Below are 277,929 nucleotides of genomic sequence, written 5' to 3' on the forward strand. Positions count from 1 at the left end.
GGACTACTCAGCAACCCAGTCACAGTCCAGGAGGTTCCTCCAGTGTATGGATGATAACTTCCTCATCCAAATGGTGGATGAGCCAACCAGGAGAGGAGCGCTGCTGGATCTCATCCTCACTAACAAGGAGGGGCTGGTCGAAGCAGTAAAGGTTGAGGGCTGCCTTGGTTGCAGCGACCACGAGATGGTGGAATTCAGGATCTTGTGTGGTAGGACCAGTACAATAGCAAGTAGAATTGCAACCCTGGACTTTAGCAGGGCAAACTTTGGCCTTTTCAAGCAATTGCTAGGGGAAATCCCATGGGCAAGGCTGCTTGAAGGTAAAGGGGTCCAAGATAGTTGGTTGACATTCAAGAATTGCTTATTCCAAGCTCAAGAGCAGAGCATCCCGACATGTAGGAAGTGAAGGAAGAGGGCCAGGAGACCTGCGTGGCTAAATAAGGAACTGCTGGGTATGCTCAAGTGGAAGAGAAGAGTTTATAGGTCATGGAAGGAGGGGCTGGCCACTTGGGAGGAATATAAGGCTGCTGCTAGAGGATGTAGGAAGGCAGCTAGGATGGCTAAGGCCTCCTTAGAATTAAATCTGGCAAGAGGGGTCAAGGACAGCAGAAAGAGCTTTTTCAAATACATAGCTGATAAAACTAACACCAGAGGCAAGGTTGGCCCACTGGTGAACGGGATGGGTGCCCTGGTGACAGAAGATACAGAGATGGCAGAGTTATTGAATGCCTTCTTTGTCTCTGTCTACTCTGCCGGAGGCAGTCCTGAAGAGCCCTGTACTCCTGAGACCTCAGATGAAGTCAGGTCACTGGAGCAGTTTGCCTTAGTCGACGAGGAATGGGTTAGAGACCAGCTGAGCAATCTGGACATCCATAAATCCATGGGTCCAGATGGGATGCACCCGCGGGTGCTGAGGGAACTGGCGGAAGTCATTGCTAGACCACTCTCCATCATCATTACCAAGTCTTGGGAAACGGGAGAGGTGCCTGAGGACTGGAGGAAAGCAAATGTCACTCCAGTCTTCAAAAAGGGCAAGAAGGAGGACCCGGGTAACTATAGACCGGTCAGCCTCACCTCCATCCCTGGGAAAGTGATGGAACACCTTATCCTTGATGCCATCTTAAGGCATGTCAAGGATAAGAGGGTTATGAGGGGCAGTCAACATGGCTTTACCAAGGGGAAGTCATGCTTGACCAACCTCATAGCCTTTTATGAGGAAATAACATTGTGGATGGATGATGGCAGAGCGGTGGATGTGGTCTACCTTGACTTCAGCAAATCATTTGACACAGTCTCCCACAGCATCCTCATAGCTAAACTGAGGAAGTGTGGTCTGAATGATCAGGTGGTGAGGTGGACTGCAAACTGGCTGAAGGAGAGAAGCCAGAGAGTTGTAGTCTATGGGGCGGAGTCTAGTTGGAGGCCTGTATCTAGTGGAGTGCCTCAAGGGTCAGTACTGGGACCAGTATTATTTAATATATTCATCAATGATTTAGATGAGGGAATTGAGTGTACCCTCAGCAAGTTTGCTGATGACACTAAGCTGGGAGGAGTGGCTGACACGCCAGAAGGCTGTGCTGCCATCCAGCGTGACCTGGACAGGCTGGAGAGTTGGGCAGGGAGAAACTTGATGAAATATAACAAGGGAAAGTGTAGAGTCCTGCATCTGGGCAGGAACAACCCCGAGTTCCAGTATAGGTTGGGGAACGACCTGTTAGAGAGCAGTGTAGGGGAGAGGGACCTGGGGGTCCTAGTGGACGGCAGGATGACCATGAGCCAGCACTGTGCCCTTGTGGCCAAGAAGGCCAATGGCATCCTGGGGTGTATTAGAAGGGGGGTGGTCAGTAGGTCGAGAGAGGTCCTCCTTCCCCTCTACTCTGCCCTGGTGAGACCGCATCTGGAATATTGTGTCCAGTTCTGGGCCCCGCAGTTCAAGAAGGACAGGGACCTGCTGGAGAGAGTCCAGCGCAGGGCAACTAAGATGATGAAGGGAGTGGAGCATCTCCCTTACGAGGAAAGGCTGAGGGAGCTGGGTCTCTATAGTTTGGAGAAGAGGAGACTGCGGGGGGACCTTATTAGTGTCTATAAATATATAAAGGGGGAGTGTCATGAGGATGGAGCCAGGCTCTTCTCAATGGCAAACAGTGATAAGACAAGGGGTAATGGGTATAAACTGGAACACAAGAGGTTCCACTTAAACTTGAGAAGAAACTTCTTCTCAGTGAGGGTGACAGAACACTGGAACAGGCTGCCCAGGGAGGTTGTGGAGTCTCCTTCTCTGGAGACATTCAAAACCCGCCTGGACACATTCCCGTGTAACCTTACCTAGGTGTTCGTGCTCTGGCAGGGGGATTGGACTAGATGATCTTTTGAGGTCCCTTCCAATCTCTAACATACTGTGATACTGTGATACCACTTCTTCCGATGTAGGCTGGGCACCTGCATTGGAACGAGTGTGCATTTTGGTCAGTGTAAAAGCCCAAGGCTCATGCGATGTGGGGGAGGCAGAGCCTCTGGGGACGCCTGCTGAAGTTGAGCCTGCAACCTCACACTGCGATGATGCTGCCTGGAACTGATTTTTGATTGTCTTCACAGGGTCTTTACGCCACGTTCCGTGTAGTACGAGAGGTGATTGACTGGGTTTTGTGTTTCAAATATTGTAATTGTATAGAGTTTGCTTGTGGGATCCCATATGTGTGTGTGTGTGTGTGTCTGTGTTGAGGGCGGACAGTGTTCTGTATATTTTTTGTTGTTGGGTTTGTGTAAAAGTTTTAATGGGTAGCAGATTAACATTTTGGACAACAAAGGGTTAATGCAAGGTGCTGTTGCTGGCAGGTATTTATGGCTGCTGCTAAGCAGGCAGGCAGCTGTAGCTTCACATTCCTTTCCCATCAGGATGCCTTTGAATCACTTTAACCCAACTCCTTCTCAAGAGCTGATAGCCTGGGAGAGGGGGTATGTTTGTGTCCTCCTACCTACAGGTGCATGGCAGCTGCCTGCAAAGTTTGTCAAGCCTTGCCATGAGCTGGACAGGCAAGTGGAGGAACCCGATGCCTCAGCTACAGGAGCTGACAGTGAATACCCCGAGCAGAATGAGATAGAGGAGGAGAAAAATGAATGATTGCAGGACATCACTTGGGGGCAACTGAAAAGTAACAACTCGAATATGTGTGCTTGTAACGTAGCTATTATTAGAGGCTGTGATTTTGTGTATAAAACCACCTGTATCTACTAGCCAGTTGCTAATGAGAAACTATACCTTGTATTGTGTTGATTTGTTACTTGTAAAAGAGATGTTAGAGCATGCAAATTTGCAGCAGCTGCTAGAAAATGCTAAGACAAAAGCTAGAAAGATTCTAATACAATGGTAGTGTTATAAAGCAGGTAATGGAACAAATTAAGAGGGAGGGAGAACTCCACTGGCAAGAAAGTTCTTTGGCTGGTTTCTCACTGCCATCAGCATTTTCAACATGCTGTTTTAACCTGTAATAGTTACTCTGGTAATGTCAATCTGTGTGTGCTTAGCCACAATACCAACTTGTTACTGGATGAAGCAGGTGAAACTCTGCATTGACAACAAGGTACAAGAACTGAGGTTGACCAAATGCCTGCTGCCACAGTCAAGGGCAAGACTGGGTTGGCCTCTGTGTTTGCCACCAAGAAGAACCTTTAGTTGTCTGTTGGCTGCAACCCAGCAGGTGTGGAGCGGTGGGGACACATGCCATGCCAGACCTTGATGTGAGGGGATGGCCTCCCCTGTTATCAGAGAGCCATCCAGGAGAAAAATGGCAGACCCAGCAGCCTGTGATTGGCCTATGTTGAAGAAATATGGAAACATGCTAAGATCTTACACATGGTGTATGAGGATGGGCAAGCCTTTTGGCTGGACAATTTGTTAGGTGAATGGGGACTGACAGGTTGGCTGGTTGCTCCAGTAAAAGGTGGACTAATGGTGTTTATTGTCATTTTAACGATTTTGATTTTGTTTCTGTATATTTTTATTACGTGTGTTAGTTTTATTTGTATTAGTAGCAAGTTATATGTTGTGGTGTGTGATATCTATGGTTAAGAAACATCCGTCTGGTTTGCTCAAAAACAAAAAAGAGGGAATTGTGGAGTTGCTAAGGGATGGTGGACGTTTTGTGACCAACCCAGACGTCTTAACCTTAGGAGATGGTGGTTATGAAGAATACAGCTGAACAATCGACATGTGAGCAATCCCAGCAGTTTGGTCTTAGCCAAACTCTGAGTTAAGTTGCAAGGTCTGAATTCAAGTTACCCAGGCTGCAAGGCATAGCCTTAGGTTACTAAAGGACAGTTACGTGCAGTAGAATAAGGAACTTGGCGTTTGCTCAAGGCTAACAAGATGTGGGAGCGGGATGGTGAAATCTGCAAGTTATGTGAGAAAAGTAGCGAATGGATAATTTTAGCTAGCTTGATATCTGCTTCAAAATGTGTGGACTGCACTTCTGAGCCAATCACAATCTATACTGGTTACATCTAGCCAATAGCAGTTCAATTTATGGAAGCATATACTGTAGCTACGACAGTGGTCTGTGGACCCCATTAGCCATTGAGACTACGATGGAGTGTGCGCAAGTCCTTTTTCAGGCTTTGTCTGAGTGAGCTGCTGAAATTTGCCCAAAACACTGTAATAGTCATTCGCACATCCCTGGACTCCTAACTGAAGGTAACAATAGTGCAGACCGTGTTGCACAAGGTCTGTCAGTTCCTGACTGTTGCGCTCCAGTTTTTATGCGCTATTTACATGTCACGGTTGATACCTGTAGCAGTGTCATCTTGGCTACGGCACAACGCAAGCAAGACGCCAAAGCGGCCATTTTGCATTGGCGCGAGGTCATGGTGATTTTGGGAGTCCCTAGCCAGATCAAGACTGACAACGGCCCAGCATATTCAAGTCAACTGGTGGCCTCGTTTTTACGACAGTGGGGCATTGAGCATAAGACCGGTTGTCCTCATAACAGCACTGGCCAAGTTATCGTTGAACGTGCACACCCGACTCTGAAAGCTCGCCTTGTGTGTCTTGAGGGGGGGGAGTCCGTGCCCGGAGAAAATCCCGCAAGCCGTGTGCGCCGACTTCTACTTTCTGCTCTGACTAGTTAAATCAATTCTCGCGTGGATCAAGTGAACAATCCCCGATGAGCTCGCACTTTGCCCCACCTCTAGACAAACCCCCGTATCCACAGTGTCCTGGGTTCAGCAGTAGCAGTCAGTTTTTCTCCTTTTTAGTAGCTGTTGCAGCACTGTGTTTTTGACTTTCAGCCTCGGAACAAAGCTGATAACAACTGATGTTTAGACTGACCAAAGATTTTGTGAGTCTCATGCTCTGCCAGGGAGGAGGAGGGGCCGGGAGGAAGCAGGGACAGGACGCCTGACCCAAACTAGCCAAAGAGGTATTCCATACCACAGCACGTAATGCCCGGGGATGTAACTGGGAGCTACCCGGAAGGGCACGTCCTCTTTTCGGTCGGGCTCTTTTCCGGCGAGCGGTATCATATTTTCTTCCCTTGTTATTTCTCTTATCATTATTATTATTGGTGGCAGCAGTAGTGATTTGTGTTATACCTGAGTTACTGGACTGTTCTTATCTCAACCCGTGGGAGTTACATTCTTTCGATTCTCCTCCCCATCCCTCTGGGGAGTGGGGGGGGGAAGTAGACTGCGTGGTTCTAATTTACAGCCGGGGCTTAAACCACGACAGTTCTTTTTGGCGCCCAACGTGGGGCCCGAAGGGTTGAGATAACGACAGATCTGACCGGAGTGTGTCTAATCGTATTTGTGATAAGCATTCAGTGTTTTAGATTAATAGTCACTCGTCACAATGCTGATTTATTGGCTCTCAAAGTTGTTGTTTTTGATCTCACAGTCTCAATATGCCGTAGGTTACTTAGAGCCGGTATTTGCTGTGTTGGTGTTTTTCAAGTGTGGGGCTTGGGCTAAGGTTGTTGTCTCGTTGTATTTTGTAGCAATGACTTGTAATACAATAGAAGGATTGATCATGAAACTGATCTGGCTTGTGTTCCCAGTGTGGTCACCACCTTTATACTTTGGGAGGTATATAATACAAATGCTTAGCAACTATACATCTTTTTTCTCCTTCCTGGGTGGTCAACCTATGAAGGAGACATTCTTTTACCCTCCCAGTGCCCCTCCCAGACCGTTTACAGCATCGTTTGAGAGTTTTGAAGTTTTTGAGTGGCCTTTTAATATTGTTGAGACCTGTTTGCTGATTGTGATGGGGGTCACCATGTTGGCACGCATACAGAGTGTGTTTTGTCCACAACCATTACGTCTGATCTCAAGAGTTAAGCAGAGTCGGGTTTGGGTCTTGTCTGGGGTTAGACGACAAAATAGGGGGACCGAGAGATTTTCCCCAAGGCTGGACAGCCATGAGTGGCAAGGTGTGTGGGATAGTATGGGCAAGTACCTAGGTCAGTGGGCCCCTCCAGTGTTTTGGAATTTCACCACCGAACAACTGCAAAATCCAGAAGAATTAGTAAAACACTTAAATGAGGTGTGTTGTCATCCTGGTCATACCAGAGAGGGACAAATCATGTCAACGTGCTGGGGCTTGGCCTATGCCTACCGGGCCTTGTTCAACGCTATCCAGCACCTTCAAAAGGGAAAAAATGTCCCTGGATCTGAGAGCGAAGCAACAGACAGCGCAGCTTCTCCAGCTCCGAGCACAGCAGCTACACCACCCCCAGCGACAAGTACAGCCACTACTCAAACTTCGACTGCAACAGACAGTGCAGCTACCCCAGCTCCAAACACAGCAGCTACACCACCGCCAGCGACAAGTACAGCCGCTACTCAAACTTCAACTGCAACAGACAGCGAAGCTACCCCAGCTCCAACCACAGCAGCTACACCACCCCCAGCAACAAGTACTGTTGCTACTCAAACCACAGTGATGACTGCAGCTAAACCAGAGGACCAATTCGTACCAATATCGATTGCCCCTCTACGCAAGAGAAAAAGCAAAAAAGAGGCAAGAAGGGTGAAGCGAGATGAAGAAACAATGTATTCACCACTCAGGACAGCATCTGGTCAGGAGTCATCATCACATGACGAAGAAGAAGAAGAGGTGACTTCTCGACCTCGGACCTCAACCGAGCTACGGAATATGCGAAAAGATTTTACCCGTCAACCAGGGGAGCACATCATCACCTGGTTGCTGCGATGCTGGGACAATGGGGCCGATGGTCACGAACTAGGAGGTACGGAAGCCAAGCAGCTGGGATCACTTGCTAGAGAAGGGGGAATTGACAAAGCAATTGCAAGAGAGAAAAAGTCCCTCAGTCTTTGGAGGCGGCTCTTGGCAGCTGTGAAAGAAAGATTTCCATACAAGGACGATGTTACGAGTCGTTCGGCCAAGTGGACTACTTTAGACAAAGGCATCCAGTCTCTGAGGGAATCAGCCATCGTAGAGATGATTTATCACATCAAACCGAATAACGGAGATATACCCATAGACCCAGATGAAGTCGAATGTACACGACCCATGTGGCGAAAACTTACACGGAATGCACCGTCATCATATGCCCATTCATTGGCAACAGTAACCTGGGGTGACATAGTAACACCAACAGTGGATGAAATGATTCATAAACTCCGAGAATTCGAAGACAATCTCACCCCTTCCATCATCTCAGCTGTGGAAAAACTGTCCCAGGATGTCAAACAATTGAGGGACGATCTATCTGATTTATCCAGCTCCTCACGTGTACCAACACACGTCTCAGCTGTTAACAAAAGACGTCCTATTGTTCGAGACAGAAGATATAGAAGGCAAACACCACGGGCCACCCTATGGTTTTACCTGCGGGATCATGGAGAAGACATGACGAAGTGGGATGGAAAACCTACTTCAGCTTTGGAGGAACGGGTGCATGAATTGAAAATAGGAACAAGGGTCAAGACTAATCATCCCATGAGAGCTGCGGCTTCAGTCTCTGGTGAGCAGGTTCCCAGATGGAGCGGAAGAGCTGATTTTACTCCAGCTCCTATGATAACGAAGAATAATCCCTTTCAATACGACTTAGGTGTCCAACGTTGTGATGACTGTTAGAGGGACCCTGCCTCCAGCCAGGTGGAGGTAGGGGATAATCGGATTTACTGGACTGTGTGGGTCAGATGGCCTGGCACATCAGTCCCACAGAAGTATAAAGCTCTCGTAGATACCGGTGCACAGTGTACCCTGATGCCGTCAAGCTGTCAAGGGGTGGAACCCATCTATATCTCTGGAGTGACAGGAGGTTCCCAAGAGTTGACTGTACTGGAGGCTGAGATCAGCCTGACTGGAAGGAAATGGCAAAAGCACCCCATTGTGACTGGTCCAGAGGCTCCATGCATCCTCGGCATAGATTACCTCAGGAGAGGGTACTTCAAAGACCCAAAAGGGTACCGATGGGCTTTTGGTATTGCTGCTTTGGAGACTGAGGAAAATGAGCAGCTGTCCACCTTGCCTGGTCTCTCAGAGGATCCTTCTGTTGTGGGGTTGCTGAAGGTCGAAGAACAACAAGTGCCAATCGCGACCGCAACAGTGCACCGGCGGCAATATCGCACCAATCGAGACTCCCTGATTCCCATCCATAAGCTGATCCGTAGTCTGGAGAGTCAGGGAGTGATCAGCAGGACCCGCTCACCCTTTAATAGCCCCATATGGCCAGTGCGAAAGTCTAACGGAGAGTGGAGACTAACAGTAGACTATCGTGGCCTGAATGAAGTCACACCACCATTGAGTGCTGCTATACCGGACATGCTAGACCTTCAGTATGAACTGGAGTCAAAGGCAGCCAAGTGGTATGCCACGATTGATATTGCCAATGCATTCTTCTCAATTCCTTTGGCAGCAGAGTGTAGGCCACAGTTTGCTTTTACTTGGAGGGGCGTCCAGTACACTTGGAACCGACTGCCCCAGGGGTGGAAACACAGCCCCACCATTTGCCATGGACTGATCCAGAATGCACTGGAACAGGGGCAAGCTCCAGAACACCTGCAATACATTGATGACATTATTGTGTGGGGTGATACAGCGGAAGAAGTCTTTGAGAAAGGGAGGGAAATAATCCAAATCCTGCTGAAAGCTGGTTTTGCCATAAAACGGAGTAAGGTCAAGGGACCTGCACAGGAGATTCAGTTTTTGGGAATAAAATGGCAAGATGGACGTCGCCAGATCCCTACAGATGTGATCAACAAAATAACAGCAATGTCTCCACCAACTAATAAGAAAGAAACACAAGCTTTCTTGGGTGCTGTGGGGTTCTGGAGAATGCACATGCACATCCCAAATTACAGTTCGATTGTAAGCCCTCTCTATCATGTGACCCGGAAGAAGAACGATTTTAAATGGGGCCCTGAGCAACAACAAGCCTTTGAGCAAATTAAACGTGAGATAGTTCATGCAGTAGCTCTTGGACCAGTCCGGAACGGGCCAGATGTAAAAAATGTACTGTACACCGCAGCCGGGGAGAATGGTCCTACCTGGAGCCTCTGGCAGAAAGCTCCAGGGGAGACTCGAGGTCGACCCCTCGGCTTTTGGAGTCGGGGATACAAAGGATCTGAGGCCAGCTATACCCCAACTGAGAAAGAGATACTGGCAGCCTATGAAGGGGTTCGAGCTGCTTCGGAGGTGATTGGCACTGAAGCACAGCTCCTCCTGGCACCCCGGTTGCCCGTTCTGGGCTGGATGTTCAAAGGCAGGGTCTCCTCTACACATCATGCAACCGATGCGACATGGAGTAAATGGGCTGCATTAATTACACAACGAGCTCGAATAGGAAATCCCAGTCGTCCAGGCATTCTAGAAGTCATCATGGACTGGCCAGAGGGCAAAGATTTTGGAATGTCACCAGAAGAGGAGATGATGCGTGCTGAAGAGGCCCCACCATATAATAAACTGTCAGAAAGTGAAAAGCAGTATGCCTTGTTTACTGATGGGTCCTGCCGTATTGTGGGAAAGCATCGGAGATGGAAGGCAGCTGTATGGAGTCCTCAAAGACAAGTTGCAGAAACTGCTGAAGGAGAGGGTGAATCGAGTCAGTTTGCCGAGGTGAAAGCCATCCAGCTGGCCTTGGACATTGCTGAACGAGAAAAGTGGCCATTACTTTATCTCTATACTGACTCATGGATGGTGGCAAATGCCCTGTGGGGGTGGTTGCAGCAATGGAAGCAGAGCAACTGGCAACGCAGAGGTAAACCCATCTGGGCTGCTGCACTGTGGCAAGATATCGCTGCCCGGGTGCAGAACCTGGTGGTGAAGGTACGCCATGTAGACGCCCATGTACCCAAGAGTCGGGCCACTGAGGAACACCAGAACAACCAACAAGTGGATAAAGCTGCTAAGATTGAAGTGGCTCAGATGGACTTAGATTGGCAACATAAAGGTGAATTATTTTTGGCTCGGTGGGCCCATGACACTTCAGGCCATCAGGGCAGAGATGCAACATACAGATGGGCCCGTGATCGAGGGGTGGACTTAACAATGGACACTATTGCCCAGGTTATTCATGAGTGTGAAACATGTGCTGCAATTAAACAAGCCAAACGGTTAAAGCCTCTTTGGTATGGAGGACGATGGCTGAAGTACAAATATGGGGAGGCCTGGCAGATTGATTATATCACACTCCCACCAACCCGCCACGGCAAGCGCCATGTGCTTACCATGGTGGAAGCAACCACCGGATGGCTGGAAACATACGCTGTGCCCCACGCCACTGCCCGGAACACTATCCTGGGCCTTGAGAACCAGATTTTGTGGCGACATGGCACCCCAGAAAGAATTGAATCAGACAATGGGACTCATTTCCGGAATAACCTTATAGACACTTGGGCCAAAGAGCATGGCATTGAGTGGGTATATCACATCCCCTACCATGCACCAGCCTCTGGGAAAATCGAACGGTACAATGGGCTGTTAAAAACTACACTGAGAGCAATGGGTGGGGGAACTTTCAAGTATTGGGATACACACTTACCAAAGGCCACCTGGTTGGTCAACACCAGAGGATCTGCCAACAGGGCTGGCCCAGCCCAGTCGGAACTTTTACATATTGTAGAGGGGGACAAAGTTCCTGTGGTGCACATGAAGAATTTGCTGGGGAAGACAGTCTGGGTTATTCCTGCTTCAGGTAAAGGCAAACCCACTCGTGGGATTGCTTTTGCTCAGGGACCTGGATATACTTGGTGGGTAATGCGGGAAGATGGGGAAGTCCGATGCGTACCTCAAGGGGATTTGATTTTAGGGGAAAACAGACAATGAACTCAATTGTACGCTGTTGCCTGCTATAGCCATCAACTAGAAGTCTGCAGGGCACCAGCGACTGGCCCTGACTTCCCTCCGACCATCATCCCAACAGAGAATGAACTTTGATAGAACCGGATGAGTTCTACAGTGAAGGAACGATCAGCATCAGCAGACAACGATCCAACACTGCACACAGCCTCTCCTGCCCTGAAAGACTGTTACAAGAGATGGAGCCCAACATCATGAACCGAACGGACTCAGTAGCTTTATAGGAATTGGTCCGTGCACTAAGATAACAGTGCACTGAAATGAGAGTGAGGGTATATGGAAAATGTGGGATCTGAGCATGACGTGAATGGTATGGAATAAGGGGTGGATACTGTCCTGGGTTCAGCAGTAGCAGTCAGTTTTTCTCCTTTTTAGTAGCTGTTGCAGCACTGTGTTTTTGACTTTCAGCCTCGGAACAAAGCTGATAACAACTGATGTTTAGACTGACCAAAGATTTTGTGAGTCTCATGCTCTGCCAGGGAGGAGGAGGGGCCGGGAGGAAGCAGGGACAGGACGCCTGACCCAAACTAGCCAAAGAGGTATTCCATACCACAGCACGTAATGCCCGGGGATGTAACTGGGAGCTACCCGGAAGGGCACGTCCTCTTTTCGGTCGGGCTCTTTTCCGGCGAGCGGTATCATATTTTCTTCCCTTGTTATTTCTCTTATCATTATTATTATTGGTGGCAGCAGTAGTGATTTGTGTTATACCTGAGTTACTGGACTGTTCTTATCTCAACCCGTGGGAGTTACATTCTTTCGATTCTCCTCCCCATCCCTCTGGGGAGTGGGGGGGGGAAGTAGACTGCGTGGTTCTAATTTACAGCCGGGGCTTAAACCACGACACACAGGTACGGGTGAAAGATCCGGAAAAGGGTAAGATAGGTCCATTTGCCCTACGGGCTCACGGGTGGGGCTATGCCTGTGTAGAGGGTGAGACTGGGCTACGCTGGGTACCAGCAAAATGGTTATTACCGTACTTGTAGTTGTGTCTGTAAGTTTGTATTTGAGCTATATTTCACAGGTGGTGACTGGCGCTGGGCTGTATCTGAGAGAGAGTGATGGAAAGAGGTGCGAAATGACATCCCTGGCCCTTGTGTGTCCAGATGACTTCACTCACGGATCCAGTCACAACGTGCCTTATGAACTTTGTAGCCGGCCGTTGAATATGACAACACTCAGGCCGGAAACATCTGCGTCTAGGTCCCTTTAGGCTGACGCTCTGTGTTTATGTTTGTTTCTTTCTCGCTTGATTATGTAATACACACCGTGTGTGAATACTTAGTTGCACAAACCTTTCTTACTTGGTTAATTAGAGTTATGAGTTACGCACCATGTGTGAATACTTAGTTACACGAACCTTCCTTACTTAGTTAATTAGAGTTATAAGTTGTTATCTGGAATAGCTGTTAAAACCCTGAGTTTTCTAGTCTTGAGGCGGGGGAGATGTAGGGATTGGCGCACGGAAGATCACGTGATGTGAGGGAAGTTGCCAGGAGGGACAGGAGCCAGCTGACTCTTTGGAGGTACTTAGGCAACAGATACAAGGATTGTAACTGCGCAATAAATCGTTGTTGACCCGCATTCCGTGAATGCTCTATGTCTTGACCCTAGTTCGGAGGGAACTAGTGCTTCCGTCCCTCACCACACGAGTAGCGAGAAACTACATCACCCAGCTATCTTAAAAGCGTAAGCACACAGACACATTCATCCAGATGACAGAAGCTGGTGCTCACCCTTCCTATTCTGGAGTGAAACAACAGGAGGAGGAAGATTTTTCCTGTAGCAAGGCAAGCACACTACTGCACAGCTACTGAGCACCACTGTGGCCTAGGGAACACCATTCAAAAACAACCATAAAGGAAAGCAGACCAAAAAATTATGAAGGAAACACACAATTCTGAACCGGTTCACCACTTGTAAAAATTAGTCGAACAAAAGAAGCTGTTTCTTATCTCCTGGATAACAGCACTGGAACCAGATCCATATTCAGGTCAAACAGTTCACTTGGAAGTTCTGCACCATTCTTCATTTCTTTTAAAAAGGAAGAAGTCCCAACAACTTGCTTTCTTAGCACAGGGAAAGTTCAACAACAGTTGTGCAAGGGAACATTTGAAACCGATGGTTTGGGAGTCACAGCAGCAACGTGCTCGGCAGTAAACAACATGAATGCTTTCTGTCCTTTTCCTGCTTTCAAATCCATCTCCTCCAACCAAACCACAATCCCCACATGGCAGCACAGCAGCTGTGACAGACTTCACTGTGCTTGACAGGATTCACTGAATATTGTTGATACGCTGTCAGGAGGTGTGCAAGGATGGCTGCTTATTGTGAGCCAAACCCTTCAGGTGCCCTAAAAGAATCAACTGCCTTGAAAACAGAAGAGATTGGGAAAGAAAACAAACCCTGCTGCTGTTATTTTAAAAGGCAAGAGGAAAAGGATGAGCACCAGACAAAAATCAGGCAGCCCATGCCTTGGTGAAGGTCATCAGCACAACCACGGCCTGACTGGATTGCAGGAGCAGAACACGGCCTCACAGAGAAGAAGGCAATGCGGGCACTGTTTAACCCCCTTTTTCCTCCCGAATGGTCTCTTCCTGTTCACAACGGGCTCCGGTTCAGACAAGCTGTGTAAACCCTGTGCTCACCGGAGCGCGGAGCCAAAGCACCGCTGCTGCTGCTGCAGAGCCACGAGAGCTGATGGGCACTGCCCTTGTGCACAGCCTGCCGGCAGGGGGCAGCAGAGGAAGCTCAGCGCTGCACTGCCATGGCTCTGACAGCCCCGCAGAGCAGGGCTCAGGACAAGAGGAGCAAAAAGCTTTTTGGATGTTCCTGCTGGCGCTGCTTAGGCTGAAATGGAACCAACCGGGAAAGTTTGCTCCCCCCAACCCATCCGTGCCTCCGGGATGCCAGGATTCTCTGACCCCCAACCTGGGGGGCAGTTGTGGGTCTGGGGGTCACTTGGGGGTCACTTGAGGGGCAGTTGTAGGTCGGGGGGGTGACTGGCTGGGCAGTTGCAGGTCTGGGGAGTCATTTGGGGGGCAGGAGTGGGTTTGGGGGTGACTGGGAGGTCACTGGAGGTGGAGGTGTAGGTCTGACGTGCCACTTGGGGGTCACTTGGGTTTGTTGTGCGTCTGGGTGGACACCTGGGGGGTCACTTGAATGACAGTTGTGGGTCTGCGGGTTTACTCAGGGGTCACTTAGGGGGCAGTTGTGGGTCTAGGGTGTCACTTGGGAGGCAGTTTTGAGTCTGGGGAGTCACTTGGGGGGGCAGTTGTTTGCCTGGGTGGTCACTTGGCAGGCAGATGTGGGTCTGGGGAGTCAATTTGGGGTCACTTGGGGGGCAGTTTTTGGCTCTATGGGGATATCTTTAGGGTCACTTGGGGGCAGTTGTGGTTCTGGAAGTCACTGGGGGGTCACTTGAGGGGCAGTTTTTGGTCTATGGAGTCAATTTGGAGTCACTTGGGGGGGCATTTGTGGGTCTGGAGGGTCACATGTGGGGCACTTGTGGGTCTGGGTGCTTACTTGGGGTAACTTGTGGGGCAGTTGTGGGTCTGGGGAGTCAATTTGGGGTCACTTGGGGAGCAGTTGTGTGTCTGGGTGGTCACTTCAGGTCTCTTGGGGGGCAGTTGTGGGTCTGGTGAGTCAATTTGGGGTCACTTGGGGAGCAGTTGTGTCTCTGGGTGGTCACTTCAGGTCTCTTGGGGGGCAGTTGTGGGTCTGGGGAGTCAATTTGGCATCACTTGGGGGACAGCTGTGGCTCGATGGGGGTCACGTGGGGGTCAATTTGGGGACAGTTGGGGGTCTAGGTGGTTACTTGGTGGTCATTTGGGGGCAGTTGTGGGTCTGGAGGGTCACTTCAGGGTCACTTGGGTCGCAGTGGTTGGTCTGGGGAGTCAATTTGGGGTCACATGGGGGGCAGTTGTGTGTCTGGAGGTCCCTGGGGGGTCACTTGGCAGGCAGATGTGGCTCGATGGGGGTCACTTGGGGGGTATTTGTGGGTCTGGGGAGTGTCATGGTTTAGCCCAGCCGGTAACTGAGAAGCACGCAGCCGCTCGCTCACTCTCCTTCCTCTCCCCCCACCTCCCTCTGACCTCCATCCCCACCCCCCCCCCAGGCTCCAGAGGGAAGGGGAGGAGAATGGAAAGAATGTAACTGCCATGGGTTGAGATAAGAGCAGTCCAGTAACTAAGGGATAACTGAAACCCACTGCTGCTACCGCCAGTAACAATAATGGTGAGGGGAAGAACAAGGGGAGAGAATACAATTGCTCACCACTCACCGACCAATACCCAGCCTGCCCCGAGGAGGGATCTGGGCATCACGAGTGACTCCCCACAGTTTCCCCCTGGAGCGGCTGCGGGGTCTCTCTGCCCCCCTGCGGGATGGAGGGATGTGGGCAGGGGAGGGAAGGGCAGCGCAAGGGACGTGACCACGTTTGATGCCTACAGGAAAGCTGGAGGGGGATTCTTTACAAGGGTGTGTAGTGGTCAGACAAGTGGGAACGGCTTTAAGTTGACAGGGGGGTGAATAAGATGAAACCTTAGGAGGAAGTTCTTCCCTGTGAGCGTTGTGGGACACTGTCACAGGCTGCCCAGAATGACATTCATTCGGCAGCGGGTCTTTCCTGGTTCAAGGCAAGCAGAGAGGCAGCTTTTCCTGGATTTACCACAGATTTAATAGAGATTGGATGAGAGGGAGAGAAATTCTATTGAATAAGGGTCAGGATGGAGAAAGTGCTCCCTGCTCATGGCAAGGTTGGAGTAAAAAAACCAATAAACCCCAGGTTTGCCAGATTTGGGAGGGATTTGGTCTGTGGTGACACCTAAAGCACCCCCAGAGCATCCTCAGGATGCCCAGAGCAACCCAGGGATGCCCCTAGAGATGCCCAGAGAGTGCCTGCAGCACCTCCAGAGCACCCCATGGACCCAGTCAGGGTTCATGCATCACAATGACCTTGGGGACATGGGGACCACAGGGGTGGCTGATTCTGGAACACTCCGTATTCAGGTGTGCGAGGCCACGGAACCCCACGGAACCCTTCAGGAAGCCTTCAGAGTGCTCAGTGCCATGGGCACGATGCTGCCGCCATCACAAAGCCGTGGTGGTCGCTGTGGAGACGCCCATTGTGACGGGGCCCCCACGCTGAGCGTGGGCTATTGAAGGAGCCAGAGCCCTGCAGGAACCAGTGCAGAGGAGAGCCCTCCCTCGGGAGGCTGCATCTCCCGTGCCTTCCCTGAGCATCCAGCAGCACGAGGCCGAGTGAAGCCGCTGCAGGGGCAGCAGCGCCGGGACCTGAAGGAGCAGCACAAGAAGCACCTCAAGAGGCTTTTGGCTCTGCACAAGCACCTGCAGCCAGGTGGGACCCCAGAACCCGGCACCCCAGGACCCAGCCCCCCCTGCACCCCAAAATCCCAGCGGGGAGCCCCAAATCCCCCAAACCCAAACCCTGCAGCTCCAAATCCGCCCCGGCTCAGCGTAGCTGCCAGGAGGTCCCTGAAAAAGGGGTGGTCTGAAAAGTGGGGTCCCCCCAGCACGTGCCCTGGGGTCCCCCAAATGCTGTGGGACCTCAAATCCACTGAGGGGACCCCAACATTGCTTTGGGTTCAGTAGTGAATTCAGGGTGTCGGGGGGCTTGGACCCTCCAAGAGTGGCACCCCAATAAAGGGCCCTGGAGGCAGCCAAAGCAATCGTGGTGCCACCCAAAATCCTGGAGGACCCCAAATCTCCTTGAAGCAACAGACAAGCAGGCAGGACCCCCAAATGGGTGGCCTGTAGCACCTCCAAAGTGAACTGCACCCCACCATCACCACGGGCCCTGCCAAATGAACCTGAGGACCGAAAATCCTGGAGGGGCCCCACCAAACACCCCCACCCCCAACTGGGGGTGCCCCTAGAAAGCTGCTCCCTCCCTCCAATGCCACCCAGCCCCAAATTGCTCCTTGTTGCCCCCAGATCACACCCCATGGGGCACCCCAACTCCCCCCCTCTCTGCTATCAGAGAGCAGGCAGGGCCAGCCCCAAAGTGGGGGTTGCCTAATTTGGGGTGTCCCCCTGAAAAAGACCAAGGAGGTCATGTGGGGGATGAGCAGGAGCACCTGTGGCAAGGACTGGGAGCACTGGGAGGGACTGGGAAGGACTGGGAGCACCTGCAGCAGGTATTGGGTGCATTGGGAGGGACTGGGAGTTGAGCACAGCTGCAAGGGGCAAGACCTGCAGCAGGGACTGGGAACACTGGGATATTGAAACCCCAGCAGTATCTGGGGCCATAGTGGCCTATGTTGGTCTGTACTGGTGCAAACTGGTCCATACTGCTCCATACTGGGATGTGTAAATTTGCGGCCAACACCACGTTGGGTGGGAGCATTGATGTGCTGGTTTTTACTTGGTTTCTGACATTGCTCAGGTGGAACTTTGACATCCTGTAGTGTTTCCAACACTGCTGTTGCTGCTTCCCCTACCTCTGTGAGGTATCTCCTCTGATTAAGACATCATCTATAGAATGGTACATTTTCACCTTCTGAGGAAGTGAGACCTCCTGTGGGTTTGTGGTGTTCATGGGATGGAGCTGAGTCCCCTTCCAGCCCCAGGGCTACAATCCCAGCAGGAGATGCCTCAACTGAGTAGGCTGAATCCCTTCCTTCAGCAGGGGTAAAGGAGATCCCAGCCTGTCCTGACCTGCCTGTCCTCTCTGATGATGGGACAAGAAACAGGCTGCCTGCTGGAGTGGTTGTGTCACCATCCCTGGAGGTATATAAAAGACATGTTCTAAGGGACATGGTTCATGTGTTGACTTGCCAGCATTCAGTTAATGCTGGACTCGATATTCTTAAGGGTCTTTTCCAACCTAAATGGTTCCATGAATTTACAAAATCTTGTTGTTCAGACCAAACTCTGTCTCTCAGCAGAGCAATGACACTGCAGGCAGGCAGTGTGTCTGCCAGCTGAGGGAGGGAACAGCAGGGCTTGCTTCAGGCTGTTTCCCATTGTGTTCCCCTGGAGCCCCAGGGAGCCCAAGGATGCTCTGAGTTAGCTGGTGACTGGATGTGTTCCAGCAGCCATACACTGCCTGCTTTCCTCTGCAGAGGGCTCCAAGTGTAGGTTATGACAGGCCACATCTGTCTTTGCTGCTTTACAGTTGTTTTTTTTTTTCCATTTGTGATGTTTCTGTCTTCAAGGACATGTCAGTTTTCATCCCCTGCTACTTAGGTATCCATGCACCTTGTCTGACCCACAGACTTTGTGTCAATGTGGGTATGTCATTGTATTTGAGCTGCGGGTGTTCAGGCTGGAGAAGAGGAGGCTCCAGGGAGACCTTACTAAGCCCATACCTAAAGAGGGCCTACATGAAATCTGGAGAGGGACTTTTTGCAGGGGCCTGTAGGGACAGGCCAAGGGGAATGGCTTTAACCTGACAGAGGGGAGAGTGAGATGAGCTCTTAGGCAGAAGCTCTTCCCTGTGAGGGTGCTGAGGCGCTGGCACAGGGTGCCCAGAGGAGCTGTGGCTGCCCCATCCCTGGCAGTGCTCAAGGCCAGGTTGGACACAGGGGCTTGGAGCAAGCTGCTCCAGTGGAAGGTGTCCCTGCCTGTGGCTGGGGTTGGAGCTGGATGAGCTTTAAGGTCCCTCCCAAGCTTGTACATAAATATTTAGTGCCTCTACAACTGAAGTGTTCCAGACAGGTCAGGTTTTGATAAAAGCTACTGGTGTGCTGAACAGCGCACAGTGGGTTGGTGTGATTCTGAAAAGGGATTAGAGCTCAGCTGAAGCAGTGACCCCTGGTGTCACAGAGAATCATAGAATCATAAAATAGTTAGGGTTGGAACCTAGAAGTTCCAACACCCCTGCCATGGGCAGGGACACCTCACACTAAACCATGCCACCCAAGGCCTCATCCAACCTGGCCTTGAGCACCGCCAAGAATGGAGCATTCACAACCTCCCTGGGCAACCCATTCCAGTGCCTCACCACCCTCACAGTAAAGAATTTCTTCCTTAGATCCAATCTAAACTTCCCCTGTTTAAGTTTGAACCCGTTACCCCTTGTCCTGTCACTACAGTCCCTGATGAAGAGTCACTCCCCACCATCCTTGTAGGTCCCCTTCAGATACTGGAAGCTGCTCTGAGGTCTCCATGCAGCCTTCTCTTCTCCAGGCTGAACAGCCCCAACTTTCTCAGCCTGTCTCCATACTGGAGGTGCTCCAGTCCCCTGATCATCCTCGTGGCCTCCTCTGGACTTGTTCCAACAGTCCATGTCCTTTTCATGTTGAGGACACCAGAACTGCACACAATACTCCAAGTGAGGTCTCATGAGAGCAGAGTAGAACGGCAGGATCACCTCCTTCAACCTGCTGGTCACGCTCCTCTTGATGCAGCCCAGGAAACGCTTGGCTTTCTGGGCTGCGAGCGCTCACTGTTGCCGGTTCATGTTCATTTTCTCATTGACCAACACCCCCAAGTCCTTCTCTGCAGGGCTGCTCTGGATCTCTTTTCTGCCCAACCTGTAGCAGTGCCTGGGAATGCTCCAACCCAGGTGTAGGACCTTGCACTTGGCATGGTTAAACTTCATCAGGTTGGCATCAGCCCACCTCACAAGCGTGTCGAGGTCCCTCTGGATGGCATCCCTTCCCTCCGGCGTATCAACCGAACCACACAGCTTGGTGTCATCGGCAAACTTGCTGAGGGCGCACTCAATCCCACTGTCCATGTCAGCGACAAAGATGTTGAACAAGACCGGTCCCAACACCGATCCCTGAGGGACACCACTCATTACTGGTCTCCAGCTGGACATTGAGCCATTGACCACAACTTTTTGCGTGCAGCCATCCAGCCAGTTCTTTATCCACCGAGTGGTCCACCCATCAAATTGATGTCTCTCCAATTTACAGACAAGGATGTCATGTGGGACAGTGTCAAACGCTTTGCGTAAGTCCAGGTAGATGACGTCAGCTGCTCTGCCCCTGTCCATCAGTTCTGTAGCCCCATCATAGAAGGCCACCAAATTGGTCAGGCAGGATTTCCCCTTAGTGAAGCCATGCTGGCTGTCACCAACCACCTTCTTGTTTTTCATGTGCCTTAGCATGTCTTCCAAGAGAATCTACTCCAAGATTTTGCCAGGCACAGAGGTGAGACTGACTGGTCTGTAATTCCCTGGCTCATCCATTTTCCCCTTCTTGAAAATGGGGGTTATATTTCCCTTTTCCCAGTCACTGGGAACTTCACCTGGCTGCCATGACTTTTCAAATATGATGGCCAGTGTCTTAGCAACTTCATTTGCCAGCTCCTTCAGGACCTGCGGATGGATTCCGTCAGGTCCCATGGATTTGTGTACGTTTAGGTTTTTAAGATGGTCTCAAACCAGATCCTCTCCTACAGTGGGCCTAGGGTCTTCATTCTCACAGTCCCTGCGTTCGCCTTCCAAGACTTGGGTGATGTGGTCAGAGCCTTTGCCAGTGAAGACTGAGGCAAAGAAGTCATTAAGAACCTCAGCCTTCTCCAAATCCAGGGTAGCCAGTTCTCCCGATATCTTCCAAAGGGGGCCTACGTTGTCCCTAGTCTGTCTTTTACTCGCTACGTACCTATAGAATCCCTTCCTATTATCCTTTTCATCCCTAGCCAAGTTCAATTCTAACTGGGCCTTAGCCTTCCTCACCTAGTCCCTAGCATCCCAGACAACATCCCTGTATTCTTCCCAAGCCACCTGTCTGTGCTTCCACCTTCTATAAGCCTCTTTTTTCCTTTGAATTTTCCTCAGCAGCTCCTTAGCCATGCAAGGAGGTCTCCTGGCCCTCTTGCTGCACTTCCTTCTAGTTGGGTTGCAACGCTCCTGACCTTGGAGCAGGTGATCCTTGAATATCAACCAACAGTCTTGGGCCCCCCTGCCCTCTAGGGCTGTTTCCCATGGAACCTTACTAAGCAGGTTCCTGAAGAGGCCAAAGTCTGCTCTCTTGAAGTCCAGGGCAGTGAGCTTGCTGCACGCTCTTCTCACTGTCCCAAGGATCTCGAATTCGAACGTCTCGTGGTCACTGCAACCAAGGCTGCCCTGGAGTGTCACATTTCCAACCATCCCTTCCCTTTTGGTGAGCACAAGGTCAAGCATGGCACCTCTCCTTGTCAGCTTCTCTATTACTTGCAGAAGGAAGTTGTCTTCCACACAACTGGAGAGCACCACTGGTGGGAAATTTTCTTGGTAGGGACAAAATGGCAGTCTCCTACAGCAACTCAACTTTTTAATATACTGGTCCACCCTGTGCTTGTGCTACTACTGACTACGGCTTTATTAACAATTGTTAATTTGTGGACGCAGTGGAAAGTTTGCACGTTAGCTCAACAAGTGTGCATACTATGGACCGTGCAAAAGAATATTTCGGATTGGAAGGGACACAGGCAGGGACACCTTCCAGGCTGTGTCCAGCCTGGCCTTGAACACTGCCAGGGATGGGGCAGCCACAGCTTCTCCGGGCACCCTGTGCCACTGCCTCAGCACCCTCACAAGCAAGAACTTCTGCCTAAGAGCTCACCTCAGCCTCCCCTTTGTCAGGTTAAAGCCATTCCTCTTGTCCTGTCCCTACAGGCTCTTGTCCAAAGCCCCTCTGCAGGTTTCTTGTAGCTTTGGCTTTGGTAGCTGCTCCAAGGTCTCCCCTTAAGAAGCCGTCTCTTCTCCAGGCTGAACAAGCCCAGCTCTCTCAGCCTCTGACATTTATCTCCTGGGCTGTGGGTGAAAGCCAATGGTCCACAGAGGACATGGATGAGAAATTAATGAAAGATACTTGACTTTCATGCACTGTTTTTTGCAGTCAAAGCAAAATGCAACAGCTTATGAACTTGATCTTGGAAGCAATCAAGACTGATGGCATGTATGAAATAACTCATATGTTGGTAATTTTGTTTAAATGCATCAAATTAAGTGCAAGTAGAGTTGGTGTATTTAAACATGTTGGTTAATTTTCTAGAGTTCCTTAATGAAATGCACCCTCATAAAAATCATCATAAAACGCAAACAAAAAGTCTGGAGGCTCAAAGTTTCACATGAACACGTAAGAGAAGTTTTTACCTGGATTCAAAGCTCTTATTCAGACTTGATTTCAGTTCTAGAATAGCATTTGTGCCTACTTCATGGTTAGCCTTCCCTGGAAGAGGGATTCCAAGTGAGATCACCTGAGGAACTGGGACAGAGCCAGCTGCCACTTTCTCTCCACAGGGCTCTGGAAAGAAGAAAACCAAAAAGGCAGACAAGAATGTTTCTGAACAGAAGAATGCATTGAGAGATACGGTCTTTGAATGGGATTGCTGTCTTCATTTGTTTCTCTTCAAAGAGAGAACACTAGCTTCTTTAAAGTGTTATTCCTCATGGCATGATTTTCACATTGGAAAAGAGCAAGGTCCTAACAACCATCCCAATGCCAACTTACTCTCCTGTTGCAGAACAGTGAACAAAGCTTGAGATGAGCACTGCTGCTTTCATTTCACTTTGACCTTCCTTGCTCAACTCTGGTTCCTATGTGTTCCAGGGAAACAGCTTGAGCATCACACATCAATGATACACGATAGGAGGGAGTCCCAGGGAAGCCTCTCCACCCTAATGGTACATTGGAGCCAGCCTCTTGTTTCATTGCAGCCATCGGAATAGATACAAGATGTCCTGCAATGCGCAAGAGAGCCATTGCTAAAGCTTCTCTCATCTTCTGTACGCATTAAGAAGATAGCTATGAAACAGGTGCCAGACATGACTTGGCATCATTTCCATAGTCATTATCATGTCACACAATTCAAGAATGACTTATAGCATTTGGATACAATAATATTTTATAATACAAAAAGATGTACTCCAGATCTTGGGAACTGATCCTCAAGGGCCAGGAAACATGTCTGCACTGGAAGTGTTTCCTTCTGTAACCAACCCTTCAATCCTGCAGACACATTTTTTACACTGGTCATCAACTCAGCGCTGATTCAGCACAGCAGGGCTTCCTCAAGGCTCAGCTCCTGGGCTTCTTTCAGAGGAGGTGGCGCTGCTGCCCTTGATCCTGGCTGTTCTCCAGGCCTGACCTGCCCTCAATGGTCTCCACTGGGCTCTGCCAAGGCCAGCAGCAGAGACAGGATGTTCTGCACAAATGTCTGCACCTGATCCTGGAACTGACTCAGTGCTGAGAGCTCTTCCGCAGCCAAATGCAGATCGTGTTTTACAGTCATACAGTCACAGCCTGAATTGGGGTGGAAGGGACCTTAAAGCTCACCCAGTGCAAGCCCCTGGGTGCCCAGTGCCATGGGCACGATGCTGCAACCATCACAAAGCCGTGGTGGTCGCTGTGGAGACGCCCATTGTGATGGGGCCCCCACGCTGAGCGTGGGCTATTGAAGGCGCCAGAGCCCTGCAGGAACCAGTGCAGAGGAGACCCCTCCCTCGGGAGGCTGCATCTCCCGTGGCTGCCCTGCGCATCCAGGTACGGGTTCTTTGACTTTGCAATCCTCTTTTAGTGTTGGCTTGAAACACATGGTGGGTGCGTGCTCTAAAGGGAGGAGAAGCTGTCAGGAGATGTGCTGGTGCCATCCCAGCTGTAGGAGCAGGGGATGGGTGAGGAGGAGGCGCTGGGCTTGTTCCTGTGCTTGGAGCTCAGCTCTGCCTGCAGAGGTGCTGGGGGCAAAGCAGGAGCCTTCTGTGTGCAGGAGCTGCTGGTGTCAGAGGTGCTGAGAAGGTGTCAGGGCAGGAGCAGCCCCTGGGCAGTGCAGCTGCTGGTGCTGTCCCTGGGAGCTCAGCACAAGGGGACCTGCCTGGCTCCGGCAAGGCCCGCGCAAGCCCCCCGGGCATTGCGGAAGGCGGCAGGGCCCTGGCAGGTTCCAGTGATCCCTGTGCCAGGCATTGCAGAAGTCACAGAAATTTCTAAACTGAAAAGTAAGAAAAAAACCCTGTCAAAATAACTTTTATCAGTTGCTCTTTGCAATCTCCCTGAACCCGGAATGCTCCAATGCGCTGTGCAATCTGCAAGGATTGATAAAACCCAAAGGATTTAACGAGCCCCATGGTGTATTTGGGCTGAGTCCATGAACCTCAGGTGCTGAGAGGAGACTGAGGAAACCTCTCAAGAAGTCCAAGTCAGAAACAAAGCCCCAGGTCCCTTCAGCATTAATGGAACCCACTGAGGGCTGTTACTGACAAAGCCTCCCCAGGGACTCCTTAAAGCAAGTAACTGCAGGCTGTGACTACTGGGAGACAAAGGCAAAATGCAGGTGTCTGGTGGTGAGAAAACCCTTGGTTTGTTTGATGAAGCAGAAAGGCCAAGCCCTGACCACAGCCCTTGCAGAAGTAGAGCCTGAAATCCTGAGAATGAAAGTTCTCCTCATAGGCCTTGATGAAAGAGGCAACTGCCATAGCCCAGGGCACAGAGACCTTTTGTTCTTTTGGGCCTTTCAGCCTTGCTAGAATCCTCACTCATCTCTGCTGCAGGCTGTCCTTCACTGGCCCATGCCTGCACCTCTTTCCCTTCAGGCTCTTGACACCCATCTTGCTTTCCCACCTGGCTCTCACCTGGCATTTCTGTACCTTCAGTCACATCTCTGCACCCATCGCTGTCTGCTCCTGGAAACACAAAGCCATGGGCTGAGCCAGACTCCCCCTGGGTGACCTCTTGCACCACAACTCCACCTTTGGAAAGACATTTCTCTTTCCTAACTTAGAGTCTGAACCTTTCAAGCTGCACTTTGTAGAGGTTTCCTTCTCTTCCCGCTAGCAAGAAAACCTCCATCATCTCTGAAGCCACATTTCAAGTAGTTGTAGGCTGCTACTGTAGTGTCAATTCAGCAGGTGGAGTGAATATCCCTCAGCAAGGCCATCTAAAGGAGGCTTCTAGAGGAATGGGTGATGCCATCAGGATAGAGAACTAAGCACCATGGGAGAGCAGTGGGAAAAGGGAATGGTCTGGATTGAGAACTTCCTGGCAAGAGCCAGAAGGAAAGGTGGTGTCCTTGGGTGCAAGGTACCCCATGCTGTGGGGACAGGGCACCTCATCTGGGACAGCTTCCTGCCTGTAGCACCCTCTCTGCTGTGCACACCCCACTCTCTGCCCGCACTCACAAGTGTCTCACAGAAGCTTTGCACTTCCCCTGCAGCAGTGACCCCTCACTGCAGGAGGTTCCTGCATTCTCCAGGCTCAGGGATGGATCCTGCATTCCAGGCAAGTTTGGGTAGTGCAGGAGAGGCAGACAGGAAGGTCGGCTCATGGGGCATGAGGAGCAGTGTTCAGGCACCCCCAGCAGTGGGCATTCCCCATGTGCCACCCTGAGGCATGTTCCCATGAGGGAAACTTCTCAGACAGCCTCTGGTTTGTCCAGGCTCTGCAGCCACACTCCAGGAACACCTCCTCCTCCTCCACCTACAGACATCAACTGCTCTCCATTGCTGGGCTCCGTCCTGCTTGTAAGGATTGGTTAAAGCCCTGAACCATCACCTTGCTTCTTGCTGACTTCCCTCCACCCTCCCTCACCTCCCTGCACACTGCTCATTGCCACCAGTAACTCCCTGAAGAGTTCAGAAGCTCTCCAGGCTTTCCTCAGGGGGTGACCATGTTTCTCCATTGACCATTGATGGATCCATGGAGTGCCAGGTGTGAGGTTCCTGCAGAGGCAGAGCTGCCCCTGGGCAGAGCCCTGCTGCCAGGAGGGGTGTGCAGGGCAGAGCTGAGCACACAGCCCATGGGATGGGCTCTGGGAGCACTGAGAGGGAGCAGAGCTGGGCCCAGAGCAGCAGCTCCTGGCAGGGACAGCTCCAGGCGGCAGAGACATGGGCAGGGAGTGGGGGAAAAGTGCAGCCCAGGCCTGGGGAGGGTGCATTCAGGCAGCTCTCTTGGTGCCTGGCACTGGAGGTGGCTGCTGGCCATGCTCTGCTGGGCACAGTCCTTTGCTTCTCCCCATGAGAGCTCCCTGATCTGCCCTTTGAAACCGTGCTGCCCTGCTCTCAGCGCAGGACAGGTGTTTGTGGGGGTTCTTAAGATCAATTTGTGTGTGAAGGCATCTTACAGACACTGCAAGTGAAAGCAGAGGGCAAATGGGAAAGGACTGATGGACACTGCAGCTCTCCTGGCTCTGCACTAAGTTATAAAGAGCTGAGAACTTCTCCCTGTTTCAATATTGTTCTGATTTTCTGTCATACAAAGAATGTTTTATACCCCCCAAAAAAAACCTCATCAGTGTTATGCCTGTAAATAAATAACACAGGCAAAATGACCCTAAGGCCATGCTGACCTGTCTTGTGCAGCCCAGACTCGAGTCATGATTAGAAGTAGTGAACTTTACAATGAAGTTGGATTTCATCTGACATCCCTTGTGAACGTCAGAGCTGGGCAAAGCACTGCTTCAGAGCAAACCTGACTCCCAACCAACCTGGCCTTGAACACTGCTAGGGATTGGGTAGCCACAGCTTCTCTGGGCACCCTGTGCCAGTGTCCCACCACACTCAAAGGGAACAACTTCATCTGAATGTCTAAGCTAAATCTCCCTTTCTTCATCTTCAATCATTCCCCCTTTTCCTATCACGGCAGGCCCTTGCAAAAACCCCCTCTCCAGATTTCTTGTAGGCCCTGCTTACATATGGGCAGATTGCTAAGATGTCTCCCTGGAGCCTTCTCTTCTCCAGGCTCAGCACCCTCAACTCTTTCAGCTTGTCTTCCCCAGAGATATGCTCCAGCCCTTAGTGCACATCTTTAGGACCCTTCATAAACCCATCATTGTAAGATCATAAGAGAACAGAGGTTGGAAGGGACCCCAGGACGTCTCAAGTCCAACCCATCACGAACAGGGTCAGAGCAAGTGGTTCAAGGCTTGATTCAGTCTGAGTTGGAAATCCCCAAGGCCAGAGACTGCACAGCCTCTCTGGGTGACCTGATGCAGCACTTGCCTGAGCCTATGGGAACAAGGTTTCCTTATGTCCTGGCTGAACCTCTCCTCTGTCACTATCCCCCATTGCCTTTTGTCCTCCCACCAGGCACCATGCTGAGGAGCCTGGCTCTGTATTCTCCATGGCCTCCTTGCCAGTACAGGCAGCCAGTCCCCGACAGCCTTCCCTTCCCAAGATCTCAGGTCCCCATCAGCCTTCCCTTCTCCAGGCTGGACAAGCCCAGCTCCCCCAGCCTCTCCCCACAGGCACCATGCTCCAGTCCCTGCCTGTCCTGAGGGCCCGTTGCTAAACCCACTCCTGCTTACCAATGGTGTTCCTGAACTGGGGATCTGAAACCTGGATGGAGTATTCCAGAGCATCCCTTCCCTTGTTCTCCTGCCATGCTCCTGGTCATACAGCCCGCCATGCTGCTGTCCTCCCTTGCTGCCAGGGCACACGCTGCCTCCTGTCCAGCTCCTGCCCACCCAGCCCTTTCCCATGGGCTGCTCCCAGCCAGGCAGCCCCAGCCTGGGCCATTGCAGGGGAGTCCCCTGCAGGGACCCCTGTGTCCCCTGCTCTCCTGCCCAGGACACCCTGAGAGCTCTGCAGACCCCCCATGCCATCCCATCTCCCCACACCAGCACAACAGCCCCAGCCCTTGGGCTCCTCAAGAGCTCTTCCTGCTCCAGGCACAGAGCAGCCATCCCAGAGCTGGAGCAGCCAGAAAGCTGATTTCATTCCCCTTCATTCCTGCCATGTGAGCACACAGCACAGACAAGAAGTTGCTGCAGGATGGTTTATTGTGCTTAAATACAGTGAGAGACACCCACTGACACAAAGTCTGTTGGTCACACAACACGAGTGGCTACTTAAGAAGCACAGGATGAAAACTGACATTTCTATGAAGACAACATCACCACAAATTGAAACAGGAAAACAAATGTAAAGCAGCAAAGACAGACATGGCCTGTCTTTACCTACACTTGGAACCCTTTCCAGGGTAAAGCAGGCAGTACATGGCTGCTGAAACACATCCAGTCAGCAGCTTCCTCACAGCATCCTTGAGCTCCTGGTTCCTCAGGCTGTAGATGAGGGGGTTCACTGCTGGAGGCACCACCGAGTACAGCACTGACACCACCAGATCAAGGGATGGGGAGGAGATGGAGGGGGGCTTCAAATAGGCAAAGGTAGCAGTGCTGACAAAGAGGGAGAGCACAGCCAGGTGAGGGAGGCACGTGGAAAAGGCTTTGTGGCATCCCTGCTCATTTGGGATCCTCAGCACGGCCCTGAAGATCTGCACATAGGACCCCACAATGAACACAAAACAGCCAAGTCCCAAACAGAAACTTAGCACAAGAAGCCCAACTTCCCTGAGGTAGGAATGTGAGCAGGAGAGCTTGAGGATCTGGGGGATTTCACAGAAGAACTGCTCCACAGAATTGCCTCGGCAGAGGGGCAGTGAAAATGTATTGGCTGTGTGCAGCAGAGCATAGAGAAACCCAGCGCCCCAGGCAGCTGCTGCCATGTGGACACAAGCTCTGCTGCCCAGGAGGCTCCCGTAGTGCAGGGGCTTGCAGATGGCAACGTAGCGGTCATAGGACATGACAGTGAGGAGAAAATACTCTGCTGACATGAAAAAGACGAAGAAAAAGAGCTGTGCAGCACAACCTGTGTAGGAGATGGCCCTGGTGTCCCAGAGGGAATTGGCCATGGATTTGGGGACAGTGGTGGAGATGCAGCCCAGGTCCAGCAGGGAGAGGTTGAGGAGGAAGAAGTACATGGGGGTGTGGAGGTGCTGGTCGCAGGCTGTGCTGGTGATGATGAGGCCGTTGCCCAGGAGCGCAGCCAGGGAGATGCCCAGGAAGAGCCAGAAGTGCCAGAGCTGCAGCTCCCGCGTGTCTGCGAATGGCAGGAGGAGGAAGTGGGTGATGGAGCTGCCGTTGGACATCTGCTGCCTCTGGGCATGGGGCACTGTCAGAGCAGAAAAAGGCAGTGACAGGTTAGGACAGGAGGGATGTCAGATACAGAAGTTCAATTTACACACTCACGACTGAACACTTTCGGTCTGCATAGGAGAGGCTGAGCGTGACTTGGTCATGATTGTCTCTGAAGTTGTTTGGTTTGTTTGTTTTCCCAGTGTCACAGCTGAAGAGTGACTCTTTTAGGGACAAAATTCCTAATATAAATTTTTGAAGGCGACTTTGAAGAGTCTGAGCCTGGGACAGAAAAAAGGGCTCAACTGTCTGTGGGTTTGTGCCTACTCAAGATTGCTGCAGAGTCCATCGGTCTGGTTCTCAGCTGCCCTGCACTTTCTAGAGGGACAGTCAGCTCCTTGCCCAGCAGAGCATGGCCAGCAGCCACCTCCAGTGCCAGACACCAAGAGAGCTGCCTGAACGCACCCTCCCCAGGCCTGGGCTGCACTTTCCCCCCACTCCCTGCCCATGTCTCTGCCGCCTGGAGCTGTCCCTGCCAGGAGCTGCTGCTCTGGGCCCAGCTCTGCTCCCTCTCAGTGCTCCCAGAGCCCATCCCATGGGCTGTGTGCTCAGCTCTGCCCTGCACACCCCTCCCGGCAGCAGGGCTCTGCCCAGGGGCAGCTCTGCCTCTGCAGGGGCTCAGCAGCAGCTCACACAAGTCCTGACAAGACTCTCGGTGCCTTCTCCAAAGCAAAGAAGGAAATTCCCAGCTCCCACTGCCCAACCTGCCCACCAAGAGTGGAAAACATCAGAGCTCAGGATCCTTCCCTATCAGGCAATCGCTGCCTCAGTGTCTTTCAGAAGGACCCTCTGCAAACGTGCTCAGAGTAATGTGGAGCTCTGAGCAGCCCTGACCCACACAGCACCCTCTCCAGTGCACAAGAACACTTTTCCTTCCCTGCCAGGGGTTGTTCCTTACCTCCAGCGCCTCTCCCCCAGCACCGTGGGGAGCTCCCGGGCAGGCTGAGTGCTGACCCTGGCAGGCAGCAGAGTCCCTGCCCCTGCACACAGCCCCTGGGCTGCAGGCACCCTGCTGGCAAGGACAGCGCTGGGCACCCCTGCCTGCACACCCACATTCACAGCCTGCAGCCAGCCCCGGGACAAGGGACCTGCCTTGTCCTGTCCCTCGCATGGTGCAGAGGGAAGCCCTGCTCTGCAGCACATCCTGCTCCTTATCTACACAGAGAAACCAAGAGAGTCCTCCTGACAGATCCCATGGACTGTCCGAGGCAGCAGCTTGAGCAGATCCCTGCAGGAACTGCAGCTGCATTGCCCTGCACCCAGAGCCTTACCATGCACAGGGTTGGGAAGGTTTCTCCTGCAGGGAGCTCTCAGCATCCTCCACTGCCAAGTGCCTTTAAGCTCTCTGAGGCTCGCAGATCTCCCCTGGGTGCCTGCAGGCACTGCCCCAGCCCTGCTCCTGGCCAGAGCTGTCTCTCTGCAGCACTGCCCGCTTGTCAGCATCTGTCTGCATCCCAGGAGCCTGGCCCAGCTCAGCAGCAGAGGCCCAGCCCAAGGTGGCTCTGCCTCTGTCCCACTGGGCTCCCTCCAGGGCTCCCTGGTGCTCCAGAGGAACACTATGGGAAACAGCCTGAAGCAAGCCCTGCTGTTCCCTCCCTCAGCTGGCAGACACACTGCCTGCCTGCAGTGTCATTTCTCTGATGAGAGACAGAGTTTGGTCTGAACAACGAGATTTTGTAGGATCATGGAATCACTGAGGTTGAAAAAGATGCTTAAGACCTAGTAAAACCATTAACCAAACACTGTCAAGTCCAGCACTAAGCAGTATCCACAAGTGCCACATGTAAATGTCTTTTAAATACCTCCAGGAATGGTGACACAACCACTTTTGGAGGCAGCCTATTTCTTTTCCCTTCATTAGACAGGACAGGCAGGCCAGGACAGGCTGGGATCTCCTTTACCCCTGCTGAAAGGAAGGGATTTATCCTGGTTAGTTGAGGCATCTCCTGCTGGGATTGTAGCCCTGGGCCTGGAAGGAGACTCAGCTATGTCCCATAAACACTAGGAACCCACAGGAGGTCTCACTTTCTCAGAAGGTGAAAATGTACCATTCTATAGATGATGTCTTAATCAGGGGAGTTTGCCCCAAAGAACTGCAGCAACAGCAGTGTGTAAGCACTCCATGGTGCAGAAGCTGAAGTTCCACTTAAGGAATGTTAGAAACCAAGAAGAAACCAGTCAAATCAGGGGGTACTTGGTGGATAGCAGCAGTGCAGTGATTGCTGCAGGCACCTGCAGAAAAACAGAACAAGGGCAGATGCCCCACTCTGGGAAGGAATTACAACAGCTTATTGGTCCTCCAGGATACTGGAGGAAACATGGACCTGGATTCTCTATCATTGCTCACCCACTTTACTCACTTTTATGAAAGAGAAAGACATGGGTATGGAATCCAGAGCATGACGAAGCAGGAAATGCCTGATACAGGAATTAAAACCGTACCAGTCACTGGGGCCTGCTGAGGGGTTTTGCTGACCATGGCTCTTCCTGTGAACTATTCAAACTGACCCTGATGGACCAAAAAAGAACTTTAATGTTCAAGTTGCCTCTTTCAAAGACACTAAACCGACATATTCTGAGTGGGAAAAGAGACTCTTGACTTTAATTACATCTGTTAAACAAACTGAGAACATTGATCAAGAACAAGCAGTACAAACCATCCATTCAATCCATTCAATTGACTTGACAGTATCCCAAAGGGAACTGCTCCTCAGGATGGAGTTGCACAAACCCACTGGCAGAAAATGGCATGCCTACCTACCGGGGATTGAAGAGGAAGTGAAACTATCTGAAGGACAGAATGAAGTTTCCAAACTACTGCAGATGCCTGTAAATGCAGAGCCATCAGCGTTACAACAACCTTTCAAACCCTCACCAGGTTTAGAAGCACCTCCCTTTCAACGAGAGAACTTCAGCAGAATGGTTCACTGGTTCACTGATGCCTCAGCAAAAGGGATCACAGAATCATAGAATCAGCCAGGTTGAAAAAGACCTTTAAGATCTTCCAGTCCAACCCTTACCCCAGCACTGCCAAGGCCACCACTAACCCATGGCACTGAGGGCCTCGTCTCCACGGTGTGTGAACACTTGCAGGGATGGTGACTGCAGCCCTGCCCTGGGCAGCCTGTTCCAATGCCTGAGCACCCTCTGGGGCAGGAATTGTTCCTCAGCTCCATCTAAACCTGCCCTGGTGCAGCTTGAGGCCGTTTCCTCTTGTCCCATCCCTTGTTCCTTGGGAGCAGAGCCCAGCCCCTCCTGGCTCCATCCTCCTCTCAGGCAGTTGTAGGGAGCGATCAGGTCCCCCCTGAGCCTTCTCTTCTCCAGACTGAACCCCCCAGGTCTCTCAGCCGTTCCCCATCACACTGTGCTCCAGGCCCTGCACCAGCTCCGGTGCCCTTCTCTGGCCCCGCTCCAGCACCTCAATGTCTCTCTTGTTAGTTAGGGACCCAGAGCTGATTTGAGGTGCAGCCTCACCAGCGCCCAGGGCAGGGCACAACCATTGCCCTGGCCCTGCTGCCGCACTGGTGCTGATCCAGGCCAGGATGCTGGGGGCTTCCTGGCTGCCTGGGCACAAGCTGCTCCTGTTCAGCTCCATCAATCAGCACCCCCAGCTCCTTTCCCATGAGCAGTTTCCATCCGCTCTTCCCCAAGCCTGGAGCGTTGCAGGGGGTTGTTGTGGCCCAAGTGCAGGAGCCAGCACTTTGCCTTCTGGAACCTCATCCCATTGGCCACAGCCCATGGATGCAGCCTGTCCAGATCCCTCTGCAGAGCTTCCTACCCTCCAGCAGATCAACGCTCCCACCCGATTTGGTGTCATCTGCAAATTTACACATCCCAGTATGGAGCAGTATGGACTACTGCAGACCTGATGATGTCTTAACCAGAGGAAATGCCCCCACAGAAGCAGTGAAAGCAGCAACAGCAGTGTGGGAAGCACTACCTGATGTCAAAGTTCCACCTGAGCAATGTCAGAAACCAAGTAGAAACCAGCAGATCAACTCTCCCATCCACTCCCATCCACAAATCTACACATCCCGGTATGGAGCAGTGTGGTTCAGTTTGCATCAGTACAGACCAATATAGGTCACTATGGCCCCAGATACTGCTGGGGTTTCAATATCCCAGTGTTCACAGTCCCTGCCACAGGTGCTCCTGCCCATCCCTCACCAGACTTCATTGGTCTTTTTGCAGGACAACCCCAAATTAGGCACCCCCCACTCTGGGGCTGCCCCCTCCTTCTACCTGATACTGGGGGGAGTTGGGGTGCCCCATAGGGTGTGATCTGGGGGCAACAAGGAGCAATTTGGGGCTGCGTAGCTTTGGTGGGGGGAGCAGCTTTTTTGGGACACCCCCAGTTGGGGGTGGGGGTGTTTGGTGGGGCTCCTCCAGGATTTTGGGTCCCTGGGTTCATTTGGCAGGGCCCGTGGTGATGGTGGGGTGAGGTTCACTTTAGGGGTGCTACAGGCTCCCTTTTCGGGGTCCTGCCTGCTTGTGTGTTGCTTCAAGGAAATATGGGGTTACCTCAGGATTTTGGGTGGCACCATGATTGCTTTGGGTGCCTCCAGTGCCCTCTGGGAGGGCAGCATGATTTTGGGGTGCCCCTGTACTGGGGTACCACTTTTGGAGGGTCAATCCCCTCTGATCCCCTGAATTCACTACTGAACCCAAAGCAATGTTGGGGTCCCCCCAGTGGATTTGAGGTCCCACAGCATTTTGGGGGACCCCAGGGCAGGTGCTGGGGGGACCCCACTTTTCAGACCACCCCTTTTTCAGGGACCTCCTGGCCACTGCACTGAGCCAGGGCGGATTTGGAGCTGCAGGGTTTGGGTTTGGGGGATTTGGGGCTCCCCGCTGGGATTTTGGGGTGCAGGGGGCTGGGTTCGGGGGTGCCGGGTTCTGGGGTCCCACCTGGCTGCAGGTGCTTGTGCAGAGCCAAGAGCCTCTTGAGGTGCTTCTTGCGCAGCCTCTTCAGGTCCCGGCGCTGCTGCTGCAGCAGCTTCACGTTGCCCTCGTGCTGCCGCAGCTCCTGCAGCTACTGCGGAGACACCTCTGTGGGGGGGTGCAGGGGCCAAAGCTCTGTGGGGGCAGGAATCTTGGGGACCCCCATGTCCCTCAGAGGAGGCACCTTTGTCCCTTGGCACCCTGAGTCTCAGCGGATGCCCTGTGTTTCCCCATGGCAGTAAGTGGGGGGAATTTGAGGGTTCAGAGGAAGATTTGGGGATTCAGGGGAGGTTTGAGGTTCAGGGAGGTCCCCAAGACTCTCTGGGGTTGCAGGGATTTGGAGGACCCCCCGTCTCCTGAAAATGGAGGGTATATCCATCCCAGGGCACCTGGGGCATCATTGGATGACCCATGTGGTCCCTTTGCCATAAATTGGGTAAATTTGGGGCTTCAGAGGGATTTGGGGGTTCGTGGGAGATTTCAGGGTTCATAGGAGGGGGTTTCCAGAATTCCCTGTAGTGGGCACAGTAATTTGGGAGACCTCCCCATGTTCCACAAAATGATGCCATACATCCATCCAGGGCACCTCAAGTCTCTCTTTGATGCCCCATGTTCCCCAATGGAGGAGATGTGATGGAGGAAGAGAATCTGGCAGTTCAGAAGGTATTTGGAGGCACGGGGAGGGGGAGATAAGCTGAGCTGTATGATGACATGCAAGCAGATGAGGTTAGGATGAGCTGAGATGGGATCATCCCCCACACATCCCATCTCATGAGAAGGAAAATACACTTGGGGAGAGCAGAGGAGGATTTTCCACACATACTTGGTCAGAAGCTGTCTTTCTGCAGCTTTCTCTCTGCATCCACTGAGGTGCGGGTGCCACCAACGCAGCTTCCTCACGAGCGACCCAACCACTTGCGCAGCTTTTCCATCATGACCCAGACACAGGGACGGCCCCACTTTCATACCTGGCTGCATTACATAAGTGCTGGTGCTTTGTGACATCATAAGTGATGGGTGACATCACACCAAGGCAGCTTTGGGAGCTCAGGTGCCCTGACGAAGGAATGTGAGCAGGAGAGCTTGAGCATCTTCCTGCGTTTACTCTGCTTTGATGGATCCATCCCTGCAAGCAGCCCCAGAGCTCTTTATTACGGATTTCAGGGTGGACCTTGGCAGCTGAGGAGCCTCCAGCCCCTTTGTCATGGGGAGCCCATCCCCTTATGGATACCGTTAATGGGGGAGCTGCCTCTGCTGCTCCATCCTCCTCCTGCTGTTCTCAGTGACGTTCTTGAAGTTGTTCCTCAGTGCTTGGAACAGCTCCAGCCTCCTGAGGACCTGGGCAGCTCGTGAGGAAAGGCAGCTGCAACACAGGGAAGCATCATCCTTTGGCTGTGGAGCTGACCCAGGACATCCCAGGCTGCTCCTCTGCAGCCCCAGCATGCAGGGATGGGGCTGCCCAACAGGCAGTGTCTGCACTTACTCAAGCTGGGCTCTCTCCAGCGGGGCTGCTGCTGCCGTCTCCTCTGCTGGCACAGGGGTTTCAGCCTTTCTCCACCTCTCCTTTCTCCTGGGCTGGGTTGGAGGGTGGGAAACCCAAAGGCCTCCGATCCCTAGAGTTTGCCATGGAGGAGATGCTCTCAGCAAGCCTCATGGTGCCGCATCTCAGAAGACCTCATGGAAGGGGCCTGCAGCAGGCGAGGGTCAATCCCTATCCCTATCCCTGCGTGTCACTTAGGGGGCAGTTATGGGTCTGGGGAGTCACCGGGTGGTCACATGGAGGGCAGTTTTGAGTCGGGGGGGTCACTAGGGGTGCAGTTGTGGGTCTGGGGAGTGACTGGCTGGGCAGTTGCAGATCTGGGGAGTCATTTGGGGGGCATTTGTGGGTCTGGGGGTGACTGGGAGGTCACTGGGTGGGCAGTTGTGGGTCTGGAGGGTCACTGGGGGTGCAGTTGTTAGTCTGAGGTGCCACTTGGTGGTCAGTTGTGGGTCTGGGTGGACACCAGGGGGTCACTTGGGGGGCATTTGTGGATCTGTGGGTTTACTCAGGGGTCACTTAGGGGGCAGTTGTGGGTCTAGGGTGTCACGTGGGGGGCAGTTTTGGTCTGGGGAGTCACTTGGGGGGGCAGTTGTTTGGGTGGTCACTTGGCGGGCAGATGTGGGTCTGGGGAGTCAGTTTGGGGTTGGGAGGCAGTTGTGGCTCTATAGGGATTACTTTAGGGTCACTTGGGTCTTAGAGTCACTGGGGGTCACTTGGGGGGCAGTTTTTGATCTGGGGAGTCAATTTGGAGCACTTGTGGGTCTGGGTGGTCACCTGGGGGGCAGTTGTGGGTCTGGGTGCCCAAGGTGGCTCTGCCTCTGCCCTGCTGAGCTCCCACTGGGGCTGCCTGGGGCTCTAGGGAACCCCATGGGAAACAGCCTGAAGCAAGCCCTGCTGTTCCCTCCCTCAGCTGGCAGACACACTGCCTGCCTGCAGTGTCATTGCTATGAGGAGAGACAGAGGTTGGTCTGAACAATGAGAGTTTGTAGAATCATGGAAACATTTATGCTGCAAAAGACCATTAAGAACATTGAGTCCACCATTAACCGAATGCTGGCAAGTCAACACATGAACCATGTCCATTAGAACATGTCTTTTATATACCTCCAGGGATGGTGACACAACCACTCCAGCAGGCAGCCTGTTTCTTGTCCCATCATCAGACAGGACAGGCAGGCCAGGACAGGCTGGGATCTCCTTTACCCCTGCTGAAGGAAGGGATTCAGCCTACTCAGTTGAGGCATCTCCTCCTGGGATTGTAGCCCTGGGGCTGGAAGGGGACTCAGCTCCCTCCCATGAACACCACAAACCCACAGGAGATCTCACTTCCTCAGAAGGTGAAAATGTACCATTCTAGAGATGATGTCTTAATCAGAGGAGATACCTCACAGAGGTAGGGGAAGCAGCAACAGCAGTGTTGGAAACACTACATGATGTCAAAGTTCCACCTGAGCAATGTCAGAAACCAAGTAAAAACCAGCACATCAATGCTCCCACCCAACGTGGTGTTGGCCGCAAATTTACACATCCCAGTATGGAGCAGTATGGACCAGTTTGCACCAGTACAGACCAACATAGGCCACTATGGCCTCAGATACTGCTGGGGTTTCAATATCCCAGTGTTCCCAGTCCCTGCTGCAGGTCTTCCCCCTTGCAGCTGTGCTCAACTCCCAGTCCCTCCCAACGCTCCCACTACCTGCTGCAGGTGCTCCCAGTCCTTCCCAGTCCCTCCCAGTGCTCCCACTCCCTGCCACAGGTGCTCCTGCTCATCCCCTACATGACCTCCTGCTCATCCCCCACATGACCTCCTTGGTCTTTTTCAGGGGGACACCCCAAATTAGGCAACCCCCACTCTGGGGCTGGCCCTGACGACTCCCTGATAGCAGAGAGGGGGGGAGTTGGGGTGCCCCATGGGGTGTGATTTGGGGGCAACAAGGAGCAATTTGGGCCTGGGTGGCATTGGAGGGAGGGAGCAGCTTTCTAGGGGCACCTCCAGTTGGGGGTGGGGGTGTTTGGTGGGGCCTCTCCAGGATTTTCGGTCCTCGGGTTCATTTGGCAGGGCCCATGGTGATAGTGGGGTGCAGTTCACTTTGGAGGTGCTACAGGCCACCCATTTGGGGGTCCTGCCTGCTTGTCTGTTGCTTCAAGGAGATTTGGGGTCCCCTAGGATTCTAGGGGGCACCACGATTGCTTTGGCTGCCTCCAGGGCCCTTTATTGGGGTGCCACTCTTGGAGGGTCCAAGCCCCCCGACACCCTGAATTCACTACTGAGCCCAAAGCAATGATGGGGTCCCCCCAGTGGATTTGAGGTCCCACAGCATTTGGGGGGACCCCAGGGCACGTGCTGGGGGGACCCCACTTTTCAGACCACCCCTTTTTCAGGGGCCTCCTGGCAGCTACGCTGAGCCGGGGCGGATATGGAGCTGCAGGGTTTGGGTTTGGGGGATTCGGGGCTCCCCGCTGGGATTTTGGGGTGCAGGGGGGGCTGGGTCCTGGGGTGCCGGGTTCTGGGGTCCCACCTGGCTGCAGGTGCTTGTGCAGAGCCAAGAGCCTCTTGAGGTGCTTCTTGTGCTGCTCCTTCATGTCCCGGCGCTGCTGCCCCTGCAGCGGCTTCACATCGGCCTCGTGCTGCTGGATGCGCAGGGCAGGCACGGGAGATGCAGCCTCCCGAGGGAGGACTCTCCTCTGCACTGGTTCCTGCAGGGCTCTGGCTCCTTAAAGAGCCCACGCTCAGCGTGGGGGCCCCGTCACAATGGGCGTCTCCACAGCGACCACCACGGCTTTGTGATGGCGGCAGCATCGTGCCCATGGCACTGGGCACTCTGAAGGCTTCCTGAAGGGTTCCGTGGGGTTCCGTGGCCTCGCACACCTGAATACGGAGTGTTCCAGAATCAGCCACCCCTGTGGTCCCCATGTCCCCAAGGTCATTGTGATGCATGAACCCTGACTGGGTCCATGGGGTGCTCTGAAGTTGCTGCAGGCACTCTCTGGGCATCTCTAGGGGCATCCCTGGGTTGCTCTGGGCGTCCTGAGGATGCTCTGGGGGTGCTTTAGGTGTCACCACAGACCAAATCCCTCCCAAATCTGGCAAACCTGGGGTTTATTGGTTTTTTTACTCCAACCTTGCCATGAGCAGGGAGCACTTTCTCCATCCTGACCCTTATTCAATAGAATTTCTCTCCCTCTCATCCAATCTATATTAAATCTGTGGTAAATCCAGGAAAAGCTGCCTCTCTGCTTGCCTTGAACCAGGAAAGACCCGCTGCCGAATGAATGTCATTCTGGGCAGCCTGTGACCATGTCCCACCACGCTCACAGGGAAGAACTTCCCCCTAAGGTCTCATCTTATTCACCCCCCTCTGTCTACTTAAAGCCGTTCCCACTTGTCTGACCACTACACACCCTTGTAAAGAATCCCCCTCCAGCTTTCCTGTAGGCATCAAACGTGGTCACGTCCCTTGTGCTGCCCTTCCCTCCCCTGCCCACATCCCTCCATCCCGCAGGGGGGCAGAGAGACCCCGCAGCCGCTCCAGGGGGAAAATGGGGGGAGTCACTCGTGACGCCCAGATCCCTCCTCGGGGCAGGCTGGGTATTGGTCGGTGAGTGGTGAGCAATTGTATTCTCCCCCCTTGTTCTTCCCCTCACCATTATTGTTCCTGGCGGTAGCAGCAGTGGGTTTCAGTTATCCCTTAGTTACTGGACTGCTCTTATCTCAACCCATGGCAGTTACATTCTTTCCATTCTCCTCCCCTTCCCTCTGGAGCCTGGGGGGGGGGGGGGATGGAGGTCAGAGGGAGGTGGGGGGAGAGGAAGGAGAGTGAGCGAGCGGCTGCGTGCTTCTCAGTTACCGGCTGGGCTAAACCATGACACTCCCCAGACCCACAAATACCCCCCAAGTGACCCCCATCGAGCCACATCTGCCTGCCAAGTGACCCCCCAGAGACCCCCAGACACACAACTGCCCCCCATGTGACCCCAAATTGACTCTCCAGACCAACCACTGCGACCCAAGTGACCCTGAAGTGACCCTCCAGACCCACAACTGCCCCCAAATGACCACCAAGTAACCACCTAGACCCCCAACTGTCCCCAAATTGACCCCCACGTGACCCCCATCGAGCCACAGCTGTCCCCCAAGTGATGCCAAATTGACTCCCCAGACCCACAACTGCCTCACAAGTGACCCCCAAGTGACCCCCATCGAGCCACAGCTGTCCCCCAAGTGACCCCCAAGTGACCACCCAGACCCACAACTGCCCCCCAAGAGACCTGAAGTGACCACCCAGACACACAACTGCTCCCCAAGTGACCCCAAATTGACTCACCAGACCCACAACTGCCCCACAAGTTACCCCAAGTAAGCACCCAGACCCACAAGTGCCCCACATGTGACCCTCCAGACCCACAAATGCCCCCCCAAGTGACTCCAAATTGACTCCATAGACCAAAAACTGCCCCTCAAGTGACCCCCCAGTGACTTCCAGAACCACAACTGCCCCCAAGTGACCCTAAAGACATCCCCATAGAGCCAAAAACTGCCCCCCAAGTGACCCCAAATTGACTCCCCAGACCCACATCTGCCCGCCAAGTGACCACCCAGGCAAACAACTGCCCCCCCAAGTGACTCCCCAGACTCAAAACTGCCTCCCAAGTGACACCCTAGACCCACAACTGCCCCCTAAGTGACCCCTGAGTAAACCCGCAGACCTACAACTGTCATTCAAGTGACCCCCAGGTGTCCACCCAGACGCACAACAAACCCAAGTGACCCCCAAGTGGCACGTCAGACCTACACCTCCACCTCCAGTGACCTCCCAGTCACCCCCAAACCCACTCCTGCCCCCCAAATGACTCCCCAGACCTGCAACTGCCCAGCCAGTCACCCCCCCGACCTACAACTGCCCCTCAAGTGACCCCCAAGTGACCCCCAGACCCACAACTGCCCCCCAGGTTGGGGGTCAGAGAATCCTGGCATCCCGGAGGCACGGATGGGTTGGGGGGAGCAAACTTTCCCGGTTGGTTCCATTTCAGCCTGAGCAGCGCCAGCAGGAACATCCAAAAAGCTTTTTGCTCCTCTTGTCCTGAGCCCTGCTCTGCGGGGCTGTCAGAGCCATGGCAGTGCAGCGCTGAGCTTCCTCTGCTGCCCCCTGCCGGCAGGCTGTGCACAAGGGCAGTGCCCATCAGCTCTCGTGGCTCTGCAGCAGCAGCAGCGGTGCTTTGGCTCCGCGCTCCGGTGAGCACAGGGTTTACACAGCTTGTCTGAACCGGAGCCCGTTGTGAACAGGAAGAGACCATTCGGGAGGAAAAAGGGGGTTAAACAGTGCCCGCATTGCCTTCTTCTCTGTGAGGCCATGTTCTGCTCCTGCAATCCAGTCAGGCCGTGGTTGTGCTGATGACCTTCACCAAGGCATGGGCTGCCTGATTTTTGTCTGGTGCTCATCCTTTTCCTCTTGCCTTTTAAGATAACAGCAGCAGGGTTTGTTTTCTTTCCCAATCTCTTCTGTTTTCAAGGCAGTTGATTCTTTTAGGGCACCTGAAGGGTTTGGCTCACAATAAGCAGCCATCCTTGCACACCTCCTGACAGCGTATCAACAATATTCAGTGAATCCTGTCAAGCACAGTGAAGTCTGTCACAGCTGCTGTGCTGCCATGTGGGGATTGTGGTTTGGTTGGAGGAGATGGATTTGAAAGCAGGAAAAGGACAGAAAGCATTCATGTTGTTTACTGCCAAGCACATTGCTGCTGTGACTCCCAAATCATCGGTTTCAAATGCTCCCTTGCACAACTGTTGTTGAACTTTCCCTGTGCTAAGAAAGCAAGTTGTTGGGACTTCTTCCTTTTTAAAAGAAATGAAGAATGGTGCAGAACTTCCAAGTGAACTGTTTGACCTGAATATGGATCTGGTTCCAGTGCTGTTATCCAGGAGATAAGAAACAGCTTCTTTTGTTTGACTGTAATTTTTACAAGTGGTGAACCGGTTCAGAATTGTGTTTCATTCATAGTTTTTTGGTCTGCTTTCCTTTATGGTTGTTTTTGAATGGTGTTCCCTAGGCCACAGTGGTGCTCAGTAGCTGTGCAGTAGTGTGCCCGTCTTCCTATAGGAAAAATCTTCCTCCTCCTGTTGTTTCACTCCAGAATAGGAAGGGTGAGCACCAGCTTCTGTCATCTGGATGAATGTGTCTGTGGGCTTACGCTTTTAAGATAGCTGGGTTTCTCGCTACTCGTGTGATGAGGGACGGAAGCACTAGTTCCCTCTGAACTAGGGTCAAGACATAGAGCATTCACGGAATGCGGGTCAACAACGATTTATTGCGCAGTTACAATCCTTATATCTGTTGCCCAAGCACCTCCCCAGAGTCAGCTGGTTCCTGTCCCACCTGGCAACTTCCCTCACATCACGTGATCTTCCGTGCGCCAATCCCTACATCTCCCCCGCCTCAAGACTAGAAAACTCAGGGTTTTAACAGCTATTCCAGATAACAACTTATAACTCTAATTAACTAAGTAAGGAAGGTTCGTGTAACTAAGTATTCACACATGGTGCGTAACTCATAACTCTAATTAACCAAGTAAGAAAGGTTTGTGCAACTAAGTATTCACACACGGTGTGTATTACATAATCAAGCGAGAAAGAAACAAACATAAACACAGAGCGTCAGCCTAAAGGGACCTAGACGCAGGTGTTTCCGGCCTGAGTGTTGTCGTATTCAACGGCCGGCTACAAAGTTCGTAAGGCGCGTTGTGACTGGATCCGTGAGTGAAGTCATCTGGACACACAAGGGCCAGGGATGTCATTTCGCACCTCTTTCCATCACTCTCTCCCAGATACAGCCCAGCGCCAGTCACCACCTGTGAAATATAGCTCAAATACAAACTTACAGACACAACTACAAGTACGGTAATAACCATTTTGCCGGTACCCAGCGTAGCCCAGTCTCACCCTCTACACAGGCATAGCCCCACCCGTGAGCCCGTAGGGCAAATGGACCTATCTTACCCTTTTCCGGATCTTTCACCCGTACCTGTGGATACAGGGGTTTGTCTAGAGGTGGGGCAAAGTGCGAGCTCATCGGGGATTGTTCACTTGATCCACACGAGAATTGATTTAAACTAGTCAGAGCAGAAAGTAAAAGTCGGCGCACACGGCTTGCGGGATTTTCTCCGGGCACGGACTCCCCCGCCTCAAGACACACAAGGCGAGCTTTCAGAGTCCGGTGTGCACGTTCAACGATAACTTGGCCAGTGCTGTTATGAGGACAACCGGTCTTATGCTCAATGCCCCACTGTCGTAAAAACGAGGCCACCAGTTGACTTGAATATGCTGGGCCGTTGTCAGTCTTGATCTGGCTAGGGACTCCCAAAATCGCCATGACCTCGCGCCAATGCAAAATGGCCGCTTTGGCGTCTTGCTTGCGTTGTGCCGTAGCCAAGATGACACTGCTACAGGTATCAACCGTGACGTGTAAATAGCGCATAAAAACTGGAGTGCAACAGTCAGGGACTGGCAGACCTTGTGCAACACGGTCTGCACTATTGTTACCTTCAGTTAGGAGTCCAGGGATGTGCAAATGACTATTACAGTGTTTTGGGCAAATTTCAGCAGCTCGCTCAGACAAAGCCTGAAAAAGGACTTGCGCACACTCCGTCGTAGTCTCAATGGCTAATGGGGTCCGCAGACCACTGTCGTAGCACAGTAGCTACAGTATATGCTTCCAGAAATCGAACTGCTATTGGCTAGACGTAACCAGTATAGATTGTGATTGGCTCAGAAGTGCAGTCCACACATTTTGAAGCAGATAACAAGCTAGCTAAAATTATCCATTCGCTACTTTTCTCACATAACTTGCAGTTTCACCATCCCGCTCCCACATCTTGTTAGCCTTGAGCAAACGCCAAGTTCCTTATTCTACTGCACGTAACTGTCCTTTAGTAACCTAAGGCTAGGCCTTGCAGCCTGGGTAACTTGAATTCAGACCTTGCAACTTAACTCAGAGTTTGGCTAAGACCAAACTGCTGGGATTGCTCACATGTCGATTGTTCAGCTGTATTCTTCATAACCACCATCTCCTAAGGTTAAGACGTCTGGGTTGGTCACAAAATGTCCACCATCCCTTAGCGACTCCACAATTCCCTCTTTTTGTTTTTGAGCAAACCAGACGGATGTTTCTTAACCATAGATATCACACACCGCAACATATAACTTGCTACTAATACAAATAAAACTAACATACGTAATAAAAATATACAGAAACAAAATCAAAATCGTTAAAATGACAATAAACACCATTAGTCCACCTTTTACTGGAGCAACCAGCCAATCTGTCAGTCCCCATTCACCTAACAAATTGTCCAGCCAAAAGGCTTGCCCATCCTCATACACCATGTGTAAGATTTTAGCATGTTTCCATATTTCTTCAACACAGGTCAGTCACAGGCTGCTGGGTCTGCCCTTTTTCTCCTGGATGGCTCTCTGATAACAGGGGAGGCCATCCCCTCACATCAAGGTCTGGCATGGCATGTGTCCCCACCGCTCCACGCCTGCTGGGTTGCAGCCAACAGCGGAGCTAAAGGTTCTTCTTGGTGGCAAACACAGAGGCCAACCCAGTCTTGCCCTTGACTGTGGCAGCAGGCATTTGGTCAACCTCAGTTCTTGTACCTCATTGTCAGTGCAGAGTTTCACCTGCTTCATCCAGTAACAAGTTGCTACTGTGGCAAAGCATACACAGATTTACATTACCAGAGTAACTATTACAGGTTACAACAGCATGTTGAAAATGCTGATGGCAGTGAGAAACCAGCCAAAGAATTTTCTTACCAGTGGAGTTCTTCCACCCTCTTAATTTGTTCCATTACCTGCTTTATAACACTACCATCATATTAGAATCTTTCTAGCTTTTGTCTTAGCATTTTCTAGCAGCTGCTGCAAATTTGCATGCTTTAACATCTTTTACAAGTAAGAAATGCACACAATACAAGGTATAGTTTCTCATTAGCAACTGGCTAGTAAATACAGGTGGTTTTATACACAAAATCACAGCCTCTAATAACAGCTAGGTTACAAGCACACGTATTCGAGTTGTTACTTTTCAGTTGCCCTCAAGTGATGTCCTGTAATCATTTATTTTTCTCCTCCTCTATCTCATTCTGCTCGGGGTATTCACTGTCAGCTCCTGTAGCTGAGGCATCGGGTTCCTCCACTTGTCTGTCCAGCTCATGGCAAGGCTTGACAAACTTTGCAGGCAGCTGCCATGGACCTGTAGGTAGGAGGACACAAACATACCCCCTCTCCCAGGCTATCAGCTCTTGAGAAGGAGTTGGGTTAAAGTGATTCAAAGGCATCCTGATGGGAAAGGAATGTGAAGCTACAGCTGCCTGCCTGCTTAGCAGCAGCCATAAATACCTGCCAGCAACAGCACTTTGCATTAACCCTTTCTTGTCCAAAATGTTAATCTGCTACCCATTAAAACTTTTACACAAACCCAACAACAAAAAATATACAGAACACTGTCCGCCCTCAACACACACACACACATACATATGGGATCCCACAAGCAAACTCTATACAATTACAATATTTGAAACACAAACCCCAGACAATCACCACTCCTACTACAGGGAACGTGGCGTAAGGACCCTGTGAAGACAATCAAAAATCAGTTCCAAGCAGCATCATCGCAGTGTGAGGTTGCAGGCTCAACTTCAGCAGGCGTCCCCAGAGGCTCTGCCTCCCCCACATCGCATGAGCCTTGGGCTTTTACACTGGCCAAAATGCACACTCATTCCAATGCAGGTGGCCAGCCTACATCGGAAGAAGTGGTCAGCAATATCCATAAGAAGTCTCCAAGGGCTAATAGAAAGATGGATATACTTATATTTGCCAACATCTAGTACATGTGGATCACAGAGAAACTATCAAATGAGTTGCATATGGGGTCCCAAGTCCACAGTCCGCCACGGCACTCACACAACGTTTTCAAAAGGCTGTAAGGGTACATTAAATTGCTGTGGGTTTTTTTTTTGTTTGTTTGTTTGTTTGTTTTTTCCTAGAAAATCAAAACCAAACTGAACACTCCAGCCTGGTAGCCAAGAATAAAGACAATGTCCTTAGTAGGGAGGATTCCCCCAGGGTAGGCTTTGAGGGTTGCTGTCGCTCGTTGTGGGGAACCCCCCTGTCCCCTGCCCTGTCGCACAAAGGGGAGTGCTACCAGGACTCACAACGCTCCACTTCCCGTTTCCTTGCTGCTGCCGTTGTTGCTGTTGCCGCGGCCGCCGTTTCTGGCAGTCGCGCTGCAGCTCCAGCGCTGCCCGCTCGGCCGCGCGGCCCGGCGGCTCCGGCCACGCCTCCCGGGGCACCTTCCTCCACAGCTCCCGCGCAAAGGTCTGCACCCGCGGCTCCCCCACTCGCAGCGCCTCTGTGTCCCGCAGCCGCTCCAGCAGCTCCTCTCCTGGAGATACCTTTCTCGATGGCACCCCACGTCTCCCCTAGATCTCCTGCTTGCTTTTCCCCAGCCAAGACCGCTTCCAAAAGCTCTTGGCAGATCCGTCCCCATCGGGAGGTATCTAATACGTCCACGGGGGCCTCCACCGGCCTCCGGCCTCCGAACCATTGGATGCAGTGGCCCGCTGGCCCCGAGTATATCGCCTTCGGCAACCCAGCTTGCTGCGCGAGGGCCTCCAGTACCTGTACCACGTGGCTCACATCCATCGCTATCACGTCAGGGTCACCACTCGTAGTTTCTCGCTACTCGTGTGGTGAGGGACGGAAGCACTAGTTCCCTCCGAACTAGGGCTGAGACATAGAGCATTCACGGAATGCGGGTCATCAACGATTTATTGCGCAGTTAGAATTCCTTATATCTGCTGCCCAAGCACCTCCCCAGGGTCAGCTGGTTCCTGTCCCTCCTAGCAGCTTCCCGTCCATGCACCAATCCCTACAGTGCACAGCTCCTGAGGGGCAGCTTCTGCCACCCAGCAGTACTGGGGTCACAGAAGCACGCAATGGTTTGGGTTGGGAGGAACCTTAAACTCATCCAGCTCCAATCCCTGCCATAGGCACGGACACCTTCCACAAGAGCAGCTCGCTCCAAGCCCCAGCCAACCTGGCCTTGAACACTGCCAGGGATGGGGCAGCCACAGTTTCTCTGGGCACCCTGTGCCAGTGTCCCACCACCCTCATAGGGAACAACTTCTAAGATCTCACCTCAATCTCCTCTATGTCAGGTTAAAGCCCTTCCCCCTTGTGCCATCCCCACAGGCCCTTCTTCTCTCCACAAGAAATGAGGCCAGATCCCAGGATTTAAGGCAGCTTCAGCGCTCCGCTGCCGGCTCAGCCAGCACAACTCACACACCGAGTCCAAAGCAGCCACTCTGGGGAAGTCACTTGAGGTGTTCTTGGCAACTCCTAAAGCACCCCAAGATTGCCATCGCCACCCACCTCGTTCCACGCTCCTGTGTCCACAGGTGTCACCGGCTTTCACACACCAAGACAGGAACCACCAGAGGAGCTGCTCTTGCCTCCTCCACCGGTAGCTTGTGTTCCATGAGGCAGCTGTTGTCTCCCGGTGCCTCCACTGAAGGGTTCCATGGGGTTCCGTGGCCTCGCACACGTGAACACGGGGAGTTCCATAATCAGCCACCCCTGAGTTCCCCATGTCCCCATGTTCATTGTGATGCATGAGCTCATTTCGAGACCATGGGTACTCTGGAGGTTCTGTAGGCATTCTCTGGGATTCTGTAGGGGTATCCCCGGGATACTCCGGGAGTGCATAAAGACACAGGGCCTTGGAGCAAGCTGCTCTAGTGGAAGGTGTCCCTGCCAGTGGCAGGGGCTGGACCTGGATGAGTTTTAAAGTCCCTTCCAGCCAAACCCAGTCTGGGATTCCATGATTCTCTGCTGTGCCAATGTCGGTCACCCTCCACCTGTCGTAGGTGGCCGTGATGCCCTGTTCCATTGCCCAGGTTCAGCTGTGACCCCTTGCATGGTCCACCTCTGGACTAAAAGGCAATGAGGAAGAGCAGCCCATGAGGGACGTCCCCAGACCTGCTCCCACTGTGACAACTACCAGAGCACCCCTGGGTACCCAGTGCCATGGGCACGATGCTGCCGCCATCACAAAGCCGTGGTGGTCGCTGTGGAGACGCCCATTGTGACAGGGCCCCCACGCTGAGCGTGGGCTATTGAAGGAGCCAGAGCCCTGCAGGAACCAGTGCAGAGGACAGCCCTCCCTCGGGAGGCTGCATCTCCCGTGCCTGCCCTGCGCATCCAGGTACGTGTTCTTTGACTTTGCAATCCTCTTTTAGTGTTGGCTTGAAACACATTGTGGGTGCGTGCTCTAAAGGGAGGAGAAGCTGTCAGGAGATATGCTGGTGCCATCCCAGCTGTAGGAGCAGGGGCTGGGTGAGGAGGAGGCGCTGGGCTTGTTCATGTGCTTGGAGCTGAGCTCTGCCTGCAGAGGTGCTGGGGGCGAAGCAGGAGCCTTCTGTGTGCAGGAGCTGCTGGTGTCAGAGGTGCTGAGAAGGTGTCAGGGCAGGAGCAGCCCCTGGGCAGTGCAGCTGCTGGTGCTGTCACTGGGAGCTCAGCACAAGGGGACCTGCCTGGCTCCGGCAAGGCCCGCGCAAGCCCCCCGGGCATTGCGGAAGGCGGCAGGGCCCTGGCAGGTTCCAGTGATCCCTGTGCCAGGCACTGCAGAAGTCACAGAAATTTCTAAACTGAAAAGTAAGAAAAAAAACCCTGTCAAAATAACTTTTATCAGATGCTCTTTGCAATCTTCCTGCACTCGGAATCCTCCAATGTGCTGTGCAATCTGCAATGCTTGACCAAACCCAAAGATTTTAATGAGCCCCATGGTGTATTTGGGCTGAGTCCATGAACCTCAGGTGCTGAGAGGAGACTGAGGAAACCTCTCAAGAAGTCCAAGTCAGAAACAAAGCCCCAAGTCCCTTCAGCATTAATGGGCCCCACTGAGGGCTGTTACTGACAAAGCCTCCCCAGGGACTCCTTAAAGCAAGTATCTGCACGTTGTCATTACAAGCAGACAAAGGCAAAATGCAGGTGTCTTGTGGTGAGAAAACCCTTGGTTTGTTTGATGAAGCAGAAAGGCCAAGCCCTGACCACAGCCCTTGCAGAAGTAGAGCCTGAAATCCTGAGAATGAAAGTTCTCCTCACAGGCCTTGATGAAAGAGGCAACTGCCATAGCCCAGGGCACAGAGACCTTTTGTTCTTTTGGGCCTTTCAGCCTTGCCAGAATCCTCACTCATCTCTGCTGCAGGCTGTCCTTCACTGGCCCATGCCTGCACCTCTTTCCCTTCAGGCTCTTGACACCCATCTTGCTTTCCCACCTGGCTCTCACCTGGCATTTCTGTACCTTCAGTCACATCTCTGCACCCATCGCTGTCTGCTCCTGGAAACATAAAGCCATGGGCTGAGCCAGACTCCTTCTGGGTGACCTCTTGCACCACAACTCCACCTTTTGAGAGACATTTCTCTTTCCTAACTTAGAGTCTGAACCTTCCAAGCTGCACTTTGTAGAGGTTTCCTTCTCTTCCCGCTAGCAAGAAAACCTCCCTCATCTCTGAAGCCATATTTCAAGTAGTTGTAGGCTGCTACTGTAGTGTCAATTCTGCAGGTGGAGTGAATATCCCTCAGCAAGGCCATCTAAAGGAGGCTTCTAGAGGAATGGGTGATGCCATCAGGATAGAGAACTAAGCATCATGGGAGAGCAGTGGGAAAAGGGAATGGTCTGGATTGAGAACTTCCTGGCAAGAGCCAGAAGGAAAGGTGGTGTCCTTGGGTGCAAGGTACCCCATGCTGTGGGGACAGGGCACCTCATCTGGGACAGCTTCCTGCCTGTAGCACCCTCTCTGCTGTGCACACCCCACTCTCTGCCCACACCCACAAGTGTCTCACAGAAGCTTTGCACTTCCCCTGCAGCAGTGACCCCTCACTGCAGGAGGTTCCTGCATTCTCCAGGCTCAGGGATGGATCCTGCATTCCAGGCAAGTTTGGGTAGTGCAGGAGAGGCAGACAGGAAGGTCGGCTCATGGGGCATGAGGAGCAGTGTTCAGGCACCCCCAGCAGTGGGCATTCCCCATGTGCCACGCTGAGGCATGTTCCCATGAGGGAAACTTCTCAGACAGCCTCTGGTTTGTCCAGGCTCTGCAGCCACACTCCAGGAACACCTCCTCCTCCTCCACCTACAGACATCAACTGCTCTCCATTGCTGGGCTCCGTCCTGCTTGTAAGGATTGGTTAAAGCCCTGAACCATCACCTTGCTTCTTGCTGACTTCCCTCCACCCTCCCTCACCTCCCTGCACACTGCTCATTGCCACCAGTAACTCACTGAAGAGTTAAGAAGCTCTCAAGGCTTTCCTCAGGGGGTGACCATGTTTCTCCATTGACCATTGATGGATCCATGGAGTGCCAGGTGTGAGGTTCCTGCAGAGGCAGAGCTGCCCCTGGGCAGAGCCCTGCTGCCGGGAGGGGTGTGCAGGGCAGAGCTGAGCACACAGCCCATGGGATGGGCTCTGGGAGCACTGAGAGGGAGCAGAGCTGGGCCCAGAGCAGCAGCTCCTGGCAGGGACAGCTCCAGGCAGCAGAGACATGGGCAGGGAGTGGGGGGAAAGTGCAGCCCAGGCCTGGGGAGGGTGCGTTCAGGCAGCTCTCTTGGTGTCTGGCACTGGAGGTGGCTGCTGGCCATGCTCTGCTGGGCACAGTCCTTTGCTTCTCCCCATGAGAGCTCCCTGATCTGCCCTTTGAAACCGTGCTGCCCTGCTCTCAGCACAGGACAGGTGTTTGTGGGGGTTCTTAGGATCAATTTGTGTGTGAAGGTATCTTACACATGTGGTTAAAGCATAGAGCAAATGGGAAAGAACTCTCCTGGCTCTGCACTAAGCTACAAAGAGGTGAGAACTTCTCACTCTTTCAATACTCTTCAGGTTTTCGGTCATACAAAGAATGTTTTATACCCTAAAAAACCACCTCACCAGTGTTATGCCAGTAAATAAATAACACAGTCAAAATGACTCTAAGGCCATGCTGAGCCTCTCTTATGCAGCCCAGAATCATCTGAGTCATGAGTACAAGTAGAGAACTTTACAATGAAGTTGGATTTCATCTGACATCCCTTGTGAACATCACAGCTGGGCAAAGCACTGCTTCAGAGATGAGTCACATCCAACCTGGCCTTGAATTCTGCCAGGGATGGGGCAGCCACAGCTTCTCTGGGCACCCTGTGCCAGTGTCCCACCATCCTCAGAGGGAACAGCTTCCTCTGAATGTCCAAGCTAAATCACCCTTTTTTCACCTTAAATCCATTCCCCCTCGTCGTGTCACTGCACACCCTTGTAAAAAGACCCTCTCCAGATTTCTTGTAGGCCCTGGTTAGATATGGGCAGATTGCTAAGATGTCTCCCTAGAACCTTTTATTCTCCAGGCTGAACACTCAAATCTGTCAACATGACTTCATCACAGAATTGCTTCAGCCCTCGTGGCATCTCAAAGGGCACAACTTCCTCCTAATGTCTGATCTAAATCTACCCATTTTCAGCCTGAAGCCATTCCCCTTTTTCCTGTCACTGCACACCTTTGCAAAAAGCCCCTCTCCAGATTTCTTGTACACCCTGCTTACGTACAGCAGATGCTAAGATGTCCAACTGGGACCTTCTCCAGGCTGAACACTCCCAGCTCTCTCAGCCTGTCTTCATCAGAGATGTTCTCCAGCCCTTAGAGCACCTCTGTGGCCCTTCGTAAGCCCATCATTGTAACTTGGAAGGGACATCAAGAGGTCTCAAGTCAAACCCATCAGTAACAGGGTCAGAGCAAGTGGTTCAAGGCTTGATTCAGTCTGAGTTGGAAATCCCCAAGGCCAGAGACTGCACAGCCTCTCTGGGTGCCCTGATGCAGCCCTTGCCTGAGCCTATGGGAACAAGGTTTCCTTATGTCCTGGCTCAACGTCTCCTCTGTCACTATCCCCCATTGCCTTTTGTCCTCCCACCAGGCACCATGGTGAGGAACCTGGCTCTGTATTCTCCATGTCCTCCTTGCCAGTACAGGCAGCCAGTCCCCAACAGCCTTCCCTTCCCGAGATCTCAAGTCCCCAGAAGCCTTCCCTTCTCCGGGCTGGACAAGCCCAGCTCCCCCAGCCTCTCCCCACAGGCACCATGCTCCAGTCCCTGCCTGTCCTCAGGGCCCGTTGCTAAACCCACTGCTTGCCAATACCGTTCCTGAACTGGGGATCTGAAACCTGGATGGAGTATTCCAGAGCATCCCTTCCCTTGTTCTCCTGCCGTGCTCCTGGTCATACAGCCCGCCATGCTGCTGTCCTCCCTTGCTGCCAGGGCACACGCTGCCTCCTGTCCAGCTCCTGCCCACCCAGACCTTTCCCATGGGCTGCTCCCAGCCAGGCAGCCCCAGCCTGGGCCATTGCAGGGGAGTCCCCTGCAGGGACCCCTGTGTCCCCTGCTCTCCTGCCCAGGACACCCTGAGAGCTCTGCAGCCCCCCCATGCCATCCCATCTCCCCACACCAGCACAACAGCCCCGGCCCTTGGGCTCCTCAAGAGCTCTTCCTGCTCCAGGCACAGAGCAGCCATCCCAGAGCTGGAGCAGCCAGAAAGCTGATTTCATTCCCCTTCATTCCTGCCATGGGAGGACATAGCACAGACAAGAAGTTGCTGCAGGATCATTTATTTAACTCAAATACTGTGAGAGACCTTCACTGACACAAAGTCTGTGGGTCACACAACATGGGTGGCTAGTTAAGCTGGAGGAGATGAAAACTGACATTTCTATGAAGACAACATCACCACAAATTGAAACAGGAAACCAAATGTAAAGAAAGAAAGGCAGACGTGGCCTATCATGACCTACAAGGGGAGCCCTTTCCAGGGTAAAGCAGGCAGTGTGTGGCTGCTGAAACACATCCAGTCAGCAGCTTCCTCACAGCATCCTTGAGCTCCTGGTTCCTCAGGCTGTAGATGAGGGGGTTCACTGCTGGAGGCACCACCGAGTACAGCACTGACAGCACCAGATCCAGGGATGGGGAGGAGATGGAGGGGGGCTTCAGGTAGGCAAATGCTGAAGTGCTGACAAAGAGGGAGAGCACGGCCAGGTGAGGGAGGCACGTGGAAAAGGCTTTGTGGCGTCCCTGCTCAGAGGGGATCCTCAGCACAGCCCTGAAGATCTGCACATAGGACCCCACAATGAACACAAAACAGCCAAGTCCCAAACAGAAACTTAGCACAAGAAGCCCAACTTCCCTGAGGTAGGAATGTGAGCAGGAGAGCTTGAGGATCTGGGGGATTTCACAGAAGAACTGCTCCACAGCATTGCCTCGGCAGAGGGGCAGTGAAAATGTATTGGCTGTGTGCAGCAGAGCATTGAGAAACCCAGCGCCCCAGGCAGCTGCTGCCATGTGGACACAAGCTCTGCTGCCCAGGAGGCTCCCGTAGTGCAGGGGCTTGCAGATGGCCACGTAGCGGTCGTAGGACATGACGGTGAGGAGATAAAACTCAGCTGAAATGAAAAAGAGAAAGAAAAAGAGCTGTGCAGCACAACCTGTGTAGGAGATGACCCTGGTGTCCCACAGGGAATTGGCCATGGATTTGGGGACAGTGGTGGAGATGCAGCCCAGGTCCAGCAGGGAGAGGTTGAGGAGGAAGAAGTACATGGGGGTGTGGAGGTGCTGGTCGCAGGCTGTGCTGGTGATGATGAGGCCGTTGCCCAGGAGCGCAGCCAGGGAGATGCCCAGGAAGAGCCAGAAGTGCCAGAGCTGCAGCTCCCGCCTGTCTGCGAATGGCAGGAGGAGGAAGTGGGTGATGGAGCTGCCGTTGGACATCTGCTGCCTCTGGGCATGGGGCACTGTCAGAGCAGAAAAAGGCAGTGACAGGTTAGGACAGGAGGGATGTCAGATACAGAAGTTCAATTTACACACTCATGACTCTGAACATTTTCGGTCTGCATAGGAGAGGCTCAGCGTGACTTGGTCATGTTTTTCTCTAAGGCTGGTGGGTTGGTTTGTTTGTTTTCTGGTTCTATTAGGGATAAAATTCCTAAGTTTTTGAAGGCAACTGTGAAGAGTATCTGCGTGAGACAGACAAAAGGGCACAACTGTCTGTGGGTTCGTGCCTACTCAAGATTGTTGCAGAGTCCATCAGTCTAGTTCTCAGCTGCCCTGCACTTTCTAGAGGGACAGTCAGCTCCTTGCCCAGCAGAGCATGGCCAGCAGCCACCTCCAGTGCCAGACACCAAGAGAGCTGCCTGAACGCACCCTCCCCAGGCCTGGGCTGCACTTTCCCCCCACTCCCTGCCCATGTCTCTGCCGCCTGGAGCTGTCCCTGCCAGGAGCTGCTGCTCTGGGCCCAGCTCTGCTCCCTCTCAGTGCTCCCAGAGCCCATCCCATGGGCTGTGTGCTCAGCTCTGCCCTGCACACCCCTCCCGGCAGCAGGGCTCTGCCCAGGGGCAGCTCTGCCTCTGCAGGGGCTCAGCAGCAGCTCACACAAGTCCTGACAAGACTCTCGGTGCCTTCTCCAAAGCAGAGAAGGAAATTCCCAGCTCCCACTGCCCAACCTGCCCACCAAGAGTGAAAAACATCAGAGCTCAGGATCCTTCCCTATCAGGTAATCGCTGCCTCAGTGTCTTTCAGAAGGACCCTCTGCAAACGTGCTCAGAGTAATGTGGAGCTCTGAGCAGCCCTGACCCACACAGCACCCTCTCCAGTGCACAAGAACACTTCTACTGCCCTGCCAGGGGTTGTTGCTTACCTCCAGCGCCTCTCCCCCAGCACCATGTGGAGCTCCCGGGCAGGCTGAGTGCTGACCCTGGCAGGCAGCAGAGACCCTGCCCCTGCACACAGCCCCTGGGCTGCAGGCACCCTGCTGGCAAGGACAGCGCTGAGCACCCCTGCCTGCACACCCACATTCACAGCCTGCAGCCAGCCCCGGGACAAGGGACCTGCCTTGTCCTGTCCCTCGCATGGTGCAGAGGGAAGCCCTGCTCTGCAGCACATCCTGCTCCTTATCTACACAGAGAAACCAAGAGAGTCCTCCTGGCAGATCCCATGGACTGTCCGAGGCAGCAGCTTGAGCAGATCCCTCCAGGAACTGCGGCTGCATTGCCCTGCACCCAGAGCCTTACCATGCACAGGGCTGGGAAGGTTTCTCCTGCAGGGAGCTCTCAGCATCCTCCACTGCCAAGTGCCTTTAAGCTCTCTGAGGCTCGCAGGTCTCCCCTTGCTCCCAGCTCATCAGGAGAGGCCCAGCCCAAGGTGGTTCTGCCTCTGCCCCACTGGGCTCCCTCCAGGGCTCCCTTCAGGGCTCCCTGGGGCTCCAGAGGAACCCCATGGTTAACAGCACGAAGCATGCACTGCTGTTCCCTCCCTCAGCTGGCAGACACACTGCCTGCCTGCAGTGTCATTGCTCTGCTGAGAGATGCAGTTTGGTGTAAACAAAGTTTCTCAGAATTACAGAAACGTTCAGATTCAAAAATGCCCGTAAGATCAACTCTAGCTGTTAACCAAAAAGTGTCAAGTCCACCACTGACCCATGTCAACAAGTGCCACATCTCCATGTCTTTTAAAGGCCTCCAGGAATGGTGACACAACCACTTCTGTGGGCAGCCTGTTTCTTGTCCCATCATTAGGACAGCCAGGCAAGGACAGGCTGGGATCTCCTTTACCCTTGCTGATGGAATGGATTCACCCTGGTTAGCTGAGGCATCTCCTCCTAAGTCTGTAGGCCTGGGACTGGAAGGGGACTCAGCTCCTTCCCATGAACACCACAAACCCACAGGAGGTAGGATTCCTCCTGCCTCTGGTCAGGTCTTCCTTGAAAAGGCACCTACATGAGGGAGCTCTTTGTCTCAGCATTAACATTGACGGGGGCCAGGAGTGACGTGTCTGGGTGCAAATCTCTGGTGACAGTTGGCATTACAGGGCTGGTCAAAGTTGCATGCAAGTTATAGAGACAGGCCAAAGATACGTGCAGGCTGATATAGAGACAAGACAATGTTGTTGGGAATATTCTTGTAAGTGCTCAGAGGCATCAGGCATCAGTTGCTATCAGTGATGCCAGGTCTGTCCTTTCTGCCACCCTGCAGCTGCAGGCATTGAGTGAACAAAAAGTACATCACTGCAGGGTCCTTACTCACTCCCTTGATGATTCAGCTAAGGAACAGCCCAAGCATTTTAACTGTGTGCTTGGCTACATCTGGCTTTCAGAGACAGCATCCTTTATGCACAGCGATGGGTCATAGCAAATCTCAGACAAGCTCAAACAGGAATTGAAGAGCACCAGGATGAGATGCTCCTACTTCAGGAACAGTTAAAGAAGAAACAAGGTAACGCAGGACCACCACTAAATAAAGCAAGAGTACATGCGGGTAGATCTCAGATAGCCTATCTCCTCATTGCCTCAGTTACCACCAGCAAGATCTCTCAGGACTTTGTGCTTTGAGAAGGGACCCTGGATGGGAAAGGGAAACAACCAGCACTGGATGGGGATCAAGTCAGGGGTTAGGGTCTTTGCAGACTACAGCCTTACCAGTCCATGAGACCAAAGGGGCAGCATCCAAGGTGCTGAGAGAATGTTTTTCACCAGGACCTGCTGGTCTGTTGCTGTCCCAGGAGAAAATGCACTGGACTCTGTGAGGCATCATTTAAAATGCTGTTCCCTAGATCTAGCTCTGTAAGGAGAGAATTGTACAGGTAGTCTCATGTCCCTTTGACGGCTGGAACCCCAAGAGGTGTAGCATGGAGACAAGAAGGATGAGGAGGGTGGATGCCCCCTGCATGAAGGGGAAACTTGGATTTCTGGAGGTCCTCTGTGTGACAGGGAACAGGTTGGGTTGGCTTTTGTGACTGAGGATCAGAGTCGTCGATAAGAGGGACATTGTGCTCACAGTTACAAACTACTTGCTCAGGGAGGGGAAACAGAAAAAGTCTTTTGTCAGCACCTGAGGAAGCCTGCAGGCTAATGAGCAGGTACCTTGCAGGTAATTGCCCTGGCAGTCCCTGGCCATGCAAAGCAACAGGGTGCAACAGTGTGGAGGGTCTTGGCACAACCGGTTAACACAGGTGCAGGGCGGGCCAACAAGGGTGATGCTCCCCTGGAAAAGCTGCTCAGGATGTGATCATCAGTGTCAGCCTTGGCTGTCATGAGCATGCAATAGTGGGGACTCAGATGCTAAAGGGCATGAGGAAGGCCAGCAGCAGAGAACAGACTCTGGACTCACTTGGGGACAATTCCAGGAGTTTCCATGGGAAGCGGCTCTGATGGTGAAGGAGCATGAGCAAGTCTGATAAGGATCCCTGAGCCTGGAATACCTGGAGGGCTTCCAAGGTCCTCCAGGGCTTTTGCCACCTTCCTGAATGTCCGTCAGGCTCCTGAGGGCTTTAGCACAGTTGCAGAGCACCTGCGCATTCTGGAATGGCCGGTGTTATTCCGCAGCCTTGCCAGAGCCTGCTGAGGCCTCTGCCTCCATCCGGAATGCTTGAGGAGATTCTGCAGGGTTGGTGCAGACTGCCAGGGCCCTGCCATGTTCTGTAATGTTGGGTGTCCTTCCAAGCGTGCTGGCGGAAGCACTTCCATGGGCATTGCTGGAACCCTCCAGTTTCCCAGCAGGGCCTTTGCCGCCTTCCAGCAGCCCCGATGTGCTGCCGCGGTGCCGTGGTTTAAGTCCAGTCAGTAATTCAGAACCACGTAGTCGCTCGCTCACTCCCCCTCTTTGCTCCTCCCCGCTCCCAGAGGGATGGGAAAGAGAATCGAAAAAATGTAACTCCCACAGGTTGAGATAAGAACAGTCCAGTAACTAAGGAATAACACAAACCACCGCCGCTACCACCAGTAATAATAATAGAATCGTAGAATCATAGAATAGTTAGGGTTGGAAAGGGCCTTAAGATCATCTAGTTCCAACCCCCGTGCCACGGGCAGGGACACCTCACACTAAACCATGCCACCCAAGGCTTTGTCCAACCTGACCTTGAGCACCGCCAGGGATGGAGCATTCACAACTTCCCTGGGCAACCCATTCCAGTGCCTCACCACCCTCTCAGTAAAGAATTTCTTCCTTATATCCAGTCTAAACTTCCCCTGTTTAAGTTTGAACCCGTTACCCCTTGTCCTGTCACTGCAGTCCCTGATGAATAGTCCATCCCCAGCATCCTTGTAGGCCCCCTTCAGATACTGGAAGGCTGCTATGAGGTCTCTACGCAGCCTTCTCTTCTTCAGGCTGAACAGCCCCAACATTCTCAGCCTCTCTTCATATGGAAGGTGCTCCAGTCCCCTGACCATCCTCTTGGCCCTCCTCTGGACTTGTTCCAACAGTTCCATGTCCTTTTTATGTTGAGGGCACCGGAACTGCACACTGTACTCCAAGTGAGGTCTCACAAGAGCAGAGGAGAGGGGCAGGATCACCTCCTTCGACCTGCTGGTCACTTTCCTCTTGATGCAGCCCAGGAAACGCTTGCCTTTCTGGGCTACGAGCGCACACTGCAGCCGGCTCATGTTCATTTTCTCATCAACCAACACCCCCAAGTCCTTCTCTGCAGGGCTGCTCTGGATCTCTTCTCTGCTCAACCTGTAGCTGCCTAGGATTGCTCTGACCCAAGTGTAGGACCTTGCATTTGGCATGGTTAAACTTCATAAGGTTGGCATCAGCCCACCTCACAAGTGTGTCGAGGTCCCTCTGGATGCCATCCCTTCCCTCCGGCGTATCAACTGAACCACACAGCTTGGTGTCATTGGCAAACTTGCTGAGGGCGCACTCAATCCCACTGTCCATGTCACCGACAAAGATGTTGAACAAGACCGGTCCTAACAGCGATCCCTGAGGGACACCACTCGTTACCAGTCTCCAGCCGGACATCGAGCCATTGACCACAATTCTTTGCGTGCAGCCGTCCAGCCAGGTCGTTATCCACTGAGTGGTCCACCTATCAAATTGGTGTACCTCCAATTTAGAGACAAGGATGTCATGTGGAACAGTGTCAAAGGCTTTGCACAAGTCCAGATAGAGTACGTCAGCGGCTTTACCCCTGTCCATGAGTTCCATAGCCCCATGATAGAAGGCCTCCAAATTTGTCAGGCAGGATTTCCCCTTAGTGAAGCTATGCTGGCTGTCACCAACCACCTCCTTGTTTTTCATGTGCCTTAACATGCCTTCCAGGAGAATCTGCTCCAAGATTTTGCCAGGCACAGAGGTGAGACTGACTGGTCTGTAGTTCCCCGGGTCATCCATTGGGGGCTGATCCCCCAATGGGGCTTGTATTTCCCTTTTTCCAGTCATCGGGTACTTCACCTGACTGCCATGATTTTTCAAATATGATGGCCAGTGTCTTAGCAACTTCATTTACCAGCTCCTTCAGGACCCGTGTATGGATTTTGTCAGGTCCCATGGACTTGTGTACGTTTAGGATTTTAAGATGGTCTCGAACCAGATCCTCTCCTACAGTGGGCCTAGGGTCTTCATTCTCACAGTCCCTGCGTATGCCTTTTCAAGACTTGGGTGGTAATTGGAATGTATTTTTGCTATTAAAGGTAATATTTCTTTCCCTCCTCCCCTGAGCTCTAGGAGAAACAGCAATAAGGGTCTCCCTCAATCCATGCTTCTCACTGAGTAGTGTCGTCACCTCATGTCTCTGTGCCTCCAAAGACAGTCATGCTGAATTCCAGTTATAAATTGAGGGAAATGTTTGGTTGGTTTACTCAGCTGTTAAGAGTTTGTTAAATGTGTTTAAGTCCCATAATCTATGCGACGAGATTTCTGAAATTATGGTATTATGTAGAATTCAACTTAAAGTCCCAGTTGCTCTTGGTGACCATCCAAACAGAGTATCCCAAAGGGATGTTGTCATGGTCAGCGTGTGGACTTGTTAGGGACAGGTTAATGGTTGGACTCGATGTTCTCAAGGGTCTTTTCAAATGAAATGATTTTGTGATTTTAAGAAAAGTTGATTTTTAGCCTTAACTCCATCTCTCATCAGAGAAATGACATTGCAGGAAGGCAGTGTGTCTGCCAGCTGAGGGTGGGAACATCAGGCTTGCTTCAGGCTGTTTCACTTTTGGGTTGTTATTTCCTTCCCCCTCTCAGGAGACTGATTCCTCCTGGGATGGCATCTTGGCTCCCTCTCGTCACACTGTCACTGGCGTTTGGGTCCCTGGTTGGTGGGACCCCCAAAGCATGTTATGAAAATTCTCTTCCCCCTTACTACTAGATCAACCAGTCTTTAAAATATTAATGGTTAACTATTAATAAGTAGTTAATTATTAATATTAAAATAGTTCATTATTATGATTATTATAATTAATAATTATTGATAATTTAGGTATTACTAATAATGTATATGTGACTCTATATATTTATATGTACACTGTAATGTGATGAGGTAGTGGATTTTTCCTGGAAGCTTCATCCCAGCTCTGGAGCTAGGACTTTTCTTTAGGGTATCTTAGAGCTGTCTGTGAAGGAGAAGGGGTATTGCAGCCCAGCAGAAATAATGGCAGAATCCCAGCCCCTCCAGCATGTCTTTGAAACCCTCCCACTGTCCCGCACACCATTAATCAGTATCTCTTGCAGGACTGGCTCCAGGGGCATCTGCATCAATAGACAAGAGCAGGACTGCAGCAGAAGTAGCATGAGCACCTGGCAGAGTTGGACTAGGACTAGTAATTGGTAGTGAGGGTGCTAGTGCTCGGTCCAAGTGTGTGGTACGTGACCGTTTGAAGGGTGTGAGAGCGCTGTGTAAAACCACATTTGGGGTTCCCCAGTGTGTCTGGGACACCCTTGTAATTCTCTGCTTTGCATCCCAGCCTCTGGGCGCAGTGGGCACGGGCCACTTGCGGATTGTGGTGGCAGTTTGTCAAGGGAGATGGGACACAGCCGACTGCCTGAGCCAGCGTCTCCCCAGAACCTGGGCCCCGATGATCCACGCTGCTGGCTGGGGGTGAGTTCACCTCCAAATGCTAAGCTATCAGGGCAGGAGGATCTTCATAGCTGTGTTGTTCTCTGCTCTGCTGTGCAGTACTGTGCTGTGCTATTCCAATTTAATCCCTGCACTGATCATTAGTCAAATAATGATGAGCCTGTTATTTGCCTGAAATGTCAGATGTTTTTTCAGCTCCAGATTAATTTTTAAGGACACACAATGGTTCCAAGTGGAAACAGGAGTTCATTTCATTTCATTTATCTCATTTAATTTCATTTCATAGTAGGAATATTTTTTCCTCACATTCCGGGTAGTGAGACAGTGGCAGACTCTTGCCCAGAGAAGCTGTGGCTGCCCCATCCCTGGCAGTGTTCAAGGCCAGGTTGGACACAGGAATTTGGAGCAAGCTGCTCTAGTGGGAGCTGCCCCTGCCCATGACAGTGGGTTAGAGCTGGATGAGCTTTAAGGTCCCTTCCAACCCTACCCCATCTGGGATTCCATGATTCTCTGCTGTGCCAATGTCAGTCACTCTCCACTTGTCGTAGGTGGCCGTGACGCCCTGTTCCATTGCCCAGGTTGAGCTGTGACCCCTCGCATGCTCCACCTCCGGACCAAAAGCACTGAGGAAGAGCAGCCCATGAGGGACCTCCCCGAGCTGGCTGGGCAGAGGCTGGTCCCCCTGAGGCAACTTCTGGAGCACCCCTGGGTGCCCAGTGCCATGGGCACGATGCTGCCCCATCACAAAGCCGTGGTGGTCGCTGTGGAGACGCCCATTGTGACGGGGCCCCCACGCTGAGCGTGGGCTATTGAAGGAGCCAGAGCCCTGCAGGAACCAGTGCAGAGGAGACCCCTCCCTCGGGAGGCTCCATCTCCCGTGGCTGCCCTGCGCATCCAGGTACGTGTTCTTTGACTTTGCAATCCTGTTTTAGTGTTGGCTTGAAACACATGGTGGGTGCGTGTTGTAAGGGGAGGAGAAGCTGTCAGGAGATGTGCTGGTGCCATCCCAGCTGTAGGAGCAGGGGCTGGGTGAGGAGGAGGTACTGGGCTTGTTCATGTGCTTGGAGCTGAGCTCTGCCTGCAGAGGTGCTGGGGGTGAAGCAGGAGCCTTCTGTGTGCAGGAGCTGCTGGTGTCAGAGGTGCTGAGAAGGTGTCAGGGCAGGAGCAGCCCCTGGGCAGTGCAGCTGCTGGTGCTGTCACTGGGAGCTCAGCACAAGGGGACCTACCTGGCTCCGGCAAGGCCCGCGCAAGCCCCCCGGGCATTGCGGAAGGCAGCAGGGCCCTGGCAGGTTCCAGTGATCCCTGTGCCAGGCACTGCAGAAGTCACAGAAATTTCTAAACTGAAAAGTAAGAAAAAAAACCCTGTCAAAATAACTTTTATCAGTTGCTCTTTGCAATCTCCCTGAACCCGGAATGCTCCAATGTGCTGTGCAATCTGCAATGCTTGACAAACCCCAAAGATTTTAATGAGCCCCATGGTGTATTTGGGCTGAGTCCATGAACCTCAGGTGCTGAGAGGAGACTGAGGAAACCTCTCAAGAAGTCCAAGTCAGAAACAAAGCCCCAAGTCCCTTCAGCATTAATGGACCCCACTGAGGGCTGTTACTGACAAAGCCTCCCCAGGGACTCCTTAAAGCAAGTAACTGCAGGCTGTGACTACTGGGAGACAAAGGCAAAATGCAGGTGTCTTGTGGTGAGAAAACCCTTGGTTTGTTTGATGAAGCAGAAAGGCCAAGCCCTGACCACAGCCCTTGCAGAAGTAGAGCCTGAAATCCTGAGAATGAAAGTTCTCCTCACAGGCCTTGATGAAAGAGGCAACTGCCATAGCCCAGGGCACAGAGACCTTTTGTTCTTTTGGGCCTTTCAGCCTTGCCAGAATCCTCACTCATCTCTGCTGCAGGCTGTCCTTCACTGGCCCATGCCTGCACCTCTTTCCCTTCAGGCTCTTGACACCCATCTTGCTTTCCCACCTGGCTCTCACCTGGCATTTCTGTACCTTCAGTCACATCTCTGCACCCATCGCTGTCTGCTCCTTGAAACACAAAGCCATGGGCTGAGCCAGACTCCCCCTGGGTGACCTCTTGCACCACAACGCCACCTTTTGAGAGACATTTCTCTTTCCTAACTTAGAGTCTGAACCTTTCAAGCTGCACTTTGTAGAGGTTTCCTTCTCTTCCTGCTAGCAAGAAAACCTCCCTCATCTCTGAAGCCACATTTCAAGTAGTTGTAGGCTGCTACTATAGTGTCAATTCAGCAGGTGGAGTGAATATCCCTCAGCAAGGCCATCTAAAGGAGGCTTCTAGAGGAATGGGTGATGCCATCAGGATAGAGAACTAAGCATCATGGGAGAGCAGTGGGAAAAGGGAATGGTCTGGATTGAGAACTTCCTGGCAAGAGCCAGAAGGAAAGGTGGTGTCCTTGGGTGCAAGGTACCCCATGCTGTGGGGACAGGGCACCTCATCTGGGACAGCTTCCTGCCTGTAGCACCCTCTCTGCTGTGCACACCCCACTCTCTGCCCACACTCACAAGTGTCTCACAGAAGCTTTGCACTTCCCCTGCAGCAGTGACCCCTCACTGCAGGAGGTTCCTGCATTCTCCAGGCTCAGGGATGGATCCTGCATTCCAGGCAAGTTTGGGTAGTGCAGGAGAGGCAGACAGGAAGGTCGGCTCATGGGGCATGAGGAGCAGTGTTCAGGCACCCCCAGCAGTGGGCATTCCCCATGCGCCACCCTGAGGCATGTTCCCATGATGGAAACTTCTCAGATAGCCTCTGGTTTGTCCAGGCTCTGCAGCCACACTCCAGGAACACCTCCTCCTCCTCCACCTACAGACATCAACTGCTCTCCATGGCTGGGCTCCGTCCTGCTTGTAAGGATTGGTTAAAGCCCTGAACCATCACCTTGCTTCTTGCTGACTTCCCTCCACTCTCCCTCACCTCCCTGAACACTGCTCATTGCCACCAGTAACTCACTGAAGAGTTAAGAAGCTCTCAAGGCTTTCCTCAGGGGGTGACCATGTTTCTCCATTGACCATTGATAGATCCATGGAGTGCCAGGTGTGAGGTTCCTGCAGAGGCAGAGCTGCCCCTGGGCAGAGCCCTGCTGCCGGGAGGGGTGTGCAGGGCAGAGCTGAGCACACAGCCCATGGGATGGGCTCTGGGAGCACTGAGAGGGAGCAGAGCTGGGCCCAGAGCAGCAGCTCCTGGCAGGGACAGCTCCAGGCAGCAGAGACATGGGCAGGGAGTGGGGGGAAAGTGCAGCCCAGGCCTGGGGAGTGTGCGTTCAGGCAGCTCTCTTGGTGTCTGGCACTGGAGGTGGCTGCTGGCCATGCTCTGCTGGGCAAGGAGCTGACTGTCCCTCTAGAAAGTGCAGGGCAGCTGAGAACCAGACTAGTGGACTCTGCAACAATCTTGAGTAGGCACGAACCCACAGACAGTTGTGCCCTTTTGTCTGTCCCATGCTGAGACTCTTCAAAGTCGCCTTCAAAAATTTATATTAGGATTTTTGTCCCTAAAAGAGTCACTCTTCAGCTGTGACACTGGGAAAACAAACCAACCAAACAACCTCAGAGACAATCATGACCAAGTCACGCTGAGCCTCTCCTATGCAGACCGAAAGTGTTCAGAGTCATGAGTGTGTAAATTGAACTTCTGTATCTGACATCCCTCCTGTCCTAACCTGTCACTGCCTTTTTCTGCTCTGACAGTGCCCCATGCCCAGAGGCAGCAGATGTCCAACGGCAGCTCCATCACCCACTTCCTCCTCCTGCCATTCGCAGACAGGCGGGAGCTGCAGCTCTGGCACTTCTGGCTCTTCCTGGGCATCTCCCTGGCTGCACTCCTGGGCAACGGCCTCATCATCACCAGCACAGCCTGCGACCAGCACCTCCACACCCCCATGTACTTCTTCCTCCTCAACCTCTCCCTGCTGGACCTGGGCTGCATCTCCACCACTGTCCCCAAATCCATGGCCAATTCCCTGTGGGACACCAGGGCCATCTCCTACACAGGTTGTGCTGCACAGCTCTTTTTCTTCGTCTTTTTCATGTCAGCTGAGTTTTCCCTCCTCACTGTCATGTCCTACGACCGCTACGTGGCCATCTGCAAGCCCCTGCACTACGGGAGCCTCCTGGGCAGCAGAGCTTGTGTCCACATGGCAGCAGCTGCCTGGGGCGCTGCGTTTCTCACTGCTCTGCTGCACACAGCCAATACATTTTCACTGCCCCTCTGCCGAGGCAATGCTATGGAGCAGTTCTTCTGTGAAATCCCCCAGATCCTCAAGCTCTCCTGCTCACATTCCTACCTCAGGGAAGTTGGGCTTCTTGTGCTTAGTGCCCTGATTGCTATTGGCTGTTTTGTGTTCATTGTGGGGTCCTATGTGCAGATCTTCAGGGCTGTGCTGAGGATCCCAAATGAGCAGGGACGCCACAAAGCCTTTTCCATGTGCCTCCCTCACCTGGCTGTGGTCTCCCTGCTTGTCAGCACTTCAGGATTTGCCAACCTGAAGCCCCCCTCCACCTCCTCCCCATCCCTGGATCTGGTGGTGTCAGTGCTGTACTCAGTGGTGCCTCCAGCAGTGAACCCCCTCATCTACAGCCTGAGGAACCAGGAGCTCAAGGATGCTGTGAGGAAGCTGCTGACTGGATGTGTTTCAGCAGCCATACACTGCCTGCTTTACCCTGCAAAGGGTTCCAAGTGTAGGTAAAGACAGGCCACGTCTGTCTTTCCTGCTTTACGTTTGTTTTCCTGTTCAATTTATGATGACTTTGTTTTCATAAAAATGTCAGTTATCACCCTCCTACTTAAGTAGCCACCGTCTGATGTGACCCACAGACTTCGTGTCAGTGAGGGTCTCTCATTGTATTTATGGGAAATAAATGATCCTGCAGCAACTTCTTCTTTGTGCTATGTCCTCCCATGGCAGGAATGAAGGGGAATGAAATCAGCTTTCTGGCTGCTCCAGCTCTGGGATGGCTGCTCTGTGCCTGGAGCAGGAAGAGCTCTTGAGGAGCCCAAGGGCCAGGGCTGTTGTGCCGGTGTGGGGAGATGGGATGGCATGGGGGGGCTGCAGAGCTCTCAGGGTGTCCTGGGCAGGAGAGCAGGGACACAGGGGTCCCTGCAGGGGACTCCCCTGCAATGGCCCAGGCTGGGGCTGCCTGGCTGGGAGCAGCCCATGGGAAAGGTCTGGGTGGGCAGGAGCTGGACAGGAGGCAGCGTGTGCCCTGGCAGCAAGGGAGGACAGCAGCATGGCGGGCTGTATGACCAGGAGCATGGCAGGAGAACAAGGGAAGGGATGCTCTGGAATACTCCATCCAGGTTTCAGATCCCCAATTCAGGACCCTATTGGCAAGCAGGAGTGGGTTTAGCAAGGGGCCGTGAGGACAGGCAGGGACTGGAGCATGGTGCCTGTGGGGAGAGGCTGGGGGAGCTGGACGTCAACTGCTCTGTGTTATTTATTTACTAGCATAACACTGCTGAGTTGTTTTTTTTGGGGTATAAAACATTCTCTGTATGACCGAAAATCAGAAGAGTATTGAAACAGGGAGAAGTTCTCAGCTCTTTATAACTTAGTGCAGAGCCAGGAGAGCTGCAGTGTCCATCAGACCTTTCCCATTTGCCCTCTGCTTTCACTTGCAGTGTCTGTAAGATGCGTTCACACACAAATTGATCTGAAGAACCCCCACAAACACCTGTCCTGTGCTGAGAGCAGGGCAGCACGGTTTCAAAGGGAAGATCACGGAGCTGTCATGGGGAGAAGCAAAGGACTGTGCCCAGCAGAGCATGGCCAGCAGCCACCTCCAGTGCCAGACACCAAGAGAGCTGCCTGAACGCACACTCCCCAGGCCTGGGCTGCACTTTCCCCCCACTCCCTGCCCATGTCTCTGCTGCCTGGAGCTGTCCCTGCCAGGAGCTGCTGCTCTGGGCCCAGCTCTGCTCCCTCTCAGTGCTCCCAGAGCCCATCCCATGGGCTGTGTGCTCAGCTCTGCCCTGCACACCCCTCCCGGCAGCAGGGCTCTGCCCAGGGGCAGCTCTGCCTCTGCAGGAACCTCACACCTGGCACTCCATGGATCCATCAATGGTCAATGGAGAAACATGGTCACCCCCTGAGGAAAGCCTTGAGAGCTTCTTAACTCTTCAGTGAGTTACTGGTGGCAATGAGCAGTGTGCAGGGAGGTGAGGGAGGGTGGAGGGAAGTCAGCAAGAAGCAAGGTGATGGTTCAGGGCTTTAACCAATCCTTACAAGCAGGACGGAGCCCAGCAATGGAGAGCAGTTGATGTCTGTAGGTGGAGGAGGAGGAGGTGTTCCTGGAGTGTGGCTGCAGAGCCTGGACAAACCAGAGGCTGTCTGAGAAGTTTCCCTCACGGGAACATGCCTCAGGGTGGCACATGGGGAATGCCCACTGCTGGGGGTGCCTGAACACTGCTCCTCATGCCCCATGAGCCGACCTTCCTGTCTGCCTCTCCTGCACTACCCAAACTTGCCTGGAATGCAGGATCCATCCCTGAGCCTGGAGAATGCAGGAACCTCCTGCAGTGAGGGGTCACTGCTGCAGGGGAAGTGCAAAGCTTCTGTGAGACACTTGTGAGTGCGGGCAGAGAGTGGGGTGTGCACAGCAGAGAGGGTGCTACAGGCAGGAAGCTGTCCCAGATGAGGTGCCCTGTCCCCACAGCATGGGGTACCTTGCACCCAAGGACACCACCTTTCCTTCTGGCTCTTGCCAGGAAGTTCTCAATCCAGACCATTCCCTTTTCCCACTGCTCTCCCATGGTGCTTAGTTCTCTATCCTGATGGCATCACCTCTAGAAGCCTCCTTTAGATGGCCTTGCTGAGGGATATTCACTCCACCTGATGAATTGACACTACAGTAGCAGCCTACAACTACTTGAAATGTGGCTTCAGAGATGATGGAGGTTTTCTTGCTAGCAGGAAGAGAAGGAAACCTCTACAAAGTGCAGCTTGGAAGGTTCAGACTCAAAAGTGAGGAAAGAGAAATGTCTCTCAAAAGGTGGAGTTGTGGTGCAAGAGGTCACCCAGGGGGAGTCTGGCTCAGCCCATGGCTTTGTGTTTCAAGGAGCAGACAGCGATGGGTGCAGAGATGTGACTGAAGGTACAGAAATGCCAGGTGAGAGCCAGGTGGGAAAGCAAGATGGGTGTCAAGAGCCTGAAGGGAAAGAGGTGCAGGCATGGGCCAGTGAAGGACAGCCTGCAGCAGAGATGAGTGAGGATTCTGGCAAGGCTGAAAGGCCCAAAAGAACAAAAGGTCTCTGTGCCCTGGGCTATGGCAGTTGCCTCTTTCATCAAGGCCTATGAGGAGAACTTTCATTCTCAGGATTTCAGGCTCTACTTCTGCAAGGGCTGTGGTCAGGGCTTGGCCTTTCTGCTTCATCAAACAAACCAAGGGTTTTCTCACCACAAGACACCTGCATTTTGCCTTTGTCTCCCAGTAGTCACAGCCTGCAGTTACTTGCTTTAAGGAGTCCCTGGGGAGGCTTTGTCAGTAACAGCCCTCAGTGGGGCCCATTAATGCTGAAGGGACTTGGGGCTTTGTTTCTGACTTGGACTTCTTGAGAGGTTTCCTCAGCCTCCTCTCAGCACCTGAGGTTCATGGACTCAGCCCAAATACACCATGGGGCTCGTTAAATCCTTGGGGTTTTGTCAAGCATTCCAGATTGCACAGCGCATTGGAGCATTCCGGGTTCAGGGAGATTGCAAAGAGCAACTGATAAAAGTTATTTTGACAGGGTTTTTTTTCTTACTTTTCAGTTTAGAAATTTCTGTGACTTCTGCAGTGCCTGGTGGAGTTTCTCGCTACTTGTGTGATGAGGGACGGAAGCACTAGTTCCCTCCGAACTAGGGCTGAGACATAGAGCATTCACGGAATGTGGGTCATCAACGATTTATTGCGCAGTTACAATTCCTTATATCTGCTGCCCAAGCACCTCCCCAGAGTCAGCTGGTTCCTGTCCCTCCTGACAACCTCCCGTCCATGTACCAATCCCTACATCTCCCCCGCCTCAAGACTAGAAAACTCAGGGTTTTAACAGCTATTCCAGATAAGCAACTTATAACTCTTATTAACTAAGTAAGAAAGGTTTGTGCCACTAAGTATTCAAACACAGTGCGCATTACATAATCAAACAAGAAGGAAACAAACATCCTAATACTAATAAACACAGAGCGTCAGCCTAAAGGGACCTAGACGCAGGTGTTTCCGGCCTGAGTGTTGTCATATTCAACAGCCGGCCACAAAGTTCGTAAGGCACATTGTGACTGGATCTGTGAGTGAAGTCATCTGGACACACAAGGGCCAGGGATGTCATTTCGCACCTCTTTCCATCACTCTCTCCCAGATATAGCCAAGCGCCAATCACCACCTGTGAAATATAGCTCAAATACAAACTTACGGACTCAGCTACAAATACGGTAATAACCATTTTGCCGGTGCCCAGCTTAGCCCAGTCTCCCTCTCCACACAGGCATAGCCCCCCTGTGAGCACGTAGGGCAAATGGACCTATCTTACCCTTTTCCAGATCTTTCACCCGTACCTGTGGATACAGGGGTTTGTCTAGAGGTGGGGCAAAGTGCGAGCTCATCGGGGATTGTTCACTTGATCCACGCGAGAATTGATTTAACTAGTCAGAGCAGAAAGTAAAAGTCAGCGCACACAGACTGCAGGAGCTCCTCTGGGTATGGTCTCCCCCGCCTCAAGACACACGAGGCGAGCTTTCAGAGTCTGGTGCGTGCGTTCGACGATAGCTTGGCCAGTGCTGTTATGAGGACAACCGGTCTTATGCTCAATGCCCCACTGTCGTAAAAACGAGGCCACCAGTTGACTTGAATATGCTGGGCCGTTGTCAGTCTTGATCTGGCTAGGGACTCCCAAAATCACCATGACCTCACGCCAATGCAAAATGGCCGCTTTGGCGTCTTGCTTGCGTTGTGCCGTAGCCAAGATGACACTGCTACAGATACCAACCGTGACATGTAAATAGCGCATAAAAACTGGAGCGCAACAGTCAGGGACTGGCAGACCTTGTGCAACACGGTCTGCACTATTGTTACCTTCAGTTAGGAGTCCAGGGATGTGCAAATGACTATTACAGTGTTTTGGGCAAATTTCAGCAGCTCGCTCAGACAAAGCCTGAAAAAGGACTTGCGCACACTCCATCGTAGCCTCAATGGCTAATGGGGTCCACAGACCACTGTCGTAGCACAGTAGCACAGTATATGCTTCCAGAAATCGAACTGCTATTGGCTAGACGTAACCAATATAGATTGTGATTGGCTCAGAAGTGCAGTCCACACATTTTGAAGCAGACAACAAGCTAGCTAAAATTATCCATTCGCTACCTTTCTCACATAACTTGCAGTTTCACCATCCCGCTCCCACATCTTGTTAGCCTTGAGCAAACGCCAAGTTCCTTATTCTACTGCACGTAACTGTCCTTTAGTAACCTAAGGCTAGGCCTTGCAGCCTGGGTAACTTGAATTCAGACCTTGCAACTTAACTCAGAGTTTGGCTAAGACCAAACTGCTGGGATTGCTCACATGTCGATTGTTCAGCTGTATTCTTCATAACCACCATCTCCTAAGGTTAAGACGTCTGGGTTGGTCACAAAATGTCCACCATCCCTTAGCGACTCCACAATTCCCTCTTTTTGTTTTTGAGCAAACCAGACGGATGTTTCTTAACCATAGATATCACACACCGCAACATATAACTTGCTACTAATACAAATAAAACTAACACACGTAATAAAAATATACAGAAACAAAATCAAAATCGTTAAAATGACAATAAACACCATTAGTCCACCTTTTACTGGAGCAACCAGCCAATCTGTCAGTCCCCATTCACCTAACAAATTGTCCAGCCAAAAGGCTTGCCCATCCTCATACACCATGTGTAAGATTTTAGCATGTTTCCATATTTCTTCAACACAGGTCAGTCACAGGCTGCTGGGTCTGCCCTTTTTCTCCTGGATGGCTCTCTGATAACAGGGGAGGCCATCCCCTCACATCAAGGTCTGGCATGGCATGTGTCCCCACCGCTCCACGCCTGCTGGGTTGCAGCCAACAGCGGAGCTAAAGGTTCTTCTTGGTGGCAAACAGAGAGGCCAACCCAGTCTTGCCCTTGACTGTGGCAGCAGACATTTGGTCAACCTCAGTTCTTGTACCTCATTGTCAGTGCAGAGTTTCACCTGCTTCATCCAGTAACAAGTTGCTACTGTGGCAAAGCATACACAGATTAACATTACCAGAGTAACTATTACAGGTTACAACAGCATGTTGAAAATGCTGATGGCAGTGAGAAACCAGCCAAAGAATTTTCTTACCAGTGGAGTTCTTCCACCCTCTTAATTTGTTCCATTACCTGCTTTATAACACTACCATCATATTAGAATCTTTCTAGCTTTTGTCTTAGCATTTTCTAGCAGCTGCTGCAAATTTGCATGCTTTAACATCTTTTACAAGTAAGAAATGCACACAATACAAGGTATAGTTTCTCATTAGCAACTGGCTAGTAAATACAGGTGGTTTTATACACAAAATCACAGCCTCTAATAACACCTAGGTTACAAGCACACGTATTCGAGTTGTTACTTTTCAGTTGCCCTCAAGTGATGTCCTGTAATCATTTATTTTTCTCCTCCTCTATCTCATTCTGCTCGGGGTATTCACTGTCAGCTCCTGTAGCTGAGGCATCGGGTTCCTCCACTTGTCTGTCCAGCTCATGGCAAGGCTTGACAAACTTTGCAGGCAGCTGCCATGGACCTGTAGGTAGGAGAACACAAACATACCCCCTCTCCCACGCTATCAGCTCTTGAGAAGGAGGCCGGTTAAAGTGATTCAAAGGCATTCTGATGGGAAAGAAATGTGAAGCTACAGCTGCCTGCCTGCTTATCAGCAGCAGTAAATTCCTGCCAGCAACGGCACTTTGCATTAACCCTTTCTTGTCCAAAATGTCAATCTGCTACCCATTAAAACTTTTACACAAACCCAACAACAAAAAATACATAGAGCACTGTCCGCCCTCAGCACACACACACGCACACACGCATGGGATCCCACAAGCACACTCCATACAATTACAATATTTGAAACACAAAACCTAGACAATCATTATTCCCGCTATATGGTCCCTCATACAGAACGTAGCATAAGGACCCTGTGAGGACAATCAAAAATCAGTTCCAAGCAGCATCATTGCAGTGTGAGGTGGCAGGCTCAACTTCAGCGGGCGTCCCCCCAGAGGCTCTGCCCCCCCCACATCGCATGAGCCTTGGGCTTTTACACTGACCAAAATGCACACTCATTCCAATGCAGGTGGCCAGCCTACATTGGAAGAAGTGGTCAGCAATATCCATAAAAATTCTCCAAGTGCTAACAGAAACATGGATATACATGGATATATATTTGCCAACTTCTAGTACATGTGGATCACAGAGAGACTATCAAATGAGTTGTATATGGGGTTTCAAGTCCACAGCCCACCACGGCACTCACACACCGTGCTCAAAAGGCTATAAGGGTACCTCTTTTTTTTAGAAAATCAAAACCAAACTGAACACTCCTGCCTGGTAGCCAAGGATAAAGACAATGTCGTTAGTAGGGAGGATTCCCCCAGGGTAGACTTTGAGGGTTGCTGTCGCTCGGTGTGGGGAACCCCCCTGTCCCCTCGCCCTGTCGCACAAAGGGGAGTGTTGCCAGGGCTCACAAGACTCCGCTTCCCGGTTTTTTGCTGTTGCCGCGGCCACGGTTTCTGGCAGTCGCGCTGCAGCCCCGGCGCTGCCCGCTCGGCCGCGCGGCTCGGGGACTCCGGCCGCGCCTCTCAGGGCACCTTCCTCCACAGCTCCCGCGCTTGCACCCGCGGCTCCTCCACTCGCAGCGCCTACGTGTCCCGCAGCCGCTCCAGCAGCTCCTGTCCTGGAGACAACTTTTCTCGATGGCACCCCACGTCTCCCCTAGATCTCCTGCTTTCTTTTCCCCAGCCAAGACCGCTTCCAAAAGCTCTTGGCAGATCCGTCCCCATCGGGAGGTATCTAATACGTCCACGGGGGCCTCCACTGCCCCCCGGCCTCGCAACCATTGGATGCAGTGGCCCACTGGCTCCGAGTTTATCGCCTTCGACAACCCAGCTTGCTGCACGAGGGCTTCCAGTACCTGTACCACGTGGCTCACATCCATTGCTATCACGTCGGGGTCACCACTTGTAGTTTCTCGCTACTTGTGTGATGAGGGACGGAAGCACTAGTTCCCTCCGAACTAGGGCTGAGACATAGAGCATTCACGGAATGTGGGTCATCAACGATTTATTGCGCAGTTACAATTCCTTATATCTGCTGCCTAAGCACCTCCCCAGGGTCAGCTGGTTCCTGTCCCTCCTGACAACCTCCCGTCCATGTACCAATCCCTACACCTGGCACAGGGATCACTGGAACCTGCCAGGGCCCTGCCGCCTTCAGCAATGCCCGGGGGGCTTGTGTGGGCCTTTGCGGAGCCAGGCAGGTCCCCTTGTGCTGAGCTCCCAGGGACAGCACCAGCAGCTGCACTGCCCAGGGGCTGCTCCTGCCCTGACACCTTCTCAGCACCTCTGACACCAGCAGCTCCTGCACACAGAAGGCTCCTGATTCACCCCCGGCACCTCTGCAGGCAGAGCTCAGCTCCAAGCACAGGAACAAGCCCAGCACCTCCTCCTCACCCAGCCCCTGCTCCTACAGCTGGGATGGCACCAGCACATCTCCTGACAGCTTCTCCTCCCTTTAGAGCACGCACCCACCATGTGTTTCAAGGCAACACTAAAAGAGGATTGCAAAGTCAAAGAACCCGTACCTGGATGCGCAGGGCAGGCACGGGAGATGCAGCTTCCCGAGGGAGGGGTCTCCTCTGCACTGGTTCCTGCAGGGCTCTGGCTCCTTCAATAGCCCACGCTCAGCGTGGGGGCCCCGTCACAATGGGCGTCTCCACAGCGACCACCACGGCTTTGTGATGGCGGCAGCATCGTGCCCATGGCACTGGGCACTCAGGGGCTTGCACTGGGTGAGCTTTAATGTCCCTTCCACCCCAATTCAGGCTGTGATTCTATGTAAAACACGATCTGCATTTGGCTGCAGAAGAGCTCCAAGCACTGACTCAGCCCCAGGATCAGGTGCAGACATTTGTGCAGGAACATCCTGTCTCTGCTGCTGGCCTTGGCAGAGCCCAGTGGAGACCCTTGAGGGCAGGTCAGGCCTGGAGAACAGCCAGGATCAAGGGCAGCACCACCACCTCCTCTGAAAGAAGCCCAGGGGCTGAGCCTTGAGGAAGCCCTGCTGTGCTGAATCAGCGCTGAGTTGATGACCAGTGTAAAAGATGTGTCTGCAGGATTAAAGGGTTGGTTACAGAAGGAAACACTTCCAGTGCAGACATGTTTCCTGGCCCTTGAGGATCAGTTCCCAAGATCCGGAGTACATCTTTTTGCATTGTAAAATGTTATTGAATTCAAATGGAATAAGTCATTCTTGAATTGTGTGACATGATAATGACTATGGAAATGATGCCAAGTCATGTCTGGCACCTGTTTCATAGGTGTTTTCTTAATGCATACAGAAGATAAGCTTTAGCAATGGCATTCTTGCCCATTGCAGGACATCTTGTATCTATTCCGATGGCTGCAATGAAACAAGAGGCTGGCTCCAATGTGCCATTAGGGTGGAGAGGCTTCCCTGGGACTCCTTCCTATCGTGTATCAATGTGTGATGCTCAAGCTGTTTCCCTGGAACACATAGGAACCAGAGTTGAGCAAGGCGGGTCAAAGTGAAATGAAAGCAGCAGTGCTCATCTCAAGCTTTGTTCACTGTTCTCCAACAGGAGAGTAAGTTGGCATTGGGATGGCTGTTAGGACCTTGCTCTTTTCCAATGTGAAAATCATGCCATGAGGAATAACACTTTAAAGAAGCTGGTGTTCTCTCTTTGAAGAGAAACAAATGAAGACAGCAATCCCATTCGAAGAATCAGAATCAGAATTACCAGGTTGGAAGGGACCTTCAAGATCATCGAGTCCAACCCATGCCCTACACCTCTACTAAACCATGTCACCAAGTGCCACATCGAATCTCTTTTTAAACACATCCAGGGATGGTGACTCCACCACCACCCTGGGCAGACCGTTCCAATATTTTGTTATTCTTTCTGTGAAAAATTTCTTCCTAATATCCAACCTGTACCTTCCTTGGCGCAGTTTGAGACTGTGTCCTCTCGTTCTGTCAGTTGCTGCCTGGTGAAAGAGACCAACCCCCACCTGTCTACAACCTCCTTTCAGGAAGTTGTAGAAAGTGATAAGGTCACCTCTGAGTCTCCTTTTCTCCAGGCTAAACAACTCCAACTCTCTCAGTCGCTCCTCGTAGGGCTTGTGGTCCAAGCCCCTCACCAGCCTCGTTGCCCTCCTTTGGACGCGCTCCATCATTTCCACGTCCTTCTTAAACTGAGGAGCCCAGAACTGGACACAGTACTCAAGGTGCGGCCTCACCAGTGCTGAGTACAGGGGAAGAATAACCTCCCTGTTTCTGCTGGCCACACCATTCCTAATGCAGGCTAGGATGCCATTGGCCTTCTTGGCCACCAGGGCACACTGCCGGCTCATATTCAGCTGGCCATCCACCAATACCCGCAGATCCCTTTCTGCCTGGACACTATCCAGCCACACTGTCCCCAACTTGTAACATTGCAAAGGGTTTTTATGGCCAAAATGTAGGACTCGGCACTTAGACTTATTAAACTTCATCTTATTGGATTCTGCCCATCTATCCAACCTATCCAGGTCTCTCTGCGGAGCCCTCCTTCCTTCCAAAAGATTGAGAGAAGCTCCCAGCTTAGTGTCATCTGCAAACTTACTGATGAAAGACTCAATACCCTCATCCATGTCATCAATAAAAATATTGAACAACACCGGTCCCAGCACAGACCCCTGAGGGACACCACTGGTGACTGGTTGCCAGCTGGATGCAACATCATTCACCATCACCCTCTGGGCCCGGCCATCCAGCCAGTTACTGACCCAGCAAAGAGTGCTCCTGTCCAGGCCGTGAGCTGCTAGCTTTTCCAGGAGTATGTTATGGGGGACAGTATCAAAAGCCTTGCTGAAATCCAAATAGACAACATCCACAGCCCTTCCCACATCCACCAGGCGGGTCACCTGATCATAAAAGGAAATCGGGTTGGTCAAGCATGACCTACCCTTCATAAACCCATGCTGGCTGGGTCTAATACCCTGGCCATTTCTTAAGTGCTGCTTAATAGCACTCAGTGTGAACTTTTCCATTAACTTTCCCGGCACTGAGGTCAGACTAACTGGCCTGTAATTACCAGGATCCTCCCTCCTACCCTTTTTATAAATGGGCGTCACATTGGCCAGCTTCCAATCATCAGTCAGTCAGCTGATCGGAGCTAGCCCAGCTAGAGCCGGAGCCGGCACGCTGCAGAGACCACGAGGGTCAGAAGAGATTAGGAAAATCAGAGGGGACAGCGCAGAGACATCGCGATTCCCGACATCTCCCGATCCCCGAAGCCCCAGCAGCCCTTGCGAGAGAGCGGCTGACGTGGCAGGGGCGTTCCCGCAGTGGCGGCGGGAGATTTAAAAGCGGCTGCAACTCGATCCTAGCAGTCATTCAGCTGATCGGAGCTAGCCCAGCTAGAGCCGGAGCCGGCACGCTGCAGAGACCACGAGGGTCAGAAGAGATTAGGAAAATCAGAGGGGACAGCGCAGAGACATCGCGATTCCCGACATCTCCCGATCCCCGAAGCCCCAGCAGCCCTTGCGAGAGAGCGGCTGACGTGGCAGGGGGCGTTCCCGCGGTGGCGGCGGGAGATTTAAAAGCGGCTGCAACTCGATCCTAGCAGTCAGTCAGCTGATCGGAGCTAGCCCAGCTAGAGCCGGAGCCGGCACGCTGCAGAGACCACGAGGGTCAGAAGAGATTAGGAAAATCAGAGGGGACAGCGCAGAGACATCGTGATTCCCGACATCTCCCGATCCCCGAAGCCCCAGCAGCCCTTGCGAGAGAGCGGCTGACGTGGCAGGGGGCGTTCCCGCGGTGGCGGCGGGAGATTTAAAAGCGGCTGCAACTCGATCCTAGCAGTCAGTCAGCTGATCGGAGCTAGCCCAGCTAGAGCCGGAGCCGGCACGCTGCAGAGACCACGAGGGTCAGAAGAGATTAGGAAAATCAGAGGGGACAGCGCAGAGACATCGCGATTCCCGACATCTCCCGATCCCCGAAGCCCCAGCAGCCCTTGCGAGAGAGCGGCTGACGTGGCAGGAGCGTTCCCGCGGTGGCGGCGGGAGATTTAAAAGCGGCTGCAACTCGATCCTAGCAGTCATTCAGCTGATCGGAGCTAGCCCAGCTAGAGCCGGAGCCGGCACGCTGCAGAGACCACGAGGGTCAGAAGAGATTAGGAAAATCAGAGGGGACAGCGCAGAGACATCGCGATTCCCGACATCTCTCGATCCCCGAAGCCCCAGCAGCCCTTGCGAGAGAGCGGCTGACGTGGCAGGGGGCGTTCCCGCGGTGGCGGCGGGAGATTTAAAAGCGGCTGCAACTCGATCCTAGCAGTCAGTCAGCTGATCGGAGCTAGCCCAGCTAGAGCCGGAGCCGGCACGCTGCAGAGACCACGAGGGTCAGAAGAGATTAGGAAAATCAGAGGGGACAGCGAAGAGACATCGTGATTCCCGACATCTCCCGATCCCCGAAGCCCCAGCAGCCCTTGCGAGAGAGCGGCTGACGTGGCAGGGGGCGTTCCCGCGGTGGCGGCGGGAGATTTAAAAGCGGCTGCAACTCGATCCTAGCAGTCAGTCAGCTGATCGGAGCTAGCCCAGCTAGAGCCGGAGCCGGCACGCTGCAGAGACCACGAGGGTCAGAAGAGATTAGGAAAATCAGAGGGGACAGCGCAGAGACATCGCGATTCCCGACATCTCCCGATCCCCGAAGCCCCAGCAGCCCTTGCGAGAGAGCGGCTGACGTGGCAGGGGGCGTTCCCGCGGTGGCGGCGGGAGATTTAAAAGCGGCTGCAACTCGATCCTAGCAGTCAGTCAGCTGATCGGAGCTAGCCCAGCTAGAGCCGGAGCCGGCACGCTGCAGAGATCACGAGGGTCAGAAGAGATTAGGAAAATCAGGGGGGACAGCGCAGAGACATCGCGATTCCCGACATCTCCCGATCCCCGAAGCCCCAGCAGCCCTTGCGAGAGAGCGGCTGACGTGGCAGGGGGCGTTCCCGCGGTAACGGCGACCGCACCCCTGCCCCTTGCCTTGAAAGAGCCTTTGGGAGGGCAGCGACCGGTCGCTGCCCACCGGGCGCAGGGAGGAACAAGCAGGTTGTGTTGTGGACTCTGTTGCTGGTGTCCCAGATTGCTGACCAATATGGTCGCCTCCAGAAGGAGAGCTTGCAGTAAGGAGACTGTAGCAACTCAGACAGAGACCCTGCCCCAAACCGTGGCTGTTCAGGTCTCTGGCTGCAGGGAGTGCCAGAGCCTGCTGCTGCCGAGGGAGGGAGGCCAGCATTCCACCTGTGTGAGGTGTGAGCAGGTAGAAGATCTGCTTAGCTTGGTGGCAGAACTTAAGGAGGAGGTCGAGACGCTGAGGACCATCAGGGAGTGTGAAAGGGAGATCGACTGGTGGAGTAACTCCCTGGCGTGCCAGCAGGAACGGTTCCAGGGAGATACCCCCCACAAGGGGATGGACCCCCTGTCCTCTCAGACAGAGGGGGATGACCCGAGACAGCCCCTGCCCTGTAGCTGTCGCGCAGAGGTAAGGGACCAAAAAGACGATGAGGGCTGGAAGCGAGTTCCAGTTCGGAACCGTGGGCAACCTTCCTCCCTTCCTGCCCTGCTTCCCCAGGTGCCCCTCAGTAATAGGTTTGAGGCCCTGGATCTTGATGGAGAGGTAAGTGAGGATGTGGTGCAAGGCCAGACTACAAGGTCACATAGGAAAAGGCGGTCGACTTCGCACCTCAAGACTGCCTCTGACAAGAAAGAAAGAAAAGTCATTGTCGTAGGCGATTCCCTTCTGAGAGGAACAGAGGGCCCGATATGCAGAGTTGACCCTCATCATAGGGAAGTGTGTAGTTTGCCTGGAGCCCGGATCAGGGATATCACCAGGGCGCTCCCCAGCCTGGTGCACCCCACAGACTACTACCCGCTGCTGGTCTTCCAGACAGGTGGGGGGGAAGCTGCTTCCCGCAGTCTGAGGGGGATGAAGAAAGACTACAGGGCCTTGGGGCGGATGGTGAAAGAGTCTGGGGCTCAAGTGATCTTCTCCTCACTTCTTCCATCTTCTGGTGCTTTAGGCAGGGCTTTGGGTTCTTTGGTTCTTTGATAACAGCTGGTTTTATAAGGCTCCAGTCCGGATGATGGCACGTGGGAAAGGTTTAACTCACAGAGGCAAAAGGATGCTGGGGCATGAATTAGCAGGGCTCATTTGGAGAGCTTTAAACTAGATTCGAAGGGGGATGGGGTTGTAACTGGGCTTGCCCCAGTGGGGCAGCACTCTAGGATTGATGAAGACTGGGAGGCCTCCTATAATCCTAGGGTGAAATTGGTGAGCTCAGCTCCCTCCTTGAAATGCCTGTACACCAATGCGTGCAGCATGGGAAATAAGCAGGAGGAGTTGGAGACCTGTGTTAAGTCAGGAGATTATGATCTGGTGGCAATTACAGAGACGTGGTGGGACAGCTCGCATGACTGGAATATACTCATGGAGGGCTATGTCCTTTTCAGGAAAGACAGGCCAGCCAGGCGGGGTGGTGGGGTTGCTCTTTATGTGCGAGAGCAGCTGCAATGTACTGAGCTCTGTCCAGGGACAGGGGACGAGCGAGTTGAGAGTCTGTGGGTGAGAATTAAGGGGCAGGCTGGCAGGGGTGATACTGTTGTGGGTGTCTGTTACAGGCCACCAGATCAGGGTGAGGAAGTTGACGAGGCCTTCTACAAGCAGCTGAGAGCGGCCTCACAGTCACAGGACGTGGTCGTCGTGGGGGATTTTAACTTCCCTGATGTTTGCTGGAAGGACTACTCAGCAACCCAGCCACAGTCCAGGAGGTTCCTCCAGTGTATGGATGATAACTTCCTCATCCAAATGGTGGATGAGCCAACCAGGAGAGGAGCGCTGCTGGATCTCATCCTCACTAACAAGGAGGGTCTGGTCGAAGCAGTAAAGGTTGAGGGCTGCCTTGGTTGCAGCGACCACGAGATGGTGGAATTCAGGATCTTGTGTGGTAGGGCCAGTACAATAGCAAGTAGAATTGCAACCCTGGACTTTAGCAGGGCAAACTTTGGCCTTTTCAAGCAATTGCTAGGGGAAATCCCATGGGCAAGGCTGCTTGAAGGTAAAAGGGCCCAAGATAGTTGGTTGGCATTCAAGGATTGCTTATTCCAAGCTCAAGAGCAGAGCATCCCGACACGTAGGAAGTCAAGGAAGAGGGCCAGGAGACCTGCGTGGCTGAATAAGGAACTGCTGGGTATGCTCAAGTGGAAGAGCAGAGTTTATAGGTCATGGAAGGAGGGGCTGGCCACTCGGGAGGAATATAAGGCTGCTGCTAGAGGATGTAGGAAGGCAGCTAGGATGGCTAAGGCCTCCTTAGAATTAAATCTGGCCAGAGGGGTCAAGGACAACAGAAAGAGCTTTTTCAAATACATAGCTGATAAAACTAACACCAGAGGCAAGGTTGGCCCACTGGTGAATGGGATGGGTGCCCTGGTGACAGAAGATACTGAGATGGCAGAGTTATTGAATGCCGCCTTTGTCTCAGTCTACTCTGCCGGAGGCAGTCCTGAAGAGCACTGTACTCCTGAGACCTCAGATGAAGTCAGGTCACTGGAGCAGTTTGCCTTAGTCCATGAGGAATGGGTTAGGGACCAGTTGAGCAATCTGGACATCCATAAATCCATGGGTCCAGATGGGATGCACCCGCGGGTGCTGAGGGAAGTGGCGGAAGTCATTGCTGGACCACTCTCCATCATCTTTACCAAGTCTTGGGAAACGGGAGAGGTGCCTGAGGACTGGAGGAAAGCAAATGTCACTCCAGTCTTCAAAAAGGGCAAGAAGGAGGACCTGGGTAACTATAGACCGGTCAGCCTCACCTCCATCCCTGGGAAAGTGATGGAACACCTTATCCTTGATGCCATCTTAAGGCATGTCAAGGATAAGAGGGTTATGAGGGGCAGTCAACATGGCTTTACCAAGGGGAAGTCATGCTTGACCAACCTCCTAGCCTTTTATGAGGAAATAACATTGTGGATGGATGATGGCAGAGCGGTGGATGTGGTCTACCTTGACTTCTGCAAAGCATTTGACACAGTCTCCCACAGCATCCTCATAGCTAAATTGAGGAAGTGTGGCCTGGATGATCAGGTAGTGAGATGGACTGCAAACTGGCTGAAGGACAGAAGCCAGAGAGTTGTAGTCTATGGGGCGGAGTCCAGTTGGAGGCCTGTATCTAGTGGAGTGCCTCAAGGGTCAGTACTGGGACCAGTATTATTTAATATATTCATCAATGATTTAGATGAGGGAATTGAGTGTACCCTCAGCAAGTTTGCTGATGACACTAAGCTGGGAGGAGTGGCTGACACGCCAGAAGGCTGTGCTGCCATCCAGCGGGACCTGGACAGGCTGGAGAGTTGGGCAGGGAGAAACTTGATGAAATATAACAAGGGAAAGTGCAGAGTCCTGCATCTGGGCAGGAACAACCCCAGGTTCTAGTATAGGTTGGGGAACGACCTGTTAGAGAGCAGTGTAGGGGAGAGGGACCTGGGGGTCCTAGTGGATGGCAGGATGACCATGAGCCAACACTGTGCCCTTGTGGCCAAGAAGGCCAATGGCATCCTGGGGTGTATTAGAAGGGGGGTGGTCAGTAGGTCGAGAGAGGTTCTCCTTCCCCTCTACTCTGCCCTGGTGAGACCGCATCTGGAATATTGTGTCCAGTTCTGGGCCCCTCAGTTCAAGAAGGACAGGGACCTGCTGGAGAGAGTCCAGCGCAGGGCGACAAAGATGATTAAGGGAGTGGAGCATCTCCCTTATGAGGAAAGACTGAGGGAGCTGGGTCTCTATAGTTTGGAGAAGAGGAGACTGCGGGGGGACCTTATTAGTGTATATAAATATATAAAGGGGGAGTGTCATGAGGATGGAGCCAGGCTCTTCTCAATGGCTAACAATGATAAGACAAGGGGTAATGGGTATAAACTGGAACACAAGAGGTTCCACTTAAACTTGAGAAGAAACTTCTTCTCAGTGAGGGTGACAGAACACTGGAACAGGCTGCCCAGGGAGGTTGTGGAGTCTCCTTCTCTGGAGACATTCAAAACCCGCCTGGACACATTCCTGTGTAACCTTATCTAGGTGTTCCTGCTCTGGCAGGGGGATTGGACTAGATGATCTTTTGAGGTCCCTTCCAATCTCTAACATACTGTGATACTGTGATCTGGAACCTCGCCAGTGAGCCACGACTGTTGGTAAATGATGGAGAGCGGCTTTGCAAGCTCATCCGCCATCTCCCTCATCACCCTGGGATGGATCCCATCTGGTCCCATTGATTTGTAAATGTTCAGGTGCCTCAACAATTCTCTAATTTCCTCTTCTTGAATAACAAGAGGACCATTCTGCTCCCTAACACCACCTACCAACCCCAAAGTACAGTTATCTTGAGGACAAGGTGTCTTCCTACTGAAAACTGAGGCAAAAAAGGCATTAAGCACTTCTGCTTTCTCCTCCTCTTTAGTTACTAAGTTTCCTGCCTCATCCAATAAGTAGCAAAGATCAGTCTTACCCTTCCTTTTACCATTGATATATTTATAAAAACTTTTTTTATTATTCTTTACAGAAGTTGCCAATTTTAGTTCAAACTGAGCTTTGGCCTCCCTAATTTTCTTTCTACATGCCCCAGCAGCCTCCTTAAACCCTCCCTGAGAAACCCTACCCTCCTCCCAAAGATGATACACCTTCTTTTTATTTCTAAGTTCCTTCATAACCTCAGTACCCATCCAGGCTGGACGCTTGCCTCATCGGCTCATCTTTCGGCACGCAGGAACAGACTTTTCCTGCGCCCTCAAGATCTCTGTTTTGAAGCACACCCATCTTTCCTGAACTCCTTTGTTTTCAAGGGCAGTTTCCCAAGGAACTCTCCGAATGAGCCTCTTAAACAGGCCAAAATCTGCCCTCTGGAAGTCCAAAGTATAGGTCTTATTGATGTTCCTCCTGATTTCCCTGAGTATTGAGAATTCTACAATTTCATGATCACTGTGCCCCAGGCAACCTTCAACCTTCACCTCACCCACCAGTCCATCTCTATTAGTGAACAACAGGTCTAACATAGACCCTCCCCTCGTAGTCTCGCTCACCAGCTGTGACAGAAAGTTATCCTCCACACACTCTAAAAACTTTCTGGACTGCCTTTTTTGAGCTGTATGAAATTCCCAACATACATCTGGTAGGTTGAAGTCGCCTACAAGAACAAGGGCTGAAGATCCAGAAACATTCTCCAGTTGCTTATAAAACAAGTTGTCCACTTCTTCTTTCTGGTTGGGTGGATGGTAACAGACCCCCAATAGGATATCAGCCTTACCAGCCTTCCCCTTGATTCTTACCCATAAACATTCAACTTCATCAACATTAATTTCAATACCTATAACATCTAAGACCTCCCTAATATAAAGGGCCACCCCTCCACCCCTTCTCCCTTTTCTATCTCTTCTGAAGAGCTTGTAGCCATCCAATATGATGTTCCAGCTACTTGACTCATCCCAGCACATTTCTGTGATGGTGACTACATCATAGCTATATTGATGCACCATGGCTTCCAGCTCTTCTTGTTTATTCCTCATACTACATGCATTAGTATACATGCACCTCAGCTGGTCCACCGATTTCACCACCAACCCAGGCTGATTACCCTTGGACCTGCTTCCAGTCAGCCCAGCTGCATCCCCTTCCCCCTTCAAACCTAGTTTAAAGCCCTTTCAATGAGTTCTGCCAATTCATGAGCAAAAATTCTTCTACCTTTAACAGAGAGATGCAACCCATCTGTGTCCAATAGGCCAGGTGCCGTAAAGGTTGTCCCATGGTCAAAGAACCCAATGTTCTGCCGACGACACCAACCCTTGAGCCACTTGTTAATAATATGGGCTCTTCTGTTCCTTTCATTAAATTTTCCTACCACCAAAGGGATCGAGGAAGGAAGGGGTCTGTACAGATACATCCTTTTTGGAGGGTTCCGTTAAGTTACTTACACTCATGCTCACTACAGGTTTTGATCGCGTAAGAACCATTACTTCCAAAAGCCCTGCTTGCCCTGCCTGCGTGAACTGCCGCGCAAACTGCCCCTCTATAATCCAATTACGACCCTGTTTGCCTACTCCTGTTCGCCGAGCTCCGGGTCACCGTGCTCCCTGGAAGCTCTTAGCCTTAAATACTGGAGCCAAGCCCCGTGCTCTGGGCCCGTTTAAAAGCCCCGCCGAGTCTCCTCCTTCCAGCCTCTCCAAAGGCAAGCTGGGAAAATTTGCTTTCTTTAACCCTAATTGATGCATGTAATTTACTCAGTATATCTCTATCCAATGCCAGCATGGGGCACTCAGGCATGCAAAGAACTTGATGGCTCAACATCTGTTTGCCACTTTCTCAAATGTAAAGGAAGGCCAGGTTCCTGTCCACCTGTGGCACCAATGCCTGAAGCTGTTTGTTTGCTTAATTGCCCTTTACAAGTATTTATAACAGATTAAGTAGCTTCTGTTTCTACAAGGAATTTTACCTTCTCATTCCCCAACCTTGTTCCCATAGGCTCAGGCAAGTGTTGCATCAGGTAACCCACAGAGGCTGTACAGTCTTTGGCCTTGGGGATTTCCAAGTAGGGCTGAATCAAGCCCTGACCCTGTTCCTGATGTTTTGGACTTGAGACGTCCTGGGGTCCCTTCCAACCTCTCTTCTCTTATGATCCTACAATGATGGGCTTATGAAGGGCCACAAAGATGCTCCAAGGGCTAGAGTACGTCTACAGTGAAGACAGGCTGAGAGAGCTGGGGGTGTTCAACCTGGAGAAGAGAAGGCTCCAGGGAGACATCTTAGCAATCTGCCCACACCTAAGCAGGGCCTACAAGAAATCTGGAGAGGGGCTTTTTGCAAGGCTGTGCAGTGACAGGACAAGGGGGAATGGCTTTAAGCTGAAAAAAAGGAGATTTAGCTTGGACATTCGGAGGAAGTTGTTCCCTTTGAGGCTGGTGGGACACTGGCACAGGGTGCCCAGAGAAGCGGTGGTAGCCCCATCCCTGGCAGTGTTCAAGGCCAGGTTGCATGGGACTCATCTTTGAAGCAGTGTTTTGCCCAGCTCTGAAGTTCACAAGGGATGTCAGATGAAATCCAACTTTATTGTAAAGTTCTCTATTTGTACTCATGACTTGGATGAGCCTTGGCTGACCAAGAGAAGCTCAGTATGGCCTTGGAGTCATTTTGCCTGTGTTATTTATTTACTGGCATAACCCTGCTGAGGTTTATTTCAGAGGTATAAAATATTCTTTGTATGACTAAAAACCAGAAGAGTATTGAAACAGGCAGAATGTCTCAGCTCTTTGAGGCTTAGTGAAGAGCCAGGAAATCTGCAGTGTCCATCAGTCCTTTTTCATTTGCCCTGTGCTTACACTTGCACTGCCTACAAGACGCTTTCAGGCTCTACTTCTCCAAGGGCTGTGGTCAGGGCTTGGCCTTTCTGCTACCTCAAACAAACCAAGGTTTTTCTCACCATCAGACACCTGCATTTGGCCTTTGTCTACCTGTAATCACAGCCTCCACTTACTTGCTTTAATGAGTCCCAGGGGAGGCTTTGTCAGTAACAGCCCTCAGTGGGGCCCATTAATGCTGAAGGGACCTGGGGCTTTGTTTCTGTCTTGGACATCTTGGGAGGTTTCTTCCATCTCCTCTCAGCACCTGAGGCTCATGGACTCAGCCCAAATACACCATGGGGCTCATTAAGCCCTGAGGAGCCATGTCTCACCCTGTGGATTTTGTCAAGTCTTCCAGATTGTCTTCTCACCTTGTCACTGGCATTTGGGACCCTGGTTGGTGGGACCCACAAGGCATGTGATGAAAATTCTCTTCCTCTAACTACTAGATCAACCAGTCTTTCAAGTATTAATAGGTCTTTTATTTATACATGTGTCTCTATATATTTATATGTACACTGTAATGTGATGAGGTAGTGGATTTTTCCTGGAAGCTTCATCCCAGCCCTGGAACTAGGACTTTTCTTTAGGGTATCTTAGAGCTGTCTGTGAAGGAGAAGGGGTATTGCAGCCCAGCAGAAATAATGGCAGAATCCCAGCCCCTCCAGCATGTCTTTGAAACCCTCCCACTGTCCTGCACACCATTAATCAGTATCTCTTGCAGCACTGGCTCCAGGGGCATCTGCATCAATAGACAAGAGCAGGACTGCAGCAGAAGTAGCATGAGCACCTGGCAGAGTTGGACTAGGACTAGCAATTGGTAGTGAGGGTGCTAGTGCTCGGTCCAAGTGTGTGGTACGTGACCGTTTGAAGGGTGTGAGAGCGCTGTGTAAAACCACATTTGGGGTTCCCCAGTGTGTCTGGGACACCCTTGTAATTCTCTGCTTTGCATCCCAGCCTCTGGGCGCAGTGGGCACGGGCCACTTGCGGATTGTGGTGGCAGTTTGTCAAGGGAGATGGGACACAGCCGACTGCCTGAGCCAGCATCTCCCCAGAACCTGGGCCCCGATGATCCACGCTGCTGGCTGGGGGTGAGTTCACTTCCAGATACTGAGCTGAGGGCAGTGGGTTCTCCATAGCTATGATATGCCCTGCTGTTCTATGACATGCTGTGCCTTGCTATATGCTGTATGCTGTGCTCGGACCTCCCCGAGCCGGCTGGGCCGAGGCTGGTCCCCCTGAGGCCACTCCCGCAGCACCCCTGGGTGCCCAGTGCCATGGGCACGATGCTGCCGCCATCACAAAGCCGTGGGGGTCACTGTGGAGACGCCCATTGTGACGGGGCCCCCACGCTGAGCGTGGGCTATTGAAGGAGCCAGAGCCCTGCAGGAACCAGTGCAGAGGAGACCCCTCCCTTGGGAGGCTGCATCTCCCGTGGCTGCCCTGCGCATCCAGGTACGTGTTCTTTGACTTTGCAATCCTCTTTTAGTGTTGGCTTGAAGCACATGGTGGGTGCAAAGCAGGAGCCTCCTGTGTGCAGGAGGCATGTGTGTAACCCACCATCCTTCATCGTGATCCTTGGCTCCTAAGACTAGGTAATTTCCCATCCTCTGTTTGATAACTTGGAACTTCATTATCCAAGCTCTGATACTTATGAGGCAATAGTAATGAAAGGTCTCCACCCACGGCTTCTTCGGCTGCTTTGTCAGCAATGTGATTACCAATATTCTCTGGAGTGTTATCAAACTGATGTGCCTCGAAAGGAAATTTTGACTTTCTGACGATTTCAGAAGTCTCAGTAGCACCATCAGCTCAGCTTTGTGTGATGATGTGTTGGGGGAGGAGGAATGCAGGGCTTTAGCCTCTATTATGTTTGGTTTAGCTCTATTACGTTATGGTCTGTAAACAGTTGTGAGTCAGCTCTCCTGCTTCTGGATCTGTTGTCAAAACCACTGCTGGTTCAAAAGGTTTGATATTCTCAAGTCTAAGTCCTCTTGTCACAGAAGCGCAGCCTGCTTGGGGAAAGACAATGACTGCTTTTCTGTTCCAGAATGGTTGTTAGCATGTGAAGTACAAATACGGTCCAGTTTTGTCCCAAAGTATTTGATACATTTTTCTATTAGAGTCTCTAGTCCTTTCCTTGCTTCCAGTTTTGTAGGATCCTGTTTCTGTCTTAGCGGTGTGATGTTTGGTTTCAGAGGAATAGTTACTGCTTCTGCAGCTCATAACGGTCTCAATACTCTGGCAGCCCATACTTGCGGATAAACCCACTTCCTCTGGGATATCGGGCTCAGTGCCTGGTTTCTGTAACCTAAAAACTCGGGCCTCTACAGCCTTTTCATCAGGAACATGGACCTGAAATTTCTTGATTTAACCCTAATTGATGCATGTAATTTACTCAGTATATCTCTATCCAATGCCAGCACGGGGCACTCGGGCATGCAAAGAACTTGATGGCTCAACATCTGTTTGCCAGTTTCTCAAATGTAAAGGAAGGCCGGGTTCCTGTCCACCTGTGGCACCAATGCCTGAAGCTGTTTGTTTGCTTAATTGCCCTTTACAAGTATCTATAAGAGAATAAGTAGCTTCTGTTTCTAGAAGGAATTTTACCTTCTCATTCCCCAACCTAACTGTAACCAGGGGCTCTGCTGGAGAGGGATTCGAATCTTCCCCCTCTCCTCCTCAATCTTCATCTAAAGGAATCATTCTCTCTGCCTGTCCTGACCTTCCACTAAATCTCCAGTGTTTCTTTTGATTCTGAGGGCATTTTCCCTTCGAGTGCAACCTGTGGAGTCTGTTCACAACTCTTTCCATGTAATCCTTGTTTCCCCTCCTCCTGGGCCACTCTCCCCTCTCCTGGTTTCTTGTGGGATAGCTACAGGCAGCAATTTTTCTCTCTTGTTTTTCCCCTAAAGATTCCAGTTTCACTCTGGAGCTTATCTTATGCCCCCACATATACATTAACAAATTCCTAGTTGAAACCTGACACACTCTAACCCACAAAACACAATGTTGTCTTACATTAATAATTATATGAATTCTTTTCATAATATATACATTAAGCATCAGGGACTGAAAGCCCTCCCCAGTACTATTGAACCATTTGAACCATTTCAGAGAGCTTGCACCAGAGCAATAGTGGTCCGATTGTGACAGATCTCCAAGGCCACATCCAGTATTTTTACCAAATCACATTGGTCCTCCCCCTGAAGCTTTTGTACCTTTTTCCTTATGTCCTTTGTGGACTGACTTTTTGTTAAATGGCCTCTTTCCTTCCTTCCTCTGATTCAGGATCAATATTAGTATATTTGTGCATCACATCTTTTAATCTTCCCACAAATCCAGAAGGTGACTCATTTACATCTTGCTTTATTTCATATAGCTTAGACCAGCTCACTGCCTTGGGGACCGCGTTCCTAATACCGAATAAAATCCACCTCCGATTTTGTTTCAAAGCTTGCCTGTCCCGATTAGGGTCCCAGTTAGGATCGGGGGTAGGTACGTGAAGATTCACTGTGCCTGTTGCTGTGCCTGCTGTTATTTGTTGTTCTACCACGATCCGAGCCCTACGAATAATCATATTTGTGTCAACACTCTGGAAAGCATGATGCATAATTACCAACCACTTGTTTCCAGCTCTTCAAATCTATAATGGTAAAGGGAATCTTCATCATGAGCAGATCATCATTACGCACAGCTTGACTTAAAGGTGCAATCACAGTTTCCCATCATTTTCCCCTCATTTGCCCTGCTGTATTGCAAAATCCTTCAGCCACACACCACCCCCCCCCCCCCCCGCAATATCTCTGGTGCCTGTGCTGGTGCTTGTGCTTGATTCTCATTGTCAGCACCTTCAGCTCCATTATTCACAGTACCCGTTCTCCAGGGAGCTGCCATCAAATCTAAATCCTCCTCCACACTCCTCAAATGTTTAGTGCATAACCGCTCTATGGTGCACAAAGAGCAACAGCATTTAAGCAAATTTCACTGTCTTTCTCCAAGGACAATACAGACAGGTCCTGGAGTGCAAAATTAAAACTGCAATCCTTTTGCCGTTCCAGATGATATCTCAAAGTGAAACACATTTCTGCATAAGCTACTTCATCCCACATTCCTTCTCATCTTGAGAATAACATTCACCACTGTGGCGTATCAAAGACAAACCAGTTCTGGTGAAATCTGAAGACCTTTATTTCGCGTCTCGCATCCCTTTTATAGTCTACTAGGTGTTAAGCAGTAACTTTCCACTTTTTTACTCCTTTAGCATCCTGATTTAGCAAAACTACTAAGGGTTACAAATACACGTGAATCATTTAACAAAGGTGAGCACACCCGGTACTTGCCGACAGCAGCTTTATGTTTGCATACTTGTGCATATTCACAGCTTTTCCCAGGAACTAGTTATAATATTTGCATCCTAGTTACGCATGCGCTTTCTTGCTGAGTGTGGGTCTTTGGTGGGCACCGATAGTCTTCCTCACTGTGTTTAATGAATGACCTCAGTGCTTGCACACGCTTGCAAGGTCCTAGTGCCCAGTTAGCAGTTGGCATGTCCTTGCTTCTGCTCTGTTCCAGTCTCACTCCACGCTGGGCACCACTCTGCTATCTTGAAGGCTGGCATCCTTGGTCTTATTTACTGTCTCCTTAGCTGTTATCAGTCCCAGGATGTTCGTTCCCCCCAGGCAGTCACTGTGGGGAGACAGCTCTGAGAACTTCCCAAAGCAGCACCTGCAGCATCATTGGGCAGCACCCAAAAGGAGGGACCTTCTGCACTGGCAGTGCCAGCATCCCCAGGTTCATCAACCCTACACAATGGCCCAAGAGTTCGTGGGGAGCTTCCAACCTCTGCCTGGGAGTCCCTGTTCCAGAGGCACCCACAGTTTCTCCGGTTGCTGCAGCCCTGGCTTGTCTTGGGAACTGGAGCAGTTCTTTGGTGTGAAGGGTTTCAAGGCTGCCTGGGCAGGCAGCGAGGCTGGTGCTGGCCTCAGGGCTGAGCTCCCATCCTCTGTTCAGGCAGCGGGGCTGGTGCTGACATCGGGGTTGAGCTGCCAGCCCCCTGGGTGGTGTTTTGGCTGAGATAGAATTAATTCTCTTCCCTGTAACTGGTGCAGTGCTGTGTTCTGGCTTTATTCTGGCAATAATGCTGGTAACACACTGATGCTTCAGTTGTCGCTCAGTAGCTCTTACCCTGATCAAGGACTTTTCAGTCTCTCACGCTCTGCAGTGAGGAGGGGCACAAGAAGCCAGGAGGAAGCAGACAGGACACCTGACCCAAACTAGCCAAAGGGGTTTTCCATCCCACAGCACGTCATGCCTAGGATAGAAACTGGGGGAGTCACCCTGAAGGGATGGGATTGGGTCAGGCTGGGTATCGCTCAGTGGGTACTGAGCAATTGCATTGGGCATCACCACTGGTTAGCATTATCCTCTCTCCTGTCTAGTTTTATGCTCAGTCCCTTTTAAACCACAACAGCTCTACAGGAACAAAGTTTGCTGTACAGCTCTTCATAGTGATTTTAGTGATAGAAGATTTCACCTTTTCTGTTGTTGTTGCTCCAGGTTTGGTTTTTCACTTCTTTTCATGACTTTGTTCTTGCATTTTTAAAGAGCTCTGGCTGGTGGGTGAGTTATTTCTCTCTCTCTAATTCCTGTGGGTTTCCAAACCGTGCCTTGCTCCTTCAGCTGCTGATTGCCAGGTTTTCCATGTGGGTCCTTCCCTCTGTGTGCATCCCGTGACCATCCTGGGTCCATCTCGTTCCCGTCAGCAGCCTGGCGGAGGTGCGGAGTGGCTCCTGCTCCCCAGCTCTCTGTGGCCATAGTTGTGGTCGCTGCCATTTCCCTGCCATGGGCAGATTCTCAGTCTGCAGCTGAGGGTTGCTTTTCCACAGCGGAGTCTTGTCTGGGGCTGGGGAAGGCTGGCAGCTGGACCTGGCAGTCTGCCCTGTCAGGTCTGGTCATAGGACTGTATGTTGAGTCGGTGGGATTTGTGCTCACAGTTAATAGTGCACAGTGTAGGGAACGCAGGAATCTGGTTTGTTTTCCACGCGGATTGAAGTAAAAGGAAGCACTTGATGACATGAAGCCATCCCTTTCTTGTGAGGTTGCGGGATGAAGGATGCTGCAAGCGTGCGAGGTGCAGGGGAGCTCAGTGTGGCTGCTGCAGGGCCGGAGGTTTGTCTCTTACTGAGAATGACTCTGCGGCTCTGGCAGCAGAGGGCAGAGGCTGGTCCCCCCGTGGCCACTCCCGCAGCACCCCTGAGTGCCCAGTGCCATGGGCACGATGTTGCCGCCATCACAAAGCCGTGGTGGTCGCTGTGGAGACACCCATTGTGACGGGGCCCCCACGCTGAGCATGGGCTATTGAAGGAGCCAGAGCCCTGCAGGAACCAGTGCAGAGGAGACCCCTCCCTCGGGAGGCTGCATCTCCCGTGCCTGCCCTGCGCATCCAGGTACGTGTTCTTTGACTTTGCAATCCTCTTTTAGTGCTGCCTTGAAACACATGGTGTGTGCGTGCTCTAAAGGGAGGAGAAGCTGTCAGGAGATGTGCTGGTGCCATCCCAGCTGTAGGAGCAGGGAATGGGTGAGGAGGAGGCGCTGGGCTTGTTCCTGTGCTTGGAGCTCAGCTCTGCCTGCAGAGGTGCTGGGGGTGAAGCAGGAGCCTTCTGTGTGCAGGAGCTGCTGGTGTCAGATGTGCTGAGAAGGTGTCAGGACAGGAGAACTTCTACCTCCCTGTCAGAGCCTGCTGCCTCGGACAGTCCATGGGATCTGTCAGGAGGTCTCTCTTGGTTTCTCTGTGTAGATAAGGAGCAGGATGTGCTGCAGAGCAGGGCTTCCTTCTGCACCATGCGAAGGACAGGACAAGGCAGGTCCCTTGTCCCAGGGCTGGCTGCAGGCTGTGAATGTGGGTGTGCAGGCAGGGGTGCCCAGCGCTGTCTTTGCGAGCAGGGTGCCTGCAGCCCAGGGGCTGTGTGCAGGGGCAGGGACTCTGCTGCCTGCCAGTGTCAGCACTCAGCTACGAGGATGAAAGGCACGGACCCAGACGTAGAGTACAAGCTGGATCATTTATTGCAAAGGTTACACGGTATTTATATCCTTCCGAGCAATTAGCCAAGCACATCTGTGTTTGCCTTGCAATTACATTAGGCGAAAGGTCTATCAACATCCTCTTTCCAGTTCTGACGTCCTTTTTCCTTGCCAGTTCCAACATCTTCCAAGTACCAGTCAGGGACGGGTCACTCCTAATTGCCTCTCCAGAAGGAGAGCTTGCAGTAAGGAGACTGTAGCAACTCAGACAGAGACCCCGTCCCAAACCGTGGCTGTTAGGTCTCTGGCTGCAGGGAGTGCCAGAGCCTGCTGCTGCCGAGGGAGGGAGGCCAGCATTCCTGCGTGAGGTGTGAGCAGGTAGAAGATCTGCTTAGCTTGGTGGCAGAACTTAAGGAGGAGGTCGAGACGCTGAGGACCATCAGGGAGTGTGAAAGGGAGATCGACTGGTGGAGTAACTCCCTGGCGTGCCAGCCGGAACGGTTCCAGGGAGATACCCCCCAAAAGGGGATGGACCCCCTGCCCTCTCTGACAGAGGGGGATGGCCCGAGACAGCCCCTGCCCTGTAGCTGTCGCACAGAGGTAAGGGACCAAAAAGACGATGAGGGCTGGAAGCAAGTTCCAGTTCGGAGTCATGGGCAACCTTCCTCCCTTCCTGCCCTGCTTCCCCAGGTGCCCCTCCGTAATAGGTTTGAGGCCCTGGATCTTGCTGGAGAGAAAGGTGAGGATGTGGTGCAAGGGCAGACTACAAGGTCACATAGGAAAAGGCGGTCGACTTCGCACCTCAAGACTGCCTCTGATAAGAAAGAAAGAAGGATCATTGTCGTAGGCAATTCCCTTCTGAGAGGAACAGAGGGCCCGATATGCAGAGTTGACCCTCATCATAGGGAAGTGTGTAGTCTGCCTGGAGCCCGGATCAGGGATATCACCAGGGCGCTCCCCAGCCTGGTGCACCCCACAGACTACTACCCGCTGCTGGTCTTCCAGACAGGTGGGGGGGAAGCTGCTTCCCGCAGTCTGAGGGGGATGAAGAAAGACTACACGGCCTTGGGGCGGATGGTGAAAGAGTCTGGGGCTCAAGTGATCTTCTCCTCACTTCTTCCATCTTCCGGTGATGATGTGGGACTGAATGGGAAAATTCAGTCCGTAAACAATTGGCTACGAGACTGGTGCTGCAGGCAGGGCTTTGGATTCTTTGATAATAGCTGGTTTTTTAAGGCTCCAGTCCGGATGATGGCACGTGGGAAAGGTTTATCTCACCGAGGCAAAAGGATGCTGGGGCATGAATTAACAGGGCTCATTTGGAGAGCTTTAAACTAGATTCGAAGGGGGATGGGGTTGTAACTGGGCTTGCCCCAGTGGGGCAGCACTCTAGGATTGATGAAGACTGGGAGGCCTCCTATAATCCTAGGGTGGAATCGGTGAGCTCAGCTCCCTCCTTGAAATGCCTGTACACCAATGCGTGCAGCATGGGAAATACGCAGGAGGAGTTGGAGACCTGTGTTAAGTCAGGAGATTATGATCTGGTGGCAATTACAGAGACGTGGTGGGACAGCTCACATAACTGGAATATAGTCATGGAGGGCTATGTCCTTTTCAGGAAAGACAGGCCAGCCAGGCGGGGTGGTGGGGTTGCTCTTTATGTGCGAGGGCAGCTGCAATGTACTGAGTTCTGTCCAGGGACAGGGGACGAGCGAGTTGAGAGTCTGTGGGTGAGAATTAAGGGGCAGGCTGGCAGGGGCGATACTGTTGTGGGTGTCTGTTACAGGCCACCAGATCAGGGTGAGGAAGTTGACGAGGCCTTCTACAGGCAGCTGAGAGCGGCCTCACAGTCACAGGCCCTGGTCGTCGTGGGGGATTTTAACTTCCCTGATGTTTGCTGGAAGGACTACTCAGCAACCCAGCCACAGTCCAGGAGGTTCCTCCAGTGTGTGGATGATAACTTCCTCATGCAAATGGTGGATGAGCCAACCAGGAGAGGAGCGCTGCTGGATCTCATCCTCACTAACAAGGAGGGGCTGGTCGAAGCAGTAAAGGTTGAGGGCTGCCTTGGTTGCAGCGACCACGAGATGGTGGAATTCAGGATCTTGTGTGGTAGGGCCAGTACAATAGCAAGTAGAATTGCAACCCTGGACTTCAGCAAGGCAAACTTTGGCCTTTTCAAGCAATTGCTAGAGGAAATCACATGGGCAAGGCTGCTTGAAGGTAAAGGGGCCCAAGATAGTTGGTTGGCATTCAAGGATTGCTTATTCCAAGCTCAAGAGCAGAGCATCCCGACATGTAGGAAGTCAAGGAAGAGGGCCAAGAGATTGGACTAGATGATCTTTTGAGGTCCCTTCCAATCTCTAACATACTGTGTGATACTGTGTGTGATAACAGGAAAGGATTCTATAGGTACATTGCAAATGAAAGATAGACGAGGGACAACATAGCCCTCCTCAGGAAGCTATCAGGAGAACTGCCTACCCTGGATTTGGAGAAGGCTGAGGTTCTTAATGACTTCTTTGCCTCAGTCTTCACTGGCAAACACTTTGACCACATCACCAAAGCCTTGGAAGGCGAACGCAGGGACTGTGAGAATGAAGACCTTGGGCCCACTGAAGAAGAGGATCTGTTTCGAGACCATCTTAAGAACCTGAATGTGCACAAGTCCATGGGACCTAATGAAATCCATCTACGGGTCCTGAAGGAGCTGGCAAATGAAGTTGCTAAGCCACTGTCCATCATAGTTGAAAGATCACAGCAGTTAGGTGAAGTTCCCAGTGACTGGAAAAAGGGAAATATAACCCCCATTTTCAAGAAGGGGGAAATGGGTGACCCAGGGAATTACAGACCAGTCAGTCTCACCTCTGTGCCTGGCAAAATCTTGGAGCAGATTCTCCTGCAAGGCATGATAAGGCACATGAAAAACAAGGAGGTGGTTGGTGACAGCCAGCATAGCTTCACTAAGGGGACATCCTGCCTGACCAATTTGGTGGCCTTCTATGATGGGGCTATGGAACTGATGGACAGGGGTAAAGCAGTTGATGTCATCTACCTGGACTTGTGCAAAGCCTTTGACACTGTCCCACACGACATCCTTGTCTCTCTAAACTCTAAAGAGTTGTGGTCAATGTCTCAGTGTTCGGCTCGAGATCAGTAACAAGTGGTGTCCCCCAGGGATGGGTGTTGGGACCGACCTTGTTCAACATCTTTGACGGTGACATGGACAGTGGGATTGAGTGCGCCCTCAGCAAGTTTGCCGATGACACCAAGCTGTGTGGTCCAGTTGATACGCCGGAGGGAAGGGATGGCATCCAGAGGGACCTCGACACGCTTGTGAGGTGGGCTGATGCCAACCTGATGAAGTTTAACCATGCCAAGTGCAAGGTCCTACACCTGGGTCAGAGCATTCCCAGGCACTGCTACAGATTGGGCAGAGCAGAGATCCAGAGCAGCTCTGTGGAGAAGGACTTGGGGGTGTTGGTCGATGAGAAAATGAATATGAACCGCCTACAGTGTGCGCTCGCAGCCCAGAAAGCCACCTGTATCATGGGCTGCATCAAAAGAAGCGTGACCAGCAGGTCGAAGGAGGTGATCCTGCCCCTCTGCTCTGCTCTCCTGAGACCTCACTTGGAGTATTGTGTGCAGTTCTGGTGTCCTCAACATCAAAAGGACATGGAACTGTTGGAACAAGTCCAGATGAGGGCCACAAGGATGATCAGGGGACTATATGAAGATAGGCTGAGCAAGTTGTGGCTGTTCAGCCTGGAGAAGAGAAGGCTGCTTGGAGACCTCACAGCAGCCTTCCAGTATCTGAAGGGGGCCTACGAGGATGCTGGGGATGGACTCTTCATCAGGGACTGTAGTGACAGGACAAGGGGTAACGGGTTAAAACTTAAACAGAGAAGTTCAAATTGGATCTAGAGGAAGAAATTCTTTACTGTGAGGGTGGTGAGGCACCGGAATGGGTTGCCCAGAGAAGTTGTGAATGCTCCATCCCTGGGGGTGTTGAAGGCCAGGTTGGACAAAGCCTTGGGTGGCATGGTTTAGTGTGAGGTGTCCCTGCCCGTGGCACGGGGGTTGGAACTAGATGATCTTAAGGTCCTTTCCAACCCTAACTATTCTATGATTCTACGATTCTACGATTCTACGGTTCTATGATTCTATTATTATTACAGGTGGTAGCGGCGGTGGTTTGTGTTATTCCTTAGTTACTGGACTGTTCTTATCTCAACCTGTGGGAGTTACATTTTTTTGATTCTCCTTCCCATCCCTCTGGGAGGGGGAGTGAGCGAGCGACTACGTGGTTCTGAATTACTGACTGGACTTAAACCACGGCACCGCGGCAGCACATTGGGGCTGCTGGAAGGTGGCAAAGGCCCTGCTGGGAAACTGGGGGGTTCCAGCAATGCCCATGGAAGTGCTTCCACCAGCACGCTTGGAAGGACTCCCAACATTGCAGAACATGGCAGGGCCCTGGCAGTCTGCAACAACCCTGCAGAATCTCCTCAAGCATTCTAGATGGAGGCAGAGGCCTCAGCAGGCTCTTGCAAGGCTGCGGAATAACACAGGCCATTCCAGAATGCGCAGGTGCTCTGGAACTGTGCTAAAGCCCTCAGGAGCCTGACCGGCATTCAGGAAGGTGGCAAAAGCCCTGGAGGACCTTGGAAGCCCTCCAGGTATTCCAGGCTCAGGGATCCTTATCAGACTTGCTCATGCTCCTTCACCATCAGAGCCGCTTCCCATGGAAACTCCTGGAATTGTCCCCAAGTGAGTCCAGAGTCTGTTTTCTGCTGCTGGCTTTCCTCATGCCCTTTAGCATCTGAGTCCCCACTATTGCATGCTCATGACAGCCAAGGCTGACACTGATGATCACATCCTGAGCAGCTTTTCCAGGGGAGCATCACCCTTGTTGGCCCGCCCTGCACCTGTGTTAACCGGTTGTGCCAAGACCCTCCACACTGTTGCACCCTGTTGCTTTGCATGGCCAGGGACTGCCAGGGCAATTACCAGCAAGGTACCTGCTCATTAGCCTGCAGGCTTCCTCAGGTACTGACAAAAGACTTTTCTGTTTCCCCTCCCTGAGCAAGTAGTTTGTAACTGGGAGCACAATGTCCCTCTTATCGACGACTCTGATACTCAGTCACAAAAGCCAACCCAACCTGTTCCCTGTCACACAGAGGACCTCCAGAAATCCAAGTTTCCCCTTCATGCAGGGGGCATCCACCCTCCTCATCCTTCTTGTCTCCATGCTACACCTCTTGGGGTTCCAGCCGTCAAAGGGACATGAGACTACCTGTACAATTCTCTCCTTACAGAGCTAGATCTAGGGAACAGCATTTTAAATGATGCCTCACAGAGTCCAGTGCATTTTCTCCTGGGACAGCAACAGACCAGCAGGTCCTGGTGAAAAACATTCTCTCAGCACCTTGGATGCTGCCCCTTTGGTCTCATGGACTGGTAAGGGTGTAGTCTGCAAAGACCCTAACCCCTGACTTGATCCCCATCCAGTGCTGGTTGTTCCCCTTTCCCATCCAGGGTCCCTTCTCAAAGCACAAAGTCCTGAGAGATCTTGCTGGTGGTAACTGAGGCAAAGAGGAGATAGGCTATCTGAGATCTACCCGCATGTACTCTTGCTTTATTTAGTGGTGGTCCTGTGTTATCTTGTTTCTTCTTTAACTGTTCCTGAAGTAGGAGCATCTCATCCTGGTGCTCTTCAATTCCTGTTTGAGCTTGTCTGAGATTTGCTATGACCCATCGCTGTGCATAAAGGATGCTGTCTCTGAAACTCAGATGTAGCCAAGCACACAGTTAAAATGCTTGGGCTGTTCCTTAGCTGAATCATCAAGGGAGTGAGTAAAGACCCTGCAGTGATGTACTTTGTGTTCACTCAATGCCTGCAGCTAAAGGGTGGCAGAAAGGACAGACCTGGCATCACTGATAGCAACTGATGCCTGATGCCTCTGAGCGCTTACAAGAATATTCCCAACGATATTGTCTTGTCTCTATATCAGCCTGCACGTATCTTTGGCCTGTCTCTATAACTTGCACGTAACTTTGACCAGCCCTGTAATGCCAACTGTCACCAGAGATTTGCACCCAGACAAGGGTCTTTTTGAATCTGAATGATTCTGTAATTCTGAGAAACTTTGTTTACACCAAACTGCATCTCTCAGCAGAGCAATGACACTGCAGGCAGGCAGTGTGTCTGCCAGCTGAGGGAGGGGACATCAGTGCTTGCTTCAGGCTGTTTCCCATGGGGTTCCTCTGGAGCCCCAGGGAGCCCTGAAGGGAGCCCTGGAGGGAGCCCAGTGGGGCAGAGGCAGAACCACCTTGGGCTGGGCCTCTCCTGATGAGCTGGGAGCAAGGGGAGACCTGCGAGCCTCAGAGAGCTTAAAGGCACTTGGCAGTGGAGGATGCTGAGAGCTCCCTGCAGGAGAAACCTTCCCAGCCCTGTGCATGGTAAGGCTCTGGGTGCAGGGCAATGCAGCTGCAGTTCCTGGAGGGATCTGCTCAAGCTGCTGCCTCGGACAGGCCATGGGATCTGTCAGGAGGACTCTCTTGGTTTCTCTGTGTAGATAAGGAGGAGGATGTGCTGCAGAGCAGGGCTTCCCTCTGCACCATGCGAGGGACAGGACAAGGCAGGTCCCCTGTCCCAGGGCTGGCTGCAGGCTGTGAATGTGGGTGTGCAGGCAGGGGTGCCCAGCGCTGTCCTTGCCAGCAGGGTGCCTGCAGCCCAGGGGCTGTGTGCAGGGGCAGGGACTCTGCTGCCTGCCAGGGTCAGCACTCAGCCTGCCCGGGAGCTCCCCACGGTGCAGGGGGAGAAGCTGGGGGAGAAGGAAGAAACCCTGGGAGGGAAGGAAAAGTGTTCTTGTGCACTGGAGAGGGTGCTGTGTGGGTCAGGGCTGCTCAGAGCTCCACATCACTCTGAGCACGTTTGCAGAGGGTCCTTCTGAAAGACACTGAGGCAGCGATTGCCTGATAGGGAAAGATCCTGAGCTCTGATGTTTTCCACTCCTGGTGAGCAGGTTGGGCAGTGGGAGCTGGGAATTTCCTTCTCTGCTTTGGAGAAGGCACCGAGAGTCTTGTCAGGACTTGTGTGAGCTGCTGCTGAGCCCCTGCAGAGGCAGAGCTGCCCCTGGGCAGAGCCCTGCTGCCGGGAGGGGTGTGCAGGGCAGAGCTGAGCACACAGCCCATGGGATGGGCTCTGGGAGCACTGAGAGGGAGCAGAGCTGGGCCCAGAGCAGCAGCTCCTGGCAGGGACAGCTCCAGGCGGCAGAGACATGGGCAGGGAGTGGGGGGAAAGTGCAGCCCAGGCCTGGGGAGGGTGCGTTCAGGCAGCTCTCTTGGTGTCTGGCACTGGAGGTGGCTGCTGGCCATGCTCTGCTGGGCAAGGAGCTGACTGTCCCTCTAGAAAGTGTAGGGCTGCTGAGAACCAGACTGATGGACTGTGCAGCAATTTGAGTAGTCACGAACCCACAGACAGTTGTGCCCTTTTGTCTGTCTCACGCAGATACTCTTCACAGTTGCCTTCAAAAACTTAGGAATTTTATCCCTAATAGAGCCACAAAAAAACCCAAACAAACCAACCCACCAGCCTTACAGAAAAATATGACCAATTCACGCTCAGCCTCTCCTATGCAGACCGAAAGTGTTCAGAGTCATGAGTGTGTAAATTGAACTTCTGTATCTGACATCCCTCCTGTCCTAACCTGTCACTGCCTTTTTCTGCTCTGACAGTGCCCCATGCCCAGAGGCAGCAGATGTCCAACGGCAGCTCCATCACCCACTCTCTCCTCCTGCCATTCGCAGACAGGCGGGAGCTGCAGCTCTGGCACTTCTGGCTCTTCCTGGGCATCTCCCTGGCTGCGCTCCTGGGCAACGGCCTCATCATCACCAGCACAGCCTGCGACCAGCACCTCCACAGCCCCATGTACTTCTTCCTCCTCAACCTCTCCCTGCTGGACCTGGGCTGCATCTCCACCACTGTCCCCAAATCCATGGCCAATTCCCTCTGGGACACCAGGGCCATCTCCTACACAGGTTGTGCTGCACAGATCTTTTTCTTTCTCTTTTTCATGTCAGCAGAGTATTTTCTCCTCACCACCATGTCCTACGACCGCTACGTGGCCATCTGCAAGCCCCTGCACTACGGGAGCCTCCTGGGCAGCAGAGCTTGTGTCCACATGGCAGCAGCTGCCTGGAGCGCTGCGTTTCTCACTGCTCTGCTGCACACAGCCAATACATTTTCACTGCCCCTCTGCCGAGGCAATGCTGTGGAGCAGTTCTTCTGTGAAATCCCCCAGATCCTCAAGCTCTCCTGCTCACATTCCTACCTCAGGGAAGTTGGGCTTCTTGTGCTTAGTGCCCTGATTGCTATTGGCTGTTTTGTGTTCATTGTGGGGTCCTATGTGCAGATCTTCAGGGCTGTGCTGAGGATCCCAAATGAGCAGGGACGCCACAAAGCCTTTTCTATGTGCCTCCCTCACCTGGCTGTGGTCTCCCTGCTTGTCAGCACTTCAGGATTTGCCAACCTGAAGCCCCCCTCCACCTCCTCCCCATCCCTGGATCTGGTGGTGTCAGTGCTGTACTCAGTGGTGCCTCCAGCAGTGAACCCCCTCATCTACAGCCTGAGGAACCAGGAGCTCAAGGATGCTGTGAGGAAGCTGCTGACTGGATGTGTTTCAGCAGCCACACACTGCCTGCTTTACCCTGGAAAGGGCTCCCCTTGTAGGTCATGATAGGCCACGTCTGCCTTTCTTTCTTTACATTTGGTTTCCTGTTTCAATTTGTGGTGATGTTGTCTTCATAGAAATGTCAGTTTTCATCTCCTCCAGCTTAACTAGCCACCCATGTTGTGTGACCCACAGACTTTGTGTCAGTGAAGGTCTCTCACAGTATTTGAGTTAAATAAATGATCCTGCAGCAACTTCTTGTCTGTGCTATCTGCTCACATGGCAGGAATGAAGGGGAATGAAATCAGCTTTCTGGCTGCTCCAGCTCTGGGATGGCTGCTCTGTGCCTGGAGCAGGAAGAGCTCTTGAGGAGCCCAAGGGCCGGGGCTGTTGTGCTGGTGTGGGGAGATGGGATGGCATGGGGGGGCTGCAGAGCTCTCAGGGTGTCCTGGGCAGGAGAGCAAGGGACACAGGGGTCCCTGCAGGGGACTCCCCTGCAATGGCCCAGGCTGGGGCTGCCTGGCTGGGAGCAGCCCATGGGAAAGGTCTGGGTGGGCAGGAGCTGGACAGGAGGCAGCGTGTGCCCTGGCAGCAAGGGAGGACAGCAGCATGGCGGGCTGTATGACCAGGAGCACGGCAGGAGAACAAGGGAAGGGATGCTCTGGAATACTCCATCCAGGTTTCAGATCCCCAGTTCAGGAGCGCTATTGGCAAACAGGAGTGGGTTTAGCAATGAGCCCTCAGGACAGGTGGGGACTGGAGCACGGTGCCTGTGGGGAGAGGCTGTGGGAGCTGGGCTTGTCCAGCCCGGAGAAGGGAAGGCTGATGGGGACCTGAGATCTTGGGAAGGGAAGGCTGTTGGGGACTGGCTGCCTGTACCAGCAAGGAGGACATGGAGAATACAGAGCCAGGCTCCTCACCATGGTGCCTGGTGGGAGGACAAAAGGCAATGGGGGATAGTGACAGAGGAGACGTTGAGCCAGGACATAAGGAAACCTTGTTCCCACAGGCTCAGGCAAGGGCTGCATCAGGTCACCCAGAGAGGCTGTGCAGTCTCTGGCCTTGGGGATTTCCAACTCAGACTGAATCAAGCCTTGAACCACTTGCTCTGACCCTGTTACTGATGGGTTTGACTTGAGACCTCTTGATGTCCCTTCCAACTTCTCTTATGATGTTACAATGATGGGCTTACGAAGGGCCACAGAGGTGCTCTAAGGGCTGGAGAACATCTCTGATGAAGACAGGCTGAGAGAGCTGGGAGTGTTCAGCCTGGAGAAGGTCCCAGTTGGACATCTTAGCATCTGCTGTACGTAAGCAGGGTGTACAAGAAATCTGGAGAGGGGCTTTTTGCAAAGGTGTGCAGTGACAGGAAAAAGGGGAATGGCTTCAAGCTGAAAATGGGTAGATTTAGATCAGACATTAGGAAAAAGTTTTGCCCTTTGAGATGCCACGAGGGCTGAAGCAATTCTGTGATGAAGTCATGTTGACAGATTTGAGAGTTCAGCCTGGAGAATAGAAGGTTCTAGGGAGACATCTTAGCAATCTGCCCATATCTAACCAGGGCCTACAAGAAATCTGGAGAGGGTCTTTTTACAAGGGTGTGCAGTGACACGACAAGGGGGAATGGATTTAAGGTGAAAAAAGGGTGATTTAGCTTGGACATTCAGAGGAAGCTGTTCCCTCTGAGGATGGTGGGACACTGGCACAGGGTGCCCAGAGAAGCTGTGGCTGCCCCATCCCTGGCAGAATTCAAGGCCAGGTTGGATGTGACTCATCTCTGAAGCAGTGCTTTGCCCAGCTGTGATGTTCACAAGGGATGTCAGATGAAATCCAACTTCATTGTAAAGTTCTCTACTTGTACTCATGACTCAGATGATTCTGGGCTGCATAAGAGAGGCTCAGCATGGCCTTAGAGTCATTTTGACTGTGTTATTTATTTACTGGCATAACATTGGTGAGGTGGTTTTTTAGGGTATAAAACATTCTTTGTATGACCGAAAACCTGAAGAGTATTGAAAGAGTGAGAAGTTCTCACCTCTTTGTAGCTTAGTGCAGAGCCAGGAGAGTTCTTTCCCATTTGCCCTATGCTTTAACCACTTGTGTAAGATACTTTCACACACAAATTGATCCTAAGAACCCCCACAAACACCTGTCCTGTGCTGAGAGCAGGGCAGCACGGTTTCAAAGGGCAGATCAGGGAGCTCTCATGGGGAGAAGCAAAGGACTGTGCCCAGCAGAGCATGGCCAGCAGCCACCTCCAGTGCCAGACACCAAGAGAGCTGCCTGAACGCACACTCCCCAGGCCTGGGCTGCACTTTCCCCCCACTCCCTGCCCATGTCTCTGCTGCCTGGAGCTGTCCCTGCCAGGAGCTGCTGCTCTGGGCCCAGCTCTGCTCCCTCTCAGTGCTCCCAGAGCCCATCCCATGGGCTGTGTGCTCAGCTCTGCCCTGCACACCCCTCCCGGCAGCAGGGCTCTGCCCAGGGGCAGCTCTGCCTCTGCAGGAACCTCACACCTGGCACTCCATGGATCCATCAATGGTCAATGGAGAAACATGGTCACCCCCTGAGGAAAGCCTTGAGAGCTTCTTAACTCTTCAGTGAGTTACTGGTGGCAATGAGCAGTGTGCAGGGAGGTGAGGGAGGGTGGAGGGAAGTCAGCAAGAAGCAAGGTGATGGTTCAGGGCTTTAACCAATCCTTACAAGCAGGACGGAGCCCAGCAATGGAGAGCAGTTGATGTCTGTAGGTGGAGGAGGAGGAGGTGTTCCTGGAGTGTGGCTGCAGAGCCTGGACAAACCAGAGGCTGTCTGAGAAGTTTCCCTCATGGGAACATGCCTCAGGGTGGCACATGGGGAATGCCCACTGCTGGGGGTGCCTGAACACTGCTCCTCATGCCCCATGAGCCGACCTTCCTGTCTGCCTCTCCTGCACTACCCAAACTTGCCTGGAATGCAGGATCCATCCCTGAGCCTGGAGAATGCAGGAACCTCCTGCAGTGAGGGGTCACTGCTGCAGGGGAAGTGCAAAGCTTCTGTGAGACACTTGTGGGTGTGGGCAGAGAGTGGGGTGTGCACAGCAGAGAGGGTGCTACAGGCAGGAAGCTGTCCCAGATGAGGTGCCCTGTCCCCACAGCATGGGGTACCTTGCACCCAAGGACACCACCTTTCCTTCTGGCTCTTGCCAGGAAGTTCTCAATCCAGACCATTCCCTTTTCCCACTGCTCTCCCATGGTGCTTAGTTCTCTATCCTGATGGCATCACCCATTCCTCTAGAAGCCTCCTTTAGATGGCCTTGCTGAGGGATATTCACTCCACCTGCTGAATTGACACTATAGTAGCAGCCTACAACTACTTGAAATGTGGGTTCAGAGATGATGGAGGTTTTCTTGCTAGCGGGAAGAGAAGGAAACCTCTGCAAAGTGCAGCTTGGAAGGTTCAGACTCAAAGTTAAGAAAGAGAAATGTCTCTCAAAAGGTGGAGCTGTGGTGCAAGAGGTCACCCAGAGGGAGTCTGGCTCAGCCCATGGCTTTGTGTTTCAAGGAGCAGACAGCCATGGGTGCAGAGATGTGACTGAAGGTACAGAAATGCCAGGTGAGAGCCAGGTGGGAAAGCAAGATGGGTGTCAAGAGCCTGAAGGGAAAGAGGTGCAGGCATGGGCCAGTGCAGGACAGCCTGCAGCAGAGATGAGTGAGGATTCTGGCAAGGCTGAAAGGCCCAAAAGAACAAAAGGTCTCTGTGCCCTGGGCTATGGCAGTTGCCTCTTTCATCAAGGCCTATGAGGAGAACTTTCATTCTCAGGATTTCAGGCTCTACTTCTGCAAGGGCTGTGGTCAGGGCTTGGCCTTTCTGCTTCATCAAACAAACCAAGGGTTTTCTCACCACCAGACACCTGCATTTTGCCTTTGTCTGCTTGTAATCACAACGTGCAGATACTTGCTTTAAGGAGTCCCTGGGGAGGCTTTGTCAGTAACAGCCCTCAGTGGGGCTCATTAATGCTGAAGGGATTTGGGGCTTTGTTTCTGACTTGGACTTCTTGAGAGGTTTCCTCAGTCTCCTCTCAGCACCTGAGGTTCATGGACTCAGCCCAAATACACCATGGGGCTCATTAAATCCTTTGGGTTTTGTCAAGCCTTGCAGATTGCACAGCACATTGGAGGATTCCGAGGGCAGGAAGATTGCAAAGAGCAACTGATAAAAGTTATTTTGAGGGGTTTTTTTTCTTACTTTTCAGTTTAGAAATTTCTGTGACTTCTGCAGTGCCTGGCACAGGGATCACTGGAACCTGCCAGGGCCCTGCCGCCTTCCGCAATGCCTGGGGGGCTTGCGCGGGCCTTGCCGGAGCCAGGCAGGTCCCCTTGTGCTGAGCTCCCAGTGACAGCACCAGCAGCTGCACTGCCCAGGGGCTGCTCCTGCCCTGACACCTTCTCAGCACCTCTGACACCAGCAGCTCCTGCACACAGAAGGCTCCTGCTTCGCCCCCAGCACCTCTGCAGGCAGAGCTCAGCTCCAAGCACATGAACAAGCCCAGCGCCTCCTCCTCACCCATCCCCTGCTCCTACAGCTGGGATGGCACCAGCACATCTCCTGACAGCTTCTCCTCCCTTTAGAGCATGCACCCACCATGTGTTTCAAGCCAGCACTAAAAGAGGATTGCAAAGTCAAAGAACACGTACCTGGATGCGCAGGGCAGGCACGGGAGATGCAGCCTCCCGAGGGAGGGGTCTCCTCTGCACTGGTTCCTGCAGGGCTCTGGCTCCTTCAATAGCCCACGCTCAGCGTGGGGGCCCCGTCACAATGGGCGTCTCCGCAGCGACCACCACGGCTTTGTGATGGCGGCAGCATCGTGCCCATGGCACTGGGCACCCAGGGGTGCTCTGGTAGTTGTCACGGTGGGAGCAGCCTCTGCCCAGCCGGTCTGGGGACGTCCCTCATGGGCTGCTCTTCCTCAGTGCCTTTTAGTCCAGAGGTGGACCATGCAAGGGGTCACAGCTCAACCTGGGTAATGGAACAGGGCATCACGGCCACCTACGACAAGTGGAGGGTGACCGACATTGGCACAGCAGAGAATCATGGAATCCCAGACTGGGTTGGGCTGGAAGGGACTTTAAAACTCATCCAGGTCCAGCCCCTGCCACTGGCAGGGACACCTTCCACTAGAGCAGCTTGCTCCAAGGCCCTGTGTCTTTATGCACTCCCGGAGTATCCCGGGGATACCCCTACAGAATCCCAGAGAATGCCTACAGAACCTCCAGAGTACCCCATGGGCCCAAAATGAGCTCATGCATCACAATGAACATGGGGACATGGGGAACTCAGGGGTGGCTGATTATGGAACTCCCCGTGTTCACGTGTGCGAGGCCACGGAACCCCATGGAACCCTTCAGTGGAGGCACCGGGAGACAACAGCTGCCTCATGGAACACAAGCTACCAGTGGAGGAGGCAAGAGCAGCTCCTCTGGTGGTTCCTGTCTTGGTGTGTGAAAGCCGGTGACACCTGTGGACACAGGAGCGTGGAACGAGGTGGGTGGCGATGGCAATCTTGGGGTGCTTTAGGAGTTGCCAAGAACACCTCAAGTGACTTCCCCAGAGTGGCTGCTTTGTACTCGGTGTGTGAGTTGTGCCGGCTGAGCCAGCAGCGGAGCGCTGAAGCTGCCTTAAATCCTGGGATCTGGCCTCATTTCTTGTGGAGAGAAGAAGGGCCTGTGGGGATGGCACAAGGGGGAAGGGTTTAACCTGACAGAGAGGAGATTGAGGTGAGATCTTAGAAGTTGTTCCCTATGAGGGTGGTGGGACACTGGCACAGGGTGCCCAGAGAAACTGTGGCTGCCCCATCCCTGGCAGTGTTCAAGGCCAGGTTGGCTGGGGCTTGGAGCGAGCTGCTCTTGTGGAAGGTGTCCGTGCCTATGGCAGGGATTGGAGCTGGATGAGTTTAAGGTTCCTCCCAACCCAAACCATTGTGTGCTTCTGTGACATCTTCAAGTCCCCAGTACTGCTGGGTGGCAGAAGCTGCCCCTCAGGAGCTGTGCACTGTAGGGATTGGTGCATGGACGGGAAGCTGCTAGGAGGGACAGGAACCAGCTGACCCTGGGGAGGTGCTTGGGCAGCAGATATAAGGAATTCTAACTGCGCAATAAATCGTTGTTGACCCGCATTCCGTGAATGCTCTATGTCTCAGCCCTAGTTCGGAGGGAACTAGTGCTTCCGTCCCTCACCACACGAGTAGCGAGAAACTACGAGTGGTGACCCCGACGTGATAGCAATGGATGTGAGCCACGTGGTACAGGTACTGGAGGCCCTCGCGCAGCAAGCTGGGTTGCCGAAGGCGATATACTCGGGGCCAGCGGGCCACTGCATCCAATGGTTCGGAGGCCGGGGGACGGTGGAGGCCCCCGTGGACGTATTAGATACCTCCCGATGGGGATGGATCTGCCAAGAGCTTTTGGAAGTGGTCTTGGCTGGGGAAAAGAAAGCAGGAGATCTAGGGGAGACGTGGGGTGCCATTGAGAAAGTTGTCTCCAGGAGAGGAGCTGCTGGAGCGGCTGCGGGACACGGAGGCGCTGCGAGTGGAGGAGCTGCGGGTGCAGACCTTTGCGCGGGAGCTGTGGAGGAAGGTGCCCCGGGAGGCGCGGCCGGAGCCCTCGGGCCGCGCGGCCGAGCGGGCAGCGCTGGAGCTGCAGCGCGACTGCCAGAAACGGCGGCCGCGGCAACAGCAACAACGGCAGCAGCAAGGAAACGGGAAGTGGAGCGTTGTGAGTCCTGGTAGCACTCCCCTTTGTGCGACAGGGCAGGGGACAGGGGGGTTCCCCACAACGAGCGACAGCAACCCTCAAAGCCTACCCTGGGGGAATCCTCCCTACTAAGGACATTGTCTTTATTCTTGGCTACCAGGCCGGAGTGTTCAGTTTGTTTTTGATTTTCTAGGAAAAAACAAACAAACAAACAAACAAAAAAAAGCCCCACAGCAATTTAATGTACCCTTACAGCCTTTTGAAAACGTTGTGTGAGTGCCGTGGCGGACTGTGGACTTGGGACCCCATATGCAACTCATTTGATAGTTTCTCTGTGATCCACATGTACTAGAGGTTGGCAAATATAAGTATATCCATCTTTCTATTAGCCCTTGGAGACTTCTTATGGATATTGCTGACCACTTCTTCTGATGTAGGCTGGCCACCTGCATTAGAATGAGTGTGCATTTTGGCCAGTGTAAAAGCCCAAGGCTCATGCGATGTGGGGGAGGCAGAGCCTCTGGGGACGCCTGCTGAAGTTGAGCCTGCAACCTCACACTGCGATGATGCTGCTTGGAACTGATTTTTGATTGTCTTCACAGGGTCCTTACGCCACGTTCTGTGTAGTAGGAGTGGTGATTGTCTGGGGTTTGTGTTTCAAATATTGTAATTGTATAGAGTTTGCTTGTGGGATCCCATATGTATGTGTGTGTGTGTGTTGAGGGCGGACAGTGTTCTGTATATTTTTTGTTGTTGGGTTTGTGTAAAAGTTTTAATGGGTAGCAGATTAACATTTTGGACAAGAAAGGGTTAATGCAAGGTGCTGTTGCTGGCAGGTATTTATGGCTGCTGCTAAGCAGGCAGGCAGCTGTAGCTTCACATTCCTTTCCCATCAGAATGCCTTTGAATCACTTTAACCCAACTCCTTCTCAAGAGCTGATAGCCTGGGAGAGGGGGTATGTTTGTGTCCTCCTACCTACAGGTGCATGGCAGCTGCCTGCAAAGTTTGTCAAGCCTTGCCATGAGCTGGACAGACAAGTGGAGGAACCCGATGCCTCAGCTACAGGAGCTGACAGTGAATACCCCGAGCAGAATGAGATAGAGGAGGAGAAAAATGAATGATTGCAGGACATCACTTGGGGGCAACTGAAAAGTAACAACTCGAATATGTGTGCTTGTAACCTAGCTATTATTAGAGGCTGTGATTTTGTGTATAAAACCACCTGTATTTACTAGCCAGTTGCTAATGAGAAACTATACCTTGTATTGTGTGGATTTGTTACTTGTAAAAGAGATGTCAGAGCATGCAAATTTGCAGCAGCTGCTAGAAAATGCTAAGACAAAAGCTAGAAAGATTCTAATACAATGGTAGTGTTATAAAGTAGGTAATGGAACAAATTAAGAGGGTGGGAGAACTCCACTGGCAAGAAAGTTCTTTGGCTGGTTTCTCACTGCCATCAGCATTTTCAACATGCTGTAGTAACCTGTAATAGTTACTCTGGTAATGTCAATCTGTGTGTGCTTAGCCACAATACCAACTTGTTACTGGATGAAGCAGGTGAAACTCTGCATTGACAACGAGGTACAAGAACTGAGGTTGACCAAATGCCTGCTGCCACAGCCAAGGGCAAGACTGGGTTGGCCTCTGTGTTTGCCACCAAGAAGAACCTTTAGCTCCGCTGCTGGCTGCAACCCAGCAGGCGTGGAGCGGTGGGGACACATGCCATGCCAGACCTTGATGTGAGGGGATGGCCTCCCCTGTTATCAGAGAGACATCCAGGAGAAAAATGGCAGACCCAGCAGCCTGTGATTGACCTATGTTGAAGAAATATGGAAACATGCTAAGATCTTACACATGGTGTATGAGGATGGGCAAGCCTTTTGGCTGGACAATTTGTTAGGTGAATGGGGACTGACAGGTTGGTTGGTTGCTCCAGTAAAAGGTGGACTAATGGTGTTTATTGTCATTTTAACGATTTTGATTTTGTTTCTGTATATTTTTATTACGTGTGTTAGTTTTATTTGTATTAGTAGCAAGTTATATGTTGCGGTGTGTGATATCTATGGTTAAGAAACATCCGTCTGGTTTGCTCAAAAACAAAAAGAGGGAATTGTGGAGTCGCTAAGGGATGGTGGACATTTTGTGACCAACCCAGACGTCTTAACCTTAGGAGATGGTGGTTATGAAGAATACAGCTGAACAATCGACATGTGAGCAATCCCAGCAGTTTGGTCTTAGCCAAACTCTGAGTTAAGTTGCAAGGTCTGAATTCAATGTTACCCAGGCTGCAAGGCCTAGCCTTAGGTTACTAAAGGACAGTTACGTGCAGTAGAATAAGGAACTTGGCGTTTGCTCAAGGCTAACAAGATGTGGGAGCGGGATGGTGAAACTGCAAGTTATGTGAGAAAAGTAGCGAATGGATAATTTTAGCTAGCTCGTTATCTGCTTCAAAATGTGTGGACTGCACTTCTGAGCCAATCACAATCTATACTGGTTACGTCTAGCCAATAGCAGTTCGATTTCTGGAAGCATATACTGTAGCTACTGTGCTACGACAGTGGTCTGCGGACCCCATTAGCCATTGAGACTACGATGGAGTGTGCGCAAGTCCTTTTTCAGGCTTTGTCTGAGCGAGCTGCTGAAATTTGCCCAAAACACTGTAATAGTCATTCGCACATCCCTGGACTCCTAACTGAAGGTAACAATAGTGCAGACCGTGTTGCACAAGGTCTGCCAGTCCCTGACTGTTGCGCTCCAGTTTTTATGCGCTATTTACACGTTACAGTTGATACCTGTAGCAGTGTCATCTTGGCTACGGCACAACGCAAGCAAGACGCCAAAGCGGCCATTTTGCATTGGCGTGAGGTCATGGTGATTTTGGGAGTCCCTAGCCAGATCAAGACTGACAACGGCCCAGCATATTCAAGTCAACTGGTGGCCTCGTTTTTACGACAGTGGGGCATTGAGCATAAGACCGGTTGTCCTCATAACAGCACTGGCCAAGTTATCGTTGAACGTGCACACCGGACTCTGAAAGCTCGCCTTGTGTGTCTTGAGGCGGGGGAGTCCGTGCCCGGAGAAAATCCCGCAAGCCGTGTGCGCCGACTTTTACTTTCTGCTCTGACTAGTTTAAATCAATTCTCGTGTGGATCAAGTGAACAATCCCCGATGAGCTCGCACTTTGCCCCACCTCTAGACAAACCCCTGTATCCACAGGTACGGGTGAAAGATCCGGAAAAGGGTAAGATAGGTCCATTTGCCCTACGGGCTCACGGGTGGGGCTATGCCTGTGTAGAGGGTGAGACTGGGCTACGCTGGGTACCGGCAAAATGGTTATTACCGTACTTGTAGTTGTGTCTGTAAGTTTGTATTTGAGCTATATTTCACAGGTGGTGACTGGCGCTGGGCTGTATCTGGGAGAGAGTGATGGAAAGAGGTGCGAAATGACATCCCTGGCCCTTGTGTGTCCAGATGACTTCACTCACGGATCCAGTCACAACGTGCCTTACGAACTTTGTAGCCTGCCGTTGAATATGACAACACTCAGGCCGGAAACACCTGCGTCTAGGTCCCTTTAGGCTGACGCTCTGTGTTTATGTTTGTTTCTTTCTCGCTTGATTATGTAATACACACCGTGTGTGAATACTTAGTTGCACAAACCTTTCTTACTTGGTTAATTAGAGTTATGAGTTACGCACCATGTGTGAATACTTAGTTACACGAACCTTCCTTACTTAGTTAATTAGAGTTATAAGTTGTTATCTGGAATAGCTGTTAAAACCCTGAGTTTTCTAGTCTTGAGGTGGGGGAGATGTAGGGATTGGCGCACGGAAGATCACGTGATGTGAGGGAAGTTGCCAGGAGGGACAGGAGCCAGCTGACTCTTTGGAGGTACTTAGGCAACAGATACAAGGATTGTAACTGCGCAATAAATCGTTGTTGACCCGCATTCCGTGAATGCTCTATGTCTTGACCCTAGTTCGGAGGGAACTAGTGCTTCCGTCCCTCACCACACGAGTAGCGAGAAACTACATCACCCAGCTATCTTAAAAGCGTAAGCCCACAGACACATTCATCCAGATGACAGAAGCTGGTGCTCACCCTTCCTATTCTGGAGTGAAACAACAGGAGGAGGAAGATTTTTCCTATAGGAAGACGGGCACACTACTGCACAGCTACTGAGCACCACTGTGGCCTAGGGAACACCATTCAAAAACAACCATAAAGGAAAGCAGACCAAAAAACTATGAAGGAAACACACAATTCTGAACCGGTTCACCACTTGTAAAAATTACAGTCAAACAAAAGAAGCTGTTTCTTATCTCCTGGATAACAGCACTGGAACCAGATCCATATTCAGGTCAAACAGTTCACTTGGAAGTTCTGCACCATTCTTCATTTCTTTTAAAAAGGAAGAAGTCCCAACAACTTGCTTTCTTAGCACAGGGAAAGTTCAACAACAGTTGTGCAAGGGAGCATTTGAAACCGATGGTTTGGGAGTCACAGCAGCAACGTGCTCAGCAGTAAACAACATGAATGCTTTCTGTCCTTTTCCTGCTTTCAAATCCATCTCCTCCAACCAAACCACAATCCCCACATGGCAGCACAGCAGCTGTGACAGACTTCACTGTGCTTGACAGGATTCACTGAATATTGTTGATACGCTATCAGGAGGTGTGCAAGGATGGCTGCTTATTGTGAGCCAAACTCTTCAGGTGCCCTAAAAGAATCAACTGCCTTGAAAACAGAAGAGATTGGGAAAGAAAACAAACCCTGCTGCTGTTATTTTAAAAGGCAAGAGGAAAAGGATGAGCACCAGACAAAAATCAGGCAGCCCATGCCTTGGTGAAGGTCATCAGCACAACCACGGCCTGACTGGATTGCAGGAGCAGAACATGGCCTCACAGAGAAGAAGGCAATGCGGGCACTGTTTAACCCCCTTTTTCCTCCCGAATGGTCTCTTCCTGTTCACAACGGGCTCCGGTTCAGACAAGCTGTGTAAACCCTGTGCTCACCGGAGCGCGGAGCCAAAGCACCGCTGCTGCTGCTGCAGAGCCACGAGAGCTGATGGGCACTGCCCTTGTGCACAGCCTGCCGGCAGGGGGCAGCAGAGGAAGCTCAGCGCTGCACTGCCATGGCTCTGACAGCCCCGCAGAGCAGGGCTCAGGACAAGAGGAGCAAAAAGCTTTTTGGATGTTCCTGCTGGCGCTGCTCAGGCTGAAATGGAACCAACCGGGAAAGTTTGCTCCCCCCAACCCATCCGTGCCTCCGGGATGCCAGGATTCTCTGACCCCCAACCTGGGGGGCAGTTGTGGGTCTGGGGGTCACTTGGGGGTCACTTGAGGGGCAGTTGTAGGTCGGGGGGGTGACTGGCTGGGCAGTTGCAGGTCTGGGGAGTCATTTGGGGGGCAGGAGTGGGTTTGGGGGTGACTGGGAGGTCACTGGAGGTGGAGGTGTAGGTCTGACGTGCCACTTGGGGGTCACTTGGGTTTGTTGTGCGTCTGGGTGGACACCTGGGGGTCACTTGAATGACAGTTGTAGGTCTGCGGGTTTACTCAGGGGTCACTTAGGGGGCAGTTGTGGGTCTAGGGTGTCACTTGGGAGGCAGTTTTGAGTCTGGGGAGTCACTTGGGGGGGCAGTTGTTTGCCTGGGTGGTCACTTGGCGGGCAGATGTGGGTCTGGGGAGTCAATTTGGGGTCACTTGGGGGGCAGTTTTTGGCTCTATGGGGATGTCTTTAGGGTCACTTGGGGGCAGTTGTGGTTCTGGAAGTCACTGGGGGGTCACTTGAGGGGCAGTTTTTGGTCTATGGAGTCAATTTGGAGTCACTTGGGGGGGCATTTGTGGGTCTGGAGGGTCACATGTGGGGCACTTGTGGGTCTGAGTGCTTACTTGGGGTAACTTGTGGGGCAGTTGTGGGTCTGGTGAGTCAATTTGGGGTCACTTGGGGAGCAGTTGTGTGTCTGGGTGGTCACTTCAGGTCTCTTGGGGGGCAGTTGTGGGTCTGGGTGGTCACTTGGGGGTCACTTGGGGGACAGCTGTGGCTCGATGGGGGTCACTTGGGGGTCACTTGTGAGGCAGTTGTGAGTCTGGGGAGTCAATTTGGCATCACTTGGGGGACAGCTGTGGCTCGATGGGGGTCACGTGGGGGTCAATTTGGGGACAGTTGGGGGTCTAGGTGGTTACTTGGTGGTCATTTGGGGGCAGTTGTGGGTCTGGGGGGTCACTTCAGGGTCACTTGGGTCGCAGTGGTTGGTCTGGGGAGTCAATTTGGGGTCACATGGGGGGCAGTTGTGTGTCTGGGGGTCTCTGGGGGGTCACTTGGCAGGCAGATGTGGCTCGATGGGGGTCACTTGGGGGGTATTTGTGGGTCTGGGGAGTGTCATGGTTTAGCCCAGCCGGTAACTGAGAAGCACGCAGCCGCTCGCTCACTCTCCTTCCTCTCCCCCCACCTCCCTCTGACCTCCATCCCCCCCCCCCCCCAGGCTCCAGAGGGAAGGGGAGGAGAATGGAAAGAATGTAACTGCCATGGGTTGAGATAAGAGCAGTCCAGTAACTAAGGGATAACTGAAACCCACTGCTGCTACCGCCAGGAACAATAATGGTGAGGGGAAGAACAAGGGGGGAGAATACAATTGCTCACCACTCACCGACCAATACCCAGCCTGCCCCGAGGAGGGATCTGGGTGTCACGAGTGACTCCCCCCATTTTCCCCCTGGAGCGGCTGCGGGGTCTCTCTGCCCCCCTGCGGGATGGAGGGATGTGGGCAGGGGAGGGAAGGGCAGCACAAGGGACGTGACCACGTTTGATGCCTACAGGAAAGCTGGAGGGGGATTCTTTACAAGGGTGTGTAGTGGTCAGACAAGTGGGAACGGCTTTAAGTTGACAGGGGGGTGAATAAGATGAGACCTTAGGGGGAAGTTCTTCCCTGTGAGCGTGGTGGGACACGGTCACAGGCTGCCCAGAATGACATTCATTCGGCAGCGGGTCTTTCCTGGTTCAAGGCAAGCAGAGAGGCAGCTTTTCCTGGATTTACCACAGATTTAATAGAGATTGGATGAGAGGGAGAGAAATTCTATTGAATAAGGGTCAGGATGGAGAAAGTGCTCCCTGCTCATGGCAAGGTTGGAGTAAAAAAACCAATAAACCCCAGGTTTGCCAGATTTGGGAGGGATTTGGTCTGTGGTGACACCTAAAGCACCCCCAGAGCATCCTCAGGATGCCCAGAGCAACCCAGGGATGCCCCTAGAGATGCCCAGAGAGTGCCTGCAGCACCTCCAGAGCACCCCATGGACCCAGTCAGGGTTCATGCATCACAATGACCTTGGGGACATGGGGACCACAGGGGTGGCTGATTCTGGAACACTCCGTATTCAGGTGTGCGAGGCCACGGAACCCCATGGAACCCTTCAGGAAGCCTTCAGAGTGCTCAGTGCCATGGGCACGATGCTGCCGCCATCACAAAGCCGTGGTGGTCGCTGTGGAGACGCCCATTGTGACGGGGCCCCCACGCTGAGCATGGGCTATTGAAGGAGCCAGAGCCCTGCAGGAACCAGTGCAGAGGAGAGCCCTCCCTCGGGAGGCTGCATCTCCCGTGCCTGCCCTACGCATCCAGCAGCACGAGGCCGATGTGAAGCCGCTGCAGGGGCAGCAGCGCCGGGACATGAAGGAGCAGCACAAGAAGCACCTCAAGAGGCTTTTGGCTCTGCACAAGCACCTGCAGCCAGGTGGGACCCCAGAACCCGGCACCCCAGGACCCAGCCCCCCCTGCACCCCAAAATCCCAGCGGGGAGCCCCGAATCCCCCAAACCCAAACCCTGCAGCTCCAAATCCGCCCCAGCTCAGCGTGGCTGCCAGGAGGTCCCTGAAAAAGGGGTGGTCTGAAAAGTGGGGTTCCCCCAGCACGTGCCCTGGGGTCCCCCCAAATGCTGTGGGGCCTCAAATCCACTGGGGCAACCCCAACATTGCTTTGGGCTCAGTAGTGAATTCAGGGTGTCGGGGGGCTTGGACCCTCCAAGAGTGGCAACCAATAAAGGGCCCTGGAGGCAGCCAAAGCAATCGTGGTGCCCCCTAGAATCCTGGGGGACCCCAAATCTCCTTGAAGCAACAGACAAGCAGGCAGGACCCCCAAATGGGTGGCCTGTAGCACCTCCAAAGTGAACTGCACCCCACCATCACCACGGGCCCTGCCAAATGAACCCGAGGACCGAAAATCCTGGAGAGGCCCCACCAAACACCCCCACCCCCAACTGGGGGTGCCCCTAGAAAGCTGCTCCCCCCCCAAAAGCCACCCAGCCCCAAATTGCTCCTTGTTGCCCCCAGATCACACCCTATGGGGCACCCCAACTCCCCCCCTCTCTTCTATCAGAGAGCAGGCAGGGCCAGCCCCAAAGTGGGGGTTGCCTAATTTGGGGTGTCCCCCTGAAAAAGACCAAGGAGGTCATGTGGGGGATGAGCAGGAGGTCATGTGGGGGATGAGCAGGAGCACCTGTGGCAAGGACTGGGAGCACTGGGAGGGACTGGGAAGGACTGGGAGCACCTGCAGCAGGTAGTGGGAGCGTTGGGAGGGATTGGGAGTTGAGCACAGCTGCAAGGGGGAAGACCTGCAGCAGGGACTGGGAACACTGGGATATTGAAACCCCAGCAGTATCTGGGGCCATAGTGGCCTATGTTAGTCTGTACTGGTGCAAACTGGTCCATACTGCTCCATACTGGGATGTGTAAATTTGCGGCCAACACCACGTTGGGTGGGAGCATTGATGTGCTGGTTTCTACTTGGTTTCTGACATGGCTCAGGTGGAACTTTGACATCACGTAGTGCTTCCAACATTGCTGTTGCTGCTTCCCCTGTCTCTGTGGGGGAATCTCCTCTGATTAAGACATCATCTCTAGAATGGTACATTTTCACCTTCTGAGGAAGTGAGACCTCCTGTGGGTTTGTGGTGTTCATGGGATGGAGCTGAGTCCCCTTCTAGTCCCAGGGCTACAATCCCAGCAGGAGATGCCTCAACTGAGTAGGCCGAATCCCTTCCTTCAGCAGGGGTAAAAGAGATCCCAGCCTGGCCTGACCTGCCTGTCCTCTCTGATGATGGGACAAGAAACAGGCTGTGCACAGAGGTGGTTGTGTCACCATTCCTGGAGGTATATAAAAGACATGTTCTAAGGGACATGGTTAATGTGTTGACTTGCCAGCATTCGGTTAATGCTGGACTCGATATTCTTAAGGGTCTTTTCCAACCTAAATGGTTCCATGAATTTACAAAATCTTGTTGTTCAGACCAAACTCTGTCTCTCATCAGAGCAATGACACTGCAGGCAGGCAGTGTGTCTGCCAGCTGAGGGAGGGAACAGCAGGGCTTGCTTCAGGCTGTTTCCCATTGTGTTCCCCTGGAGCCCCAGGGAGCCCAAGGATGCTGTGAGGAAGCTGGTGACTGGATGTGTTTCAGCAGCCATACACTGCCTGCTTTCCTCTGCAGAGGGCTCCAAGTGTAGGTTATGACAGGCCACGTCTGTCTTTGCTGGTTTGCAGTTGTTTTTTTTTTTCCATTTGTGATGTTTCTGTCTTCAAGGACATGTCAGTTTTCATCCCCTGCTACTTAGGTATCCATGCACCTTGTCTGACCCACAGACTTTGTGTCAATGTGGGTATGTCATTGTATTTGAGCTGCGGGTGTTCAGGCTGGAGAAGAGGAGGCTCCAGGGAGACCTTACTAAGCCCATACCTAAAGAGGGCCTACATGAAATCTGGAGAGGGACTTTTTGCAGGGGCCTGTAGGGACAGGCCAAGGGGAATGGCTTTAACCTGACAGAGGGGAGAGTGAGATGAGCTCTTAGGCAGAAGCTCTTCCCTGTGAGGGTGCTGAGGCGCTGGCACAGGGTGCCCAGAGGAGCTGTGGCTGCCCCATCCCTGGCAGTGCTCAAGGCCAGGTTGGACACAGGGGCTTGGAGCAAGCTGCTCCAGTGGAAGGTGTCCCTGCCTGTGGCTGGGGTTGGAGCTGGATGAGCTTTGAGGTCCCTCCCAAGCTTGTACATCAGTATTTAGTGCCTCTACAACTGAAGTGTTCCAGACAGGTCAGGTTTTGATAAAAGCTACTGGTGTGCTGAACAGTGCACAGTGGGTTGGTGTGATTCTGAAAAGGGATTAGAGCTCAGCTGAAGCAGTGACCCCTGGTGTCACAGAGAATCATAGAATCATACAATAGTTAGGGTTGAAAAGGACCTTAAGATCATCTAGTTCCAGCACCCCTGCCATGGGCAGGGACACCTCACACTAAACCATGCCACCCAAGGCCTCATCCAACCTGGCCTTGAGCACCGCCAAGAATGGAGCATTCACAACCTCCCTGGGCAACCCATTCCAGTGCCTCACCACCCTCACAGTAAAGAATTTCTTCCTTAGATCCAATCTAAACTTCCCCTGTTTAAGTTTGAACCCGTTACCCCTTGTCCTGTCACTACAGTCCCTGATGAAGAGTCACTCCCCAACATCCTTGTAGGTCCCCTTCAGATACTGGAAGCTGCTCTGAGGTCTCCATGCAGCCTTCTCTTCTCCAGGCTGAACAGCCCCAACTTTCTCAGCCTGTCTCCATACTGGAGGTGCTCCAGTCCCTGATCATCCTCGTGGCCTCCTCTGGACTTGTTCCAACAGTTCCATGTACTTTTCATGTTGAGGACACCAGAACTGCACACAATGCTCCAAGTGAGGTCTCACGAGAGCAGAGTAGAGGGTCAGGATCACCTCCTTCAAGCTGCTGGTCACGCTCCTCTTGATGCAGCCCAGGATACGGTTGCTTTCTGGGCTGCGAGCGCTCACTGTTGCCGGTTCATGTTCATTTTCTCATTGACCAACACCCCCAAGTCCTTCTCTGCAGGGCTGCTCTGGATCTCTACTCTGCCCAACCTGTAGCAGTGCCTGGGAATGCTCCAACCCAGGTGTAGGACCTTGCACTTGGCATGGTTAAACTTCATCAGGTTGGCATCAGCCCACCTCACAAGCGTGTCGAGGTCCCTCTGGATGCCATCCCTTCCCTCCGGCGTATCAACTGAACCACACAGCTTGGTGTCATCGGCAAACTTGCTGAGGGCACACTCAATCCCACTGTCCATGTCAGCGACAAAGATGTTGAACAAGACCGGTCCCAACACCCATCCCTGAGGGACACCACTCGTTACCGGTCTCCAGCCAGACATCGAGCCATTGACCACAACTTTTTGCGTGCAGCCATCCAGCCAGTTCTTTATCCACCGAGTGGTCCACCCATCAAATTGATGTCTCTCCAATTTACAGACAAGGATGTCGTGTGGGACAGTGTCAAACGCTTTGCGTAAGTCCAGGTTGGTGACGTCAGCTGCTCTGCCCCTGTCCATCAGTTTTGTAGCCCCATCATAGAAGGCCACCAAATTGGTCAGGCAGGATTTCCCCTTAGTGAAGCCATGCTGGCTGTCACCAACCACCTCCTTGTTTTTCATGTGCCTTAGCATGCCTTGCAGGAGAATCTGCTCCAAGATTTTGCCAGGCACAGAGGTGAGACTGACTGCTCTGTAATTCCCTGGCTCATCCATTTTCCCCTTCTTGAAAATGGGGGTTATATTTCCCTTTTCCCAGTCACTGGGAACTTCACCTGGCTGCCATGATTTTTCAAATATGATGGACAGTGGCTTAGCAACTTCATTTGCCAGCTCCTTCAGGACCTGCGGATGGATTCCGTCAGGTCCCATGGATTTGTGTACGTTTAGGTTTTTAAGATGGTCTCAAACCAGATTCTCTCCTACAGTGGGCCTAGGGTCTTCATTCTCACAGTCCCTGCTTCTGCCTTCCAAGACTTGGGTGATGTGGTCAGAGCCTTTGCCAGTGAAGACTGAGGCAAAGAAGTCATTAAGAACCTCAGCCTTCTCCAAATCCAGGGTAGCCAGTTCTCCTGAAAGCTTCCAAAGGGGGCCTACGTTGTCCCTAGTCTGTCTTTTACTCGCTACGTACCTATAGAATCCCTTCCTATTACCCTTTTCATCCCTAGCCAAGTTCAATTCTAACTGCGCCTTAGCTTTCCTAATCTGGTCCTTAGCTTCCCAGACAACATCCCTGTATTCTTCCCAAGCCACCTGTCCCTGCTTCCACCTTCTATAAGCCTCTTTTTTCCTTTGAATTTTCCTCAGCAGCTCCTTAGCCATGCAAGGAGGTCTCCTGGCCCTCTTGCTGCACTTCCTTCTAGTTGGGTTGCAACGCTCCTGACCTTGGAGCAGGTGATCCTTGAATATCAACCAACAGTCTTGGGCCCCCCTGCCCTCTAGGGCTGTTTCCCATGGAACCTTACTAAGCAGGTTCCTGAAGAGGCCAAAGTCTGCTCTCTTGAAGTCCAGGGCAGTGAGCTTGCTGCACGCTCTTCTCACTGTCCCAACGATCTCGAATTCGAACGTCTCGTGGTCACTGCAACCAAGGCTGCCCTGGAGCATCACATTTCCAACCATCCCTTCCCTGTTGGTGAGCACAAGGTCAAGCATGGCACCTCTCCTTGTCAGCTTCTCTATTACTTGCAGAAGGAAGTTGTCTTCCACACAACTGGAGAGCACCACTGGTGGGAAATTTTCTTGGTAGGGACAAAATGGCAGTCTCCTACAGCAACTCAACTTTTTAATATACTGGTCCACCCTGTGCTTGTGCTACTACTGACTACGGCTTTATTAACAATTGTTAATTTGTGGAGGCAGTGGAAAGTTCATACGGTTGCTCAACAAGCGTGCATACTATGGACCGTGCAAAAGAATATTTCGGATTGGAAGGGACCTTAAAGCTCATCCAGTTCCAACCCCCTGACACAGGCAGGGACACCTTCCAGGCTGTGTCCAGCCTGGCCTTGAACACTGCCAGGGATGGGGCAGCCACAGCTTCTCCGTGCACCCTGTGCCACTGCCTCAGCACCCTCACAAGCAAGAACTTCTGCCTAAGAGCTCACCTCAGCCTCCCCTTTGTCAGGTTAAAGCCATTCCTCTTGTCCTGTCCCTACAGGCTCTTGTCCAAAGCCCCTCTGCAGGTTTCTTGTAGCTTTGGCTTTGGTAGCTGCTCCAAGGTCTCCCCTTAAGAAGCCGTCTCTTCTCCAGGCTGAACAAGCCCAGCTCTCTCAGCCTCTGACATTTATCTCCTGGGCTGTGGGTGAAAGCCAATGGTCCACAGAGGACATGGATGAGAAATTAATGAAAGATACTTGACTTTCATGCACTGTTTTCTGCAGTCAAAGCAAAATGCAACAGCTTATGAACTTGATCTTGGAAGCAATCAAGACTGATGGCATGTATGAAATAACTCATATGTTGGTAATTTTGTTTAAATGCATCAAATTAAGTGCAAGTAGAGTTGGTGTATTTAAACATGTTGGTTAATTTTCTGGAGTTCCTTAATGAAATGCACCCTCATAAAAATCATCATAAAATGCAAACAAAAGTCTGGAGGCTCAAAGTTTCACATGAACACGTAAGAGAAGTTTTTACCTGGATTCAAAGCTCTTATTCAGACTTGATTTCAGTTCTAGAATAGCATTTGTGTCTACTTCATGGTTAGCCTTCCCTGGAAGAGGGATTCCAGGTGGGACCACCTGAGGAACTGGGACAGAGCCAGCCGCCACTTTCTCTCCACAGGGCTCTGGAAAGAAGAAAACCAAAAAGGCAGACAAGAATGTTTCTGAACAGAAGAATGCATTGAGAGATAGGGTCTTTGAATGGGATTGCTGTCTTCATTTGTTTCTCTTCAAAGAGAGAACACCAGCTTCTTTAAAGTGTTATTCCTCATGGCATGATTTTCACATTGGAAAAGAGCAAGGTCCTAACAGCCATCCCAATTCCAACTTACTCTCCTGTTGCAGAACAGTGAACAAAGCTTGAGATGAGCACTGCTGCTTTCATTTCACTTTGACCTTCCTTGCTCAAGTCTGGTTCCTATGTGTTCCAGGGAAACAGCTTGAGCATCACACATCAATGATACACGATAGGAGGGAGTCCCAGGGAAGCCTCTCCACCCTAATGGTACATTGGAGCCAGCCTCTTGTTTCATTGCAGCCATCGGAATAGATACAAGATGTCCTGCAATGCGCAAGAGAGCCATTGCTTAAGCTTCTCTCATCTTCTGTATGCATTAAGAAAACACCTATGAAACAGGTGCCAGACATGACTTGGCATCATTTCCATAGTCATTATCATGTCACACAATTCAAGAATGACTTATAGCATTTTGATTCAATAACATTTTATAATGCAAAAAGATGTACTCCAGATGTTGGGAACTGATCCTCAAGGGCCAGGAAACATGTCTGTACTGGAAGTGTTTCCTTCTGTAACCAACCCTTTAATCCTGCAGACACATCTTTTACACTGGTCATCAACTCAGCGCTGATTCAGCACAGCAGGGCTTCCTCAAGGCTCAGCTCCTGGGCTTCTTTCAGAGGAGGTGGTGCTGCTGCCCTTGATCCTGGCTGTTCTCCAGGCCTGACCTGCCCTCAAGGGTCTCCACTGGGCTCTGCCAAGGCCAGCAGCAGAGACAGGATGTTCCTGCACAAATGTCTGCACCTGATCCTGGGGCTGACTCAGTGCTGAGAGCTCTTCTGCAGCCAAATGCAGATCGTGTTTTACAGTCATACAGTCACAGCCTGAATTGGGGTGGAAGGGACCTTAAAGCTCACCCAGTGCAAGCCCCTGAGTGCCCAGTGCCATGGGCACGATGCTGCCGCCATCACAAAGCCGTGGTGGTCGCTGTGGAGACGCCCATTGTGACAGGGCCCCCACGCTGAGTGTGGGCTATTGAAGGAGCCAGAGCCCTGCAGGAACCAGTGCAGAGGAGAGCCCTCCCTCGGGAGGCTGCATTTCCCGTGGCTGCCCTGCGCATCCAGGTACATGTTCTTTGACTTTGCAATCCTGTTTTAGTGCTGGCTTGAAACACGTTGTGGGTGCGTGCTCTAAAGGGAGGAGAAGCTGTCAGGAGATGTGCTGGTGCCATCCCAGCTGTAGGAGCAGGGGCTGGGTGAGGAGGAGGCGCTGGGCTTGTTCATGTGCTTGGAGCTGAGCTCTGCTTGCAGAGGTGCTGGGGGCGAAGCAGGAGCCTTCTGTGTGCAGGAGCTGCTGGTGTCAGAGGTGCTGAGAAGGTGTCAGGGCAGGAGCAGCCCCTGGGCAGTGCAGCTGCTGGTGCTGTCACTGGGAGCTCAGCACAAGGGGACCTGCCTGGCTCCACAAAGGCCCACGCAAGCCCCCCGGGCATTGCGGAAGGCAGCAGGGCCCTGGCAGGTTCCAGTGATCCCTGTGCCAGGTGTAGGGATTGGTACATGGACGGGAGGTTGTCAGGAGGGACAGGAACCAGCTGACCCTGGGGAGGTGCTTAGGCAGCAGATATAAGGAATTGTAACTGCGCAATAAATCGTTGATGACCCGCATTCCGTGAATGCTCTATGTCTCAGCCCTAGTTCGGAGGGAACTAGTGCTTCCGTCCCTCATCACACAAGTAGCGAGAAACTACAAGTGGTGACCCCGACGTGATAGCGATGGATGTGAGCCACGTGGTACAGGTACTGGAGGCCCTCGTGCAGCAAGCTGGGTTGCCGAAGGCGATAAACTCGGAGCCAGCGGGCCACTGCATCCAATGGTTGCGAGGCCGGGGGGCGGTGGAGGCCCCCGTGGACGTATTAGATACCTCCCGATGGGGATGGATCTGCCAAGAGCTTTTGGAAGTGATCTTGGCTGGGGAAAAGAAAGCAGGAGATCTCGGGGAGACGTGGGGTGCCATCGAGAAAGGTATCTCCAGGAGAGGAGCTGCTGGAGCGGCTGCGGGACACGGAGGCGCTGCGAGTGGAGGAGCCGCGGGTGCAAGCGCGGGAGCTGTGGAGGAAGGTGCCCTGAGAGGCGCGGCCGGAGCCCCCGAGCCGCGCGGCCGAGCGGGCAGTGCCGGGGCTGCAGCGCGACTGCCAGAAACCGCGGCAACGGCAGCAGCAAAAAACCGGGAAGCGGAGTCTTGTGAGCCCTGGCAACACTCCCCTTTGTGCGACAGGGCGAGGGGACAGGGGGGTTCCCCACACCGAGCGACAGCAACCCTCAAAGTCTACCCTGGGGGAATCCTCCCTACTAACGACATTGTCTTTATCCTTGGCTACCAGGCCGGAGTGTTCAGTTTGTTTTTGATTTTCTAAAAAAAAAAAAAAAAAAAAAAAAAAAGAGGTACCCTTATAGCCTTTTGAGCACGGTGTGTGAGTGCCGTGGTGGGCTGTGGACTTGAAACCCCATATACAACTCATTTGATAGTCTCTCTGTGATCCACATGTACTAGAAGTTGGCAAATATATATCCATGTATATCCATGTTTCTGTTAGCCCTTGGAGAATTTTTATGGATATTGCTGACCACTTCTTCCGATGTAGGCTGGCCACCTGCATTGGAATGAGTGTGCATTTTGGTCAGTGTAAAAGCCCAAGGCTCGTGCGATGTGGGGGGGGGCAGAGCCTCTGCGGGGACGCCCGCTGAAGTTGAGCCTGCCGCCTCACACTGCGATGATGCTGCTTGGAACTGATTTTTGATTGTCTTCACAGGGTCCTTACGCCACGTTCCGTGTAGTAGGAGTGGTGATTGTCTGGGGTTTGTGTTTCAAATATTGTAATTGTATAGAGTTTGCTTGTGGGATCCCATATGTATGTGTGTGTGTGTGTTGAGGGCGGACAGTGTTCTGTATATTTTTTGTTGTTGGGTTTGTGTAAAAGTTTTAATGGGTAGCAGATTAACATTTTGGACAAGAAAGGGTTAATGCAAGGTGCTGTTGCTGGCAGGTATTTATGGCTGCTGCTAAGCAGGCAGGCAGCTGTAGCTTCACATTCCTTTCCCATCAGAATGCCTTTGAATCACTTTAACCCAACTCCTTCTCAAGAGCTGATAGCCTGGGAGAGGGGGTATGTTTGTGTCCTCCTACCTACAGGTGCATGGCAGCTGCCTGCAAAGTTTGTCAAGCCTTGCCATGAGCTGGACAGACAAGTGGAGGAACCCGATGCCTCAGCTACAGGAGCTGACAGTGAATACCCCGAGCAGAATGAGATAGAGGAGGAGAAAAATGAATGATTGCAGGACATCACTTGGGGGCAACTGAAAAGTAACAACTCGAATATGTGTGCTTGTAACCTAGCTATTATTGGAGGCTGTGATTTTGTGTATAAAACCACCTGTATTTACTAGCCAGTTGCTAATGAGAAACTATACCTTGTATTGTGTGGATTTGTTACTTGTAAAAGAGATGTCAGAGCATGCAAATTTGCAGCAGCTGCTAGAAAATGCTAAGACAAAAGCTAGAAAGATTCTAATACAATGGTAGTGTTATAAAGTAGGTAATGGAACAAATTAAGAGGGTGGGAGAACTCCACTGGTAAGAAAGTTCTTTGGCTGGTTTCTCACTGCCATCAGCATTTTCAACATGCTGTAGTAACCTGTAATAGTTACTCTGGTAATGTCAATCTGTGTGTGCTTAGCCACAATACCAACTTGTTACTGGATGAAGCAGGTGAAACTCTGCATTGACAACGAGGTACAAGAACTGAGGTTGACCAAATGCCTGCTGCCACAGTCAAGGGCAAGACTGGGTTGGCCTCTGTGTTTGCCACCAAGAAGAACCTTTAGCTCCGCTGCTGGCTGCAACCCAGGAGGTGTGGAGCGATGGGGACACATGCCATGCCAGACCTTGATGTGAGGGGATGGCCTCCCCTGTTATCAGAGAGACATCCAGGAGAAAAATGGCAGACCCAGCAGCCTGTGATTGACCTATGTTGAAGAAATATGGAAACATGCTAAGATCTTACACATGGTGTATGAGGATGGGCAAGCCTTTTGGCTGGACAATTTGTTAGGTGAATGGGGACTGACAGATTGGCTGGTTGCTCCAGTAAAAGGTGGACTAATGGTGTTTATTGTCATTTTAACGATTTTGATTTTGTTTCTGTATATTTTTATTACGTGTGTTAGTTTTATTTGTATTAGTAGCAAGTTATATGTTGCGGTGTGTGATATCTATGGTTAAGAAACATCCGTCTGGTTTGCTCGAAAACAAAAAGAGGGAATTGTGGAGTCGCTAAGGGATGGTGGACATTTTGTGACCAACCCAGACGTCTTAACCTTAGGAGATGGTGGTTATGAAGAATACAGCTGAACAATCGACATGTGAGCAATCCCAGCAGTTTGGTCTTAGCCAAACTCTGAGTTAAGTTGCAAGGTCTGAATTCAAGTTACCCAGGCTGCAAGGCCTAGCCTTAGGTTACTAAAGGACAGTTACGTGCAGTAGAATAAGGAACTTGGCGTTTGCTCAAGGCTAACAAGATGTGGGAGCGGGATGGTGAAACTGCAAGTTATGTGAGAAAAGTAGCGAATGGATAATTTTAGCTAGCTTGTTATCTGCTTCAAAATGTGTGGACTGCACTTCTGAGCCAATCACAATCTATACTGGTTACGTCTAGCCAATAGCAGTTCAATTTCTGGAAGCATATACTGTAGCTACTGTGCTACGACAGTGGTCTGTGGACCCCATTAGCCATTGAGACTACGATGGAGTGTGCGCAAGTCCTTTTTCAGGCTTTGTCTGAGCGAGCTGCTGAAATTTGCCCAAAACACTGTAATAGTCATTCGCACATCCCTGGACTCCTAACTGAAGGTAACAATAGTGCAGACCGTGTTGCACAAGGTCTGCCAGTTCCTGACTGTTGTGCTCCAGTTTTTATGCGCTATTTACACGTCACGGTTGATACCTGTAGCAGTGTCATCTTGGCTACGGCACAACGCAAGCAAGACGCCAAAGCGGCCATTTTGCATTGGCGTGAGGTCATGGTGATTTTGGGAGTCCCTAGCCAGATCAAGACTGACAACGGCCCAGCATATTCAAGTCAACTGGTGGCCTCGTTTTTACGACAGTGGGGCATTGAGCATAAGACCGGTTGTCCTCATAACAGCACTGGCCAAGCTATCGTCGAACGCACGCACCGGACTCTGAAAGCTCGCCTCGTGTGTCTTGAGGCGGGGGAGACCATACCCAGAGGAGCTCCTGCAGTCTGTGTGCGCTGACTTTTACTTTCTGCTCTGACTAGTTAAATCAATTCTCGTGTGGATCAAGTGAACAATCCCCCGTGAGCTCGCACTTAGCTCCACCTCTAGACAAACCCCCGTATCCACAGGTACGGGTGAAAGATCTGGAAAAGGGCAAGATAGGTCCATTTGCCCTACGTGCTCACAGGGGGGCTATGCCTGTGTGGAGAGGGAGACTGGGCTAAGCTGGGCACCGGCAAAATGGTTATTACCGTATTTGTAGCTGAGTCCGTAAGTTTGTATTTGAGCTATATTTCACAGGTGGTGATTGGCGCTCGGCTATATCTGGGAGAGAGTGATGGAAAGAGGTGTGAAATGACATCTCTGGCCCTTGTGTGTCCAGATGACTTCACTCACGGATCCAGTCACAACGTGCCTTACGAACTTTGTGGCCGGCTGTTGAATACGACATCACTCAGGCCGGAAACACCTGCGTCTAGGTCCCTTTAGGCTGACGCTCTGTGTTTATTAGTATTAGGATGTTTGTTTCCTTCTTGTTTGATTATGTAGTGCGCACTGTGTTTGAATACTTAGTGGCACAAACCTTTCTTACTTAGTTAATAAGAGTTATAAGTTGCTTATCTGGAATAGCTGTTAAAACCCTGAGTTTTCTAGTCTTGAGGCGGGGGAGATGTAGGGATTGGTACATGGACGGGAGGTTGTCAGGAGGGACAGGAACCAGCTGACCCTGGGGAGGTGCTTGGGCAGCAGATATAAGGAATTGTAACTGCGCAATAAATCGTTGATGACCCGCATTCCGTGAATGCTCTATGTCTCAGCCCTAGTTCGGAGGGAACTAGTGCTTCCGTCCCTCACCACACAAGTAGCGAGAAACTCCACCAGGCACTGCAGAAGTCACAGAAATTTCTAAACTGAAAAGTAAGAAAAAAAACCCTGTCAAAATAACTTTTATCAGTTGCTCTTTGCAATCTCCCTGAACCCGGAATGCTCCAATGCGCTGTGCAATCTGGAATGCTTGACAAAACCCCAAGGATTTAACGAGCCCCATGGTGTATTTGGGCTGAGTCCATGAACCTCAGGTGCTGAGAGGAGGCTGAGGAAACCTCTCAAGAAGTCCAAGTCAGAAACAAAGCCCCAGGTCCCTTCAGCATTAATGGAACCCACTGAGGGCTGTTACTGACAAAGCCTCCCAAGGGACTCATTAAAGCATGTAACTGGAGGCTGTGACTACTGGGAGACAAAGGCAAAATGCAGGTGTCTTGTGGTGAGAAAACCCTTGGTTTGTTTGATGAAGCAGAAAGGCCAAGCCCTGACCACAGCCCTTGCAGAAGTAGAGCCTGAAATCCTGAGAATGAAAGTTCTCCTCATAGGCCTTGATGAAAGAGGCAACTGCCATAGCCCAGGGCACAGAGACCTTTTGTTCTTTTGGGCCTTTCAGCCTTGCCAGAATCCTCACTCATCTCTGCTGCAGGCTGTCCTTCACTGGCCCATGCCTGCACCTCTTTCCCTTCAGGCTGTTGACACCCATCTTGCTTTCCCACCTGGCTCTCACCTGGCATTTCTGTACCTTCAGTCACATCTCTGCACCCATCGCTGTCTGCTCCTTGAAACACAAAGCCATGGGCTGAGCCAGACTCCTTCTGGAGTTGCACCACAACTCCACCTTTGGAAAGACATTTCTCTGTCCTCACTTTTAGTCTGAACCTTCCAAGCTGCACTTTGCAGAGGTTTCCTTCTCTTCCCGCTAGCAAGAAAACCTCCATCATCTCTGAAGCCACATTTCAAGTAGTTGTAGGCTGCTACTGTAGTGTCAATTCAGCAGGTGGAGTGAATATCCCTCAGCAAGGCCATCTAAAGGAGGCTTCTAGAGGAATGGGTGATGCCATCAGGATAGAGAACTAAGCACCATGGGAGAGCAGTGGGAAAAGGGAATGGTCTGGATTGAGAACTTCCTGGCAAGAGCCAGAAGGAAAGGTGGTGTCCTTGGGTGCAAGGTACCCCATGCTGTGGGGACAGGGCACCTCATTTGGGACAGCTTCCTGCCTGTAGCACCCTCTCTGCTGTGCACACCCCACTCTCTGCCCGCACTCACAAGTGTCTCACAGAAGCTTTGCACTTCCCCTGCAGCAGTGACCCCTCACTGCAGGAGGTTCCTGCATTCTCCAGGCTCAGGGATGGATCCTGCATTCCAGGCAAGTTTGGGCAGTGCAGGAGAGGCAGACAGGAAGGTCGGCTCATGGAGCATGAGGAGCAGTGCTCAGCACGTACCATCGAAAGTTGATAGGGCAGACATTCGAATGGGTCGTCGCCACCGCGGGGGCGTGCGATCGGCTCGAGGTTATCTAGAGTCACCAAAGCTGCCGGGCGGGCCTGGGTTGGTTTTGGTCTGATAAATGCATGCGTCCCCGGAGGTCGGCGCTCGTCGGCATGTATTAGCTCTAGAATTACCACAGTTATCCAAGGAGCGGGAGAGGAGCGACCAAAGGAACCATAACTGATTTAATGAGCCATTCGCAGTTTCACTGTACCGCCCGTGTGTACTTAGACACGCATGGCTTAAGCTTTGAGACAAGCATATGCTACTGGCAGGATCAACCAGGTAGCCGCCACCCGCGCGGAGCGCCGCCCCGGCACTCCGTCCCGTCGCCGCGGGCCACCGGCGCGCGCCGCCAACCCTGAACCGCCCCCCGGGCTCTTTCGCCGCTCCGACCCGCGGGAGCGGCATCCCGGACGCCACGGGGGCGGCAGGGCGGCGGCTGCAACCGGCACCCACCGGCGAGCGGCGAACACCGAGCGGCCGCGCCTGGGGCAGGGCCGGCGGCGCCCGCGCTGGCGCCCCACCGACCCCGGCGGCCGGCCCTTCCCGCGCCGCCGCGGGCAAGGAGCCGGGACCGCTGCGCAGCTTTCGTCGTTTCGGCTTCTTTCCCTTCTCGCCTCTCGCGGCGCGGCAACCGCGCTTTCCCGTCTCCCGCGAGACGGGGACGCGCACCCGGGCCTTCCGCCCCCGTTTCCGCCGCTCATGCCAGCGGCCGGCCGGGACTGACCCGTCCCCCGAGGCCGGCCCCCGCCTGCACCCCGCTTTCTTCTCTGTGGCTCTCCCTCTGTCTCGCAGGCGTCGGTTCTTTCGGTCGCTCCCTCGAGCGAGCTGAGCGCGGCGGCGGCGGGAGGGCTCGGTGGGGAGAGAGAGGGGACGCGCGCCCCCTCGGCGTCTTCCCCCCCTGCCGCGGCGAGCTCCGGACGTGCTAGAGGAGACAGCGACCCGCCGAGGCGGGTGCGACCCGGCGACCGAAGGCCCCCGGCCGGGGCGGCTCGCTCGGCAGCGGGCGGGGAGGCGGCACGGAAAGCAGCCGGCGCGGCCAGCGGCAGCGGCGGACGGGGACGCCCCCCTGCCGCGTCCTTTCGGCGTTTCTCCCCGTTCTCTCGGGCTCGGCCGCTCCACCGCCCGAGCGCTGCTCGCGGCCGGCACCCGCGGGCACACGGACCGAGGTCAGCACCACCACCTGGCGTGCTTTCGGACACCTGAGGGCTCGCGGGGCCACGCGGCCGTCACACAGCCCGGTTCGGTAGCAAGCCCGCGGGACTTCCCCGCCTCGAGCGGAGAGCAGGAAGGACGAGGCCGCCGCCGCCGGCAGTCACGGCTCCTTCTCGCTCGGCTCGGGGTCGGGCGGAAGAACCTGGACGACACCTCGCACGCAAGGGGAAGCGAGCTGGAAAGGAGACCGCCCAGCCTGAACACCGGACACCGCCCGCGGCCCGCCCGAGGACGGGGGAGCGCAGACGAGCCGGCCCGCCAGGGGCCCTCTCCGACGCGACCCGAAAGGCCTCATCGATCGGTCGGGGGAAGACAGGAAAGGCGAGAGGAGATGCGGAAAGGCCTCCCCACGGTAGGCCAACGCTGGTCCTGAGACAGCGGGGCAGCCCGAGCCCCATCCCGTGGGGACTTATCCCGGGGCCGGGTGCGAAACAGGCCGAGGGACGAGAGCTCCCGCGAGCCCTCCTTCTTTTCCCCAGCCACCCGTGGTTCCGCTTTCCCGCTTCGCGGGCTCCCGGCTTTAACGCCGGCGAGAGAACGATGAGAGAGAGAGGGGCGAACAGGAGAGCAACGAAGTGGCGGAAAAGAAAGGAAGGAAGGGGAAAGCAGGGGGGAAGGGGGTGCGGGAGAAGAACGAGGTGCCGCCACCTCGTCTGCACCAGCGGGACCCTAGGCAAGCGTGAGCGAGAGCCGGACGCCGCTAAGGCACATCTCTGCGCCGGGACGTACCGACGGGGCTCGCCGCCCGTGCCATCATCGGAGCCCTCGCTCAACCTCACCAACCGGGCGGGGGGAAACTGCCGAGCAGGGATCGAGTCCCGCCCGCCACGGCCTTCCAGCGTTCGAGTGCCGGCCTCCGCCGCCGGTCTCTCGCTCTCGCCGCGCGGGAGAGCCCAACGAGCCACCTCGGAAAGCGCCGCCGCGGCTGCCCAAGTGCGCCCTCGCTACCGACGGCTGAGCCGCGGGCGTGACAGCCGCTCGCTAGCGCCGCTGCAGAGCCGAGCCACTGCCCCCTCCTGTAATACGGACAGACACGTCTCCTGCCGCGGCGGCTCGCAACGCCAGCGTGTAGGCTCAGCGAGGTGGCGCGTCAGCGACGCAGAAAGTGACGACGACGCAACTGGAGGCAGCGAGAAACAGCGACGCCCTCGACCCGCTCCGCTGAGCGGCGCGGCCGGCACGTCTACCGCGGGACCTCGGAAACGCAGCTAAGTCCGCCGCGAGCCGAAAGGCCCCCTAGCGGCGGCGCACGGAACTCTGCCTGCAAAGGCGGCTAAGTCCCGGTGGGGCCTGGTAGACCTGAAGGCAAGCTACGGCCCCTAGCACGAGCTTGCCTTGCCGTGCGTCCGTCCGTCCGTCCGTCCGCCCGCCCGCCCGCCGGCAGGCTCGCAGGCTCGAGCAGCGTTTGCCGGGCGGACGCGGATCTCGGCGCTGCCGGGCACTCGCCAGGCTTTTCTCGGTTGTCAGGGCTTAATTTTCTCGGGTTGTTCTCTGCGGGTTTTCTTGGTGCGGGGCTTTTTTGGGGCTGGGGTGTTTTTTTCGGGCTTTTTGGGTTCGGTGGGGGTTTTTTTCTGGTTTTGTGGTTGGTTTGCTTGGTCGGTTCTGGGGTTTTTTTGCCCTTCCCCCCCCCCCCCACCTTGTCGTTGGGGAGGTTTTTTGGGGGGGCGGTGCGAGGGTTTTTGTTGGGGTTCTTTTTGGGGTGTGTGTGTGTGTGTGTGTGTGTGGAGCGTTTGAGGTTTTTTTGGGGGGGAGTTTTGCCTTTTTTTTTTTTTTTTTTTTTTTTTGCGGGGGGGGGGGGGGGGCCCGGGGATGGTAGGGGGTGCTTGCTTTTTGGGGGCTTTCTTTTCTCTTTTCCCGCTCCATCGTTCGACAATCCCCCTGACGCACCCTGCGGCTGGTGCTGGGGACCGGGCAGGCAGAGGCGGCGGGCCGAGTCCCGGCGCTCACCAGAACTTTTCGTTCCGTGGGGCTCGGTTTCGTGCGTCCTTCTGCCAACACAGAGCCCACCACCCCCTCCCGCCGCAAAAGGCGCCTCTGGCTGGCGAGGGGGACCGGCGCCGCAGCAACCGCTCAGGAAAAGGACCGTGACTGCTGAAGCCAGGACGTGCTGAAATACACCGGCCGATGCACCCCGGGATTCTGCGGATGCATGCCGCGCCGGTCCCCCGCCCCCGTCCGCCCCCCTCCGCGGCGCCTACAGCACCCCCGGCCCCCCACCCTCAGCAACGGGCTGGGACACGCTCGCCAAGAGGTTCTTGTGGCTCTGGTTTGGGGGAAACGTCTCTGAAACTCAGGCAAAGAGACGAAGACGGCACGGTGGAGGACAGCAGGGAGGATGATGTTTCCCCAAAGGGACAGGGCCAGAGACCACCTCCGATTCGGGAGGAATCCTCCGAGTCAGATGAAGAGCCAGAAGCAAGCGCCAAGAAAGACGCCTCCGCTCCCGTCGCCGCCCGGGCCCGTGGTAAAACCGAGACTGTCCCGCAAGGCCCTCTTCGGGCGGGCGGGCGGGCGGTAACGGGACCGACCGGCGGGACGTACCAGGAGATAAAGGGAATTTCTCCTCGGGAGATCCGGATCATGGGAGGCAGATCGCAAAACACGATCGAAACGACCCTCTCGGGGGTAGCGAAGAAATGTGAGAGACCGCTCAAAAGTCAGGAGCGGTGATGGGAAAGGGAGAGGTGGAACAGCGGAGGCACGACCAGAGACAGAAAACCAGTCGGCAAGCAAGCCAGTTCGTGCTCCAGTCAACGCCCAGACTACCGCAGGGGCGAGGGCAGGCAGGATCGAAGGTCATATTCCCCTTACAAGCTCCCCTCTTTGAGCGTGGCATGAGTGCGGGGCAAGCAGAGGTGGAGCAGGAATGTCAGGCAGAGGTGAAAGAGCGAATTGTTTCCCTGTGGGATTGGATCAGCATGCATATCGCAGGGATTTTGGGCGCTCGAAGTGAAACTGCCCTAAAAGGAATAACCACAAGGTGGCGCCGGTGAAGCAATTAGAATCAGATCGACGGGGACCTGTGCAATCTACCCCAGTAGATCCACTTGTGAAATTAAAGCCAGGGGCTAGAGAAAGTACGGTCGAATTTTTACTGGATACAGTAGCAACATATTTGGTGTTAAATCACAGAGAAAAGGATTTGTTACAGTTGTGTGGGCTACTGGCTGCCAAAAGAAAGGAAGGAAAAAAAAAAAGGCATTCTTTCTGAAACCGTTAGAGAACACATTGGGAAAACAAATAGGAGCGCATAAATTTTTATGCATGCCAAATTCTCTAAAATCTTTATTAGGGCGAGAAGCAACACTTAAAGAACGCAAAATGGAATTAAGAGTTAAAAACGATCAATTACTTGCAGTTTTGCGTTTATCTTTAATTCAACAGGAAGGCAAACAGCAGGACCTCCCTGCAATAGAAAAAATCCTTACTCAGCTGTATCTGGGATATCATGAATAGGCATGTATGTACACACTGAATACGTATGCCCAGCGATTACACGAGGACGGCTTGTGTAACAATCCGACGACACGCTAGGTAGAGCTATCCCCCGCGTCTCTCGGTGCAGCAATAAAAAATATTTGCCTGTCGACCAACCCTACTGCTGTTATTTTAAAAGGCAAGAGAAAAAGGATGAGCACCAGACAAAAATCAGGCAGCCCATGTCTTGGTGAGGGTCATCAGCAAAAACATGGCCTGACTGGATTGCACGAGCAGAACATGGCCTCACAGAAAAGAAGGCAATGCGGGCACTCTTCAAACCCCTTTTTCCTCCCGAATGGTCTCTTCCTCTTCACAACGGGCTCCGGTTCACACAAACTGTGTAAACCCTGTGCTCACCGGAGCGCAGAGCCAAAGCACCGCTGCTGCTGCTGCAGAGCCACGAGAGCTGATGGGCACTGCCCTTGTGCACAGCCTGCCGGCAGGGGGCAGCAGAGGAAGCTCAGCGCTGCAGTGCCATGGCTCTGACAGCCCCGCAGAGCAGGGCTCAGGACAAGAGGAGCAAAAAGCTCTTTGGATGTTCCTGCTGGTGCTGCTCAGGCTGAAATGGAACCAACCGGGAAAGTTTGCTCCCCCCAACCCATCCGTGCCTCCGTGATGCCAGGATTCTCTGACCCCCAACCTGGGGGGCAGTTGTGGGTCTGGGGAGTCACTGGGTGTGCAGTTGTGGCTCTGGGGGTTCACTTGGGGGCAGTTTTGTATCTAGGAAGTCACTTGGGGGTCACTTGGGGGCCAGATATGGGTCTTTGGGGTCACTTGGGGGTCACTTGTGGTGCAGTTCTGGGTCTGGGGGATCACTTGGGGGTCACTTGGGGGGCAGTTGTGGGACTGAGGGGTCATTTGGTGGTCACTTGGGGGGCAGTTCTGCTTCTGGGGATGACTGGAGGGTCACTTGCAGGGCAGTTGTGGGTCTGGGTTCACCTGCGGGGCAGTTGTGGTTCTGGGGGGTCACTTGGGGGTCACTAGCAGGGCACTTGTGAGTGGGGAGTACCTGGAGAGTCACTTGGGGGGCAGTTGTTGCTCTATGGTGGTCACTCGGGCAATTCTTGGTCGGGGGGTCATTTCGGGGCACTTGAGGGGCAGATGTGGGGTTGGGGGTCACTTGGGGGGTCAGTTCTGGGTGTCGGGGGTTCACTTGGGGGCATTGGGGGCAGTTGTGCTTCTGGGCAGGTCACTTTGTGGGCAGTTGTGGGTGTGGGGGTCACTGGGGTGTTACTTCGAGGCAGTTCTGGGTCTGGGGTGACTGGGGGGTCGCTGGGGGGCAGTTGTGGGTGTGGGGTGTCATTTGGGGGGCAGTTCTGGCTCTGCGTGTCACTTGGGGGGCAGATTGCGATCACTTTGGGGGTCACTTTTGTGTCACTTCGGGAGCAGGTGTGGGTCTGTGGAGTCACTCGGGGGTCACTTGAGGGGGCAGCTGTTGGTCTGGGGTGTTCCTTAGGGGGCCACTTGGGGGGGCAGTTGTGGGTTTGAGGAGTCATTGGGAATTGACTTGTGGGGCACTTGTGGCTCGATGTGGGTCACCTGGGGGCACTTGTGATCCTTTGCGCTCACTTGGGGTCACTCAGGGGGCAGTTTTGGGTCTGCGAAGTCACTTCGCGGTCACTTTGGGGGGCAGTTATGGGTCTGGGTGGTCACTCGGGGGTCACTTGGGGGAAGCTGGGGGCAGTTCTGGGTCTGGGGGGTCACTTGAGCAGTAGTTGTGGGTCTCGGGGGATCACTTGGGGGGGCAATTGTGGGTCTTGGCAGGCCACTTTGGGGGTCATTTGAGGGGCGGTTGTGGTCAGCAAAAAGTGACATTTCTGCTTTCCTTTATGGCTGTTTTTGAAAGGTATCCCCTAAGGCATTGTGGTGCTCAGTAGCTGTGCAGTAGCTGTGCTCGCCTTGCCATAGAGCCAAGCCCTCGGAAAAATCTTCCTCCTCCTTTTGTTTCACTCCAGAATAGGAAGGGTGAGCACCAGCTTTTGTCATCTGGATGAATGTGTCTGTGGGCTTACGCTTTTCAAGTAGCTGGGTGACAGTAGTGGCTGACAGTGGGACACCAAGTGCCCCACACTTATCACACTGCTCGGCTCCCCCAGGACCATGGCTGCAGACAGGCTGGAGACAGCTCCTCCATCCCAGCCCATCTCTGCCCCCCCATTAGATGAAGCCTGCAAGCAAGCGCTGCAGGTACGTGCTGAGGCAAAGGGGCAGAAGCACGGGTCAGACCGCAGGGAGCTGAGCCTCACCCTGCTGGATCCCCATCCCCTCCAGGAGGTCTGGCAGCTGGCTGCAGAGTGGGAGCAAGGGAAGACCCATTGGCAGGAGGGCGGGAGCAAGCGAAGGCAGAATGGGTGGTGTGGGAAGGCTGGGCTGCAGGGGAGGACCAGCGTCCTCCCCAGGGATGGGGATAGTCACCCTCGCCTGCTGCAGGCTCCTTCCATGAGGTCCTCTGGGATGCGGCACCATGAAGCTTGCTGAGAGCATCTCCTCCATGTCAGGCCCTCAGGATCGGAGACCTTTGGTTTTCCCACCCTCCAACCCAGCCCAGGAGAAAGGAGAGGTCGGGAAAGGCTGAAACCCCCTGTGCCAGCAGAGGAGATGACAGCAGCAGCCCAGTTGGAGAGAGCCCAGCCTGAGTAAGTGTAGACACTGCCTGTTGGGCAGCCCCACCCCTGCATGCTGCAGCCGCAGAGGAGCAGCCTGGGATGTCCTGAGTCAGCTCCACAGCCAAAGGATGATGCTTCCCTCTGTTGCAGCTGCCTTTCCTCACGAGCTGCCCAGGTCCTCAGGAGGCTGGAGCCGTTCCAAGCACCGAGGGACATCTTCAAGCACAGCGCTGAGAACAGCAGGAGCCGCCTCCCCCCCACGGAGGTGTTGCTGCAGGAGCTGCGGCAGCACGAGGCCGACGTGAAGCTGCTGCAGCAGCAGCACCGGGACCTGAAGAAGCTGCAGAAGAAGCACCTCAAGAGGCTCTTGGCTCTGCACAAGCACCTGCAGCCAGGTGGGACCCCAGAACGCGGCACCCCTGAACCGAGCCCCCCCTGCACCCCAAATTCCCAGCGGGGAGCCCTAAATCCCCCCAAACCCAAACCCTGCAGCTCCAAATCCACCCTGGCTCAGTGCAGCAGCCAGGAGCCCCCTGAAAAAGGGGTGGTCTGAAAAGTGTGGTCCCCCCAACACCTGCCGTGGGGTCCCCCAAAATGCTGGGGAACCTCAGATCATCTGGGGGGACCCCAACATTGCTTTGGGTTCAGTAGCGAATTCAGGGAGTCAGAGGGGATTGACCCTCCAAAAGTGGTACCGCAATACAGGAACACCCCAAAATCACGCTCCCTCCAAAGGGCACTGGAGGCGCCCAAAGCAATCGTGGTGCCCCCCCAAATCCTGGCGTAACCCCCTATTTCCTTGAAGCAACACACAAGCAGGCAGGACTCCTGCTCGTGAACCTCACCCCACCATCACCACGGGCCCTGCCAAATGAACCCAGGGACCCAAAATCCTGGAGGAGCCCCACCGAACACCCCCACCGCTGACTGGAGGTCTCCCAAAAAGGCTGCTCCCCCCACCAAAGCCACCCAGCCCCAAATTGCTGCTTGTTGCCCCCAGACAACACCCTATGGGGCACCCCAACTCCCCGCCGCCCAGTATCAGGTAGAAGGAGGGCAGCAGCCCCAGAGTGGGGGGTGCCTAATTTGGGGTGTCCCCCCAAAAGACCAGCAGCCAGGAGGTGGGGTGTGGGATGAGCAGGAGCACCTGTGGCAGGGATTGTGAACACTGGGATATTGAAACCCCAGCAGTATCTGGGGACATAGTGGCTTATATTGGTCTCTACTGGTGCAAACTGGTGCGTACTACTCCATCCTGGGATGTGTAAACTTGCGGATGACACCAAGTCCGGTGGGAGCGTTGATCTTCCTCCTCAAGCTCTCCCTGCTGGACCTGGGCTGCATCTCCACCACTGTCCCCAGGTCAACGGGCAATTCCCTCTGGAACGCCAGGGCCATCTCCTACACAGGTTGTGCTGCACAGGTCTTTTTCTTTCTCTTTTTGACCTTAACTGATTTTTCGCTCCTCACCATCACGTCCTACGATTGCTACATGGCCATTTGCAAGGCCCTGCACTACAGGACCCTCCTGGGCAGCAGAGCTTGTGTCCACATGGCAGCAGCTGCCTGGGGTGGTGAGTTTCTCACTGTTCTTCTGCACACAGCCAATATATTTTCACTACCCCTCTGCCACGGCAATGCTGTAGAGCAGTTATTGTGTGAAACCCCTCAGATCCTCAATCATTCCTGCTCTCCTTCCTACCTCAGGGAAGTTGGGCTACTTGTGGTTGATACCTGGTTAGGATGTGGGTGTTTTGTTTTCATTGCAAGGTCCTACGTGCAGATCTTCAGGGCTGTGCTGAGGATCCCCTCTGAGCAGGGACGCCACAAAGCCTTTTCCACGTGCCTCCCTCACCTGGTCATGCTCTCTCTGCTTGTCAGCACTTCAGCATTTGCCCACCTGAAGCCTCCCTCCATCCGCTCCCCATCCTTGGGCCTGGTGGTGTCAGTGCTGTAGTCGGTGGTGCCTCCAGCAGTGAGCACTCTCATCTATAGCCTGAGGAGCCAGGAGGTCAAGGATGCTCCGGATGTGTTTTGGCAGCCATACAATTCCTGCTTTCCTCTGCAAAGGCCTCCCAGTGTAGCTCATGGCAGGCCACGTCTGTCTTTGCTATTTTACAGTTGTTTCAACTGTGATGATGTTGTCTTCTGATTCGGAGAGAACTCCAGGAACTCGCCAGCAAAGTTTTCAAGTTGAGAGGCAGATATTCTTTATTGCTGCACCGAGAGACGCGGGGGATAGCTCCACCTAGCGTGTCGTCGGATTGTTACACAAGCCCTCCTGGGCATACGTATTCAGTGCGTACATACATGCCTATTTATGATATCCCAGATACAGCCGATTAAGGATTTTTTCAATTGCAGGGAGGTCCTGCTGTTTGCCTTCCTGTTGAATTAAAGATAAACTCAAAACTGCAAGTAATTGATCGTTTTTAACTCTTAATTCCATTTTGCGTTCTTTAAATGTTGCTTCTCGCCCTAATAAAGATTTTAGAGAATTTGGCATGCATAAAAATTTATGCGTTCCTATTTGTTTTCCCAATGTGTACTCTAAGGGTTTCAGAAAGAATGCCTTTTTTTTTTCCTTCCTTTCTTTTGGCAGCCAGTAGCCCACACAACTGTAACAAATCCTTTTCCCTCTGATTTAACTCCTGTATCCAGTAAAAATTCGACCTTACTTTCTCTAGCCCCTAGCTTTAATTTCACAAGTGGATTTACTGGGGTAGATTGCGCAGGTCCCCGTCGATCTGATTCTAATTACGTCACGGGCGCCACCTTGTGGTTATTCCTTTTAGGGCAGTTTCACTTCCAACGCCCAGATTTCTTGCAGGATGCACGCTGATCCAATCCCACAGGAGAAGAATTCGCTCTTTCACCTCTGCCTGACATTCCTGCTCCACCTCTGCTTGCCCCGCACTCATGCCACGCTCAAAGAGGGGAGCTTGTAAGGGGAATATGACCTTCGATCCTGCCTGCCCTCGCCCCTGCGGTAGTCTGGGCGTTGACTGGAGCACGAACTGGCTTGCTTGCCAACTCGTTTTCTGTCTCTGGCCGTGCCTCCGCTGTTCCACCTCTCCCTTTCCCATCACCGCTCCTGACTTTTGAGCGGTCTCTCACATTTCTTCGCTACCCCCGAGAGGGTCGTTTCGATCATGTTTTGCGATCTGCCTCCCATGATCCGGATCTCCCGAGGAGAAATTCCCTTTATCTCCTGGTACGTCCCGCCGGTCGGTCCCGTTACCGCCTGAAGAGGGCCTTGCGGGACAGTCTCGGTTTTATTCCAGCCCGGGTGGCGACGGGAGCGGAGGCAATTTTCTTGACACTTGCTTCTGGCTCTTCATCTGACTCAGAGGATTCCTCCCGAATCGGAGGTGGTCTCTGGCCCTGTCCCTTTGGGGAAACATCATTCTCCCTGCTGTCCTCCACCGTGCCGTCTTCGTCTCTTTGCCTGAGTTTCAGAGACGTTTCCCCCAAACCAGAGCCACAAGAACCTCTTGGCGAGCGTGTCCCAGCCCGTTGCTGAGGGTGGGGGGCCGGGGGTGCTGTAGGCGCCGCGGAGGGGGGCGGACGGGGGCGGGGGACCGGCGCGGCATGCATCCGCAGAACCCCGGGGTGCATCGGCCGGTGTATTTCAGAGCGTCCTGGCTTCAGCGGTCGCGGTCCTTTTCCTGAGCGGTTGCTGCGGTGCCGGTCCCCCTCGCCAGCCAGAGGCGCCTTTCGTGGCGGGAGGGGGTGGTGGGCTCTGTGTCGGCAGAAGGACGCACGAAACTGAGCCCCACGGAACGAAAAGTTCTGGTGAGCGCCGGGACTCGGCCCGCCGCCTCTGCCTGCCCGGTCCCCAGCACCAGCTGCAGGGTGCGTCAGGAGGATTGTCAAACGACGGAGAGGGAAAACAGAAAAGAAAGCCCCCAAAAAGCAAGGACCCCCTACCATCCCCGGTACCCCGCTCCCAGAAAAAGCAAAATTCAAAAAAACCTCAAACGACCCCCCCAAAAAAACCCCAAACAAAACCCCACCTCCCCCAAAAAAAACCCCTCTCTAACAACGACTGAAAAAAAGAAAAAAACACCAAAAAAACCCAAACAAAAAAACCCCAAAACAAAACAAAGAAAACAAACCCAAAAAATCCCACTCCCAAAAAAAGCCCCGCACCAAAAATACCCCAAAGAACAAACGAATTAAAACCCGCCCAAATAACCCCTGACAACCGAGAAAAGCCTGGCGAGTGCCCGGCAGCGCCAAGACCCGCGCCCGCCCGGCAAACGCTGCTCGAGCCTGTGAGCCTCCCGGTGGACGGACGGCAAGCTCGTGGGGGGGGCCATAGCTTGCCGTCAGGTCTACCCGGCCCCGCCGGGACTTGGCCGCATTTCCAGCCGAGAGGGTGGTACAGAGCTCGCTTCCTCCGACCACTGGATGCTTCGGGGCCCCGCTCCTCCGCAGGGTGTAGACCTGGTAGCCCAGGCGCGGCCGCAATCCGCCTTCCACCGGTGCCTTCAGGGTAGGCCTGGCCTCTGCCGGCTGGCTATGTGGAGGTGAGGGGGGAGGTTCCTGGTGGCAGGTGCGTCGGGGCTGGTGGGTCTTCGGGGGTGTAGTGCCGTTGGTAGACCTCGACCTCTCTTCTTCTTGGTTTGTTTTCTTGTGCTGTTTTTTTTGATCATGGTTTGGTGGGGTTTTTTTGTTGTGGGGTTTTTTTGTGGTGGTTTTTTTTTTTTTTTTTTTTTTTTTGGTTGGTTGGTTGGTTGGTTTGGTTTTGAGTTTGTTTTAGATTTTTTTTTTTTCTCCCCCCAGCCCTACCTCACCATTCCATGGCCTCCATGCCCTTTGTCCACACCCGTCCCCCCCCCACATTTAGATCTTTGCCACAGTTGTCCCACCCAGTCGGTTCATTAACGAGTTGGTGAATTATTCGCTCATGGGTTCGTGCATTCCTGAATTCTTCCTTTTATTCCTACATCCGTTACTTTCTTTCTTTGTTTCTGCTAAATCCATTGTGGTGGTTTTGGTCTCTGATCCAGCACCTTTGGGGAAACATAATCCTCCGTTCTGTCCTCAACCATGCTGTCTTCTTCTCTTTTCCTAAGTTTCAGACATGCATTCCCAAACCAAATCCAGAAGAACATCTTTACAATCTATTCCCAGCCTGTTGCGGACGGGGGACCCGCACTCGTCGCCCAGCCCCGTTGGGAAGGCTTCTGTGTAAAAGAACCATGCGTGATGTGGTTTCCCGGGGTGGCGATGGCGGTCTTGGGGTGCTTTAGGAGATCCCAAGAACACCTCCAGTGATTTCCCCATTGTGGCTGCTTTGGACTCGGTGTGTGAGTTGATCTGACTGAGCTGGCAGCAGAGTGCTGCAGCTGCCTTAAATCCTGTGATCTGCCCTCATTTCTCGTGGGGAGAGAAAGGGCCTGTGAGGATGGGGCAAGGGGGAAGGGCTTTAACGTAACAGAGAGGAGAGACTGAGATGAGATTTTAGACGCTCTTCACTGTGAGGGTGGTGGCACACTGACACAGGGTGCCCAGCAAAGCTGTGTCCACCCCATGGCTGGCTGTGTTCAAGATACAGCTGAAAATTACCTGCCTGTTTCCTTGGTACATGGTTGAGTTGTTTTGGAGATAAATCTGGCTCTGCAGATTTAACACCAACAGGAATTGTTCACCTGCATGTGCAGTAGACACTGTGTCATGTGCACTTGTCATTTATTGAGGGAATTATCCATGGGCTGGGAAAAGAAACAACACAAAGGGCATTTTTAGTTAATTGTGGTTCTTTCTAGTAAAACCTGTTGGGCTTTAGCATCTTGTTCCATCTTTTCCATAGTAATTGGAATGTATTTTTGTTATTAAAGATAATATTTCATTTCCTCCTCCCCTGTGTTCTAGGAGAAACAGCAACAAGGGTCTCCCTCAAGCCATCCTTCTGGCAGAGTGGTGAGGTCACCTCTTGTCTCTGTGATTCCAGAGTAGTGCTGAATTCCTGTTATAAATTGAGGGAAGTGTTTGGTTGGTTTACTCAGTTATTAAGAGTCTGTAAAATGTGTTTAAGTCCCGTGATCTCTACAAGGAGGTTTCTGTAACTTGTCCAGCTGATTTCCATGCGCTAATGTAGGGCAGACTGTTTAACAAGAAACAATAGAATAGAAACGAGTAAAAGTATGGTAGGATGTAAAATTTGACTTGGTTCCAGTTGCTGTTGGTCACCATCCAAACAGGGTATCCCACAAGGATGTTCCTATGGTCAGAGTGTGGACTTGTTAGAGACAGATTAATGGTTGGACTCGATGTTCTCAAGGGTCTTTTCAAATGCAATGATTCTGTGATTCTAAGTAAAGTTGATTTTTAGCCTTAACTCTGTCTCTCAGCAGAGAAATGACACTGCAGGAAGGCAGTGTGTCTGCCAGCTGAGGGAGGGAACAGCAGTGCCTGCTTCAGGCTGTTTCACTTTTGGGTTGTTTTTTCCTGCCCCCTCTCAGGAGACTGATCCCCCTGGGATGGCATCTTTGCTGCCTCTCGTCACCCTGTCCCTGGCGTTTGGGACGCACAAGGCATGTGATGAAAATTCTCTTCCCCCTAACTACTGGATCAGCCAGTCTTTCAAGTATTAATAGGTCTTTCATTTATACGTGCATCTATATATATTTATATGTACACTGTAATGTGATGAGGTAGTGGATTTTTCCTGGAGGTTTCATCCCAGCCCTGGAACTAGGACTTTTCTTTAGGGTATCTTAGAGCTGTCTGTGAAGGAGAAGGGGTATTGCAGCACAGCAGAAATAATGGCAGAATCCCAGCCCCTCCAGCATGTCTTTGAAACCCTCCCACTGTCCCGCACACCATTAATCAGTATCTCTTGCAGGACTGGCTGCAGGGACATCTGCCTCAATAGACAAGAGCAGGACTGCAGCAGAAGTAGCATGAGCGCCTGGCAGAGTTTGACTAGGACTAGTAATTGGTAGTGAGGGTGCTAGTGCTCAGTCCAAGTGTGTGGTACGCGACTGTTTGAAGGGTGTGAGGATCCTGTGTAAATCCACAATTGGGGTTCCCCAGTGTGTCTGGGACACCCTTGTAATTCTCTGCTTTGCATCCCAGCCTCTGGGTGCAGTGGGCACGAGCCACTTGCGGATTGTGGTGGCAATTTGTCAAGGGAGATGGGACACACCTGACTGCATGAGCCAGCATCTCCCCAAAACCTGGGCCCCCATGATCCACACTGCTGGCTGAGGGTGAGTTCACCTGCAGATACTGTGCTATCAGAGCAGTAGGATCTCCATAGCTATGCTATGCTGTGCTGTACTGTGCTATGCTGTGCAGTTGCTATGCTATGCGGTGCTGTGCTGTGTTGTGCTATGCTCTGCTGTGGTCTTCTGCGCTATGCTATGCTGTGTGGTGCTATGCTAGTCCATTTTAATCCCTGCACTGACCATTAGTCAAATAATGAGCCTGTTATTTCCCTGAAATGTCAGATGTTTTTTCAGCTCCAGAATAATTTTTAAGAACACATAAAGGTTCCAAGTGGAAAAAGGATTTAATTTCATTTATTTGATTTCATTTCATTTCGTATTTCTCACGTTGAGGGCAGTGAGACAGTGGCAGACTCTTGCCCAGAGAAGCTGTGGCTGCCACATCCCTGGCAGTGCTCAAGTTGGACACAGGGGCTTGGAGCAAGCTGCTCTGGTGGAAGGTGTCCCTGCCAGTGGCAGGGGTTGGAGCTGGATGAGCTCCAAGGTCCCTTCCCACCCAACCCAGTCTGGGATTCCATGATTCTCTGCTGTGCAAACATCGGTCACTCTCCACTTGTCGTAGGTGGCCGTGATGCCCTGTTCCATTGCCCAGGTTGAGCTGTGACCGCTCGCATGCTCCACCTCTGGACCAAGGGCACTGAGGAAAAGCAGCCCATGAGGGACCTTCCCGAGGCGGCTGGGCAGAGGCTGGTCCACCCGCGGCGACTTCCGGAGCACCCCTGGGTGCCCAGTGCCATGAGCACGATGCTGCTGCCATCACAAAGCCGTGGCTGTAGGAGCTGTAGGACCAGGGGATGGGTGAGGAGGAGGTGCTGGGCTTGTTCATGTGCTTGGAGCTGAGCTCTGCCTGTAGAGGTGCTGGGGGCGAAGCAGGAGCCTTCTGTGTGCAGGAGCTGCTGGTGTCAGAGGTGCTGAGAAGGTGTCAGGGCAGGAGAACTTCTACCTCCCTGCCAGAGCCTGGGCGAGTGCAAGGGTCACCCCAGCTCCCAGGAACCCCTCTTAGTTGCATTCCCCCCCGCCCCGGGCAGAGGGATGAGCTCATCGCCAGCATCCTCACAGAGAAGATTTATGGGGAATCCCCCAGCTGGGGGGGAATGGACCTGGCAGGGTCCCCCTGTATGTGCAGTTCCCCCCTCCCCAGTGATCTGTGGGGTGGTCTCTGGTGGCTGTAGCCCCCGTTTAAGGGCTCCAGTGGTCCTCCAAATTACTCTGCCCCCTGCAGAGCTTGGGCACATTCCCATGAACCTCCAAATCCCCCAAACCTCCAGTTCCCTTCTGAACCCCAAATCCCCCCCATTTCTTGCCATGGGCCAACAGGGGCACTGCAGAGTCAGGGTACCCTGGGACAAATGGAACCCCTGGTTTTGGGACACTGCTGGTTCCCCAAATCCCTGCACAACCCCAGGGAGCTTTGGGGATCTCCCCCAATGCCCAAATCCCCTCTGAACCCCCACTCTTCCCCTCAACACATCTCCACCCTAGGGGATCATTGCTCACCCAAAAGCGACTCAGGGTGCGCCGGGAACCCCCCCGAATCTCAAAATGTTCCTTGAACCCCCAAATCCCTCCGAACACCCAAATTCCTCCCACTTGTGGTAAACGGGTTTCCTATGGCATCCAATGAGATTTGGCTGCCCTGGTATAGATGGACCCTCCTTTTCCAGAGACGGGGAGTCCCCCAAATAACTGAGCCACCCCGAGGAGTTTTTGGGACCAGCCTGAATCCCCAGAATCCTCCCAGGAACCACCAAAACTCCCCCATACCCAAAGCCCACAGCTCCAAAGCCGCCACGGCTCAGCGCAGTGGCACAGACCTGATAAAAAAGAGGTGTCCCAAAAAGTTGGGTCCCCCCAGCACCCACCCTGGGGGTCCCCCAAGATGCTCTGGGACCCCGAATCCACTGACAGAACCCCAACTTTGCTTTGGGTTCAGTAGTGAATTCAGGGGGCCAGAGAGGCTGGATCCTCCAGAAGGAGCTGCCAATAAAGGGACACTCCAAAACCACGCTGCCCCCCCAGAGGGACCTGGAGGCACCCAAAGCAATCGTAGAACCTCCCAAAATCCTGGGGTACCCCAAATCTCCCTGAAGCAGCACAAGAGCAGGCAGGACCCCCAAGTGGGGGCCCTGGGGCAGCCTAAAAGTCACCCGCACCGTGCCATCACCCCGGGCCCCCCCACATGAACCCGGGGACCCAAAATCTTGGAGGGGCCCCACCAAACACCCCCAGCCCCCACTGGGGGTACCCCAAGAAAGCTGCTCCCTCCTTCCAATGCCACCCAGCCCCAAATTGCTCCTTGTTGCCCCCAAACCACACCCCATGGGGCACCCAAAATCCCCCCCCTCTGGTATCAGAGAGTCGGGGGGGCAGCCCCAGAGTGGGGGTTGCCTAATTTGGGGTGTCCCACCAAAAGACCAAGGAGGTCGTGGGGGATGAGCAGGAGCACCGGTGGCAGGGACTGGGAAGGACTGAGAGGGACTGGGAGCACCTGCAGCAGGTAGTGGGAGCATTGGGAGGGATTGGGAGTTGAGCACGGCTGCAAGCGGGAAGACCTGCAGCAGGGACTGGGAGCACCAGGATATTGAAACCCCAGCAGTATCTGAGGCTATAGTGGCCTATATTGGTCTGTACTGGTACAAACTGGTCTGTACTGCTCCATACTGGGATGTGTAAATTTCCAGATGACATCGAGTGGGAGCATTGATCTGCTGGAGGGTAGGAAGCTCTGCAGAGGGATCTGGACAGGCTGGATCCATGGGCTGTGGCCAACGGGATGAGGTTCAAGAAGGCAAAGTGCCAGGTCCTGCACTTGGGCCACAACAACCCCCTGCAACGCTCCAGGCTTGGGGAAGAGCGGCTGGAAACTGCTCATGGGAAAGGAGCTGGGGGTGCTGATTGATGGAGCTGAACAGGAGCAGCTTGTGCCCAGGCAGCCAGGAAGCCCCCAGCATCCTGGCCTGGGTCAGCACCAGTGTGGCAGCAGGGCCAGGGCAGTGGTTGTGCCCTGCACTGGGCACTGGTGAGGCTGCACCTCGAATCCTGTGTTCAGCTCTGGGCCCCTCACTACAAGAGAGACATTGAGGTGCTGCCGCGGGGCCAGAGAAGGGCACTGGAGCTGGTGCAGGGCCTGGAGCACAGTGTGATGGGGAATGGCTGAGGGACCTGGGGGGTTCAGTCTGGAGAAGAGAAGGCTCAGGAGGGACCTGATCGCTCCCTACAAGTGCCTGAGAGGAGGATGGAGCCAGGAGGGGCTGGGCTCTGCTCCCAAGGAACAAGGGATGGGACAAGAGGAAACGGCCTCAAGCTGCACCAGGAGAGGTTTATGTGGAGACGGGGAACAATTCCTTCCCCAAAGGGTGCTCACGCATTGGAATAGGCTGCCCAGGGCAGGGCTGCAGTCACCGTCCCGGGAAGTGTTCACACCCCTGGAGACGAGGCCCTCAGTGCCATGGGTTAGGGGTGGCCTCGGCAGTGCTGGGGTAAGGGTTGGAGTAGAAGAGCTTAAAGGTCTTTTCCAACCTGGTTGATTCTATGATTCTGTGATCCTTTCTGCTGAGGTATTGGTGAACCAGGTATTTCCAATTGGTGCTCCCTCGGTGAAGGGAGGTGCTCCTAAACATGGTGAGGGTTTGAAAGGTTGTTGTAACGCTGATGGCTCTGTCTTTGCAAGCATCTGCAGTAGTCTGGAAACTTCAGTCTGTCTTTCAGGTAATTTCACTTCCTCTGCAACCCCTGGTAGATAGGCATGCCATTTTCTGCCAGTGGGTTTGTGCAATTCCATCCTGAGGAGCAGTTCCCTTTGGGATACTGTCAAGTCAATTGAATGGATTGATTACTGCAAGGGTGGTGAGGCACTGAATGGGTTGCCCAGGGAAGTTGTGAATGCTCCATCCATGGCAGTGTTCAAGGCCAGGTTGGACAGAGCCTTGAGTGACATGGTTAGTGGGAGGTATCCCTGCCCATGGCAGGGGGGTTGGAACTAGAGGATCTTAAGGTCCTTTCCAACCCTAACTATTCTATGATTCTATGAATGGATGGTTTGTACTGGTTGTTCTTGATCAATGTTCTCAGTTTGTTTTTACTGCTGGGACTAAAGACAAGAGTTCTTTTTCCCACTCAGAATATGTCGGTTCAGTGTCTTTGAAAGAGGCGACTTGAACATTGAAGTCCTTTTTGGTCCATCAGGGCCAGTTTGAATGGGTCACAGGAAGAGCCATGCTCAGTAAACCCCCATTCTACTATGAGAGGGTGGTGGGAGTGTACAGGCCCCAGTGCCTGGTGCGGTTTTAATTCTTGTATTAGGTATTTTCTACTTCCTCATGCTCTGGATTCCATTCCCATGGTTTTCCCTTTCATAACTGCGAATACAGCAGGTGAGCAATGATAGAGAATCCAGGTCCATGTTTCCTCCGGTATCCTGGAGAATCCATAAGCTGTTGTAATTCCTTCCCAGAGTGGGGCATCTGCCCTTGTTCTGTTTTTCTGCAGGTGTTTGCAGGAACCCCTGCACTGCTGCTATCCACCAAGTATCCCTGATTTGACTGGTTTCTACTTGGATTCTGACATTCTAGCCAATGCTGGCCTGCCTGTCCTGTCTAATGATGGGACAAGTAACAGGCTGCCTGCAGAAGTGGTTGTGTCACCATCCCTAGAGGTATATAAAAGAGAAGTTCTAAGGGACATGGTTAATGTGTTGACTTGCCAGTGTTTGGTTAATGGTGGACTCAATGTTCTTAAGGGTCTTTTCCAACCTAAATGGTTCCATAATTCTACAAAATCTTGTTGTTCAGACCAAACTCTGTCTCTCATCAGAGAGATGACACTGCAGGCAGGCAGTGTGTCTGCCAGCTGAGGGAGGGAACATCAGTGCTGGCTTCAGGCTGTTTCCCATGGGGTTCCCCTGGAGCCCCAGGGAGCCCTGGAGGGAGCTCAGCAGGGCAGAGGTAGAGACACCTTGGGCTGGGCCCCTGCTGCTGAGCTGGGCCTGGCTCCTGGGATGCAGAGAGATGCTGGCAAGCGGGCAGCACTGCAGAGAGACAGCTCTGCCCAGGAACAGGGCTGGGGCACTGCCTGCAGGCACCAGGGGGAGACCTGTGAGCCTCAGAGAGCTTAAAGGCACTTGGCAGGGGAGGATGCTGAGAGCTCCCTGCAGGAGAATCCTTCCCAGCCCTGTGCATGGTAAGGCTCTGGGTGCAGGGCAATGCAGCTGCAGTTCCTGGAGGGATGTGCTCAAGCTGCTGCCTCGGACAGGCCATGGGATCTGTCAGGAGGACTCTCTTGGTTTCTCTGTGTAGATAAGGAGGAGGATGTGCTGCAGAGCAGGGCTTCCCTCTGCACCATGCGAGGGACAGGACAAGGCAGGTCCCTTGTCCCGGGGCTGGCTGCAGGCTGTGAATGTGGGTGTGCAGCCAGGGGTGCCCAGCGCTGTCCTTGCCAGCAGGGTCCCTGCGGCCCAGGGGCTGTGTGCAGGGGCAGGGACTCTGCTGCCTGCCAGGGTCAGCACTCAGCCTGCCCGGGAGCTCCCCACGGTGCTAAAGGAGAAGCTGCAGGGGAAGGAAGTGTGAGGATGGAAGGCACGGACCCAAAGTACACGCTGGATCATTTATTACAAGGATTACACGATACTTATATGCTTCCAAGCATAGGGCCATTCTGCGACAGCGATATGGGGGGTCCCCATGATGGGGGAGGGGTCACAGAATGGGGGGTCCCCATGATGGGGGAGGGGTCACAGATATGGGGGTTCCCCATGATGGGGGGGATCAGGGATACACGGGGGTCCCCATGATGGGTGGGTCAGGGATATGGAAGGGGGTCAGGGATATGTGGGTTCCCTATGATGGGGGGGGTCAGGGATAAGGGGGAGAGTCTCCATTCTGGGGGGTCAGGAATATGGGGGGGGTATCCATGCTGGGGGGGTCAGGGATATGGGGGGGGTCGATGATGGGGGGGTCCATACCTGCTCCTCGAGGGTGGGGGACCGTGGATGCGCAGGCGCAGGGTGCACCGACCAGAGCCCATGGGGGTGAGCCCCCTGGCCCCCTCTGCCCTTGGGGTGATCATGTCTGGAAGTGAAAAGGGGCTCGGGATCAGAGCAGGGGGACCCCCCCAAGGGTGGGTGGGATCTCCAAACCAAGCCTTGACCCCAAGGCGGGGGGGGGGGGGGGGGGGAAGGTTGGGGGCCTCCCAGTGGGACTGACAGGGACCTTCCCATTGTTTCACACTAAGACCCATCCCATTGCCTCCCATGGGAAACCCTCCCATTCTCTCCCATTGGGACCCCTGCCCTGGGTTTAGCAGCAGCACTCATTTTTTTCCTTCTTAGTAGCTGGGGCAGCACTGTGTTTTTGATTTTCGACCTGGGGAAAGTACTGATAAAACCAATGTTTTAGATGCTGGTCAGAATTTTTAGTCTGATCAAGGACTTTGTGAGTCTCATGCTCTGCCAGGGAGGAGGGGAAGCTCGGAGGAAGCAAGGACAGGACATCTGACCCAAACTAGCCAAAGAGGTATTCCATACCACACAGCACGTCATGCCCAGGGATGGAACTGGGAGTACCCGGAAAAGCACGCGCTGCTCAGTCGGACTTGTTTTCGGCGGGTGGTATTGTATTCTCTTCCCTTGTTATTTCTCATTTCTCTTATCACTATTATTATTGGTGGTAGCAGTAGTCATTTGTGTTATACTTTAGTCACTAGAATGTTTTTATCTCAACCCGTCGGTGTTACATTCCCTTGATTCTCCTCCCCATCCCTCCGGGAGAGGGCGGGGGGAAGTAGAAACTGCATGGCTGACTTGCTGACTGCCTTAAACCACCCAATGGGACACACTCCCCGGGTGCTGGGACTGGCTTAATGGATCCTAAGGGTATCCTAAACGGGTAGTAACAGGGTTCTAAAGTGATCCTAATGCAGACCTAATGGGGTCTTCATGAGGTCCTAATGGGATATTAATGGGATACTAATGGGGTATTAATAGAGTTTTAATGGGGTCCTAATGGGATATTAATGGGGTCTAAATGGGATCTTAATAGGATCTTCATGGGATCTTACTGGGATGAGGGGTGAATGGGGTCCCAGTGCCAGTTACTGGGGTGAATGGGGACCCAGTAACATGGACAAGGGTGAGCCTTGGCCCCAGTCCCTGCTCCTGGCACTGAGGACCCCAGTGCTGGGATCTGGGAGAGGTCCAAAGGGTGCTGGGATGGGTGCTTGCTGCTGGGATGGATACAGCCTTGAAGCTTCTGAGGTTCCTAAGGGAAGATCCCAAGCCTGGGCAGCTGAGGGGGTGGTACAGCGCTCGCCTCCCCCAACCGCTGCTTTGGGGCCCCACTCCTCCGAGGGGGGTAGGCCAGGCACAGCTGCCATCTCCCCCTTCCCCCAGTGCCTTCACGGTAGACCTGGCCTCTGCCGGCTGGGGGGATGCATGGTACAGTGCCAGAGGTAAACCTGGCCTGCGCCTGCTATTAGGTGTGCGGGCACTCTATTGCCGGTGGTAGACCTGGGCTCTGCCGGCTCGCTGGAAGGGGGAATATGGGGGTGAGGGACGTGGATTGGGGCAGGTGGGATAGGGGGGGTGTAGTGCCAGTGGTAGACTTCGGTCTCTCTTTTTCTTAGTTTGTTGTGGTGTGGTTTTGTTCATGGTTTTGTGGGTGTCTTTGTTTGTTTGGTTTAGTTTTGGGGTTTGATTTTTTTTTCTCCCCTGGGTGCTACCTCACTATTCCGTGGCCTTGGGATGGCCTCCATCCCCTTCATCCGCACCCATCCCCCCCACATTTAGCTCTTTGCCACGCTCGTCCCACCCAGACGGTTCGTTAAGCAGTTGGCGAAATATTCGCTTATATGTTCCTGCATTCCTGAATTGCTCCTTTTGTTCCTTCATCCTTTTCTTCCCTCTCTTTCTTTCCTTTCTTTCTTTCCTCTCTTCCCCTCCTTCCTCTCCTCCCCTCCCTCTCCTCCCCTCCTTCCTCTCTTCCCCTCCTTCCTCTCCTCCCCTCCCTCTCCTCCCCTCCTTCCTCTCTTCCCCTCCTTCCTCCCTTCCCCTCCTTCCTCTTTTCCTTCCTCTCTTCCTTTCTCCCTTCCTCCCTTCCTTTCCGTCCTCTCTTCCTTCCTTTCCATTCTCCCTCCCTCCCTTTCCTTCCTCCCTCCCTCCCCTTCCTCCCTCCCTCCCCTCCCTTCCCTCCCTCTCCTTCCCCCCTCCCTCTCCTTCCCCCCTCCCTCTCCTTCCCCCCTCCCTCTCCTTCCCCCCTCCCTCCCTCTCCTTCCTCCCTCCCTTCCTCTCCTTCCTCCCTCCCTCTCCTTCCTCCCTCCCTCTCCTTCCCCCCTCCCTCCCTCTCCTCCCTCTCCTTCCCCCCTCCCTCTCTTCCCCCTCCCTCCCTCTCCTCCCTCCCTCTCCTTCCCCCCTCCCTCCCCTTCCTCCCCCTCCTTCCCCCCTCCTTCCCCCCTCCCTCCCCCCTCCCTCCCCCTCCTTCCCCCCTCCCTCCCTCTCCTTCCCCCCCTCCCTCTCCTTCCCCCCCTCCCTCTCCTTCCCCCCCTCCCTCTCCTTCCCCCCCTCCCTCTCCTTCCCCCCCTCCCTCCCTCTCCTTCCCCCCCTCCCTCCCTCTCCTTCCTCCCTCCCTTCCTTTCCTTAACTCCTTTCCTTACTCCCTTCCTTCCTTTCCTTCCTCCCTCCCTTTCCTTCCTCTCTTCTGAATCCGTTGTGGTGTTTTCGGGGTTTTTGTGGTTTTTTTTCCTTTTGTATTCTCCTTCCCTTTCTCTCCCGGGCTATGGTCTCGGTCTCGGTCTCCCTCTCCCTCCCCCCCTCTTCCCCCCCCCCTTTCCCTCTCTCCTTTCCCGTACGCCTTCGTTTTATTAAGAGAGGTCGGCGGCGGGAGCTCCCAACAGCGGAACAAACCCAGTCCATTTCTGTCTGAGCGGGAGGGCGGAACCCTGCCGGCTCCGTGCCCAGGCGTCACACGGAAAGTCCCGACAGGGCGTGGCCTCCCTTCCCGGTGCCGCGGTTACAAAATATCAAGCGGAGGGAGGGGGCGTGGGCCGAAAACGGAGGAGAGAGGGGCAAAAGAAAAGGACCTGACGAACCAAGAAAGCCCAAGCGAACCGCACGGAGAAGTTCTCCGGAAAAAAAAAACCAAAACAACCCAAAACCACAACGCACACACACACCCCCTCACTCACAAACTCATTCAACCCCCTCCACCTCCCCCAGCCCCATCCCCAGCCCACCTCTGCGTGCGCCAGGCTCCCCGCCTGCTTTCCCACCACCGTCTCCTTCCTTCCTTGCTGCCTCCCTGCCACCGCCCGGGGAACTGAGCGCGGGACTGCCCGCCCGCTGGGAGCAGCCCCTCTTTTCCTCGCCGGCGGCGACCCGCTTGCCGAGGCGGGGGGGGGGGGGGGGGGGGGCGAGCACGCAGGCGCAGAGCGTTCAGGCTGCCGAACCCTGCCCCTCCGCCCACCTGCTCCGGGGCGGTGCCGCTGACCGCTGAGTGGGGCCGCACCCAGCGCCCGGCGGGTCCGAAACGGCAGCGCGGGGCGGGGGGGGGGGGGGAGTTTGCACACGGGGATTTGTTTCTCTCATTCTCTGTCTCTCTCTGTCTCTCTCTCGATCTGCACCGCGGGGGGGGGGGGGGGGAGGGCGCCGCGGCATCTGCAGAGCCCCCGGGGCGTCGGCTAGTGTCCTTCAGTGTATGCAGCGCTCAAAGAGGGGAGCTTGTAAGGGGAATATGACCTTCGATCCTGCCTGCCCTCGCCCCTGCGGTAGTCTGGGCGTTGACTGGAGCACGAACTGGCTTGCTTGCCAACTCGTTTTCTGTCTCTGGCCGTGCCTCCGCTGTTCCACCTCTCCCTTTCCCATCACCGCTCCTGACTTTTGAGCGGTCTCTCACATTTCTTCGCTACCCCCGAGAGGGTCGTTTCGATCATGTTTTGCGATCTGCCTCCCATGATCCGGATCTCCCGAGGAGAAATTCCCTTTATCTCCTGGTACGTCCCGCCGGTCCCGTTACTTCCCGAAGAGGGGCTTGCAGGACAGTCTCAGTTTTACTACGGGCCCGGGAGGCGACGGGAGCTGAGGTGATCTTCTTTACGCTTTGTTCTTGCCCTTCATCTGAATTGGAGGATTTCTCCTGAATCGGAGGTGATCTCTGATCCGGTACCTTCGGGGAAACATAATCCTCCCTTCTGTCCTCCACCGTGCCATCTTCATCTCCTGCCTAAGTTTCAGACACGTTTTCGCCAAACCACAACCAGAAGAACCTCTTGGCGATCCAGTCCCAGCCCGTTGTGGAGGGTGGGGGGGAGGAGCCGCCGTGGCATCCGCAGAGCCCCGGGGTGCATCAGCCGGTGTATTTCAGCGCGTCCTGGCTTCAGCGGTCGCGGTCCTTTTCCTGAGCGGTTGCTGCGGTGCCGGTCCCCCTCGCCAGCCAGAGGTGCCTTTCGCGGCGGGAGGGGGTGGTGGGCTCTGTGTCGGCAGAAGGACGCGCGAAACCAAAACCACAACGAAAACCCCAGACCCTCACGGAATGAAAAGTTTTGGCGAGCGCCGGGACCCAACCCGCCACCAATGCCTGCCCGGTCCCCAGCACCAGCCACAGGGTGTTTCAGGGGGATTCTCGGCCGACAGAGCGGGAAAACAGAGAAGAACCCCCTATCATCCCTGCCCCCCCAATAAACAGAATTCAAAAAAAACCCCAAACGAACCCCCCAAAAACCAACAGAAACCCCATCACCCCCCAAAAAACCCTCCCCAACCACAACGATTGAAAGAAAACCCACAAAAAACCCACAACAAAACAAACAGAAACCCCCCCCCAAAAAAAAAAAAAAAAAACAAAAAAACCGCAAAAAACACCCCACCCCAAAAAAAGCCCCGCACCAAAAATACCCCAAAGAACAAACGAAATAAAACCCGCTCCAAATAACCCCTGACAACCGAGAAAAGGCTGGTGAGTGCCCGGCAGCGCCAAGACCCCCGCCCGCCCGACAAACGCTGCTCGAGCCTGCGAGCCTCCCGGCAGATGGACGGCAAGCTCGTGGGGGGGGCCATAGCTTGCCGTTAGGTCTACCCGGCCCCGCCGGGACTTGGCCGCATTTCCAGCCGCGAGGGTGGTACAGAGCTCCCTTCCTCCGACCGCTGGATGCTTCGGGGCCCTGCTCCTCCGCAGGGTGTAGACCTGGTAGCCCAGGCGCGGCCGCCATCTCCCTCTTCCCCCGGTGCCTTCAGGGTAGGCCTGGCCTCTGCCGGCTGGCGTTGTGGAGGGGGCAGGTGTGGTGTAGTGCCGGAGGTAGACCTGGCCTCTGCCGGCTCTCGGTGGTGGGTGGCGGTGGTGGTGATGTGTGTGGTGGGTGGGTCGGAGCTGGTGGGTGTTGGGGGGTGTGGTGCTGTCGGTAGACCTCGGCCTGTCTTTTTCTTGGTTTGTTTTCTTGTGCTGTTCTTTTTTTGGTGGGTTTTTTTTCTTTTCTTTTTTGTTTGTTTGGTTTGGTTTTGGGTTTTTTTTTATTTTTTTTTTCCCTCCCCCCGGGCCCAACCTCACCGTTCCATGGCCTCGAGATGGCCTCCATCCCCTTTGTCCGCACCCGTCCCCCCCCACATTTAGATCTTTGCCACACTCGTCCCACCCAGTCGTTTCATTAACGAGTTGGCGAATTATTCGCTCATGGGTTCCTGCATTCCCAAATTCCTCCTTTTATTCCTTCGTCTGTTACTTTGTTTCTTTATTTCTGCTGAATCCGTTGTGGTATTTTTGGTCTCTGATCCGGTACCTTTGGGGAAACATAATCCTCCGTTCTATCCTCAACCATGCTGTCTTCATCTCTTTGCTAAGTTTCAGACACGTTTTTCCCAAACCAAATCCAGAAGAACATCTTTACAATCTATTCCCAGCCCGTTGAGGAGAGGGGGCCCACACTCGTCCCCCAGCCTCCTCGGGAAGGCTTCTGTGTAAAAGAACCACGCACTCACCCCATTTCCTTTTGTAGTCTCCTTCCCTTTTTCTCTCGGGTTATGGTCTCATCCTCGATCTCCCCGTCCGTCCCTTCCTTCCCCCCCCTCCCCCCTTTTTCCCATACGCCTTCATTTTATTAAAAGAGGAGGCAGCCGGAGCTCCCAACAGTGGAACAAACCCAGTTCATTTCTGTCTGAGAGGGCACGCGGAACCCTGCCGGCTCCGTACCCAGGCGATAGATGCAAAGTTCCGACAGGGCGCGACCTCCCTTCCTGCTGCTTCCTTAAGAGGAAGTTCTTCCCTGTAAGCGTGGTGGGACACTATCAGAGATTGGCCAGAACGATACCTGTCCAGCAGCGGGTCTTTGCTGGTTCAAGGCATGCAGAGAGGCAGCTCTACCTGGATTTACTACAGTTTTAATATAGATTTGATGACGAGAGAAATTCTCTTGAATAAAGCTCAGGATGGAGAATGCTCCCTGCTCATGGCAGGATTGGAGTAAAAATAACCAATGAACTCCTGGTTTTCTAGATCTGGGAGGGATTTGGGCTGCAGTGACCCCTAAGGCACCCCCAGAGAATCCTGGGGATACCCCTAGAGGATCCCAGAAAATGCCTGCAGCGCTTCCAGAGCACCCCATGGACTCAGTCAGAGCTCATGCATCACAACGACTATGGGGACATGGGACCACAGGTGTGACTGATTCTGGAACACCCCGTGTTCAGGTGTGTGAGGCCACGGAAGCCCATGGAACCCTTCACTGGAGGCAGCAGGAGATGAGAGCTGCCCCACAGAACACAAGCTACCAGTGGAGGAGGCAAGAGAGCTCTCTCAATCGAAGTGTGTGGTACATGACTGTTTGAAGGGTGTGAGAACCCTGTGTAAATCCACATTTGGGGTTCCCCAGTGTGTCTGGGGCACCCTTGTAATTCTCTGCTTTGCATCCCAGCCTCTGGGTGCAGTGGGCATGGGCCACTTGTGGATTGTGGTGGCAATTTGTCAAGGGAAATGGGACACACCTGACTGCATGAGCCAGTGTCTCCCCAGAACCTGGGCCCCCATGACCCACACTGCTGGCTGGGGGTGAGTTCACCTGCAGATACTGTGCTATCAGGGCAGTAGGATCTCCATAGCTATGCTATGCGGTGCTGTGCTGTGTTGTGCTATGCTCTGCTGTGCTATGCTGTGCTCTTTTGCGCTATGCTATGCTGTGTGGTGCTATGAGGTGCTATGTTATTCTATTTTAATCCCTGCACTGACCATTAGTCAAATAATGAGCCTGTTATTTCCCTGAAATGTCAGATGTTTTTTCAGCTCCAGAATAATTTTTAAGAACACACAAAGGTTCCAAGTGGAAAAAGGATTTAACTTCATTTATTTGATTTCATTTCATTTCGTATCTCTCATGTTGAGGGCAGTGAGACAGTGGCAGACTCTTGCCCAGAGAAGCTGTGGCTGCCACATCCCTGGCAGTGTTCAAGGCCACATTGGACACAGGGGCTTGGAGCAAGCTGCTCTGGTGGAAGGTGTCCCTGCCAGTGGCAGGGGTTGGAGCTGGATGAGCTCCAAGGTCCCTTCCCACCCAACCCAGTCTGGGATTCCATGATTCTCTGCTGTGCAAACATCGGTCACTCTCCACTTGTCGTAGGTGGCCGTGATGCCCTGTTCCATTGCCCAGGTTGAGCTGTGACCCCTCGCATGCTCCACCTCTGGATCAAGGGCACTGAGGAAAAGCAGCCCATGAGGGACCTTCCCGAGGCAGCTGGGCAGAGGCTGGTCCACCCGCGGCGACTTCCGGAGCACCCCTGGGTGCCCAGTGCCATGAGCACGATGCTGCCGCCATCACAAAGCCGTGGCTGTAGGAGCTGTAGGAGCAGGGGATGGGTGAGGAGGAGGCGCTGGGCTTGTTCACGTGCTTGGAGCTCAGCTCTGCCTGCAGAGGAGCTGGGGGCGAAGCAGGAGCCTTCTGTGTGCAGGAGCTGCTGGTGTCAGAGGTGCTGAGAAGGTGTCAGGGCAGGAGAACTTCTACCTCCCTGTCGGATCCTGGGCAAGTGCAAGGGTCACCCCAGCTCCCAGGAACCCCTCTTAGTTTCATCCCCCCCACGCAGAGGGATGACCTCGTCGCCAGCATCCTCACAGAGAAGATTTAGGCAGAAACCCCCAGCTGCACCCCAAAACGTGGCAGGGTCCCCCTATATGTGCATTTCCACCCTCCCCAATGATCTGTGGGGTGGTCTCTGGTGGCTGTAGCCCCCGTTTGAGGGCTCCAGTGGTCCCCCAAATTATTCTGCGCCCTGCAGAGCTTGGGCACATTCCCATGAACCTCCAAATCCCCCCAAACCTCCAGTTCCCTTCTGAACCCCAAATCCCCCGCATTTACTGCCATGGGCCCACAGGGGCACTGAAGAGTCAGGGTACCCTGGGACAAATGGAACCCCTGGTTTTGTGACACTAGGTGCTCCCCAAATCCCTGCACCACCCTGGGGAGCTTTGGGGATCCCCCCAGTGTCCAAATCCCCTCTGAGCCCCCAAACTCTTCCCCTCAACAGATCTCCACCCTAGGGGAGCTGTGGGGCAGCCAGAGAGTGGGGGTGCCTAATTTGGGGTGTCCCCTGAAAAAGACCAAGGAGGTCGTGCAGGGGATGAGTAAGAGCGCCTGTGGCAGGGACTGGGAGCACTGGGATATTGAAACCTGTTGTGGTTTAAGCCCATCGGGCAACCCAGAACCATGCAGCCGCTCGCTCACTCTTCCCCTTCCTCCCCCCGCTCCTGGAGGGTTGGGGAGGAGAATCTAAAGAATGTAACTCCCATGGGTTGAGATAAGAACAGTCCAATAACTAAGGTACAACACAAACCACTGCTGATACCACCAATAATAATTATGGTAAGGGAAATAACAAGGGAAGACGATACAACCGCTCACCACCTGCTGACCGATACCCAGTCCGACCCAAGCACTGATCACGCCCTTCCGAGTAACTGCCCTCAGGTTATATACTGCTCATGACGTGCTGTGGTATGGAATACCTCTTTGGCTAGTTTGGGTCAGGTGTCCTGTCTCTGCTTCCTCCCAGCTTCCCCTCCTCCCCGGCAGAGCATGAGACTCACAAAGTCCTTGGTCACAATAAACGTTACTGAGCAGCAACTAAAAACATCAGTGTTATCAGCCCTGTTCCAAAGGGAAAGGCAAAGCCACAGCACTGCACCAGCTACTAAGGAGAAAAATGACTGCTACTGCTGAACCCAGGACAAAACCCCAGCAGTATCTGGGCCCCCCTCCATCTCCTCCCCATCTCTGATTCTTATCCCCCTGAGGGTGCCCGAGCACAGTCACTGTATCTCACAAGCGAGATTCCGCCAGAGCTGAGAATCATGAGTCTACTGTTTTGATGGCTCAATTACCTTCATGCAGACGTTACTTTGGGAATGGACCTGTGGAGCTATTGGTGGCTCCCATCCAGTGCAAGTGGGTGTATTCACTGGCAGCAGATGTCTGCCTTCAAGACACTGTGCCATCTGAAGAAAAGGCCACATCACATCATGTCATTAAGGCTATCAAGAGGTTTTCAGTATTTTCCTGGTTAGAGTCTGCAGCAGCAAAGTCACCAGAAACATAGCAGCTGATGGCCACAGGTGCTGGTACTGATCCTTACAGATCAAAGGCTATTGAGAAAATAGGAAGACAACTGGAAAGATTGACTTTACTGACAACTAAAACTAGGCCAGAAAGCTACTAAGCTAATTTTCAGTAAAATTAAAAAGCCAGAGAGAAGACAGTTGCAGGCATTACTGTAAAAACTTGCTGCTCTTACATATATGCCCACACCTGCCACCATTCAAGGTCTGAGGCATGATGGATCTTCTACAGCTATGACACAAGCAGTAGTTACTAACTAACTGCACTAGTTAGCTCTGGAACAAGATGCATACGCAAGTCCTGAAGATGCGGTAGTTGTTGTTGCAGCATGAAGAGGAACCTGAATTTGGTCATGTTTCCTGACACTGGTGAAGAAAACACCATTTACTTTTCCAGTCTTAACCTTGCTAACAGAGCTGGCACTTGAAGGAATCTATGGTTCATTTTGCCCATCGTTAAAGAATTACATCCAGTGCTAAAGGTATTGAACAAAATCCCAGAATCCCAGCCTGGTTTGGGTTGGAAGGGACCTTAAAGCTCATCCAGCTCCAACCCCTGCCACGGGCAGGGACACCTTCCACTGGAGCAGCTTGCTCCAAGCCCCTGTGTCCAACCTGGCCTTGAACACTGCCAGGGATGGGGCAGCCACAGCTTCTCTGGGCACCCTGTGCCAGCGCCTCAGCACCCTCCCAGGGAAGAGCTTCTGCCTAAGAGCTCATCTCAGTCTCCCCTGTTCTGGCAGGTTCAAGCCATTCCCCTTGTCCTGTCCCTACAGGCCCTTGTCCAAAGCCCCTCTCCAGGTTTCTTGTAGCCCCTTTAGGCTTTGGGAGCTGCTCTAAGATCTCCCCTTAAGGAGCCTTCTCTTCTCATAGCCATGCTGAGGATCTCCTTTGAGCAGGGACACCACAAATCTTTTTCCACGTGCCTCCCTCACTTAGCTGTGCTCTCCCTGCTTGTCAGCACTGGCATCTTTGTCCCCCTCCATCTCCTCCCCATCCCTGGATCTGGTGGTGTCAGTGCAGTGCTGGGTTGTGCCTCCAGCAGTGAATCCCCTCATCTTCAGCCTGAGGAACCAGGAGCTCAAGGATGCTGTGAGGATGCTGGTGACTGGATGTGTTTCAGCAGCCATGTTTCTTTGCAAAGGGTTCCAAGTGTAGCTCATGACAGGCCACGTCTGTCCTTGCTGCTTTACAGTTGTTTTCTTTTTTCTACTTGTGATGTTGCTGTCTTCAAAGCCATGTCAGTTTTCATCCCCTGCTACTTCAGAATCTGCCCACCTTGTCTGACCCACAGACGTTGTGTCAATGGGGTTTCTCGCTGTATTTGAGTAAAAGAAATGATCCTGCAGCAACTTCTTCTCTGTGCTATGTCCTCACATGGCAGGAATGAAGGGGAATGAGCAAGCTGCTCTAATGGACCTCTCTAAAACACTACTGTAACACCCAGAAAAACCCCTAAAAAAGCCCCTAAGCCACCTCCACAACTTCCGATGGACACCCTAAAACATCCCCAGAGTCCACAGAACACCACTGCACCCCCACACTCCTCACATCCTTGTCCCCTCCCTGCTTTGAGGCTGTGTCCTAACCCAGACCCTAACCCCTGACCTTAAATCCTTCTGGGCTGTGCCTGCACCTGCCAGGGCCTTTGTCACCTTCCAGAATGCATTGGCAGAGCCCAGCAGAGCATTGGAGCCTTGCCCAATGCCCGGTGCTGGCCTGGCCTTTACAAGCTCACCTGGCCCACCAGCACCCCTCCTGCCTTCCGCAATGCCCGGGGGGCTTGCGCGGGCCTTGCCGGAGCCAGGCAGGTCCCCTTGTGCTGAGCTCCCAGGGACAGCACCAGCAGCTGCACTGCCCAGGGGCTGCTCCTGCCCTGACACCTTCTCAGCACCTCTGACACCAGCAGCTCCTGCACACAGAAGGCTCCTGCTTCGCCCCCAGCACCTCTGCAGGCAGAGCTCAGCTCCAAGCACATGAACAAGCCCAGCGCCTCCTCCTCACCCATCCCCTGCTCCTACAGCTGGGATGGCACCAGCACATCTCCTGACAGCTTCTCCTCCCTTTAGAGCACGCACCCACAATGTGTTTCAAGCCAACACTACAACAGGATTGCAAAGTCAAAGAACCCGTACCTGGATGCGCAGGGCAGCCACGGGAGATGCAGCCTCCCAAGGGAGGGGTCTCCTCTGCACTGGTTCCTGCAGGGCTCTGGCTCCTTCAATAGCCCACGCTCAGCGTGGGGGCCCCGTCACAATGGGCGTCTCCACAGCGACCACCACGGCTTTGTGATGGTGGCAGCATCGTGCCCATGGCACTGGGCACCCAGGGGTGCTCCGGGAGTGGCCACGGGGGAACCAGCTTCTGCCCAGATGGCTCGGGGAGGTCCCTCATGGGCTGCTCCTCCTCAGTGCCTTTGGTCTGGAGGTGGAGCCTGCCAGTGGTCACAGCTCAACCTGGGCAATGGAACAGGGCATCACGGCCACCTACGAGTGGGCAGGGACACCTTCCACTAGAGCAGCTTGCTCCAAGCCCCTGTGTCCAATGTGGCCTTGAACACTGGTAGGGATGGGGCAGCCACAGCTTCTCTGAGCAAGAGTCTGCCACTGTCTCACTACCCTCAATGTGAGGAGTATTTTTCTAGTAGGAAATGTAATTAAATGAAATAAATGAAATGAAATTAAATCCTCTTTCTACTTGGAACCATTGCTTGTCCTTAAAAGTGATTCTGGAGCTGAAAAATCATCTGACATTTCAGCAAATAAGAGGCTCATTGTTATTTGACTGATGGTCAGTGTAAGGATTAAAATGGAATAGCATAGCACAGCACAGCACAGCATAGCATAGCTATGGAGATCCTACTGTCCTGATAGCGGAGTACCTGGAGGTAAACTCACCCCCAAACTGGTAGTGAGGATCATTGGGGCCCAGGTTCTGGGGAGACGCTGGCTCAGGCAGTCGGCTGTGTCCCATCTGCCTTGACAAACTGCCACCATAATCCGCAAGTGCTCCGGGCCCACTGCGCCCAGAGGCTGGGATGCAAAGTAGAGAATTACAAGGGTGTCCCAGTTGCACTGGAAAGCCCAAATGTGGTTTTACACAGGGTTCTCACACACTTCAAACGGTCACGTACCACACACTTGGACCGAGCACTAGCACCCTCACTACCAATTACTAGTCCTAGTCAAACCCTGCCATGTGCTCATGCTACTTCTGCTGCGGTCCTGCTCTTGTCTACTGATGCAGATGCCGCTGGAGCCAGTCCTGCAAGAGATACTGATTAATGGTGTGCGGGACAGTGGGAGGGTTTCAAAGACATGCTGGAGGGGCTGGGATTCTGCCATTATTTCTGCTGTGCTGCAATACCCCAGTTCCAGGCTGGACTGAAGCTTCCAGGAAAAATCCACTACCTCATCACATTACAGTGTACATACAAATATATATGCACACACATATATAAGTAAAAGACCTATTAATACTTGAAAGACTGGCCGATCTGGTAGTTAGTGGGAAGACAATTTTCATAACACGCCTTGTGGGTTCCACGAACCCGTGTCCCAAACGCCAGTGACAGGGTGACGAGAAGCTGCAAAGATGCCATCCCAGAGGGTTCAGTCTCCTTTGGGGGGGGTGGAAAAAACAACCCAAAATGAAACAGCCTGAAGCAAGCACGGATGTTCCCTCCCTCAGCTGGCAGAGTTAAGGCTAAAAATCAACTTTGCTTAGAATCAGAGAATCATTGCATTTGAAAAGACCCTTGAGAACATCGAGTCCAACCATTAACCTGTCCCTAACAAGTCCACACGCTGACCATGACAACATCCCTGTGGGATACCCTGGATGTCTGGATGGTCACCAGCAGCAACTGGAACCAAGTTTAATTTTACATCCTACCATAATTTCATTCATTGCTATTCTATTCTGTTTGTTGTTGAACATTCTGCTCTTTGATGGAACATGGAAATCAGCTGGACAAGTTGCATTATTGCAGAAACCTCCTCATATAGATCATCGGACTTAAACGCATTTAATAAACTCTTAACAATTGAGTAAACCAACCAAACATTTCCCCAATTTATAACTGGAATTCAGCACTACTCTGTTTGGAGGCACAGAGACAGGAGGCGACTACACCACTCTGTGAAAAGGATGGATTGAGGGAGGCCCTTGTTGCTGTTTCTCCTAGAACACAGATTTTAGCCCAACAGATTTTACAAGGAAGAACAAAAATTAGCTGAAAATTCCCTCCTGTGCTGTTTCCTTTCCCAGCCCATGGATAGTTTCCTCAATAACTGACAAGTGCACATGACACAGCAAGGGATCTGTGTGTCTACTGCACATGCAGGCGAACAATTCCTCTTGGTGTTAGATCTGTAGAGTCAGATTTATCTCCAAAGCAACTCAACCATGTACCAGGGAAACAGGCAGGTAATTTTCAGCTGTATCTTGAACACTGCCAGCCGTGGGGCAGCCACAGCTACTCTGGGCACCCTGTGTCAATGTCCCACCACCCTCACAGGGAAGAACTTCCTGAGATCTCCTCTCAATCTCTCCTCTCTGTCAGGTTAAAGCCGTTCCCCCTTGTCCCATCCCCACAGGCCCTTCTTCTCCCCACAAGAAATGAGGGCAGATCCCAAGATTTAAGTCAGCCGGAGCTCTCCGCTGCCGGCTCAGCCAGCACAACTCGCACACCGAGTCCAAAGCATCCACTCTGGGGAAGTCACTTGAGGTGTTCTTGGCAACTCCTAAAGCACCCCAAGATTGCCATCACCGCCCACCTCGTTCCACGCTCCTGTGTCCATAGGTGTCACCGGCTCTGAGACACCAAGACGGGAACCACCAGAGGAGCTGCTCTTGCCTCCTCCACCTGTAGCTTGTGTTCCATAGGGCAGCTGCCATCTCCCAGTGCCTCCTCATGTGAAGGGTTCCGTGGGGTTCCCTGGCCTCGCACACCTGAACACGGGGTGTTCCAGAAACAGCCACTCCTCTGGTCCCCATGTCCCCATGTTCATTGTGATGCATGAGCTCTGACTGGGTCTATGGCGTGCTCTGAAGGTGCTGCGGGCGATCTCTGGGATTCTCTAGGGGTATCCCCAGGATGCTCTGAGTGTGCTTTAGGGGTCACCGCGGCCAAAATCCAGCCCCATGTGCCGGGTTCCCAGCACCCCATACTCCCAGGCAACTCACAGCCCCACTGCCCAGTGCTCGCACCCGCCCCCCACATTCCCCAGCACCCCAGGACTGCCAAGGAGATGGGCCAGGAGTGAGCCCCCTCCATCCCAGTGCTCCTGAGGGCCCAGTGACACCCAAGGGATGGGGGGGCCGAGCTAAGGCCGGGGGCTCTGGCTCAGCTCCAGCAGCAGAGCAGGAGGCCAAGAGCCTTGGGGACCTGTCCCTGGGTTCCAGCCTTGGGCACAGAGAGTCTGTGGGGAGAAGGGAGAGGGAACAGGAGGGACAAGGGAGAGGGAACAGGAGGGACACAGGGGGCACAGCTCCAAAGGCAGCAGAGCTTCTGTCACAGAACACACCCACAAAAACTCTTCTGGACAAACAATAAAGCAAACACAGAACCCTTCTGGTGTGCCCTGTGGGGACGGGGATGCCCCAGCCCTCACAGGGTGCCCAGAGAAGCTGTGGCTGCCCCATCCCTGGCAGTGAAATCCCCCCAACTGAAATGCATTTCTTTTCTCTGGTTTGTGCTGGATGAGCGTGGTGTGAGGAGCAGGACCTCTTCCCGTGTGCTGACAGGGAGTCAGCTTTGTTCTGCTTCTCTGGGTACATGGAGCTGGTTTGGGACAGCTCTGAAGTTCATCAGGGATGTCATAACACTGCTGAGGCTTCTTTCTAGGTACAATCAGAAGAGTACTGAAACAGGCAAAAGCTCTTTGCAGCTTAGTGCAGAGCCAGGGGAGCTGCAGTGTCCGTCAGTCCTTTCCCATTTGCCCTCTGCTTACACTTGCACTGCCTGTGAGATGCCTTCACACACAAATTGAACTTAAGAACCCCACAGACATCTGTCCTGTGCTGAGAGCAAAGGGAGCACAGTTTCAGAGGGCAGAGCATCAGCTCAGGGTGCAACAGTCTCTAGGGTCTTGCCTCCAGGGGCAGTCTGGAGGATGCAAGCAAGGAACTGGGACATCTGAGGTGACTGAGGACTGAGAGCAGGGCTATGAAAGAAGCCGGACGGGTTGTGGGGAGTTCACAGGCATTGCCCAATGCCCAGAAAACCACAGCTCTTTGTGCAAAGCAACACAATCTACCACCAAGTCACAGCTCCCACACTCCACTGACCCTAGGCAGAGCCCTGAGTGCTGCAGGAGGGAAAGGATCTCCTTTAGCAGGTCCTGGGGGTCAGGGCTTGGCCGCTCTGAAGGTAAACAAACACAAGGGCCTACATGGAGAGTGGGGTCTCCAGTGCCCTCGGAAACTTGGGGTTTTCTTGTGCCTTCTATTTCTTGAGAGGTTTGTTTGTTCTCTCAGTACCTGCAGTTCAGGAACTTGGCACCACAGGGCTCATTCACACACAAAATGCTCATCCAGTTCCACCTCCCTGCCACAGGCAGGGACACCTTCCACTGGAGCAGCTTGCTCCAAGCCCCTGTGTCCAACCTGGCCTTGAACACTGCCAGGGATGGGGCAGCCACAGCTTCTCTGGGCACCCTGTGCCAGCGCCTCAGCACCCTCACAGTGAAGGACTTCCTCTTAATGTCCAAGGTAAATCTCCCTTTTTTCAGCTTAAAACCATTCTCCCTTGTCCTGTCATTGCACACCCTTGTAAAACACCCCTCTCCAGGTTTCCTGTAGGCCCTGTCTAGTTATGGGCAGCTTCCCAAGATGTCTCCTTGGAGCATTCTCTTCTCCAGCCTGAACACATCAAGCTCTCTCAACCTGTCTTCATTTAGTTATGAAGATGTCTGGAGGCGTGCTCCAGCCCTTGAAGAATCTTTGTGGCCCTTCATAACCCCATCATGTTAGGATAATAAGAGGACAGAGGTTGGAATGGATCCCAGGAGGTCTCAACTCTAACCTGTCAGGAAGAGGGTCATAGCAAATGGTTCGAGGCTTGATTCAGTGTGAGCTGGAAAACCACAAGGCTAGAAACTGCCATGTGCCCATCAGCCTTCCATCCTCCGGGCTGGACAAGCCCAGCTCCCACAGCCTCTCCCCACAGGCACCGTGCTCCAGTCCCTGCCTGTCCTCAGGGCCCGTTGCTAAACCCACTCCTGCTTGCCAATAGCGTTCCTGAACTGGGGATATGAAACCTGGATGGAGTATTCCAGAGCATCCCTTCCCTTGTCCTCCTGCCGTGCTCCTGGTCATACAGCCCGCCATGCTGCTGTCCTCCCTTGCTGCCAGGGCACACGCTGCCTCCTGTCCAGCTCCTGCCCACCCAGCCCTTTCCCATGGGCTGCTCCCAGCCAGGCAGCCCCAGCCTGGGCCATTGCAGGGGAGTTCCCTGCAGGGACCCCTGTGTCCCCTGCTCTCCTGCCCAGGACACCCTGAGAGCTCTGCAGCCCCCCCATGCCATCCCATCTCCCCACACCAGCACAACAGCCCCGGCCCTTTGGCTCCCCAAGAGCTCTTCCTGCTCCAGGCACAGAGCAGCCATCCCGGAGCTGGAGCAGCCAGAAAGCTGATTTCATTCCCCTTCATTCCTGCCATGTGAGGACATAGCACAGAGAAGAAGTTGCTGCAGGATCATTTATTTTACTCAAATATAGTGAGAGACCCAACTGACACAAAGTCTGTGGGTCACACACCACAAATGGCTACTTAAGCAGGAGGAAATGAAACCTGATGTTTCTATGAAGACAAGAACATCACAAATAGAAACAGGAAAAAAAGTGTAAACTAGGAAAGACAGACATGGCCTATCATGACCTACACTTGGAGCCCTTCACAGAGGAAAGCAGGCAGTGTATGGCTGCTGAAACACATCCAGTCACCAGCTTCCTCACAGCATCCCTGAGCTCCTGGTTCCTCAGGCTGTAGATGAGGGGGTTCACTGCTGGAGGCACCACCGAGTACAGCACTGACAGCACCAGATCCAGGGATGGGGAGGAGACAGAGGGGGACTTCATGTAGGCAAATGCTGAAGTGCTGAGAAGCAGGGAGAGCACGGCCAGGTGAGGGAGGCACGTGGAAAAGGCTTTGTGATGGCCCTGCTCAGAGGGAATCCTCAGCACGGCCTTGAAGACCTGCACATAGGACCCCACAATGAACACAAAACAGCCAAGTGCTAGAAAGCAACTTAGCACAAGAAGCCCAACTTCCCTAAGGTAGGAATGTGAGCAGGAGAGCTTGAGGATCTGGGGGCTTTCACAGAAGAACTGCTCCACAGCATTGCCTCGGCAGAGGGGGAGTGAAAATGTATTGGCTGTATGCAGCAGAGCAGTGAGAAACCCAGCGCCCCAGGCAGCTGCTGCCATGTGGACACAAGCTCTGCTGCCCAGGAGGCTCCCATAGTGCAGGGGCTTGCAGATGGCCACGTAGCGGTCCTAGGACATGAGAGTGAGGAGAGAAAACTCAGCTGAAATGAAAAAGACAAAGAAAAAGAGCTGTGCAGCACAACCTGTGTAGGAGACGGCCCTGGTGTCCCACAGGGAATTGACCATGGATTTGGGGACAGTGGTGGAGATGCAGCCCAGGTCCAGCAGAGAGAGGTTAAGGAGGAAGAAGTACATGGGGGTGTGGAGGTGCTGGTCGCAGGCTGTGCTGGTGATGATGAGGCCGTTGCCCAGGAGCGCAGCCAGGAAGATGCCCAGGAAGAGCCAGAAGTGCCAGAGCTGCAGCTCCCGCCTGTCTGCGAATGGCAGGAGGAGGAAGTGGGTGATGGAGCTGCCGTTGGACATCTGCTGCCTCTGGGCATGAGGCACTGTCACAGGAGGAAAAGGCAGTGACAGGTTAGGACAGGAGGGATGTCAGATACAGAAGTTCAATTTACGCACTCACAACTCTGAACACATAATAATCGGAGAGGAGAGGCTCAGCGTTATCACCAGTGATGTCAGTAACTGCTGAGGCTTCTTCCTAGGTACAATCAGAAGAGCATTGCATCAGGCAAAAAGTCTCAGCTCTTTGCAGCTTAGTGCAGAGCCAGGAGAGCTGCAGTGTCTATCAGTCCTTTCCCATTTTTCCTCCACTTAGACTTGCGCTGCCTGTGAGATGCCTTCACACACAAATTGATCTTCAGCCCCCCACAAACACCTGTCCTGTGCTGAGAGCAGGGGAGCACAGTTTCAAAGGGCAGATCACGGAGCACTCATGGGGAGAAGCAAAGGACTGTGCCCAGCAGAGCATGGCCAGCAGCCACCTCCAGTGCCAGGCACCAAGAGAGCTGCCTGAACGCACCCTCCCCAGGCCTGGGCTGCACTTTCCCCCCACTCCCTGCCCATGTCTCTGCCGCCTGGAGCTGTCCCTGCCAGGAGCTGCTGCTCTGGGCCCAGCTCTGCTCCCTCTCAGTGCTCCCAGAGCCCATCCCATGGGCTGTGTGCTCAGCTCTGCCCTGCACACCCCTCCCGGCAGCAGGGCTCTGCCCAGGAGCATCTCTGCCTGTGCAGGGGCTCAGCAGCAGCTCACACAAGTCCTGACAAGACTCTCGGTGCCTTCTCCAAAGCAGAGAAGGAAATTCCCAGCTCCCACTGCCCAACCTGCCCACCAGGAGTGAAAAACATCAGAGCTCAGGATCCTTCCTTCTAAGGTAAACGCTGCCTCAGTGTCTTTCAGCAGGACCCTCTGCAAACGTGCTCAGAGTGATGTGGATCTCTGAGCAGCCCTGACCCACACAGCACCCTCTCCAGTGCACAAGAACACTTTTCCTTCCCTGCCAGGGGTTGTTCCTTCCCTCCCAGCGTCTCTTCCCAAGCGCCGTGGGCAGCTCCCGGGCAGGCTGAGTGCTGACCCTGGCAGGCAGCAGAGTCCCTGCCCCTGCACACAGCCCCTGGCCTGCAGGCACCCTGCTGGCAAGAACAGCGCTGTGCACCCCTGCCTGCACACCCACATTCACAGCCTGCAGCCAGCCCCGGGACAAGGGACCTGCCTTGTCCTGTCCCTCGCATGGTGCAGAGGGAAGCCCTGCTCTGCAGCACATCCTCCTCCTTATCTACACAGAGAAACCAAGAGAGTCCTCCTGACAGATCCCATGGACTGTCCGAGGCAGCAGCTTGAGCAGATCCCTCCAGGAACTGCGGCTGCATTGCCCTGCACCCAGAGCCTTACCATGCACAGGGCTGGGAAGGTTTCTCCTGCAGGGAGCTCTCAGCATCCTCCACTGCCAAGTGCCTTTAAGCTCTCCGAGGCTCACAGGTCTCCCCTGGGTGCCTGCAGGCACTGCCCCAGCCCTGCTCCTGGCCAGAGCTGTCTCTGCAGCACTGCCCGCTTGCCAGCATCTATCTGTGTCTCAGGAGCCCGGCCCAGCTCAGCAGGAGAGGCCCAGCCCAAGGTGGCTCTGCCTCTGCCCTGCTGGGCTCCCTCCAGGGCTCCCTGGGGCTCCAGGGGAACCCCATGGGAAACAGCCTGAAGCAAGCCCTGATGTTCCCTCCCTCAGCTGGCAGACACACTGCCTGCCTGCAGTGTCATTTCTCTGATGAGAGACAGAGCTTGGTCTGAACAACAAGATTTTGTAAATTCATGGAACTATTTAGGTTGGAAAAGACCCTTAAGAAAATTGAGTCCACCATTAACCGAACACTGGCAAGTCACATCAGTATTGTCCCCTAGAACATGTCTTGTATAAACCTCCAGGGATGGTGACACAACCACTTCTGCGGGCAGCCTATTTCTTGTCCCATCATCAGACAGGGCAGCCAGGCCAGGACAGGCTGGGATCAACTTTACACCTGCTGAAGGAAGGGATTCAGCCTTCTTAGCTGAGGCATCTCCTCCTGGGATTGCAGCCCTGGGGCTGGAAGGGGACTCAGCTCCCTCCCATGAACACAACAAACCCACGGGAGGTCTCACTTCCTCAGAAGCTGAAAATGTACCATTATATAGATGATGTCTTAATCAGAGGAGATTGCCCCAATGAACTGCATCAAAAAGCAGTGTGGCAAGCACTCTGTGGTGCACAGGTTGAAGTTCCACCTGAGGAATGTCTGAAACCAAGTAGAAACCAGACAAATCGGAGGGTACTTGGTGGATAGCAGCAGTGCAGTGATTCCTGCCGACACCTGCAGAAAAACAGAACAAGGGCAGATGCCCCACTCTACGAAGAAATTACAACAGCTTATGGGTCCTGCAGGATACTGGAAGAAACATGGACCTGGATTCTCTATCATTGCTCGTCCACTGTACTAACTGTTGCGAAAGGGAAAACCATGGGAATAGAATCCAGAGCATGAGGAAGCAGGAAATACCTAATACAGGAATTAAAACCATACCGGTCCCTGGGGCCTGTACACCGACACCACCCTCTCATAGTAGAATGGGGTTTTGCTGAGCATGGCTCTTCCTGTGACCAATTCAAACTGGCCCTGATGGACCAAAAAGGACTTTAATGTTCAAGTCACCTCTTTCAAAGACACTGACCCAGGGTATTTGGAGTGAGAAAAGGAACTCTTGTCTTTAGTCCCAGCAGTAAAACAAGCGGAGAACATTGATCAAGACCAACCAGTACAAGCCATCCATTCAATCTATGCAATTGACTTGACAGTATCCCAAAGGGAACTGCTCCTCAGGATTGAGTTGCATAAAACCACTGGCAGAAAATGGCATGCCTACCTACCAGGGGTTGCAGAGGAAGTGAAATTACCAGAGGGAAGGGATGCCAGGCAGAGGGACCTTGACACACTTGTGAGGTGGGCTGATGCCAACCTTATGAAGTTTAACCATGATAAGTGCAAGGTCCTACACCTGGGTCGGAGCAATCCCAGGCACAGCTACAGGTTGAGCAGAGAAGAGATTCAGAGCAGCCCTGCAGAGAAGGACTTGGGGGTGTTGGTCAATGAGAAAATGAACATGAGCTGGCTGCAGGGTGCGCTCGCAGCCCAGAAAGCAACCGTATCCTGGGCTGCATCAAGAGGAGCGTGACCAGCAGGTCGAAGGAGGTGATCCTGCCCCCGTGAGACCTCACTTGGAGTATTGTGTGCAGCTTTGGTGTCCTCAACATCAAAAGGACATGGAACTGTTGGAACAAGTCCAGAGGAGGGCCACAAGGATTACCAGGGGACTGGAGCACCTCCCGTATGAAGACAGGCTGAGAAAGCTGGGGCTGTTCAGCCTGGAGAAGAGAAGGTTGCCTGGAGACCAAATAGCAGCCTTCCAGTATCTGAAGGGGGCCTACAAGAAAGCTGGGGATGGACTCTTCATCAGGGACTGTAGTGACAGGACAAGGGGTAAGGGGTTCAAACTTAAACAGGAGAAGTTTAGATTGGATATAAGGAAGAAATTCTTTACTGTGAGGGTGGTGAGGCACTGAAATGGGTTGCCCAGGGAGGTTGTGAATGCTCCATTCTTGGTGGTGTTCAAGGCCAGGTTGGATGAGGCCTTGGGTGACATGGTTTAGTGTGGGGTGTCCCTGCCCTTGGAAGGGGGTTGGAACTAGATGATCTTAAGGTCCTTTCCAACCCTAACTATTCTATGATTCTATGATTGTATGATCTCGAGCAAAGCAAAAGATCCAGACTGTTGCTGAGATGTTAAAACCAAAGGAACAGATCAGCTGTGTAATAGAAAGAGGTGCACACACAACCCAAGAAAGTGACTCCTTCTTGCCTTTTTGTGCCAGTAGGCTGGCAATACCTTCTGACAGCCAGAGCTCTCAGTGCCCTGACGTACTGTCGCTGGAGCTGTCTTTATTTCCAGCCAAACAAGGGGCAGAACAACTGCACCCAGGGAACAGTAACCAATAAAAACTCTTCTTTGAATTAATGCCCTTTTGCATCTCAGGCTTGCCCTGAAATGCGAAGGCTCTTTATTTTTACCTTAGCCTGGTGTCCTGGTTTAGCAGTAGCAGTCATTTTTTCTACTGGTGCAGTGCTGTGTTTTGACTTTCGACCTGGGAATAATACTGATAAAGCCGATGTTTTCAGTTGTGGGTCAGAATGTTTACCCTGACCAAGGACTTTGTGAGTCTCATGCTCTGCCAGGGAGGAGGAGAAGCCAGGAGGAAACAGGGACAGGACACCTGACCCAAACTAGCCAAAGAGGTATTCCATACCACAGCATGTCATGCCCAGGATGTAGAATGGAGAGTCCCCGGAGGGGCTGGATCATGGCAGGGTGGGGTTGAGGTACCGGTTGGTGAGCGGTTGTATTCTCTTGCTTGTTATTTCCTTTATCATTATTACTATTAGTGGTAGCAGTAGTGATTTGTGTTATACCTTAGTTATTAAACTGTTCTTATCTCAACCCGTGGGAGCTGCATTCTTTCGATTCTCCTCCCCGTTCCTCCAGAAGCGGAGGGAAGAAAGGTGGGGGGGAAGTGGACTTCGTGGTTCTGATTTACGGCCTGGGCTTAAACCACGACACCTGGTAAGCAGATGGGCAGTCACCCAAGTGTTTGCTCACATACCTAGAATAGGGAAATTGGCCTTCTTTTGGTTATTGCCTGGGTTGCACCTGGCTGCTTTGTTTCCATTGTGGGGTCCTATGTGCAGATGTTCAGGGCTGTGCTGAGGATCCCCTCTGAGCAGGGACCCCACAAAGCCTTTTCCAAGGGCCTCCCTCACCTGGCCGTGCTCTCCCTGCTTCTCAGCACTGGTACCTTTGCCTACCTGAAGCCCATTTCCATCTCCTTCCCATCCCAGGATCTGGCTATGGTGGTGCTCCACTCAGTGTTGCCTCCAGCAGTGAAGCCCCTCATCTACAGCCTGAGGAACCAGGAGCTGAAGGATGATGTGAGTAAGCTGGTGACTGGATGTGTTCCAGCAGCCATACACTGCCTGCGGTGCTCTGCAAAGGGCTCCAAGTGTAGCTCATGACAGTCACGTCTGTCTTTGCTGCTTTACGGTTGTTTTCCTTTTTCCACTTGAGATGTTGCTGTTTTCAAAGCCATGTCAGTTTTCATCCCCTGCTACTTACATACCCACGCACCTTCTCTGACCCACAGACTTTGTGTCAATGGAGCTCCCTCCTTGTATTTAAGCACAATAAAGCATCCTGCAGCAACTTCTTCTCTGTGCTATGTCCTCACATGGCAGGAATGAAGGGGAATGAAATCAGCTTTCTGGCTGCTCCAGCTCTGGAATGGCTGCTCTGTGCCTGGAGCAGGAAGAGCTCTTGGGGAGCCCAAGGGCCGGGGCTGTTGTGCTGGTGTGGGGAGATGGGATGGCATGGGGGGGGCTGCAGAGCTCTCAGGGTGTCCTGGGCAGGAGAGCAGGGGACACAGGGGTCCCTGCAGGGAACTCCCCTGCAATGGCCCAGGCTGGGGCTGCCTGGCTGGGAGCAGCCCATGGGAAAGGGCTGGGTGGGCAGGAGCTGGACAGGAGGCAGCGTGTGCCCTGGCAGCAAGGAGGCAGCATGGCAGGCTGTATGACCAGGAGCACGGCAGGAGAACAAGGGAAGGGATGCTCTGGAATACTCCATCCAGGTTTCAGATCCCCAATTCAGGAACGCTATTGGCAAGCAGGAGTGGGTTTATCAATGAGCCCTGAGGACAGGCAGGGACTGGAGCACGGTGCCTGTGGGGAGAGGCTGGGGGAGCTGGGCTTGTCCAGCCTGGAGAAGGGAAGGCTGATGGGGACCTGAGATCTTGGGAAGGGAAGGCTGTTGGGGACTGGCTGCCTGTACCAGCAAGGAGGACATGGAGAATACAGAGCCAGGCTCCTGACAATGGTGCCTGGTGGGAGGACAAAAGGCAATGGGGGATAGTGACAGAGGACAGGTTGAGCCAGGACATAGGGAAACCTTGTTCCCGTAGGCTCAGGCAAGTGTTACATCAGGTCACCCAGAGAGGCTGTGCAGTCTCTGGCCTTGGGGACTTCCAGCTCACACTGAATCAAGCCTTAAACAATTTGCTCAGATCCTATTCCTGAGGGGTTGGACTTGAGATCTCTTGGGGTCCCTTCCAACCTCTGTTCTCTTATGATGCTGCAATGATGGGCTTATGAAGGGTCACAAAGATGCTCTAAGGGCTGCCACATGTCTCTGATGATGACAGGCTGAGAGAGCTGGGGGTGTTCAGCCTGGAGAAGAGAAGGCTCCATGGACACCTTACTAAGCTCATACCTAAGCAGGGCCTACAAGAAATCTGGAGAGGGGCTTTTTGCAAGGCTGTGCAGTGACAGGACAAGGGGGGATGGCTTTAAGCTGAAAGAGGGGAGATTTAGATCAGACATTAGGAAGGAATTCTTCCCTATGACAGTGGTGGGACACTGCCACAGGGTGCTCAGAAAAGCTGGGACTGACCCATCCCTGGCAGCATTCAGGGCCAGGTTGGACACAGGGGCTTGGAGCATACTGTCTAATGGACCACCCTAAAACACTCCCATAACAACCAGAAACACCCCTGGAACACCTCAAAAAAAAACCCCCAAACACCCCAAAACACCCAAAGGACACCCTAAAATATCCCCAGAGCCCCCAAAACTCACTGGAGTCCCCCAAACTCCTAATGTCCTTGCCCCCTCTCTGCTGTGATGCTGTGACCTTAATCAAACCCTAAGCCCCAACACTAAAACCTATCCCTGACCTAAACCCCATCCGTGACCTAAACCCCTGTTCCTGACCCTAACTGTAGCCGTCACATTTAATAATGTTACAACATAATTAAAATGATTATGTATTATAATAACAGGAATGCTTACATATGTGTATTACCATTACAAATTATACACTCTAATATAAATGCTTTTCAGCCCAGTGGGTCCATGACACCTCCGGCAATAGAAACTGGGGGAGTCACCAAGAAGGGACGGATTGCAGCTTGGGTTGCCCTGGGTGTCGCTCAGCGGGTGCTGAGCAATTGTATAGGGCATTACCTCTTGTTATTGGTGTTTTCTTTGCCCTTTTGGTTCTGTATCTCTCCCCTAGCTGTTTCTAATATTATTAATAACAACGATACTAATATTACATTGTGCTTGTTTTCATGTCCTGACCTGTTCTCATCTCCACCTGCGGGTTTTACATTGTTCCCATTCTCCCCCCTATCCCATCCGGGTGCTGAGTGAGCGGCTGCTGGTGCTGAGTTCCCGGCTGGGTTTCAACACTGCCCCTGTGCTGGCCCCTTTGCTGAGGCAGCAGGGGCTGGACGTTTGCACTCTTGGAGCTGGGCTCTTTGTATGGGCACGCAGCTGGAAGCAGCATTTCTTGGCTCAGGAAGCGCAGCTCCCGAGTGCTGCTGGGCCTGGGGCAGTGCTTGCCAAGGGCAGAGACCACCAGCACCCCTCCTGCCTTCCGCAATGCCCGGGGGGCTTGCGCGGGCCTTGCCAGAGCCAGGCAGGTCCCCTTGTGCTGAGCTCCCAGGGACAGCACCAGCGGCTGCACTGCCCAGGGGCTGCTCCTGCCCTGACACCTTCTCAGCACCTCTGACACCAGCAGCTCCTGCATGCAGAAGGCTCCTGCTTCGCCTCCAGCACCTCTGCAGGCAGAGCTCAGCTCCAAGCACATGAACAAGCCCAGCGCCTCCTCCTCTCCCATCCCCTGCTCCTACAGCTGGGATGGCACCAGCACATCTCCTGACAGCTTCTCCTCCCTTTAGAGCACGCACCCACAATGTGTTTCAAGGCAACACTAAAACAGGATTGCAAAGTCAAAGAACCCGTACCTGGATGCGCAGGGCAGCCACGGGAGATGCAGCCTCCCGAGGGAGGGGTCTCCTCTGCACTGGTTCCTGCAGGGCTCTGGCTCCTTCAATAGCCCACGCTCAGCGTGGGGGCCCTGTCACAATGGGCGTCTCCACAGCGACCACCACGGCTTTGTGATGGCGGCAGCATCGTGCCCATGGCACTGGGCACCCAGGGGTGCTGCGGGAGTGGACATGGGGGGACCAGCCTCTGCCCTCTGCTGCCAGAGCCGCAGAGTCAGTCTCAGTAAGAGACAACCTCAAGCCCCGCAGCAGCCACACTGAGCTCCCCCGCACCCCGCACACTCGCAGCATCCTTCATCCCGCAAGCCCACAAGAAAGGGATGGCTCCATCCCATCAAGTGCTTCACTTTACTTCAATCCGCATGGAAAACAAACCAGATTCCTGTGTTTCCTACGCTGTGCACTGTTAACTGTGAGCACAAATCCCACCAACTCAACACGCAGTCCCATGGCCAGACTTGACAGCGCTGACCGCCGGGGCCAGCCCCAGACAAGACCCCCCTCTGGAAAAGCAACCCTCAGCTGCAGACTGAGAATCTGCCCGTGGCAGGGAAATGGCAGCGACCACAACTATGGCCACAGGGAGCTGGGAAGCAGGAGCCGCTACAAACCTGGAGCAATAACAGAAAAGGTAAAATCTTCTGTCACTAAAATCACTATGAAGAGCTGTACAGCAAACTTTGCTCCTGTAGAGCTGTTGTGGTTTAAAAGGGACAGAGCATAAAACTAGACAGGAGAAAGGATAATGTTAACCAGCAGTGATGCCCAATGCAATTGCTCAGTACCCATTGAACAATACCCAGCCTGACCCAATCCCATCCCCTCAGGGTGCCTTCCCCAGTTTCTGTCTTGGGCATGACATGTTGTGGGATGGAATACCCCTTTGGCTAGTTTGGGTCAGGTGTCCCCTCTGCTTCCTCCCAGCTTCTTGTGCCCCTCCTCACTGCAGAGCATGAGAGACTGAAAAGTCCCAGATCAGGATAAGTGCTACTAAGCAACAACTGAAGCATCGGTGTGTTAGCAGTGTTACTGCCAGAATAAAGCCAGAACACAGCACTGCATCAGCTACAGGAAAGAGAATTAATTCTATCCCAACCAAAACACCACCCAGGGGGCTGGGAGCTCAATCCCAAGGCCAGCATCAGCCCCGCTGCCTGACCAGGGGATGTGAGCTCAGCCCTGAGGCCAGCACCAGCCCCACTGCCTGCCCAGGCAGCCTTGAAACCCTTCAAACCAAAGAACCAGAGGAACTATGGGTGCTTCTGGAACAGTGACTCCCAGGCAGAGGTTGGAAGCTCCCCATGAACCCTTGGGCCATTTTGTAGGGTTGATGCACCTGGGGATGCTGGTGCTTCCAGTGCAGAAGGTCCCTCCTCTTGGATGCTGCTCGATGATGCTGCAGGTGCTGCTTTGAGAAGTTCTCAGAGCTGTCTCCCCACAGTGACTGCCGTGGGGAGTCACTGCATGCAATATGAGTACCGGGAGCGGTGATGTCACAGTGTGTGGCAGGTGATGTCACAGTGTGTCACAGCAGCTCCGCTGCCTGCCCAGGCACCAAGACAGGAACCACCAGAGGAGCTGCTCTTGCCTTCTCCACCAGCAGCTTGTGTTCCAAGGAGCAGTTGTCATCTCCCAGTGCCTCTGGTGAAGGGTTCCGTGGGGTTCCATGGCCTCGCACACCTGAACATGGGGTGTTCCAGAATCAGCCACCCCTGTGGTCCCATGTCTCCATGGTCATTGTGATGTCTGTGTCCCCATGGTCCTCATGTGACCCACCATGTCCCTATGGGCACCCTGTCCCTAGTGCGTCCCCGTGGTCACTGTGTTGTAACCTTAAATCTTAAACTAACAATAGTGTGAGTGCCTTTAGCATAGTAAAATAGGCCAAACTGTTCTAACTTACTAACGTGTAGAGAGAGAGGAATGTTTGACTGATGGGGGAAAGAACACCTTGTTAACTGCTCCAGTTCCCAACGCAAGCCAGGGCTGCTGCAACCGGAGGAACTGTGAGTGCCTCTGGAACAGGGACTCCCAGGCAGAGGCTGGTAGCTCCTCACGAACCCTGGAGCCATCGTGCAGGGTTGATGCACCCGGGGGATGCTGGCGCTGCCAGTGCAGAAGGTCCCTCCTCTTGAGTGCTGCGCAGTGATGCTGCAGGTGCTGCTTTGGGAAGTTCTTAGAGTCATCTCCCCAAAGTGACTGCCGTGGGGGAAGGAACATCATGGGACTGATAACAACGAAGGAGACAGTAAATAAGACCAAGGATGCCAGCCTTCAGGACAGCAGAGTGGTGCCCAGTGTGGAGCGAGACTGGAACAGAGCAGAAGCAAGGACATACCAACTGCTAACTGGGCACTAGGACCTTGCGAGCGTGCGCAAGCACTGAGGTCATTCAGTAAACACAGTGAGGAAGACTATCTGTGCCCACCAAAGACTCCCACTCAGCAAGAAAGCGCACGTGTTACTAGGATGCAAATATTATAGCTAGTTCCTGGAAAAGCTGTGAATATGCATGAGTTTGCTAAATACAGAGCTGCTGTTGGCAAGTACCGGGTGTGCTCACCTTTGTGAAACGATTCACGTGTGCACCCAGCACTGCAATAAAGAATGCTGCTTTCTGAAACTCCAAATTGAGCCTTAGAGAGTTTCTCTGACCGACTTTGATGGTAACAATTTGGAGCCTGAACAGGGACACTCAGCCGTGTTTCCCACGGATCCCCGGAGTCTCCGGGACCTTCATGCCAGCATCAGAGGAGTTTGCCTGAAAGGAACCCCAGCTCCCAGAACCAATCTCGGGACCTCAGTGAGACCCTGATTTAATTTCTTTAAAAAGGCATTCTTTTTGGTCCCTTTCCACATAAGGCACAGAGGGACGCCCTGCACGGTGGGTAAAAGGCAGTTTAGTTTTGGTTGTCTGGACTTTGGTATTTGGTGGAGGTCAGGATCATGGGTACCACTGCCTCCAAAGGGGGGATCCTTAAAAGGTCCCCCTTGGGTTGCATTTTACAACAATCTGAGTGCAGGTCAGAACCACTGCCTCCACGGGGGGGATTGAAGAAATCCCCATTAGGTTGCATTTCACAACATGGGAAACAAATCGGTGAACCCCTGGATGGTTCTGTCACTGGGGAGACTTTGGAACAAAGTGGTGGACCCCCGAGTGGTTTGGTTACTCGGGAGACTCTGCTAAAATACTGTCGTCAGTGGTGGATGTTATTCTTGAGACAAGAAGGAAAGTGGGACGAAGCAGCTGATGCAGAAATGTTTTTCACTTTGAGATATCAATCCTAATTGGGACCCTAATCGGGACAGGCAAGCTTTGAAACAATATCGGAGGTGGATTTTATTCGTATTAGGAATGCAGTCACCAAGGCAGTGAGCTGGTCTAAGCTATATGAAATAAAGTGAGATGTAAATGAATCACCGTCTGGATTCATGGGAAGATTAAAAGAGGTGATGCACAAATATACTACTATTGATCCTGAATCTGAGGAAGGAAGGGAAGAGCTAGGCCATTTAACAAAAAGTCAGTCCACGGAAGACATAAGGAAAAGGTACAAAATCTTCAGGGGGAGGACCAATGTGATTTGGTAAAAACAATGGATGTGGCCTTGGAGACCTATCACAATCGGACCACTATTGCTCTGGTGCAAGTTCTCTGCAATGGTTCAAATGTTTCAATGGTGCTGGGAAGCAGTTTGAGTCCCTCTGTATTAATATAGATATTATGAATAGAATGAACACAATTATTAATATAATACAATATTGTGTTTTGTGGGTTAGAGTGTGTCAGGTTTCAACTAGGAATTTGTTAATGTATATGTGGGGGCATAAGATAAGCTCCAGAGTAAAACTGGAATCTTTAGGGAAAAGAAACAAAGAGAAAAATTGCTGCCTGTAGCTATCCCACAAGAAACCAGGAAAGGGGGGAGTGGCCCAGGAGGAGAGGAAACAAGGATTACATGGAAAGGGTTGTGAACAGACTCCACAGGTTGCACTCAAAGGGAAAATGCCCTCAGAATCAAAAGAAACACTGGAGATTTAGTGGAACGTCAGGACAGGCAGAGAGAATTAGTGCTATAGATGAAGATTGAGGAGGAGTGGGGGAAGATTTTAATCCCTCCCCAGCAGAGCCCCTGGCTACAGTTAGGTTGGGGAATGAGAAGGTAAAATTCCTTCTAGAAACAGAAGCTACTTATTCTGTTATAGATACTTGTAAAGGGCAATTAAGCAAACAAACAGCTTCAGGCATTGGTGCCACAGGTGGACAGGAACCCAGCCTTCCTTTACATTTGAGAAAGTGGCAAACAGATGTTGAGCCATCAAGTTCTTTGCATGCCCGAGTGCCCCATGCTGTTATTGGATAGAGATACACTGAGTAAATTACATGCATCAATTAGGGTTAAAGAAAGAAAATACCCCTTCTCCTTCACAGACAGCTCTAAGGTACCCTAAAGGAAAGTCCTAGTTCCAGGGCTGGGATGAAGCTTCCAGGAAAAATCCACTACCTCATCACATTACCGTGTACATATAAATATATAGAGACACACGTATAAATAAAAGACCTGTTAATACTTGAAAGACAGGGAAGAACTAGCAGTTAGGGGGAAGAGAATTTTCATCACATGCCTTGTGGGTCCCACCAACCAGGGTCCCAAACGCCAGTGACAGGGTGATGAGAGGCAGCAAAGATGCCATCCCAGGGGGATCAGTCTCCTGAGAGAGGGGAGAATAAAACAACCCAAAAGTGAAACAGCCTGAAGCAGGCACTGATGTTGCCTCCCTCAGCTGGCAGACACACTGCCTTCCTGCAGTGTCATTTCTCTGCTGAGAGACAGAGTTAAGGCTAAAAATCAACTTTTCTTAGAATCACAGAATCATTGCATTTGAAAAGACCCTTGAGAACATCGAGTCCAAACATTAACCTGTCCCTAACAAGTCCACACGCTGAACCATGACAACATCCCTGTGGGATACCCTGTTTGGATGGCCACCAACAGCAACTGGGACTTTAAGTTGAATTTTCCATCCTCACATAATTTCAGTCATTTCCATTCTATTCTATTTCTTGTTAAACATTCTGCTCTACTGGACAAGTTACTGTTACTGCAGAAACCCCCTCGCATAGATCATGGGACTTAAACACATTTAACAATCTCTTAATAACTGAGTAAACCAAAGAAACATTTCCCTCAATTTATAACCGGAATTCAGCACTACTCTGTTTGGAGGCACAGAGACAAGGGGTGACCTCACCACTCTGTGAGAAGGATGGATTGAGGGAGACCTTTGTTGCTTTTTCTCCTAGAACACAGGGGAGGAGGGAATGAAATATTACCTATAATAACAAAAATACATTCCAATTACTATGGAAAAGATGGAACAGGTTTTACCAGGAAGAACCACAATTAACTAAAAATTCCCTCCTGTGCTGTTTCCTTTCCCAGCCCATGGATAGTTTCCTCAATAACTGACAAGTGCACATGACACAGCAAGAGATCTGTGTGTCTACTGCACGTGCAGGTGAACAACTCTTGTTGGTGTTAGATCTATAGAGTCAGATTTATCTCCAAAGCAACTCAACCATGTACCAAGGAAACAGGCAGGTAATTTTCAGCTGTATCTTGAACCCTGCCAGGGATGGGGAAGCCACAGCTTTGCTGGGCACCCTGTGCCAGTGTCCCACCACCCTCACAGGGAACAACTTCAAAGATCTCACCTCAGTCTCCCCTCTCTGTCAGGTTAAAGCCCTTCCCCTTGTCCCATCCCCACAGGCCCTTTCTCTCCCCACAAGAAATGAGGCCAGATCCCAGGATTTAAGGCAGCTGCAGCGCTCCGCTGCCAGCTCAGCCAGCACAACTCGCACACCGAGTCCAAAGCAGCCACTCTGGGGAAGTCACTTGAGGTGTTCTGGGCAACTCCTAAAGCACCCCAAGATCGCCATCGCCACCCACCTCGTTCCATGCTCCTGTGTCCACAAGCGTCACCGGCTCCAAGACACCAAGACTGGAACCACCAGAGGAGCTGCTCTTGCCTCCTCCACCGGTAGCTTGTGTTCCATGGGGCAGCTGTCGTCTCCCAGTGCCTCCGCTGAAGGGTTCCGTGGGGTTCCGTGGCCTCACACACCTGAACACGGGGAATTCCAGAATCAGCCACCCCTGTGCTCCCATGTCCCTATGGTCATTGTGATGCATGAGCTGTGACTGGGTCCACGGGGTGCTCTGAAGGTGCTGCAGGCATTCTCTGCAATTCTCTAGGAGTATCCCCAGGATGCTCTGGGGATGCTTTAGGGGTCACCGCAGACCAAATCCCTCCCAAATCTGGCAAAGCAGGGGTTTATTGGATTTTTTTTATTCCAATCTTGCCACGAGCAAGGAGCATTTTCTCCATCCTGACACTTATTAAATAGAATATCTCTCCTTCTTATTAAATCTGTATTAAATCAGTGGTAAATCCGGGCGGAGCTGACTCTGCATGCCTTGGACCAGGAAAGACCTGCTGCTGGATGGATATCATTCTGGGCAATCTGTGACAGTGTCCCACCAGAAGCTTCCTCCTAAGGGAAGAACTTCCTCCTAAGGTCCCATCTTATTCACCCTCTGCTGTCAACTTAAAGCCGTTCCTACTTGTCTGATCACTACATGCCCTTGTAAAGAATCCCCCTCCACCTTTCTTGTAGGCATCAAACAGATACTAGAATGTAAACTCATTGACTAAGTCATCATCTAAATTATCATTTATATTATCTTCAAACCGTTGTGGATTCATAGTTGAATTAAAATTCAATTCTTGCTAAATCACCATTGGATTCCCATTTGATTTTAATTCAGTCACTGATCAATTACCATTGGTCATTAATAAGGCCCTTTCAGTTATCCCCACAAGGATGACTTGTCTGAACCATTCCCCTCTGAAGCACAATGAGTCACAGCTCCAAGTCCACTTCCCTTCAGGTGTGCAGCAGCAGATCCAGCAAGTGCCCCTGCTCCGAATCAGTTCCTCGGCCTCCCTCTACTCAGCTTTGGGCCAAGGTAGGGGATCAGGCCTGCTGTCCTGTGGCTGGTCACTCCGCTAAGGTGGTCGTGTGTTCTCAGAAGCCCCAACAGAAGGTGGGGATGCTCAAAGGCTGGCAGTTGCAAAGCAGAGGAGGAGAGGTGGGCAGGCTGCCTTACCTTTCCTGGGCAGTAGTCTGCTGGCCCTGGCTTCTCTTGTTTTGTCTCCTCTGAGGCTGCTTTTGGTTCCATCGTGTACGTGGGACCCCCTATTCTGTAGATGTCCAGTTCCACCTTGGGGAATGCAGCAGGACCTGGTGTCTGTAAGAGAGGCAGGGAGGTTGATGGGCATACAAGTGTTCTGCTGACAGGCAGGGTACTTGTCGTGGTTTAAGCCCAGGCTGTAAATCAGAACCACGAAGTCCACTTCCCCCCCCACCTTTCTTCCCTCCGCTCCTGGAGGAACGGGGAGGAGAATCAAAAGAATGCAGCTCCCACAGGTTGAGATAAGAACAGTTTAATAACTAAGGTATAACACAAATCACTACTGCTACCACCAATAGTAATAATGATAAAGGAAATAACAAGGAAGAGAATACAACCGCTCACCAACCGGTACCTCACCCCCACCCTGCCATGATCCAGCCCTTCCGGGGGCTCTCCGTTCTACCTCCTGGGCATGACGTGCTGTGGTATGGAATACCTCTTTGGCTAGTTTGGGTCAGGTGTCCTGTCCCTGCTTCCTCCCGGCTTCTTCTCCTCCCTGGCAGAGCAGGAGACTCACAAAGTCCTTGGTCAGGGTAAACATTCTGACCCACAACTGAAAACATCAGCTTTATCATATTATTCCCAGGTCGAAAGTCAAAACACAGCACTGCACCAGTAGAAAAAATGACTGCTACTGCTAAACCAGGACAGTATCCACCCCTTATTCCATACCATTCATGTCATGCTCAGATCCCACATTTTCAATATACCATCACTTGTAACAGTCTTTCAGAGCAAGAGAGGCCCATTGCAAAGTCCACCCCTCGATCATGAGTCCATCTCTATGTTGCATCTCTGCCCTGATGGCCTGAAGTGTCATGGGCCCATCAGGCTCAAAATGATTCACCCTCCCCTGCAGCAGTCTCTGCAACTTGTCGGGGACTCCATGCAGCTGCCTTCCATCTCCGACGCTTCCAAAGCACTGGAGGGGCCCAGTGGATTAGATACTCGCCCATACTGTCCCACACACCTTGACACTCATGACTGTCCAGCCTTGGGGAAAACCTCTCGGTCCCCCTGTATTGTCTAAACCCAGACAAGACCCAAACCTGACTCTGCTTAACTCTCAGGATCAGATAAAATGGTCGTGGGTAGAACACACTCTGTGTGTGTGCCAACATGCTGATCCCCATCACAATCAGCAGGCAGGTCCCAAGGGTACCCAAAGGCCATTCAGAACTCTCAAATGATGCTGCTGTACTTGTCACTGGGGCTAGTGTAGCTGCTGTGCTTGAAGGCTTTCTCACCACCAGCTTCTCTTTTTCCGAGTCCAGATCTTCCTCCTCTGCCTTGCTGGGAAGCGCTGCCTGGTCTCCTGCATCCTCCTGGGGCTCAGGCTCGCGGGGCTCGGCAGGGAGCGGCTGCCGGGGGATGCTCTCGGCCGCCGCGGGGCTGGACTCGGCCACGGGGCTCTGCTCCTCCGCCGCCTCCTCCCGCTGCTCGGCAGCCGCCTCCTTCCCGGCCTCCGGCCCCGCTCCCGCCGCCGCTTGGTCCCCGGGGCCGCTCTCCCGGGCTGCTTCGGCCGCCGCCGGCTCCCGGGGCCGCTCCCCCTCGGCTCCCTGCAGCCTCACAAAGACGGAGGCGAGGACGAGGGCCAGGACAGTGAAGAGCAGCGGGACGGCCAGGTACAAGTCCATGGCCACGTCCATCCCAAAGTATAAAGGTGGTGACCACACTGGGAACACAAGCCAGATCAGTTTCATGATCAATCCTTCTATTGTATTACAAGTCATTGCCACAAAATACAACGAGACAACAACCTTAGCCCAAGCCCCACACTTGAAAAACACCAACACAGCAAATACCGGCTCTAAGTAACCTACGGCATATTGAGACTGTGAGATCAAAAACAACAACTTTGAGAGCCAATAAATCAGCATTGTGACGAGTGACTATTAATCTAAAACACTGAATGCTTATCACAAATACGATTAGACACACTCCGGTCAGATCTGTCGTTATCTCAACCCTTCGTGCCCCACGTTGGGCGCCAAAAAGAACTGTCGTGGTTTAAGCCCAGGCTGTAAATCAGAACCACGAAGTCCACTTCCCCCCCCACCTTTCTTCCCTCCGCTCCTGGAGGAACGGGGAGGAGAATCAAAAGAATGCAGCTCCCACAGGTTGAGATAAGAACAGTTTAATAACTAAGGTATAACACAAATCACTACTGCTACCACCAATAGTAATAATGATAAAGGAAATAACAAGGAAGAGAATACAACCGCTCACCAACCGGTACCTCACCCCCACCCTGCCATGATCCAGCCCTTCCGGGGGCTCTCCGTTCTACCTCCTGGGCATGACGTGCTGTGGTATGGAATACCTCTTTGGCTAGTTTGGGTCAGGTGTCCTGTCCCTGCTTCCTCCCGGCTTCTTCTCCTCCCTGGCAGAGCAGGAGACTCACAAAGTCCTTGGTCAGGGTAAACATTCTGACCCACAACTGAAAACATCAGCTTTATCATATTATTCCCAGGTCGAAAGTCAAAACACAGCACTGCACCAGTAGAAAAAATGACTGCTACTGCTAAACCAGGACAGTATCCACCCCTTATTCCATACCATTCATGTCATGCTCAGATCCCACATTTTCAATATACCATCACTTGTAACAGTCTTTCAGAGCAAGAGAGGCCCATTGCAAAGTCCACCCCTCGATCATGAGTCCATCTCTATGTTGCATCTCTGCCCTGATGGCCTGAAGTGTCATGGGCCCATCAGGCTCAAAATGATTCACCCTCCCCTGCAGCAGTCTCTGCAACTTGTCGGGGACTCCATGCAGCTGCCTTCCATCTCCGACGCTTCCAAAGCACTGGAGGGGCCCAGTGGATTAGATACTCGCCCATACTGTCCCACACACCTTGACACTCATGACTGTCCAGCCTTGGGGAAAACCTCTCGGTCCCCCTGTATTGTCTAAACCCAGACAAGACCCAAACCTGACTCTGCTTAACTCTCAGGATCAGACAAAATGGTCGTGGGTAGAACACACTCTGTGTGTGTGCCAACATGCTGATCCCCATCACAATCAGCAGGCAGGTCCCAAGGGTACCCAAAGGCCATTCAGAACTCTCAAATGATGCTGCTGTACTTGTCACTGGGGCTAGTGTAGCTGCTGTGCTTGAAGGCTTTCTCACCACCAGCTTCTCTTTTTCCGAGTCCAGATCTTCCTCCTCTGCCTTGCTGGGAAGCGCTGCCTGGTCTCCTGCATCCTCCTGGGGCTCAGGCTCGCGGGGCTCGGCAGGGAGCGGCTGCCGGGGGATGCTCTCGGCCGCCGCGGGGCTGGACTCGGCCACGGGGCTCTGCTCCTCCGCCGCCTCCTCCCGCTGCTCGGCAGCCGCCTCCTTCCCGGCCTCCGGCCCCGCTCCCGCCGCCGCTTGGTCCCCGGGGCCGCTCTCCCGGGCTGCTTCGGCCGCCGCCGGCTCCCGGGGCCGCTCCCCCTCGGCTCCCTGCAGCCTCACAAAGACGGAGGCGAGGACGAGGGCCAGGACAGTGAAGAGCAGCGGGACGGCCAGGTACAAGTCCATGGCCACGTCCATCCCAAAGTATAAAGGTGGTGACCACACTGGGAACACAAGCCAGATCAGTTTCATGATCAATCCTTCTATTGTATTACAAGTCATTGCTACAAAATACAACGAGACAACAACCTTAGCCCAAGCCCCACACTTGAAAAACACCAACACAGCAAATACCGGCTCTAAGTAACCTACGGCATATTGAGACTGTGAGATCAAAAACAACAACTTTGAGAGCCAATAAATCAGCATTGTGACGAGTGACTATTAATCTAAAACACTGAATGCTTATCACAAATACGATTAGACACACTCCGGTCAGATCTGTCGTTATCTCAACCCTTCGTGCCCCACGTTGGGCGCCAAAAAGAACTGTCGTGGTTTAAGCCCAGGCTGTAAATCAGAACCACGAAGTCCACTTCCCCCCCCACCTTTCTTCCCTCCGCTCCTGGAGGAACGGGGAGGAGAATCAAAAGAATGCAGCTCCCACAGGTTGAGATAAGAACAGTTTAATAACTAAGGTATAACACAAATCACTACTGCTACCACCAATAGTAATAATGATAAAGGAAATAACAAGGAAGAGAATACAACCGCTCACCAACCGGTACCTCACCCCCACCCTGCCATGATCCAGCCCTTCCGGGGGCTCTCCGTTCTACCTCCTGGGCATGACGTGCTGTGGTATGGAATACCTCTTTGGCTAGTTTGGGTCAGGTGTCCTGTCCCTGCTTCCTCCCGGCTTCTTCTCCTCCCTGGCAGAGCAGGAGACTCACAAAGTCCTTGGTCAGGGTAAACATTCTGACCCACAACTGAAAACATCAGCTTTATCATATTATTCCCAGGTCGAAAGTCAAAACACAGCACTGCACCAGTAGAAAAAATGACTGCTACTGCTAAACCAGGACAGTACTCAACAAAACGATCACACACTAGCTGGATAACATGCACAGTAAATTAAACAAGCACATTAAAGCAAACTGGGTAGATATCTCTGTATAGTAAATAAGTACAGTAAAACAAACCGTGTATGTGTATAAATATATAAGTAAAGCACAGAGGAAAATGAGCAATGCATCAAACCAATACTGCATAGAGAAAACAGAGATTAAGAAGAAACACATCACCAGTCACCACCGAATCATCATCCAGGCCGACACTTCAGCTGGAAGCCCCCTTGCAGCCGATGGCAGGAGTCTCAGGTAATGGGGAAGTTCCTATGCAGTGCGTCCACCTATAGGTGAGGCCTCAAATTCGGCTACAAGAGACTCCTGCTTTTAAACCCTTATAAACAGAAAGGGGCTTTATGCCACCTCTGTTACTGTTGACTCGCGGGGCCGTGCAGTTTCTCATCATCTCAGTGTTGGCTGCACTGAGAGCATTGGCCAGGCACCCCGGCGTGCCCAAGTGGCAAGCTCATAGAACAGCTGCTCCCTCACAGTCAGTATTTACAACCCAGATTTCACCAGGGCTGAGAATCATGAGTCTGCTGTGTTGATGGTTGCCACCAAATAGTTCAGGACTGCCTTTGCATCAGCATCAGGACTGCAAGAAAACACCCAGTGTGGGGCAGTGTCTATAATCTACCAATTGTGGACATGCAGTATCAGTTCGCTCCTTCTCACACCCTTTCCCCTGACTGGAAGGGTTGAGGGCGGCCCCTGTCCGGGTCCCCATACCCTTGGATAGGGAGCATTCTGGAGGGTAGATTTTGTCTAGTTAAGCCCACCAGCACTTTTGGATCACTGACTAATGCTGCGCTTGAGCATTTTGGGCATCTCCCCACTGCCCCAGTCCTGCCAGCCCATCTGTGCCAAGCACTTACAATCAACTGAGGGAAGCAGAGTGATGAGAGTGTATTTAATAAAATGCTCAGTAATACTAAGGCCATGAATGACAGAATCACAGAATATCTCCCTACTGAACACAAGCTCACACGTCCTGTCTTTCACACTGCTACCTCCTGTGCTCTTTGGTCATGTTTCCTGACACTGGCAAAGAAAACACAATTTACTTTTCCAGTCTTACCTTTACTAACATATACTGCACTTGAAGGAACCTATGGTTCATTTTGCCCATCATTTAGGAATTACATCCAGTGCTAAAGGTATTGAACAAAATCACAGAATCCCAGATTAATTCGGGTTGGAAGGGACCTTAAAGCTCATCCAGTTCTAACCCCCCGACACAATCAGGGACACCTTCCACTAGAGCAGCTTGCTCCAAGCCCCTGTGTCCAACCTGGCCTTGAACACTGCCAGGGATGGGTCAGCCACAGCTTCTCTGGGCACCCTGTGCCGCTGCTTCAGCACCCTCACAAGGAAGAACTTCTGCCTAAGAGCTCATCTCAGTCTTCCCTCTGGCAGGTTAAAGCCATTCCCTTGTCCTGTCCCTACAGGCTCTTGTCCAAAGCCCCTCTGCAGGTTTCTTGTAGCTTTGGCTTTGGTAGCTGCTCTAAGGTCTCCCCTTAAGAAGCTTTCTCTTCTCCAGGCTGAACAAGCTCAGCTCTCTCAGCCTCTGACATTTATCTCCTGGGCTGTGGGTGAAGGCCAATGGTCCACAGAGGACATGGATGAGAAATTAATGAAAGATACTTGACTTTCATGCACTGTTTTTTGCAGTCAAAGCAAAATGCAACAGCTTATGAACTTGATCTTGGAAGCAATCAAGATTCCTGCCATGTATGAAATAATGTTGGTAATTTTGTTTAAATGCATCAAATTAAGTGCAAGTAGAGTTGGTGTATTTAAACATGTTGGTTAATTTTCTAAGTTCCTTAATGAAATGCACCTTCATAAAAATCATCATAAAATGCAAACAAAAGTCTGGAGGCTCAAAGTTTCACATGAACACGTAAGAGAAGTTTTTACCTGGATTCAAAGCTCTTCTTCAGACCTGATTTCAGTTCTAGAATAGCATTTGTGTCTACTTCATGGTTAGCTTTCCCTGGAAGAGGGATTCCAAGTGAGACCACCTGAGGAACTGGGACAGAGCCAGCCGCCACTTTCTCTCCACAGGGCTCTGGAAAGAAGAAAACCAAAAAGGCAGACAAGAATGTTTCTGAACAGAAGAATGCATTGAGAGATACGGTCTTTGAATGGGATTGCTGTCTTCATTTGTTTCTCTTCAAAGAGAGAACACCAGGTTCCTTAAAGTGTTATTCCTCATGGAATGATTTTCACATTGGAAAGGAGCAAGGTCCTAACAACCATTCCAATTCCAACTTACTCTCCTGTTGGAGAGCTGTGAACAAAGCTTGAGATGAGCACTGCTGCTTTCATTTCACTTTGACCTTCCTTGCTCAAGTCTGGTTCCTATGTGTTCCAGGGAAACAGCTTTAGCATCACACATCAATGATACACGATAGGAAGGAGTTCCAGGGAAACCTCTCCACCCTAATGGCACATTGGAGCCAGCCTCTTGTTTCATTGCAGTCATCTGAAGAGATACAAGATGTCCTGCAATGGGCTAAAGCAAGAGAGCCATTGCTTAAGCTTATCTCAGCTTCTGTATGCATTAAGAAGATACCTATGAAACAGGTGCCAGACATGACTTGGCATCATTTTCATAGTCATCACCATGTCACACAATTCAAGAATGACTTATTGCGTTTGGATACAATAACATTTTGCAATACAAAAAGATGTACTCCAGATCTTGGGAGGTGGTACTTAGGGCCAGGAAACATGCCTGCACTGGAAGTGTTTCCTTCCGTAAGGAACTCTTTAATCCTGCAGACACATCTTTTACACTGGTCATCAATGCAGGCAGCACTGATTAAGCACAGCAGGGGTTCCTCAAGGCTCAGCCCTTGGTCTTCTTTCGGAGGAGGTGGCGGTGATGCCCTTGATCCTGGCTCTTCTCCAGGCCTGACGTGCCCTGAATGGGGTCACCAGCAGAGCCAGGATGTTCTGCACAAATGTCTGCACCTGATCCTGGGGCTGAGACAGTGCTGAGAGCTCTTCTGCAACCAAATGCAGATCGTGTTTTACAGTCACACACTCACAGCCTGGTTTGCGGTGCAAGGGACCTTAAAGCTCACCCAGTTCCAGCCCTTGGTTGCCCAGTGCCATGGGCACGCTGCTGCCGCCATCACAAAGCCATGGTGGTCGCTGTGGAGACGCCCATTGTGACAGGGCCCCCACGCTGAGCGAGGACTATTTAAGGAGCCAGAGCCCTGCAGGAACCAGTGCAGAGGAGACCCCTCCCTCGGGAGGCTGCATCTCCCGTGGCTGCCCTGCGCATCCAGGTACGGGTTCTTTGACTTTGCAATCCTCTTTTAGTGCTGCCTTGAAACACATTGTGGGTGCGTGCTCTAAAGGGAGGAGAAGCTGTCAGGAGATGTGCTGGTGCCATCCCAGCTGTAGGAGCAGGGGATGGGTGAGGAGGAGGCGCTGGGCTTGTTCATGTTCTTGGAGCTCAGCTCTGCCTGCAGAGGTGCTGGGGGCGAAGCAGGAGCCTTCTGTGTGCAGGAGCTGCTGGTGTCAGAGGTGCTGAGAAGGTGTCAGGGCAGGAGCAGCCCCTGGGCAGTGCAGCTGCTGGTGCTGTCCCTGGGAGCTCAGCACAAGGGGACCTGCCTGGCTCCGGCAAGGCCCGCGTAAGCCCCCCGGGCATTGCGGAAGGCAGGAGGGGTGCTGGCAGGTTCTAGTGATCCCTGTGCCAGGCATTCCACAAGTCACAGAAATTTCTAAACTGAAAAGTAAAAAACACTTTCAAATACCTTTTATCAGATGCTCTTTGTAATCTCCCTGCACTCAGAAACCTCCACAGTGCGGTGACATCTGAAAGACTTGACAAAACTCAAAGGTTTTCATGAGCCCCATGGTGTATTTGGGCTGAGTCCATGAACCTCAGGTGCTGAGAGGAGACTGAGGAAACCTCTCAAGAAGTCCAAATCAGAAACAAAGCCCCAAGTCCCTTCAGCATTAGTGGACCTCACTGAGGGCTGTTACTGACAAAGCCTCCCCAGGGACTCGTTAAAACAAGTAACTGGAGGCTGTGACTCCTGGGAGACAAGATGCAGGTATCTGGTGGTGAGAAAACCCTTGGTTTGTTTGATGAAGCAGAAAGGCCAAGCCCTGACCACAGCCCTTGGACAAGAAGAGCCTGAAATCCTGAGAATGAAAGTTCTCCTCAAAGGCCTTGATGAAAGAGGCAACTGCCATAGCCCAGGGCAACAGAGACCTTTTGTTCTTTTGGGCCTTTCAGCCTTGTCAGAATCCTCACTCATCTCTGCTGCAGGCTGTCCTGCACTGGCCCATGCCTGCACCTCTTTCCCTTCAGGCTGTTGACACCCATCTTGCTTTCCCACCTGGCTCTCACCTGGCATTTCTGTACCTTCAGTCACATCTCTGCACCCATCGCTGTCTGCTCCTTGAAACACAAAGCCATGGGCTGAGCCTGACTCCCTCTGGGTGACCTCTTGCACCACAAATCCACCTTTGGAGAGACATTTCCCTTTCCTAACTTCTAGTCTGAACCTGCCAAGCTGCACTTTGCAGAGGTTTCCTTCTCTTCCTGCTAGCAAGAAAACTCCATCATCTCTGAAGCCACATTTCAAGTAGTTGTAGGCTGCTACTATAGTGTCAATTCAGCAGGTGGAGTGAATATCCCTCAGCAAGGCCATCTACAGGAGGCTTCTAGAGGAATGGGTGATGCCATCAGGATAGAGAACTAAGCAGCATGGGAGAGCAGTGGGAAAAGCCAATGGTCCGGATTGAGACCTTCCTGGCAAGAGCCAGAAGGAAAGGTGGTGTCCTTGGGTGCAAGGTACCCCATGTTCAGGGGACAGGGCACCTCATTTGGGACAGCTTCCTGCCTGTAGCACCCTCTCTCACTGCAGGAGGTTCCTGCATTCTCCAGGCTCAGGGATGGATCCTGCATTCCAGGCAAGTTTGGGTAGTGCAGGAGAGGGAGACATGGAGGTCGGCTCATGGGGCATGAGGAGCAGTGTTCAGGCACCCCCAGCAGTGGGCATTCCCCATGTGCCACCCTGAGGCATGTTCCCATGAGGGAAACTTCTCAGACAGCCTCTGCTTTGTCCAGGGTCTGCAGCCACACTCCAGGAACACCTACTCCTCCTCCACCTACAGACATCAACTGCTCTCCATTGCTGGGCTCCGACCTGCTTGTAAGGATTGGTTAAAGCCCTGAACCATCACCTTGCTTCTTGCTGACTTCCCTCCACCCTCCCTCACCTCCCTGCACACTGCTCATTGCCACCAGTAACTCACTGAAGAGTTAAGAAGCTCTCAAGGCTTTCCTCAGGGGGTGACCATGTTTCTCCATTCACCATTGATGGATCCATGGAGTGCCAGGTGTGAGGTTCCTGCAGAGGCAGAGCTGCCCCTGGGCAGAGCCCTGCTACCGGGAGGGGTGTGCAGGGCAGAGCTGAGCACACAGCCCATGGGATGGGCTCTGGGAGCACTGAGAGGGAGCAGAGCTGGGCCCAGAGCAGCAGCTCCTGGCAGGGACAGCTCCAGGCAGCAGAGACATGGGCAGGGAGTGGGGGGAAAGGGCAGCCCAGGCCTGGGGAGGGTGCGTTCAGGCAGCTCTCTTGGTGCCTGGCACTGGAGGTGGCTGCTGGCCATGCTCTGCTGGGCACAGTCCTTTGCTTCTCCCCATGAGACCTCCGTGTTCTGTCCCTTTAAACCGTGCTGCCCTGCTCTCAGCACGGGACAGGTTTTTGTGGGGGTTCTTAAGAGCAATTTTTGTGTGTGAAGGCATCTTACAGGCAGTGGGAGTTTCAGCACAGGGCAGATGGGAAAGGTCTGATGGACACTGCAGCTCTCCTGCCTCTGCACTAATCTGCAAAAAGCTGAGGACTTCTCCCTATTTCAGTACTCTTCAGGTTTTCAGTCATTCAGAGAATGTTTTATAACACCCCCTCAAAAAAAACCCTCACAAACCTCAGCAGTGCTATGCCAGTAAATAAATAACACAGTCAAAGAGTCTAAGGCCTTGCTGAGCCTCTCTTGCGCAGACCAGACTCATCGGAGTCATGAGTACATGTAGAAGACTTTACAATCAATCTGGATTTCATCTGACATCCCTTGTGAACGTTAGAGCTGGACAAAGCACTGTTTCACACATAACATGACTCCCAACCAACATGAACACTGCCAGGAATGGGGCAGCCACGGATCCTCTGTGCACCCTGTGCCAGTGTCCCACCACTCTCAAATAGAAAAAAATTCCTCCAAATGTCCCAGCTAAATCTCCCTTTCTTCAGCTTAAATCTATTGCCCCTCGTCCTGTCACTGCACACCCTTCTAAAAAGCCCCTCTCCAGATTTCTCGTAGGCCCTGTTTAGCTATGGGCAGATGCTAAGATGTCTCCCTGGAACCTTCTCTTCTCCAGGCGGAACACCCCCATCTCTCTCAGCCTGCCTTCATCGGAGACGTGCTCCAGCCCTTAGAGCACAGCAGTTAATGGCTGGACTCGATGTTCTCAAGGGTCTTTTCAAATGAAATGATTCTGGGATTTCATCTGACATCCCTTGTGAACATCAGAGCTGGGCAAAGCACAGCTTCAGAGCAAACCTGACTCCCATCCAACCTGGCCTTGAACACTGCCAGGGATGGGGCAGCCACAACTTCTCTGAGCACCCTGTGCCAGCGCCTCAGCACCCTCACAGAGAAGAACTTCCTCCTAATGTCCAAGCTAAATCTGCCTTTTTTTCAGCTGAAGCCATTCCCCCTTGTCCTGTCACTGCACACACTTGCAGAAAGCCCCTCTCCAGATTTCTTGTAGGCCCTGTCTAAGTATGGGCAGATTGCTAGGATGTCTCTCTGCAGCCTTCTCCAGGCTCAGCACCCTCAGCTCTCTCAGCTGTCATCATCAGAGACGTGCTCCAGCCCTCAGAGCAACTTCAGGGCCCTTCATAAACCCATCTTTGTAGGATCATAAGAGAACAGTGTTTGGAAGGGACCCCAGAAGGTCTCAAGTCCAACCGCTCCGGAACAGGGTCACGGCTAGTGGTTCAAGGCTTGATTCAGTCTGAGTTGGAAATCCCCAAGGCCAGAGCCTGCACAGCCTCTCTGGGTGACCTGATGCAGCACTTGCCTGAGCCTATGGGAACAAGGTTTCCTTATGTCCTGGCTCAACCTCTCCTCTGTCACTCTCCCCCATTGCCTTTTGTTTTCACACCAGGCACCATTATCAGGAGCCTGGCTCTGTATTTTCCATGTCCTCCTTGCTGGTACAGGCAGCCAGTCCCCAACAGCCTTCCCTTCCCAAGATCTCAGGTCCCCATCAGCCTTCCCTTCTCCAGGCTGGACAAGCCCAGCTCCCCCAGCCTCTCCCCACAGGCACCGTGCTCCAGTCCCCACCTGTCCTGAGGGCCAATTGCTAAACCCACTCCTGCTTGCCAATAGCGTTCCTGAACTGGGGATCTGAAACCTGGATGGAGTATTCCAGAGCATCCCTTCCCTTGTTCTCCTGCCGTGCTCCTGGTCATACAGCCCGCCATGCTGCTGTCCTCCCTTGCTGCCAGGGCACACGCTGCCTCCTGTCCAGCTCCTGCCCACCCAGCCCTTTCCCATGGGCTGCTCCCAGCCAGGCAGCCCCAGCCTGTGCCATTGCAGGGAAGTCCCCTGCAGGGACCCCTGTGTCCCCTGCTCTCCTGCCCAGGACACCCTGAGAGCTCTGCAGCCCCCCCATGCCATCCCATCTCCCCACACCAGCACAACAGCCCTGGCCCTTGGGCTCCTCAAGAGCTCTTCCTGCTCCAGGCACAGAGCAGCCATCCCAGAGCTGGAGCAGCCAGAAAGCTGATTTCATTCCCCTTCATTCCTGCCATGTGAGCACATATCACAGAGAAGAAGTTGCTGCAGGATCATTTATTTCCCTTAAATACAATAAAAGAACCCCACTGACACAAAGTCTGTGGGTCACACAACATGGGTGGCTAGTTAAGCTGGAGATGAAAACTGACATTTCTATGAAGACAACATAACTACAAATTGAAACAGGAAACCAAATGTAAAGAAAGAAACTCAGACGTGGCCTATCATGACCTACACTGGCAGCCCTTTCCAGGGTAAAGCAAGCAGTACATGGCTGCTGAAACACATCCAGTCAGCAGCTTCCTCACAGCATCCTTGAGCTCCTGGTTCCTCAGGCTGTAGATGAGGGGGTTCACTGCTGGAGGCACCACCGAGTACAGCACTGACACCACCAGATTCAAGGATGGGGAGGAGATGGAGAGGGGCTTCAAATAGCCAAAGGTAGCAGTGCTGACAAAGAGGAAGAGCACGGCCAGGTGAGGGAGGCACGTGGAAAAGGCTTTGTGGCGTCCCTGCTCAGAGGGGATCCTCAGCACAGCCCTGAAGATCTGCACATAGGACCCCACAATGAACACAAAACAGCCAAGTGCCAAACAGAAACCAAGCACATGAAGCCCAACTCCCCTGAGGTAGGAATGTGAGCAGGAGAGCTTGAGGATCTGGGGGATTTCACAGAAGAACTGCTCCACAGCATTGCCTCGGCAGAGGGGGAGTGAAAATGTATTGGCTGTGTGCAGCAGAGCAGTGAGAAACCCAGCGCCCCAGGCAGCTGCTGCCATGTGGACACAAGCTCTGCTGCCCAGGAGGCTCCCGTAGTGCAGGGGCTTGCAGATGGCCACGTAGCGGTCGTAGGACATGACAGTGAGGAGGGAAAACTCGGCTGACATGAAAAAGAGAAAGAAAAAGGCCTGTGCAGCACAACCTGTGTAGGAGACGGCCCTGGTGTCCCACAGGGAATTGGCCATGGATTTGGGGACAGTGGTGGAGATGCAGCCCAGGTCCAGCAGAGAGAGGTTAAGGAGGAAGAAGTACATGGGGGTGTGGAGGTGCTGCTGTGCTGGTGATGATGAGGCCGTTGCCCAGGAGCGCAGCCAGGAAGATGCCCAGGAAGAGCCAGAAGTGCCAGAGCTGCAGCTCCCGCGTGTCTGCGAATGGCAGGAGGAGGAAGTGGGTGATGGAGCTGCCGTTGGACATCTGCTGCCTCTGGGCATGGGGCACTGTCAGAGGAGAAAAAGACAGTGACAGGTTAGGACACGAGGGATGTCAGATACAGAAGTTCAATTTACACACTCACGACTCTGGACGCTTTCGGTCTGCATAGGAGAGGCTCAGTGTGACTTCGTCATGATTGTGTCTGAGGTTGGTTTTTTTGTTTGTTTTCCCAGTGTCACATCTGAAGACTGACTCTATTAGGGATAAAATTCCTAATTAAGTTTTTGAAGGCAACTGTGAAGAGTCTGAGCATGGGAGAGACAAAAGGGCTCAGCTGTCTGTGGGGAAGTCATTGCTAGGCCACTCTCCATCATCTTTACCAAGTCTTGGGAAACAGGAGAGGTGCCTGAGGACTGGAGGAAAGCAAATGTCACTCCAGTCTTCAAAAAGCGCAAGAAGGAGGACCTGGGTAACTATAGACCGGTTAGCCTCACCTCCATCCCTGGGAAAGTGATGGAACACCTTATCCTTGATGCCATCTTAAGGCATGTCAAGGATAAGAAGGTTACGAGGGGCAGTCAACATGGCTTTACCAAGGGGAAGTCATGCTTGACCAACCTCATAGCCTTTTATGAGGAAATAACATTGTGGATGGATGATGGCAGAGCGGTGGATGTGGTCTACCTTGACTTCAGCAAAGCATTTGACACAGTCTCCCACAGCATCCTCATAGCTAAATTGAGGAAGTGTGGTCTGGATGATCAGGTAGTGAGGTGGACTGCAAACTGGCTGAAGGACAGAAGCCAGAGAGTTGTAGTCTATGGGGCGGAGTCTAGTTGGAGGCCTGTATCTAGTGGAGTGCCTCAAGGGTCAGTATTGGGACCAGTATTATTTAATATATTCATCAATGATTTAGATAAGGGAATTGAGTGTACTGTCAGCAAGTTTGCTGATGACACTAAGCTGGGAGGAGTGGCTGACACGCCAGAAGGCTGTGCTGCCATCCAGCGAGCTCTGTACAGGCTGGAGAGTTGGGCAGGGAGAAACTTGATGAAATATAACAAGGGAAAGTGTAGAGTCCTGCATCTGGACAGGGACCTGCTGGAGAGAGTCCAGCGCAGGGCAACTAAGATGATTAAGGGAGTGGAGCATCTCCCTTATGAGGAAAGGCTGAGGGAGCTGGGTCTCTATAGTTTGGAGAAGAGGACACTGAGGGGTGACCTTATTAGTGTATATAAATATATGAAGGGGGAGTGTCACGAGGATGGAGCCAGGCTCTTCTCAGTGGCAAACAATGATAGGACAAGGGGTAATGGGTACAAACTGGAACACAAGAGGTTCCACTTAAACTTGAGAAGAAACTTCTTCTCAGTGAGGGTGACGGAACACTGGAACAGGCTGCCCAGGGAGGTTGTGGAGTCTCCTTCTCTGGAGACATTCAAAACCCGCCTGGACACATTCCTGTGTAACCTTATCTAGATGTTCCTGCTCCGGCAGGGGGATTGGACTAGATGATCTTTTGAGGTCCCTTCCAATCTCTAACATACTGTGATACTGTGACAGCACTGGGCATCCATGGCTGCACACCCACATTCACAGCCTGCAGCCAGCCCCGGGAAAAGGGACCTGCCTTGTCCTGTCCCTCGCATGGTGCAGAGAGAAGCCCTGCTCTGCAGCACATCCTCCTCCTTATCTACACAGAGAAACCAAGAGAGTCCTCCTGACAGATCCCATGGCCTGTCCGAGGCAGCAGCTTGAGGAGATCCCTCCAGGAACTGCGGCTGCATTGCCCTGCACCCAGAGCCTTACCATGCACAGGGCTGGGAAGGATTCTCCTGCAGGGAGCTCTCAGCATCCTCCACTGCCAAGTGCCTTTAAGCTCTCCGAGGCTCACAGGTCTCCTCTGGGTGCCTGCAGGCAGTGCCCCAACCCTGCTCCTGGCCAGAGCTGTCTCTCTGCATCACTGCCCGCTTGCCAGCATCTATCTGCGTCCCAGGAGCCCGGCCCAGCTCAGCAGCAGAGGCCCAGCCCAAGGTGGCTCTGCCTCTGCCCTGCTGGGCTCTCTACAGGGCTCCCTGGTGCTCCAGGCGAACCCCATGGGAAAAAGCCTGAAGCAAGCCCTGATGTTTCCTCCCTCAGCTGGCAGACACACTGCCTGCCTGCAGTGTCATTTCTCTGATGAGACAGAGTTTGGTCTGAACAATAAGATTTTGTAGAATCATGGAACCATTTAGATTGGAAAAGACCCTTAAGAACATTAAGTCCAGGAAGGGATTCTATAGGTACGTAGCGAATAAAAGACAGACTAGGGACAATGTAGGTCCCCTCCAGAAGATATCGGGAGAACTGGCTACCATGGATTTGGGGAAGGCTGAGGTTCTTAATGACTTCTTTGTCTCGGTCTTCACTGGCAAAGGCTCTGACCCCACCACCTAAGTCTTGGAAGGCAGACGCAGGGACTGTGAGAATAAAGACCCTAGGCCCACTGTAGGAGAGGATCTGGTTCAAGACCATCTTAAAAACCTAAACGTACACAAGTCCATGGGACCTGACATCCATCTGCGCGTCCTGAAGGAGCTGGCAAATGAAGTTGCTAAGACACTGGCCATCATATTTGAAAAATCATGGCAGTCAGGTGAAGTTCCTGACGACTGGAGAAAGGGAAATATAACCCCCATTTTCAAGAAGGGGAAAATGGATGAGCCGGGGAATTACAGACCAGTCAGTCTCACCTCTGCGCCTGCCAAAATCTTGGAGCAGATTCTCCTGGAAGGCATGCTAAGGCACATGAAAAACAACAAGGTGGTTGGTGACAACCAGCATGGCTTCACTAAGGGGACATCCTGCCTGACCAATTTGGTTGCCTTCTATGGTGGGGCTACAAAACTGACGGACAGGGGCAGAGCAGTTGATGTCATCTACCTGGACTTGTGCAAAGCGTTTGACACTGTCCCACACGACATCCTTGTCTCTAAATTGGAGAGACATCAATTTGATGGGTGGACCACTCAGTGGATAAAGAACTGGCTGGATGGCCGCAAGCAAAGAGATGCCTTCAATGGCTCGATGTCTGGCTGGAGACCGGTAACAAGTGGTGTCCCTCAGGGATCGGTGTTGGGACCGGTCTTGTTCAACATCTTTGTCGGTGACATGAACAGTGGGATTGAGTGCGCCCTCAGCAAGTTTGCCGATGACACCAAGCTGTGTGGTTCGGTTGATACGCTGGAGGGAAGGAATGCCATCCAGAGGGACCTTGACACGCTTGTGAGGTGGGCTGATGCCAACCTTCTGAAGTTTAACCATGCCAAGTGCAAGGTCCTACACCTGGGTTGGAGCATTCCCAGGCACGGCTACAGGTTGAGAAGAGATTCAGAGCAGCTCTGTGGAGAAAGACTTGGGGGTGTTGGTCGATGAGAAAATGAACATGAGCCAGCTTCAGCTTGAGCTCGCAGCCCAGAAAGCCAAGCGTATCCTGGGCTGCATCAAAAAGTGTGTGACCAACAGGTCGAAGGAGGTGATCCTGCCCCTCTCCTCTGCTCTCGTGAGACCTCACTTGCAGTATCGTGTGCAGTTCTGGTGTCCTCAGCATAAAAAGGACATGGAACTATTGGAACAAGTCCAGAGGAGGCCACAAGGATGATCAGGGGACTGGAGGACCTCCCGTATGAAGATAGGCTGAGAAAGTTGGGGCTGTTCAGCCTGGAGAAGAGAAGGCTGCGTGGAGACCTCACAGCAGCTTTCCAGTATCTGAAGGGGGCTATAAGGATGCTGGGGATGGACTATTCATTAGGGACTGTAGTGATAGGATAAGGGGAATGGGTTAAAACTTAAACAGAGAAATTTAGATTGGATCTAAGGAAGAAGTTCTTTACTCAGAGGGTGGTGAGGCACTGGAATGGGTCGCCCAGGGAGGTTGTGAGTGCTCCATCCTTGGCAGTGTTGAAGGCCAGGTTGGACAACGCCTTGGGTTGCATGGTTTAGTGGGAGGTGTCAATGCCCATGGCAGGGTGGTTGGAACTAGATGATCCTTTCTAACCCTAACTATTCTATGACTGTACGATTCTATGATTCTATTATTATTACTGGTGGTAGCGGCGGTGGTTTGTGTTATTCCTTAGTTACTGGACTGTTCTTATCTCAGCCTGTGGGAGTTACATTTTTTCGATTCTCCTTCCCATCCCTCCAGGAGTGGGGGGGAGGAAGGGGGAGGAGTGAGCGAGCGACTACGTGGTTCTGAATTAGTGACTGGGCTTAAACCACAGCACCGCGGCAGCACATCGGGGCTGCTGGAAGGCGGCGAAGGCCCTGCTGGGAAACTGGAGGGTTTCAGCAATGCCCATGGAAGTGCTTCCACCAGCATGCTTGGAAGGACACCCAACATTGCAGAACATGGCAGGGCCCTGGCAGTCTGCACCAACCCTGCAGAATCTCCTCAAGCATTCTAGATGGAGGCAGAGGCCTCAGCAGGCTCTGGCAAGGCTGTGGAATAACACCGGGCATTCCAGAATGCGCAGGTGCTCTGGAACTGTGCTAAAGCCCTCAGGAGCCTGACCGGCATTCAGAAAGGTGGCAAAAGCCATGGTGGACCTTGGAAGCCCTCCAGGTATTCCAGCCTCAGGGATCCTTATCAGACTTGCTCATGCTCCTTCACCATCAGAGCCGCTTCCCACGGAAACTCCTGGAATTGTCCCCAAGTAAGTCCAGAGTCTGTTCTCTGCTGCTGGCCTTCCTCATGCCCTTTAGCATCTGAGTCCCCACTATTGCATGCTCATGGCAGCCAAGGCTGACACTGATGATCACATCCTGACCAGCTTTTCCAGGGGTGCATCACCCCTCTTGGCCCGCCCTGCACCTGTGTTAACCGGTTGTGCCAAGACCCTCCACACTGTTGCACCCTGTTGCTTTGCATGGCCAGGGACTGCCAGGGCAATTACCTGCAAGGTACCAGCTCATTAGCCTGGAGACTTCCTTAGCTGCTGGCAAAAGACCTTTTCTGTTTCCCCTCCCTGAGCAAGTAGTTTGTAACTGTGAGCACAATGTCGCTCTTACCGACTCCTCTGATCCTCAGTCACAAAAGCCAACCCAACCTGTTCCGTGTCACACAGAGGACCTCCAGAAATCCAGGTTTCCCCTTCATGCAGGGGGCATCCACCCTCCTCATCCTTCTTGTCTCCATGCTACATCTCTTGGGGTTCCAGCCATCAAAGGGACATGAGACTACCTGTACAATTCTCTCCTTACAGAGCTAGATCTAGGGAACTGCATTTTAAATGATGCCTCACAGAGTCCAGTGCATTTTCTCCTGGGACAGCAACAGACCAGCAGGTCCTGGTGAAAAACATTCTCTCAGCACCTTGGATGCTGCCCCTTTGGTCTCATGAACTGGTAAGGCTGTAGTCTGCAAAGACCCTAACCCCTGACTTGATCCCCATCCAGTGCTGGTTGTTTCCCTTTCCCATCCAGGGTCCCTTCTCAAAGCACAAAGTCCTGAGAGATCTTGCTGGTGGTAACTGAGGCAATGAGGAGATAGGCTATCTGAGATCTACCTGCATGTACTCTTGCTTTATTTAGTGGTGGTCCTGCGTTACCTTGTTTCTTCTTTAACTGTTCCTGAAGTAGGAGCATCTCATCCTGGTGCTCTTCAATTCCTGTTTGAGCTTGTCTGAGATTTGCTATGACCCATCGCTGTGCATAAAGGATGCTGTCTCTGAAAGCCAGATGTAGCCAAGCACACAGTTAAAATGCTTGGGCTGTTCCTTAGCTGAATCATCAAGGGAGTGAGTAAAGACCCTGCAGTGATGTACTTTGTGTTCACTCAATGCCTGCAGCTAAAGGGTGGCAGAAAGGACAGACCTGGCATCACTGATAGCAACTGATGCCTGATGCCTCTGAGCACTTACAAGAATATTCCCAACAACATTGTCTTGTCTCTATATCAGCCTGCACGTATCTTTGGCCTGTCTCTATAACTTGCACGTAACTTTGACCAGCCCTGTACTGCCAAATGTCACCAGAGATTTGCACCCAGACACGTCACTCCTGGCCCCCGTCAATGTTAATGCTGAGACAAAGCTCCCTCATGTAGGTGCCTTTTCAAGGAAGACCTGACCAGAGGCAGGAGGAATCCTACCTCCTGTGGGTTTGTGGTGTTCATGGGAGGGAGCTGAGTCCCCTTCCAGTTAGGAGGAGATGCCTCAACTAACCAGGGTGAATCCACTCCATCAGCAAGGGTAAAGGAGATTCCAGCCTGTCCTTGCCTGGCTGTCCTAATGATGGGACAAGAAACAGGCTGCCCACAGAAGTGGTTGTGTCACCATTCCTGGAGGCCTTTAAAAGACATGGAGATGTGGCACTTGTTGACATGGATCAGAGGTGGACTTGACAGTTTTTGGTTGATAGCTAGAGTTGATCCTAAGGGTCTTTTTGAATCTAAACGATTCTGTAATTCTGATAAACTTTGTTTACACCAAATTCCATCTCTCAGCAGAGAAATGACGCTGCAGGAAGGCAGTGTGTCTCTCAGCTGAGGGAGGGAACATCAGTACATGCTTCATGCTCTTAACCATGGGGTTCCTCTGGAGCCCCAGGGAGACCTGGGGGGAGCCCTGGAGGGAGCCCAGTGGGGCAGAGGCAGAGCCACCTCGGCTGGGCCTCTCCTGATGAGCTGGGACCAAGGGGAGACCTGCGAGCCTCAGAGAGCTTAAAGGCACTTGGCAGTGGAGGATGCTGAGAGCTCCCTGCAGGAGAAACCTTCCCAGCCCTGTGCATGGTAAGGCTCTGGGTGCAGGGCAATGCAGCCGCAGTTCCTGGAGGGATCTCCTCAAGCTGCTGCCTCGGACAGGCCATGGGATCTGTCAGGAGGACTCTCTTGGTTTCTCTGTGTAGATAAGGAGGAGGATGTGCTGCAGAGCAGGGCTTCTCTCTGCACCATGCGAGGGACAGGACAAGGCAGGTCCCTTTTCCCGGGGCTGGCTGCAGGCTGTGAATGTGGGTGTGCAGCCATGGATGCCCAGTGCTGTCACAGTATCACAGTATGTTAGAGATTGGAAGGGACCTCAAAAGATCATCTAGTCCAATCCCCCTGCCGGAGCAGGAACATCTAGATAAGGTTACACAGGAATGTGTCCAGGCGGGTTTTGAATGTCTCCAGAGAAGGAGACTCCACAACCTCCCTGGGCAGCCTGTTCCAGTGTTCCGTCACCCTCACTGAGAAGAAGTTTCTTCTCAAGTTTAAGTGGAACCTCTTGTGTTCCAGTTTGTACCCATTACCCCTTGTCCTATCATTGTTTGCCACTGAGAAGAGCCTGGCTCCATCCTCGTGACACTCCCCCTTCATATATTTATATACACTAATAAGGTCACCCCTCAGTGTCCTCTTCTCCAAACTATAGAGACCCAGCTCCCTCAGCCTTTCCTCATAAGGGAGATGCTCCACTCCCTTAATCATCTTAGTTGCCCTGCGCTGGACTCTCTCCAGCAGGTCCCTGTCCAGATGCAGGACTCTACACTTTCCCTTGTTATATTTCATCAAGTTTCTCCCTGCCCAACTCTCCAGCCTGTACAGAGCTCGCTGGATGGCAGCACAGCCTTCTGGCGTGTCAGCCACTCCTCCCAGCTTAGTGTCATCAGCAAACTTGCTGACAGTACACTCAATTCCCTTATCTAAATCATTGATGAATATATTAAATAATACTGGTCCCAATACTGACCCTTGAGGCACTCCACTAGATACAGGCCTCCAACTAGACTCCGCCCCATAGACTACAACTCTCTGGCTTCTGTCCTTCAGCCAGTTTGCAGTCCACCTCACTACCTGATCATCCAGACCACACTTCCTCAATTTAGCTATGAGGATGCTGTGGGAGACTGTGTCAAATGCTTTGCTGAAGTCAAGGTAGACCACATCCACCGCTCTGCCATCATCCATCCACAATGTTATTTCCTCATAAAAGGCTATGAGGTTGGTCAAGCATGACTTCCCCTTGGTAAAGCCATGTTGACTGCCCCTCGTAACCTTCTTATCCTTGACATGCCTTAAGATGGCATCAAGGATAAGGTGTTCCATCACTTTCCCAGGGATGGAGGTGAGGCTAACCGGTCTATAGTTACCCAGGTCCTCCTTCTTGCGCTTTTTGAAGACTGGAGTGACATTTGCTTTCCTCCAGTCCTCAGGCACCTCTCCTGTTTCCCAAGACTTGGTAAAGATGATGGAGAGTGGCCTAGCAATGACTTCCCCACAGACAGCTGAGCCCTTTTGTCTCTCCCATGCTCAGACTCTTCACAGTTGCCTTCAAAAACTTAATTAGGAATTTTATCCCTAATAGAGTCAGTCTTCAGATGTGACACTGGGAAAACAAACAAAAAAACCAACCTCAGACACAATCATGACGAAGTCACACTGAGCCTCTCCTATGCAGACCGAAAGCGTCCAGAGTCGTGAGTGTGTAAATTGAACTTCTGTATCTGACATCCCTCGTGTCCTAACCTGTCACTGTCTTTTTCTCCTCTGACAGTGCCCCATGCCCAGAGGCAGCAGATGTCCAACGGCAGCTCCATCACCCACTTCCTCCTCCTGCCATTCGCAGACACGCGGGAGCTGCAGCTCTGGCACTTCTGGCTCTTCCTGGGCATCTTCCTGGCTGCGCTCCTGGGCAACGGCCTCATCATCACCAGCACAGCAGCACCTCCACACCCCCATGTACTTCTTCCTCCTTAACCTCTCTCTGCTGGACCTGGGCTGCATCTCCACCACTGTCCCCAAATCCATGGCCAATTCCCTGTGGGACACCAGGGCCGTCTCCTACACAGGTTGTGCTGCACAGGCCTTTTTCTTTCTCTTTTTCATGTCAGCCGAGTTTTCCCTCCTCACTGTCATGTCCTACGACCGCTACGTGGCCATCTGCAAGCCCCTGCACTACGGGAGCCTCCTGGGCAGCAGAGCTTGTGTCCACATGGCAGCAGCTGCCTGGGGCGCTGGGTTTCTCACTGCTCTGCTGCACACAGCCAATACATTTTCACTCCCCCTCTGCCGAGGCAATGCTGTGGAGCAGTTCTTCTGTGAAATCCCCCAGATCCTCAAGCTCTCCTGCTCACATTCCTACCTCAGGGGAGTTGGGCTTCATGTGCTTGGTTTCTGTTTGGCACTTGGCTGTTTTGTGTTCATTGTGGGGTCCTATGTGCAGATCTTCAGGGCTGTGCTGAGGATCCCCTCTGAGCAGGGACGCCACAAAGCCTTTTCCACGTGCCTCCCTCACCTGGCCGTGCTCTTCCTCTTTGTCAGCACTGCTACCTTTGGCTATTTGAAGCCCCTCTCCATCTCCTCCCCATCCTTGAATCTGGTGGTGTCAGTGCTGTACTCGGTGGTGCCTCCAGCAGTGAACCCCCTCATCTACAGCCTGAGGAACCAGGAGCTCAAGGATGCTGTGAGGAAGCTGCTGACTGGATGTGTTTCAGCAGCCATGTACTGCTTGCTTTACCCTGGAAAGGGCTGCCAGTGTAGGTCATGATAGGCCACGTCTGAGTTTCTTTCTTTACATTTGGTTTCCTGTTTCAATTTGTAGTTATGTTGTCTTCATAGAAATGTCAGTTTTCATCTCCAGCTTAACTAGCCACCCATGTTGTGTGACCCACAGACTTTGTGTCAGTGGGGTTCTTTTATTGTATTTAAGGGAAATAAATGATCCTGCAGCAACTTCTTCTCTGTGATATGTGCTCACATGGCAGGAATGAAGGGGAATGAAATCAGCTTTCTGGCTGCTCCAGCTCTGGGATGGCTGCTCTGTGCCTGGAGCAGGAAGAGCTCTTGAGGAGCCCAAGGGCCGGGGCTGTTGTGCTGGTGTGGGGAGATGGGATGGCATGGGGGGGCTGCAGAGCTCTCAGGGTGTCCTGGGCAGGAGAGCAGGGGACACAGGGGTCCCTGCAGGGGACTTCCCTGCAATGGCACAGGCTGGGGCTGCCTGGCTGGGAGCAGCCCATGGGAAAGGGCTGGGTGGGCAGGAGCTGGACAGGAGGCAGCGTGTGCCCTGGCAGCAAGGGAGGACAGCAGCATGGCGGGCTGTATGACCAGGAGCACGGCAGGAGAACAAGGGAAGGGATGCTCTGGAATACTCCATCCAGGTTTCAGATCCCCAGTTCAGGAACGCTATTGGCAAGCAGGAGTGGGTTTAGCAATTGGCCCTCAGGACAGGTGGGGACTGGAGCACGGTGCCTGTGGGGAGAGGCTGGGGGAGCTGGGCTTGTCCAGCCTGGAGAAGGGAAGGCTGATGGGGACCTGAGATCTTGGGAAGGGAAGGCTGTTGGGGACTGGCTGCCTGTACCAGCAAGGAGGACATGGAAAATACAGAGCCAGGCTCCTGATAATGGTGCCTGGTGTGAAAACAAAAGGCAATGGGGGAGAGTGACAGAGGAGAGGTTGAGCCAGGACATAAGGAAACCTTGTTCCCATAGGCTCAGGCAAGTGCTGCATCAGGTCACCCAGAGAGGCTGTGCAGGCTCTGGCCTTGGGGATTTCCAACTCAGACTGAATCAAGCCTTGAACCACTAGCCGTGACCCTGTTCCGGAGCGGTTGGACTTGAGACCTTCTGGGGTCCCTTCCAAACACTGTTCTCTTATGATCCTACAAAGATGGGTTTATGAAGGGCCCTGAAGTTGCTCTGAGGGCTGGAGCACGTCTCTGATGATGACAGCTGAGAGAGCTGAGGGTGCTGAGCCTGGAGAAGGCTGCAGAGAGACATCCTAGCAATCTGCCCATACTTAGACAGGGCCTACAAGAAATCTGGAGAGGGGCTTTCTGCAAGTGTGTGCAGTGACAGGACAAGGGGGAATGGCTTCAGCTGAAAAAAAGGCAGATTTAGCTTGGACATTAGGAGGAAGTTCTTCTCTGTGAGGGTGCTGAGGCGCTGGCACAGGGTGCTCAGAGAAGTTGTGGCTGCCCCATCCCTGGCAGTGTTCAAGGCCAGGTTGGATGGGAGTCAGGTTTGCTCTGAAGCTGTGCTTTGCCCAGCTCTGATGTTCACAAGGGATGTCAGATGAAATCCCAGAATCATTTCATTTGAAAAGACCCTTGAGAACATCGAGTCCAGCCATTAACTGCTGTGCTCTAAGGGCTGGAGCACGTCTCCGATGAAGGCAGGCTGAGAGAGATGGGGGTGTTCCGCCTGGAGAAGAGAAGGTTCCAGGGAGACATCTTAGCATCTGCCCATAGCTAAACAGGGCCTACGAGAAATCTGGAGAGGGGCTTTTTAGAAGGGTGTGCAGTGACAGGACGAGGGGCAATAGATTTAAGCTGAAGAAAGGGAGATTTAGCTGGGACATTTGGAGGAATTTTTTTCTATTTGAGAGTGGTGGGACACTGGCACAGGGTGCACAGAGGATCCGTGGCTGCCCCATTCCTGGCAGTGTTCATGTTGGTTGGGAGTCATGTTATGTGTGAAACAGTGCTTTGTCCAGCTCTAACGTTCACAAGGGATGTCAGATGAAATCCAGATTGATTGTAAAGTCTTCTACATGTACTCATGACTCCGATGAGTCTGGTCTGCGCAAGAGAGGCTCAGCAAGGCCTTAGACTCTTTGACTGTGTTATTTATTTACTGGCATAGCACTGCTGAGGTTTGTGAGGGTTTTTTTTGAGGGGGTGTTATAAAACATTCTCTGAATGACTGAAAACCTGAAGAGTACTGAAATAGGGAGAAGTCCTCAGCTTTTTGCAGATTAGTGCAGAGGCAGGAGAGCTGCAGTGTCCATCAGACCTTTCCCATCTGCCCTGTGCTGAAACTCCCACTGCCTGTAAGATGCCTTCACACACAAAAATTGCTCTTAAGAACCCCCACAAAAACCTGTCCCGTGCTGAGAGCAGGGCAGCACGGTTTAAAGGGACAGAACACGGAGGTCTCATGGGGAGAAGCAAAGGACTGTGCCCAGCAGAGCATGGCCAGCAGCCACCTCCAGTGCCAGGCACCAAGAGAGCTGCCTGAACGCACCCTCCCCAGGCCTGGGCTGCCCTTTCCCCCCACTCCCTGCCCATGTCTCTGCTGCCTGGAGCTGTCCCTGCCAGGAGCTGCTGCTCTGGGCCCAGCTCTGCTCCCTCTCAGTGCTCCCAGAGCCCATCCCATGGGCTGTGTGCTCAGCTCTGCCCTGCACACCCCTCCCGGTAGCAGGGCTCTGCCCAGGGGCAGCTCTGCCTCTGCAGGAACCTCACACCTGGCACTCCATGGATCCATCAATGGTGAATGGAGAAACATGGTCACCCCCTGAGGAAAGCCTTGAGAGCTTCTTAACTCTTCAGTGAGTTACTGGTGGCAATGAGCAGTGTGCAGGGAGGTGAGGGAGGGTGGAGGGAAGTCAGCAAGAAACGAGGTGATGGTTCAGGGCTTTAACCAATCCTTACAAGCAGGATGGAGCCCAGCAATGGAGAGCAGTTGATGTCTGTAGGTGGAGGAGGAGTAGGTGTTCCTGGAGTGTGGCTGCAGACCCTGGACAAAGCAGAGGCTGTCTGAGAAGTTTCCCTCATGGGAACATGCCTCAGGGTGGCACATGGGGAATGCCCACTGCTGGGGGTGCCTGAACACTGCTCCTCATGCCCCATGAGCCGACCTCCCTGTCTGCCTCTCCTGCACTACCCAAACTTGCCTGGAATGCAGGATCCATCCCTGAGCCTGGAGAATGCAGGAACCTCCTGCAGTGAGAGAGGGTGCTACAGGCAGGAAGCTGTCCCAAATGAGGTGCCCTGTCCCCTGAACATGGGGTACCTTGCACCCAAGGACACCACCTTTACTTCTGGCTTTTGCCAGGAAGGTCTCAATCCAGACCATTGGCTTTTCCCACTGCTCTCCCATGCTGCTTAGTTCTCTATCCTGATGGCATCACCCATTCCTCTAGAAGCCTCCTGTAGATGGCCTTGCTGAGGGATATTCACTCCACCTGCTGAATTGACACTATAGTAGCAGCCTACAACTACTTGAAATGTGGCTTCAGAGATGATGGAGTTTTCTTGCTAGCAGGAAGAGAAGGAAACCTCTGCAAAGTGCAGCTTGGCAGGTTCAGACTAGAAGTTAGGAAAGGGAAATGTCTCTCCAAAGGTGGATTTGTGGTGCAAGAGGTCACCCAGAGGGAGTCAGGCTCAGCCCATGGCTTTGTGTTTCAAGGAGCAGACAGCGATGGGTGCAGAGATGTGACTGAAGGTACAGAAATGCCAGGTGAGAGCCAGGTGGGAAAGCAAGATGGGTGTCAACAGCCTGAAGGGAAAGAGGTGCAGGCATGGGCCAGTGCAGGACAGCCTGCAGCAGAGATGAGTGAGGATTCTGACAAGGCTGAAAGGCCCAAAAGAACAAAAGGTCTCTGTTGCCCTGGGCTATGGCAGTTGCCTCTTTCATCAAGGCCTTTGAGGAGAACTTTCATTCTCAGGATTTCAGGCTCTTCTTGTCCAAGGGCTGTGGTCAGGGCTTGGCCTTTCTGCTTCATCAAACAAACCAAGGGTTTTCTCACCACCAGATACCTGCATCTTGTCTCCCAGGAGTCACAGCCTCCAGTTACTTGTTTTAACGAGTCCCTGGGGAGGCTTTGTCAGTAACAGCCCTCAGTGGGGTCCATTAATGCTGAAGGGCCTTGGGGTTTTGTTTCTGACTTGGACTTCTTGAAAGGTTTCCTCAGTCTCCTCTCAGCACCTGAGGTTCATGGACTCAGCCCAAATACACCATGGGGCTCATTAAAACCTTTGGGATTTGTCAAGCCTTGCAGATTGCACAGCACATTTTAGGATTCCGAGTGCAGGAAGATTGCAAAGGGCAACAGATAAAAGTTATTTTGAGGGGTTTTTTTTCTCTACTTTTCAGTTTAGAAATTTCTGTGACTTGTGGAATGCCTGGCACAGGGATCACTAGAACCTGCCAGCACCCCTGCTGCCTTCCGCAATGCCCAGTGGGCTTGCGCGGGCCTTGCCAGAGCCAGGCAGGTCCCCTTGAGCTGAGCTCCCAGGGACAGCACCAGCAGCTGCACTGCCCAGGGGCTGCTCCTGCCCTGACACCTTCTCAGCACCTCTGACACCAGCAGCTCCTGCACACAGAAGGCTCCTGCTTCGCCCCCAGCACCTCTGCAGGCAGAGCTCAGCTCCAAGCACAGGAACAAGCCCAGCGCCTCCTCCTCACCCATCCCCTGCTCCTACAGCTGGGATGGCACCAGCACATCTCCTGACAGCTTCTCCTCCCTTTAGAGCACGCACACACCATGTGTTTCAAGCCAACACTAAAACAGGATGGCAAAGTCAAAGAACACGTACCTGGATGCGCAGGGCAGGCACGGGAGATGCAGCCTCCCAAGGGAGGGGTCTCCTCTGCACTGGTTCCTGCAGGGCTCTGGCTCCTTCAATAGCCCACGCTCAGCGTGGGGGCCCCGTCACAATGGGCGTCTCCGCAGCGACCACCACAGCTTTGTGATGGCGGCAGCAGCGTGCCCATGGCACTGGGCACCCAGGGGTGCTCCGGGAGTGGCCATGGGGGGACCAGCCTCTGCCCTCTGCTGCCAGAGCCGTAGGTTCAGTCTCAGTAAAAGACAAACCTCAAGCCCTGCAGCAGCCACACTGAGCTCCCCTGCACACAGCACGCTCGCAGCATCCTTCATCCCGCAGCCTCGCAAGAAAGGGATGGCTCCATCCCGCCAAGTGCTTCCTTTTACTTCAATCCGCATAGAAAACAAACCAGATTCCTATGTTCCCTACACTGTGCGCTATTTACTGTGAGCACAAATCCCACTGACTCAATAATGCAGTCCTACGGCCAGACCCGATAGGGCAGACTGCCAGGGCCAGCCCCCACCCTGCCCCAGCCCCAGACAAGACCCCCCCGCAAAATAGCAACCCTCAGTTGTAGACTGAGAATCAGAGTAACAACAGGAAAGGTAAAATCTTCTATCGCTAAAATCACTATGAAGAGCTGTACAGCAAACTTTGCTGCTGTAGAGCTGTTGTGGTTTAAAAGGGATAGAGCATAAAACTAGACAGGAGAGAGGATAATGCTAACCAGCAGTGATGCCCAATGCAATTGCTCAGTACCCACTGAGCGATACCCAGCCTGACCCAATCCCATCCCCTCAGGGTGCCTTCCCCAGTTTCTGTCTTGGGCACGACATGCTGTGGGATGGAATACCCCTTTGGCTAGTTTGGGTCAGGGGTCCTGTCTGCTTCCTCCTGGCTTTTTGTGCCCCTCCTCACTGCAGAGCATGAGAGACTGAAAAGTCCTTGATCAGGGTAAGTGCTACTGAGCAACAACTAAAGCATCAGTGTGTTACGAACGTTATTGCCAGAATATAGGCAGAACACAGCACTGCACCAGCTACAGGAAAGAGAATTAATTCTATCCCAGCCAAAACAGCACCCAGGGGGCTGGGAGCTCAACCCCGATGTCAGCACCAGCCCTGCTGCCTGACCAGGGGATTGGGAGCTCAGCCCTGAGGCCAGCACCAGCCCCACTGCCTGACCAGGCAGCCTTGAAACCCTTCACACCAAAGAACTGCTTCAGTTCCTAAGACAAGCCAGGGCTGAAGCAACTGGAGGAACTGTGGGTGTCCCTGGAACAGGGACTCCCAGGCAGAAGATAGAAGATCCCCATGAGCCCTTGGGCCATCATGAAGGGTTGATGCACCTGGGGATGCTGGTGCTGGCAGTGCAGAAGGTCCCTCCTCTTGGATGCTGCCCAAGGATGCTGCACGTGCTGCTTTGGGAAGTTCTCAGAGTCGTCTCTGCACAGTGACTGCCGTGGGGAGTCACTGCATGCAATATAAGCAGTGGGAGCGGTGATGTCCTAGTGCATGGCAGGTGACGTCACAGTGTGTGGCAGGTGATGTCACAGTGTGTCACAGCAGCCCCGCTGCGTGCCCAGGCACCAAGATCGGAACCACCAGAGGAGCTGCTCTTGCCTCCTCCACCAGCAGCTTGTGTTCCAAGGAGCAGTTGTCATCTCCAAGTGCCTCACCATAGGGCGACTATGCACTAAACATTTGAGGAATGCGGAGGAGGATTTGGAATTGATGGTAGCCCCCTGGTGAAGGGGTACTGTGAATAATGGGGCTGAAGGTGCTGACAATGAGAATCAAGCACAAGCACCAGCACAGGCACTTCAGATAAAGGGGGGAGGTGGGCAGGGGGCAATGGGCTGAAGGATTTTGCCCTACACCAGAGCAAATTAGAGGAAAATGAGGGGAAACTGTGATTGCACCTCTAAGTCAAGCTGTGTGTAATGATGGTCTGCTCATAATGAAGATTCCCTTTACTATTATCGATTTGAAGAGTTGGAAACAAGTGTCTGGTAATTATGCATCTTGCTTTCCAGAGTGTTGACAGGAATATGATTATTCGTAAGGCTCAGACTGCAGTGCAGCAACAAATAACAGCAGGCACAGCGACAGGTACAGTGAATCTTCACGTACCTACCCCTGATCTGAACTGGGACCCTAATCGGGACAGGCAAGCTTTGAAACAATAGCGGAGGTGGATTTTATTCAGCATTAGGAATGCGATCCCCAAGGCAGTGACCTGGTCTAAGCTATATGAAATAAAGCAAGATGTAAATGAATCACCTTCTGGATTCGTGGGAAGATTAAAAGATGTGATGCATAAATATGCTACTATTGATCCTGAAGCAGAGGAAAGAAGGAAAGAGTTAGGCCATTTAACAAAAAGTCAATCCATGAAAGACATAAGGAAAAAGGTACAAAATCTTCAGGGGGAGGACCAATGTGATTTGGTAAAAACAATGGATGTGGCCTTGGAGACCTATCACAATCGGACCACTATTGCTCTGGTGCAAGTTGTCTGAAATGGTTCAAGTGGTTCAATAGTACTGGGGAGGGCTTTCAATCCCTGATTATTAATATATGTATTATTAATAGAATTCATATAATTATTAATATAATACAACATTGTGTTTTGTTGGTTATAGGGTGTCAGGTTTCAACCAGGAATTTGTTAATGTATATGTGGGGGCATAAGATAAGCTCCAGAGTAAAACTGGAATCTTTAGGAGAAAAAAAAAGAGAGAAAAATTGCTGCCTGTAGCTATCTCACAAGAAACCAGGAAAGGGGGGATTGGCCCAGGAGGAGAAGAAACAAGGATTACATGGAAAGGTTTGTGAACAGACTCCACAGGTTGCACTCAAAGGGAAAACGCCCTCAGATCAAAAGAAACACTGGAGATTTAGTGGACCATCAGGACAGGAAGAGAGAATGATTCCTTTAGATGAAGACTGAGGAGGAGCGGGGGAAGATTCGAATCCCTCCCCAGCAGAGCCCCTGGCTACAGTTAGGTTGGGGAATGAGAAGGTAAAATTCCTTGTAGAAACAGAAGCTACTTATTCTGTTATAAATACTTGTAAAGGGCAATTAAGCAAACAAACAGCTTCAGGCATTGGTGCCACAGGTGGACAGGAACCCGGCCTTCCTTTACATTTGAGAAACTGGCAAACAGATGTTGAGAATCAAGTTCTTTGCATGCCTGAGTGCCCCGTGCTAGTATTGGATAGGCATTTACTGAGTAAATTACATGCATCAATTAGGGTTAAAGAAGGAAAATTCAGGTCCATGTTCGTAATGAAAAAAAAAAAGCTGCGGAGTTAAGAGTTTTTGTTACAGAAACCAGGCACAGAGCCGGATATCACAGAGGAAGTGGGTATATCTGCAAGTATGGGCTGCCGAAGCACAAGGACCATCATGAGATGCAGAAGCGGTAACTATTCCTCAATGACAAGAGGACGTAGACTTGAAAGTATCAAACCGTTTGTAGCAGCAGTGGTTTTGACAACAGATCCAGAAGCAGGAGAGCTGACTCACACCTGTTTACAGACCATAACATAATAGAGCTAAACCAAACATAATAGAGGCTAAAGCCCTACATTCCTCCTCCCCCAACACACCAGCACAGAAAGCTGAGCTGATAGTGCTACTGAGACTTCTGAAATTGTCAGAAAGTCAAAATTTGCTTTTGAGGCACATCAGTTTGATAACACTCCAGAGAATATTGGCAATCATGTTGCTGACAAAGCAGCCAAAGAAGCTGTGGATGGGGACCTTTCATTACTATTGCCTCATAAGTATCAGAGCTTGGATAATGAAGTTCCAAGTTATCAAACAGAGGATGGGAAATTACCTATTCTTAGGAGCCAAGAAGCCCGATGAAGGATGGTGGGTTACACACATGCCTCCTGCACACAGAAGGCTCCTGCTTTGCACCCACCATGTGTTTCAAGGCAGCACTAAAAGAGGACTGCAAAGTCAAAGAACACGTACCTGGATGCGCAGGGCAGGCACGGGAGATGCAGCCTCCCGAGGGAGGGGTCTCCTCTGCACTGGTTCCTGCAGGGCTCTGGCTCCTTCAATAGCCCACGCTCAGCGTGGGGGCCCCGTCACAATGGGCGTCTCCACAGCGACCACCACGGCTTTGTGATGGCGGCAGCATCGTGCCCATGGCACTGGGCACCCAGGGGTGCTTCGGGAGTAGCCGCGGGAGGTCCAGCCTCGGCCCAGCCGGCTCGGGGAGGTCCGAGCACAGCATGCAGCATATAGCAAGGCACAGCATGTCATAGAACAGCAGAGCATAGCATAGCTATGGAGAACCCACTGCCCTGACACCTCAGTATCTGGAGGTGAACTCACCTCCAGCCAGTACTGCTAATCATCGGGGCCCAGGTTCTGGGGAGACGCTGGCTCAGGCAGTCGGCTGTGTCCCATCTGCCTTGACAAACTGCCACCACAATCTTCAAGTGGCCCGTGCCCACTGTGCCCAGAGGCTGGGATACAAAGCAGAGAATTACAAGGGTGTCTCAGTCACCCTGGGGAACCCTAAATGTGGTTTTACACAGGGATCTCACACCCTTCAAACGTTCACGTACCACACACTTGGACTGAGCACTAGCACCCTCACTACCAATTACTAGTCCTAGTCAAACTCTGCCAGGCGCTCATGCTACTTCTGCTGCAGTCCTGCTCTTGTCTATTGAGGCAGATGTTCCTGGACCAGTCCTGCAAGAGATACTGATTAATGGTGTGCGGGACAGTGGGAGGGTTTCAAAGACATGCTGGAGGGGCTGGGATTCTGCCATTATTTCTGCTGGGCTGCAATATCCCTTCTCCTTCACAGACAGCTCTAAGATACCCTAAAGAAAAGTCCTAGTTCCAGGGCTGGGATGAAGCTTCCAGGAAAAATCCACTACCTCATCACATTACAGTGTACATATAAATATATAGAGACACACGTATAAATAAAAGACCTATTAATACTTGAAAGACTGGTTGATCTAGTAGTTAGGTGGAAGAGAATTTTCATCACATGCCTTGTGGGTCCCACCAACCAGGGTCCCAAACGGCAGTGACAGGGTGACGAGAGGCAGCAAAGATGCCATCCCAGGGGGATCAGTCTCCTGAGAGGGGGGAGAATAAAACAACCCAAAGGTGAAACAGCCTGAAGCAAGCACTGATGTTCCCTCCCTCAGCTGGCAGACACACTGCCTTCCTGCAGTGTCATTTCTCTGCTGAGAGACAGAGTTAAGGCTGAAAATCAACTTTTCTTAGAATCACAGAATCATTGCATTTGAAAAGACCCTTGAGAGCATCGAGTCCAACCATTAACCTGTCCCGAACAAGCCCACACGCTGACCATGACAACATCCCTGTGGGATACCCTGTTTGGATGGTCACCAACAGCAACTGGAAGCAAGCCAAATTTTACAGACTACCATAATTTCACTCATTTCTATTCTATCCTGTTTGTTATTAAACATTTTGCTCTACATTAGAGCATGGAAATCAGCTGGACAAGTTAAGTTACTGCAGAAACCCCCTCGCATAGATCATGGGACTTAAACACATTTAACAATCTCTTAATAACTGAGTAAACCAACCAAACATTTCCCTCAATTTGTAACTGGAATTCAGCACTACTCTGTTTGGAGGCACAGAGACAAGGGGTGACCACACCACTCTGTGAGAAGGATGGATTGAGAGAGACCTTTGTTGCTTTTTCTCCTAGGACACAGGGGAGGAGGGAATGAAATATTACCTTTAATAACAAAAATACATTCCAATTACCACGGAAAATATGGAACAATTCCTTTTGGGGTTAGATCTGTAGGATAGAATTTATCTCCAAAGCAACTCAACCATATACCAAGGAAACAGGCAGGTAATTTTCAGCTGTACCTGCAGTGCCCTGCTGGGAACTGCACAGCTGGGGACTCCAGAAATAGCTGGGATTTTTTCTCCCAAGAAATCCACCAGTGACAGGAAGGAAACACACACTCTTCTCTGTGACACCAGGGGTCACAGCTTCGCTGAGCTCTAATCCCTTTTCAGAATCACACCAACCCACTGTGCATTCAGCACACCAGTAGCTTTTATCAAAACCTGACCTGCCTGGAACACTTCAGTTGTAGAGGCACTAAATATTTATGTACAAGCTTGGGAGGGACCTTAAAGCTCATCCAGTTCCAACCCCTGCCACAGGCAGGGACCCCTTCCACTAGAACAGCTTGCGCCAAGCCCCTGTGTCCAACCTGGCCTTGAACGCTGCCAGGGATGGGGCAGCCACAGCTTCTCTGGGCACCCTGTGCCAGCGCCTCAGCACCCTCACAGGAAAGACCTTCTGCCTAAGAGCTCATCTCAGTCTCCCCTTTGTTAGGTTAATGCCATTCCCCTTGTCCTGTCCCTACAGGCCCTTGGAAAAAGCCCCTCTCCAGATTTCTTGTAGGCCCTCTTTAGGTATGGGCTTGGTAAGGTCTCCCTGGAGCCTCCTCTTCTCCATGCTGGACATCCCCAGCTCAAATACAATGCCAGACCACCATTGACACAAAATCTGTGGGTCAGACAAGGTACATGGATATGTAAGTAGCAGGAGATGAAAACTGACATGTCTTTGAAGACAGAAACATCACAAGTGGAAAAAAACGAACTGCAAACCAGCAAAGACGGACGTGGCCTGTCATGACCTACACTTGGAGCCCTCTGCAGAGGAAAGCAGGCAGTGTATGGCTGCTGAAACACATCCACGCACCAGCTAACCCAGAGCATCCTTGGGCTCCCTGGGGTTCCAGGGGAACACCATGGGAAACAGCCCGAAGCAAGCCCTGATGTTCCCTCCCTCAGCTGGCAGACACACTGCCTGCCTGCAGTGTCATTTCTCTGATGAGAGACAGAGTTTGATCTGAACAATGAGATTTTGTAGAATCATGGAACCATTTAGGTTGGAAAACACCCTTAAGAATAACGAGTCCAGCATTAACCAAACACTGGCAAGTCAACACATTAACCACGTCCCTTAGAACATGTCTTTTATATACCTCCAGGGATGGTGACAACAACCACTTCAGCGGGCAGCCTGTTTCTTGTCCCATCATCAAAGAGGACAGGCAGGCCAGGACAGGCTGGGATCTCCTTTACCCCTGCTGAAGGAAGGGATTCAGCCCCATCAGTTGAGGCACCTTATCCTGGGGTTGTAGCCCTGGGGCTAGAAGGGGACTCAGCTCCGTCCCATGAACACCACAAACCCACAGGAGGAGGTCTCACTTCCTCAGAAGGTGAAAATGTACCATTCTAGAGATGATGTCTTAATCAGAGGAGATTCCCTCACAGAGGCAGAGGAAGCAGCAACAGCAGTGTGGGAAGCACTACGTGATGTCAAAGTTCCACCTGAGCAATGACAGAAACCAAGTAGAAACCAGCAGATCAATGCTCCCACCCAACTTGGTGTTGGCTGAAAATTTACACATACCAGTATGAAGCAGTATGGACCAGTCTGCACCAATACAGAACAACATAGGCCACTATGGCCGCAGATACTGCCAGGGTTTCAATGTCCCAGTGCTCCCAGTCCCTGCCACAGGTCTTCCCCCTTGCAGCTGTGCTCAACTCCCAGTCCCTCCCAATGCTCCCACTACCTGCTGCAGGTGCTTCCAGTCCCTCTCAGTCCTTCCCAGTCCCTCCCAGTCCCTCCCAGTGCTCTCAGTCCCTGCCACACGTGCTCCTGCTCATTCCCCACATGACCTTCTTGCTGGTGGTCTTTTGGGGGACCCCAAATTAGGCACCCCCAACTCTGGGGCTGCCCTCCCCGGCTCCCTGATACCAGAGTGGGGGGAGTAGGGGTGCCCCATGGGGTATGGTTTGGGGGCAACAAGGAGCAATTTGGGGCTGGGTGGCTTTGGTGGGGGAGCAGCTTTCTAGGGGAACCCCCAGTTGGGGGCGGGTTGTTTGGTGGGGCACCTCCAGAATTTTTGGTCCATGGGTTCATTTGGCAGGGCCCGTGGTGATGGTGGGGTGCAGTTCACTTTGGGGGTGCTACAGGCCTTCTCTTTGGGGGTCCTGCCTGCTTGTCTGTTGCTTCAAGGAGATTTGGGGTTCCCCAGGATTTTGGGAGCACCACAATTGCTTTGGGTATCTCTAGGGCCCTTTGGGGGGGCAGCATTGTTTTGGGGTGCCCCTTTATTGGGGTGCCACTTTTGGAGGATCCACCCCGTCTGACCCCCTGAATTCACTGCTGAACCCAAAGCAATGTTGGGGTCCCCCCAGTAGATTTGAAGTCCCAGAGAGTTTTGGGGGACCCCAGGGCAGGTGCTGGGTGGACCCCACTTTTCAGACCTCTCCTTTTTCAGGGAACTCCTGGCTGCTGCGCTGAGCCAGGGTGGATTTGGAGCTGCAGAGTTTGGGTTTGGGGGGATTTGGGGCTCCCCGCTGGGATTTTGGGGTGAAGGGGGGCTGGGTTCAGGGGTGCTGGGTTCTGGGGTCCCACCTGGCTGCAGGTGCTTGTGCAGAGCCAAGAGCCTCTTGAGGTGCTTCTTGTGCAGCCTCTTCAGGTCCCGGCGCTGCTGCTGCAGCAGCTTCACGTCAGCCTCGTGCTGCTGCAGCTCCTGCAGCTACTGCGGAGACCTATGCGGGGAGGGGGGGTGGTGTGTGTAGGGGCAAAAGCTCTGCAGGGGGAGAAATCTGGGGGACCCCCACGTCCCTCAGTGGAGGCACCTTTGTCCCTCGGGACCCTGAGTCTCATCAGATGCCCTGTGTTTCCCCATGGCAGAAAGTGGGGAGAATTTGAGGGTTCAGGGGAAGATTTGGGGATTCAGGGGAGTTTTGGGGTTTGGGGAGGTCCCAAAGACTCTCTGGGGTTGCAGGAATTTGGGGGAACCCCATCTCCTGAAAATGGAGGGTATATCCATCCCAGGGCACCTGGGACATCATGGGATGCTCCATGTGGTCCCTTTGCCATAAATGGGGTGAATTTGGGGCTTCAGAGGGATTTGGGGGTTCATGGGAAATTTCAGGGTTCATGGGGGGGGTTTCTAAGATTCCCCATAGTGGGCACAGTAATTTGGGAGACCTCCCCATGTCCCACAACATGGTGGTGTACATCCATTCCAGGGCACCCCGAGTCTCTCCTTGGTGCCCCATGTTCCCCAGTGGAGGAGCTGTGATGGAGGAAGAGAACCTGGGGGTTCAGAAGGGATCTGGAGGCTCAGGGGGGATTCTGAGGTTCAGGAATCTCCCCAAAACTCCCCAGGGGGATGAAGGAATTCAGTGAACCCCTCCATGTCCCAAAATAGGGGTACATCTGTCCCAGGGCACCCTGAGTCTCTCTTTGGTGCCCCATGTTGGCCTATGGAGGTAAATGGAGGGAATGTAGGGGCTCATGGGGAGGTCCCCAAACTCGGGGGGGGTGGGTGTGAGAGTAATTTGAGGGACCACCAAAGCCTTCAAACAGGGGCTAAAGCCACCAGAAATCACCCCACAGATCATTGGGGAGGGGGAAAATGGAGATCTTGGGTGACCCCTTATTATTGTTATTATTAATATTATTATTATCATTATTCGTGCTGCTGGTATTATTATTAACATTACATATTGTGCTTGATTTCAGTTGCTGACCTGTTCTCATCTCCACCCGTGGGTTTCACACTCTTCTAGGTTCAGCAGCAGCAGTAAGTTTTTCTCCTTCTTAGTACCTGGTGCAGCGCTGTGGTTTTGACTTTCGGCCTGGGAATAATACTGATAAAGCCGATGTTTTCAGTTGCTGGTCAGAATGTTTACCCTGACCAAGGACTTTGTGAGTCTCATGCTCTGCCAGGGAGGAGGAGAAGCCGGGAGGAAGCAGGGACAGGACACCTGACCCAAACTAGCCAAAGAGGTATTCCATACCGCAGCACGTCATGCCCGAGGATGTAACTGGGAGTACCCCAGAAGGGCACGTCCTCTTCTCTGTCGGGCTCTTTTCCGGCAGGCGGTATCGTATTCTCTTCCCTTGCTATTTCCCTTATCATTATTATTATTGGTGTTAGCAGTAGTGATTTGTGTTATACCTTAGTTACTGGACTGTTTTCATCCCAACCCGTGGGAGTGACATTCTTTCGATTCTCCTCCCCATCCCTCTGGGGAGGGGTGGGTGGGCAGTAGAAACTGTGTGGCTGACTTGCCGACTGGCTTAAACCACGACAATTCTTTTTGGCGCCCAACGTGGGGCTCGAAGGGTTGAGATAACGACAGATCTGACCGGAGTGTGTCTAATCGTATTTGTTATAAGCTTTCAGTGTTTTGGATTAATAGTCATTTGTCACAATGCTGATTTATTGGCTCTCAAAATTGTTGGTTTTGATCTCACAGTTTCAATATGCCGTAGCTTACTTAGAGCCAGTATTTGCTGTGTTAGTGTTTTTCAAGTGTGGGGCTTGGGCTAAGGTTCTTGTCTCATTGTATTTTATGGTAATGACTTGTAATACAATAGAATCATTGATCATGAAACTGATCTGGCTTATGTTCCCAGTGTGGTCACCACCTTTATACTTTGGGAAGTATATAATAGAAGTGCTTAGCAATTACACATCTTTTTTCTCCTTCCTGGGTGGTCAACCTATGAAGGAGACATTCTCTTACCCTCCCAGTGCCCCTCCCAGACCGTTTACAGCATTGTTTGAGAGTTTTGAAGTTTTTGAATGGCCTTTTAATATTGTTGAGACCTGTTTGCTGATTGTGATGGGGATCACCATGTTGGCACGCATACAGAGTGTGTTTTGTCCACAACCATTACGTCTGATCTCAAGAGTTAAGCAGAGTCAGGTTTGGGTCTTGTCTGGGGTTAGAAGACGATATAGGGGGACCGAGAGATTTTCCCCGAGGCTGGACAGCCACGAGTGGCAGGGTGTGTGGGATAGTATGGGCAAGTATCTAGGTCAGTGGGCCCCTCCAGTGCTTTGGAATTTCACCACCGAACAACTGCAAAATCCAGAGGAATTAGTAAAACACTTAAATGAGGTGTGTTGTCATCCTGGTCATACCAGAGAGGGACAAATCATGTCAACGTGCTGGGGCTTGGCCTATGCTTACCGGGCCTTGTTCAACACTATCCAGCACCTTCAAAAGGAAAAAAATGTCCCTGGATTTGAGGGCAAAGCAACAGACAGCGCAGCTACTCCAGCTCCAAGCACAGCAGCTACACCACCCCCAGCGACAAGTACAACAGCTACTCAAACTTTGACTGCAACAGACAGTGCAGCTACCCCAGTGACAACTACAGCAGCTACTCAAACTTCGACTGCAACAGACAGCAAAACTACCCCAGCTCCAAGCACAGCAGCTACACCACCCCCCGCGACAAGTACTGTTGCTACTCAAACCACAGTGATAATCACTGCAGCTAAACCAGAGGACCAATTCGTACCAATATCGATTGCCCCCATACGCAAGAGAAAAAGCAAAAAAGAGGCAAGAAGGGTGAAGCGAGATGAAGAAACAATGTATTCACCACCCGGGCCACCATCTGATCAGGAGTCATCATCACATGACGAAGAAGAAGAAGAGGTGACTTCTCGACCTTGGACCTCAACTGAGCTACGGAATATGCGAAAAGATTTTACCCGTCAACCAGGGGAGCACATCATCACCTGGTTGCTCCGATGCTGGGACAATAGGGCTGATGGTCACGAACTAGAAGGTGCAGAAGCCAAGAAGCTGGGATCACTTGCTAGAGAAGGGGGAATTGACAAAGCAATTGCAAGAGAGAAAAAGTCCCTCAGTCTTTGGAGGCGGCTCTTGGCAGCTGTGAAAGAAAGGTTTCCATACAAGGACGATGTTATGAGTCGTTCGGCCAAGTGGACTACTTTAGACAAAGGCATCCAGTCTCTGAGGGAATCAGTCATCGTAGAGATGATCTATCACATCAAACCAAATAACGGAGATATACCCATAGACCCAGATGAAGTCGAATGTACACGACCCATGTGGCGAAAACTTACACGGAATGCACCCTCATCATATGCCCATTCATTGGCAACAGTAACCTGGAATGACGTAGTATCACTAACAGTGGATGAAACGATTCATAAACTCCGAGAGTTCGAAGACAATCTCACCCCTTCCATCATCTCAGCTGTGGAAAAACTGTCCCAGGATGCCAAACAATTGAGGGACGATCTATCTGATTTATCCAGCTCCTCATGTGTACCAACACGCGTCTCAGCTATTAACAAAAGACATCCTATTGTTCGGGAGAGAAGATATAGAAGGCATACACCACGGGCCACCCTATGGTTTTACTGCAGAATCATGGAGAAGACATGACGAAGCGGGATAGAAAACGTACTTCAGCTTTGGAGGAACGGGTGTGTGAATTGAAAATAGGAACAAGGGTCAAGGCTGATCATCCCATGAGAGCTGCGGCTTCAGTCTCTGGTGAGCAGGTTCCCAGATGGAGTGGAAGAGCTGATTTTACTCCAGCTCCTGTGATAACGAAGAATAATCCCTTTCAACACGACTTAGGTGTCCAACGTTGTGATGACTGTTAGAGGGGCCCTGCCTCCAGCCAGGTGGAGGTAGGGGACAATCAGATTTACTGGACTGTGTGGGTCAGATGGCCTGGCACATCAGTCCCACAGAAGTATAAAGCTCTAGTAGATACGGGTGCACAGTGTACCCTGATGCCGTCAAGCTATCAAGGGGTGGAACCCATCTATATCTCTGGAGTGACAGGAGGATCCCAAGAGTTGACTGTACTGGAGGCTGAAATCAGCCTGACTGGGAGGAAATGGCAAAAGCACCCCATTGTGACTGGTCCAGAGGCTCCATGCATCCTCAGCATAGACTACCTCAGGAGAGGGTACTTCAAAGACCCAAAAGGGTACCGGTGGGCTTTTGGTATTGTTGCTTTGGAGACTGAGGAAAATGAGCAGCTGTCCACCTTGCCTGGTCTCTCAGAGGATCCTTCTGTTGTGGGGCTGCTGAAGGTCGAAGAACAACAAGTGCCAATCGCGACCACAACAGTGCACCGGCGGCAATATCGCACCAACCGAGACTCCCTGATTCCCATCCATAAGCTGATCCATAGACTGGAGAGTCAGGGAGTGATCAGCAGGACCCGCTCACCCTTTAATAGCCCCATATGGCCAGTGCGAAAGTCTAACGGAGAGTGGAGACTAACAGTAGACTATCATGGCCTGAATGAAGTCACACCACCATTGAGTGCTGCCGTACCGGACATGCTAGAACTTCAGTATGAACTGGAGTCAAAGGCAGCCAAGTGGTATGCCACGACTGACTTTGCCAATGCATTCTTCTCAATTCCTTTGGCAGCAGAATGGAATCCACAGTTTGCTTTACTTGGAGGGGCATCCAGTACACTTGGAACCGACTGCCCCAGGGGTGGAAACACAGCCCTACCATCTGCCATGGGCTGATCCAGAATGCACTGGAACAGGGGCAAGCTCCAGAACACCTGCAATACATTGATGACATTACTGTGTGGGGCGATACAGCGGAAGAAGTCTTTGAGAAAGGGAGGAAAATAATCCAAATCCTGCTGAAAGCCGGTTTTGCCATAAAATGGAGTAAGGTCAAGGGACCTGCACAGGAGATTCAATTTTTGGGAATAAAATGGCAAGATGGACGTCGCCAGATCCCCACAGATGTGATCAACAAGATAACAGCAATGTCTCCACCAACTAATAAGAAAGAAACACAAGCTTTCTTGGGTGCTGTGGGGTTCTGGAGAATGCACATCCCAAATTACATTTTGATTGTAAGCCCTCTCTATCATGGGACCCGGAAGAAGAATGATTTTAAATGGGGACCTGAGCAACAACAAGCCTTTGAGCAAATTAAACGTAGTTCATGCAGTAGCCCTCGGACCAGTCCAAACTGGGCCAGATGTAAAAAATGTACTGTACACCGCAGCTGGGGAGAATGGTCCTACCTGGAGCCTCTGGCAGAGAGCTTCAGGGGAGACCCGAGATCGACCCCTCGGCTTTTGGAGTCGGGGATACAAAGGATCTGAGGCCAGCTATACCCCACCTGAGAAAGACATACTGGCAGCCTATGAAAGGGTTCGAGCTGCTTCGGAGGTGATTGGCACTGAAGCACAGCTCCTCCTGGCACCCCGGTTGCCCGTGCTGGGTTCAAAGGCAGGGTCTCCTCTACACCTCATGCAACCGATGCTACATGGAGTAAATGGGCTGCACTAATTACATAACGAGCTCAAATAGGAAATCCCAGTCGTCCAGGCATTCTAGAAGTCATCATGGACTGGCCAGAGGGCAAAGATTTTGGAATATCACCAGAGGAGGAGGTGATGCGTGCTGAAGAGGCCCCACCATATAATAAACTGTCAGAAAGTGAAAAGCAGTATGCCTTGTTTCCTGATGGGTCCTGCCGTATCGTGGGAAAGCATCGGAGATGGAAGGCAGCTGTATGGAGTCCTCAACGACAAGTTGCAGAAACTGCTGAAGGGGAGGGTGACTCGAGTCAGTTTGCCGAGGTGAAAGCCATCCAGCTGGCCCTGGGTATCGCTGAACGAGGAAAGTGGCCAGTACTTTCTCTCTATACTGACTCATGGATGGTGGCAAATGCCCTGTGGGGGTGGTTGCAGCAATGGAAGCAGAGCAACTGGCCACGCAGAGGTAAACCCATCTGGGCTGCTGCACTGTGGCAAGATATCGCTGCCCGGGTGCAGAACCTGGTGGTGAAGGTACGCCATGTAGACGCCCATGTACCCAAGAGTCGGGCCACTGAGGAACACCAGAACAACCAACAAGTGGATAAAGCTGCTAAGATTGAAGTGGCTCAGATGGACTTAGATTGGCAACATAAAGGTGAATTATTTTTGGCCCGGTGGGCCCATGACACTTCAGGTCATCAGGGCAGAGATGCAACATATAGATGGGCCCGTGATCGAGGGGTGGACTTAACAATGGACACTATTGCCCAGGTTATTCATGAGTGTGAAACATGTGCTGCAATTAAACAAGTCAAACGGTTAAAGCCTCTTTGGTATGGAGGACGATGGCTGAACTACAAATATGGGGAGGCCTGGCAGATTGATTATATCACACTCCCACCAACCCGCCAAGGCAAGCGCCATATGCTTACCATGGTGGAAGCAACCACCGGATGGCTGGAAACATATGATGTGCCCCTTGCCACTGACCGGGACACTGCCCTGGGCCTTGAGAACCAGATTTTGTGGCGACACGGCACCCCAGAGAGAATTGAATCAGATAATGGGACTCATTTCCGGAATAACCTTATAGACACTTGGGCCAAAGAGCATGGTATTGAGTGGGTATATCACATCCCCTACCATGCACCAGCCTCTGGGAAAATCGAACGGTACAATGGGCTGTTAAAAACTACACTGAGAGCAATGGGTGGGGGAACTTTCAAGCATTGGGATACACACTTACCAAAGGCCACCTGGTTGGTCAACACCAGAGGATCTGCCAACAGGGCTGGCCCAGCCCAGTCAGAACTTTTACATATTGTAGAGGGGGACAAAGTTCCTGTGGTGCACACAAAGAATTTGCTGGGGAAGACAGTCTGGGTTATTCCTGCTTCAGGTGAAGGCAAACCCACTCATGGGATTGCTTTTGCTCAGGGACCCAGCTATACTTGGTGGGTAATGCGGGAAGATGGGGAAGTCCGATGTATACCTCAAGGGGATTTGATTTTAGGGGAAAACAGCCAATGAACTCAATTGTATGCTGTTGCCTGCTATGTAATACTTTTATAGCCCATCAACTAGAAGTCTGCAGGGCACCAGCAACTGGCCCTGCCTTCCCTCCGACCATCATCCCAACAGAGAATGAACTTTGATAGAACCGAACGAGTTCTACAGTAAAGGAACGATCAGCATCAGCAGGCAACGATCCAACACTGCATACAGCTTCTTCTGCCCTGAAAGACTGTTACAAGAGATGGAGCCCAACATCATGGACCGAATGGACTCAACAGCTTTATAGGAATTGGTCCATGCACTAAGATAACAGTGCACTGAGATGAGAGTGAGGGTATATGGAAAATGTGAGATCTGAGCATGACATGAATGGTATGGAATAAGGGGTGGATACTGTCCTGGGTTCAGCAGCAGCAGTTAGTTTTTCTCCTTCTTAGTAGCTGGTGCAGTGCTGTGGTTTTGACTTTTGCCCTGGGAATAATACTGATAAAGCCGATGTTTTCAGTTGCTGGTCAGAATGTTTACCCTGACCAAGGACTTTGTGAGTCTCATGCTCTGCCAGGGAGGAGGAGAAGCCGGGAGGAAGCAGGGACAGGACACCTGACCCAAACTAGCCAAAGAGGTATTCCATACCGCAGCACGTCATGCCCAAGGATGTAACTGGGAGTGCCCCAGAAGGGCACGTCCTCTTCTCTGTCGGGCTCTTTTCCGGTGGGCGGTATCGTATTCTCTTCCCTTGCTATTTCCCTTATCATTATTATTATTGGTGTTAGCAGTAGTGATTTGTGTTATACCTTAGTTACTGGTCTGTTTTTATCTCAACCCGAGGGAGTTGCATTCTTTTGATTCTCCTCTCCATCCCTCCGGGGGCGGGGGGAGTAGAAACTGCGTGGCTGACTTGCCGACTAGCTTAAACCACGACACACACTGTTCCCATTATCATCTCCATCCCACCTGGGTGCTGAGGGAGCGACTGCTGGTGCTGAGTTCCTGGCTGGGTTTCAACACTGCCCCTGTCCTGGCCCCTTTGCTGTGGCAGCAGGGGCTGGACGTTTGCACTCTTGGAGCTGGGCTCTTTGTATGGGCACGCAGCTGGAAGCAGCATTCCTTGGCTCAGGAAGCGCAGCTCCCGAGTGTTGCTGGGGCTGGGGCAGTGCTTGCCAAGGGCAGCGGAGGCCCAGCAACAGCTCCTGTCCTGGCCCTGTTGCTGGGGGAGCAGAGGGACTCCCGCAGGCATTGCCGCAGTCAGGATTGCGCAGGTGTGCCCAGAGCCCACCAGCTCCTTCCCACCTTGCGCAATGCCCGCTGGGCTTCTGGGCTGTGCCTGCGCCTGCCAGGGCCTTTGTCACCTTCCCAAATGCATTGGCAGAGCCCAGCAGAGCACTGGAGCCTTGCGCAATGCCCGGCGCTGGCCTGGCCTTTCCCAGAGCCCACCAGCACCCCTCCTGCCTTGTGCAATGCCCGGGGGGCTTCCACGGGCCTTGCCGGAGCCAGGCAGGTCCCTTTGTGCTGAGCTCCCAGTGACAGCACCAGCAGCTGCACTGCCCAGGGGCTGCTCCTGCCCTGACACCTTCTCAGCACCTCTGACACCAGCAGCTCCTGCACACAGAAGGCTCCTGCTTCACCCCCAGCACCTCTGCAGGCAGAGCTCAGCTCCAAGCACATGAACAAGCCCAGTACCTCCTCCTCACCCATCCCCTGCTCCTACAGCTGGGATGGCACCAGCACATCTCCTGACAGCTTCTCCTCCCCTTACAACACGCACCCACCATGTGTTTCAAGCCAACACTACAACAGGATTGCAAAGTCAAAGAACCCGTACCTGGATGCGCAGGGCAGGCACGGGAGATGCAGCCTCCCGAGGGAGGGGTCTCCTCTGCACTGGTTCCTGCAGGGCTCTGGCTCCTTAAATAGCCCACGCTCAGCGTGGGGGCCCCGTCACAATGGGCGTCTCCACAGCGACCGCCACGGCTTTGTGATGGCGGCAGCATCGTGCCCATGGCACTGGGCACCCAGGGATGCTCCGGTAGTGGCCACGGGGGAACCAGCTTCTGCCCAGATGGCTCGGGGATGTCCCTCACGGGCTGCTCTTCCTCACTGCCTTTAGTCCGGAGGTGGAGCATGCGAGGGGACACAGCTCAACCTGGGCAATGGAACAAGGCGTCACGGCCACCTACAACAAGTGGAGAGTTACCGACATTGGCACAGAAGAGAATCATGGAATCCCTTAAAGGCCCCTGAAAGCTCATCCTGCTCCAACCCCCTCTCATGAGCAGGGATACCTTCCCCTAGGTGAGCTTGCTCCAAACCCCTTTGTCCAACCTGGCCTTGTTCAAGGGATGGGGCAGCCACAGCTTCTCTGGGCAAGAGTCTGCCACTGTCTCACTATCCTGAATGTGAGGGATACTTTCCTACTATGAAATGAAATTAAATGAGATAAATGAAATGAAAAGAAATGAACTCCTGTTTCCACTTGGAACCATTGTCTGTCATTAAAAATTAATTTGGAGCTGAAAAAACATCTGACATTTCAGGCAAGTAACAGGCTTATCATTATTTGACTAATGATCACTGCAGGGATTATATTGGAATAGCACAGCACAGCACAGTACTACACAGCAGAGCAGAGAAAAACACAGCTATGAAGATCCTCTCACCCTGATAGCTCAGTACCTGGAGGTGAACTCACACCCAGCCAGCAGTGTGGATCATTGGGGCCCAGGTTCTGGGGAGATGCTGACTCACGCAGTCGGCTGTGTCCCATCTGCCTTGACAAATCCGCAAGTGGTCCGTGCCCACTGCGCCCAGAGGCTGGGATGCAAAGCAGAGAATTACAAGGGTGTCTCAGTCACCCTGGGGAACCCCAAATGTGGTTTTACACAGGGATCTCACACCCTTCAAACAGTCACATACCACACACTTGGACTGAGCACTAGCACCCTCACTACCAATTACTAGTCGTAGTCAAACTCTGCCAGGCGCTCATGCTACTTCTGCTGCAGTCCTGCTCTTGTCTATTGAGGCAGATGTCCCTGGAGCCAGTCCTGCAAGAGATACTGATTAATGGTGTGTGGGACAGTGGGAGGGTTTCAAAGACATGCTGGAGGGGCTGGGATTCTGCCATTATTTCTGCTGGGCTGCAATACCCCTTCTCCTTCACAGACAGCTCTAAGATACCCTAAAGAAAAGTCCTAGTTCCAGGGCTGGGCTGAAGCTTCCAGGAAAAATCCACTACCTCATCACATTACAGTGTACATATAAATATATAGAGACACATGTATAAATAAAAGACCTATGAATACTTGAAAGACTGGTTGATCTAGTAGTTAGAGGAAGAGAATTTTCATCACATGCCTTGTGGGTCCCACCAACCAGGGTCCCAAACGCCAGTGACAGGGTGACGAGAGGCAGCAAAGATGCCATCCCAGGGGGATCAGTCTCCTGGGAAGGGGGAGAAATAAAACATCCCAAAAGTGAAACAGCCTGAAGCAAGCACTGATGTTCCCTCCCTCAGCTGGCAGACACACTGCCTTCCTGCAGTGTCATTTCTCTGCTGAGAGACAGAGTTAAGGCTAAAAATCAGCTTTTCTTAGAATCACAGAATCATTGCATTTGAAAAGACCCTTGAGAACATCGTGTCCAGCCGTTAACTTGTCCCGAACAAGTCCACACGCTGAACCATGACAACATCCCTGTGGGATACCCTGTTTGGATGGCCACCAACAGCAACTGGAAGCAAGTCAAATTCTACAGCCTACCATAATTTCACTCATTTCTATTCTATTCTGTTTGTTGTTAAACATTCTGTTCTACATTAGAGCATGGAAATCAGCTGGACAAGTTACCTTACTGCAGAAACCCCCTTGCATAGATCATGGGACTTAAACACATTTAACAATCTCTTAATAACTGAGTATACCAACCAAACATTTCCCTCAATTTGTAACTGGAATTCAGCACTACTCTGTTTGGAGGCACAGAGTCAAGAGGTGACCACACCACTCTGTGAGAAGGATGGATTGAGGGAGACCTTTGTTGCTTTTTCTCCTAGGACACAGGGGAGGAGGGAATGAAATATTACCTTTAATAACAAAAATACATTCGAATTGCTATGGAAAATATGGAGTAAGATGCTGAAGTCCAACAGGTTTTACCAGGAAGAACAACAATTAACTAAAAATTCCCTCCTGTGCTGTTTCCTTTCCCAGCCCATGGATAGTTTCCTCAATAACTGACAAGTGCACATGACACAGGAAGAGATCTGTGTGTCTACTGCACATGCAGGTGAACAACTCTTGTTGGTGTTAGATCTGTAGAGTCAGATTTATCTCCAAAGCAATTCAACCATGTACCAAGGAAGCAGGCAGGTAATTTTCAGCTGTATCTTGAACCCTGCCAGGGATGGGGAAGCCACAGCTTCGCTGGGCACCCTGTGCCAATGTCCCACCACCCTCACAGGGAGCAACTTCCAAGATGTCACCTCAGTCTCCCCTCTCTGTCAGGTTAAAGCCGTTCCCCCTTGTCCTGTTCCCACAGACCCTTCTTTTCCACACAAGAAATGAGGCCAGATCCCAGGATTTAAGGCAGCTTCAGCCCTCCGCTGATGCCTCAGCCAGCACAACTTGCACACCGAGTCCAAAGCACCTACTCTGGGGAAGTCACTTGAGGTGTTCTTGGCAACTCCTAAAGCACCCCAAGATCGCCATCGCCACCCACCTCGTTCCATGCTCCTGTGTCCACAGGCGTCACCAGCTCCAAGACACCAAGACAGGAACCACCAGAGGAGCTGCTCTTGCCTCCTCCATGGGTAGCTTGTGTTCCGTGGGGCAGCTGTGGTCTCCCAGTGCCTCCACTGAAGGGTTCCGTGGGTGCCATATCCCTATGGTCCATATCCCTATGGTCATTGTGATGCATGAGCTCTGACTGGGTCCATGGGTTGCTCTGAAGGTGCTGCAGGCATTCTCTGGGATTCTCTAGGAGTATCCCCAGGATGCTCTGGGCATGCTTTAGGGGTCACCGCAGACCAAATCCCTCCCAAATCTGGCAAACCAGGGGTTTATTGGATTTTTTTTTATTTCAATCTTGCCACGAGCAAGGAGCATTTTCTCCATCCTGACACTTATTAAACAGAATTTCTCTCCTTCTCATCAAATCTATATTAAATCTATGGTAAATCTGGGCAGAGCTGCCTCTCTGCATGCCTTGAACCAGGAAAGACCCGCTGCCGGATGGGTATCGTTCTGGGCAACCTGTGACAGTGTCCCACCACGCTCACTAGGAAGAACTTCCTCCTAAGGTCCCATCTTATTCACCCCCTTCTGTCAACTTAAAGCCTTTCCCACTTGTCTGATCACTACATGCCCTTGTAAAGAATCCCCCTCCAGCTTTCTTGTAGGCATCAAACAGATACTAGAATGAAAAATCATTGACTAAGCCATCATCTAAATTATCATTTACATCATCTTCAAATCGTTGTGAATTCACAGTTGAATTAAAATTCAATTATTGCTAAATCACCATTGGATTCCCATTTGATTTTAATTCAATCACTGATTAATTACCATTGGTCATTAATAGGGCCTTTCAGTTATCTCCACAAGGATGACTTCTCTGAACCATTTCCCTCTGAAGCACAATGAGTCACAGCTCCAAGTCCACTTCCCTTCAGGTGTGCAGCAGCAGATCCAGCAAGTGCCCCTGCTCCGAATCAGTTCCTCGGCCTCCCTCTACTCAGCTTTGGGCCAAGGCATGGGAGCAGGCCTGCTGTCCTGTGGCTGGTCACTCCGCTAAGGTGGTCGTGTGTTCTCAGAAGCCCCAACAGAAGGTGGGGATGCTCAAAGGCTGGTAGTTGCAAAGCAGAGGAGGAGAGGTGGGCAGGCTGCCTTACCTTTCCTGGGCAGTAGTCTGCTGGCCCTGGCTTCTCTTGTTTTGTCTCCTCCACGGCTGCTTTTGGTTCCATCGTGTACGTGGGACCCCCTTTTTTGTAGATGTCCAGTTCCACCTTGGGGAATGCAGCAGGACCTGGTGTCTGTAAGAGAGCCAGGGAGGTTGCTGGACATACATGTGTTCTGCTGACAGGCAGGGTACTCAACAAAATGGTCACACACTAGCTGGATAACATGCACAGTAAATTAAACAAGCACATTAAAGCAAACTGGGTAGATACCTCTGTATAGTAAATAGGTACAATAAAACAAACCATGTATGTGTATAAATATATAAGTAAAGTACAGAGGAAAATTAGCAATGCATCAAACCAATACTGCATAGAGAAAACAGAGATTAAGAAGAAACACATCACCAGTCACCACCGAATCATCATCCAGGCCCACACTTCAGCTGGAAGCCCCCTTGCAGCCGGTGGCAGGAGTCTCAGGTAATGGGGAAGTTCCTTTGCAGTGCGTCCACCCATAGGTGAGGCCTCAAATTTGGCTACAAGAGACTCCTGCTTTTATACCCTTAGAAACAGAAGGGGCTTTATGCCACCTCTGTTACTGTTGACTCGCGGGGCCGTGCAGTTTCTCATCATCTCAGTGTTGGCTGCACTGAGAGCATTGGCCAGGCACCCCGGCATGACCAAGTGGGAAACTCATAGAACAGCTGCTCCCTCACAGTCAGTATTTACAACCCAGATTCCACCAGGGCTGAGAATCGTGAGTCTGCTATGTTGATGGTTGCCACCAAATAGTTCAGGATTGCCTTTGCACCAGCGTCAGGACTGCAGGAAAACACCCAATTTGGGGCAGTGTCTATAATCTACCAATTGTGGACATGCACTATCAGTTTGCTCCTTCTCACACCCTTTCCCCTGACCGGAAGGGTTGAGGACGGCCCCTACCTGGGTCCCCAAACCCTTGGATAGGGAGCATTCTGGAGGGTAGATTTTGTCTAGTTAAGCCCAACAGCACTTTTGGATCATTGACTAATGCTGCGCTTGAGCATTTTGGGCATCTCCCCACTGCCCCAGTCCTGCCAGCCCATCTGTGCCAAGCACTTACAATCAACTGAGGGAAGCAGAGTGATGAGAGCGTATTTAATAAAATGCTCAGTAATACTAAGGCCGTAAACGATAGAATCACAGAATATCTCCCTACTGAACACAAGTGCATGTCCTGTCTTTCACAGTGCTACCTCCTGTGCTCTTCAAGTTGCCTCCCTGAGCTTACGTGGTTTACCTTTAATGCTTATTTCTAGTCAAGGTGGTTTGAATCCTACTAACCCTTAAAGCTGTCACAATGTAATTAGAGAAACCCAAGCTGGATCAAACTATTTTTAAAGAAGTCATCTTTTAGAAACTTGCATGCCACAAGATAATTGCTCTTTTGTTTGATTTAGTCTCAAGTACCTTTATGCAGATGTTGGTTTGGGGCTGCAGCTGTGGAGCTGTTGGTGACTCCCATCCAATGCAAGTGGGTGCATTCACTGGCAGGTCCTGCCGCCATCCCCAGCATGCCCAGCCCCTGCCCCACTTTGAGCTCCATCGCTGCCTGCACTTCCCCTGCTGGTTCAGGAATCGCTTTTTGTGCCCTCCTGGCACAGCCCAGCCCACCTCACCCCACTGCATCCCTGCTGTACCCCCTGCCCACCCCGCTCCATCCCCTCCCACAGCCCTGATCCCCCCCCAACTGCAAACCTGCTCCCAACTCCCTGCCCCCGGGCTGGATCCCAACCCACAGCCCTGCCCTTCCCACTCAATCCCTCCTACAGCTCCGCTCACCACCCTCCTGCCCGCCTCCATAACAGCTCCATCCCACTTGATCCTGGTTTGTTCCTGGCTCCATCCTGCTCCATCTCTGTTCCATCCTGCTCGGTCCCAGTTTGATCCCGGCTCCATCCTGGCTAGATCCTGGCTCCATCCCACTCGTACCCGGTTCGATCCTGGCTTCACATGTTCCTGCCAAGAAACACCAAGTGCTGGAACTCACCTGCCTCTGCCCCGGGAGCAGGGTCAGGCCCCACAGCTCTGCTCCTGCCAGCACTGCCGAGCCCTGCAGGCACTTGATGGTGCCATCAGAGCACTCCACACACCGCAGCACGGGCTGGGCCATTGCTGTGGCTCCGGCAGAGGCACAACTGCCTTTGGAAGCTGCCAGCGAACAACAAGAGCTGAGAAGAGGCTGCAGAAGGGCTCTGCTGTGGGGCTGAAAGCCAGGGGTGGTGCAGGGGAAAGGAGAGACTGCAGAGCCTCAGCCCTGGAGCTTCTTTCAGAGGAGGTGGCGGCGCCACCCTTGATCCTGGCTGTTCTCCAGGCCTGACCTGCGCCCAGTTGTCTCCAGTGGCCTCTGCCGAGGCCAGCAGCAGAGACAGGATGTTCCTGCACAAATGTCTGCACCTGATCCTGGGCCTGACTCAGTGCTGAGAACTCTTCTGCAGCCAAATGCAGATCCTGTTTTACAGTCATACAGTCACAGTGATATGCGGATAAACTCCACAACTCATTAAAGTTGTAAAGTAGGTATGCTTTATTCAGTGCTGAGATGCACTGGGGGGTCGTTCCTCCGAAAGAATGCGCAGCCCAGCGTTGTTTCCCTCTACATTTATCCTCTAAAGTAATACATATGTATTAGGTTGCACAATGTGCCTATACATATTCATGTCCTATCCCCGCTTCGCATAATAATGAGCTAAAAGGTCCTTTGCACTTGCGCAGTGTCTCCTGGTGGTTGTGTGTGAGGGTCTCAAGATGAAGTAAACGAGTCTTCCTAGGGCCTGAACTTTTCAACTCGGGCCTGAACTTTACATCTGTAGTCGTCGTGCAGGCTCCCTGGGTGTTTAAACTGCAAAGCTGGTTTTAACCAGCTTAGGGGTCCAGAGGGCAGGAACTAATTTAGGGCTCCTTCCTCTTATCAACCGTCTACATTGTTTAACAAGCAGCTTCAGCCCCTGAATAATCATCCCTTAACCCTAACTCCCTTGCATTGGTGAACCCCTCACACCAACAGCCGGGTTTGGGGTGGAAGGGACCTTAAAGCCCACCCAGTCCCAGCCTCTGCATGCCCAGTGCCATGGGCACGATGCTGCCACCATCACAAAGCCGTGGTGGTCGCTGTGGAGACACCCATTGTGACGGGGCCCCCACGCTGAGCATGGGCTATTTAAAGAGCCAGAGCCCTGCAGGAACCAGTGCAGAGGAGACCCCTCCCTCGGGAGGCTGCATCTCCCGTGGCTGCCCTGCGCATCCAGGTACGGGTTCTTTGACTTTGCAATCCTGTTTTAGTGTTGGCTTGAAACACATTTTGTGTGCGTGCTCTAAAGGGAGGAGAAGCTGTCAGGAGATGCGCTGGTGCCATCCCAGCTGTAGGAGCAGCGGATGGGTGAGGAGGAGGCGCTGGGCTTGTTCCTGTGCTTGGAGCTGAGCTCTGCCTGCAGAGGTGCTGGGGGCGAAGCAGGAGCCTTCTGTGTGCAGGAGCTGCTGGTGTCAGAGGCGCTGAGAAGGTGTCAGGGCAGGAGCAGCCCCTGGGCAGTGCAGCTGCTGGTGCTGTTGTTAGCGTCAGGACAAACACATACCCATCGGAATGGTTATATGAGGTGCTTTATTAAGGCGCCGAGAACCAGGGGTACGCACCCAAATCTGGTTCTAACCCCGTCACATCGCGTTCGCAATTTATAAGCTAGAAGTTTCGCAATAGGTATCAGGGATTACTTCATCAGTCCCTTACGACATCAGCCTCTCCTGCGCTTGCGCGGCCCCCTCTGGTGGTCGTCTGGTGGTCGTCCTGATGAAGTAAGGAGTCTTCCTCACTCTGTCCTCTTTTTACCTTGTTCTTTGGACAAGTCCCAACCATTATGTGGATACAGCATTCTTTTATCTTCCTTTGGTATGTGGTTCAGGCCTAATCTTTGGTTCTGCTAAGTTGGAGTTTCTCAGTATATTCTTTTCTACATTTCCTTTATTTTACAAGGTTATATTTGTTTCTATTACTAAAGTCACCATTGTAGTGTTTAGTTATAAAGTAGCTAGGATACAAACCAGTACAATTGCAGCATTCAGTGTATGAAGCTTCTCTATTGATTTATGATTTCTAAACACAATCGCTTACTGGAATAGTGTCTAAAATACAGAACAGCAAAGTTACAAAAATTTAACATATGTACAAAGGCTTTCTTTGCAAACTGCAAACTTTTCAAATATAATCACCATTAGAATGGTTTCAGAAAATTTCACCTTCCTCTAACAACATCACCTGCCACACACTGTGACATCACCTGCCACACACTGTGACGTCACCTGCCATGCACTAGGACATCACCGCTCCCACTGCTTATATTGCATGCAGTGACTCCCCACGGCAGTCACTGTGCAGAGACGACTCTGAGAACTTCCCAAAGCAGCACCTGCAGCATCATTGGGCAGCATCCAAGAGAAGGGACCTTCTGCACTGCCAGCACCAGCATCCCCAGGTGCATCAACCCTCCACGACGGCCCAAGGGCTCATGGGGATCTTCTATCTTCTGCCTGGGAGTCCCTGTTCCAGGGGCACCCACAGTTCCTCCGGTTGCTGCAGCCCTGGCTTGTCTTGGGAACTGGAGCAGTTCTTTGGTGTGAAGGGTTTCAAGGCTGCCTGGTCAGGCAGTGAGGCTGGTGCTGGCCTCAGGGCTGAGCTCCCAATCCCCTGGTCAGGCAGCAGGGCTGGTGCTGACATCGGGGTTGAGCTCCCAGCCCCCTGGGTGCTGTTTTGGCTGGGATAGAATTAATTCTCTTTCCTGTAGCTGGTGCAGTGCTGTGTTCTGCCTATATTCTGGCAATAACGTTCGTAACACACTGATGCTTTCGTTGTTGCTCAGTAGCACTTACCCTGATCAAGGACTTTTCAGTCTCTCATGCTCTGCAGTGAGGAGGGGCACAAAAAGCCAGGAGGAAGCAGACAGGACCCCTGACCCAAACTAGCCAAAGGGGTATTCCATCCCACAGCATGTCGTGCCCAGGATAGAAACTGGGGGAGTCACCCTGAAGGGATGGGATTGGGTCAGGCTGGGTATCGCTCAGTGGGTACTGAGCAATTGCATTGGGCATCACTGCTGGTTAGCATTATCCTTTCTCCTGTCTAGTTTTATGCTCTGTCCCTTTTAAACCACAACAGCTCTACAGCAGCAAAGTTTGCTGTACAGCTCTTCATAGTGATTTTAGCGATAGAAGATTTTACCTTTCCTGTTGTTACACTGATTCTCAGTCTACAACTGAGGGTTGCTATTTTGCGGGGGGGTCTTGTCTGGGGCTGGGGCAGGGTGGGGGCTGGCCCTGGCAGTCTGCCCTATCGGGTCTGGCCATTGGACTGCATTATTGAGTCAGTGGGATTTGTGCTCACAGTAAATAGCGCACAGTGTAGGGAACATAGGAATCTGGTTTGTTTTCTATGCGGATTGAAGTAAAAGGAAGCACTTGGCGGGATGGAGCCATCCCTTTCTTGCGAGGCTGCGGGATGAAGGATGCTGCGAGCGTGCTGTGTGCAGGGGAGCTCAGTGTGGCTGCTGCAGGGCTTGAGGTTTGTCTTTTACTGAGACTGAACCTACGGCTCTGGCAGCAGAGGGCAGAGGCTGGTCCCCCCATGGCCACTCCCGGAGCACCCCTGGGTGCCCAGTGCCATGGGCACGATGCTGCCGCCATCACAAAGCTGTGGTGGTCGCTGCGGAGTCGCCCATTGTGACGGGGCCCCCACACTGAGCGTGGGCTATTTAAGGAGCCAGAGCCCTGCAGGAACCAGTGCAGAGGAGACCCCTCCCTCGGGAGGCTGCATCTCCCGTGGCTGCCCTGCGCATCCAGGTACGGGTTCTTTGACTTTGCCATCCTGTTTTAGTGCTGGCTTGAAACACATTGTGTGTGCGTGTTGGAAGGGGAGGAGAAGCTGTCAGGAGATGTGCTGGTGCCATCCCAGCTGTAGGAGCAGGGGATGGGTGAGGAGGAGGCGCTGGGCTTGTTCCTGTGCTTGGAGCTGAGCTCTGCCTACAGAGGTGCTGGGGGCGAAGCAGGAGCCTTCTGTGTGCAGGAGCTGCTGGTGTCAGAGGTGCTGAGAAGGTGTCAGGGCAGGAGCAGCCCCTGGGCAGTGCAGCTGCTGGTGCTGTCCCTGGGAGCTCAGCTCAAGGGGACCTGCCTGGCTCTGGCAAGGCCCGCGCAAGCCCACTGGGCATTGCGGAAGGCAGCAGGGGTGCTGGCAGGTTCTAGTGATCCCTGTGCCAGGCATTCCACAAGTCACAGAAATTTCTAAACTGAAAAGTAGAGAAAAAAAAACCCCTCAAAATAACTTTTATCCGTTGCCCTTTGCAATCTTCCTGCACTCGGAATCCTAAAATGTGCTGTGCAATCTGCAAGGCTTGACAAATCCCAAAGGTTTTAATGAGCCCCATGGTGTATTTGGGCTGAGTCCATGAACCTCAGGTGCTGAGAGCAGACTGAGGAAACCTTTCAAGAAGTCCAAGTCAGAAACAAAACCCCAAGGCCCTTCAGCATTAATGGACCCCACTGAGGGCTGTTACTGACAAAGCCTCCCCAGGGACTCGTTAAAACAAGTAACTGGAGGCTGTGACTCCTGGGAGACAAGATGCAGGTATCTGGTGGTGAGAAAACCCTTGGTTTGTTTGATGAAGCAGAAAGGCCAAGCCCTGACCACAGCCCTTGGAGAAGAAGAGCCTGAAATCCTGAGAATGAAAGTTCTCCTCATAGGCCTTGATGAAAGAGGCAACTGCCATAGCCCAGGGCAACAAAGACCTTTTGTTCTTTTGGGCCTTTCAGCCTTGCCAGAATCCTCACTCATCTCTGCTGCAGGCTGTCCTGCACTGGCCCATGCCTGCACCTCTTTCCCTTCAGGCTCTTGACACCCATCTTGCTTTCCCACCTGGCTCTCACCTGGCATTTCTGTACCTTCAGTCACATCTCTGCACCCATCGCTGTCTGCTCCTTGACACACAAAGCCATGGGCTGAGCCAGACTCCCTCTGGGTGACCTCTTGCACCACAACTCCACCTTTGGAGAGACATTTCCCTTTCCTAACTTCTAGTCTGAACCTGCCAAGCTGCACTTTGCAGAGGTTTCCTTCTCTTCCTGCTAGCAAGAAAACTCCATCATCTCTGAAGCCACATTTCAAGTAGTTGTAGGCTGCTACTATAGTGTCAATTCAGCAGGTGGAGTGAATATCCCTCAGCAAGGCCATCTACAGGAGGCTTCTAGAGGAATGGGTGATGCCATCAGGATAGAGAACTAAGCAGCATGGGAGAGCAGTGGGAAAAGCCAATGGTCTGGATTGAGAACTTCCTGGCAAAAGCCAGAAGTAAAGGTGGTGTCCTTGGGTGCAAGGTACCCCATGCTCTGAGGAGAGGACACCTCATTTGGGACAGCTTCCTGCCTGTAGCACCCTCTCTCACTGCAGGAGGTTCCTGCATTCTCCAGGCTCAGGGATGGATCCTGCATTCCAGGCAAGTTTGGGTAGTGCAGGAGAGGCAGACAGGGAGGTCGGCTCATGGGGCATGAGGAGCAGTGTTCAGGCACCCCCAGCAGTGGGCATTCCCCATGTGCCACCCTGAGGCATGTTCCCATGAGGGAAACTTCTCAGACAGCCTCTGCTTTGTCCAGGGTCTGTAGCCACACTCCAGGAACACCTACTCCTCCTCCACCTACAGACATCAACTGCTCTCCATTGCTGGGCTCCGTTCTGCTTGTAAGGATTGGTTAAAGCCCTGAACCATCACCTTGCTTCTTGCTGACTTCCCTCCACCCTCCCTCACCTCCCTGCACACTGCTCATTGCCACCAGTAACTCACTGAAGAGTTAAGAAGCTCTCAAGGCTTTCCTCAGGGGGTGACCATGTTTCTCCATTCACCATTGATGGATCCATGGGGTGCCAGGTGTGAGGTTCCTGCAGAGGCAGAGCTGCCCCTGGGCAGAGCCCTGCTGCCAGGAGGGGTGTGCAGGGCAGAGCTGAGCACACAGCCCATGGGATGGGCTCTGGGAGCACTGAGAGGGAGCAGAGCTGGGCCCAGAGCAGCAGCTCCTGGCAGGGACAGCTCCAGGCAGCAGAGACATGGGCAGGGAGTGGGGGGAAAGGGCAGCCTAGGCCTAGGGAGGGTGCGTTCAGGCAGCTCTCTTGGTGTCTGGCACTGGAGGTGGCTGCTGGCCATGCTCTGCTGGGCACAGTCCTTTGCTTCTGCCCATGAGAGCTCCATGATCTGCCCTTTGAAACCGTGCTGCCCTGCTCTCAGCCCTGGACAGGGACCCAAATCCTGGAAGTGCTCCACCAAGCCCCCCCACCCTAAATGGGGATGCCCCCAGAAATCTGCTCCCCCCAAAGCCACCAGTACCAAAACGCTCCTTGTTGTTCCAAATCCACACCCCATGGGGCATTCAAACACCCCCATCCCCCAACACCCCCCCGTACCAGGGACTGGGGGGGCAGACCCAGGGTGGGAGGGTGCCTGATTTGGGGTGTGCCCCCCAAAAAGACCAAGGAGGTCTGGTGGGGGAGGGGCAGGAGCACAGGTGGCAGGGACTGGGAGCACTGGGAGGGACTGGGGAGGATTGAGAGGGACTGGGAGCACCTGCAGCAGGTAGTGGGAGCACCGGGAGGGATTGGAAGTTGAGCATGGCTGCAAATGAGAAGACCTGCGGCAGGGACTGCGAGCACTGGGATATTGAAACCCCAGCAGTATCTGGGGCTGTAGTGGCCTATATTGGTTTGTACTGGTACAAACTGGTCTGTACTGCTCCATACTGGGATGTGTAAATTTGCAGATGACACCAAATCAGGTGGGAGCGTTGATCTGCTGGAGGGTAGGAAGCTCTGCAGAGGGATCTGGACAGCCTGGATCCATGGGCTGTGGCCAACGGGATGAGGTTCCAGAAGGCAAAGTGCTGGGTCCTGCACTTGGGCCACAACAACCCTCTGCAACGCTCCAGGCTTGGGGAAGAGCGGCTGGAAACTGCTCATGGGAAAGGAGCTGGGGGTGCTGATTGATGGAGCTGAACAGGAGCAGCTTATGCCCAGGCAGCCAGGAAGCCACCAGCATCCTGGCCTGGATCAGCACCAGTGTGGCAGCAGGGCCAGGGCAGTGGTTGTGCCCTGCACTGGGCACTGGTGAGGCTGCAGCTCGAATCCTGTGTTCAGTTCTGGGCCCCTCACTACAAGAGAGACATTGAGGGGCTGGAGCAGGGCCAGAGAAGGGCACCGGAGCTGGTGCAGGGCCTGGAGCACAGTGTGATGGGGAATGGCTGAGGGACCTGGGGGGTTCAGTCTGTAGAAGAGAAGGCTCAGGGGGGACCTGACAGGAGGATGGAGCCAGGAGGGGCTGGGCTCTGCTCCCAAGGAACAAGGGATGGGACAAGAGGAAACGGCCTCAAGCTGTACCAGGGCAGGTTTAGATGGAGCTGAGGACCAATTCCTTCCCCAGAGGGTGCTCAGGCATTGGAACAGGCTGCCCAGGGCAGGGCTGGAGTCACCCTCCGTGCAAGTGTTCACACACTGTGTAGATGAGGCCCTCAGTGCCATGGGTTATTGGTGGCCTTGGCAGTGCTGGGGTAAGGGTTGGACTGGATGAGCTTAAAGGTCTTTTCCAGCCTGGATGATTCTATGACACTATGATCCTTTTTGCTGAGGCACCGGGGAACCAGGTATTTTCTTTTGGTGCTCCCTCGGTGAAGGGAGGTGCTCCTAAACCTGGTGAGGGTTTGAAAGGTTCTTGTAACGCTGATGGCTCTGCATTTGCAAGCGTCTTCAGTGCTCTAGAAACTTCAGTCTGTCCTTCAAGTAATTTCAGTTCCTCTGCAACCCCTGGTAGGTAGGCGTGCCATTTTCTGCCAGTGGGTTTGTGCAACTCCATCCTGAGGAGCAGTTCCCTTTGGGATACTGTCAATTGAATGGATTGAATGGATAGTTTGTACTGGTTGTTCTTGATCATGTTCTCAGTTTGTTTTACTGATGTAATTAAAGTCAAGAGTCTCTTTTCCCACTCAGAATGTGTCGGTTTAGTGTCTTATAAAGAGGCGACTTGAACATTAAAGTTCTTCTTAGTCCATCAGGGCCAGTTTGAATAGGTCACAGGAAGAGCCATGCTCAGCAAAACCCCATTCTAATATGAGAGGGTGGTTGGGGGTGTACAGGCCTCAGTGACTGGTATGGTTTTAATTCCTGTATTAGGTATTTCCTGCTTCCTCATGCTCTGGAATCCATTCCCATGGTTTTCCCTTTCCTAACAGTGAGTACAGGGGGCAGGCAACAATAGAGAATCCAGGTCCATGTTTATTCCAATGTCCTGGAGCACACATAAGTTGTTGTAATTCCTTCCTAGAGTGGGGCATCTGCCCTTGTTCTGTTTTTCTGCAGGTGTCTGCAGCAATCACTGCACTGCTGCTATCCACCAAGCACCCCCCGATTTGACTGCTTTCTGCTTGGTTTCTGACATTCCTTAGGTGGAACTTCAACTTCTGCACCAGGGAGTGCTTGCCACACTGCTGTTGCTGCAGTTCTTTGGGGCAACCTCCTCTGATTAAGACATCATCTATATAATGGTATATTTTTCACCTTCTGAGGAAGTGAGAGCTCCTGTGGGTTTGTGGTGTTCATGAGAGGGAGCTGTGTCCCATTCCAGCGCCAGGGTTACAACCCCAGGATGAGATGCCTCAGCTGAGCAGGCTGAATCCCTTCTTTCAGCAGGGGTAAAGGAGATCCCAGACTGTCCTGGCCTGCCTATCCTGTCTGATGATGGAACAAGAAACAGGCTGCCCGCAGAAGTGGTTGTGTCACCATCCCTGAGGGTACATAAAACACATGTTCTAAGGGCCATGGTTCATGTGTTGACTTGCCATTGTTCTGTTAATCATAGAATCATAGAATAGTTAGGGTTGGAAAGGACCTTAAGATCATCTAGTTCCAACCACCCTGCCATGGGCAGGAACACCTCACACTAAACCATGCCACCCAAGGCTTTGTCCAACCTGGCCTTGAACACTGCCAAGGATGGAGCACTCACAACCTCCCTGGGCAACCCATTCCAGTGCCTCATCACCCTAACAGTAAAGAATTTCTTCCTTAGATCCAACCTAAACTTCCCCTGCTTAAGTTTGAACCCGTTAGCCTTTGTCCTGTCACTACAGTCCCTAATGAAGAGTCCATCCCCAGCTTTCTTGTAGGCCCCCTGCAGATACTGGAAGGCTGCTCTGAGATCTCCACACAGCCTTCTCTTCTCCAGGCTGAGCAGCCCCAACTTTCTCAGCCTATCTTCATACGGGAGGTGCTCCAGTCTCCTGATCGTCCTCGTGGCCCTCCTCTGGACTTGTTCCAACAGTTCACAGTATCACAGTATCACAGTATGTTAGAGATTGGAAGGGACCTCAAAAGATCATCGAGTCCAATCCCCCTGCCAGAGCAGGAACACCTAAATAAGGTTACATAGGAATGTGTCCAGGTGGGTTTTGAATGTCTCCAGAGAAGGAGACTCCACAACCTCCCTGGGCAGCCTGTTCCAGTGTTCCGTCACCCTCACTGAGAAGAAGTTTCTTCTCAAGTTTAAGTGGAACCTCTTGTGTTCCAGTTTATACCCATTACCCCTTGTCCTATCATTGTTTGCCACTGAGAAGAGCCTGGCTCCATCCTCGTGACACTCCCCCTTTATATATTTATATACACAAATAAGGTCCCCCCGCAGTCTCCTCTTCTCCAAACTATAGAGACCCAGCTCCCTCAGCCTTTCCTCATAAGGGAGATGCTCCACTCCCTTCACCATCTTAGTTGCCCTGCGCTGGACTCTCTCCAGCAGGTCCCTGTCCTTCTTGAACTGAGGGGCCCAGAACTGGACACAATATTCCAGGTGCGGTCTCACCAGGGCAGAGTAGAGGGGAAGGAGGACCTCTCTCGACCTACTGACCACCCCCCTTCTAATACACCCTAGGATGCCATTGGCCTTCTTGGCCACAAGGGCACAGTGTTGGCTCATGGTCATCCTGCCATCCACTAGGACCCCCAGGTCCCTCTCCCCTACACTACTCTCTAACAGGTCGTTCCCCAACCTATATTGGAACCTGGGGTTGTTCCTGCCCAGATGCAGGACTCTACACTTTCCCTTGTTATATTTCATCAAGTTTCTCCCTGCCCAACTCTCCAGCCTGTCCAGAGCTCGCTGGATGGCAGCACAGCCTTCTGGCGTGTCAGCCACTCCTCCCAGCTTGGTGTCATCAGCAAACTTGCTGACAGTACACTCAATTCCCTCATCTAAATCATTGATGAATATATTAAATAATACTGGTCCCAGTACTGACCCTTGAGGCACTCCACTAGATACAGGCCTCCAACTAGACTCCACCCCATAGACTACAACTCTCTGGCTTCTGTCCTTCAGCCAGTTCGCAGTCCACCTCACTACCTGATCATCCAGGCCACACTTCCTCAATTTAGCTATGAGGATGCTGTGGGAGACTGTGTCAAATGCTTTGCTGAAGTCAAGGTAGACCACGTCCACCGCTCTGCCATCATCCATCCACAATGTTATTTCCTCATAAAAGGCTATGAGGTTGGTCAAGCATGACTTCCCCTTGGTAAAGCCATGTTGACTGCCCCTCATAACCTTCTTATCCTTGACATGCCTTAAGATGGCATCAAGGATAAGGTGTTCCATCACTTTCCCAGGGATGGAGGTGAGGCTGACCGGTCTATAGTTACCCGGGTCCTCCTTCTTGCCCTTTTTGAAGACTGGAGTGACATTTGCTTTCCTCCAGTCCTCAGGCACCTCTCCCGTTTCCCAAGACTTGGTAAAGATGATGGAGAGTGGTCTAGCAATGACTTCTGCCAGTTCCCTCAGCACCCGCGGGTGCATCCCATCTGGACCCATGGATTTATGGATGTCCAGATTGCTCAACTGGTCCCTAACCCATTCCTCGTCGACTAAGGCAAACTGCTCCATTGACCTGACTTCATCTGAGGTCTCAGGAGTACAGGGCTCTTCAGGACTGCCTCCGGCAGAGTAGACAGAGACAAAGAAGGCATTCAATAACTCTGCCATCTCTGTATCTTCTGTCACCAGGGCACCCATCCCGTTCACCAGTGGGCCAACCTTGCCTCTGGTGTTAGTTTTATCAGCTATGTATTTGAAAAAGCTCTTTCTGCTGTCCTTGACCCCTCTCGCCAGATTTAATTCTAAGGAGGCCTTAGCCATCCTAGCTGCCTTCCTACATCCTCTAGCAGCAGCCTTATATTCCTCCCAAGTGGCCAGCCCCTCTTTCCATGACCTATAAACTCTCCTCTTCCAGTTGAGCATACCCAGCAGTTCCTTATTTAGCCACGCAGGTCTCTTGGCCCTCTTCCTTGACTTCCTACGTGTCGGGATGCTCCGCTCTTGAGCTTGGAATAAGCAATTCTTGAATGTCAACCAACTATCTTGGGCCCCTTTACCTTCAAGCAGCCTTGCCCATGGGATTTCCCCTAGCAATTGCTTGAAAAGGCCAAAGTTTGCCCTGCTAAAGTCCAGGGTTGCAATTCTACTTGCTATTCCACTGGTCCTACCACACAAGATCCTGAATTCCACCATCTCGTGGTCGCTGCAACCAAGGCAGCCCTCAACCTTTACTGCTTCGACCAGACCCTCCTTGTTAGTGAGGATGAGATCCAGCAGCGCTCCTCTCCTGGTTGGCTCATCCACCATTTGCATGAGGAAGTTATCATCCATGCACTGGAGGAACCTCCTGGACTGTGGCTGGGTTGCTGTGTAGTCCTTCCAGCAAACATCAGGGAAATTAAAATCCCCCACGACAACCACGGCCTGTGACTGTGAGGCCGCTCTCAGCTGCCTGTAGAAGGCCTCGTCAACTTCCTCACCCTGATCTGGCGCCCTGTAACAGACACCCACAACAGTATCGCCCCTGCCAGCCTGCCCCTTAATTCTCACCCAGAAACTCTCAACTCGCTCGTCCTCTGCCCCTGGACAGAACTCAGTACATTGCAGCTGCTCTCGCACATAAAGAGCAACCCCACCACCCCGCCTGGCTGGCCTGTCTTTCCTGAAAAGGACATAGCCCTCCATGAGTATATTCCAGTCATGTGAGCTGTCCCACCACGTCTCTGTAATTGCCACCAGATCATAATCTCCTGACTTAACACAGGTCTCCAACTCCTCCTGCTTATTTCCCATGCTGCACGCATTGGTGTACAGGCATTTCAAGGAGGGAGCTGAGCTCACCAATTTCACCATAGGATTATAGGAGGCCTCCCAATCTTCATCGATTCTAGAGTGCTGCCCCACTGGGGCAAGCCCAGTTACAACCCCATCCCCCTTCGAATCTAGTTTAAAGCTCTCCAAATGAGCCCTGTTAATTCATGCCCCAGCATCCTTTTGCCTCTGTGAGTTAAACCTTTCCCACGTGCCATCATTCGGACTGGAGCCTTATAAAACCAGCTATTATCAAAGAACCCAAAGCCCTGCCTAAAGCACCAGTCTCGTAGCCAATCGTTTACAGACTGAATTTTCCCATTCAGTCCCACATCATCACCGGAAGATGGAAGAAGCGAGGAGAAGATCACTTGAGCCCCAGACTCTTTCACCATCCGCCCCAAGGCCCTGTAGTCTTTCTTCATCCCCCTCAGACTGCGGGAAGCAGCTTCCCCCCCACCTGTCTGGAAGACCAGCAGCGGGTAGTAGTCTGTGGGGTGCACCAGGCTGGGGAGCGCCTTGGTGATATCCCTGATCCGGGCTCCAGGCAGACTACACACTTCCATGTCCTTTTGATGTTGAGGACACCAGAACTGCACACAATACTCCAAGTGAGGTCTCACAAGAGCAGAGTAGAGGGGCAGGATCACCTCCTTCGACCTGCTGGTCACGCTCCTCTTGATGCAGACCAGGATACGGTTGGCTTTCTGGGCTGCGAGTGCACACTGAAGCCGGCTCATGTTCGTTTTCTCATCGACCAACACCCCCAAGTCCTTCTCCGCAGGGCTGCTCTGAATCTCTTCTCTGCCCAACCTGTAGCCGTGCCTGGAATTGCTCCAACCCAGGTGTAGGACCTTACACTTGGCATGGTTTAACTTCATAAGGTTGGCATCAGCCCACCTCACAAGCGTGTCGAGGTCCCTCTGAATGGCATCCCTTTCCTCCAGCGTATCAACCGAACCACACAGCTTGGTGTCATCGGCAAACTTGCTGAGGGCGCACTCAATCCCACTGTTCATGTCACCGACAAAGATGTTGAACAAGGTCGGTCCCAACACTGATCCCTGAGGGACACCACTCATACCGATCTCCAGCCGGACATCGAGCCATTGACGACAACTCTTTGCTTGCGGCCATCCAGCCAGTTCTTTTTCCACCGAGTGGTCCACCCATCAAATTCATATCTCTCCAATTTAGAGACAAGGATGTCATGTGGGACAGTGTCGAATGCTTTGCACAAGTCCAGGTAGATGAGATCAAATGCTCTGCCCCTGTCCATCAGTTTTATAGCCCCATCATAGAAGGCAACCAAATTGGTCAGGCAGGATGTCCCCTTAGTGAAGCCATGCTGGCTGTCACCAACCACCTTGTTGTTTTTCATGTGCCTTAGCATGCCTTCCAGGAGAATCTGCTCCAAGATTTTGGCAGGTGCAGAGGTGAGACTGACTGGTCTGTAATTCCCCGGCTCATCCATTTTCCCCTTCTTGAAAAAGGGGGTCATATTTCCCTTTCTCCAGTCGTCAGGAACTTCACCTGACTGCCATGATTTTTCAAATATGATGGCCAGTGTCTTAGCAGCTTCATTTGCCAGCTCCTTCAGGACCCGCAGATGGATGTCATCAGGTCCCATGGACTTGTGTACGTTTAGGTTTTCAAGATGGTCTCGAACCAGATCCTCTCCTACAGTGGGCCCAAGGTCTTCATTCTCACATTCCCTGTGTTTGCATTCCAAGACTTGGGTGGTGCAGTCAAAGCATTTGCCAGTGAAGACCGAGGCAAAGAAGTCATTAAGAGCCTCAGCCTTCTCCAAATCCAGGGCAGTCAGTTCTCCTGATATCTTCCGGAGGGGGCCTACGTTGTCCCTAGTCTGTCTTTTATTCGCTACATACCTACAGAATCCCTTCCTGTTATCCTTAAAATCCCTAGCCAAGTTCAGTTCTAACTGGTCCTTAGCTTTCTTAACCTGGTCCATAGCTTCCCAAACAACATCCCTGGATTCTTCCCAGGCTGCCTGTCCTTGCTTCCACTTTTTATAAGCCTCTTTTTTCCTTTGAATTTTCCTCAGCAGCTCCTTATCCATCCAGTCAGGTCTCCTGGCCGTCCTGCTGCACTTCCTTCTAGTTGCGATGCAACACTCCTGAGCTTGTAGCAGGTGATCCTTGAATATCAACCAACAGCCTTGGGCTCCCCTGCCCTCTAGGGCTATATCCCATGGAACCTTACTAAGCAGGTTCCTGAAGAGGCCAAAGTCTGCTCTCTTGAAGTCCAGGGCAGTGAGCTCGCTGCACGCTCTTCTCACTGTGCTGAGGATCTCAAATTCGACCATCTCATGATCGCTGCAACCAAGGCTGCTCTGGAGTGTCACATTTCCAACGAGCCCTTCCCTGGTGGTGAGTACGAGATCAGGCATGGCACCCCTCCTTGTTGGCTCCTCTATCACTTGCAGAAGGAAGTTATCTTCCACACAATCGAGAAACCTCCTGGATTGCTTGTGCTGGGCCGTACCATTGCTCCAACAGATATCAGGGTGGTTGAAGTCCCCCATGAGAACAAGGGCCTGCGAGCGTGAGGCTGTTCCTATCTGTCTGTAGAGTGCTTCATCCACAGAGTCCTCTTGATCAGGTGGTCTGTAGCAGATGCCCACAGTAATGTCTCCCATGGCTGTTCTCCCTTTAAACCTGACCCATAAACTCTCTGTTGACTGCTCACCTGTCCACAGGCAGAGTTGCATGCTCTGAAGCCATCACAAAGCCGTGGCGGTCGCTGTGGAGACACCCATTGTGACGGGGCCCCCACGCTGAGCGTGGTCTATTTAAGGAGCCAGAGTCCTAGAGTAACCAGTGCAGAGGAGATCCCTCCCTCAGGAGGCTGCATCTCCCATGGCTGTCTTGCTCATCCAGGTACGTGTTCTTTGACTTTGCAATCCTGTTGTAGTGTTGGCCTGAAACACATTGTGGGTGCGTGTTGGAAGGGGAGGAGAAGCTGTCAGGAGATGTGCTGGTGCCATCCCAGCTGTAGGAGCAGGGGATGGGTGAGGAGGAGGCGCTGGGCTTGTTCCTGTGCTTGGAGCTGAGCTCTGCCTGCAGAGGTGCTGGGGGCGAAGCAGGAGCCTTCTGTGTGCAGGAGCTGCTGGTGTCAGAGGTGCTGAGAAGGTGTCAGGGCAGGAGCAGCCCCTGGGCAGTGCAGCTGCTGGTGCTGTCACTGGGAGCTCAGCACAAGGGGACCTCCCTGTCTCCATCAAGGCCCGTGCAAGCCCACTGGGCACTGCGGAAGGCAGGAGGGGTGCTGGCAGGTTCCAGGGATCCCTGTGCCAGGCATTCCGCAAGTCACAGAAATTTCTAAACTGAAAAGTAAGAAAATAAACACTTTCAAATAACTTTTATCAGACGCTCTTTGTAATCTTCCTGCACTTTGAAACCTCCAACGTGCAGTGCCATCTGAAAGACTTCACAAAACCCAAAGATTTTAATGAGCCCCATGATATCTTTGGGCTGAGTCCATGAACCTCAGGTGCTGAGAGCAGACTGAAGAAACCTCTCAAGAAGTCCAAGTCAGAAACAAAGCCCCAAGGCCCTTCAGCATTAATGGACCCCACTGAGGGCTGTTACTGACAAAGCCTCCCCAGGGACTCGTTAAAGAAAGTAACTGGAGGCTGTGACTACTGGGAGACAAAGGCAAAATGCAGGTGTCTGATGGTGAGAAAACCTTGGTTTGTTTGATGAAGCAGAAAGGCCAAGCCCTGACCACAGCCCTTGGACAAGAAGAGCCTGAAATCCTGAGAATGAAAGTTCTCCTCATAGGCCTTGATGAAAGAGGCAACTGCCATAGCCCAGGGCACAGAGACCTTTTGTTCTTTTGGGCCTTTCAGCCTTGCCAGAATCCTCACTCATCTCTGCTGCAGGCTGTCCTGCACTGGCCCATGCCTGCACCTCTTTCCCTTCAGGCTGTTGACACCCATCTTGCTTTCCCACCTGGCTCTCACCTGGCATTTCTGTACCTTCAGTCACATCTCTGCACCCATCGCTGTCTGCTCCTTGAAACACAAAGCCATGGGCTGAGCCAGACTCCCTCTGGGTGACCTCTTGCACCACAACTCCACCTTTGGAGAGACATTTCTCTTTCCTAACTTTGAGTCTGAACCTTCTAAATGGCACTTTGCAGAGGTTTCCTTCTCTTCCTGCTAGCAAGAAAACTTCCATCATCTCTGAACCCACATTTCAAGTAGTTGTAGGCTGCTACTATAGTGTCAATTCAGCAGGTGGAGTGAATATCCCTCAGCAAGGCCATCTACAGGAGGCTCCTAGAGGAATGGGTGATGCCATCAGGATAGAGAACTAAGTACCATGGGAGAGCAGTGGGAAAAGGGAATGGTCTGGATTGAGACCTTCCTGGCAAGAGCCAGAATTAAAGGTGGTGTCCTTGGGTGCAAGGTACCCCATGTTCAGGGGACAGGGCACCTCATTTGGGACAGCTTCCTGCCTGTAGCACCCTCTCTGCTGCGCACACCCCACTCTCTGCTCAAGCTCACAAGTGTCTCACAGAAGCTTTGCACTTCCCCTGCAGCAGCAACCCCTCACTGCAGGAGTTTCCTGCATTCTCCAGGCTCAGGGATGGATCCTGCATTCCAGGCAAGTTTGGGTAGTGCAGGAGAGGGAGACAGGAAGGTCGGCTCATGGGGCATGATGAGCAGTGTTGGACTGGACTCTGCTCCCAAGGAACAAGGGATGGGACAAGAGGAAATGGCCTCAAGCTGTACCAGGGCAGGTTTAGATGGAGCTGAGGACCAATTCCTTCCCCAGAGGGTGCTCTGGCATTGGAACAGGCTGCCCAGGGCAGGGCTGGAGTCACCGTCCCTGCAAGTGCTCACACCCCGTGGAGACAAGGCCCTCAGTGCCATGGGCTAGTGGTGGCCTCAGCAGTGCTGGGGTAAGGTTTGGACTGGATGAGCTTAAAGGTCTTTTCCAGCCTGGATGATTCTATGATTCTATGATCCCTTTCGCTGAGGCATCAGTGAACCAGTGAACCATTCTGTTGAAGTTCTATCATTGAAAGAGGGGTGCTCCTAAACGTGGTGAGGGTTTGAAAGGTTTCTTTAATGCTAATGGCTCTGCATTTGGAGTCATCTGCAGTAGTCTGGAAACTTCAGTCTGTCCTTCAGGTAATTTCACTTCCTCTGCAACCCCCGGTAGGTAGGCATGCCATTTTCTGCCAGTGGGTTTGTGCAACTCCGTCCTGAGGAGCAGTTCCCTTTGGGATACTGTCAAGTCAATTGGATGGATTGAATGGATAGTTTGTACTGCTTGTTCTTGATCAATGTTCTCAGTTTGTTTAACTGATGTAATTAAAGTCAAGAGTCTCTTTTCCCACTCAGAATGTGTCGGTTTAGTGTCTTATAAAGAGGTGACTTGAACATTAAAGTTCTTCTTAGTCCATCAGGGCCAGTTTGAATAGGTCACAGGAAGAGCCATGCTCAGCAAAACCCCATTCTACTGTGAGAGGGTGGTCGGAGTGTACAGGTGCCACTGACTGGTATGGTTTTAATTCCTGTATTAGGTATTTCCTACTTCCTCATGATCTGGATTCAATATGCATGGTTTTCCCTTTTGTAAGTACAGTGGGTGAGCAATGATAGCGAATCCGGGTCCATGTTTCCTCCAGTATCCTGGAGGACACATAAGTTGTTGTAATTCCTTCCCAGAGTGCGGCATCTGCCCTTGTTCTGTTTTTCTGCAGGTGTCTGCAGCAATCACTGCACTGCTGCTATCCACCAAGTACCCCCCGATTTGACTGCTTTCTGCTTGGTTTCTAACATTCCTTAGGTGGAACTTCAACTTCTGCACCATGGAGTGCTTGCCACACTGTGGTTTCTGCAGTTCTTTGGGGCAACCTCCTCTGATTAAGGCATCATCTCTAGAATGGTACATTTTCACCTTCTGAGGAAGTGAGACCTCGTGTGGGTTTGTGGTGTTCATGGGGAGGAGTTGAGTCCCCTTCCAGCCCCAGGGCTACAATCCTAGGATGAGATACGCCAACTGACCAGGCTGAATCCCTTCCTTCAGCAGGGGTAAAGGGGATCCCAGCCTGTCCTGTCCTGCCTGTCCTGTCCTGTCTGATGAGGGGACAAGAAACAGGCTGCCTACTGAAGTGGTTGTGTCACCATCCCTGGAGGTATATAAAAGACATGTTCTAAAAGACATGGTTAACGTGTTGAATTGCAAGTGAGCTGGTGCCTGGATGTGTTTCAGCAGCCATACACTGCGTGCTGTCCTCTGCAAAGGGCTCCAAGTGTAGGTCATGACAGATCACATCTGTCTTTGCTGCTTTACAGTTGTTTTTCCACTTGTGCCATTGCTATCTTCAATGACGTGTCGGGTTTCATCTCCTGCTACTTACATATCCAAGCAACTTGTCTGATCCACAGACTTTGTGTCAGTGAGGGTCTGTCACTGTATTTGATCTAGGGGTGTCCAGCATGGAGAAGAGGAGGTTCCAGGGAGACCTTACTAAGCCCATACCTAAAGAGGGCCTACAAGAAATCTGGAGAGGGGCTTTTTACAAGGGCCTGTAGGGACAGGACAAGGGGAATGGCTTTAACCTCACAGAGGAGAGACTGAGATGAGCTCTTAGGCAGAAGCTCTTCCCTGTGAGGGTGCTGAGGCGCTGGCACAGGGTGCCCAGAGGAGCTGTGGCTGCCCCATCCCTGGCAGTGCTCAAGGCCAGGTTGGACACAGGGGCTTGGAGCAAGCTGCTCTAGTGGAAGGTGTCCCTGCCTGTGGCTGGGGGTTGGAATTGGATGAGCTTTAAGGTCAGAGCGCTCCACACACCGCAGCACGGGCTGGGCCATTGCTCTGGCTCTGGCAGAGGCACAACTGCCATTGGAAGCTGCCAGCAAATAACAAGAGCTGAGAAGCGGCTGCTGAAGGGCTCTGCTGCGGGGCTGAAAGCCAAGGGTGGTGCAGGGGAAAGGAGAGACTGCAGAGCCTCAGCCCTGGGGCTTCTTTCAGAGGAGGTGGTGGTGCCACCCTTGATCCTGGCTGTTCTCTAGGCCTGATCTGCCCCCAGTGGTCTCCAGTGACCTCTGCCGAGGCCAGCAGCAGAGACAGGATGTTCCTGCACAAATGTCTGCACCTGATCCTGGGCCTGACTCAGTGCTGAGAGCTCTTCTGCAGCCAAATGCAGATCGTGTTTTACAGTCATACAGTCACAGCCTGGTTTGGGCTGGAAGGGACCTTAAAGCTCACCTATTGCCAGCCCCTGGGTGCCCAGTGCCATGGGCACGATGCTGCCACCATCACAAAGCCGTGGCGGTCGCTGTGGAGACACCCATTGTGACGGGGCCCCCACACTGAGCGTGGGCTATTTAAGGAGCCAGAGCCCTGCAGGAACCAGTGCAGAGGAGAGCCCTCCCTCGGGAGGCTGCATCTCCCGTGGCTGCCCTGCGCATCCAGGTACGTGTTCTTTGACTTTGCAATCCTGTTTTAGTGTTGGCTTGAAACACATGGTGTGTGCGTGCTCTAAAGGGAGGAGAAGCTGTCAGGAGATGTGCTGGTGCCATCCCAGCTGTAGGAGCAGGGGATGGGTGAGGAGGAGGCGCTGGGCTCGTTCATGTGCTTGGAGCTGAGCTCTGCCTGCAGAGGTGCTGGGGGCGAAGCAGGAGCCTTCTATGTGCAGCAGCTGCTGGTGTCAGAGGTGCTGAGAAGGTGTCAGGGCAGGAGCAGCCCCTGGGCAGTGCAGCCGCTGGTGCTGTCCCTGGGAGCTCAGCACAAGGGGACCTGCCTGGCTCCGGCAAGGCCCGCGCAAGCCCCCCGGGCATTGCGGAAGGCAGGAGGGGTGCCGCTGGGCTCTGGTAAAGGCCAGGCCAGCGCCGGGCATTGCGCAAGGCTCCAGTGCTCTGCTGGGCTCTGCCAATGCATTTGGGAAGGTGACAAAGGCCCTGGCAGGCGCAGGCACAGCCCAGAAGCCCAGCGGGCACTGCGCAAGGTGGGAAGGAGCTGGTGGGCTCTGGGCACACCTGCGCAATCCTGACTGCGGCAATGCCCGTGGGAGCCCCTCTGCTCCCCCAGCAACAGGGCCAGGACAGGAGCTGTTGCTGGGCCTCCCCTGCCCTTGGCAAGCACTGTCCCAGCCCCAGCAACACTCGGGAGCTGCGCTTCCTGAGCCAAGGAATGCTGCTTCCAGCTGCGTGCCCATACAAAGAGCCCAGCTCCAAGAGTGCAAACGTCCAGCCCCTGCTGCCACAGCAAAGGGGCTAGGACAGGGGAAGTGTTGAACCCCAGCCGGGAACTCAGCACCAGCAGCCGCTGGCTCAGCACCTGGGTGGAATGGGGAGGAGAATGGGAACAGTGTGAAACCCACAGGTGGAGATGAGAACAGGTCAGGAACTGAAATCAAGCACAATATAATATTAGTGTTATTGTTATTGATAAGAATGGAAACAACAAGGGGAGACATACAGAACCAAAAGGGGAAAGAAAGCTCCTATAGTAAGCAGTGACGCCTAATACCATTGCTCAGCACCCGCTGAGCGACATCCAGCCCGACCCAGCCAGCAAGGTGTCCCTTCTTGGTGACTCCCCCACTTTCTATGGCCTGGGGTGTCATGGGCCCACTGAGCTGAAAAGCATTTATTGTAGAGTATATGAATTATAATGGTAATATATATGTTGCCATAAAAGTCAGCCGGAGAAATTCTCTAAGGCTCAATTTGGAGTTTCAGAAAGCAGCATTCTTTATTGCAGCGCTGGGCGCACACGTGAATCGTTTCACAAAGGTGAGCACACCCGGTACTTGCCAACAGCAGCTCTGTATTTAGCAAACTCATGCATATCCACAGCTTTTCTACGAACTAGTTATAATATTTGCATCCTAGTTACACATGCGCTTTCTTGCTGAGTGGGAGTCTTTGGTGGGCACAGATAGTCTTCCTCACTGTGTTTACTGAATGAACTCTGTGCTTGCGCACACTCACAAGGCCCGAGTGCCCAGTTAGCAGTTGGTATGTCCTTGCTTCTGCTCTGTTCCAGTCTTGCTCCACACTGAGCGCCACTCTGCTGTCTTGAAGGCTGGCATCTTTGGTCTTATTTACTGTCACCTTAGCTGTTATCAGTCCCATGATGTTCCTTTCCCCCATCAGCCAAACATTCCTTTCTCTCTATGTGTTAATAAGTTAGAACAGTTTGGCCTATTCTACTATGTTAAAGGCACACACATTATTGTTAGTTTAAGATTTACGGTTACAGTTCGATCAGCTGTATCTTTATCCTTACCAAAGCAATTGGTAGGGCTTGTATCCAAGTTCAACAAGTTTCTTGACATATTTTACTTAATTGTAACTTGAGTGTCTGATTCGTATGTTCCACTTTTCCACTAGCCTGAGGTCTCTATAGTGTATGCAGATCACGCTTCATTCCCAAACACTCTCCCACCTTCCTATTTACTTCTGCAACAAAATGCAGACCTCTGTCCAAGGAGAAGCCTGCTGGTACACCATATCAGGGTATTATCTGATTCCAAATATGTTTTTCTACTTCACGAGCCATATTGGTGCGACAGTGGAAAGCCTCTAGCCAAGCAGAAAATGTATCTATCAGTAGCTATATATATATATATATGTATATATATATGTATATACACTCAGAACTTGGAGCTTTAAAGCCTCAGTCATTGATTCTGTTCCCCCTTGAGCTGCCTGGTGGTTTTCTTCTCATAAGAGGCTGGGCAATTATTACTTCCTTGTTTGGTGTAACCCACCATCCCTCATTGTGCTTCTAGGCTCCTAAGACTAGGTAATTTCCCATCCTCTGTTTGATAACGTGGAACTTCATTATCCAAGCTCTGATACTTATGAGGCAATATTAATGAAAGGTCCCCACCCACAGCTTCTTCGGCTGCTTTGTCAGCAGCGTGATTAACTGGAATGTTATCTGATTCATTGATGACTGGAATGTTATCAAACTGACGTGCCTTAAAAGCAAATTTTGACTTTTTGACAATTCCAGTCATTTCTGCAGAAGCTATTTCATCCCACTTTCCTTCTCATCTCAAGGATAATATCCACCATTGATGACAGTATTTTACTAGAGTCTCTCAAGTAACCGAACCCCTCAGGGACCACCACTTTGTTCCAAAGTCTCTCCAGTGACCGAACCACCTGGGGGTTCACTGATTTGTTTCCAGTGTTGTGAAATGCAACCCAATAGGTATTTCTTCAAACCCCCTGTGGAGGCATTGGTCCTGACCTCCACCCAGATTGTTGTAAAATGCAACCCAAGGGGGACTTTTTTAGGATTCTCCCTTGGAGGCAGTGGTACCCATGATCCTGACCTCCACCAAATACCAAAATCCAGACAACCAAAACCAAACAACCATTGCCTGTGGGGAGGTGCCGGGGAATCTGGGCTTGTCCAGCCCGGAGAAGGGAAGGCTGATGGGGACCTGAGATCTTGGGAAGGGAAGGCTGTTGGGGACTGGCTGCCTGTACCGGCAAGGAGGACATGGAGAATACAGAACCAGGCTCCTGACAATGGTGCCTGGTGTGAAAACAAAAGGCAATGGGGGATAGTGACAGAGGAGAGGTTGAGCCAGGACTTGAGGAAACCTTGTTCCCATAGGCTCAGGCAAGTGCTGCATCAGGTCACCCAGAGAGGCTGTGCAGTCTCTGGCCTTGGGGATTTCCAACTCAGACTAATCAAGCCTTGAACAGCTTGCTCTGACCATGTTCCTGACAGGTGGACTTGAGACCTCCCTTCCAACCTCTCTTCTCTTAAGATCCTGTGATGATGTTTGGCCCTAATACTAACTGGAGCAGAGCAGATACTGATGGGACATGAATCCTCTGGTAGGTTACCATCTCAACTGATATCCTCAACAGCAAAGAGGTGCTGACACTTCAGCAACTCGCTCTCTGCAAAGAGAGGAGTCCTGGGCAAGATTTTCAGTGCACCCACCTCTCTGTGCAGGACACAAATGATCTTGTTTTAATGCCTGGAGGCCTGTCAGTCGTCAGTTGATGTCTGTGAATATGAAATACTCACACAAATAAACAAGCACATTTCCATCAGCTCAATCACTTGAGTACAGTCAAGACCTGGCAATATTTTCCCACCATGACAGAATGGGAAATTCCAGGCAGTGTATTAATGGCAAGAGCAGAAATCTTGATCTTCCCCCTGTACCTGTATTATGCGTACTCTGTCTATCATTTCATCGCCCTCACCATTAAGGTTTTTCCTCTGCTCCTGATCAAATGGCCATGTCTAAGGACATCTTCCCAGCACACTATATGGACATGTGCCCTTCCCATTGCTCTCAGGTTTCCTCCTCCACTTGCTCTTTGGTCATTCAGATCCTCTCAACTCTGGTTCCTGCTTTGAGCTGCAGGGAGTTGGGAACTTCGCCTTTTCTCAGAAGTCTGGTTAGCCCTTTGGTCAACACCTTCATTGTGTTTATGTCTCTCCTTTCATAATTCTCATTTTGAAACTGTTCTGTGCAAACCCCTTATGAAAGGGTGGTCACGTTAGATGCTGCTTGGACTTGTCATAAAGCCGAGGAGTTCTTATGTAGTGTGTAACTTGTGTCTGTAGGCACTGAAGAGAAAGCTTCTCTGTGCCTGGTGCAGCCCAGTTGCCCAAGGAAAGCTGGAGGGAGCTGGTGCAAGGGAGCTGCACCATCCAGCTGCGGAGCTCAGTGAAGCAGTCGCGTATGAGGAAAAGCACGGCAAGTGCCAGAGGCCGCTGAGGGCACAGTCCCCACACACCCCGGAACATGTCTGGCTGGTGGGGGGACACATACAATTGGGTAAGTTATATAACTGTAGTCCTCTTGTCCTACTGCTACTAACCCCTAACTTGGGTTAGGGCTACAGTGACAGTCTGTTGGTTACCTTTGAGCTTTCAACTGCTAGTACCTGTGAGCTACGTGCTTAGTTCTCTGTTGAAATTGTTACCGTATGTTACCATTAGGGATGTCCCTGCTTAGAAGCAATTTCCAGAAGCAGATGCAAGGTGTCTACAGGCCCAAATTCTAATGCATTGTTTATCATGCCTCACCCGAAGGGCAGGTTCCCACCCTCAGAGGGGCCCCTGTAGAGCGAGCATTCACGTTTAGGTGCTAAGTCACACTCCTGCTAAAAAGTCAGGTTATTTCAGCTAAGAGCTAATGGCTTGCTCTCAATTATCCCCCTTTTCTTTAAAATTGTGCAAATTCTTTTGCATGGTCAATTGTACGCACACTTGTTGAGCTACCACACGAACTTTCCTCTGCCTCCACAAATTAACAATTGTTTATAAAGCCGTAGTCAGTAGTAGCACAAGCACAGGGTGGACCAGTATATTAAAAAGTTGAGTTGCTCTAGGAGCTTGCCATTTCATCCCTACCAAGAAAATTTCCCACCAGTGGTGCTCTTCAGTTTTTTTGGTGTCAGGGATGATTTCTTTAATTTTTTCTACATTATGCTCATCAGTCCGTAATGCTTGGTGAGAAGTTTCATTGACCTTCTGTATCATCTTCTTGAGGTCTGGGTGGTACCTTTTCTTCAGCATTTCTATTTTCATTCCAATCTGTAGGTCAGGTATATCATGGTATAACACATAGGTATCTTGTATTAGTTGGTTAGTAGTTACAGGGATGGTGTAGTTAAAATTGCATCCAATGATTTTGGTAAAATTGCACGCACAAAACTTAGTAGCATTTGTTTCTTCAATACAGCTATCAATTGCTACATTCTCACACACGGTTCTTATACAAGCACATCCTTGTCCAATATAATACACTTGGGATCTTGCACAAGTGACAGGGATCATTTAGAAAATGCAAGTACTATCCTCAGTATCGAGACAGAGATCTTCGTTTTCAGTTATGGGATTATCGCAGATAAACCCTCACTGTTCTCTTGAGGTACATGCCTCTGTACTTCCAGTTTGTCAATTTGAGGTCCTGGTGTTGTATCTTGCCCATACATTGTGGCCCATCATCCCGGTGTATCATCCCTAGAGACAATACAGGAAATATGTCTAATATTTTGGCATACTCAATTGTCGACACAAAAGCAGTAATTTGTCTTTGAAATGGGTTATGCATGTTTCCACCATGCTTGATAAGTTTTCTTGAACTTTGTGTTAGCATGATTTCTAGCCACCTCTTGTGGCTAAAGTCCTATTTCTCCTTCCCTAATAATAGCTGCTGCAACAGACTGTAACCAAAATTGTGACTGTATACAGCTTAAGGCTAGGGACACTTTTCCTCGCAAATTCCCTAGGAAGTTAGTAACGTGATAGAAGTCCTGGGAGGTGCGTTCTGCTAACCCTGTTGTAAGATCACTTACAAACTGCTGTGTTTCAGCAATGGTAAGGAGAGATGATCTGAGCGAAATTTCTATATTTCCTAACTCTGAGGTGACTGTACTTAATTTATTTCCTAAGACTTCTTGATCAGCAGAGTTTAAGACCATCCCGTCATATCCCTTCTAAGTCTAGTACAGGGCGTGCTAGACTGAATCCAGGTTCCCCATCCTATAAGGCTTTGGTTAATAAAAGATACACCTTCCAATTTTATGGTTGAGATATGGCTTGTAGCTTTACCACCACTTTTTTTAAAGAGTATTTGGGGTGTAGCATGAATTTTTGTTCATTTGATTGCCTTACCACATAAGGTCCTGCAAATGAGAGGTTGCGATATTTGACTGTGCATTCTAAAAGGGAGAAGGGTGTAGGGGAGAAGGGTGTAGGGGAGAAGGGAGTAGGTGTAGTATGTGTGGAGACTTCCACTCTCAGCCTAATTGTTATTCTATCAAGTCCTTGTTTCCAGTTAAATGCTAGAGTATTTGGTTTGGTCACTGCAAGATTAAGTCGGCAAGTTTCCCTAGAAGAACAGCTAATTAAAATTTGATTTTGATCTGGTCTTATTCGAGATATTGCAAACTCAGGGGTATAGTTTTTAGGCCCCTTAAAGAAAAGTTTAGGATAGGATATGTTTCCATATATTTGGGCACATATCAGAATCTGGGTGTTATTTTTCCCAGATATTGTTGTGGGGTATTTCCCCCAGCGAGGTCTTACAGGTATCTTACGGGTCTTATCTTGAGTATCGGGTCCAACCGTATGTTGTAAATAAATTCCTCCTTCCATCTTTCCCCTGAAGGAAAGGTTCGAATTACATTTCTTAGAGGATTGATTTTGTGGTATTTTAACGTTAATTTGCCTAGAGGCTCGTCTCCATCTGTGGTTCTCTACTACATATCCTACACAAGATAAAGCGCAGTCTTCCTAGATATTTAAAAGAGTAAGAACACTCTGCACTCATGCAAGATACAGATAAGGTACGGTCTGGATTTTGGCTAGGTATCGCGTAAAGATTTACCGTAATAACTGGCCATGCAATCGATTTTAGTTCAAATTGGCATGCAAGAGTGACAGGTTGGGAACATCTCTTGATAAATATCGGTGCAAGCTGTCATTTTTCCTATTCTTTATAAGTGGCTGTGTGACTGTTTATGGTCAGGAGAATATATATTGTTTTTGTGACCTCACTCTTGTCATCTGTGTAATCAGTCCAATGTTTCCATTGTATGCAGTGGTCCAATCTAGTGAGTCATCGTATTCTATATCAAAGCGCTTTTTACATACCCTGGAAGTCTCGGCGGTTCTCTGAGTTACAAGGTGAATACAGTCACTGCCGTATAATCACGGGAGTGGTTCCAATAAGCTCTGCTTTCCGTGTCACCGTAGACTTTTCTGGTGCAGGGTCTTTCTTTATCTTGGAGTAGTGCAGGCAAGTAGCTATCCAGCAAGCGGTTATCCCGCAAGCTTTCACTGCAGTGTATGTCGTCAGGAGTGTCTGGTACAGTCCTTTCCACTTTTCACCTACTGGATGCTCTGTGAATGATTTAATGTAAATCCAGTCTCCCAGCTTACACATCATGTAATGGGTGATCAGGACCTCCTGCTCGAGTGTACCTTACCTGTTTGTTAACTTTCAGTCGTCGTATACTTAATTCTGTAACATAATCCCTCACATACTCTTCTGCCGCCTGAATTAAATCTTCCCCTTGATATTGTACAGTATACAGTCATCCATAAAGCATTTCAGAAGGGCTTAGTTTTTCTTTTAATGGCGGTTTAACCCTTATTCGCAACAAGGCTAGAGGTAATGCTTGACTCCAGTTTAAATTAGTTTCTTGACAAACCTTTGCTAATTGTTGTTTAATCAGGTGATTCATTTTCTCTACCTGCCCACTAGCCTGTGGTCATAAAGGGGTATGTAGCTGCCAATCAATTTGTAATATCTGACAGATTGGCTGTACAATTTGTGCACAAAAATGAACACCTCTATCTGAGGATATGGCTGCTGTCACTCCAAATCTGGGGATTATTTCATTAAGGAGCACCTTGGTTCTTTGTCGAGCCTCATTGCTCCAGGTTGGTAAAGCTGCTGGCCGGCCAGAGAAGGGATCTGTTAGTACTGAAAGGTATGTGTACCCCCTTTTCTGGGTAATTCAGAGTAATCAATTTGCCACTGTTGTCCAGGGACGTTGCCCTTCCCAATTGCCCTTAAATTGGGTTTACTAGTAGTCTGGGGTTTATTATGGAGAAAGAGTTTACATTGTTTTGTTATTTGTGTTACTGTGATGTACAGGTTACTTCTTACTATTTGTCTCCTTAAAGTATTATATAGGGCGTCTGCTTCCCAGTGTGTCTTATGTTCTTCTTGAACTATTTTCCACAATATTCATCCTGGCACTACTAATTGTCCTTCAGGAAGAACGTACATTTTATCTTGAAGTTGTGGCTTTAAATCCTGAGCTAGTTTTAAATCTTCCTTTGAATGAGAAATTTCAGAATTAGTACTTACTACCTTTCCATCTGCTATTGTGACCAATAGGTTTACCTCTCCTTCTTCTGCCCCTCTTTTTGCCTCTAAATCTGCCAGCTGGTTCCCTTTCTCCTGATCTGTGTCATCCATGTCCTCTGCAGTGCATCACTGCCCCTTGATTCGGCAATCTTATAGCTTCAAGAAGCCTCAGTATTTCCGCAGAGTGGTTGACTTGTTTTCCGTGGGACGTCAAAAGCCCGCGCTCTTTCCACACAGCCCCATGGAAGTGAACTACTCCAAACACATCTTTTGAGTCTGCCCAAATATTAATGTCTCTTCATTGGCTAATTCTAGTGCTCCTGTTAGAGCAGTAATTTCAGCTTTTTGCGCTGATGTTCCCGCTGGGAAGGCTCGGGCTTCAATGATTCTCTGAGCAGTCGTTACAGCATCTCTTGCTGTCTGAACTCCCTTTCTAACAAAGCTGCTTCCATCAGTGAACCAGGCTTCTGTTCTCAGCAAGGGTTCTTCTTTTAAATCAGGCCAGCTTGAGGAAGTGGTTTTGATGGTTTCTAGGCAGTCATGAGTTACAGGTTCCCCGATTGCTGCGGCATTGCTGAGAAAGGAGGCTGGGTTGACAATATTAGTAGTGACTGTATCTACATCATCTGGTTCTAGCAATATCGCTTGGTACTTAAGGAACCGAGAGGGAGACAGCCAATGCCCCCTTTTTGTTCCAGTAGCACAGATAAGGTATGAGATACCAGGACAGTCATCTTTTGTCCCATCGTAAATTTCAAGCTTCCTGGATATTTAGGACTATGGCTGCTACTGCCCGTAAGCATCCAGGCCATCCTTTGTTTACTTCTTCTAGTTGCTTTGAGAAGTAAGCTAGAGCCCTTTTATAGGGTCCTATATTTTGAGCTAGGACCTCGAGGGCTATTCCTTGTCTCTCATGTGAAAATAACCAAAAGGGTTTGGTGACATGTGGCAGTCTGAGGGTTGGGGCGCTCATTAATTCCTTCTTAAATTCATTAAATGCCTGTTTTGCTTCCCCAGTCCACTGTAATTCCCTCATTTCTGTTTGCAGCGATTGGTATAGGGGTTTTACTAATATACCATAATTATAGATCCAGAGTCGACACCAACATATCATCCCAAGAAATGTCCAGAGTTCCTCAGGTGTCTTGGGTCCTGACACGGTCCAGGTGAATTGGGTTTTCCAACCTGATCTGGATTTTCCCATTCAAGAGCAAACTACTTTTGTCTCTCTGGCTCCAAGGGTAGGCAGAAGAAGGCATCTTTTAAGTCTAAAACAGTAAACCAAACAAGATTCTCTCTTAGTTTTGTTAACAAAGCATAAGGGTTGGCCACGACAGGATAAAGATCTTCTATAATTTTATTGATAGCTCTTAGGTCTTGTACTAATCGATAACTTTTCCCATCCAGTTTCTGGACTGGCAAAATAGGGGTGTTATATTCAGATTCACATTCTACTAAAAGGCCTGATTTGAGAAAGGAATCTATGACAGGTTTAATTTCTTTCCTGTCTTCTAGTTTGAGGGGGTATTGTTTGATTCTTACTGGTTGTGCCCCAGGCTTCAGCCTTACTTGGATCGGTTTGGCATGCTTTGCCTTACCCAGTATTCCATCAGCCCACGCTCCTGGATAGGCTTGATCCAGGATGTCCAACGGGACCTGCTTTGTAACCTGTGGCTGGATTAGAGCTAAACTTAACATTTCAATTAATTGATCATCTCTAATTTGTATCTCACCATTTTTAAACTTGATCTCTGCTTCCAATTTTTCTAATAGATCCCTTTGTAATAATGATTTTGGGGCATTTGGCATACATAAAAATTTATGCGTTCCTATCATTTTACACATTTTATATCGGAGAGGTTGCATGTATGGTGCCTTCTGTTGCTGGCCTGTTGCCCCAGTCCCATTTAAAGATTCATTATCAATCTAAGCTAATTGTTGATTTAACACAGAAAACGTAGCTCCGGTGTCTACTAGAAATGCTACATTGGTGTCTTCTTTCTCCAGCTTCATTAAAAACAGGGGATTGGCTGGGGTTCAACCCTCTGGTCCCCCCTATTCTATTTCCAATTCAGCAAGGTGTGGGAGGTGTCCCTCCTCCCGTCTCAGTTTGGGACACTGCCTTTTCCAGTGCCCTTCCTGTTTACAAAATGCACACTGATTAGGCCTTACCCTGTTGTTAGGCACCCTCGTTCTACGACCCCGAAAGCAATCTTTCCATGTGCCGTGAGTTTTTCCATTTCCCTGATAGTTTCCCTAAGGCTGCAGTGATCGCATGAGTAACGGTTTGACTTAATAATTTTTAGCTTTCATTACTGTCTCGGTTGTGATACACCCTCCATGCTTCCTCAATCAGCTTTTCGGTATCTCCCTGGTCCTCTGCTCTGAGTTTTTGTAGTTTCTTTCTAATATCATCTGAGCATTGTCCTAGAAGGAGGGATATCAGCTGCTGCCTTCCCTGGTCTCCGAAGGGGTCTATGGTAGTACAATTTTGCATTGCCTCCCATAATCTATCAAAAAATTCTGTAGGAGTTTCACCTGTGGTTTTTTTTGACATCATATAAAGCTCTCCAATTCACAGACTTAGGAATTGCGTGCTCCGATCTAAATGCAGTCCATGTTTGATATCTTTTGAGAAGTTGATAATGGTTGGGGATATTCTAATCCCATTGTGGTTTAGCTGTAGGGACATAACCATCTGCATTTCCCTGCAGTGTTTGTGCAGCGATTAATGCCTGAACATGGGTTCTGGCGGCTTTAAGTATTAGTTTCTTTTCAGTGTCTGTGAGCGAACTCATGTCATAGATGTTGGGGATGGTGTCCTCACTGTCTGCCAGGCCTGCCACCACTGCTGGCTCCTTGGGGGCAGCCACCCTCCACGATGTTCTCAGACAGGTAAGGAAGCACACTGAGCAAAGCACTCATATCATAGATGTCGGGGACAGTGTCCTCATTGTTCCCCACTACCATCGCTGGCTCCCTGAGGAAGCCACCCTCCACCATGGATCGGGACAGGTCAGGGAGAGCATAGAGCAAGGCAGACAGATCATAGACACCAGGGACGGTGTCCTCATTGTCTGCATGCTCTGCCACCGCTGCTGGCTCCTTGCGGCAGCTGCCTTCCACCACGTTCTCAGACACATTAGGGAGAGCACTGAGCAAGGCACTCATACCATGGGTGTTGGGGATGCTGTTCTGATTGTTCCCCAGCCCTGCCACTGCTGCTGGCTCCTTGCAGCAATCACCCTCCACCGCGTTCTTAGACAGGTCAGGGAGAGAACTGAGAAAGGCAGTAAAATCATAGACGTCAGGGATGGTGTCCTCACTTTTCTGCAGCCCTGCCACAGCTGCTGGCTCCTTGGGGAGCTGGTGGACATGGGCAGGCTCAGCGGAGACCGGCAGCTCCGGGACAGAGGGCAGCACACAGGCATGCACAGGAGGCAGCATGGCCGGAGCAGTGAAGCTCACATCGGGCACCTCCAATGCCATGGGCAGCTGGAGAGGGAGCCTCTCTGTTGGGAGAAGCAGAGAGGTGCTGGGGTGAGAGCTTGGCAGGCAGAGGCAGCTGGGGGTTACCTGGAGGGCAGGAGCAGCAAGAGGATGGGAGCTGCTGCTGTACCTGCCATGGCAGTTGATCAGTGTCGGTTGGGCGGGGGCCAACTGCCCCCTCCCTTGGGTTTAGCCCCAGTTCCACCAGCCCTGGCTGCTTCAGCAGCCTTGCAGGGCTTTGGTTTGTCAGACACAGCAGCTGCCCCTCACAATGCTTTCCTGCCCTGCTGCTGATCTCCTGTCCTAAACAAGGGTTTCCCATGCCCACGAGGGTTTCCCATCCCAGCTGTGGTATTTGGGGAGGTGAATTGCAAGTCCAAGGGGAAGGGATGGGGCCGACGCCGCTGGCCCTGTGATGCTGACATGTGTGCTTCCCAATCTTCCCCAGTGGTGGAAGTGGGAAGGGGGCTTGTGGCACTTTTGGGTTGTTTTTTCCTCCCCCCTCTCAGGAGACTGATCCCTCTGGGATGGCATCTCTGCTGCCTCTCGTCACCCTGTCACTGGCGTTTGGGACCCTGGTTGGTGGGACCCACAAGGCATGTGATGAAAATTCTCTTCCCTCTAACTGCTAGATCAGCCAGTCATTCAAGTATTAATAGGTCTTTTATTTATACATGTATCTCTACATATTTATATGTACACTGTAATGTGATGAGGTAGTGGATTTTTCCTGGAAGCTTCAGCTCAGCCCTGGAACGAGGACTTTTCTTTAGGGTATCTTAGAGCTGTCTGTGAAGGAGAAGGGGTATTGCAACACAGCAGAAATAATGGCAGAATCCCAGCCCCTCCAGCATGTCTTTGAAACCTTCCCACTGTCCCGCACACCATTAATCAGTATCTCTTGCAGGACTGGTCCAGGAACATCTGCCTCAATAGACAAGAGCAGGACTGCAGCAGAAGTAGCATGAGCGCCTGGCAGAGTTTGACTACAACTAGTAATGAGGGTGCTAGTGCTCAGTCCAAGTGTTTGGTACGTGACCGTTTGAAGGTTGTGAGAACCCTGTGTAAAACCACATTTGGGATTCCCCAGGGTGACTGGGACACCCTTGTAATTCTCTGCTTTGCATCCCAGCCTCTGGGCACAGTGGGCATGGGCCACTTGCGGATTGTGGTGACAGTTTGTGAAGGCAGATGGAAGACAGCCAACTGCCTGAGCCAGCGTCTCCCTAGAACCTGGGCCCAGAATATTTGCAGTGCGGGATGAGTGTGAGTTCACCTGCAGATACTGAGCTATCAGGGCAGTAGGATCTCCATAGCTGTGCTACGCTGTGCTACGCTGTGCTGTTCTATGCTGTGCTACGCTGTGCTGTGCTATGCTGTGCGGTGCTGTTCTATGCGGTTCTATGCTATTCCATTTTAATCCCTGCACTGACCACTAGTCAAATAATGATGAGCCTGTTATTTGCCCGAAATGTCAGATGTTTTATTCAGGTCCAGAATCATTTTTAAGGACACACAATGGGTCCAAGTGGAAACAGGATTTAATTTCATTTAATTTCATTTAATTTCATTTCATATTAGGAAAATACTCATCACATTCAGGGTAGTGAGACAGTGGCAAACTCTTGCCCAGAGTACCTGTGGCTACTCCATTCCTGGCAGTGCTCAAGGCAGGTTGAACACAAGGGCTTGGAGCAAGCTGCTCTAGTGGAAGGTGTCCCTGCCTGTGGCAGGGGTTGGAGCTGGATGAGCTTTAAGGTCCCTTCCACACCAACCCAGTCTGGGATTCCATGATTCCCTGCTGTGCCAATGTCGGTCACTCTGCACTTGTCGTAGGTGGCCGTGACGCCCTGTTCCATTGCCCAGGTTGAGCTGTGACCCCTCGCATGCTCCACTTCCGGACTAAAAGGCACTGAAGAAGAGCAGCCCGTGAGGGACATCCCTGAGCCATCTGGGCAGAGGCTGGTCCCCCCACAGTGACTCCTGGAGAACCCCTGGGTGCCCAGTGCCATGGGCACGATGCTGCCGCCATCACAAAGCCGTGGTGGTTGCTGTGGAGATGCCCATTGTGACGGGGCCCCCACGCTGAGCGTGGGCTATTTAAGGAGCCAGAGCCCTGCAGTAACCAGTGCAGAGGAGAGCCCTCCCTCGGGAGGCTGCATCTCCCGTGGCTGCCCTGCGCATTCAGGTACGTGTTCTTTGACTTTGCAATCCTCTTTTAGTGTTGGCTTGAAACACATGGTGGGTGCAAAGCAGGAGCCTTCTGTGTGCAGGAGGCATGTGTGTAACCCACCATCCTTCATCGGGCTTCTTGGCTCCTAAGACTAGGTAATTTCCTATCCTCTGTTTGATAACTTGGAACTTCATTATCCAAGCACTGACACTTATGAAGCAATATTAATGAAAGGTCCCCACCCACAGCTTCTTCAGCTGCTTTGTCATCAATGTGATTACCAATATTCTCTGGAGTGTTATCAAACTGATGTGCCTTAAAAGCAGATTTTGACTTTCTGACGATTTCAGAAGTCTCAGCTTTCTGTGCTGATGTGTTGGGGGAGGAGGAATGCAGGGCTTTAGCCTCTATTATGTTTGGTTATCACAATGTATCCTGCTTTCCAGTTTCCATTTTCATAAATCTGCTCCCATTCACAAACAGTTCATAGTCCATGTCCTTCAGGATGCTGTTTCTGTCATAACTGTGTGATGTTTGCTTTCAGAGGAATAGTTACTGCTCCTGCATCTCCTGATGCTTTGGCAGCCCATACTTGCAGATATACCCACTTCCTCTGGGATATCCGGCTCAGTGCGTGGTTTCTGTAACCTAAAAACAGGCCTCCACAGCCTTTTCATCAGGAACATGGACCTGAATTTTCTTTCTTTAACCCTAATGGATGCATGTAATTTACTCAGTAAATCCCTATCCAATAACAGCACTGGGCACTCGGGCATGCAAAGAAGTTGATGGCTCAATCTCTGTTTGTCAGTTTCTCAAATGTAAAGGAAGGCCGAGTTCCTGTCCACCTGTGGCACCAATGCCTGAAGCTGTTTGTTTGCTTAATTGCCCTTTACAAGTATCTATAACAGAATAAGTAGCTTCTGTTTCTACAAGGAATTTTACCTTCTCATTCTCCAACCTAACTGTAGCCAGGGGCTCTGCTGGGGAGGGATTCGAATCTTCCCCCGCTCCTCCTCAATCTCCATCTAAAGGAATCATTCTCTCTGCCTGTCCTGACGGTCCACTAAATCTCCAGTGTTTCTTTTGATTCTGAGGGCATTTTCCCTTTGAGTGCAACCTGTGGAATCTGTTCTCAAACCTTTCCATGCAATCCCTGTTTCCTCTCCTCCTGGGCCACTCCCCCCTTTCTTGGTTTCTTGTGGGATAGCTACAAGCAGCAATTTTTCTCTCTGTTTCTTTTCCCTAAAAATTACAGCTTTATTCTGTAGCTTATCTTATGTCCCCACATATACATTAACAAATTCCTAGTTGAAACCTGACACACTCTAACCCACAAAACATAATATTTTATTATATTAATAATTATATTCTATTAACAACATATATATGAATAATCAGGGACTCAAACTGCTTCCCAGCACCGTTGAATCATTTGAACCATTTCAGGGAACTTGCACCAGAGTAATAGTGGTCTGATTGTGATAGATCTCCAAGGCCACATCCATTATTTTTACCCAATCATGCTGGTCCTCCCTCTTAAGATTTTCTACTTTTTTCCTTATGTCTGCTGTGGATTGACCTTTTACTAAATGGCCTAATTCTTTCCTTCCTTCCTCCAATTCAGGATCAATAGTAGTATATTTATGCATCAACTCTTTTAATCTTCCCACGAATCCAGAAGGTGATTCATTTACATCTTGCTTTATTTCATATAGCTTAGACCAGCTCACTGCCTTGGGGACCGCATTCCTAATACCGAATAAAATCCACCTCCGCTATTGTTTCAAAGCTTGCCTATCCCAGTTAGGGTTCCAGCTAGGATTGACATCTCAAAGTGAAAAACATTTCTGCATCAGCTGCTTCGTCCCACTTTCCTTCTCATCTTAAGAATAACATCCACCACTGACGACAGTATTTTACCAGGGTTTCCCGAGTAACCAAACCACTCGGGGGTCCACCACTTTGTTCCAAAATCTCCCGAGTGACCAAACCACCCGGGGGTTCACCGATTTGTTTCCAGTGTTGTGAAATGCAACCCAATGGAGATTTCTTCAACCCCCCTGTGGAGGCAGTGGTCCTGACCTCCACTCGGATTGTTGTGAAATGCAACCCAATGGGGACCTTTTCAGAATCCCCCCTTTGGAGGCAGTGGTACCCATGATCCTGACCTCCACCAAATACCAAAGTCCAGACAACCAAAACTAAACTGCCTTTTACCCACCGCGCAGGGCGTCCCTCTGTGCCTTATGTGGAAAGGGACCAAAAAGAATGCCTTTTTAACGAAATTAAATCAGGGTCTCACCAAGGTCCTGAGTCAGTCCTGAAGAGCTGGGTTTCCTTTCAGGCAAACTCCCCTGATGCTGGCATGAAGGTCCCAGAGACTCCTCAGATCTGTGGGAAACACAGCTGGGTGTCCCTGTTCTGGAGACAAATTGTTACCATCAAAGTCGGTTAGAGAAACTCTCTAAGGCTCAATTTGGAGTTTCAGAAAGTAGCATTCTTTATTGCAGCACTGGGCGCACAAGTGAATCGCTTCACGAAGGTGAGCACACCTGAACTTGCCAACAGCAGCTCTATATTTAGCATACTCATGCATATTCACAGCTTTTCCCAGGAACCAGCTATAATATTTGCATCCTAGTTACACGTGCGCTTTCTTGCTGAGTGGGGGTCTTTGGTGGGCACCGATAGTCTTCCTCACTGTGTTTACTGAATGACCTCAGCGCTTGCGCACGCTCCAAGGTCCTAGTACCCAGTTAGCAGTTGGTATGTCCTTGCTTCTGCTCTGTTCCAGTCTCGCTCCATGCTGGGCACCACTCTGCCATCTTGAAGGCTGCCATCCTTGGTCTTATTTACTGTCTCCTTAGTTGTTATCAATCCCATGATGTTCCTTCCCCCCGGGTAGTCACTGTAGGGAGACAACTCTGAGAACTTCCCAAAGCAGCACCTGCAGCTTCATCGGGCAGCACTCAAGAGGAGGGACCTTCTGCACTGCATCCCCTGGGTGCATCAACCCTGCATGATGGCTCCAGGGTTCGTGGGGAGCTTCCAACCTCTGCCTGGGAGTCACTGTTCCAGAGGCACCACAGCTCCTCCGGTAGCGGCAGCCCTGGCTTGTCTTGGGAACTGGAGCAGTTCTTTGGTATGAAGGGTTTCAAGGCTGCCTGGGCAGGCAGGGGGGTTGGTGGTGGCCTCAGGGCTCAGCTAGCATACCCTGGTCAGGCAGCGGGGCTGGTGCTGGCCTCAGAGTTGAGCTCCCAGCCCCCTGGGTGGTGTTTTGGCTGGGATAGAATTAATTCTCTTTCTTGTAGCTGGTGCAGTGCTGTGTTCTGGCTTTATTCTGGCAATAACGTTGGTAACACATTGATGGTTTAGTTGTTGCTCAGGAGCACTTACCCTGATCAAGGACTTTTCAGTCTCTCACGCTCTGCAGTGAGGAGGGGCACAAGAAGCCAGGAGGAAGCAGACAGGACACCTGACCCAAACTAGCCAAAGGGGTATTCCATGCCACAGCAGTCATGTCCAGTATAGAAACTACATGGAGTCACCCTGAAGGGATGGGATTGGGTCAGGCTGGGTATCACTCAGTGGGTACTGAGCAATTGCATTGGGCATCATTGCTGGTTAGCATTATCCTTTCTCCTGTCTAGTTTTATGCTCTGCCCCTTTTAAACCACAACAGCTCTACAGCAGCAAAATTTGCGTAGAGCTCTTAAGGTAAAATATTCTATTACTAAAATCACTGTTGTTGCTCCAGGTCTGGTTTTTCATTTGGTCCATTGTCTGTTTTGATTTGTTTTGGAATGCCAAGCCATGCCATGACCGACAACCAATGTTGAATAGTTGCTTTAGAGCTCGCTTTAAGATGTTGGGTGGCGGCGATTACTCCGCTGTATGTGTCCACGGTCACTGCTAGCCACGCTCGAGGCTTCAGTAATTGGCAAATTGTAAAATCTGTCTGCCATATTTCGGAGGCTTTAAGGCCTCTGGGGTTGACTCCGCAGGGCCACAGTGGTGCTTTCTGACAATGAGGGCACGTTGCCACTATGTGTTTTGCGTCGGTGACTGAAAGTCCGCATCTCTTTGCTAACGCTTTGGCTCCGATATGGAGGGATTCATGTAACTGACGGGCTTCTCTTAGTGTCACAGGCCTTTCGCGGCAGCATCTGCTTTGTCATTGCCGATTTGAAAAAATCCCTTAACTGGGTCATGACTATTGATGTGAATAACTGATATGGTACCTTGTCGGGTGGAAAGCGCTTCTTCCAGCATAAGAGCTATTGAAGATGTTGACACACCAGGCCCCGACATAGCTAGGCAGAGTTTGGCTACAAACATTGAATCAGTGACTATATGAAGATGCTCCGTTGGGAACAGTCCACACGCTAGCACTACGGCTGCTGCTTCTAACTGTTGAACCGAAAGTGTGTGGTCGGTCATTTTTACGCAGTGCCATTCTTCCTTTGATTGCCATACCGCTGCTGCGGTTGAAGTCGCTGAGGATGCGTCTGTAAAAACTGTAGGTCCCTGTTGAGGCCGATCCAGGATTTTCTGTGGAAGGTCAATGTCGATGACCGCCAGCATTTGAGTCCAGGGGGGCTTTGCAGCATATCGGACTTCTCCGCCGAATCCGACGAGGGCTATAGCTAAATGCTCTGACATCGCCACCGATTGCGTCGAGAGCTGTTTACGAAAGGGTAGGAATATCTTGGCAGGTTCGATGCCTAGGTGTCTTAAAGCGAGTTTTCTACCTTTCATGATAAGGTTACCAAGGCACTCGACTCCGGGGGAAAATGCACGTGACGGTTTTCCGAGAACTACCCACTATATTGGGTGTGCCTTGTCAGGGGGTCCCTGAGCCAGTGCTCCCACTCCCCCTCCTTTGGTGAAATGCACATACAGGTCAAGCGACACATCTGGGTTCCATCTGGCGAGTGTGCTTGACGACGCCTGTTTTTCAATGAAGTCAAGACTGTCCATTGCTTCTGGTGTTAGTACCTTCTGTTCCCATGGGTGTTTTCCTTTCAAAAGGTCATACAGCGGGGCCATGATATTCGGAGGGATCAGGACAATGTTGCGAAGCCATTGTAGGGACCCCACTAGCTGTTGCATATCGTGGAGTGTTTTGACATGTCGGTGAATTTTTACTTGGGGTGGAGTTATATAGGAACTCGTGATTTCTACTCCCAAGAAGCTCACGCATGGTCCCCTTTTAATTTTCGCACTCGCAATTTCGAACCCATTTGTTTTTAAGGTTTCAGAAACCAGTGATATTAACTGGTCCACCTGCTTTCCTGATGGTGCGGCGATTAAGATATCGTCCATATATTGAATGATGGTCGCAGTTGGGTCGTTATGTCGGATTGGTGCCAAGGCTCTATCTACTGTAATCTGACAGATGGTGGGTGAATTGACCATTCCTTGAGGCAGCACTTTCCACTGGAAACGTAAATTAGGACGTTGGCTATTTGGGAATACGACAGAAAAAGCAAACCGCTCTTTGTCCTCTTCATGTAAGGGTATGGAGAAAAAACAGTCCTTAATATCAAGAACGGCACAAGGTTGTCCTTTTGGTATCATAGAGTTCATGGGTAACAGCGTTTGAATGGGACCCATAGGCTGGATAGTCTTATTTACCTCACGTAGGTCATGAAGAAGGCGAAATCCTTCACCATGACTTTGTTCTTGTATTTTTAAAGAGTTCTGGCTGATGGGTGAGTTATTTCTCTTTCTATAATTCTTGCGGATTTCCAACCTGCGCCTTGCTCCTTTCCATGTGGGTCCTTCCCTCTCTGTGCGTTCCGTGCCTCTCCTGGGTCTGTAGTGTTCCGTCAGCAGACTGGTGGAGGTGCAGAGCGGCTCCTGCTCCCCAGCTCCCTTTGGCCATAGTTGTGGTTGCTGCCGTTTCCTTGGCAAGGGCAGATTATCAGTCTGCAGCTGAGGGTTGCTTTTCCACAGCGGAGTCTTGTCTGGGGCTGGGGCAGGGTGGGGGCTGGCCCTGGAAGTTTGCACTGTCAAGTCTGGCTGTGGACCGCATGTTGAGTCAGTGGGATTTGTGCTCGCAGTTAATAGTGCACAGTGTAGGGAACACAGGGATCTGATTCGGTTTCCACATGGAATGAAGTAAAAGGAAGCACTTGGCGGGATGGAGCCATCCCTTTCTTGTGAGGCTGCGGGATGAAGGATGCTGCGAGCATGCGGGGTGCGGGGCATCCCAGCATGGCTTCTGAGGGGCCGGAGGCTTGTCTCCCACTGAGACTGACTCTGCGGCTCTGGCAGCAGAGGGCAGAGGCTGGTTCCCCCATGGCCACTCCCGGAGCACCCCTGGATGCCCAGCGCCATGGGCACGATGCTGCTGCCATCACAAAGCCGTGGTGGTCGCTGTGGAGACGCCCATTGTGACCGGGCCCCCATGCTGAGCGTGGGCTATTTAAGGAGCCAGAGCCCTGCAGGAACCAGTGCAGAGGAGACCCCTGCCTCGGGAGGCTGCATCTCCCATGGCTGCCCTGCGCATCCAGGTACGTGTTCTTTGACTTTGCAATCCTGTTTTAGTGTTGGCTTGAAACACATGGTGGGTGCGTGCTCTAAAGGGAGGAGAAGCTGTTAGGAGATGTGCTGGTGCCATCCCAGCTGTAGGAGCAGGGGAATGGGTGAGGAGGAGGCGCTGGGCTTGTTCCTGTGCTTGGAGCTGAGCTCTGCCTGCAGAGGTGCTGGGGGCGAAGCAGGAGCCTTCTGTGTGCAGGAGCTGCTGGTGTCAGAGGTGCTGAGAAGGTGTCAGGGCAGGAGCAGCCCCTGGGCAGTGCAGCTGCTGGTGCTGTCACTGGGAGCTCAGCACAAGGGGACCTGCCTGGCTCCGGCAAGGCCGGCGCAAGCCCCCCGGGCATTGCGGAAGGCAGGAGGGGTGCTGGCAGGTTCCAGTGATCCCTGTGCCAGGCATTCCAGAAGTCACAGAAATTTCTAAACTGAAAAGTAAGAAACACTTTCAAATACCTTTTATCAGATGTTCTTTATAATCTCCCTGCACTCAGAAACCTCCAAAGTGCGGTGCAATCTGCAAGGATTGACAAAACCCAAAGGTTTTCATGAGCCCCATGGTGTATTTGGGTTGAGTCCATGAACCTCAGGTGCTGAGAGCAGACTGAGGAAACCTCTCAAGAAGTCCAAATCAGAAACAAAGCCCCAAGTCCCTTCAGCATTAATGGGCCCCACTGAGGGCTGTTACTGACAAAGCCTCCCCAGGGACTCGTTAAAACAAGTAACTGGAGGCTGTGACTCCTGGGAGACAAGATGAAGTTATCTGATGGTATGAAAACCCTTGGTTTGTTTGATGAAGCAGAAAGGCCAAGCCCTGACCACAGCCCTTGGAGAAGAAGAGCCTGAAATCCTGAGAATGAAAGTTCTCTTCAAAGGCCTTGATAAAAGAGGCAACTGCCATAGCCCAGGGCTATATTGTTCTTTTGGGCCTTCCAGCCTTGCCAGAATCCTCACTCATCTCTGCTGCAGGCTGTCCTTCCCTGGCCCATGCCTGCACCTCTTTCCCTTCAGGCTGTTGACACCCATCTTGCTTTCCCACCTGGCTCTCACCTGGCATTTCTGTACCTTCAGTCACATCTCTGCACCCATCGCTGTCTGCTCCTTGACACACAAAGCCATGGGCTGAGCCAGACTCCCTCTGGGTGACCTCCTGCACCACAACTCCACCTTTGGAGAGACATTTCTCTTACCTACCTTTGAGTCTGAACCTTCTAAATGGCACTTTGCAGAGGTTTCCTTCTCTTCCTGCTAGCAAGAAAACTTCCATCATCTCTGAAGCCACATTTCAAGTAGTTGTAGGCTGCTACTATAGTGTCAATTCAGCAGGTGGAGTGAATATCCCTCAGCAAGGAATTCTGTTCCTTCTGGAGGAATGGGTGATGCCATCAGGATAGAGAACTAAGCAGCATGAGAGAGCAGTGGGAAAAGCCAATGGTCCAGATTGAGACCTTCCTGGCAAGAGCCAGAAGGAAAGGTGGTGTCCTTGGGTGCAAGGTACCCCATGCTGTGAGGACAGGGCACCTCATTTGGGACAGCTTCCTGCCTGTAGCACCCTCTCTCACTGCAGGAGGTTCCTGCATTCTCCAGGCTCAGGGATGGATCCTGCATTCCAGGCAAGTTTGGGTAGTGCAGGAGAGGCAGACAGGGAGGTCGGCTCATGGGGCATGAGGAGCAGTGTTCAGGCACCCCCAGCAGTGGGCATTCCCCATGTGCCACGCTGAGGCATGTTCCCATGAGGGAAACTTCTCAGACAGCCTCTGCTTTGTCCAGGGTCTGCAGCCACACTCCAGGAACACCTACTCCTCCTCCACCTACAGACATCAACTGCTCTCCATTGCTGGTCTCCATCCTGTTTGTAAAGATTGGTTAAAGCCCTGAACCATCACCTCGTTTCTTGCTGACTTCCCTCCACCCTCCCTCACCTCCCTGCACACTGATCATTGCCACCAGTAACTCACTGAAGAGTTAAGAAGCTCTCCAGGCTTTCCTCAGGGGGTGACCATGTTTCTCCATTCACCATTGATGGATCCATGGAGTGCCAGGTGTGAGGTTCCTGCAGAGGCAGAGCTGCCCCTGGGCAGAGCCCTGCTGCCAGGAGGGGTGTGCAGGGCAGAGCTGAGCACACAGCCCATGGGATGGGCTCTGGGAGCACTGAGAGGGAGCAGAGCTGGGCCCAGAGCAGCAGCTCCTGGCAGGGACAGCTCCAGGCAGCAGAGACATGGGCAGGGAGTGGGGGGAAAGTGCAGCCCAGGCCTGGGGAGGGTGCGTTCAGGCAGCTCTCTTGGTGCCTGGCACTGGAGGTGGCTGCTGGCCATGCTCTGCTGGGCAAGGAGCTGGCTGCCTCTCAGAACATCTCCTCTGCACTTCCCTGTCTGCTCTGCCTGTCCTGCTGGGCTTGTGACCTGCCCCCAGACAGGCACAGCTCTCCCATGGGGTTCTTGGGAGTGCGGAGTCTTCCCTTGGTGTCAGCACTCTGCGCTCTGAGTTCTTTACTTGTGCTTCCAAGGGCTGTGTCCTGCTCTGTGTGTCACAGCTGCACCCTGGGATGCAAGGGAGAAGTTCTGCCCTTTGCAACAGCAGGGCTCCCTACCTGGCACCAGAGTCCAGTTGTTCTTTATCTCATTCTTTCTCCTTTTATTCTATTTATCTGTGTGTGGAGTAATACTTGGGCTATCACAAGGACAAGTGCAGGGTGTTGTGGTTTAAGCCCAGGCCATAAATTAGAACCATGCAGTCTACTTCCCACCTCCACCCTTTCCCCCCCCCCCGGCGACTCCTGGAGGGGCGGGGAGAAGAATAGAAAGAATGCAACTCCCAGGGGTTGAGATAAGAACAGTTTAGTAACTAAGCTATAACACAAATCACTACTGCTAACACCAATAATAATAATGATAAAGGAAATAACAAGGGAAGAGGATACAACACCTTACCACCCGCCGACCGATAACTCGCCCTCCACCCAGCCGAGTTCCTGCCCTTCCGAGTAATTCTCAGTTACATCCCGGGCATGATGTGCTGTGGTATGGAATACCTCTTTGGCTAGTTTGGGTCAGGTGTCCTGTCCCCGCTTCCTCCCAGCTTCCCCTCCTCCCTGGCAGAGCATGAGACTCACATAGTCCTTGGTCAAGGTAAACATCAGTGTTATCAGCTCTGTTCCCAGGCCGAAAGTCAAAAACACAGCGCTGCGCCAGGTACGAAGAAGGAGAAAAAATGAC

The 277,929-nt window shown here is 52.3% G+C and overlaps 4 protein-coding genes and 2 pseudogenes across 6 annotated transcripts; 3 read left to right on the plus strand and 3 right to left on the minus strand.

Moving 5' to 3' along the window:
• Positions 1–28,155: 28,155 nt before the first annotated feature.
• Positions 28,156–29,130, minus strand: LOC308228562 (olfactory receptor 14C36-like; the record flags this gene model as incomplete). The annotated part of the gene is made up of 1 exon (XM_080631941.1): positions 28,156–29,130. The coding sequence occupies one exon, from the start codon at positions 29,128–29,130 to the stop codon at positions 28,156–28,158; it is 975 nt and encodes a 324-aa protein (XP_080488067.1).
• A 191-nt stretch (positions 29,131–29,321) lies between these two features.
• LOC308228563 (olfactory receptor 14C36-like) lies at positions 29,322–183,125 on the minus strand (the record flags this gene model as incomplete). Its single annotated transcript, XM_080631942.1, has 8 exons — positions 29,322–29,398; positions 34,085–34,208; positions 35,179–35,243; positions 38,177–38,288; positions 52,597–53,168; positions 167,668–167,998; positions 168,090–168,167; positions 183,054–183,125. The coding sequence occupies 8 exons, from the start codon at positions 183,123–183,125 to the stop codon at positions 29,322–29,324; spliced, it is 1,431 nt and encodes a 476-aa protein (XP_080488068.1).
• On the plus strand, positions 64,303–65,277 carry LOC308228511 (olfactory receptor 14J1-like; the record flags this gene model as incomplete). Its single annotated transcript, XM_080631896.1, has 1 exon — positions 64,303–65,277. The coding sequence occupies one exon, from the start codon at positions 64,303–64,305 to the stop codon at positions 65,275–65,277; it is 975 nt and encodes a 324-aa protein (XP_080488022.1).
• LOC308228512 (olfactory receptor 14J1-like) lies at positions 100,028–101,005 on the plus strand (the record flags this gene model as incomplete). The annotated part of the gene is made up of 1 exon (XM_080631897.1): positions 100,028–101,005. The coding sequence occupies one exon, from the start codon at positions 100,028–100,030 to the stop codon at positions 101,003–101,005; it is 978 nt and encodes a 325-aa protein (XP_080488023.1).
• Positions 183,126–195,665: 12,540 nt separating the features above from the next.
• LOC308228564 (olfactory receptor 14J1-like) lies at positions 195,666–196,635 on the minus strand (annotated as a pseudogene). Its single transcript has one exon. The product of its transcript is annotated as an olfactory receptor 14J1-like (transcript).
• Positions 196,636–205,129: 8,494 nt separating this feature from the next.
• LOC308228565 (olfactory receptor 14J1-like) lies at positions 205,130–206,099 on the plus strand (annotated as a pseudogene). The gene has a single exon. The product of its transcript is annotated as an olfactory receptor 14J1-like (transcript).
• Positions 206,100–277,929: the final 71,830 nt, after the last annotated feature.

This window comes from Psittacula echo (genome assembly GCF_963264785.1).
Source record: "Psittacula echo genome assembly, chromosome: 19".
In the NCBI taxonomy this organism is placed as follows: domain Eukaryota; kingdom Metazoa; phylum Chordata; class Aves; order Psittaciformes; family Psittacidae; genus Psittacula; species Psittacula echo.